Source organism: Cetorhinus maximus, chromosome 8, assembly GCF_964194155.1.
Source record: "Cetorhinus maximus chromosome 8, sCetMax3.hap1.1, whole genome shotgun sequence".
NCBI lineage: Eukaryota > Metazoa > Chordata > Chondrichthyes > Lamniformes > Cetorhinidae > Cetorhinus > Cetorhinus maximus.
Window position 1 is genome coordinate 33,424,735 of NC_135886.1, and position 288,358 is coordinate 33,713,092.

Genomic DNA, 288,358 nt, shown 5'->3' on the forward strand with positions numbered 1-288,358 from the left:
GGGACAGGTTTTCCAATTTTGGCACAAGTCCCCAGATACTGACCTGGAGGGTCAACAGGGCTGAGTTTGCCATTGTCGTTTCTGGTGCCTAAGTTTATGCTGGGTGGTCCATCCGATTTCATTCCTTTCGGTACAACTGGCTAGGCCATTTAAGAGTCACACGTAAGCTAAACCAGGTAAGGATGGCAGGTTTCCTTTCCTAATGGACATTAGTGAACCAGATGGGGTTTTCCCCTGGTTTTTAATGATCATCATTAGGCTTAAGTCCCAGATGTTTATTGAGCATTTAGTAAGCATCTGCTGTGGTGGGATTTGAACCCAGGTGTCCAGAGCATTACCCTGGGCCTGCTGGGTTACTAGTCTGGTGACAATACCGCTACACTACCAGCTTTCATTCAGAAAGGCTGGGGGAGTTCATGAATTTGGATTCTCCCCATGTGGTGGAATTTTAACTCTACATTGTGGTAGGAACATCACCGATTGGTTCCCTGCCCAAAGACCCAGTTTGATTGATAGCTGGGTCTCTAGTCAGATGGGGAACTGGTTCCTGATGGCCACAACAGCAGGGAAGTCCACACCAGAACTGGGGGAGTTAATTGGAGGTGGAAGGGAGGGGGATGCTCTGGAAGCAGAGTTGGGGTGCAACTGGAAGGGAGATGATTGACTGGATAGTTGGGGCGTGGGTGTGGGGAGAGGGCCAAGCTGGGTTTGCTTGTTTGGTTCCAGTTAAAATGCAGCACTTTTAGTCAAAGATTTCAACACATTGTCATAATCCTCCAGATTCATAGTTTATATCCCTATTTTAGAGGTGTTTTTTAGTTTTGGGAAGATTACATTTGTAAAAGGGAAGGTAATTAAAATCATAGGCTTTAGAAATTGTCAGAAAACCGCAAGTAGTGGCAGCTCAAAGGGAGACCTGTCTTTAGATAGTGAGGTCAGAATTAGAAAGGAGAAAACTTAAACAATGCTTCACCCTTCTCTGAGCTTTTGGTAGAGCCAGGAGGTCTCCACTTACCTCAATAAAATATTTAAATTATGTATGTAGTTCCTAGATGTAAAGAAGCAAAAGACAACTTGTAAACAAGGGAAGTCCTTGGTGGGGCCAGCAAGTATGAAAAAGGACCATTAACTTCATTAAGATAAAAGCAAAAAACTGCGGATGCTGGAAATCCGACACAAAAACAAAAATACCTGGAAAAACTCGGCAGGTCTGACAGCATCTGCGGAGAGGAACACAGTTAATGTTTCGAGTCCGTATGACTCTTCACCAGAACTAAGGAAAATTAGAAAAGAGGTGAAATATAAGCTGGTTTAAGGGGTGGGGGGTGGGACAGGTAGAGCTGGATAGAGGGCCAGTGATAGGTGGAGATAGCCAAAAGATGTCATAGACAAAAGGACAAAGGGGTGTTGACGATAGTGATATTAGCTAAGAAAGAAATGTGCTAATGGTGACATTAAGGGTAGAAAGCAGGATGAGCAAGGTACAGATAACCCTAGCGGGGGTGGGGTGGGGGGGAAGGGATCGAAATAGGCTAAAAGGTAGAGATAAAACAATGGATGGAAATACATTTAAAAATAATGGAAATAGGTGGGAAAAGAAAAATATATATAAATTATTGGAAAAAGGGGGATCGGAAAGGGGGTGGGGATAGAGGAGAGAGTTCATGACCTAAAGTTGTTGAATTCAATAGTCAGTCCGGAAGGCTGTAAAGTGCCTAGTCGGAAGATGAGGTGCTGTTCCTCCAGTTTGCGTTGAGCTTCACTGGAACATTGCAGCAGGCCAAGGACGGACATGTGGGCATGAGAGCAGGGTGGTGTGTTGAAATGGCAAGCGACAGGGAGGTCTGGGTTATGCTTGCGGACAGATCGAAGGTGTTCAGCATGATGCCACCACCAAACACACCTTCCCTTCAGCCCCCTTGTGGCATTCCGCAGGGATTGTTCCCTCTGGGACACTCTGGTCCACTCATCCATCGCCCCCTACACCTCAACCCCCTCCCATGGCACCTTCCCATGCAACCGCAGAAGGTGCAACACCTGCCCCTTTACTTCCCCCCTCCTCACTGTCCAAGGGCCCAAACACTCCTTTCAAGTGAAGCAGCATTTCACTTGCACTTCCCTCAATTTAGTCTACTACATTCGCTGCTCCCAATGCGGTTTCCTCTACATTGGAGAGATCAAACGCAGACTGGGTGACCACTTTGCAGAACACCTTCGGTCTGTCTGCAAGCATGACCCAGACCATCCTACCGCTTGCCATTTCAACACACCACCCTGCTCTCATGTCCATATGTCCGTCCTTGGCCTGCTGCAATGTTCCAGTGAAGCTCAATGCAAACTGGAGGAACAGCACCTCACCTTTCGACTAGGCACTTTACAGCCATCCGGACTGAAAATTGAGTTCAACAACTTTAGATCATGAACTCTCTCCTCTATCCCCACCCCTTTCCGATCCCCCTTTTTCCAATAATTTATATATATTTTTCTTTTCCCACCTATTTCCATTGTTTTTAAATGTATTTCCATCCATTGTTTTATCTCTACCTTTTAGCCTATTTCGATCCCTTCCCCCCACCCCACCCTCACTAGGGCTATCTGTACCTAGCTCGTCCTGCTTTCTACCCTTAATGTCACCATTAGCACATTTCTTTCTTAGCTAATATCACTATCGTCAACACCCCTTTGTCCTTTTGTCTATGACATCTTTTGGCTATCTCCACCTATCACTGGCCCTCTATCCAGCTCTACCTGAACCACCCCCCCTCCTTAAACCAGCTTATATTTCACCTCTTTTCTAATTTTCCTTAGTTCTGGTGAAGAGTCATATGGATTTGAAACGTTAACTGTATTCCTCTCCACAGATGCTGTCAGATCTGCTGAGTTTTTCCAGGTATTGTTTTTGTTCCATTAACTTCATTGGTGGATCTCAAAAGCAAAGCTTTGGTTTTGGTGTTAAAAGTTATTAAATGTAAATTTCTGTTTGGAACCTTCCGGGTTTGCATGTTGTCATGGAGATAGGTTGCAGGGAACTGCCCTTTTGTGTGAGGTTTGCCTGTGTGTTTTCCTCAGAGAGCCAAGCAGTTCAGCGTGGAGCAGGGTGTAAACCCTGAGTGCAGAAGGCAAAGGAAACGGATTTGCCAAGACCTATGGGGCAGCTGTGGACCTGGAGGGTGGAGCCAATAGAAAGCAAGGGTGTTACTAATTTTCTGTTAAATTCATTGCGCAGGAATTATGAGTGAAGTTCGAGCTTGAGCTGAAAAGTTTTGGACCGTACAGGGCAGCTATGGAACAATTTGGATTTGGTCCCAAGAAAGCAGATAACTTTGAAGAATCTGATAAGTAGCCAAAGACTTTCGGAGGGAGGGGGGAAGACATAAGGGGCTGATTTTTACGTTGATCAGGCGGGCGCGCGCCCGTCCCGATTGGGCGTGAAATCACACAAGATGATGTCGAGCGAGTGTCCGGACGTTATTGCACACTTGCGCAATATTATTGCTCAGCGGGCGTGTGGAGAAGTCAGAAGCGCACCCGCCGACAATTAAGAGGCCGATTGAGCCCATTAATGGCACAATTGTCTGCTACTTTTTGTCACCCGTCCAACCTTATGGTTGGCGGACGGGCAAATCGGCCAGGCGGCCTTTACATTTTTCATGAAACCTCATCCAAGGGTGGGATGGGGCTTCTGCTACGAAATAAAACAAAATAAAAATCTGCAGGCAGCATTTTTATCATCTAGATTTTCAGGTGTCTGATTGTGATGCTCGGACATTTTTTTTTCTGCTTTTTAAAACTTTATTTGAGGGTTTTCAGGTCTGCAGTTCCCTGAGGCAGCTGTCTGCCTTCAGGGAGCTTTCTCTCTGCGCTCGCCTGGGCCCACATTGACGTCATCGCCCACCTCCTCCCACCCCAGTCCAGTAGTGCTGAGCTTCCCAGAGTGCGCTTCAAGCCAGCCTGTGTGAAATCATGGTCGGGCGCCGATCGTGGTCAGCGGTCCATTCCCTGGCCGATCCTGGGTCCGTCGATTGCGCCTGCCCACCGAGCTAAAAGTTCAGGCCAAGCAAAAGGAGAGGTTCAATTGAGAATTTTATTCTAAAGTACAGGTATATGTAATTAACTTTTATTATGCTTTTCATTGTGAAGTACATATATTCACCTAAGACAGTGTTTATTTTGTAGCTCTGACAAAGAGACATATAGACTTCAAACGTTAACTCTGTTTCTCTCTCCACAGATGCTGCCAGACCTGCTGAGTATTTCCAGCGCTTTCTGTTTTTATTTATTCTTATTTAGTAGTGTTTGCTTTACTTAATTCTTGTATAGTAAAATTTATTTGTTTAAACTGTGGGATCCAGTGGCGTAAGTTTTTTCAGTTGATCACAGGGTGTCAAACCTCTCTTTAAACATTAACAGTCTGTATGGGGATTGTAACAAAGTTAATAGTAAAACATGATGATAACTGTTAAATCATTTGAAGAATAAAGGAATTTCAATACTATCCATGGCAAAACGAATGGAAGTGTGAAGCATCCTCATTTTATACTCATACCGACTAATGAAAAGAAGAGATTAGAACTTAAAGTCGATGAAATAGATATTGGCATCCTGGTAAAATGTTCAGTGAGGGACACAAGTGGGTAAATGTGAGTGGGTACATGTAGGGGAGAGGTACTTGTCTGCCAGTGCATGCTGAACAATCATGGAAAGCGTGCCTGCAACTTTCCGATAAGTTCTGGTGGTGAGTGAGGTATTTTGCCTTGGCATGCAATTGGACAACATAGGTGTAATATCACCTCAATTGTGTCTGTTCTTAAAACAGTTCTTTAAAGGCTAAAAGATAGGTTGGAAATTTTTGCTCGGCGGGCGGGCATGCGCTCGGCCTGCTCGAGCGTGAAATGACACCCGTTGACGTCAGCTGCGTGTGCCGTGGCCAATCTGCAGTCCTGCGATAGTTCGGTCGGCGGGCGTGTGCCGGAGTCGGCAGCTCGCCCGCCGACAATTAAAAGGCCTGTTAAGGCCATTAAGTAATCAATTAAATTAAACTTATCGCTGCCTGTCCAACCTTACGATTGACGGGCAAGCGAAAAGGCCAAGCGGCCTATGGATTTTTTTTGAAAACCTCATCCACGGCAGGATGAGGTTTCCAAGAGCAAATAAAAATAAAATAAAAACTTTAATTTTTCATTGATAACATGCCCCTGCCCATGTGACAGAGTCACATGAGGGGACATGTTTCATTACATTTTTGTTTTTTTGATTACTTTTTTCATATCTCTTCATCTCCCCGAGACAGCTCCATGCCTTAGGAGGATTGATTATGAAGCGCATGTGTGAAGTTTGTGCTCACCCCACTCGCCCTCCTCTCCCCGCCCCCCCTCCCCCCCCCCCCCCCCCCACCCCCCGCTCCCCCCCCAACACAGGTAGCGCTCAGCACTGCCACTCGCGTTTCACGTTGGGCGGGTCTTAATTGGCTCGCCAGCATGAAATTGCGGTCAGGTGCTGATCGCGGGTGGCGGTCGGCTTCCCGACTGTCCCCACCGAGCACCCCCTCCAAGGGCAAGATTCTGCCCATAGTTCCTGAAACTAGAATTTTACTTAGGGATTGGTAAAACATGTGTAGCTGGAGACAGGACATTGGTACTCCCTATATGAGTCCAAAGGGAGACGGTTGAATCACCAGGATATGGTAATCCAACTATTTTTCTGTTGTCCCCTCAGATTGGACTGCAGTCCTCCAAGTTGTTGCCACTACTGCCACAACCACAAGCAATAGTTCTTCCTCCCTTTCATCTTCTCACTTAGCATCACTGCCTATACCCTGCTTTGAGTAATGATGATTGTCATAGTTTAGGCATGTTTGCAAAATTTTTCTCATGTTCAAATTTCATAAGCAGAAAGGGTCACTTACAAACTGAAACTTGGACCTTTATTCTCTGCTGGCTAAGAGTTATTATAGGCAAGTTCTAGGATTGAACTCTGATTTGTGCCATGAAGATATTAAAGTATATAATGGTATTGGAAATTATTTTAAATTGGACTTGTAGTAGGGTTTGTGTCGATGGGTGTGAGTGTGTGCATGTTAATTGGATTAAAGCCAGCTAGTCTGCGTGCTTTGATGTGTAGTAGTTTTGAGATGCTAGACAGTAAGGAAATTAAGGGAGAGGGTATATTTGCATTTTGTTGAATAAGCCATTCAAAGATTGGGGGTGAAATTTTGCACCTAGCTAGAAGGCACCATGCAATATATTTATATTACTAATAAAATCGGTACTATGAAAGGGGTTTTATTGTTAGAAGGGGTGGAGTTCAAAGGGCCTGGCGATACAACGAGAATTTACATTCAAAGGGAAGGCTAGGTATATACAGAAAACACGTTTTGTGTGTGAGTCAGAGGCATGTGAGATCTAAGCCTCCTGTAAGCCTACAACTGTGTCTGCGGAGGAACCAAATTGAAAGGAACCTCATTTTGAATTTGTAAGATAAAATGTGCATGCCTGGTGTCTGTTTAAGTCTAAGGGTTACTGTTGCCTTGGGGAAGATTACCTGGGAGTGATTAATTTGGGGATTTGTTAAATAGTTATTATGGTAGTGATTTGCAGACATGTGTATGTGTTTGATACCTTGTTAAATGAATAAATATTTAATTTAATTTATATAAAAAAACCTCTTGAAGCTTGGTGGTTTTCATTTCTGAATTCAGAGCTGCATCTCAATCGAAAATATAGGTTATAACAATTGTTTAAAGACTCTCTCTGTGATTTTAAATAACTCAGCCTTTACTAACTGTTGTGTCATAACAATTGTGATAAGCCACTAAAGGGAGAATACATGAGATTCTTACTGTATCCCCCCCCATGACTTTGATAGAATAATACCCACTGATTCATCTCAGTACTGGGGCCGAAACCAATAGTATATTAATCTGTAAATAAATCCGACATATAAAGGCAGTAAGATCCCACTCAGCATAATATTTAATGAGGTTAGTGTACTCTCTTCACGAAGCTACACCTTAGAGTCTCTAGCAACCAGCGACTTCTGTGAGGGAAATAGAATTGTTCCCTTTTCTTGCTCATCTTTCATGAATGAGATGTTATATATGAGTTACATACACTCACAGAGCCTGTACAGAGTTTCCTGTTATTGCCTTTGGCTCTGTTGAATCACTTGGGTGTAGCAGGTAGAAGAACAAACACCATAATGGAAGCTGCTGGATTTTCTGTCCACAAATTTAAATAGATGGGAAGTTGAGTGCACTCTTCTATCAGCATGAAATCCAATCCTATCCAATCTTTCTTGGTGCCCAGTTCATCTGATCTGCCTAGGTGCATTATCAAGAAAATTTTCCACTTTATATCTTCGCAACAACTAAAATCTAGCAGCAAAAATTAGAATCTTTATCCCTTGGAATTTTTCTTCGTACAAACGCATTGCTTTTACAAAGCAAAAATGGTAATTGCCCTTTTCCTTCAGTAAATAAAGTGGTTATGGCTTAACCTGCAGGTTTCCTGGTAGCATAATAGCATACTTATGTTGGCACTTGACAATAAGTGGAAATTACATTTTTGTCTACATTCATGACCATCAGAGTACCCTTCATTTTAATTATTGCAGACTGACCAGCTTCTGCCTTCCATTTTGAAACAGGCTGACCTATATTTTGAAATTAAACACTTTTAAAAATAATTAAATAGAGATTGAAATTGTTCCATTCCCACAGTAGCAGCCTCTACCTTCTCTTCCAAAAGCTGTTATCCCAAAGGTTGCTGGTTGTAGTGTAAATCCTAGAGTCTGCTCACTGGTGACAATTGGAACTGACGCTGCTGAAGTTTGCAGTGTCAATGGGGGAGGTCACCTAATTTAAATAATGTCAGAAGCCATCTCTGCCACTAAGGATGACATCTCCAGTGTTTACTTGCCAAAAGAAGCCTGAGGATGTGACTCAGTGTCTGAGGGGAAGGTCAGGTAGCACTCACCTCCCCCAAAAGTTACTTTAATTATATCATTTAAGGGAAATTAGGAAAGAATTTAAAAGAGTAATGTAATATGGCATGTGGGGAATTTGCAGGGAAATATGATTGGAGTAGGTGGGGCTAGATTTACAATCTGAACTAGTGGCTGGGATCCTCAACTGTTCACCACGCACACTCGTACATTTAGTGTTAATAGCTGTTGTAGGGGAGTTAGCACCGGTAGAACCATAAAGGTCCAGTTGGTCTTCTTCAGAACCAAAATATTTTAAATTCTATGAGTGTTACTTGAGGAAAGACATATAACAGATAAATAAATGATTACATTTTTTTCTCCTCCAGATGTCTGAGCTAGGATTGGATAGCTAGGGTGATACTGTTGTATAAGTGTGTTCGGGCAGAGCAAGGGTTACTGTGGGGCTGGAGAACAGTGTTGCCCATGGCATGATGCAGACATTACATGATGGTAAACTGTGGGAAAATTTTTTCCCCCCCTTTAGGGGGGAAGTGTCTCCAATCGGCGCCCCCAATTGGGGTGCGCCACCATTTTATGTGGGCGGGCCAATTAAGACCCACCTGGTGTGACATCCACCAGGAAGCATTATGCGCTCCCTGTGCAGGCGGGGGGGGTGGGATTCCTTCAGCTGAGACTGCTATCTTTCGCGCATGTGCGCGAAAGAGCGCATTGATCTCCCTAAGGCTAGGTGCTGCCTCAGGGTGATCGGCTCCAAATTAAAAATTGTTATACAAATGATAGAAAGATTCCCCTGACATGTCCCCTCATGTGACACTGTCACATGAGTTGGGACATGTCCATAACTTTTATTGAAACCTTTATTCAAAATTTAAATGCCCTTATGAAATTCCATCCCGCCCATGGATGAGGTTTCATGCTTTTTCTGAAGCCTGCCAGGGCTCCCGGCCTGCCCGCCAACCTTAAGATTGGACAGGCAGGTCCATTAATGATGTTACTTACTTTTTCACTCGTTGACAGGTTGGCAGGTGTGCAGCTGACTTGGCTGCGTCTCCGCCGACCTGAAAATGGAAATGACGCGGGGTGACGTCGGGAGTTCCACCCGGTGTCATCCTGTGTCACTTTACGCGTCGGCGAGCGGGCCCTGTCCCTGCTTGCCAACGGGAAAATTCTTCCCTGTGTGTCGGAGAGCTTGGAGGGTCCAGCATGGAGACAGCACCAATATGGGGCTGTGCCTTGGATATTATACAGTTATGGATCACCAATAAACAGTTTATATTCAACCATACAAGCCTCCATATCTCTTATGAGATACCAAACAAACTTACACTAAGGTGGCAGTGAAGGATGGGCCCCGAAATCCCAGAGAAGCTGGAGAAGGAAGCCAGAATCTCTACGCATGAAAAACTAAAGAAACTACAGACTGACTTGAATGAAGTGCACCTAAATTGAAGACAAAGTTGGAGATCACCTAAAAAGAAGCTCCATTGCTGACATGGAGGCTGAAGAGCAGATGGCTGTGAATAAGCATAGCTACCTGAGCTAACCCAAAAGAAACAAAACTTGCAAAAAGTAAATGAAGCTATTCCAGAGGAAAATGTTTGATGAAAGAACTTGATCAGAAGTACAGCCAGGCACAACAGTGGGCAGAAAAGGTATTCAAAGAAGTCACTGTCCTGAAAGCCTTATTGAAGAATCAATACATAGCACTGGAAAAAACATGGGGAGATAAAAAATGTGTTGAATACTACTTCAGTAAAAACTGCATTGGAACTATCAGCAGTGAATGAATGAACTGAAGGACTAGTTGGCAGAGAAGATTCAGCAATGTCCTATATCCCTGAAGGAAGCCAAAAGATACAAGAAAGAGACTTAAGAGCTGAAAAACCAGCTGAATGGAAAAGAGGAGGCATTGAAAGGAAAAGCCGTAGAACTTTCCAAGCTGTCAGCAGGTAATGAAGCCATGAGGAGCACAATTACAGAACTGAAACATTAAGACCTGGCTAACAGTGAAATCAAAATGAAGGACCAGGACAAAGCTCTGCTGCAGACGGAGAAAGAAACTCAGAAATAAAATTGAAAAATGCAAATCCTACACAGAAGCTCAAGGAACCAGAAGAAAAAAGCAGGGATGTTTCAAACTTGCTGAGGACCATTGAGTTGTTGAAAAATGACATGGCTGAAATGAAAATCAAGAAACTATAATGTTAAGAAAACATTGAACAGTTGCAAGAGAAAGTGGAAGTTCTCACAAAAGAGTGTGAAGGGTCTCAGAAACAATTAGCAGAAGTGCAATTAAAGAATGTGAGCTTGTAGGATAGCACACAAGAATTAGGCTTTGATAGGATAAAACTGTTCAGTGTAGAGAACCAATGTTTATAAACGGAAGATAAGTTTGCTAATGAGAAATTAGAAACTGGTGAATTTCAAGTATCAGAAGTATCTATTAAGTGTATTGAAAAGGAATTACTGACGAATCAGAATGGTTGGTTGAATGCAGAATAAACAGCCAAAACTAATGAAATTCTTGAACTTTGATCCAATCTGAAGAACATGAAAGATGATATACTCAGTATGGAAGAGCAAGTCCAGCCTTTAAAAGCAAATAACTCTGAAACAGAGGTAACTGAACTCACCAGAGTAGTTGCTGAGCTGAATTAAAAGACTCATAAGCTTGAAAAAGGATTGGAAAAGAGAGCAAACAAATATTTGCCTGAACTTGTGAAACAACAGGAAATGCAGGGTCCATTTTTGAAATGTTAACATCCAGCAAGAACACAGCAGACCCCACAGAAAAAAAAATCTGAGTCCACTCTAAGAATGAACGGAGTGAAGGAATGGGACAAACACACTGTGTCCGAACAAAGCATATCGGTTGTTGATAAAGAGAAACATAACTCAAAGGAGTGCAAAAAGCGAATCAAATGGGGACAACCAATTGCCGGAAATACTGAGTACGACAATTTCAATGCAAAAGCAACAAAGTCAATTGAAAGCAACTGAGACTACCATTCCTCCAAACATAACAGAATGAGACCTTGAAGAATTGTCAAGCCCCCAGTCTGTCTGAATTTATGAAGTCAGAGGCTTAAGGCTGGGAGAAGGAGTAGCAAGGAAAGAAGATTGTATTGTAAATATATTTGCGTAAGGACTTGGGTGGAGGTGTAGCATAAGGGTGTTCAGGCAGGGCAAGGATTAATGTGGGACTGAACAGCAGTAACCATGTATGGTGTAGATTCACATGATGGTAGACTGTGTGTAGTAGTCTGTAAGGAGCCAGCATGGATAAAGTGGTGCCCACATGTGCGCGCATGGAGGTTTCCATGGGAAGGATGGCGGGCGCCATGGAGACCCTGGTCCAGGAGAACGCAGAGATGCGCGCAGACCTGCCTTCCATCATGGTAGCCATGGGTGAGTTCCTGCAGTGACAACATGAGGGGGAAACATGGCACCTCGACATCCCTCCAGGTGCTTCTCCCCCTCAAGGAGTCAGGCCAGGGCGCTTGGGCACCTGAAGACCTGAAAGGAGGAGGAGCAGCAGCTGGACACTCGTGGGTCATCCATTCAGGAATGTCAGAGGCCATCTGCTCCCTCCGAGTCCCCTTTGCCTGTGACCCCCTCAACCTCATCCGCTGTCACTGCAGAGGGAGCAGCTGGCGAAAGGAGGACAGTCAAAGCAAGCTGGGGCCCTCAAGGCCTCAGCTTTCCAGAGGACGCATGCCAAAGTCATTAGAGGCAACAGGGCCAACCATTGCACAGGCTATCTCTGCTCCTGCTGTGGATGTCAGGGCAGTGCCTAAAGAAGTGGTAGGCCTAGAAAACAACATATTCTGTTATATTACCATTATGCCACTATCAACACCTTCATTAGTCTTTAACAATACCATTCCATTTGTCTTGTGTCCGTGACACTATGTCAAATTTCTCCTTAGTTCCCCCTATCCCTGACCTATTTTGTTCCGCCTGCTCCACCCGTTTAAATAGTATAAGATCCATCACATTTTTACTCCTCTCTTTCTCTGAAGAAAAGTCATATGGACTTGAAATGTTAACTCTGTTCCTCTCTCCACAGACGCTGCCAGACCTGCTGAGTTTTTCCAGCATTTTCTGTTTTTATTTCAGATTTCCAGCATATGCAGTATTTTGCTTTTATCACAGTATCCTAAGTGTCGTCTAACCAAGGTTCTATATAAATTTAGCACAACTTCTCTGCTTTTTCAATTCCACTTCTTTAGAAATGGACCACAGTGCTTGGTTTGCTTTTTGTTGCGGCCTTACTAAGTTGTGTTGTGAAGTGGGATAATTGGAATAATTCAATATTACAATTGATATTAAGATGTGCATTAACAGCTTTAAAAGTAGTCAAATCTAGTTATGAGAATTAATAGTTTTAAGTGTAGTTGCGAGAGCTCTTTGTAAGCATGATGGGAAATATAGCCAACACATAGGCTGAACTAGAAGTGATGGGTATGGTACTGTGAACCCAACTAACAAGTACAAGTCATAAAACTTAATGACCTTCACAGGATGGATAAACAAATGTTAGGGCAATAAGAGCACATACTGGGAGGTGTTAGAAATAAAGCATTTCCCAGGTTCCCACTGAGATAATAGACATCTGCAGCCTGAATAATTCTGCTCATAGGATATGTAATGGGAGATTGTACTAGGCAGTATAGTAAAATGGGATAACTAAAAGATATAAATGTGCTACGCAGCCTCTGTATAGGTGAGAGATACACTGTAGGACCAGGCTGTGTCCTCGCAGTGTATGCTTGAATAAAACCTTTGCTTACTAGAAACTCACAGACTTGAGTAGTATCAGCTTTATACCACAACAGTTGCTATTTTACTGATTTGTATATCAATACCTTTGTTTCTACATCCAATTTAGATTCTTGTTATCCAGGTAGTTTGCAACATCCTCCTTATACCTAGCAAAATGTACCACCTCACAGTTATCTGTATTGAAATTCACTGGTCAATTGCGTGACCATTCTATGAGTTTATTAACATCCTCTTGTGTTATTTAATGTGTTTTTGAACTTACAGGCAATAAAGTTGAATCTCATAACTGGCTATGGAAAACTTTAGTGTACTTCTGGATCATATGGAGATGAAAGGTTTATTTATTACTTTATAAAGTTCCTTTGTAATCATATATTTAAAATATTGTTTTCAAATGTTTTGGACTAGTGGACATTGTGAATCAAAAGGATTGACTCGGCATCCAAATACTAAACTCTTTCACTTGAAATTCTGCTGTGTGATGATGTTTGTCTTCTCTTTGCTGTTTTAGTGGAAATGTGGATAAATAAAATAGCTGGGAACAAACTTCAGGTGACAGTTTTGAGTGTTACCAATATTCTACTGTACAATTTGAAGTTCCATGCCTGCTAATCCAGCAGCCAGGTTTATTTACTTGAGGACTGAACATGAAAAATGCAATGGCTATAATAGCAGAAATTGACCAGAGAATAACAGAGTGCAAGCGAAACTGAAAACGCAGAATAAAACGTTGCAGCATACAGCGAACAGCAAAAATCTTTGCCACCTTCAATCCCACCCCCCTCCAACAGCACCCCATTGGCTAGAAAAGTAGATCAGAGGTTTTGATATAAAAGGAAAGCAAAGAGTCTAAACATTAAATTCTGAAACTTCATGCATGGAATTAGATTTTCTCTCACGGGTGAAAGGAATAAACTGAAAAGGTCTTTAAAATGAAGTAAGCCATTGATGATATAGCTATAAATAGGTTACTTAAACAAAAGGTTGGGTACAAATTTGGTTGGCTCATAAAAGATAACTGAAGAATTGACACCAACACACATATATAAAAGCAGATAACTATGAGTAGATGCAACAACTTGCATTTATATAGCACCTTTAATGTAGCAAATGTTCTAAGGCGTTACTCAAGAGTGTCATCAAACAGAATTTGACACTGAGCTACGGAAGGAGATATCAGAACAGATCTTCAAAGGCAGGAAAAAGGCTCTTACTGAATACAGTTAATGTTTTAGAATAAGTTCTATAAAATGTATGGGAATATCTGGTTTTCAGGTTGAAAGATAAATGGCATAGACATCAAAAACTTCAATACTGTACAACTATCAGTCCTGTTTTGACAACAGGCATATAATCCCTGATCAGTAATATGTCAGGGCTGAATGACGCTCATGATATGTGATTAATATCCTTGAGTTTATATTGTCTTTTAGAACAGAGGCATATTTAAGAATGTTCTCTGACTTGAGGCTTTACTTGTGATTATTCACTTTGCCCCATCAGGGAGAATTCCTTGACTGCTTCTATTGTAAAGGCGTTTTTTCAATAAATTTGTTATCCTTGAGATAAAGAATTACAAATGGTCCTTCTTTCTGCCCCTTTCTCAGGGGAAAGCTTTTCTGTTAAGTGTGCATCCCAACTTCTATTCCTCTGTCATTGCTAGATATAGTGCCCATCATAGAGGTGATTTTTATAAGGGATCCACTATATCACTGTAATTTATCACAGTGAATAATTAAAATATTAATGCTCAAGTTTCTCTCATTTATTCATGCTTCTGTTTGAGATTTGCTTGCATCTGTTCTCTGTGATGACTTCTTTCTTTACAGAGAGGCACCAGAGCATATTGTTTTTCATAGGGGGACTTGCTGTTACACAAGTCATTTTTTTACTAAGCTGCCTCATAATGTTCTCATTTTCCTTAGGATTTACTTTGATGTTCTCTTTTATACGGACTCAATAGCCACATATTTCTTGAAGCAATTTATCACAGCTAATCATACTCATTTCCAAAACTTTCTGAAAACTTCTTTGGATAGATTTGGAGTCATATCTAGCACAAAGGAAGATGGTTGTGGTTTTGGGGATCGACCATCTCAGTTGCAGGACATCAGTGCAGGAGTTCCTCAGGGTAGTGTCCTAGAACCAAACATCTTCAGCTGCTTCATCAATGAGCTTCCTTCCACCATAAGGTCAGAAGTGGAGATTTTTGGCGATGATTGCACAATGTTCAGCACCATTCACCACTCCTCAGATTCTGACACAGTCCATGTCCAAATGCAGCAAGACTTGGGCAATATCTAGGCGTGGCTGACAAGTGACAAGTAATATTTGTGCCACATAAGTGCCAGGCAATGACCATCTCTAACAAGAGAGAATCTAACCATTGCCCTTTGACATTCAATAGCATTACCATTGCTGAATCCCCCACTATCAACATCCTGGGAATTACCATTGACCAGAAACTGAACTGGGCTAGCCATGTAAATACTGTGGCTACAAGAGCAGGACAGAGGCTAGGAATCCTGCAGTGAGTAACTTACCTCCTGACTCCCCAAAGCCTGTCCATCTACAAGGCACAAGTCAGGAGTGTGCTGGAAGAGTGCAGCTCCACGTGCCTGGAAGAGTGCAGCTCCAACAACACTCAAGAAGCTGGACATTGTCCAGGACAAAGCAGCCCGCTTGATTGGCACCCCATCTGCAAACATTCACTCCCTCCACCACTGACGCACAATGGCAGCAGTATGTACCATCTACAAGATGCACTGCAGGAACCCACCATGACTCCTCGTCAGCACCTTCTAAACCCATGACTGCTCCCGTCTAGAAGAACAGAGCCAGCAGATGCATGGGAACCCAACACCTGGAATTTCCCCTCCAAGCCACACATCACCCTGACTTCGAATTTTATTGTGTTCCTTCACTGTCACTGTTTCAAAATCCTGGAACTCCCTCCCTAGCAGCACTGTGTGTGTACCTACACTACATAGACTGCAGCGGTTCAAGAAGGCAGCTCACTGCCACTTCCTCAAGGACAATTAGGGATTGGCAATAAATGCTGGCCCAGCCAATGACATCCACATCTCACGAATGAATAAAAAAAATTTTTTAAAGTGTCCTTGAGGGCTAATCTCTGGGGACACGGTCCAAATCCCACAATAGTAGCTGGTGGAGTTTGTGACTCCAGACTCACAGCAATGTGCTTGATTGCCTACTGAAATGGCTTAGCAAGTCGCTGAGTTCAAGGGCAGTTAGGGCTTGGCAACAAATGCTGGCCTTGTTGGAGATGCCCACGTCCCATGAAAGAATAAAAAAAACTCATGAGGGTTAAAGGCTAATTACTTCAGCAGAGGAACTGTCAAAGAAAATCTTTAGAAAAGGTAACTCTAATATTTTAAGATACAGATCCACAAAATGTATTATTACACTTTTCATTTAATACGTGACAGAACTCTGCCAAATTAAATGTACAACTTGTATGCCAGTGGTTTATGAAGACAGTTTAAAATAAGTTCAATCTATTTTGTAAACACTGCTCAGTTAAAAAATAGCAAAGCTAGTTTTATCATATTTTATGACAACATCCTTGACTGTAGTTTAATGCACATTTAATGTAATGGCTAGTGCTGAACAGTAGTTATAATTTCACATTGTTGTAAAACCTGTGGTGTGAATTAACTTTTTAAAATCTCCCAAAAGATTTGCTATTGTTAGCATTTGGAACACTTACATTGAACCATAGAACAGTTATGGCACAGAAAGAGGCTATTAAGCCCATCGTATCTGCGCCAGCCGATAAATAAAAAAGCTAGCTGCCCATTCTCACCCTGTCTTCCAGCACCTGGCCTGTAATCTTGCAGGTTACAGCACTTTAGGTGCAGGACGAGGTGCCTTTTAAATGAGTTGAGGGTTTCTGCCTCCACCACCAAACCAAGCAACGAGTTCCAAACATCCACCACCTTCTGGGTGAAGAAGTTTTTCCTCATGTCCCCTCTAATCCTTCTACCAATCACCTTAAATCTGTGCTCCCTGGTAATTGACCTCTCTGCTAAGGGAAACAGGGCATCCCTGTCTACTCTATCTAGGCCTCTCATAATCCTGTAAACCTTAATCAGGTCACCCCTTATCCTCTTCTGTTCTAAGGAAAACAACTGTCGCTTATCCTATCTTTCCTCATAGCTGCAATTTTCAAACCCTGGCAACATTCTGGTAAATCTCCTCTGTACTCTCTCCAGGGAAATTATATCCTTCCTGTAATGTGGAGATCAGAACTGTACACAAAATTCCAACTGTGGCCTAACCAGTGTTTTATACAGTTCCATCATTACATCCCTGCTTTTGTATTCAATACCTCATCCAATAAAGGAAAACATTCCATATGCTTTCTTTACCATCTTATCCACATCTCCTGCCACCTTCAGGGACCTGTGGACATGCACTCCAAGGTCTCTCACTTCCTCTACCCCTCCCAATATCCTCCAATTTATTGTGTATTCCCTAGCTTTGTTTGCCCTCTCCAAATGCATTACCTCATACTTCACTGGATTGAAATCCATCTGCCACTTTTCCGTCCACTTAACCAAACCATTAATAGCTATCCATAGCTATCCATAATAGCAAACCATCAATAGCTATCCTTTTCACTATCAACCACACAGCCAATTTTTGTGTCACCTGCAAATTTCCCAACCAAACCACCCACATCTAAGTCCAAATTATTAATATATACAACAAACAGAAAGGGATCCAACACTGAGCCTAGTGGAACACCACTGGAAACCATTTTGTATTCACAAAAACATCCATTAACATTAACCCTTTGTTTCCTGATGCTGAGCCAATTTTGGATCCAACTCGCCACACTCCCCTGTGTCCCATGGGCTTTTACTTTTCTGACCAGTCTACTATGTGAGACATTGTCAAATGCCTTACTAAAATTAATGTATACAACATCCACTGCACTTCCCTCATCAACCCTCCTTGCTACTTCCTCAAAATATTTGATTAAATTAGTAAGACACGACCATCCCCTAACAAAACCATGCTGACTATCCCTGATTAATCCATGCCTTTCTATGTGACAGTTTATCCCATCTCTCGGAATTGTTTCTAATAATTGTCCTATCACTGAAGTCAGACTGACTGGCCTATAATTATTTGGCCTATCCCTCGCACCCTTTTAAAATAATGGTACAATGTTTGCAGACCTCCAATCCTCTGGTACCTCACCTGTATCTAGTGAGGATTGGAAAATGATCCTTGGAGCATCCACTATTTCCTCCTTGGCTTCCTTTAACAGCCTGGAATACAATCCATCAGGCCCTGGTGATTTATCCACCTTCAAGTATGTTAGTCCATCCAGTAATTCCTCTCTCACTATGCTTATTGTATCTAATATTTTGCAGTCTCCCCCTTTAACTAGAACGTCTGCATCAGCCTCCCCCTTAGTGAAAACAGAGACAAAGTACTCATTGAGAACCCTGCCCACACCTTCAGTATCAATGCACACGTTGCCATGTACATCTCTGTTAGGCCCTATCGTTTCCTTAGTTATTCTCTTGCTCTTGATCTACTGGTAAAACATCTTTGGGTTTTCTTTGATTTTACCTGCCAATATTTTTTCATACCTTCTCTTTGCTTTCCTAATCTCCATTTTTATTTCACCCCTATACTTTCTATACTCCTCTAGGCTTTCTACAATATTAAGTTTTTTGTGACTGTCATAAACTTTATTTTCGTGCTTTATGTTACTTTGTATGCTTCTAGATAACCAGGGGGCTCTCGATTTGGCAGTACTACCCTGTTCCTTTGTGGGGACATGTCTGCACTGTGCCCGGAGAATTTCGCTTTTAAATGCCTCCCACTGGTCTGTCATTGAGTTCCCTTCAAGTAGCTGTAAACGGTCCACTTTCGCCAGATTACCTCTCTCTTTGTAACATTTTTATTCCCCATGATAGAAATTTAACTCCTCTTCTATTTTTATCCTTTTCCATAACTGCTATATCTAAATGTATTATGGACACTATCTTCAAAACAGACCCCACTGCTACTTCATCCACTTGCCCAGCTTCATTTCCTAAGAAAAAATCTAGAATTGCACTCCCTCTCATTGGGCTTGTTATGTGCTGGCCAAAAAGAAAGTTCTCTTGAAGGCAGTTCAAGAATTTTGCGCCCTTTGTACCTATTACACTATTCATATCGCAGTTGATATTAGGGTAGTTGAAGTCCCCAACTATTATTGGCCTATTGTTTTTGTTTCAGAAATTTGCCGACGTATTTGCTCTTCTATCTGCCATTCACTATTTGGGGGTCTATAGTACACTCCTAGCAGTATGGCTGCCCCTTTTTTATTTCTGGGTTCAACCCATCTGGCCTCATTTGATGATTCATTTATTGTATCATCCCCCTCACAGCTGTAATTGATTCTTTAACCAATAATGTTACATCCCCAGCTTTAATAGCCCCATCTCTATCCTGCCTGAAAACCCTATATCCAGGGATGTTGAGCTGCCAATTTTGCCTCTCTTTAAGCCAAGTTTCCGTTATAGCAATAATATCATGCTGCCATTTGTCTATCTGTGCCCTCAGCTCATCGGCTTTGTTTGCTATACTCCTTGCACTTAAATGAATACCTTTTTACATTGCCAACTTCCTGTGCTGTAAATCTTTTAACCTTTGCTTCTTCAGTATTTCAGAGCTACGCGCTATTTTTCTGTCTCCCGCTCCCTGCTCTGAATTCATCCTATCTGAATCTGCCCTCAGGTTCCCAAACCCCTGCCAATTTAGTTTAAACACTCCCCAACAACCCTAGCAAATTGCAAATCTCCCTGCAAGGACATTCATCCCGGTCCTCTTCAGGTGTAGACCTACCAGCTTGTACAGATCCCACCTTCCCCAAAACCAGTCCCATTGCCCAAGAAAGCTGAAACCCTCCCTCCTTCACCATCTCTCCAGCCATGCATTCACCTGGTGCATTCTCCTATTTCCATATTCACTAGCATGTAGCCTTGGAAGTAATCCAGAGATTTCTACCTTTGACGTCCTGTTTGCTAATCTCTTTCCTCACTCTTTGAACTCAGCCAACAGGACTTCATCTCTTTTTCTACCTGTATCTTTGGTATCAATATGAACCTCAACCTCTAGCTATGCACCCTCACCCTCTAGAATGCTCTGAAGCCACTTGGTGATATCCATGACTCTTACACTAGAGAGGCAATATACCATTCTGGAACCATGTCTGCGACCACAGAAGCACCTGTCTGTTCTCCTAACTATAGAATCCCCTCCCACTATTACTCTCCTGTCTTTTCTCCGCCTTCCCTGCACAGCTGAGACACCCATGGTGCTCTGGTCATGAATCTTGCTGCTCTCTCCAGAGGAACCCTCTTTCTCCATTGGTACTCAGAACTGAGTACCTGTTAGAAAGTGTGATGTCCTCAGGGGTCTGCTACACTACCTGCCTTGCCTTTCTTGTCTGCCTGACGGCCACCCAGCCCCTCTCTGCCTGCTCTTTCAGCTGCAGGGTGACTACTTGCCTGGGGAAAAGCTCTTGGGTTAAAACTGATCTATGCCAGCAACACAAAAGGGGCTGATAGAGAAACGGCAGTATGTGACACATATTGGGCCCAGTTGAAGTCAATGGAAAAGAAAATGGGGCATATTGTAATACAGGCTCTTGATTAACTAACAGCCTATCAAATGCCAGTGTCCTTAACCAATTCCATCGTCCTTAAGTTTCACCACCTGTTGTTTAAATTTTAATAAGTGTCTGGACTAGGGACAACATACATTTGGCCTTTCCCAAGTGATTGTCACCCGTATGTTTCCTTATTTCTGTTGCTGTTTTCCTCTGGATTCTCCCTGATACATACACACATGAGTAATGAGTGAAACATATTCAATCGAATGTGGCTCATTAAATTTTATTGACATTTGAATAAAGATTAAGAAATAGAATAGGATATAAATTAGAACAGAATATCTGTGAGGCCATGGCACATTTGATACCAAAAACATTGCTTCAGTGTTGAGTCATTTCATGACAGTCTGCCAGTGTGCAATTGCTAACTAACACATCAAGTGGGGTCCAGGTATCTGCAAACGGTGGGGAAAAAATGGAAAATGCTGGAGGTAAGGAGGTCAGACAGGACTTGTTGGAAAACAGAAAAGTTCAAATTTAATGATACAATCATAAAAATGAGACACAAATATATTGCAGACCCCCTTTCTTCACTTAACCATTAGTGGAATGCCTTTAACTGCTGAGGTCCCATGCTCTGGAATTCTATCCCTCCACTTTTCCAGCTCCCTCTCCTTCTTTAATATCCTTTTTAAACTTAAACATCACAGACAGGAAATAAAAACATTTATGTTCAAAGTTTTAGCCCTTAATGCCCTTACTTTGTGTCTTCTATGCTTTATACACATTTGAGGATGTAGATATTTTTATAGGTGATTTAAGTAAATTATTCAGCTGCATTGCTTATTGCTCAGTGTCAGTATACAGTCACCATTTGAAAGCGGCACATTTTTTTAACGGTTTTGTTTAAAATTGAAAACAAGTGCACTTGTTAAACGCAATGATATAACAGTTATTCACCTGTAGACTTTCTGAAAAGTTTATTCCTGCAGAGAAATCAATGTAACAAAGATACTTTCAGCTGAGTGTATTTTGTGAGCTGCAGATGGAAAGGATCTTGCATTGCAATGGCTAACTACAAAAAGCATTGTGCCATCTCACTCCAAAACTGACTGAGAACTTTGACATAACCAGTGCTACTAGCCATGCACTTTTGTTACCAAGACCTTTGATGATGTCAAAGCAAGCAATCAAATCTCAGAATAAAGCATTATTGTTTCTTCGAACCTCCAGCATTCTTCAAGGTTATGGTAGATTATAATAAATGCTTATATTGTATGATATATGCTTGTTTGAGAAAGGAGCAGCCATGATTCCTGTGCAAAAAAAAAAGGTTACCAGACAATAGAGATAGCAAAGTCAAAGTACTATCCTATATTGTAGAAATTCCTGCGTGTAAAGTGTGGTATGATTAACTATTTATTGCCCAGTTGAGAGCTCAAGGCAAAACAAAGTACAAGGAAACAATTAGATGACCCAGCTCAGTTACTTTAGATATACTGACAGCCACTGGAGAAATTCTAAGAGACATGTTCCTGATTATCAAATTTAATATAGATTGCAAACCTATTTAGACATTTGATTATCTCGAAAACAGGCATGCAAGGCACATGCCTGTTCACGTGGCTGCAGGGACATTGTGAAATTGGTCTGGCCAATTTGTTATCATGACACAATTAGAACTGCCTGTAATATGCATTGGCTAAATGACTATTTTGGGGCTTGAAGGGATTTGGAGTTGGGCAGGACTGACACCACTTAAAAATGGCCAGCACCTCTTAAAAGTAGGGTGCACTTTGACTGCTGACAACAGAGAAAGATCACAAGTGGAAAAATTGTTGCATGAGGTCCAGAGAGGACACCCAAGTTCAGCATTGGAGGCATTGATTGATGTGGTAGGCAAGAGGATGCAGACCCTCCGGGCAACATCTCTGCCACCAGTGGGAAAAGATTGCTGAGGAGGTTAATGTCAGGACATGAGCCCCCAGGACATGGCTGCAATTTAAAAAAAATCAAAGACCTGACCAGAGTTGTCAAGGTAAAAATGTTGCTCGCATACTCACTACACACACCTGCGCTTTGCCACTTATATTTCAACCCCACTTCTCTTCAGTCTCCCATAATCACTGCACCTAATTCTTCTTCAATTCTCACACACTCTCTACTTCCTACTCTCATCACTTATTGCAACCTTCACTTCTTCACACCTCACATTTCACATAACACATGCAAACTATTCTATCATGCCAAATATATTCTCTCACGAGCCAGGCAGTGAGATGTTGTTTTTGCAAAGGAGCTTTTGGGGTTTCCATGTTCAACTGCCAACTGCCCATGCATAGAGTGGGCATAGCATTCACACATAAATAACAACAAACACCATCACCCTCACTATTTTTACAGAAAATTAGGGGCCAATATATTCTTCATTAAACACTTAATTGGTGACAGAATGGGTGAGGGGAAGAATGGGTTGTATTATAGCAAGACTATTCAGTGTAAATTGTCTATTTCTAATAGGTAATGATTAAATATGCTGATTGCTTGGCAACAATTGTATAGAGACTGGGCTGTTTTATGAAATACATACCAAGGTTACTAATTGGCTTAGATAATTGCATTTCTGATATCACTAGATTACCAGCATATCCTGCAGGTATGTGTTCATTATATGGAAGTAAAGGCCACACCAACATATTCAGGCACCCCAATGTGTCCAAACTTTTCACTCCCCCATGTGCCTTCAAGACTGGATTCTTGGTGATAAGTGCTTGCTATTAAAGAGATGGTTGCTGACACCAGTGAAGAACCATAGGACAGAACCAGAGGATAAATACAATACCAGCCAGTGGTGACCCAAACCACCATCGAGCTGACCATAGGTCACCTGAGAATGGGATTTGGATGCTTGCATCGTTCCAGCAGAGCATTTCTATATGCCCCAGTGAAGGTCTCCAGGCTCATGGTCATCTCCTGCACTATGCACAACCTGGTACCGCAGATAATGATATAATACCTTGGGCTTACTTACTGTACAAGACACTAGGCACCAGTCGTTCATAAGTAACAGGGTAAACATGCTGTGGGTTCATTTATTAAGACTAGGCACACAAGAACAGTTATAAAGCTTGAATGCATCAGACTGTGTGTGTGCTCTGCTCAAAGCAAAAGTGAAACTAAGACTGGATCATATGATACATTTCTCTTCTAGTGAAGTCATGCTGATGTCCGTTAAAGGCATATTACGACAGAAGCTCTGGCCAATGAGGATATAGTAGAGCATGAGGCATGCTTAGATAAGGAAGAGGAAGTCGAATACCAACTGCAGCATCCAGAAAGACGTGAAGGGCTGCATGGAGGGCGCAATGACATAGGTGTTAGGAAGGCTTGGGAGGCACTTATACATTCACCTTTCAGATGACCCTTCCTCAGTTTAATAAAGATCCCCCTTCACTGTCAACTGTTGCTGATGACATCAGTTGTAAGCCCAGGCTCCCCCGCCCAATGCCACTTGGTGCTCTTGCAAAAAGAGGACCACAAACACCATAATACCTCCCAAGGCCATTGACATTGTAGCTGAGCTAACTTTATTGATAACACATTTTCCTAATATGAACACATATCTGGAGTGTCTGGACTCTATCAAGACAGGCTCCAACATGTGCAATCTGACCTTTAACCCACAGGTCAGGTGACCCGGTATATAGTATAGAGTTCCATACAGTATCTAATACTGGAGTCCACAACCACAATCAACTATTACTATGACATTTCCTTTTAAAAAAAAACTTTTATGCAACTCAAGTACACAACATCTCTTATCTATTCTTTCTCATTCTGTTTTGATCAGTTGGTTTTGTCTTTTACTCATCTCCGTATCTCTGTGGTTTTTCCACAATTCTTCCACTGGATGTTCTGAATGGTGATAGAGGTGATTTTGAAGGACAAGGGGCCTTCTCCCCCTCTGTATCACTAACACCCCGTGGATATTTTTCAGGGCTCTCAGGCTTTGTCTGGTTTTCTGCTGCTTCAGCGGTGCATTCTGGATTTTGATCTTCAGCCACACTTTCTGGTTCAGAGCAGGGTTGCATTTCATTTGTTTTCTGTAAGAATTTCTGGTTTCTCCTGTACTGTTGTCAGTTTGGAGTCTGGTTCTCCTGTGATTCCTGTGACAACAGTAGGATTCCAGACCCCTTCATGCTGAATCCCGTGTTCAGGTCAGGCAGAGGTCGGGCGCCTCGATCAAAGTACTGATCTGCTGTCTCAGTTTGAGCAGGTCCTGCATGCTGTAGCTCACTGGCTGTGGAAATAACAGTTGGGGTGCAGTTGGAAGCTGAGTTCTTAGTTTTCTTCCCATCCAGAGCTGTGCTGGAGATTATCCAATGCCCTCTAATGGAGTATTCCTGAAATCCAGTAGAGCCAGGCAGGGGTCTCTTCCTCCACCTTTGCCTTCAACAGGTGTTTCAATGTCTGCACGGTACGCTCCACCATTCCGTTGGACTGTGGATATTTGGGACTTGATGTAATTTGGCGAAACTCCCAGTCCTGTGCAAATCTGTGAAACTCAGTGCCTGAGAGTTGTGGACCGTTACCTGAGATGAGCGCCTCAGGTATGTTGTAGTGAGCAAAAATTGATTTTAAATGATTTATTACAGTGATGCTCTTACTATCATTTCTCAGCAGCACAGACTCAAAAACTTTGAGTAATAATCTCCTGCTAGTAGGTACTCACTGTTGTCAAATGTGAACAAGTAAACTCCAATTTTCTGCCAGGGCCTCTCTGGAACACTGTGTGGTTGAAGTGATTCTTTTTGTTGTGATTTACTGTACTTTTGACACACCGCACACACATTCACCATTTCCCCAATTTGTGCTCCCATTCCAGGCCAGTATATTACACCTCAAGCTCTTCTCCTGCATGTTTCTATGCCAAGGTGACTTTCATGTGTGTGCTGCAACATTTCTTTCCTCTGTGTGCAGGAATTATGATCTTTTCTCCCTTGAAAAGTATTCCTTCTACTAAATGAAGTTCCTCACGAAAGTTCCCGTACTCTTGTGGAGCAGAAGGGGCTCCGCTCCGATGTGTGGGCCAGCCAGTTTGCACAATCTGCTGCAGTTTTCTCAGGGTGGCGTCATTCTTGTTTGCTTCCCTGATCTCACCCAGTTTGGTTGCAGCCACAGGTAAGTTCTTTGTCAGCTTGTGAACCTGTGCTTCCGTTTCTTTATCCTCTTCCTCCGTGATGGGTAGGAATGCACGTGACAAAGTGTCTGCAATGTACATTTCCCTGCCCGGTTTGTATTTAATTCTGACCTAGTACTCCTGCAGATGCATTAGTAATCTTTGGATTCTTGGTGGTGCACAGTTCAGGGACTTTTTAAGTGTAGCTTCCAATGGCTTATGATCAGACTTGACCTCCATGTCTTTGCCATAGGCAAACTGTGGAAGCATTCGTGGCCAAACACAATTGCTAGCATTTCTTTCTCTCTTTGGGCATACCGCTGCTGTATTTCAGTCATTGCCTTTGAAACGTATGCCACTGGTACCTCATTTTGTAAGAGGACAGTTCCCAGGCCAGTCTTTGAAGCATCCACTGAGATCTTGACTGACTGTCTGACTGACATCGTAATACTTTAACACTGGTCAATGTTCTCTTCAGACTGGTCAAAACTTCCTGATGACTTTGTTCCCAGTGCCATTCCATATCATTTTGTAGAAGTTCTCTGAGAGGTGCTGTCAGGTCTTACATGTTCAGAATGAATTTCTCAAGATAGGTCACCATTCCCAAAAACCTCTCCAAGCCATTCTTACATTCTGGGGGTGGCATGTTCACAACTGCTTTGATTTACTCTGGTTCAGCTTCAGTCCCTTACTTGTTAGCACATGTACCAAATACTTGATTTCATGAAGTCCTACTTTGCACTTTTCTTTCTTCAACTTGAGGTTCATTTCTCTAGCTCTGGCCAGCACCTGCCTCAGTCTGTGGTCGTGTTCTTCTCGTGAGGCTTCCCAGGCCAGCACATTGTCGATATAGGTTTCCACGCCCTCTAACCCTTCAAACAACCATTCACTGTTCCGTGAAAAACCTCCAGAGCTGAATTAAGACCAAAAGGTATGTGTCAAAACCTGTATGACCTGTATGCTGTGTTGAAGGTACAGAGATAGGTCCTGCGTTCATCCAGCTTGACCTGCCAGAAGCATGAACTCACATCCAAGATTGAATAGTATTTAGCATCAGCTAGATTGCACGTGATCTCTTCTACTGTGGGCAGTTGGTAATGCTCTCTTTGAACTGCCTGGTTTAAGTCTCTGGGATCCAGACAGACTCTCATTTTCCCATCTGATTTTTCTACAATTACAATTGGATTAACCCATATTGTCGGCTCTTTAATTTTCTTGATGTGAAGTTTCTCCATTCTGTCCAACTCTGCTTTCAGTCGCTCTCTCAGCATAACTGGTATTTTCCTGGGTGGGTGTATTTTGGGTGTCACAATTTCAATCTTGATGATGTGTTCTCCTTTTAGGCAGCCAACCCCCTGGAACGCATCTTTATACTTGCTCAGGGTGTCATCAGTGGTGACAATCATTATTCCCTTGATTAGCTTCAGATTTTCACAAGCTTTGATTCCAAGAATGGGTTTTGCATCAGCTTTCAGTGCTATGAATGGAAATGCTTGTTTTTGTTGTTCACTTTAAGTGTGCATTAACCTTCTACAGCAATTTATTCACCTGTTTAAGTAGGCAGCTTCACTTTTGTTTCAGTTAGCTGTTTTTCTTTGCTTATCTTATGATACAGGCTTATGGGAATGACATTTGCTTGTGCACCTGTGTCAAGCTTGAAATTCACCATCATGTTGGCGATTTTTAAATCAACCTTCAATTCGCCTTCTTTGGAATTTGTTGTTACTGCACCAACAAAAAGTTCAGTTTCAGTGTCTGTATCATCATCTGCAATCGTGTGTACTTTCTTTGATATACACATCTTAGCGAAGTGATTTAGTTTATCACAGTTCTTACACTGCTTTCCGTAGGTTGGACAACTATGTGGCAAATGCTCTGTTCCACATCAGCTGTATTTAAATGTTTTAGTAGCAGTTTTGTTCTTTTTACCTTCAGGTTGTCTATTTGTTCTTTCCTGGGGCTGTTTCTTTTTAACGGCATCTAACTGCTTGACCGGGTGCAACTTATCATCTTCTGTCATCTGTTTAATCTGGCATTTTGTTGTCTCTGCTACTCTGCAGATATTTGTTACTTTCTCCAGTGTGAGATCAACTTCTCTCAAAAGCCGTCCACTCAGACAGTAATTTGCAACCCCGCAATTTATTCTATCTTGGATGAGTGATTCTTCAAGCTCTCCAAATTCACGCAATTTGGCTCATTTTCTCAGCTCAGTTACGTACTGACTAATGTTGTCACTGCCTTGCATGCACGTAAAAAATTGGTATCTTTCATAAGTGAAGTTTTTCTTAGGGCCGCAGTAGGCTTCAAATTTTTGCATTATTTCTTTGAAGTCATTTTGTTTCTCAACACTTTCAAACGTGAATGTGCTATAGACTTCTAGGGCTTCTTCCCCTGCTATGTGAAGAAAGATGGAAGACTGTAACTGAGGGTCTTTCTTTATCACTGCCCATCGCTGTGAGATATGGCTCGAATCCCTGCCAGAACCTCAGGTGGAATTTTACAACAGCAGAATTTCACAGTCCCGCCGAAGTCAATAGAATTTAGAATTGCTGCATTTTACAGACCCATCCCCTCCAAGACGGGGCCGTAAAATTCCAGCCCTCTTCCAGTTTTTGATGAAATTGCCCACTAAAATGAGCTTTGTCGGTGGTTTGAAAACCTTGATTGTTGCGTTTAGTTTACTCCTGACACCATGTCTTGTTTCTTTTTTTAATGATGTATATAGGCCACCGGCATTGTAGCTAAGATAACTTTATTGATAACACATTTTCCTAACATGGACACATATCTGGAGTGTCTGAACTCTATCAAGACAGGCTCCAACATGTGTTATCTGACCTTCAACCCCCAGGTCAGGTGACCCAATATATAGTACAGAGTACCGTACAGTGTCTAATACTGGAGTCCACAACCATAATCAGCCATTATCATGACAACTTCCTCTGCAATCTTCATCCAGGCTTGCTTGGTTAGGGGGTGATGTTCTCCTCCTCCTGTCCCTGGAGAAGAGAACACCCCACCTTTCCTGAGTAAACTGGAGGAGAACATACAGGGGGTCATCAATGAACTAGGATCTTCGGTCTGCCATGCCAACAAGTGCCTCTTTCCATTGGCCATCACATATCCTGCCTCGTTGACCTCTTGGTCTTCTCCCACTGGCAGTGCTGCACTGCTGGCTGGATCTTCAGAGAAGGCTGATTTAATTCAAGAGAGTTTTGGCTGCATTCCAGTGCTGGCAACCCTTTAAAGATGGTCCCAACACACCTGTTGGCATCAGCTAATGCCAGTCACCACCTAAATACCTACTTCTGTAGTATAAGGGTGTTCAGCATAGCCAGGGTTTATGGGGGACTGGAGATCAGTACTGCCCACAGTATGATGTAGAGTCACATGACAGTAGACAGGAGGCAGAGTTGTATGGAGAGACTCGAGTGGAAGTCAGCACAAAGTTAGCTCCTAGTCTGGGCTATACTTTGTAATATGTACATAGCTATGTGTTACCAATAAACACTACTGCTCAATCTTGCAAGCCTCTGAACCTTTTCATGAGACCTACTGAACAAACCCTTACAATAACTTTCAACCCCAAAATGGTCAGCCCGCTTACTCCTCCCCTCCATGCCCTGCCTGCTAATAGTTACCTGTCTGGTTGGCGGGAGACAGTGGTAGAGCTGGGGTTTGGGCTGGAAGTACCAGTGCCACCCACTTCTGACCCTAGCTTCCGCTCTGCGACCATTCATGTAAAATCTCCACCTCTGGTTCTATGAATCACGGGTAAAATGTCTCCTTTGTAGTTCAGTAACCACAACTGGGTAAAATACTGAAGGTGTCATCTGACAAGAACACTGTATAGTTTAAGCACAACATTATTCAATGCCCAATTGATTGTTTTGTTTGCATAGTTCAGCAATCATTTTGCTTCATTAATTGCTATTCCAACAGTGTTTTCATTTGTTGAGCGTCAAGCCCACTATAAATCTCTAGTAATAATATTCCAAAATAGATTGTCTTGTCCTATACTGCCTATTATATACTGTTAAATTACATGCCAAGTGCTTTACATACATAAAATGCATAATGTACATGTGTTGATTTCAATGCATGAAATTCTAATGTATGCTCACCTATTACTTAACCATAATAGCATAATTCTGCAGAGCACTTTGACTCATAAATGACCAACAGAGACAATAAATTTATGAGTTCAGTCAGTGAGGTGGGAATGATTAACCCATAATACATCTTGTAATGGACTGCAAATCACTAGAGCAAATGTAGCTGAGCCAATGAGTTCTATAGTCTGAAGTCACATGTTCCATTGGCTATAGATGAACACGATTTGCTGGATAAAATGTGGGTAAGATCTTTGCTCTGCATTGAAATACAAACACATTTAATGGGAAATAGATAGACAGAACTCAAATCTTCTTGGCAAGAACTTGATAGGAGATGAAAGGCACTTTGCAAAATTTATTTTAATGTAAGCCAATGTAAACTCAACAAATTCAAAATTAAAAGGAGACTAAACAAGCAAACTGCATAATTAGTATCCCATTAACTTAGTTAACTTTTCATTTTACACAATTTACTGTTACAATGTATTTACAAACAGAAACAAACCCTTTAGCCCAACAGGTCCATGGTGGGGTTTATGCTCCATATGTACCTCCTTCCACCCTTTTCATCTAACCCCATCAAAATAACCTCCTATTCCTTCTTTCCTCATTGCTTATCTAGTTTCCTCTTAACTGCACCTGCTTTCTCCTGAATTCCTTTTTGGATATTTTGGTGACTCTTTTGTACTTATGGCCCCTTATACTGGCCTTGCCTGGAAGGAGAAACTTCTTCTCCTCATCTACCCTATCAGACTATTTCATACCCTTAAAGACCTCATCATCCCTCAGTCTTCTGTTTTCAGGAAAAAAAAGAGTCCCAGTCTGTTCAATTTTTCCTGATAGGTATAATTTCTCAGTCTGGTATCATTCTAATGCTCTTAATTTTGGACAAAAGCATAAGTTAAAATTCATGATATACAGGCAAAAGGGAATTTGTTTGCATAGCTAGAAGGAAAAGGTCAAGCACTGGAAATATGAAATATGAATGAATAATTCTGGAGAACACATAGGAAGTCAGTCTGCATTTGAATGAAAAATATAGATAATTGTCTAGATTTGATCATTTACTTGTGTTGACTTCTCATAAAGTATAATTTTAGTTTAATCTTTTTTGTGTCAATTACAGATAAACGTCTCCATGGATCGCCACATTGACGTGGTAGAGAGGCTCGTGTGCCCTGGTGATCCCTTGAATAATGCCGTCGGGAGATCTTTGGTCCTGGTAGTCGAGGTGGTTCCAGGCAAAATGTGGTCCAAAAAGTCCCCCATGGCAGAACGGATGAAGGAAGGCTGTGTGTTTCACCAACTGCGAAGGTGAAGGTAGGCTTCAGCGGCATGGTGGTCACTGACATTGTGATTTGACACGTCGCCAAAATCTGATCACCATCCCATCAAGATTGTGTGGATAATGAAGGTGCTCCAAGGTCCTCACATTAAAGTCACACACAGGCTTCTACCAAAGTCTACCTGCCAAATACTGTGGTGGTGGAGGATTGGATACAGGGACAAGTTGTGAACCTGGGAGTTCCTAGATCTGCACTCAGGGATGCATGAGATTAATTGGACACAATTGTTGGAACAGAACTGTCTTTGGGCAGCAGTACCTGTGCCTGTGCAGCCTTCTAACAGACCGCAAATGGGGAGGGGTCTAGAAAAGGTATCCTAAAACTAAGCTCTCCAACTTTCTCCTGGCCGGGGAAACTACACCCTGTGGGATCACCATCTTTGTGGTCAAAGAAAGAAAACTTTAAATTTTGCAACTGGAATGTTAGAATACACTTGGATGATCTCAAGAGTGACTGCCCAGAAAGAACTGCAATTGTATCATGTGACTTACCAAGACTCCAAATTGGCATCACCGCCCTCAGTGAGACCCGCCTTCCTGGGAGGGAAAACTGAATGAACAAACAGGGGGATACACCTCCTATTGGAAAGGAAAGGCTGACAGTGAGTCTTGTGTTGGTTTTGTCACCCGGAATAGATGGCACTGCCAGATCTCCCCAATAGTATAAATGAAAGACTCATGACATTTCACCAATGGTTCAGTCATAATAAATATGCTGCCATTTTCCCTGCTATTGTCAAGAGGGAAATACCTGGATAGTTTCTTCAGCAAGGTTTATCTCCCTTCTGGAAGATAGTTACTATTGTCGCATTCCTGAAGTTGAGGGGAGTTCTTCTTCCTACCAAATTCATAGGATGAGTGCATGGAGTTATGATGTGCACTAAAGCCCACCAGTTTTAAAGACTTCATCTGGAACACCATTAGAGTCACAGGTTTTGTTGTTTTTTTTATCAGATTGATTGCTTGTGGCAGCTCTCCAATCGATAGTGGTTCACCCATGGTTTCTACCACACGGTACTGGGGGATAATTTGGAGAGTATTAGCTGCCTCTATGGATTCACAGTTGAGGAGTTGTTCAAAGAGTTCCCTTGCATGTCATGATGGTCAACATATTGTTTGATCTCTCAAGCTTTTTCATCCCACCACAAGTTTGTTATCTTCCAGATTTGTCTTTGGGCTTCAGCCTTGATCCGTTGGAATGCTGCCTTCTTCTGACCTTGGGTTGCTCTGCCTAGCAATGACAGCTGCTCATTTTAGTTCCCGGTGGTCACTTACTTCAGCGTCATTTTCTTCGAACCAGTCCTGGTGATGCCGATGCTCCAACCCAATGGCCTGGGTACAAGAGTCTAGTACAGCTGACTTTATTTGATCCCACTGTTCTGGAATTGAGTTGGAAGTGTGAAGATTTTCCAGATTGATCGTGAGTTGCGCTTGGAATTCCTCTCTTTGGTCGGACGTCTTTAGGGCTGAGACATTGATCCTCTTCCTCTTGGATTTTTGGACCTTGTGATGTCTTGGTGCTAGGTCGATTTTCATCACCAACTGAACAAGTCAATGATCTGTCCAACAGGCATCAGCCCCCCACATGGATTGAGTGGTATGGACATAATCTAGATCTTTGACCCAAACAATGGTATAATCCAGGAAGTGCCAATGTTTTGGTCTAGATGCCTCCATGTGGTTTTGTAATTGTTCTTAGAGTCATAGAGTCACAGAGGTCTTCAGCACAGAAAAAGGCCCTTCGGCCCATCGATTCTGCACCAGTCAAACAAGTACCTAACTATTCTAATCCCATTTTCCAGCACTAGGCCTATTGCCTTGTATGCCATGGTATCGCAAGTGCACATCCAAATACTCCTTAAATGTTATGAGGGTTTCTGCCTCTACCACCCTTTCAGGCAGTTATTGATTATTGATCCCTCCACCAAGGGGAAAAATTCCTCCCTGTCTACTTTATCTATGCCCCTCATAATTTTATACACCTCAATAATGTACTCCATCAATCTCCTCTGCTCCAGAGAAAATAACCCCAGCCTATCCAATCTCTCCTCATAACTAAAACTCTCCAGCCCAGGCAACATCCTGGTAAATTTCCTCAGCATTCTCTCTAGTGCAATCATACCCTTCCTATAATGCGGATTCCAGAACTGCACGCAATACTCTAGCTGTGGCCTAACTAGCATTTTATACAGTTCCAGCATAATCTCCCTGCTCTTATATGCGATGCCTCGGCTAATAAAGGCAAGTATCCCATATGCCTTCTTAATTATCTTAACTACCTGTCCCGCTACCTTAAGGGACCGGTGGACATGCACACCAAGGTCCCTCTGACCCTTGGTACTTCCCAGGGTCCTACCATTCATCATGTATTCCCATGCCTTGTTTGCCCTGCCCAAGTGCATCACCTCATACTTATCCAGATTAAATTACATTTGCTACTGATCAGCCCATCTGAGCAGCCCATCTATATCCTCCTGTAATCTAAGGCTATCCTCCTCACTATTTATCACCCTGCCAATTTTTCTGTCATCCTCAAACTTACTGATCAACCATCCTACATTTAAGTTTAAATCATTTATATGTACTCCACAAACAGCAAGGGACCCAACACCGATCCCAGTGGAACCCCAATGGACACAGGCATCCAGTCACAAAAACACCCCTCAACCCTCACCCTCTGCTTCCTGCCACTCAGCCAATTCTGGATCCAATTTGCCAAATTGTCTTGGACCCAATGGGCTCTTAGCTTCATTATCAGTGTCCCATGCGGGACCTTATCAAAAGCCTTGCTGAAGTCCAAGTAGACTACGTCAAATGCAATGCACTCATCTACACACCTGGTCACCTCTTCAAAAAATTCAATCAAATTGGTCAGACATGACCTCCCCTTAACAAAACCATGCTGACTGCCCTTGATTAATCCCTACCTCTCTGCCTCTTCTTCTGGTGGAAGAGTGTGTTTGTTATAATGAGGCCATGCTCAGCACATTTTGTCAGCAGGAGGACGCTATTTGCATTAATGGCTTTTCCCACCCAGTTTCTCCCAGTGGTGCTGCTCCAGACATCGGAATTGTGGCCAACGCTGGCATTAAAGTCCCCTGAAGGATGATCTTTTCTTCTTTTGGGATGGCAGTAAGGACTTCATCAAGGTCAAAATATAACTTTTCCTTAACATCTTCATTGGAGTCAAGGGACATACATTCTCCTGAATTACCTACTTCCTGTGGTTGAGGAAATCCTCCCAGAGACACAGTGTGGCTTTAGCCCTGCCAGAGGAACCCCCAACATGGGCTTTGTTGCCAAACAAATCCAAGAAAAATGTTGATAACAACACCAGAAACGCTTCGTTGCATTCATCAACCTGACTAAAGCATTTGACTCAGTAGATCATGTTGCTCTGTGGATTGTACTCCAAAGATTTGGATATCCAAGAAACTTCACCACAAGCCTAAAATTGCTTCATGATGATATGACTGCAACTGTCTTGAGTGGGTGATCGAAAACAAACTCCTTGAAAGCCTGGACCGGAGTTAAGCAAGGCTGCGTGATAGCCCCCAGTGACAGTGGCAACAGGAGTTCACCTCATCAAAGATCAACTGTCCCCTGGTGTCAGCATTAAATACCAGCTAGATGGAAAACCCATTAGCCTTAGTCACCTCCATGCCAAAACTAATCTGACTGCCATACATATAGACAGTCTACAGTTAGCAGGTGACTGTAGTGCCATTGACGGCTCTTCACAAGGTTTAGATGCCAGTCTTGATTCCTTTAATCCTGCATTCACGAGACTCAGTCTGTCCTTGAATGTTGCCAAAACAAAACTCAAATCAACCTACAGTCGGTCAGCCAAATATTCCACCTGCCATTTATGTTGAAAGAGAGACCCTGGAATATGCTGAATACTTCCCAAATTTGGCAGCCACTTTTCTCAAAAGGTTACCATTGACCAGGAGATCCAACCCTGGATCAGAAGTGCCAGTCAGCAGCAAGTGTTTGACAACAAAGATCTCCACAGGTCATCGGAAGTCCTGGTACACAAATCCATTGTCATCACCACACTCCTGCACTGCATTGAAACCTGGGCTGCATATCAGCAACCCACAAAGCTGCTAGAGAAATTCCAGCAGTTATGCCTTTGCCATATCCTGTAGATTCAATGGGACGTTCATCGGATAAATGTCAGTGTCCTCTTTAAGCCAGGCCCACAAGCATTCTGGAAAAATTGCTGCAAAGTCAACTTCGATGGATAGGACACCATCTCCCCAGTCAGGTCCTGTTTTCCCTACTCTTAATTGGCCAACATTCCAAGGGAGGAGAAATAAAGCACTCCAAAGACACGTGGAGGATCTCCTTGAAGCGCGGCAGCATTGACATTAATGACTGGGAGCAGTTCGCTATTAATCGGTCAGAACGGTGACAGCTTGACTTTCAAGCTTCATCAAGCTTTGAGTCACAATGATGAGGCAGAATGGCGGCAGAGAAGAAAAGAAAAGGAAGCAAATCCTGAACTCTGGATCCCACTATATCGTGGGGTTTCCTGACCCAGGTGCCCAAAGATTTGCAGGTCCAGAATCAGCCTGTTCAGTCACACCACAATACATGGCAGAAAGTAGCCATCCTGAGTAGGCGTAATTCTCAAATCGAGGGACAACCGACACCAAATAAAGCTGCTATGCATTTGCTACACTTATATTATAAATTCTTTCATGCCTGATTATCACAAAACCAAATGTATTTTAAGCTCTTAGATTGCATTATTTATTTTGCCCACATTAGCTTTTATAAAGCCAAATGAATCCAAAAAATCTTTCAAATCATTTGCTTAAATTTGAATGTAATATTTTTAATGCAGAAAGTAAAAGACAGGGGCTACTGCACCAGGAATATCAAATGGGATCCAAAATTTATCAGGGGAAATTTAGCCAGAAGCAAATGCAAGAAGCACATACACATGTGAGTTTGTGATAAGAAACATATTAATACATAAGAGTATTTACATAGAGTTAGTTTTTAAATATTTTTAAGTAATAAAAGCAACTGAAAATTCAACCAGGTGTTCTTGATCTTAATGAACATATTCATTTCACATGATTAAGTGATATTTTCACTTACTAACAAGGTTCCTATTTTCAGGGAGAACTTTTTAGGGGGATTTTTAACTACACCAACAATGTGGGTAACGGACAGGATAACTTGTAGCACTAATTTCAGACCACACCAAATTTCAAGCTGCATTTTCAGGTCCCACTGGTGACAGAAATGGAAATGGAAATGGAAAGGGGCCAAAAATGCCGGCACCAGCCAGCAGGCTGGTTCCCTGATACTATTCCTGACTCCGGCCATGTCCAGCATGGCATGGGGAGGATGGCATCACGATTCCGCCCGATCCCTGATTAAGGTCAATTAAAGTGTTTAAGGAACTCATTAAGAGCTCATTAATGGGGATGCTATGATTTTTGTGGGAGCTACACACACTGTCTTGGGAAGCTATGTGAAGGGAGGAAGATACACAGTAGCGAACCAGTCATGGCCGCCCCAGGCAATTACCTGTGCTCCATAAAAGACTTAAACAGTGCAGAAGGGGACTCAGCCATTGATAAGCAAGTGTCACTGGGGTAGTGCTGGTGTCAGGGAAAGCAGGCAGTGAGCGATTGAGTAGTGCAGGGGATCATCACCACCTCCCCTCCGACCTCCCCCACCCCGCCCCCAAGCATCGCAGAGCCATAGAAACAGGAGGATAGGCTGTCAAGAACAATTGGACAGCTTCCTGTCCACGAGGAAGGCTCCAGCAGCCAAATGGCCAACTCACAGATTTTGGGCCAATTAATGGTGAGGGGCAACACCGCCTGCTGCAAGGGCAGGGGCCCAGGAATCAGGAGGGCATGGGAGATCAATGAAGGGCAAGAAGGACATGGAAACCATATCGTCAGCATTAGATCCACCAGTGAAGATGGATCGAGCTACCTGGAGATGCCCGAAACTGAGTGGTGCAGCAGACTATGGGCTAAATCTTCCGTCTGTCGCTGTCGGGGGAAAAGTTGATGGGCGGGCGCGTATGGGCGCACTTCCGATCGGCGCCCCTGATCAGAGGCGCGGCGCCATTTTATGTGGGCAGGCCAGTTAAGGCCCACCCAGCGTGATGTCCGCAGGGAAGCACTATGCGCTCCCTGTGTGGGCGGGGGGGATTCCCAAAATCGAGTGTGCGCAGTTTTGCGCATGCACACGAAAGAGCGCACTCATCTCCCTGAGGCTAAGTGCTGCCTCAGGGAGATCACCTCTACTGTCAAAAATATTAAAAATAGAGAAAAAAAATTTCCCTGACATGTCCCCTTATGTAACAATGTCACATGAGTTGGGACATGTCCACAATTTTTACAAAATCTTTATTAAAATTTTTTAAGGCCTGCATGAAACCTCACGCCGCCCGTGGATGAGCTTTCATATTTTTTCTGCTTCCCGCTGGGGCTCCTGGCCTGCCCGCCAACCTTAAGGTTGGACGGGTACGTCCTTTAATAACTTAATTGACCCTGTCAATGGCCTCAATTGGCCATTGACAGGTCGGCGGGTACGCAGCTGATTTGCTGCACCCCCGCCTTCCTGAAAAGTTAAATCAGGCCTGGTGACGTTGGGAGTTCCGCCCGATGTCACCACGAGTCATTTTACGCATCGGTGAGTGGGCCCCGCCCCCGCTCGCCGACTCATAAAATTCTGCCCTATGACTCTGCAGGCAGCTGGTCACAGGTATATGTGCTATTTTCTCCGAAGACCTCACCCTTCACATCACTGATCACCATGACCTGTCTCTAGCTATCAAAGCCACTGTTGCCTTGAACTTCGCTTTTTTCTCCTTCCAATGATCAGTTGTAGGCCACAGTGGCAGCTCACAAATGGCAGCACATCATCTCACCTCATAAGTCACTTATCCCCTCTTTGCTAGAGTTGGATTGTACATTCAGTTCACCACTGATATGGCCTCACATGGGCACAAGGCAATGGGTTTTGCTGGCATCACTGGATTCCCCCTATTGCTGGGGATCATCGATTACACCTATGTGGCCATCAAGGCATTGAGTAAGCAGCCATTGAAATTCATCCACAGGAAAAACTTCCACTCTCTCAATATTCAGCTGATGTGTGACCACAAGAGGTTCCCCCATGTGTGTGCTTACATTCCTGACAGTTGCCAGTCCAGGCTGCTGCTGCACTTCACTCCTATCCCTAAAAGTCTATGGATGGATCCTAGGGAACAAGAGATATCCCTTGAAGAGATGGCTGCTTACCCCTACAGAGTCCCAGACAGGTGCACAAAAACTGTATGACCAAAGTGAGCTACTCACTAGGCTCACCATCGAGCTGGCCATTGGCCTTCTGAAAATGCGTCTCCAGTGCTTGCTTGTGCCTAGCAAAACAATCCTGCAAGGATTTTGCTCAATGTGTGGTCTGCAGGCAAGGGTCACACTCAGTGTGTGGTCTTCAGGCAAAGGTCTCACTCAATGTGTGGTCTGCAGTGTTCTCCATAACATGGCCCTTCAGAGAGTTGTGCACCTTGAGGATGGTGAGGCCCCAGAAGGCGACAACTCAGAGGAAGAGGAGGAGGAGGACAAGGAAAAGGGAAAGAGAGGCGGAGGGGTTGGAAGCAGAACACTGAGATGCTCTGGCTGCAGAGGGAGGTGGCCAGGCACATAACAGGGCTTAAAGGTCTTGTCAGGATGCCATAAATGTCAGGGATCATCTAATTCGGGAATGTTTCAACTGAACCCCTCTGACCGAGGACAAAAAGCACAGTCTGGAGCTCACTCTGAGGTGCGGATGTTAATACTTCCATAGGAAATGCAGGCCGGAACATGGAAACTCTCAATGCCAAGAAAGGATGCACATCTGCCTGGAGGTTTTGCCATCGCCATTGAGAAACTCTTTATCTCTTTCACCATCTCATACTTCTTTTACTGTACTCTCACCATCAATAAAAGGAGTCTCACAAGCGTGGATGCGAGTGTCATTATTACATTGTTCTCAGAAAGAAAAACAATGTGCAGTAAGCAGAAGAGGACACCCAGTGACCCGTTCAGTGCTCTGTATGATGCGGTGACCTCCACACTTGGCCACTTGTATGCAGTGCTCCCCTTGTGGCCTCAGAAGAGGTTGAGACATTTTTCACTTGAGTCTCCTCACATCTTCCCTCATCTAACTCTGTCATCTATTCCCTTCTCCCTCATATGCTTGTCAGCAAGGTTTCACTAGATTGATTCTTGGGATGAGGGCTGTCCTTTGAGGAGAGATTGAATAAAATGTGCCTGTATTTTCTAGAGTTTAGAAGAATAAGAGGTGATCGCATTGAAATGCGCAAAATTTTTAGAGGGCTTGACAGGATAGATGCTGTAAAGCTGCTTCCTCTGGCTGCAGCGTCTAGAACTTGGGGTAATAGTCTCAGAATAAGTCCCATATAGGATTGACAATGAAGAAGGCTGTGAATATTCACTTATGCAGCTGTGTCAGTGAAGGCTTGATAGTGGCAGATATGTCCCTGGTGTAGAGTTACAGCAATATTAGCTTCAGTAAGAACTGTAAATTAACTGAGGAAACTCAGCAGTAAACAGCTTTTTATTCATGGAAATAACTGAGAAAAGAAAGGCATTTGGGAATTAAAAAAAGAACACACAAATAAAGAAAAGTACCTGCACCTTACACAAGCATTGGAAATCCACACTGGGGTACGGGAAAAAATAAATGTATGATAAATGTAAGGCTTTTGGGAGAAATTAATGAATCTACTTGGACCCTAAGCAATTTTGTGATGAGTCAAAATCATCACAAATATTCTAGCTGTGAATCCTGTGGTATTATCAGTAAGGTATGTAATATATTTAACTTATGTCTGGCATAAAAAATATCCCTTCAATATCGGAGAGGGAGGTAAAAAGCTGTAACACTGAACCTGCCACAAAATCTTGATCACCAACATCAGAAATCACTAAGTCACAGGTGCTCACAAACAATATCATATCAGTGTTCTGAGCCACTCTATCCAATGCATTTTACATGAGTTCACTGCCTGTCAGTTTTTGTCTGTGGCCCCAGAACAAAAGAAGCCACTTTGCCATTTCAGAAATAACCTTGTTATCTCTGAGGTGCTACTAATGACCCTATTAATCATTAGTAGCTGGGGACTGCACAGCCTGATATCAAAGAGAGATACATCAAACATCTTTTGTATTTGATAACCCAGGCTTGCCAGCGGAGACAGAACATCTACTGAGACAATGGCCTCTCAAATATTCCTCTAAACCCATATTGGGAGGGGCATTTAGCAGTCCCGAAGACCAAGTCAAATCCCAGATACTGGATAAGCATCCTTTGTTGAAGACCTTGTGGAGAGGTAATGCCCCATTACCTAAGTCTCTGGCTTGTTAAACAAGTTAACAATGCCTTGCTGAGCTGCATAGCTCAGTCTGTTGCTTTGCCATCTGCTTGGCAGGCCACATCAAAGGAGCTCAGGTTAGACACCTGGTCCCATCTACCATGCTTCTGCTAGAAGTTCTATACCATTGCCTACTAGACTGATTCATCTTTGCTTGTCTATCTTATCTTATGAAGTCAACGCCACAAGAAAAGCGAATTATACAGCATTAGTTTTCAACCCGCTGACCTCTATGAATGAATATATCATTGGACTTTTATTCTGGACTTTGGAACCATGTTTATTTTCTCTGTGGTCTCTATACTGTAAATCCTTCTTTTCTCTATCTCTTTCTTTATTGCCTGAGTGTGGAAGCGACATTGAGACACTCCTCCTACATTTTGAGTGTGCGCAAATAAGCTAACACTTTGAGTTCATCCTATCTCAAGTTTTCTGTGGGGCTATCAATAGGAAACTTGATCACCCCAAAAAAATGGGGGTTGGGGAATATGCAGTCAGATAGTTTCAGGGGTTCAGTTTTGATGTTATCCTTGGATGTCTGTTGATTGACATCATCCACTGTCTTGATGAGGTTAGGGTCTACACAGGTATTTTGACTTTGAAGAGAAAATTTGGGGGAAGCGGAGGCATAGTGGTAATATCACTGGACTAGCAATCCAGAGGCTCAGGCTAATGCTCTGGGGTCATGGGTTCAAATCCCACCATGGCAGCTAATGGAATTTAAATTCAATGAATAAATCTGGAATATAAGACTAGTCTCAGTAATGGTGACCATGAAACCATCATCAATTGTTGTAAAAATCCATCCAGTTCACTAATGCCCTTTAGGGGAAGAAATCTGCCATCCTTACGTGGTCTGGCCTATGTGTGACTCTAGACCCACAACAATGTGGCTGACCCTTAAAAATGCCCTCTGAAATGGCTGGCAAGCCAAACGGCAAACTCAGTGCTGTTGACCCTACAGAGTACCCCTTACTAACATCTGGGGGCTTGTGCAAGAACTGCAAGTGCTGTTCCACAGACTAGTCAAGCAACAGCCTGACATAGTCATCATCATGGAATCATTCCTTACGGGTAATGTCCCAGATACCATCATCACCATCCCTGGGAATGTCCTGTCCCATTGGCAGGACAGGGTCAGCAGAGGTGGTGGGCACAGCAGTATACATTCAGGAGGAAGTTGCACTGGAAGTCCTCAACATTGACTCCAAACCCCATGAATTCTCATGGGATCAGGTTAAATATGGGCAAGGAAACCTCCTGCTGATTACCACGTACTGCCCCGCTTCAGCTGATGAATCAATGCTCCTCTATGTCGAGCACCACTTGGAGGAAGCACTGAGGGTGGTAAGGATGCAGAATGTATTCTGGGTGGGGGACTTCAATGTCCATCATCAAGAGTGGCTTGGTAGCATCACGATTGACCAAGCTGGTCGAGTCCTAAAGGACATAACTGCTAGAGTGAGTCTGCGGCAGGTGGTGAGGGAACCAACAAGAGGGAAAAACGTACTTGACCTCATCCTCACCAACCTGCCTGCCACAGATGCATCTGTCCATGATAGTGTCTGTAGGAGTGACCACCGCATAGTCATTGTGGAAATGGAGTCCCGTCCTCATATTGAGGATACCCTTCATTGTGTTGTGTGGCACTACCACTGTGCTAAATAGGATAGATTTTGAACAGATCTAGCAGCTCAAGACTGAGTCCCAGGAGGCACTGTGGGCCATTAGCAGCAGCAGAATTGTATTCCACCACAATCTGTAACCTCATGGCCTGGCATACCCTCCACTCTACCATTACCACCAAGCCAGGGGATCAACTCTGGTTCAATGAAGAGTGCAGGAGGGCATGCCAGGAGCAGCACCAGGCATACCTAAAAGTGAGGTGTCAAACTGGTGAAGCTATAACACAGGACTACTTATGTACCAAACAGCTGAAGCAGCAAAGCTAAGTAATTCCATAACCAAGAGATCAGATCTAAGTTCTGCAGACCTTCCACATCCAGTCATGAATTAAATAACACACTGTAGGAGGAGGCTGCACAAATATCCCCATCCTTAATGATGGAGGAGCCCAGCACAGCAGTGCAAAAGATAAGGCTGAAGCATTCACAACAATCTTCAGCCAGAAGTGCCGAGTGGATGATCCATCTTCAGCCAATTTGATTCACTCCACGCGATATCAAGAAATGACTGAAAGCCAAGGATACTGCAAAGGCTATGGGACAATATTCCAGCAATTTTATTGAAGACTTGTGCTCCAGAACTTGCTGCACCCCTAGCCAAGCTGTTTCAATACAGCTACAACACTGGCATCTACCTGGCAATGTGGAAAATTGTACAGGTATGCCCTGTACGCAAAAAGCAGGACAAATCCAACCCGATCAATTACGGCCTCAGCAGTCTACTCTCTATCATCTGTTAAGTGATGGATGGGGTCGTCAACAGTGCTATCAAGCGACACTTGCTCAGTTAGGGTTCTGCTAGGGTCACTCAGCTCCTGACCTCATTACAGCTTTGGTTCAAACATGGACAAACGAGCTGAACACCAGGGGTGAGGTGAGAATGATTGCCCTTGACATCAAATCTGTATTTGGCCGAGTGTGACATCAAGGAGCCCTAGCAAAACTGGAGTCAATGGGAATCGGGGGAAAACTCCCAGCTGGTTTGAGTCATACCTAGCACAAAGGAAGATGGTTGTGGTTGTTGGAGGTCAATCATCTCAGTCCCAGGACATGACCGTAGGAGGTCCTCAGGGTAGTGTCCTCGGCCCAACCATCTTCAGCAGCTTCATCAATGACCTTCCTTCCATCTTAAGTCTGAAGTGCGGGTGTTCACTGATGATTGCACAATGTTCAGCACCATTCGCAAATCCTCATATACTGAAGCAGTCTGTGGTAATCTGAGGCGCACTGCACCTTTAAGAGAATATGAGCAGATTGACCACGTGACTGTATTACCCAATTGCTGTGTAGCGTGGGCTACAATGTTAATCAATAGTTTAGAATATGGCCTGGTTTAAGAAGCACACATGTGTTAGTGCTCTGTTACTTGTGTTAATAAACAGCATGTGTTTCATCTTACACTCTGCGTCTGCAGTATCTTGTTTACCAGCTCACTCATCAGTAGATAGGCTTGCAAACCGTGTTCGCTGAGCAAAGTGACCCAACAGAAGGAGCATAATAACTGGCAACAAGGCAAAACACTTCCAAGTCGACAACACCAAAGAAAGCCATGAAAATTCAACACAAGTAAATCAGCCATACCTTGCAAGGCGATTGTAAGCACAGCTTACAGCATAATCGTCAAGGTTATCTCCCTCCAGTATGCTACAGTTTGGCCGTATCGAACTGTTTGATCAGACTGCTGATGACTGGTCACATTATATTTCTATTTGGCCAACGACATATCGGCAGAGAAGAATAGGCAAGCAATCCTCTTATCGACATGTGGCAGTAAAACATATGGCCTAATTCATAGTCTAATGGCACCCAACACCCCAGATTCCAGGAGTTTAGATGAGTGGCTAAATCTTGCGAAAGGCCACTTTCAGCCAAAGCCCTCGGTAACGAAGCTGCATTTTAAATGTAATTTAATTTGAGGTGTTGCACCCCTGTAGAGACAGTTGCTTGCTATGTAGCAGCCTTAAAACAACTGTCTTTGGAACGCCAATTAACGTTAAAAGGCCGATTAGTATGTGGGATTAATGAAGACGCCATTCAAAAAAGGTTGCTAAAAACAAATTTAGAATTCAGCAAGGTGCTGGAGTTGGCGCTCACAATGGAGAACGCAGTCTGGGACTCAGGAGCAATCAAGGGAGCACAAAATGGCGCCATCCTTCACGTCAGGAGGGAAGCACCGGCTAGAAATGGCGCAGAAGTGCTGAGCTCTACGGAAAGACGGGAAACAGCCACCATTAACAGACCAACAAAAAGCAATGGTTTAAAAGAGAAAACCCACAATAATGATGGCAGAAATGGAACCAGACAGTCTGCAAGCGAACAACAATTTAAAAGAATCGAGCGTTTCCACTGCCATCGTGCGATATTGTAAAGAAAAAACTTTAAGCAAAAAGGTAGAACTCATGAAATCCACATAATAGAGGAACCAGAAGAAACAGAGTCAGATATTTACTCACTACACAACTTAAAAATGGGTAAAACAGAGCCAATTTATGTGACAGTAGAAGTCAATGGAAAATCCATCCGAATGGAGGTGGATACGGGGACATCCACGACAGTTATAGGGGAACATATGATCAAATATCTGAATGGAGGAGACCACTCATTAAATCTGGAAAACTCAGGTGCTCAATTAAAGACGTATACTGGTAAAAGCGTACAAGTTAAAGGTATATGCATGGTTCCAGTACAGTATGGAAATCAGTCTGTTAATTTACCCCTGATAGTGGTACCAGGGAAGGGTCCACATCTACTTGGTCAGAACTGGCTTAAGGAAATAAAGTTGGATTGGACCCGAGATTTTTCAGCTCAGAATGAAAGGCCTGCAAGAATTATTTCAGAAATATGCTTCGGTTTTCACCTAAGAGTTTGGGAAGATTCAGGGTCTGCAAACTAAAATCCACGTGGATCCTGGGGCAACCTCCAGATACTTGAAGTGGGATCAATCCCCTATGCATTACAATGTCAAATTGGACAGGCTGGAAAGGTTGGGAGTCTTACAACCTGAACAATTTTCTGAATCAGCAGCATCCATAGTTCCAGTATTAAAGCCTGACCAGAGTGTGTGAATATGCTCGGACTACAAGTTGACCATTAACAAAATGGCCAGGCTTGACAGGCATCCTATACCGAAAATTGACGAATTGTACTCCAAGCTGACAGGAGGAACCGCATATACGAAACTCGACATGAGCCATGCTTACGAGCAAGTTGAGCTAGAAAAGGCCTCTCAGGATTTTGTGACTATTAACACACAGAGGGGGTTATATCAATATACCAGGTTACCCTTCAGAGTGTCATCGGCAATGGACAATGGAAAATTCACTTCAAGTTTGGCCCATGTGGTGGTTTATCTCTATGCTGTCCTAGTAACAGGGTTAACTGATGAAGAACATCTGGCTAACCTGGATGGGGTATTGAAGCATTTCTCACAAGCCAGGGTACTTTCGAAAAGAGAAAAACTTTTTCTCTTCCAAGCAAAAACGTGGTTTACCTGGGTCATAGGGTCAACTCACAGGGCCTTCACCAAATAGAAGACAAACTGGGAGCTATTCATGAGGCGCCAGCACTGAAAAGCGTCATAGAACTCAAGTCCTTTTTGGGAACAATTAACTATTGTGGCTGTTTTCTCCCAAATTTGTCAACAGCACTGGCTCCATTATACAGTTTGCTCAAGAAAAACTGCAGGTGGACTTGGCAAGCTCCACAACAACAGGCTTTTACAGCAGTAAAGCAGTTACTACGTTCATCGGCCCTGTTGGTACATTTCAACCCAAAGAAAGAATTAATTTTGACCTCCGATGCATCCCCTTATGGAGTAGGGGCAGTACTCTCCCACCGGATGGTGGATGGCTCCCAACAGCCCATCGGGTACGTCTCAAGAACACTCAAGTGTTGCAGAACAAAGATACTCACAAATAGAGAAAGAAGGTTTATCCATTGTACTTGGCATTAAGAAGTTCCACCAATACGTCCATGGTCACCATTTCACCTAACGTGCAATGCCCAGAACTAAATGCAATACTCCAGCTGAGGCCAAACTAGTGACTCACACAAATGATTAGTAGAATGACATTCCCTACCAGAAATTCCATGAGTATCACCTTTCTTGCTGCCAACCTTAAAAGTGCAACTGCATGATTCAGCTGTACTTGGGGGTATGTAACTGGAATGGCAATCCAGGAATTTCATGAATAAATATTCTTTCATTGGATGTGGGCATTGCTAACTAGCCAGCATCTGTTACCCATCCCTAATTGCCCATGAACTGAGCAGCTTGCTAAGACATTTCAGAAGGCAGCTGAGACTCAATCAATGATAGATGCACAGTCACCATTACTGAGATTAGACTTATATTCCAGGTATTTATTAATTGAACTTAAATTGCACCAGTTGTTATGGTGGGATTCAAAACTGTGTCCCCAGAGCATTAGACTGGACCTCTAGATTACTCACCCAGTGACAGTAGCACTACGCCACCATCTCCCCATAACCCAGAGGACATAAATTCAAATCTCACCACGGCAGATGGAGAATTTGAATTCAGTTTTTAAAACATTCTGTCTGTAAAAAGCTGATATCAGTAGAAGTAATCATGAAGCTATTAAAATGTCATAAAAACCCATTGATTCACTGAGGTCCTAATTCCGTCTGGTGTTCATCAATTCAGTCTTACATCAGCATAGTTGACTTTTAATTACTCTCTGAAGTAGCCTGGGAGGTCGTTGAGTTTTATCAAACAGTTGCTCAGCAGTTCAAGAATGTTACCCACCACCACCTTCTCAAGACAACATGGCATTTGCAATAAAAGTTGATTTTGCAAGTAACACCCATTTTCCAAGAATGAATATAAGTAGCTGTTTTTAATACATTGCAGCAAAGCATGTGAGATTCTGAGCATCCTTTGACAATTTAATATTGAATAAACTTCAGTTTCCATGGAGATCCACGTAGCCGTGTTGATTTAGATCTGGCTTGGCCCAGTGAGCTGATGAGCTAGAACAGTGGCTAGAAGAAAATATATTCATCCTCAAAGTACTGCAGATGCTGAAAATCTGAAACAGAAAATGTCAGAGTTATGGAGAGGGATGGGAGAGAACAGAAACACTTGCTCCCTTTCCCTTACTAGCCGTAATCAGTGTATTTTTGGAGATGAATATGTGTGTGTGTTTCTTAACTCCTGACTGTGTGGTCAATTTTGAATATTCAGCAGCAAGCTTTCATGAGTTTAAATAAAGAAAGTTACATTCACCGCAAAAGTCTAACACTATGTCAATCACTCAGCACTCTTACATATACATACACACATGTGCACACATGCTCGAGAAAGATACAGTTCAAGAAGATAGTGCACTTTTATCAATTAAAAACAAAAGAATGCATTTTAAGTCATGGTTTTGACTCATCTTAGGAAGAAACATTTGTTGACGGCTGATTGAAGTAGGCACTTTCACTCCTGAAGGTAGATTTAAGTAGCCAGAGTTATCTCTCAGAGTTGTTGCAGAATTTCCTTGAAGAGTTGGATTTGTCAGCAGATCTCGAAGTTGGTTACTTATGGTTTTCCTCCCAGAAGGTCAAGTTTCTAAACTGGTGGACTTGGAAAAGGAACAGGCTAGGTAGACTTTTTAAGAGGTAGCAATCCCCAGGTTTTAAAGACACAGCTGTTACTGCCTTTTTGGCTACTGCTATTTCTGCAGCTGAGGTCCTGCACAGACTGATCGGTTCTGGGAATAAGAAATCAAGTTATCTGTATCCACTTTTGCTTGCATGATCAATACTTGCTATTTTTCACCCAGAATAATTTTAGGCTAGAAGCCATTGCTATACAATAGAGAATGGATGGGGATCTGTTCACACCTACTTGTGATGAACTGGCTTCTCAACAGCTCCCTTTGTTGAGTTTTAATTTTGGAGACTGGGAATCTGGAAGTCAATTAATTTTGATTTTCAGATGAATACATAAACAATAAACTCCATATATGGTTTTTGACTTGGTATGTCCATTCAAAGTGGATCCCCACCCATGGTCACTCAATGAGGAACTTTCCGGAGATTTGACATAATCTGTGTAGAAATTGCAAAAGTCACACAACTTTCCAGCAGCCATTTTAGCTCCCTTTTAATGTCAATTTTTAAAAGAAAATGGCAGTTCCAGAAAGTTTTATATGAATACAGCCCATATTTAAAGTTATGAATAGGACATACCTTTACTAGGCATGATGTCAGAAATAATCATCAGATCAGGCAACAACTGTGAAGAAAGAAGCAGAGTTAATAAACAAAATTCTGAGCCCCATTTCGGGCCAGATGTGAAGCAGGCAGGAGCTAACACTAGCTCTGGGCCATTTTGCAAATTTTGCAGTGGCAGGATGAGGGTGGGGGTAAAGCATGGCTACCCACCTGCACATGATGGGATCAGGGGGCGTGCGGGGTGGAGGGGAAGATGCCAGCTTATTGAGAGCTTATAGAACTCAATTAAAGGAGGTTGATTGGTATTTTACAGTTGGTGTTCATGTCTCTTTTGGGGAGGTGTGGACAGTTAGGTGTCTGACGGTGGGGTCAAGTGCTCCAGGCAGGACGAGTGGTCTTCCCTGCCTGTTTGGGTGCAGGAACAGACACAGGCCATCCTGTATAGTGGATCCCCCACCCCTCCATCATAGTGACACCACCATACCACCATAGTGGTAGCTTGGCTGCAAGATCCATTTATAAATTTAAAGGCATCCCTCGCGAGCACTCTGCAACGTTACTGTGTACTGACTTCCGAGCTCCCCTCAAAGTGCAGCCCGTCAAATGTGCACCTTTTATATGCTGTTGTGAAGCACATTGGCGTGGGTGGATGATCCAGCAGGTGGGAATGAGTTCACTGGGCTAGCCTTATAATGATATGCTGATGTATTACAATGAGGTTCCCGATGTCCGATGGTGAGAAATGCAGCCCGCAATCGACAGACTGAGCGGGTGATCACAAACTGGCTTCATGATGTCGTGAAACCGAATTTTGGCCTCTTCTCCCCACTGAATGCGCCAGATGCCAGTAGGCACAGACGATTCCGCCCATAAAAATGGACATCTCTGAAGGAGACCATTCAGCCCATCATGCTCATGCTGACTTTTTGAAAGAGAGTCATACTCAGCAGAACTGAGGACAAGCAGCTTAGGAGAAGATGCTTCTGCTTCCCTTTTTCTCCAATCCACCTGGTAAGTTTTGAGCCCTGTTTTCTGACTGTGGTCATCCAGGGATGCCCACCTGGAGATAGAGATCTCTTAAAAGAATCCAGCCCAGCAGTACCATTTCCTGAAGAACAACTAACTCAGTCATCTATATAGTTAAATCGGAAGCATCAAGGCCATCAAATTCAGCCTGAAGCAAGCTGAGTTACTAAACTATAGATTCTATACACTTACTTTTTTCATGTATTCTAATTTGGCCAATTTATCCTTCCCCACTCTGTAATCTGTATTTGTGTTTGTGTGAACTTCGAGAGTGTGTGCGTGTGAAAGGTGATGTGTACTTTATTATTTTACTTAGATCGGTTTAAGCTAACTTCTTTCTTTGTTAGACTCAAAAGAACTTTCTTACTGATTCCTTTGTGATCACAGTGCGTGAACAGTTACGTGTTCACTGAATAGTTAAGTATATCCTTTTAAAAAATAAACCTATTGTGGTCAAATGAAGAGAGGGGAAAGAGGGGAACCATTCAATCCCTCCTCACCTGGTCGTAACAGCCTTTTCAAATGAAGGTTTAGTTTGTCCCTAATAATGGTTTCCAATAACTTCATCACCACCAATGTTTGCTGGTCGGTCATTTTCTAATTTATCACTCTCTCCTATCTTAAATGGTGTTGGATCCTTGGTCTCTAGTTTAGTTGGACTAATGGATCCAGGTTGCACGCTTGTTTTGGGATGAGTTGGTACCATAGACATAGATCAGCAGACAGTTCTTATGTAGAACACATTCTATTTATTGACAAAGGAACTCAGCAGCCACACTTGTGTACTTTCAACTAAAACCCTGTCTCTACATTACAGGACTCACTCTAGACTACCAACTACTGACTACAGACTACAAACTACTAAAGTAGCCCGCGCTACTTTGTCACTGGATAATAAGATCGTGTGATCTTCTATTACAACATTCTTCAAAAAGGTATATTACACATCAGATTAGCAAATTCCTTTACTCAGAAATATATTTTACAGTTACAATTACAATTTTTCTCAAAACATCAAATTATTTACACTGATAAGTAATTTACAAATTCAGCCTTTCTGCGGGTTTCCTTATGCATATAGAATGTCTCAGCTCTCCAGCTTCAGATGTTTTGTCAGGAACCTCTTTTTCTGGTGTTGTTCCAACATCAGGCTCTTCGTTGGGCACCTGCAAATCTGTTTCCTCAACTCTTGCAGGTACAGCCGATCCTTCAGACACATCTGTACTCAGTTGAATTCTTTCAACAGGAGATGTTGGTGCAGTCGTGATCACTGCGGGAATCATTTCCTGATACTTTGTTTCTCTCCTCCTTATATGACCTATATGTCTCCGTATGATTCAGTCTTTTACTTTCATGTGGTGAGAAAGAGGTCCAGTGACCACTTGGTTCACCTGATAATCACATAGGTCCTCGCATAAACCATCTCTCCTATGGTAAACTTTCTGTCATGACTATGCCAATCATGTACAATTTCCTGACTTCCCTAATTCCTTTCCACTTTCCTCTTTAAATTTGGCATTACTAAGCTCAATCTCATTCTGAGACGGCGATTCATCAACAATTCCGCAGGTGTAACATCTGTTGCGTGTGAGAGGTTGTTCTATAATGGAAAAGAAAATGTTCTAACTTGGTCGCTATGGAGTCTCCAATTAATTTCCTCATACCATTTTTGAATGTTTGAACTGCTCGCTGGGCCAGTCCATTCGAAGAAGGGTGGTATGGTGAAGCTTTTACATGAGTAATACCATTGAAGCTGATAAACCATTAAAACTCAGCACTCATAAATGCCGTCTGTCGTCTGATACGACCACTTTTGGTAGCCCGTTGATTGCGAAACTTTGATGTTTGTCAATTGTAGCAGAAGATGTCCATCCATTTTGAGTGAGCATCAACAATAAGGAGAAACATTGTTCCCATAAAAGGTCCCACATAGTCAATATGCAATTGCACCCATGGCCTTCCTGGCAACACCCACAGGTTAACGGAGCTGCTGGAGGTAACTTTTGCACTTGCTGACACTGCACACAACTTTTCACTAAGCTCTCTAATTCTCCATCCATTCCAGGCCACCGTCGGTAGCTGCGTGCTATGGTCTTCATTTGGGAAATACCTGGATGTATACTATGTAATTCAGTTAACAAAGGCTTTCGTCCTTTTGGAGAAACAATCACTCTAGCTCCCCACAATAAGATACCACCCTGGCTGGTGATCTCATATCTTCTGTGAAAATACGGTTTCATCTCGTCAGATTCTTGTTCTTGTGACTAACCGTGAAGAACTTGTTCTCGTACTTTGGATAAGACTGGGTCAAGACTTGTCCAATCACTAATCTGTCTCGCACATACCAGTGATGAATCTAAGAAGTTTAATAATAAAATGAGTCCTTGAGGGACTGGAATACCCTCATTGTTTTCTTTCTAGGCAAACGATTAAGTGCATCAGCGTTTGCAATCTGATCTCCAGGCCTGTGGATGAAAGTATACTCATACGCTGCCAGAATCAAAGATATAATTTGTGTTTCTGTGTCTTCTTTTGATGAGCTTTCTTCTTTCTGATACTGACTTTATTTTTGGGATTCTTTTTGACTTCCGTATTAGCCAGACTACTCTCAGGTGCAAGCTCGTCTTGAGTAAACTCAATGGTTGAGTCTCCCAGGGTTTCATTATTTGTCTGCTTCTTGGAAAATTCTGCAACTTTTGTCTCCAAAGCCTCTTTAGCTTCATGCAGCTGCTTCTTCAGTTCTTCCATCTCTTTTTTGCATTGGTGTACTGCCTCCTGGAAAATTAAGTATTGTCGTATCTTCTCTGCCAACTCGTCCTTCCTTTTACTTAGAGAAGCGCGGAACCCATTCTGTTTCTCTTCATATTTTTCCAGAGGCACATAGTTAGACAGGAGGGAAACTGGTCGTGTGTGAAGGTCTTTTGGCAGGTTTTCACTTTTCTTTCGGATGTTGTTCACCTCAGTCTGGACTCTGTCCCTCAGGATGGACTCCCCTAGTTCTTTTTGCTGTCCTACTGTGCCTTTGCTTGAAACATCTTGCATTTCTTTACGCTTTTGAGTCTTTACACACTCCTTTTCCAAAACAGGGATATTTTCAGCTTCCTTTTGGACTCTCTGTGACAAATCAAGGCTGATTTCCCTCAGCCAGTTTTGTCCTAATAGGCCTGGTCCTCGGCCTTTCAATACCAACACTCGTAGCTTTGCTGATTGGCTTCTGTACTGTGCAGTAACCCTGCTTATGCCTTTGATTTTGATGTCTTCTCCCATGTAAGTTTTCAATTTGGAATCCATTTCTTCCAAATTTAATTTACATTCCACATATTCAGGTATTTAAAAGTATGCTCATCTATCACTGTAGAGGAAGCTCCTATATCCACTTCCATTCTGACAGGCCTAATATTTACCCTCACAGTTACATAGATTGGTTTTGTTCTTCCTACCTTTAAATTATACAATGAATAAATATCGGAACCTGCTACTTCAGGCTCTTCTATGTTATGAATCTCACAGGTTTTTTTTTGATGGAAATTCTGCCTGATTCCATCCTTGCAATGTGTCATGAAGTGTCTGTTTCGATGACAGTAAAAACATTCGATTTTTTAAAACTTCAATTCATTACAAGGTTGTCTGCTTCCAGCTCTGTTACCATTATTCCATGTTTTCACTGTAAAGTCATTTATTTTTATTTGTCTGTAAGCTGTGACTGCTTCCCACTTCTTATCAGAGCTGTACATTTTTGCGCCCTTTTTGGCTGGGGCTCCCCACTCAATATGGAGGATGGAGCCAGTTTGCACTCCCCATATGGCTTTCAAGTCCCTCACTGCGCCTTCCAAGGCCAGTGTTATTTCCAGCACCTTCTGAAAATCCAAATTTGTTTCAGACAGTAATCTCTCCTGAATCGAATCTTCATTTATACCGCACACCAAACGATCTCTAAGCTTTTCATTTGTAGATGTACCAAACCTGCAATATTCTGCTAACTGTTTTAGACTTGCCACATAACAAGCGACTGTCCTCCCGGGGCTCTATTTCTTGAGTTAAATTTGAACAGTTGCATTGTTACCGAGTGCTTGGGCTGGTAATGATTCTTCACAAGGTTCTCTAAATCATCGAAACGTTTTGAATCCGGAGCACTGAGTGCCATTAAACTTCGGATCAATCCATATGTCATACTCCCACACGTGGATAAGAGGATCTCATGCCCCTTCTCCTCCCGGCAATATCATTAGCTTGGAGAAAGAACGTGAAGTGTTCAACATAATGAGACCAATCCTCCGCAGTTGGGTCGAAAGGATCAACTCTTCCAAACTGCGGCATGCTTCAAGGAGGCTGCTTCAACGATTAGGGTGGAAATTCCATCCACAATTACCGTGCGAGGTATGGCCTGATCTCGCTTGATTTCCTTCCTTTACTTGCTTTTTTTTCACATCCTTCCTTGCTATTTCTTGCTTTTTTTTTCAACTCGTTGCCAGTTTGTTGGACTTTTGGTCACTAGTTTAGTTGGACTAATGGATCCAGATTGCATGCTTGTTTCAGGATGACCGAGTTGGTACCATAGACATAGCAGATCAGTAGACAGTTCTTATGTAGAACATATTCTATCTATTTACAAAGGAGCTCAGCAGCTACACTTGTGTACTTACACTGTCTCTACATTACTACATTACAGACTCTTACTCTAGCCTACTAACTACTGACTTCAGACTATTAAGGTAGACTGTGCTACTCTGTCATTGGATAATAAGATCATGAGATCTTCTATTATAACCTTCTTCTTAAAGATATATTACACATCAGATTACACAGTGGTATAATATTTGCAATTCTCGAGTCCTCGGGGATTACTCCTTCCAAAGGGCATTTGATACATTGCTGCACAGCAGGCTTATAAGCAAAGTTAGAGCTCATGGAATAAAAGGGACAGTAGCAACATCAATACAAAATTGGCTTTGTGACAGGAAATAGAGAATAGTAGTTAATGAATGTTTTTCATAATGGAGGAAGATATATAGTGGAGTTCCCAGGCCTGGTATTAGTACTCCTGCTCTTCTTTATATATGCTAATGACCTAGACCTTGGAGTACAGGGCACAATTTCAAAATTTGTGGATGATGCAAAACTTGGGAGTATTGTGGACTGTGAGGAGGATAGTGTGGAATTTCAAAAGGACATAGACAGGTTGGAGAAATTGGCAGACAAGTGGGAAATAAAATATAAAGCAGAGAAATGTAAAGTGATTTTAGTAGAAAAATGCAAAGAGGCAATATAAAATAAAGGGTACAATCCTAAAGGAGATGCAGGAGCAGAGGGACCGAGCTATAAATCACTGAACATGGCATTACAGGTTGAGAGTATGGTTAATAAAGTATTCAGTATCCTAGCTTTATTAATAGGGGAATAGACTACAAGAATAAGGTGATTATGCTAAACTTGTAGTTGGTTTATCCTCAACTGGAGTATTATCCAGTTTTGGAAGAAGGTGAAAGCATTAGACAGAGTGCAGAAAAGTTTCACGAGAATGATTCCAGGAATGAAGAACATCAGTAATATCCATCTAGATTGGAGAATTTGGGGCTGTTGTCCTGGGAGAAGAGGTGGTTGAGAGTAGATTTGATCGAGGTATTCAAAATTGTGAGAGGTCTGAACAGAGTAGATAGGGATAACCTGTTCCCATTGGTGGGAGGGTTGAGGATGAGACGGCACAGATTGAAGGTAATGGGCAGAAGTAGCAATGGCGACATGAGGGAAAACTTCTTCATGAAGCAAGTGGTTAGGACTTGGAATGTTTTGCCTGAAAGTGTGGTGGAGGCAGGTTCAATCAAGGCATTCAAGGAAAAATTGGATTATTATCTGAAAAAGAAGAATGTGCAGGACTACGAGGAGAAGCAGGGGGAATGGCACTAGATGAATTGCTTCTTTGGAAAGCCAGCACAGACATGACAGGCTGAATGGCCCCTGTGCTATAACTATTCTATTGTGATTTTTATCCAATGAGGATTGAAGGATTGTGACCGATGTCTCTGCTATTTCTACCTTTGCTTCTTTTAGCAATTAGCATACATTCCATTGGACCAGGTGTCTTACCAACTTTCAGCAACACTAACCTTTTTGTTATATCTTCTCTATCTATTACTATCCTGTCCATCACTTTCCTCGTTCACATCATCCATTTCCTTTGTGAAGACAGATGCAATGTACTCATTTAATATGTTTGCCATGCCATCTTACTCTAAGTGAAGGTTTTCCTTTGGGTCCTTAATAGTCCAACTTTTTCCCTAGCAAACCACTCACACTTTTATGTGTATAAAAAGTATTAAAGCTCAACTTTGTTTCCTGCTAATCTTTTCTTGTAATCTCTCTTTGCCTCCCATATTAACTTCCAATTCAATCCTGTACTTTCCATAATCTTCCTGGTTATTAATTAACGGATGGATTAATTGATGGATGGACAATGACACATTGAGGCTATGTCTGCAGATTCTCATAGCTCCAGAATCAAGACAGTGAGAAAACTTCCATTTAACTCTGTTACTTTAAAGTAATGTAAAGTCATTCATATACCCTCCAACACTAGTCAACAAAAATCGCTTTAGACAGTAGCCATTTTGAAATGCTAAAGTAATAAGCATAACTAAAAATTCAATAGGAAATACAACAGGAACTTAATTATTAATTAGAACAGAGTGAATATTCAATCAGTCATATGGACAACTGCTTGCTTTGATTTAAAGAATTGCAATTCAACTTCAATGCAATAATTTATAATAGTATGTTTATGCTCGTGCAACCGACGTAGAATAACCAATTTCAGACCTTTTCTTCAATGCAGTTCATCCTCATCCTGTAATTCCTGGTCAAAATAATTATCTAAATTATAACACTGACATCATCATTAATTTATCATTTCTTAATCAGCAAATTACTTGTATAATGAGTAAGAACTCTTTGAACTTGCAGTAAAATTAGACCAGGAACACGGAACGCCTTAAGTGTTGAGAGTCCATTGCCTTATATAATAACAAAACTTACTTAATTTTAAAAATGTGAAGGAGGTAAATGATTGCAATTATGTTCTAAGATGAACTTGTTTATGCTTACCGTATGAGATGGAGTGCATGATCAATTGTTCTACATGGCAGTACTCTGCAATTAATTATCAACTCAATCTAATTTGAGAGGCTCACAGTACTATGTACTGCTCTAATGAATGGTTATAACTGGGTCTGGTTCACTAAATTCTTTTGCATTAAAATGTCGAGCAGATTAGCTATTACAATGCCTCAGCATCTTAATAGTGAAGATTTTGGCCAGGAATTTCTGGCCCTACTGCTGGGATCTTCTGGTCCCACTGAAAGTCAAAGGCCCACCACATCCCCCGCCACAGGTCCCGCCATGGTGGTGCTGAAAAATCCCGGCATTTATGTTTGAACTTGTATGCTGTTGAGTTGCTAACTTACATTTGCTTCATTGTGGAGGTGCAGAGTGAAAATGAATGTACTTTCCCAAGGAAAACAGAAAAATGGAAGGGTTCACTATTGGCTATTATCATGCACTGCTAAGCAGCTAAGAAAGCCAATTTTCCTTTCCAAATCTTTATTGGGTATAGCTGTGCCATACTGGAAGTGCCCTGCCTGTTGTTTTAAGAAAAAGTCACACTTGCACTTATATACCACGTTCACGTCCTAGATATATTCCTTGGTGTACTTTTTAAATGTAGTGTCTGCCTACACTCATTTGCATATAATTGGCCATAAAATCTTTCATAAACCAGTGCAAGTGTGCACCATAGTGTAGGCTGTCACCTCAGAATAGTAACTTTGATTGACAGCCATTTTTGGTTCCTGGAAAAAAAGGCACAGGCCAATGATTGGCTGCTGACTGTTGTGGCTAAAGCCCGCATCTCATACCCTTAAAATAGTCAGTTCACTAAGGAGATGTCTCTTTATCTCAGTATCTCAGTCGAAGTGAAGCCTCAGACAGCTTAGCTTTGAAGGGTTAACCTAAGCTGAGCAGATATTTGTCTTATAGTCTATGTTTAGAATATTGCTTGGCAACCAAAGATTTTTAAAAATTGGCAGGTAGGATTCAGTTAATGGTGAAATCACTCCAGCAGAGACAGAGATGTGTGTGCAGATGCTGCAGGAGTGCTCGCTTCCCATGCTTGATGAGTGTGGGCGGTATAGCATCAGCACCTGAATCTTTGCCCATGGCAAGTGAGTCAATAGCTTTGCTAAGCTCCTTCCTGGTGGGTTCGATATTCAGCTCTGCCATGACAGGCAGGCTATGGTGTCTGGAGCTTCCTCTGTGAGAATGCTCAGCCTAGAGTTCAACCCAAGGTATTGTTCCACACAAATGTCTCTGTGTCTGCTGGAGGGAGGGGACAGTACCCCTGGATATGCGTGATACAAAGATTGCGACCCTGTACAAGAACAAGGACACCTGCAGTGATTGCGACAAATATTGAGGCATTGACCTGCTTAGCATTGTGAGAAAATTATTTGCCCGTGTTTCCCTTGTCAGGCTGCAGATCCTGACTGAACACATCTACCCCGAATCCCAGTGTGGTTTCAGAACTGGAAAATTGACAATTGACATAATCTTCTCAGTCTGGCAGCTGCAAGAGAAATGCCATGAACAAAGGAGACCACTATATATTGTCTTCAATCATCTCACCAAGGCATTTGACCGTGTGAGCAGAGATGGTCTGTTTAAGCCAATGGAGAAAATTGGCTGCCTGCCGAAGCTGCTCAGAGTGATCTCCTCTTTCCATAACAACATGAGGAGTAGATCAGCTATGACAGGGCAAAAGCAGAACCTTTGAGGTCAGTACTGGAGTCAAACAGGGTTGTGTTCTGGCACTGACACTCTTTGGCATATCCTTCTCTTGCTGCTGTCATATGCCTTTAGGTCATCTACAGAAAGTGTCTACTGTTGAGAAATAGAGACAGTTTAAGTAAGTTATGTTGGTATTTATGGGTGTTTCAGGAATGAGTTTCAGCTTTAATGTTTAAGTTTGATTTGTATTTCTTTATCTCTGTGTTAAGAAAGGTCAAATTGAGTTTCAGGTTCACTTTAAAAGGTGTTTGCATTTCTAATGAGAGTTTTACGACATAAGAAGTTAAGCAAACACAACAGTAGAAAAAAAACTGTGCTGTCACTTTCAGGCAAGTGGACAGTTTGCAAAAGACCATCTAAAACCTGGAAAAGAGTGGAATGATATAGTTTGTGGATTATGCAAAAGAATTGAAGGGTTGGAACTGACCATGAAACTCCACAGGGAGAATATAATTGACACTGCCCAAAGATAAGTGGAAAAGGCCTGTTCAAAATGGGGTCTGGAGAAACAACAATATCATAAAAGGGTTAAAGACCAAACCAAGCAGGAGTATGAAACACTTCTGTGTGAACATAAAAAAGCATCTCAATAACACCCATGAAACAGCAAAAAGAGATTTTGGCCAGAGAAGAAATGAGATGTTAACTCACAAAAATGCCATTTTGACTTTGTTAAATCAAAATGAGAATTTACCACATTTGGAGTTTGGAAAATGAGCTTGAGGATGGAATTAATCCAACAGTTAATGAGAAGGATGATTGGGCTGTTAACTTAAATGAAACATTCTTTGCTGTGTTAAAGACTGGGAATAAGAGGAAGAAAAAAACATAAGAACATAAGAAAGCAGGAGCAGGCCATTCAGCCCATCAAGCCTGCCCCACCATTCAATAAGATCATGGCTGATCTGCCCCAGGCCTCAACTCCTCTTTTGTGCCAGCTCCTCATAGCCTGCAGCTCCCTGATATTTCAAAGTCTGTCTACCTCCTCTTTAAATACGTTCAGTGATCTCTCCTCCACACCTCTTTGGAGTAGAGAATTCCAAACATTTACTACCCTCTGAGGGAAGAAATTCCTTTGCATCTCAGTTTTAAATGGGTGTCCCCTTATTCTGTAACTATGTCCCCTAGTTCGAGATTCCCCCACTAGTGGAAACATCTTGTCAACATCTACCCTGTCAAGCCCCCTCAGAATCTTGTACGTTTCAATAAGATCACACCTCATTCTTCTAAACTCTAATGAATAAAGGCCTAATCTGCTTAGCCATTCTTGATAAGTCAACCCCTTCATCCCACGAATCAGCCTTGTGAATCTCTTTTGAACTGCCTCCAATGCCAGTGTATCCTTTCTTAAATATGGGGACCAAAACTGTACACAGTACTCCAGGTATAGCCTCACTAACACCCTGTACAGTTGTAACAAGGCTTCCCTATTTTTAAACTCCAATCCCCTAGCAATACAAGCCAGAAATCCATTTGCCTTCTTAATTACTTGCTGCACCTGCATGCTAACTTTTGTGTTTCATGCACAAGAACACCTAGATCCCTCTGTGCTGCACTGTTTTGGAGTCTCTCTCCATTTAAATAATAGTCTTCCTTTTGATTCTTCCTACCAAACTGTATGACCTCACACTTTCCTACATTAAATTCCATCTGCCAAGTTTTTGCCCACTCACTCAACCTATCTATATCCCCTTGCAGATTCCTTATGCCCTCATCACAACATGCCCTCCCATCTATTTTTGTATCATCAGCAAAGTTGGATACAATACACTCTGTCCCCTCCTCCAAGTCATTAATATAGATAGTAAATAATTGAGGCCCTAGGACTGATCCTTGTGGCACTCCACTAGTTACATCTTTTCAACCTGAAAAAGACCCATTAATCTCGACTCTCTGTCTTCTATGTATTAACCAATTCTGATTCCATGCTAATACATCATCTCCAATACCGTGAGCTCCTATCTTGCCTTTTATGTGGCACCTTATCGAATGCTTTCTGGAAATCCAAATACACTACATCTACCAGTTCCCCTTTATCAACTCTGCTTGTTATATCCTCAAAGAACTCTAGCAAATTTGTCAAACATGATTTCCCTTTCATAAAACCATGTTGACTCTGTTTGATTGCATTAAGCTTTTCTAATTGTCTTGCTATTTCTTCCATAATAATGGCCTCTAGCATTTTTCCAATGACAGATGTTAGGCCTTCTGGCCTATAGTTTCCTGCTTTGTGTCTCCCTCCCTTTTTGAACAGGGGCATCGTGTTAGTGGCTTTCAAATCTGCTGGGATCCTCCTGGAATCCAGTGAGTTCTGGAATATTTCAACTAATGCCTCCACTATCTCTGCAGCCACTTTCTTTAAAACCCTTGGATGCAGGCCATCAGGTCCTGATGACTTGTCTGCCTTTAGTCCAATTAGTTTATCAAATGCTTTGTCCCTCGTGATAGAGACTATTACAAGATCATTTCTCCCATTAGCTCCTTGCTTATCTGATATCTTTGGGATGTTTATGGTGTCCTCCACCAAGAAGACCAATGCAAAATATTGGTTTAAATTATCTGCCATTTCCCTGTTCCCCAGTATCAATTCTCCAGTTGCACCCTCCAAGGGTCCCACGCTCACTTTAGCCACTCTCTTTTAAAGTATCCTTAGAAGCTCTTGCTGTTTGTTTTTATATTTCTTGCCAATTGACTTTCATAATCAATGTTCTCCCTCTTTATTAGCTTTTTAGTCATCTGCTGTTGGTTCATAAAAAATGACTAACCCTCTGGCTGACCATTAGTTTCTGCCACTTTGTATGCCTTAGATTTGATTGGATACTCTCCTTGACCACCTTTGTTAACCACGGGTGGTTCATCCTTCTCATCAAGTCCTTCTTTTTGACCGGGATACATTTTTGCTGAGCAGTATGAAATATCTGCTTAAATGTCTGCCACTGCTCATCCACTGACCTTCCCGTTAGTCTATTTTTCCAACTTTTTCTTCATACCTCTGTAATTGCCCTTATTTAGGTTGAGGACACTGGTTTGAGACCCGAATTGCTCGCCCTCAAACTGATTTTGAAATTCTACCATGTTATGATTACTACCCCCTAGAGGATTCTTAACTATGATATATCTTATTAATCCCACCTCATTACACATTACTAAATCTAAAATAGCCTGTTCCTGGGTAGATTCTGCAAAATATTGCTCTAAGAAACAATCCCTGATGCACTCTACAAATTTGTCTTCCATGTTACCCCTGCCAATCTGCTTTGTCCAGTCAATATGCAGATTAAAATCACCCATGACAATTGTAGAACCCTTCTTACATGTCTCCATTATTTCCTGATTTATACTTTGTCCTACAGTGAGGCAACTCTTTGGGAGACTATAGGCAACTCCCATCCATGACTTCTTCCCCTTGCTATTCCTTATTTCCACCCAAAGTGATTGCATATTGCTATCTATTGCACCTATATCACTACTCACCACCGCACTAACACCTTCCTTTATTAACAAAGCTACCCCACCTTCATTTCGCTTTTGCCTATTTTTCTAGAACATCGAATACCTTGAATATTGAGTTCCCAGTCTTGGTCACCCTGCAACCATGTGTCTGTAATAGCTATCAAGTCATATTCATTTATTTCTATTTGCGCTGTCAACTCATCTATCTTGTTACAACTGCTGCTATAAATGCTAAGGGTTGAGTTATGATACTATGATGTGCAAATTCTGCTAATCTTGTTACATTTATTGACTTTAAGTATTTTTTTGTAATTGTACTATATGATGTGTAATTGTGATGAAATGGAAAATTTATTTGTATAGTATATAATAAGCTATTTTGGAGGTTTATGATGGTATTTGTGTGAGGTGGATGTAAGGCCATTTTAAAGAAACTTTCATTGTTGTGAAGCTTTCTTTCCTCCAAAGTAGGAGATGTTAGGAAATAGAGATAGTTTAGGTGAGCTATATTGGTATTTCTGGGTGTTAGGAATGAGTTTTGGCTTTAATGTTTAAGTTTGATCTGTATTCCTGTGTGTTAAGAAAGGTCAAATTGAGTTTTAGTTTCACTTTAAAAGGTGCTTGCATTTCTAATGAGAGTTTTACGATGTAAGAAGTTAAGCAAACACTTGAGTAGAAAAAACAGTCCTGTTGCCTAGCAACAGGAGTCCAGAGAGGTAGGCTCCTCCCACAGACACACATACAAGAACTAAAGAAGAAACAGCACTTTTTTGAGTTCAGTTTGAAACCCGGACCCCAGGGAGACTGGACACTGGGAGAGTGAGAGCAGATTTCCCAAAAGAACCAAAAGGTCCCAAGGCCAAAGGAGTGAGACAGTAACAGGGGAAAATACCAAGCAGACCTTTTAGTCAAAGGAAGGACAGGAACCTGGAAAAGGTCCTGTTAATGGAGTTAAGAGTGAGGGGCAGAGAGAAAGGCTCCAAGCTTCAGATGTAAAGAGACAAAAGCTGCAGAAAGTCGATTTAAAGCGAGAACAGCTTGCAAGAGGTAAGAAGGTCCAGAGAGATGGCTGAAGGTCAGTACCTCTTTGCTATGGGCACGTGCAGCAGTGGTGTACTGTTGGTGGCTGAGTCGGTAAGAGAGAGTGCATGGAAGACAGCTTGAATGCATGTGGTAGCTCAGGGGAGAGGAACATCGGAAGGAGAGTTTGAAATCCTGGAGGTAAACCCTTGCAGAAGATGTCTGAGTTAAAGTGTTGGTTTGGAAGACAATTCCAAAGCGAGTTCTTGGAAAGCAGAGATTGGAAACCCTCGTGTGAAAGACAGAGTAAGACTGATTGGCTCACGGTATGACATGCGCCTGGGGGGAGTTGAGGAGAGATCCATAGCAGCTGGTTGAGATGGCATCTGTCACTTAGTTTCAGGGTGTGGTGTGTCTGACCACAGGGTGCCTTTGGACTGTGTACTTACCATGAACATTAAAGCATAAGATAGCTTTTGAAACTTGTGTTATCCTTACAAATCTGTATATATATCTGTAAAGTTGAGGGTGAAGGCGTATTGTAATATAGTTCATCTTCTCTAGTTTAATATGTGTTTCATTCTTTTGTTAAAAGCTCATTAACTGACCCCAGTGACTCTGTTCAGTAGCTTCTCTCCACTATTTATACAAATAAATAAAAGTTGGGATCTATCAAACTGGGTTCCACCCTGGGATCAGGTGTGCCCAGGGCTAATCTCAGCTGGGATCGTGACACTACTTACATAGAAGACCTGTGGAAAGGTGTTCAACCTTGCTCACCTGAGATCCAAAGGAAAGGTGCATCAAGTCCTCATCAGAGATTTGCTCTGTGCTGACGATGCTGCATTAGCATTCCATACCAAGGAACATGTTCACTGGCAACTGGACAGATGTTCTCATGCCTGTAAAAAACACTTGTTTTGACCACCAATATCAGGAAGACAAATGACTTGGTCCAGGACTTTGCCATCCCATCACCTTTCAGCATTAACAATGTGAAGCTGGCAGTTGTTGATAGCTTCACATATGCTCTGCAATCACTTAATGCTGAAATCAGAACACACATCACAAAAGCTGCAGCTGTTATGTCCAAGCTGGATAAGAGAGTGTGGAACAACAGCAACCTGACTGAGAACACAAACTACAAAGCTTACCAAGCCTGTGTCCCCAGTGCACTCCTCTACAGTGGTGTGTCCTGGACAAGATATGCTAGGCAGGAGAAGAGGTTGCACAGTTTCCACCAGCGTTGTCTTAGATATCCTTGGCATCTCTTGGCAGGACAAGGTCGACAACTCACAGTTCCTGGACCATGCTAATTCCATCAGCATACTCTTATTGCTAAACCAATGTCATTTGTGCTGGCTTGGTCACATTCATCTGATGGATGACAGTCATGTACCTAAAGACCTTCTGTACAGTGAATTGGTCACTGGGTCATGATCTCATGGGCATCCATACCTCTGTTACAAGGACACCTGCAAGTGAGATATGAAGAGGGCTGTCATTGATACTGACAACTGGGAGACAGTTGCTGATGGCTGTGACCTCTGGAGGCTGACTGTTTGGAAGGGGATTGGAAGAGGGAAAGGGGAGCAGATATAATAAGCTCAGCTGGCGAGGAGGTCCCAGAGAAAAACAGAGGCCAGTGAATCATGTACCTTTTTAGCCCACTGTCTTCCTCTGCTGTGAATGCAGCAGAGACGTCCATGCCAGAGCGGGGCTCCTGAGCCACACCAGGTGATGATCAACACAGAGTTGACCACCATGGCACAAACCCTTGTCTTATGAGATGGAAGACTACCACAGCAATGTTAAATACAAAAGTTCATACTAAGCTAGAAAACATTCTTATTATTGGAGGAGACAATGGAATAGTGGTGATGTCATTGACTCGTAATCCAGAGACCCTGGATAATGCTCTGGGGACATGGGTTCACTGTGGTGGGATTTAAATTGAATTAAAAATCTGGAATGGAAAGCTAGTTTTAATAATGGTGACCATGAAACTATTGTCGATTGTTACAAAATCCCATCTGGTTCACTAATGTCCTTTAGGGAAGGAAGTCTGTCATTCTTACCTGGTCTGGCCTTCATGTGGCTGCAGACCTACAGCAATGTGGTTGACTCTTTACTGCCCTCTGAAATGGCTGAACAAGCCACTCAGTTCAAGGACAATTAGAAATGGGCCTTGCCAGTAACACCCGCATCCCATGAAATAATAAAAGAAATGCATGTATTGCCAGATACAGGAGAACATAATGGTTTTCTCCTGATTGTTATTGTCATGCTTTAAAGATGAATCTTTACAATTAAGCAGAATTCACTTAATTTTTTTCTTGCATGTATTGATTTTTCTAAAGCTATCTCCAAATATTTCAACATTAATGACATGTTATCTTAGAAAACCAGAGTTTGATCCAGCAATAATTATCCAGCATTTGTCATCTATCTATTGGGGTTTAAATTACAACAGGTTCTTCTATCTCCTGTGCTAATTTTTCTTTTGCTGATTTTGAGCTTGATGTAGGCTTTTAGTTACATTTTGCTCTTATTTGCATAGCAGTTATCTGCTTTTCACGGTCACCTCCAATAAACATGTTGCTAAACCATACTTGCCTTCCTCTCAAGTTAAGACCTGTCCCCCAGTAATTATTACTTGGACGTGCAGTTCATATTCTTTAGTTGCATTGAGCTAAATCTTTGCCTTTGGGTAGAAGCATGCTATTCAAGGACTTAGAAAATTGAGGTGGAGTTTATTGCTTAGTATATCGGTCAGTGGACATAAACCTAATTTATTACACTAAGAATCTTGAAACCTTAATAGGTTTACCTTAGGCTACATCTTCCTATCGGTTTTCTGTGTGAAACTATGTGAATTTAGCTCATACAATCTAGAGGTCTTATCCTTATGGATTGATAAAACAATTAGGTCATATGTGTTTGTTAGAAGATTAACATAAGCCTTCAAACTGCTTTGTTGCTTCATTTGTTGAATAAATATATGAATTGTGTTAGATGGCCATAGCTGGTTAAATGCTACTTGAATTAGAATATGTTTAGATAATTCCTCTCAAGAGCCTCATTGGGCCACATTTCACAATTCATTTCTGTAAATTCCTTTAGCCTGTCAAGAATTTCTTTGTCAGAACTTTTTCTTTCTCTGTTTTTTTTTTCTCATTTTAACCATCTAATTTCCCTTAATCATTTTTTTATTTGGCCCATGGACATTTCCTTTGTGTCACGTCGCCATTTTCTATTCGCAAATTATTTCATACATTTATCCTAGGTTATCAGCATGGTACATGATGGCAGAAAGATGTCTGCTTCCATTCCTGCATGCAATTTTGCTTGCCACATCCACACCAGTTGTTGTTGTTGAATATTGTTAAATCTGCATTTGATCAGAATGTCTGCCATTGCAAGACAGTTAAAGGACACATAGGCCAGGATTTTCCCCTTGGCGATTTGAGGGCAGGGCCCGCTCGCCTAGAGGAAAATTACGCGGGATGGCGTCGGGAGGAATCCCCGACATCATCCCGGTCCCTTTAAATTTTTAGGAAGGCAGGTGGACAGCAAAATCAGCCGTCCAACCGCCGACCTGTCAATGGCCAATTGAGGCCATTGACAGGCTAATTAAAGTAATTAAAGACCTGCCCATCCAACCTTAAGGCTGGCGGGCAGGCCAGGAGCCCCAGTGGGCTTCTGATTATTCATGGAAACTCCATCCATTGGCGGGATGAAGTTTCATGTCCGTTTTGTAAAAAAGTTATAAAGTTTATGTGTTTTTTATTAACATGTCCCATCTGGTGTGACATTGTCACATGAGGGGGACATGTTAATAATTTTTTAATTTTTGTATTTTTAAAGTTTTTCGGGCTGTCACTGGTCTCCCTGAGACAGGACTTTGTCTCAGGGAGCAGTGCACTTTTTCGTGCGCATGTGTGAAAGAGCTCACTTCGACAGATGGGGAATCCCTCCCTCCCCCACACAGGAAGCGCATAGTGCTTCCTGTCGGGCAGGCTGCTGGGCGGGCCGTAATTAGCCCGCCCATTTAAAATGGCAGCGGGCCCCATTTCAGTGGTGGGGTTCGGCTGGCCGCCCGCCGCCGAGCTGGTGGGGCCCACCCACCATCCGAGGGCAAAATTCTGCATAATCTCATTTTAGCAGACCTCTTACAGCTCACAAATCTGCCTGATTGGATTTCCAGCATTGGGCTTTATGGGAAACCTACCAAAATGTCTGCTTTAACAATGTAGGAATGGACTTTTTCATGAACAGATTTTCCTGTTTCTTTCAACATTGGTGAACTTGACCCTTTATAAAGTATCTTCAAAACTGACAGATGTGAAATATGTCCATCTCAAATTTGAGAAAGGTGGAAAATAAAACATCACAGGCATAATCTTGGAAGAGTGGAACAATTCTAATTTTGCTTTCATTAATGCAATGAACCATATGGTTGATCTTGCGTCATGTTCCCTTGACATCTTATGGTATAAGATGGCAAGGGAATATTTACCATAATCATTTACCTCCAATTTTCAGCAGTTAAGTCTCGTAACATAATCTATGGCTAGCTCTGTTCAAAGTCTCCTTGTTAGTCAGTGAGATGAAGTCACTATTAGCAAAATTGATGGTTAATTATTTGGAGGTTAAAACATAACATCAGATAGGCACTTCCCTATTTCTAATTTTCAAAGCAAACAGACTTCTTATTTTTTGTATAAACATGTAGCTAACTCCTTTGAGTTTCTTTCTCTTTCAATTATTTCTGAAACCACACATTGTTCTAGGAATCAAGATTCAAAATATTTCATGAATATTTTCAATTATAAAATGCATGGGTAAAAAACGTTTATGTATGAAAAAATTAAATTGCCATCCACAATTTCACCAACACTTCTATTCTAGCTAACTAATTTTCTTTAAATGATTGACAAGAGTGGATTTATTTGCTATGATTGATCCAAAAGCCTGAAGTATTCGGTTGCAGGAGCTTAGAGTATTGAAGGTCAAGCACTATTCCTCTAAATTGGAAGATTTGGATGAGATAAAATTCCTAAAGAGACAGATGACTTAATGAAATGCAAATCAGTGAGACATCTCAGCTAACTGAACTTTTTAACTTTTCAGTTCATCTGCTTTTCAAAGACAGAGATTCTTACCATTCTTTGAATTCAAAGTAGATGCTTAATCTAAAAGTGCTACCCTGAATTGCAACAAGTGTACGTTGCAATCTCACTGCTGACATTTGATTAAACTCAGGGAATGCTGTATCATTGGGCAGGATTTTCCCCCCATTGGGGGGGAAGTTAAAGTGCGGGCACACAAGAAGCGTGCCTCTGATCGGCGCACCCGATGGGGGTACGTGCCGTCATTTTATGCGGGTGGGTCAATTAAGGCCTGCCCAGACATCCGCCAGGAAGCGCTATGCACTCCCTGTGCGGGTGGGGGGGGAATCCTGAAACCCGAGAGTGCGCTCTTTCACGCATGCTCACAAAAGTGCACACTCATCTCCCTGAGGCTAAGTGCTGCCTCAGGGAGATCGGCTCTACAATAAAAAATATTAAAAATAAAAAAAAAAATCCCTGACATGTCCTCTCATGTGACACTGTCACATGAGTTGGGACATGTGCATAACTTTTTAAAAAACTTTAATTGCATTTTGTAAAACCTACGTGAAACCTCATCCTGCTGTGGATAAGGTATCATCCTTTTTCTGAAGCCCGCCAGGGCTCCTGGCCTGCCCGCCAACCTTAAGGTTGGACAGGCAGGTCCATTAATTACTTCAATGACTCTGTCAATGGCCTCAATTGGCCATTGACAGATTGGCGGGCGCACAGCTGATTTTGCAGCACCTAGCTGAAAATTTAAATGGGGCGCGGTGACATCGGGAGTTCTGCATGTCACTTTACGCATCGGTGAGTGGGCCCCGCCCCCACTCGCCGAAGGGAAAATCCTGCCCATTGTATGACTTAGATTATGTTGATATGTGCCAAATACTTTGTGGTTACTGCTACTGAGAAATATAGTGACAATGACGGTACTATACATGTAGTCAAATAAACTAACTTAGCTACTGTGTCAAACCTCAAGGGCAGGATTTTCAGCTCAGCATGCAGGCATTTGCCCGGCATGCCTGAGTATGAAATAGTGTACGATAATGTCGGGCAAGTGTCTCAACGTCATCGCGCACTCACGTGATATTTCGGGTCGGCAGTTGCATGCCAGAGTAGGCAGCGCGCCTGCTGACAATTAAGAGTGCTATTAAGCCCATTAACCAATTAATTAATTAGAATTTTTCACTGCCTGTCCAACCTTATGGTTGACCAGTGGGCGAACAGGCCAGGTGGCCTTTGCAGTTTTGCAAAACCTCATCCACAGGCAGTATGAGGTTTCCAATAGTGAATAAAAAACTTTTAAAGTTAAAACGTTTTAAAATTATTTGTAACATGCGACAGAGTTACATGTGGGGACATGTTTCCCTTATTTTTCAAATCTTCATTTGTAATTTTTAAATCCGTCAATTCCCTGAGGCAGCTCTGTGCCTTCAGGGATCTTTCAACAAGCACATCCCCGTGCGTGCGCAAACTTCAGTGCTCACACCCCTCCCGCCACCACCCAGCCGCTCTGAGGCTCTCAGCGCGGGTTTCACGCTGGCTGGCCGTTAATTGGCCAACCAGCGTGAAATCGTGGTCAGGGCCCGATCACTGGCAGCAGGTCATTGTGTGGTCGCTCCTGGGCCCACCTGCCACGCCCACCCAACGAAGGGAAAATCCTCCCCAAGGTTTTTTCTGTTTAGCAACTTGAAATATTGTAATATTTATGATATTGCAATACATTGGCTGCACTAGTACTTGAATGGAATTAGTAACTTGCTCTATATAGTGCTTTTAACAGAAACGTGCCACCTCGTTACTTCATGGGAGCTGCGACAGGCAAAATTGGGTGTGGAGCGAGAGGAGATATTAGAAGAGCTAATCAAAAATTTAGTCAAGAAGATAAGTTTCTAGAAGACACTTAAAAGAGAATAGGAAACTGCACAGGTTTATGGAGGAAATCCAACGTGTGGAGCCTAGAGGGTTGAAGGCATGATGGCCAATAGTGGATCAAAGGGAGTAGAGGCCAGAGGTGTGGCAGATAGTAGGGCTGGAAAAGGTCACAGAGACAGAGAAGGATGAACACCTTAAATTGTAGATATAGGAGGGGGGAGAGGCAGCTGGGGGGTAGGATAGGTCAGAAAGGACAAAATTGATGACTGAGCAGGACTTGGTATAGTCAATGAGCTGAGGTTCACAGAGAGTGGATGATGAAAGGCTAGCCAAGAATAGAAGTATGAATCTGGAAGTAATCAGAAACATTGCTGAGGTTATTAGCAACAGGTGGGCTAAGGCAGGGCTGAGACAGAGGCAAATAATATGTGACGGTAGATGTAGACAGTCTTTGTGATAGACATGATATAAGGTGTATAGCTTAGCTTGGCTTTGCAAACTGTCTAGCTCAACCCAAGAGATTCGCTGGGAAACAGAACAGAATCAGTGGCAAAGGTACAAAGTTTGTAGTAGTGTAGGAAGATGATAGCTTTGGTTTTTGAAATGTTTAACCAGAGGAAATTGTAGCTCGTACAAGACTGGATGTTGGACAGCATTCTGATAGTACAGAGGCAATGGAGGAGTCAAGAGAAGCTGAGCTGTGCATCGTCAGTTCACATGGCAATATTAACCCAATTGGAAGAATTTAATTTTTAAAAAGGCAGGTTTGGGTCAGATAGAAGGCTAAAGTCTTGAAGAATCTCTTTCCAAACACAAACTTGCCTTGAACCCATCCATTTCTGGCTTTAACTGAAGCAGAAATGTGGGTGGGTGACCAGCCTATGAAGGTGGGTTGCAGCTTTAAATATGATTATGAGCCCATAAAGCCTTATTGCCATTCAGCCTTTGAAATTTAAATGCTGTCAGCCAAGGTTCCTGAGAACTGAGGAACCCAAAAGCTTTCACAAGGTGAGGACATGGTTGATTCAGGAGGTAAATGCCTTCACAAGCATCCCCTGGATTCAGGGCCCTGCCTGAGGAACCTCTGCAATCAAAGCTCCTTGACACTCCACCCCAATGACCTTCCTCACCTCATACCCCACCCCCCTGCAAGGCCTCAGATCTCCCTAAATCCTTCTTAGCAGGCTCCAAGCCACTCTCACATTCCTGAGGCCTCCAATCCCACACTTCCCTCTCTGTGAGACATCCAATCTGCCCCCCCTCAGGCCACCAATCTCTCTTCAGGGATTGGCAGCTGCCACAATCGCCCAGCCACCCCAGCCCACCCACAATCTCCACCTTCCTTTGGTTGACCAGGCCACTCCGATCAACCCCAATACAGCTCCTGATTGATCCCCACATCCCCTCCCACCAGTGGACCCTCTTCAATCAACACCCACCCCTCCACACCACCCCTACCCCCCCAATCCAAGTTGACCTCTGTTTACAGTGCGCATTTAACTGCTGTTGAGGCCGTCAATTTACTAGCTTCCCACTGGCTGAAGGCTATCAAGCTGGATCTCCAAACAGGGAAGCAGAATGCACAGTGTAGTTTTAATGGCGGGGAATACTGAATTGTAGGTTTATTGCTTACTTTCTGACTGACCCGGTCCCTGTGGGTCAGATTAGCAAAGTTTTTCCCCATGCCCTTGAATAATCTTGTCAATTTGGGCAAAGAAATGAGGAAGAAGAGGGATCCAAGGATAGATTCTTGAAGGACCCATTGCAGGGCAGGAAGGGAAGTCATCGCTGTAGATTTCTACAATTGAATGGATAAAGCTGGAAGTGTGGTCAGTCTCACTGAACTGCATAATGCAGGTGACCCATTGATCAAATTGGACCACAATGTCCAGTAATGGCCAACTGGCAAATTACACTGAAAATTACTTTGACTGTCATTAGCATTTGCTGGAACCAAAAAAAAATGTATAAAATAAGTAGAAATCAGTGGAAACATTCAAGCCAAGAAAAACCCAGAATTTGCGCAATAGTCCCACTTCCTATATGAAAATGAAAGTCTGAAGCCATATGGACATAGCATTTTTAATAAAATGCAATTGTGTAATGTTTATCAACTTTAAACACAAATAATTATGACATTATTAAGAAGCATTCAAAAATACAGAAAGAAAATAAGTGTTAGTGAGGAAATATTGTTAAAAAGCATTGGAAAAGCATCATCATATAACAATAGAAGTATGTGGTTGGCTCTCTTCACACTTAAAATTTTGAATTTAAATTTTATAGCTCATTCAGATGGCGTAAATTCAGAAAATTCCTGTGAGGTACTCGTTTACACTCTGGACATCAGACCATTAATCCATTTCACTTGACTAAACTCATCTCCATTTCCAGAAGCCACACAAAACAACATAATTTTCCAAAAGGCTGAATGCCCAAGTAGGCCAGAGCATCCATTTGTGCTCATTGATCACAGAGACAGGCTTGCTATAGGTGGAGGAAACCTCCATCATATCAAAGGGAAAATAGATCTCAATGGCAGCAGCCATGAAATTACCATTCAGAAAACAAATTGCAAGCTATTTCAGATTTCTCAGAGCATTTAATTTGCATCAATTATTAATGAGGCTATATTTATATGAGACTAGCTAGGGCTCGGCACTTATCTCTTACCATCACTGTTGCAAAGCAATGATGGAAAGAAGCAAATTCAGATACAAAAAGGGATTACAATAGATTTAATAGTGTGCTTAATTATGGTAATTAATACAACAGAATGTGAAACAAAATGATGTAAAACAAGAATGAAGCTGTGAAAGGACTGCTGCAAACTCCATTGTGTAGACTTTGTAGGACGGAATGTGTCCAGGCCTGAATATGTGAGAGTTTAGTAAAAGGTTACAGGAGAATCTGCTTATTGATATTCAATTCCAACTCTTCTTCCAAATAACTAATGATTTCTTAATCTATGCTCTAAAGGAGGAAGCCCAAAGGATTTAAATGTTGTATAAAAGTCTCACATCAGCTCTCTATTAGAACAATAAGAAGTTATTGCTCTTGAGTCAGAACAGTCAGAATGGATTGGATGTTCCAATAAGATTAATGGTGAGGCTAACGGCACTCATTGTTATAAAAGGAAATATCTGACTGCAACTTACCTGGTGCAGTTAAATATGAAATCCAGAAGATGTTGTCAGAAATGCCCTGCTCCTCCAAACGGTACATTACATTCTGTGCCGAGAGGCTCAGCACTGAAATCACTACAGTGTTATGGACTTGGGGCACTTATCCACTAGCTTCCCACTAAAGACAGCTGAAAACGTTAGGCCTGTTTCTTTCAAGAGTAAGTGGGGTGGAATGCAGGCTGCATTAACTCCCAGGGCCAGGCAGCGTTGCAGCTCTCTACTTGCTTGACCTGCACAGTGTTCTTCAATCGTATCAATGAGTTCCTCCTCTGGTGAGATTTTAATGGTATGATAAGTGATAATTACTGCTGAACATCCCCTATCAAATCTCACAGCAAAATTTCAATGCTTGATGTCACCTTTTTGAAAATGTAATTTTGTCTTATCACGTTTTACAGTTAATTATTATTGACACAAAACAATTACTATCTATTGGGCATCTTAATATGATTTACATTGATTTGCTTGAAATTGATTGCCAGGGAGTTTAACAATTTTTTTTATTTTTAGAAGTTTTTATAACTATTTTACATTTGTAATTGTTAAAGCTAAAACGGTTAGTAATCTGACCAATAAAAACTAATATCTCCAAATATTTCAAGGAATGGATTACGATTGGAACAAAGAAAATTATTACTGTTACATATGAAAAAAGGTGGGAAACATTGTTGGAAGGAGATGTTGTGGGAGAAACTCAACTATTTGGAAGTTAATTCTATTAAATTACTTTAATATTATTAATGTAGACAATACTCAAATTATAAACCAACAAACAGCTTTTGTTTTTTCCAGCCTCATGCTCGATTACTTAATACCATTTGGGTGAAACTTTATATAAAGTAATGATGATTATAATTCTAGGATGTACATGCCTACCTAAATAAAACATATAAAAGATTAACAAAAACAAAAATACCTGGAAAAACTCAGCAGGTCTGACAGCATCTGCGGAGAGGAACACAGTTAACGTTTCGAGTCCGTGTGACTCTTCAACAGAACTAAGGAAAAGTAGAAAAGAGGTGAAATATAAGGGGGGGGGGTGGGACAGATAGAGCTGGATAGAGGGCCAGTGATAGGTGGAGATTGCTAAAAGATGTCATAGACAAAAGGACAAAGAGGTGTTGACGGTGGTGATATTAGCTAAGAAATGTGCTAATGGTGACATTAAGCGTAGAAAGCAGGATGAACAAGGGACAGATAGCCCTAGTGGGGGTGGGGTGGGGGGAAGGGATCGAAATAGGCTAAAAAGGTAAAGATAAAACAATGGATGGAAACACATTTGAAAATAATGGAAATAGGTGGGAAAAGAAAAATATATATAAATTGTTGGAAAAAGGGGGATCAGAAAGGGGGTGGGGATTGAGGAGAGAGTTCATGATCTAAAGTTGTTGAACTCAATATTCAGTCCGGAAGGCTGTAAAGTACCAAGTTGGAAGGTGAGGTGCTGTTCCTCCAGTTTGTGTTGAGCTTCACTGGAACATTGCAGCAGGCCAAGGACGGACATGTAGGCATGAGAGCAGAGTGGTGTGTTGAAATGACAAGCGACAGGGAGGTCTGGATCATGCTTGCGGACAGACCGAAGGAGTTCCGCAAAGCGGTCACCCAGTCTGCGTTTGGTTTTTATAAAAGATTCATTCTTTCTGGTTGTATTGAAGCCCTATTGCATGGATATCTTCAGTTATAAAAAAATACAATGATGGAAGATGAATAGGAAGAAAGTTTGATTATCGAAACTAATTCCCTGCCCTTGTGTAATCATTCATTAAAAAATTTGTACAGGTACTGCATCTTAAAACTGACAACTTCATGATCAAGTCCGTGCTGGATTTTGGATCTTGCCAGTTTTTGGAGGAAAACAAAATCAGAACCTTAATTCAATTAGTATGAGACACATAACATCAATATTAGGTTGAAGGGTCATGAGGACTCGAAACGTCAACTGTGCTTTTCTCCGCCGATGCTGCCAGACCTGCTGAGTTTTTCCAGGTATTTCTGTTTCTGTTTTTGTTTTGGATTTCCAGTATCCGCAGTTTTTTGCTTTTATCAATTGAATAAGTTTCCTTTCATTAAGGTTTGAAATAAGAATGCATAATAGTGAAGAAATAACATTTGAAAAATAACTAAATAATAGGATAAGTAAGGTTGACAGGCTGGGTCAGGTTGGCAGATTGAGTCAAGCAGGGTCGGGTGGGGTCAAGGGTTACTTGGACTATTTGGAGCATGGGAAAAGACCATGGGTAGAATTTTCCCCCTGTTGGGGCGGTTGTGCAGGGACGAGCGCGGACCCGATCAGCGCCCCTGATCGGGTCCGCGCCGTCATTTTATGTGGGTGGGCCAATTAAGTGCCTCAGGGAGATTACTTTAAAGTTTCTAAAATTTAATAAAGGAGAAAAAAATCTTTAGACCATGCCCCTGCATGTGAAACTGTCACATGAGCTAGGACATGTGTATTAATTTTATTAAAAATTTTTCCAAGATTTCAAAAACATCCATGAAACCTCATCCCGCCCATGGATGAGGTTCCAAGAAAAATGCGAAAGTCACCTGGGCTCTTTGCCTGCCTGCCAACCTTAAGGTTAGACGGGCATCTTTCTCAATAGGGTTAATTAGTTAATTACAAAAACAGAATTACCTGGAAAAACTCAGCAGGTCTGGCAGCATCGGTGGAGAAGAAAAGAGTTGACGTTTCGAGTCCTCATGACCCTTTAGCAGAACAGATGGCCGTGACAAGTGCTTGGCAGATCGGTGGATTCGTAGCCGAGTTGGCTGTGTGTCTGCCGAACTGAAAATCTAATCGACAAGCGGTGATGTCGAGGCGCATGCCCGACGTCACCCCGCGTCATTTTATGCCTCAGCGAGCGGGCCCCACCCCCGCTCGCTGAGCCGAAAATTCTCCCCCATATCTCGATAACTGGTCCGGAGTGCTGCCGCACCAATGCAGCACCTAGCCGAATTGTCCTGGTAAGTTATTTTACTCATTTGATGGTGACTAAAATTAATGCATGAATATCCAGCTTTGGGACAACTCCAGTTTTCGGATAACCAGGGTTGATACATTGTACCGGTATTAATTTAAAATCAAGGTCAAATATTAAAATGCAATATTTTGGAGACGTTGTGAAAAAAAAGTTTTTCGACAGCTTATCCAGTATCTAATGCAAAATGAGCCATAATTTCCTCCAGTTAAACAATGGGAAGACTAAAATCTTCATCTTCAGCCACCCTTGCACCGCCACCTCCCCCCTCAGCCCCCCTCATCCACCTCCCTTGAACAGTCACCTTCAATCTCCATCAACTTCATCCTTCAGCAACTAATGTCTCAAGTCAAACAAACCTGTAGGCAATTTTGGCATCAATTTTAACCCAAAGCTGAGCTGGCATCCCATATCCTCTCCATCAGAAAGAATGCTGAGTTCCACATCCATGACATTGTCCACCTCTGCCCCTGCCTCAATCAATCTGCTATTGAAGCCTTCACTCTTGGCATCACCCCTCCTTTGTATCTTTGTAACATTCTCCAGTCCTGCAACCCTCTGATAATTCTGCTTACCTGTCCATCCTCACTCTCCCTTTGCCTCATGAGGCTTGTGCCTCCAGTTTTCTAGGCCGTAAACTCTGGTATTCCCTCATTAAACCTCTCCACTGTCCCTCCTCCCTCTCCTTCTTTAAGAAGCTCCTTAAATCCCACTTCGCTGACCAAGGTTTTAGTTATTGCTCCTAATACTTCCTCCTTTGGAACAATGGGATGTTTTCCTATGTTCATGGCACTAATAAATGCAAATCATTGCTGCTGCTATTGTTATTTAAGCAGCACATCATTGAAACTGACTGAGTGTTTAACACTCCAGCACCTAGAGGAATGTGATTGTATCTTCCAGAACTGTAAATCAAAATTAGAGAACATTAAAAACGGACCTATGCTGTGATCCCTTTAATTATAAATCCTTCCTTTGACAGATTTGATGCCTTGCTTCACCCACCTTCTCTGATTGACCAGGGGACCCCAGGTGGGATGCTAATGCTTTTGTTTAGTTAAGGAGACTTGGCAAATCCCATTGCACCTGTCAACAGGTCCCAACCCCACTACAAGTGCCACTGTTTTGGCTGGGACCATCCGCAGGAAATTCTACCCATAACCCTAAAGCAAGCTAGTCTGACTTACAGACTTATATAAGCTATTTAAAAAATTCAAATATCATTATTAGTGTTTGATTAATGTGTGAAATGAAATGACTTATTTCCATCAAACAATTTTTTGTTTCAGAATTTCACAGGTATTTTACAGTGCAGAAGGAGGCTATTTGGCCCACCATGTCTGTACCAGCTCGCCGAATGAGCAATTTTGTTAGTGCCATTCTCCTGCCTCCTGCCCATAATAATGCACATTCTTCCTTTTCAAATAATAGTCAAGTTCCCTTTTAAATGGTTAAATTTTAAATTTTAAATCAAGTTCTGTTGAAGGGTCATGAGGACTCGAAACGTCGACTCTTTTCTTCTCCACCGATGCTGCCAGACCTGCTGAGTTTTTCCAGGTAATTCTGTTTTTGTTTTGGATTTCCAGCATCCGCGGTAGTTTTTTGTTTTTATCCCTTTTAAATGCTTCGATTGAACCTATCTCCACCACACTTTCAGGCACTGCATTCCAGACATTAACCACTCGCTGAATGAAACTGTTTTTCTCTCATATTGCTTTTGCTTCTTTTGCGAATTACTTTAAATCTGTGCCCTCTCATTCTTGATCCTTTCATGAGTAGGAACAGTTTTTCCCTATTTACTCTGTCCAAATTCCTCATGATTTTGAATACCTCTGGGCGTAATCGCCCCAGATTTGCACTAAGTACGGTAGTGGCAGGTAAGACGGCGTTTTACCGTCTGACCACAATGGCGGCTTTTCATACATTATTCTTCCAAACCCGCTGCATTAATTAGGCATTCCCGGGATTCAGGCTGTTTCAATGGCGGGCTAGCTCCGATTCACCTGCCATACTGTCACCTCGCTGCTTCTTCATGCCAGGCACCACATTTAAAGTACAGCCGCTCTCAGTGCTTCCAGCCCAGGACTGCAGCAAAGAAGACATGGCCCCGGAAGGGAAGAAGAATGCAGCCCTCCAGCGCCTTTTGGAAGCTGTGGAGGCCCGCTGTGATGTCCTCTACCGCTGCTCTGGCCAAAGGAGGAGCAGCAACATTACCACTCCGGCTTGGTAGGCAATGGCAGTGGTGATCAGTGTCAACGTTGCACAGAAAAGGTTTGCCATCCAATACAGGTGGAGGATGAATGATCTCATATATGCTGCCAGGGTATGGCAACCATCTCATCACTCTAAACTCACATACTCAAGCCCATCACACATTCCCTGGATCTCACTGCCAGCTCAAGGGACATCACCACCCATTCTCACACACACATATTCTTACATGTCCATCTGACCTCAGCTCCTCTGGAGACTGCCTCCTCAGTCCTCACCATCTTGAGGCCACTTGCACAGATTAACATTTGCCCCCACCCACCACCCCCCCCCCCCCCCCCCCCCCACCCACCCCCCCACACACGGTGAGATACTCTCCTTCCCCTGTACAGCTCTGGTCCTGCAGCCTCTTCCCTTGCCTGAGGCCACTTCTCCCCCTTCCCCAAGCCTGACCTCGTCCTGCAGCTGTTGAAAAGCCACCTAGATATGGCTGATCTGGTAGGTAGAGACCTACTCCTGAGTCACCCTAAAAGTGATGTGGTGATGTCTGTCAGGCCTGGCGTTAATGACTGTGAGTGCTGACCGTAGCAAAGTAGGTAAACAAATCTTGAAGTCCTGAGCAAAGTGCAGCCCAGCAAGTACATGCTGTTGTGAAACACATCGGCGTTGAGTCCATAAGTCCACAGGCTGGCCTTATAATGATATGCTGATGTGTTACAATGAGGTTCCCAACATCTGGTGGCAGGGAACGTGACCCTCCATTAGCTGGTGGAGCGGATGATCGCAAACTGGCTTCACAATGTTGTGAAACCAATTTTAGGCCTTCTTGCCTTTTTCCTTTTCTAGCCCCTAAGGACTCAGAGGGGCCTGTCAAAGTGGCAACAAGGAGGATTTCAAACTTGAATCTATTGGCAATTTAACAATATAATTCTGCCATTATTGGGCAAGCCCCTGCTCTATCTTTTCTACCTTGAAGCATTATTAATACTATGGGGGGAATAACTGCATACTAATAAACAAATCCATGCACCCAACATATATGAGAAATGTTCACCTTACATAAAGTTAATTTGCATTCTATTCCAGTGCAAAACATCTGTTAAATATTTAGTTACCATAGTTTTTTATAATTAATTTCATTCATCAAATATCAGCTATCATAATCAATGTTTAAGTAACTGAAATTTCTTTAATTACCTTCACAATTAGAGATTCATGCACATAATTCAAATAAAAGAGCCTATTAAAATTCTCAAAAACTCCCTACAAGGTATAGCAATACCTATACTGGAATTGATAATTATATTGAAGCCACCATTGTGCTCTTATTTGCCAGATTCTGTAGTCAAATAAGTCATCTTGAAACTCTCCCAGTACACTTGCTTTATTGTAGAGCCAAACATCTGTTACTTCTAAGATTTTCCTTTTCAAATTAATCTCTAAACTTCTGAAAGCACAGAGCCAATTTATTTCATAGCAGAAATTCCACAATGTTCACCATACTCCAATGAACTATTCTGCTTGGAATAACATGTGTGATGGTGATTCTAATTTGCTGAATAAGTTCCTTAGCTCCGTTATTCGGTGATGCACTACCACTCACTGGAAGAGTTGATTACCAATTCCTTTTTACCTTGAAAGTAGCAATTGTGAATAGTCAATGACAGTACTTTACTCCAATATGATATGTTCCACAGAGCAACACCCAAAATCTATACGACTGCAGTAAAGTTGCTTACATAAGCCGGTTGGTTTTCCATTAACTGTGGCGAGTTTGGTGATATTGTTCATTCAGAGAGATTTTTAAGCACTTGAATTTGACTGGAGCAGTAAGTAAAAATAAGAGATAAGACATGATAATGAGGAGTCTGCATGCATGAAAACACCATTTTGAACAAGGCGTCAGCCACACATTGAAAAGAAAAGTATAATTATTAGAGAATAATATATAGATAGAGAATCTGAAGAAAAAAGGCATTCAGCACTGACGGATTCAGAAAAGCACAATTACACCTAAATCTAAATGATCTACCACAACAGCAGATTAGGCTTTCTAGTTAATAAAATCCCTGCCAAAGTGCAAATAAATCAGTACATTGACAACAAATTCAGAGGTTTGGATGTTTTACTGCAGAAACAATTCTGCAGAAACAAGCACATTAGGACTACCCTATTCCTTTCAAATATTCATTAATATATATATATATATATAAATATATATATATCCTGTCTCTGTTAAGTTTAAGCAAAAGCTATCACCTGTTACTTCTGGTGCTTCCACTCTTGTCCTAGGTCATTGTTGTGTTTTATGCCTCCGAGATATGCAGAGATGATACACCAATTTCTATGTGTACAGGAGGAGTGTATGCTCTCACATTTATAGCAGTTAGCCTCAGTCCAGTATCTCTCTCTAGGGGGAGATGATGGCATAGTGGTATTAGTTAATTGTATTAGTTAATCCTGAGACCTAGGGTAATTCTCTGGGGACCTGGGTTCAAATCCCACCATGGCAGATGGTGGAATTTGAATGCAATAAAAATCTGGAATTATAAATCTAATGATGACCATGAAATTGTTGTAAAAACCCATCTGGTTCACTAATGCCCTTTAGAGAAGTCTGCCATCCTTACCTGGTCTGGTCTACATGTGACTTCAGACCCACAGCAATGTGCTTGATTCTTAAATGTCCCCTGAAACTGCCTAGCTAGCCACTCAGTTGTCTCACTCACTACAAAGTCTCCAAAAAAGGAATGAAACCTGACAGACCACCTGGCATTGGCCTAGGCACCTGAAACAGCAAACTCAACCTTATTGACTCTTTACCAACACCTGGGGGCTAGGCAGCTAGAGCTGTCCCGCAGACTAGTCAAGCAACAGCCCACATCCTGTGAATGAATAAAAACTCTCTTTCTAAGTGACCACACCCAGGCTTAAATAATCATACACAGTGTCAACAGCCACATAACCAAACAATGCAGACATTGAATTCTATGTCTTTTCCCCCTTGTATAACCAAATACCTTATTTTAAATTAAACCATCTGAAACAACAAACATATATACATTGAGTTATTTCTTAAAGTTCGGTTTCTCCATTTCCTCCAAGTACAGAAATAGTCTTTGACAATTGGGATGGGCAATAAATGCTGGCCTAGCCAGTAACTCCCACATTCCGTGAACACATTTTAAAAATGAAGTCTCTGATGACAGCGTTGAGATCTACAAATTTAAGGTTATGGTTCTTTGTGATTAACTACTTGGAACCTCCACGATACAGAACCTCAAAGTTGTAGTAATGAAGATGATCTGACCGTTTATAAATGCATAGGGGTCGCTGACCAGATCCTGACATAGCTAACAATGTAGTTAGCACTTAGTAATCAGTGCAGAAAGTGAACCTTCTCCAAAAGAGATAAAGGTGCCAATGTTCACAAGGGTAGATGCAGACTCGTCCCCCCTGCTCTCCAGTAGACTTTTGAGTTCAGTTTCGGACTATGCGTAAGAGATTGGTCGTTCGCTTCTGTGAGAGTACAGCTCCAATTGCATTTCCTGAAGCATCTGTTGTGATATAACGTCTCTACATGTGGGTTGAAATGTGCAAAGACTGCCAGAGATGATATTCTCATCTTTAATGTAACAAACATCATTGATTGATTGCTGTACAATTGTCGATTCCCATTGTGCATCTTTGTGCAGTAGCTCCTAAAGAGGCTCTGCGATCTCTGCGTACTTAGGAAAAAATTTGTGATAAAAGTTGGTCGTACCGAGGAATGATGCCAACACTTTCATGTTATATGGGGTCAGAAGTGCACAAATGGTGTTGACATTGCCATCTGTAGGCTTTACTCCAGCTGCTGTCATTCTGTATTCTGAGAAAGTCAATATCGGATGCTGTGAATGTGCATTTGTCCTTGTTGAGTGTCAAATTATGTTGTGCAATTCAAATGAGCACCGCCGATAACCGCTGATCATGCGTCTCCTATGGACAACGATGTCATCAAATAGGTTGAGTGTCTCCTCAACATCCGGCAAGACTGAAGAAATGATCTTCTGGAATGCACTAAGTGCAGAACTTAGTCCATAGGGCATTCTGCAGTACCGAAACATACCTTCAATAATAAAAGCTGTAGGGTATCGGCTTTACTCCACTTGTGGTATCTGGAGGTAGCCCTGTCTCATGTCGAGTTTTGTGAAGATTATTGCTGAAAAAGGACATTTTGTCAATGCTTTTCATCTTGCACTCATCAGGACAACTGCAAGAATACCAATGTCAGGGGAAGCAACAACTTTATACTGAATGAGAACCAACATCTCTCTCTTCTCATAAAGTATAAAGTTGTTGCATCCCCTGACATTGCAATTGTCCTGATGATTGCAAGATGAAAGGCTTTGACAAAATGTCTTTTTCCAGCAATACTCAAGTTCTGTACTACCAAACAATGATTTGTGAAGATTGTGGAGTCAGGAATGATGCCGATAATTCTTGGATTGTAGAAAGCGGATACTTGTTTAGAATAAAAACTTTGTTGACTGCCTTAAGGTCGACGCTTAAGCTTACCATTTTCATGTCGTGCAATGGCGAGGTTCAATACTCATGGTGTTGAGTTGATTTGCTCAATGACATCATCTGCTTCTAGTTGCTTCAGCCTCTGTGATACTTGGCAAGGATTGCAAACGGCAACCATCTCAAATTTTGTGAACCTGGCAGAATTTGTTTTGTTGACTTGAAGAGCAGGACAGTACCCATAAGAGGCCATCATGCAGAGGGTCATTTTATTTAATATCCCACCTTTCGTCCTGAGTGAGCTCCTCTTGCCATTTTTGTCAACTGGCGGGGATGGGGGGGAGGTGGTTGAGGTTGGGGTGGGGCCAAATCTGCTCGGTCTCGGGGAGACAGACCTATGTCATGCGTACTCCTTTCGGTTCCAAGTTTTCATTGAGGTGGCCCAGGAGGAGTGCACGGATGGGGGTTTTGATGTTGAGCATGAGAAGGCCGCTTGCTGCATCTTCTGGATGCTGGACAGAATGAAGTGCCATGCCTGTAATGAGGTGGGGCAAATTAGAAAAAATTGTCACAACTCCAAGGCTGCCAATTCTACCAAGGTGGCCGAGGCTGGCACTGCCATACCTTCCCCCACAATGCCATCCCAAAACCCACAAGGGGAGTCAGCACCAGGTACCAATAGCCCCATGGCTACTGGTGAGGAGGAGGGAGAATGCCCACACAGAAGGAAAGCGCAGTGTTACAGCAGGAACATCGAGGCGAGGCTCCTGTGCCTGTGAGTGTCCCCGAGCGTGACCCCGTGCCCGCAAGTGTCCCCCAGCGTGACCCCATGCACGCGGGTGCCCCCGAGTGTGACCCCCTGTCCGCAAATGTCCCCGAGCATGACCCTGTGTACACGAGTGTCCCCGAGCATGACCCCGTGTCTGCGAATGTCCCCGAGCGTGACCCCATGTCCGCAAATGTCCCCAAGCGTGACCCTGTGCCCGTGAGTGTCCCCGGGCGTGACCCCATGTCCGCGAATGTCCCCGAGCATGACCCTGTGTCCGCGAATGTCCCCAAGCGTGACCCTGTGCCCGCGAGTGTCCCCGGGCGTGACCCCATGTCCGCGAATGTCCCCAAGCGTGACCCTGTGCCCGCGAGTGTCCCCGGGCGTGACCCCATGTCCGTGAATGTCCCCGAGCGTGACCCCGTGTCTGTGAATGTCCCCGAGCGTGACCCTGTGCCCGCGAGTGTCCCCGGGCGTGACCCCGTGTCCGTGAATGTCCCCGAGCGTGACCCCGTGTCTGTGAATGTCCCCGAGCGTGACCCCGTGTCTGTGAATGTCCCCGAGCGTGACCCTGTGCCTACGAGTGTCCCCGAGAGTGACCCCGTGTCCGTGAATGTCCCCGAGCGTGACCCCGTGTCTGTGAATGTCCCCGAGCGTGACCCTGTGCCTACGAGTGTCCCCGAGAGTGACCCTGTGCCTGCGAGTGTCCCCAAGCGTGACCCCGTGCCCACGAGTGTCCCCGAGAGTGACCCCATGTACGCGAATGTCCCCGAGCGTGACCCCGTGCATGCGTGTCTCCGAGCGTGACTCCGTGTACTCGAGTGTCCCCGAGCGTGAGCCCATGTACTGAAATGTCCCCGAGTATCACCCTGTGCCTGCGAATGTCTCCGAGTGTGACCCCATGCCCATGAGTGTCCCCATACCCACCAAGGGGTCCTTCTGCCTCCCTCCCCCCCACCCACAGGTAATCGCCCAGCAACTGCACCTGAGACTGAGGCCTTGCCCACTCTGGCGGGAAGTATTCCTCCTGAGGCTTGGCTCAGATATGGAAATACAGAAGATCAGGAGGGTGCGGAGCAGGCCACGTCTGGTGAAATGGGTGTCTCTTTCCCTCCGCAGCATGGGAAAGAAGAAGGAGGCACCACTCCTCTGAAGCGGAGGAAGACAGGGAGAAGATCAGCCCCTCCAGGGAAGAGGTGCTGGCGTCTCCCATGGACCCGTCACCTCACCCTGATGGGGTGACGATCTTGTCAACTTCACCACAGTTGCGGGCAACAAGGTCGGGCGCCCTGGAGGCAGAGGTGGTTGAGGTCCTTGTGGCTGAATCTGCCCAGCAGCAGCCCAACATCCCCAGGATCCTGCCCGACCTGGCTGGGGACTGTGGTGGCGAGGCCCAGCCTACTGGATCACTGGGTGACAGTGGAGAAGGAGAAGGTCCCTCTCTCTATCTCAGCCTTTTGAGCCAGGCACATCAGTCCTGCGGTCAGATCTCTTCCCAGAGGCATGGAGTGACCCAGTGCCAGAGGCAGAGCCGGGTCCCAAACCACTGCTGCCCAGTGACCCAAAGCCCCTGAGGGTACCCAGAGAGGGCCCCTCTGTTATTGATTCTGGGATGGGATCATATTGGAGTTAGGGTCAGTTGGTGGGTTCAGGCCACCCACTACAATCAGTATTGTGGAGGGCCCGGAAGCCGGTGGTGATGACCCGGAGGAGGGTGGCAGCTTGGTGGAGGGCACTGGGAATAATTTGGAGTCCATCACCAGTGAAGAAATGGATGCCATCATGACCGCAACCAAGTCTCCACTTATCCACCACAGGAGAACTCCAGGAATTCCTTGCCGAAAACTTGGGTCACCACAATAGAGTTCAATTGGCCCTCAACCAGTTGGTCAGAGCTGGTGCCGCTCATCCACTCCGCATGCTCCGCCCTAAAAACCCAGGCGTGGGCAGGTGCGTGAACCAGAATGAATAGCACAATGCTCTTGTCATGCAGAAAACTCAGACCATTCGGGAGACAAAGCTACATGGCAGGGAGGGGTCTATATGAGTCACTTGCCTCTAATTCTCATAGTGTGGCTATCTTGTTGGCTCCACATTTTCAGCCAGCAATCTTGGGGGTGAAGGAGACTGTACCAGGCCACTTGCTCCATCTACCTATCTGCTTGGGGGATGTGACTCTTCACTTTGTGAATGTGTACACTCCCAGGTTGCAGCAAGTGAGATTCTGTGAAGGAGTGCCCACTCTTCTCAGCTTCATTGATGCTGGCGAGTGCATTTTCCTTGGCAGGTGGATTTCAACTGCACCCCTGAGGCAAGGGGCCACTCTGGTACCCAGCATTGGTGGGAAAGCTGAGGGACCTGATGACTTGGTGGACGTCTGACGGAATTTCCATCCTGACTCCAGCGCCTTCACCTTCATGAGCTTCGGAGTTGCAGTGTTCAGAATCGACCATTTTTATGTTTCTAAGGCAAACCTCTCCTGTGCTCTGGCGCATACTGTGCAGCAGCTCGGACCATCATCACTCTGTGCTAGACTGGGGTCTGCATTCTGACACTTTAACAACCTGCTGCTGTAGGACAAGCGGCATACAGGGCACCAGTCACCTGAGTGATGCTATTATGGGTGGCAGATTGGGAGATTCTGCAGATGTCAGCTGCTGTCCAATGCAAAGGAATTGTGTCAAAGTCACCTTGACTGTGGTAGGCAATGGGCGGCCACCTGTGGCTTCAGGCCCTCCTCCAAGAGGCTGCAGAGGTCTGCAACCACCTGGTGAGACAATGGCAGCCATCGTTGGCACTGCTGCTCTGACAAGTCAAGAAGGCTGACTGCATTTACACCCTGTGTACTGGATGGAGCCTTTCTCTGTCTAGTGAATTTTGGCCATTTCCTCTGCACCATTCCACTGTGTGTATGTGTGTGTGTGTCTGTGTGTGTGTGTCTGTGTGTGTGTGTCTGTGTCTGTGTGTGTGTGTGTCTGTGTCTGTGTGTGTGTGTGTGTCTGTGTGTGTGTGTCCGTGTGTGTGTCTGTGTGTGTGTGTGTGTGTGTCTGTGTGTGTGTGTGTGTGTGTCTGTGTCTGTGTGTGTGTGTGTGTGTGTCTGTGTCTGTGTCTGTGTGTGTGTGTGTGTGTGTCTGTGTCTGTGTGTGTGTCTGTGTCTGTGTGTGTGTCTATGTGTGTGTCTGTGTGTGTGTGTGTCTGTGTGTGTGTGTATGTGTGTGTGTGTCTGTGTGTGTCTGTGTGTGTGTGTGTCTGTGTGTGTGTGTGTCTGTGTGTGTGTGCCTGCGTGTGTGTGTGTGTCTGTGTGTGTGTGTATGTGTCTGTGTCTGTGTGTCTGTGTGTGTGTCTGTGTGTCTGTGTGTGTGTGTGTCTGTGTGTATGTGTGTGTCTGTGTGTGTGTGTGTCTGTGTGTGTGTATGTGTGTGTGTGTGTATGTGTGTGTGTCTGTGTGTCTGTGTGTGTATGTGTGTGTGTGTATGTGTGTGTGTGTCTGTGTGTCTGTGTGTGTATGTGTGTCTGTGTGTCAGTGTGTGTGTGTGTGTCTGTGTGTGTGTGTGTCTGTGTGTGTGTGTGTGTCTGTGTGTGTGTGTGTGTCTGTGTCTGTGTGTGTCTGTGTGTCAGTGTGTCAGTGTGTGTGTGTGTCTGTGTGTGTGTGTGTGTGTGTCTGTGTGTGTCTGTGTGTGTGTGTGTCTGTCTGTGTGTGTGTCTGTGTGTGTGTGTATGTGTCTGTGTGTGTGTGTGTCTGTGTGTGTGTCTGTGTGTGTCTGTGCACTTACCTTGCTGCAGCTGCCTCTGCTCCACCAGGTCCAACCCCTCCCTGTGACAATGATGGGGCTCACACTCCTCCTCAGTGGGCCATCTAATTTGAGAGTAACTGGCACCCATGTCACAGGGTAAACATGCCTGACTGCCCATTGAGTAAGCAGAGTATAATACAGAGAGCTTTCAACAATTTATCTCTCTGATACAATTTTATTTGCAGCAGTCTCTGACTTACTTCTTTAGTGACAACTCTTCCATTATGGCTGAACTCAGCCCTACCATTTCACCCTTTATAGTCCTTATAGCCCTGAGTGTGTCTGGTTTAGGCCTCAATGGCTGATATTTTCTCAGCCCTCTGGAGTCGAGGGGGTGGGGTGCTGCAGGAAAGTTGCAAAAAGATGTGTCGACCTGGCACCACAGTTTTCTAGATTATTTTGTGCATTTTTTCTAGGTGCGGCCTTGAGGCACCATGGCAACCTGCAGCCATCAGTGCAAAGCCAATTAAGGCAATTGAGTGGGCGATGAAGCTGGATTTCCCTTCGATTTACCTCTTTTCCTGGAGCTGACCAAAGCCCCCACAGTGTGCATAACTCACCAGCTCAAAGGTGCACAGCAGCTTGAGCATTACATTAGATTTGAGAATAATCTTACGAAAACAGGAAGCCTGTGTTCAAGGGTATGCAGAGGTCTGCCATTGTAGCAAGTTCTCAAACAGTCTGCTGCCATTGAGCATGCTATAGCTTAAGGGACTCATTGTAGGCCCTTCCTTCTCAACCTCCCTCTGGTAGCAGAGCACTTTCTTGGCCCCTACCCCCTAACCCTTCACCAGCACTGCACCCTCCTCCAGTTACTGTAACTGCTCCTGATTGGCCCTCCTACATTATCAGCCTGATCACCGGCCCTAATTGGATGACAAACCAGGAGGCAGCCTGGGCGCACAACTGACACATCGGGATTCAGGTCTCGGGTTGTGGAAATGGTCTCCCCGCTCAAAAGTCTTTAAAGAGCAGAAGGTTCTGGCCAATCATTTCCCTCTGTACTCTCACTCCACTGAGTTGATGAAGTGTGGTGTCTGTGTGCCACTGGAAAAATTGCACTGTCGTAGAGACATTGCTAGTAATTACTTCCTCAGCTACCTTAACTGGGTTACCCTGCCTCAGCTGGGTGGGTTGCCACCATTGGACTCTGCCCATTTCTGGGAAAAGTGGCTGGAGGCAGAAACACATCGGCAAACCAGGCCAAAGCACTTTTCTCCCATTTTGCTCGCTCCCCACCTTCATACCTATCTCCAAGAACCAGGTAAAAATCCCCCCATGCCCCCAGCCCAAGTGAAAATTGCCCCCTTTACGTTTTAAGTAAAGAATTTTAATCAAATCTTAACAGACAAAAGGTTGGATCTTTGCGCGATAGTAGAAAGCAGACTACCATCTCGACATCATCAGGTTAACATTATTGCGTAGCGTCATGACCTGTTCATAGTCTTTGTTATTTTGGTAAATTCTCAGGGCTTTTTTTGACTTTTTGTTTTACAAAAAATACTATAACAAGGGCAACTTCAGAAACAATTTCCCTGTAAACTGAGTCAAAATCCAGAAGCCTTTAGTGGCAATCTGAATTTAAGTAAGATTTGTGCCAGCCTCAAGTGGTTAGACTGCTCAAGACCTGGTACAACTGGATAGAGTTTGTATCAGAATCCTGCAAGCAGACCCAGATTTGTACAAGCAAGATGCCTGCTGCTCATTTCAGACAGGTGTCCTAGCCACCTAAAAGGTGCCTGCTTCCAATACAGCGACCTGTAAGGCAGAACACGTGGTGAGTTCATCAACTGAAATTTAGAGACCCAGTGAACCATGTTACACCAGAAAAATGAGCAAAACTAAGTTGAATTTCAATTTCAATTTTATATGGCAGTATAGAAAATAAACAAAGACAGAGTGAAGCAATGTAATGTGTCTTGCAGAGACAAACCTCATCAGAGATTGGAACTTATCCAGTTTATTGTTGCAGCTTTGCTAAATTGAAAACAGAATTCACGGATTGCTTTCACTGGGAAATAAGTTTTGTAGGGAAAACCCTGTTCCAAATTACAATCTATTGATAGGCAACTACACAACACCAATTATGCTTTAAACTGTTACCATGCAATTGTTTTCTAATACAGGCTCCCTGCTTTCTGGAATATATGACAAGTTCTGTGCAATGTCATATCATTATTAAGACTGAGATAATAAAATGTTTGATTGTGTTTAAATTCATTAGCAATAAAATAGAACATTTTGATGTAAAATTGACATTACGATATAACAGCATTGCTGAAATATAGTATAATATTTCAATAAAGCTCTCTATTCCTATAGGCAAACTTTTGCTAACCTTTTAATGAAGGGTCAGTACCCAAAATGTTACCTCAGCTGTTCTCTGCACAGAGGCTGTCTGATGGCCTGACTGCAGCAGACTCAGATTCCAGGTGGCCATTTTTTCAGCATTGCAGATTTTTGTTTAATTTGTGTTATATTCACAAAAACTCCTTTTCATCATGAAAGGAGAGAGCCACATAACAAATTTTAACAGTAGTGATGGTTCGGTTAAAATAAAAATACATTCAGAATGGAATATATGAAAACTGTTGGCAAATCACAAATGGGAAAATAGTGAAATAGTATTTAAAATAAAGCTGTTTAAAAAAGGGATGTGTTGCAATTGAACTGACTCTTAAGTTCAGATGACTTTAACCCACCATTCCAACTTGCAATACTCCTGAAATACTCTCCCAATTAATCACAATATTCTATGTAATGAGTTGCCATACGAAACAAACTTCTGCTTCAAATCCCTAAATGCTAATTTAGGAATGTGGTTAGTTATGTTTAGGTATTGTGCAGTCAGGAATTAAAGTCTTCTGTAGTGTTCAAAACAACTGATCTTTTCTTTGTTTTAAGATTTTCCTTGAAGTATTTCCTTGAAATGTGTAATTTTTCAAGATCACAGTGCACAATGAAGATGAATTTGCACTTCATAGAGCAATGGCATTGATTGCCCTTCATTACATCATCCTGAGTTTACTTATTCAATGGCTACTTTCCAGCACCTCTCTGCGCAGCAGACAGTCCCTCTGCCTGAAATTTATCTGCAAGTATCCAAGCTCTCCTTGAACTCTTTTACCACATATTTTATTAACATTTTGCCTTTCTGTTTTTCTCCCATGTGCAAAACTACTATCGAACAATTCTAAGTTGTGATAACAACAAAGGTTCAGGTTTGCACCAGTTCAGCTAAGGTGCTGAAATTTAAGTGGATACATATTTTGGAATTTTCCCAGATGCCATGATCTAATTAACCGCCAATGAGGGTATCAGAAAGAAACTAGGTAATGATCTATTAGTTGCAACTTCACTGGGATTAAGTACAATATTCTCAGAGTTTCTATGCAAAGAATTGTGACCAAAAAACTGATAAAATGGACCATGGAGAAACAGAAACTCTAGTATTCAGTCTTCTACTATCTGCAGAAAGTTTATATTTTCAGACTCTCTTTACTTAACATCATTGTGTCAACTGGGATGCAAGAAGTGAACATTGTGAATTTAAACAGTCCAATATATTTTAAGATGCACTCTGTCCAGCGCTTGTATTTTCTGCAAAGCAATAGAAACAAATAAGCAGGGTTGAAAGTAACTTAAATATTTTACCAGTATGGTCTTATCGCAGCTCCCTTCCCATCTCCACTCCAATCAGTGATAATCTTTAAATGAAGCTCCAAAATCAGGAGGCATGGAATGAGCACCTCTCACACCTGATTAGTGCTGTTTGTGCAGCCACCAGTAATCATTTGTTTGATCACTCACTGCAAAGTCAGGAAGACAGCTGATCTGTGCCGCATTTCACGAGGGAATGGTTAAGGAAGGAACAACTGGGATCAGCACAGAATACCAGAACCAACTGGGTTGAAAACTCCCTTACCCTCAGCTCCAGGGAAGAAGCTGACGAGAGAGATTTCAGACACTGAGGTGATTGGCCAAATCGAAATGGGAGCCTTCAATGGAATCATAAACCCTCTTCCTCTTACTGTTCTGTGACCTTTGCATCCTGATGTTCCTGCAGGAACCTCCGAAAACTTTGACTTCTCATGGCAGCTCCTCTGATAGGTTAATAACAAAAGTATAAGTTGTGCAGCAATACAAGTCAAATATCCAGCCAACCAATCAGGAGTACAAACCGACAGTTACAAATGGAGATTCTTGCCCATGTGAAAATGCACGGGCACTTTCTCACCAGTACACCGTACCGGACCGTACCAGCTTAATTTCACCTCTGCAAATAAGTAAATATTTGAAACTAATAGTTCAAATCATGATCAATTAGTTACGTAGTACAATAACATCACATTTTCTCAGAACATAGATTATATTTTATGACACTTTTAGGCTGAATGAGCACTTTTAATCTATTGTTTTGCAGTATATATTGGTGCTTCATTTGTGATCTCTCCAGTTAATGTCACAAAATATCTGAAAAGAACTTGAGGGATAAATTGGATAGCCCCGAAAATCGGGTGCAGGGATCACGATGTACATTTGCTCTGTTCCCATTCAAAGTGAAAGAGGCAGTATACAAACTTTGTACTGCCTGATAATTATAGTGATAATGGTATGCGGCGCAGCATCACTGAGTGGCTGCATACCTCAAGATGAGGTCCTAGTTTGTGTGAGGCTAGGACTATTTAAAGCTAGTCTGAGCTGCTTAAAGCCAGATAGCACCTCTTAAAGACAAGGTGCATTCTGGCTGCAACAAGGGATGCAATTTGAGAAGAGTGGAAGACCTTGAGGAAGCAACAGAAATGGAGCAACAGGCTGCAAGCATGCCCCAAGATTTTCAGGTGCCATGCTGCAGGCCTTGTTGGAGGAGGTTGATTAAAAGAGAGACAGGTTCAGACGACGAGGAGGCTGTCCAGACAAGTGCCGAGAAGGCACAGGGAGCAGGAAGAGCCCATGGAGGTCAATGCCAACAGTTTGCGATGTGAACAGGGCCCTGGCGGCAAGTCCTGGCTTCTGCATGTCACACTTGTCAAGGCGTGTTCTGCACCGGCATGTTATCCCGCCGATGTGGGTGGTAAATTTGCCGTGAGGGAATGATTTCAGATGAGCTGGACTTAAAATGATATGCAGATGCACTACAATGAATTTCCTGACATCCAAGGGTGGGAAATGCAGCCCGCCATTGACGGGCGGAGCAGATGGTTGCAAACGTGTTTCACGATGGCGTGAAACCAATTTTTTCCCTTTCTGCCATATTGCCCGCTCATGCTTGTCATGATGCCCGACACCAGCGGGCATGGAAAATTCCGCCCATAGTATTTACTAATATCTGGATGGGTTGCTGAGGAATCCTTCGGATCTGTCTTGGTCGCATTTGCTATTTATTGTGTGGTTAGTTCAACTACAGTTTGCCTGTTAATTTGCATGTACCTCATATTAATCCTGAATGTTAGAGTATAGGATAGATATTGTAAATTGTTTTACCTTTTTGACCTTGCATAGTAAAGTTTATTTTTGTTTGTTTAAAACAAGTGGAATCTTGTGATTTTGTTCTCTTGGCAAGTGTCTTGGATCTCAAACTCTGTCTACTTTAAACAAAATGTTTTTGGTCCCTAGACAGATCTTACCTAAAACTTGGGGGTCTGGTCTAGGACCATAACAAATTTGACACCAGAAGCTGGCATTGCGTGTATTTTAGAGGATGGCATAAAGCTGAGTGATGAGTCATCGGGTATGAGTGGGCTGCAGTCAGGGAAGGGGCAAGTATCACATAGGTGCCAGCTCATAGGAGGGCAAGTTTGCACACAAATTCTTCTGCAGAGGGCTTAGATAAGGAATTTGATGGGGGCAGCATATAATAAAAAGACTGAAGAGCATGCGCATGGAAATGCCTGGTGCATTGGCAGGCCTGCCTGCGAGCCTGATGTCACTGTCAAGGAGAATAGAGGAGTCTGGCTCTAATGCCACACAAAGCTTGGAACTCATCCTTTGCAACATTCTGGCCAACTCAGTGAGAACACTTCTGGACCAAAATGTAATGCAGCCTGTGATGGTTGATGTCTCAGCTTTCATTGAAGAACAAGCAGAAGTCACCCAACTTCTGAATGTTCCAGTGGAAGCTCAGACAGAAGTCATGAACTCCCAGCTTGTTGCTATGCAGGCTCAGGCTGCTGTCACAATGGCTGTGGATAGCAATGCTCAAAGGGGCTTTCAGGGTTTCACAGCAGTCTAGTGATCTGTGCCACATGGATTACTAGGATCATTGAGGCACTGAGCCAGGGAACGACAGTGGCTTTGTGGAGCATGAACCTTCAGTCCTTATTCAAGATGACAGCGTTCGTACTCCCATTGCTGCCTTTCTGCCAGTGCTCTTGCTGTTGTCAGTCAATCAACCTGCCCAGGCTGCTGTCCATGCCTTTAAGGCCCAATGCTGCAAGACTATCTGCAATCTCCTCTACTGAAAGTCAGCATTTTTCCACCAATCATGCTGCGAACACAGTACTGCATGGGGACCAGGAAAAGACATCTGCAACTCTGGCACTAAGGGAAAGCACAAGGATAATTAGTTGAGTATTATATGGAGTATGGGGTGTCTTGTTGGATAAAATTGGTGTGGAATCTTTGCTTTGTGGGGTCTTTTATTTTGGGATTGTGGCAAAAATGACATTGTGAAGGTCTGTCACTGTGGGATGGTAATGTTTGGAATTGTTGAACAATGGGAATCTGGGATTTCATTCACTGGGACCAGAGTTTGATGATGCTTTCATGGACAGCCAATCGGAATGTGGACATGTCTTCTGCCTTTTTCCTTGCTCTTCCTCCTCCTCTTTTTCCTCCTACACTCCTCCTGAGCTCACCAAACTCTAGGTTGTAACAGCTATACCCTCACGGTGACAAGGTTTTGAAGGATCCAACAGGTGATCCACAGATGCTGCAGCAAGTACTGAGGTACTCCTCAAGAACTGTCCAGGCAGTGGAACCATTGCTTCAGTAGCCTGAATGTCTGCTTGATGATGACAGCATTGGTTTCATTATGTGAGTAATGCCCACATGTAATGGGATTGCTGATGGGAATCATCAGATAGATATAGAATGGAAACCTCTTGTCACCAAGTAGCCACCCTCTAGTTCAGTATGGTGACTGAAACATTGCTGGATTGGTGCAGGGTGAACAAGTTACAACCACTGCCACTATAGTGTGCATTCACCAGCCTGGTGTGTTGGGGATGGTCGTGCACCGATTGTACTTTAATAAGTGGTAACCTTTGAAGTCCTGGCACATCTCAATATTGAGAGGCAGCGCCCACAAAGCCCTATGCAGTAAATGGAATCTTGTGCCACGGGGAAACCACTCACTATCTTGGCAAAGTCAGGTGCATGCTTCTCCAGCTTCTCTCTGTTTAGAGAGAAGACAATGAAGTTCCCCCTCCTGCCATTCAGTGCCTTTGTCACCTGCTGCTTGTAGCAGTCACAGCGAACTTTTAGATGTTTGCTATATCACATGTTGCAGCCTGGAAGGATCAGCTGGGGAAAAACTTCAGGACCATAGTCACTGGCAGTGCTGCCCTGTTCCTGTCCTGGGACTGCAGGTATGATTGAAATAAGTAACACAGTTCTGTGACCACCTTCTTGGTGAATCACAACCACTTATCACCTAAGAGAAGTGCTCCCTGAAGACCTTAGTTGAGTGAGGCCTCCTAATGAGAGCCATCCTCCTTGTCCTCCCTCTGTGAGCAGCTTGTCTTCACTGCTGCTTCTGCTCCATTTCCCACTGATGTTGCATTGCATGGGGGAATACAATCAAAGGCCACATGACTGAAAGCAAATGGTGTACTCCGTGGCTTTGTAGTAGCAACCAATGCACTCCCCACATGCAGTACCACCCTCTGCAGACTTTACCAACTTTTTAAACTCCTCTAAACACCCAGCTCTTCCAAAAACTCAACAAGAGCCAGTAGAAAGTAATAAGCAACTAACCTGCAAGTTGTCGATAATCCCTTTAAAAGACACTGGTGGGGGTTGAGGGTGGTCCCTTGTGCTGCCGAATATATGTACAACTGTGCTTGTTAAAAGAGCATGTTGACTAGAGTGGTGAGGTAGAAAATGGCAAGTCAGGAATCAAATCAGCAATACACGCTGACTGACATCAGTACATCAATGATATGACAGCTGCGATGAAATTGGGTGGGAGCAGTGCAGGTAACCTTTTTCTTATAAACTGGCACCGGTAGTGCTGAAGCTACTGGTGCTATGGAGCTGAATTCTGTAACGTTTTATTTAAACATTGAAAAATTGGTAAAAATTTGAAGTTCGCATGAAAATTTTAGAGAAAGGAAGGATTTTGTTAATATTGTGCCCTTCAAGCCCTCATGATGTCGCAAAGTGCCAAATAATTCCTGTTGAAGTACAGTCACTATTGTTATCTAGGGACACATAACAGTCACTTCACACACAGTAAGGTCCCACAAACAGCAACGGCATCAGTAATTAGGTAATCTGTTTTGCAAATGCTGTTTTAAGGATAAATATTGGCCAAAAGAACTCCACTACTCTTTGAATCATGTCATGGGATCTGCATCTTATTGTTTAATTGCTAAATTCCAAACACAACAATATCCAATTTGGTCCTTCTTTTTGAAACGAATGTTGTTGATGGACAAAAGACAATTTGTAGCAAGTTCTTTTTCAATAATTTCTTATGAACAAAGTCCTTTTGGCGCGTGATCTCCACACAATTTGACTGCCAAAACGTCAGCTAAGAAATATAGTCCAATTATCCTGTAATATAATTATATGTTAACCACACATTAGATAATTAGACAATGTCAAGATTACCATCTGTGACTTCAGACGTTTCATATAAATATAGAAGAATAAGTCCTTGGATCTAAGCTCAACGCTCAAATATCCTTGTATTAATTTAAATAGAAAGAATATCAGGCAGTGTAGTAATTATAGTTCTGATAAACGTAGGACTGTAGTTTTAAGAATAATCCTGTGTTGTAAGATCACATGATTTATGTCAGTTAGCAGTGCGGGGAACCTCTAGGAGAGTTCTTCTTTGGCTATAGAGTTTGATGCACACATGTAGCTGCTGCTGCTGCTGTCTTGTAAATAAAATTCAATGTTTCCACAAAGAAAAGTTGCCTGGAAAATCAATTCTATAACAAACTGGCGACGAGGATAAATAAGATCCAGTACTGTCCCTCGCCCAGTGATTGTCAGTATCTAAGATAATTAAAAAGAAAGGAAGATACACTCATCCAAGATACCACAGTTTGGCAGAATCAATCCCTTTGAACCTGCAACAGATGACTGGTCTCAATATACAGAACATCTTGCGTTCTACTTTCAAGCCAACAAAATCATGAAGGAGGAAATGATTCTCCTGAGTATTTGTGGGAGCAAAATCTACAGTTTCATTTGAAGCTTGATGACCCCCAGTGCCCCTGATTCGAAGACCTTCAGTGAATTAGTAGACCTGGTTAAGTGACATTTTCAACTCAAGCCCTCAGTAACAGTGCAGAGCTTCAGGTTCAGTTCAGAGCCCTGGAGGAGACCATTGCTACCTACATGGCAAAATTAAAACAACTAACAGAATGCTGTGATTTTAGTGAAACACCAAATGATATGCTCAGGCATTGTTTGGTCTGCGGCATGCAAGAGGATGCTATTTAGCGAAGATTGCTGGCTGAAGTGGACCTTGATTTTAAGAAAGCATTAGAAATAGTGCTTGTGCTGGGAAGTGCTATAAGGCATTCACAAGTAATTCAAGGTGTGCAAAATGGCGCCTATTTCCTAGTTGGGCGGGAATGGTCAGCCGAAAGTGGCGTGAAAATCCGGGACTCCGCCACGAAGCAGGAAACAGCCCGCGCTAACCGAAATTTTAGAGGAAACAGCTCAGCAGCAAATTTGAAAACTAATTTTCATCGATATGGAAACAATCATACTCATAATGATTGGCAATTTAAAAAGGTGAAGTGTTATTTTTGTCACAGAAGAGGGTTTCAATGTTGAAACATTGCAAAGTGAGGCTAAAACAGGCTTCCAGGTAACAAACCAAGCCCAATGAAGTCTATAGTGTGGAAGAGCCAGAAACAACCAATTCTAGCATTTATTCTTTATTCAACATGAAAGTTGGGAAGAGCCAATTACAGCCACATTGCAAGTGAATGGTAAGCCCTTAAAAATGGAAGTAGACACTGGTGTTTCTACTGCTGTGCTAGTAGAACACACTTTCAGATATTTAAATAAAGGTGCTCAACAATTAAATTTGGAACAAACCTTTGCCAAGTTGAAAATGTACACAGGCAAAGAAATCCAGGGAAAAGGTATCACCAGTATACCTTTTAGACGCCAAACAGCACAACTACCAGTGATGGCATTAGAAGGCAGAGGACCACACCTTCCAGGTCAAAATTGGTTGAGGGAAATTAACCTCGGTTGGCCAGTGAGATTTCAAAAGGAAGCAGGAAGAGTTCCTGAGTTGGAAAAGTAACAAGGCAAGGTACTTCAGAAAGAGGCTGGAGAGTCCAAGGACTGCAACTGGATGAAAATGGAGTATGTAGCCATTCAGCAACCTGAAGAAATGAAGTCTGTCTTAAACAACGACATGGAAAAACAGCAGAAGAAAGTCAAGGAGACTTTACTGAATGACAGATTCCAAGATGAAGCGAGTGAGCTTTGCAAAGAAAAGGGAAACCTGTTGAAAGCCCTTCACAAACAACAAGGATCCCTCAGGTCAAAGTTTGTAGCTCTGGAAAATTACAAAGAGAAGCAGGAAGAATTTAATGTCACTCTGAACAAACTGAAGATCCAGTTGGCGGAGAAGATGCAGCAATGTTCAAGGTTCTAGGAGGAAGCCAACAGATACAAGAAGGAGATAGAAGAGCTGAAGAATCAGTTGAATGAACCTAAAAAGTCTCTGAAAGGAAAAGTCGCAGAACTTTCCAAGATGTGAGTAGATAATGAAATCATGGTTAGCTCAACTACCGAACTAAGACAAGTTGAGATTTCACCTGAGAGAAGTCTGGCCAACAGTAAAGTCAAAAAGAAGGTTGAGACTGAACTCTGCGGCAGAAAGAAGAAAACAAATAGGAAGAAGGTTTGAAAAGATAATGAAAGGTGGGAGTGAAAAAGTTAACAAGTGAATCATTGGAAACTAAGCTTGCTTATTTCCTATTTCACTACAGAACAACCCTCCACACTACAACAGGTTCAACACCTGCAGAATTACTGATGAGGCGCCGCCTTTGAACAAGACTAAGCCTGATACTTCTCAATTTGGAGGAGAAGGTGGAGAAAAGTCAAGGGGACCAAAAAGCGACTCATGAGTTGCATAGTCGTGAGTTGACAATTTACTATTGGAGAAGCAGTATATGTAAGGAATTTTGGTAGAGGACCAAAGTAGTTACCTGGTAAAGTAAGCTCTGTGACCGGACCATTGTCATGCCATTGGAAATGAAGAGCCGGATTACCTGTAGGCATGTAGATCATTTAAGAAGAAGGGAGATATCCCAACAAAATGATGTTCCACCTGCAATCATTGCTGAACCTGTGATTCCTGCTGAAGTTTCTCAACCAAGGATAGACATGCCTGATGTCTCAGTCGGAGTGGGAGATGCTGAACTGCCTGTGCCTAATGAGGGACCTGATGTAAATGCGGTTCCAGAGAATGTGATTCCTGTCAAAGAATCAGAATTCGTGAAGCTACAACGTTCCACACTGATCAGGAAACCACCTGAAAGACTGAACTTGTAATTTCATGACCTGTGTAAATATTGTAATGTCATGAGATAAATATCTTTGTATTTACAAAATGTACAGAAAAGTTAAAGGGGGTGGAATGTAGTAATTATAGTTCTGATAAACGTAGGGCTGTAGCTTTAAGAATGATCCTGTGTTGTAAGGTCACATGATCTGTGTAAACCAATGAATTTGCAGTATGGGAAACTTCTAGGAGAGTTCTTCTTTAGTTATCGAGTTTGATGCACACATGTGGCTGCTGCTGATGCCTTGTAAATAAAGTTCAATGTTTCCACCAAGAAAGGTTGCCTGGCAAATCAACTCTATAACAGGCAGGCTATGTAACAAAGAACAAAGAACAAAGAAAAGCACAGCACAGGAACAGGCCCTTCGTCCCACCAAGCCTGCGCCAATCATATTGCCCGTCAACTAAAACATTTTGCACTTCCGGGATCCATATCCCTCTATTCTCAACGAGCGTCCCATTCACCCCACCAGATTTTTCATCTGCACTCAGCCTAGATGTCCTGTCATGTCCTAGATGTTTTATACCCTGAACCGAAAGTCTACCCCATATTGAAATATTGCATTTGCCTGTCATTGTGTAAAAAAGTGTTTCTCACTCTATCTTGTAAAAATTAGACAGTCCCTCTGAAGCCATCAGAGATAGCGAGAAAACAAAGACATGTAAAGGTTAATAGTCAAGAACCTGTATTCAGTATATTTTAGATTGCAATTTACTTCAGCAGACATAATGGCTGTCAGTATATAGAATTAGAGGAAAGCTAATTAAGACTGTTACTATAGTAAATCCTATAATATATCCTGGTGCTTTTTCACCTATCCATTCCTATTTAATAATTTTTTTGACACTTGAAAGGGACATAAGAACATAAGAAATAGGAGTAAGTGTAGACCATAAGGCCCCTTGAGCTTTTGTGGTCATTTAATAAGATCGTGGTATCTTTTATATCAGCTTCACTTTCCCACCCTCTCCCCATACCCTTTGATTCCTTTGGTGTTCAGATATCTTTTGATCTTAGCCTGAAATGGGTAGAAAATTCCAAACATTCAATACATCTGAATGAAGAAATTTTACCTCATCTCAGTTCTAAATGGTTGACTCCTAATCCTGCGACTATGACTCCATAGTTCTAGGCTCCCCAGCACTGGAAACAGTCTCTCAGCACGTACACTGTCAAGCCTTTTAATAATTTTATGCTTCAATGAAATTACCTCTAATTCTTCAAAACTTTGTAGAACATAGGCCCATTCCGCTCAATCTCTCCTCACAAAACAACATTTTTATCCCATGAATCAACATAGTGAACCCTTGTTGCAAGTATAGCCTTCCTTAAGTCTAATGAACCAGTGATTCTACTGCCTTTCAAAGTCAAGGTTGGCCATTTGATGGTACATGATATAATCAATATTCTGAAATACAATATCAAGGGTTTTGTGATTGACCCTGACTTTGTTATTCAGATAATAGACAGATAAGAACATTCTCTGTATCACAGGGTGCAAAATTTGCCTATAGGCATAACCAGAAGTGCTGAACCGGAGACAACTATCTGGGTGAAAAATTAGCAAATAGAACATAATGATCTTCAGGTCAGGTAGAGCAATATTCATTACATTTCATGGAATTAAGTGCTTCCAGTAAAAAAAAATCCCTTGATCCATTTAAAGTAACACTGTTGCTAAATCATCTGACCACATAAAGGAATAATGCTGTCTCTACACATCTTCTCGTCTCATTCAAAGAAAACAAAGAAATAGATGTCACCGGCAATTATACTTTCTATATCACCAAAGAAACTAGAGCGAAGCAGAAATCGTCTCCCAGTTTTATCAAAACAAAGAGAAAAATCTTGCTACAGTACCAATGAACTAGGTGAAGACAATCAACCGCCTTTATATAAAGAGAAGAATAATATGGACAAATAGTCTTTTCAAATAATAAAAGAAAGTCACAATTTGGACACATCTCCAGAGAGATTGATATTGCATATAAATTCTCTTCCTGACCACCAGCGGAATAGATCTCAGGAGAAGGTAAGTTTTCTGGATCATCTGTGAAATGCTGCTTTATATCCTTGCAGTGTGATAACCACTCATTGCTAATTCTTAGCCCCCGCCCAGCCCCCACACCCACCACCCCCCCCGCCAGCCCCCAAAACTGATAGTGCTTGGAACTGCACAGGTACCTGATATAATCTAGCAGAACAGTTGATATTTTTTCTCCCCCTTGAGAAATGTTAATGGATTCAATGTTTACTGTTTCAGTCTATTTCTCAGTATAATTTCACATCTCCATTCTCTCAGGGGAATCATTTTGATAAATCAATGTTGCTATCAAGATTGGCTACTATAATGTGTTGCTGACCAATCAGTAATTAAACATACGTATAATTTAAATATTAAGTTAAATTAAATGTTCAATTAAAAGCAACTTGCATTTATATAGCACCTTTGGCATAGTAAAACAACCCAAGATGTTTCACATGAACGATTATCAAACAAAATTTGATTCCAAAACCTTTTGACACCAGGGAGATATTAGGAAAGGTGATCAAAGGTTTGGTAAAGGAGGTAGATTTTAAGGAATATTTTAAAGGAGGTGAGAGAGGTAAATAGGCACAGTGGTTTGGGAAGGGAATTCCAGCCTTTAACAACAACAATTTTAATTTATATAATTCATTTAACATGCTAAAACATTCTAAGGAATTATATAGAAGTGTAATCAGACAAAAATGAGCTAAGTATGCTGGGTAACCAAAAGCATGGTCAACGAAGTAGGTTTTAAGAAGGAGAGAAGTGGTGATGGGAACAGGTTTGGGGAGGGAATTCCAATCCTGGTGTCTAGACAGTTGAAGACACTGCTGCAAATGGTGGAGTGAAGGAAATGTGGGATAGGCAAGAGAATGAGGTAGTCGGGGGGGGGGGGGTGCAATTTCATACAGCCCGCAAGAGTGGGATGCGTGACGTGTGAGGTGACTGAATTAGTTGGGATGTGAAATTTCAATTTCCTGATTGTGGGTTGAGATACAGAGATAGAGTCAGCAGCTTGTTTGTGGTGTCTTGAGCCTCACGCCAGCCTCTGGCGAGTTCATATTTGTAATACATTTGCGTGCCACAAATACTCTAATAAAGTCCTATCTGCAAGATAAAGTCAGCGATGGACAAGGATTTCATCGCACCCCGTTCACATTTGTCTAAAAGTGATGTGCACCAGTTGGCTTTGTGCAGCTGTATCTGAGGCCAGCAGTTTTTCTTGTTGAATTCTGCATCACAAGGGAGGAGAGCAGGAGAATGGCATGGAGGGTAAGGGCTGGAAAGGGTGAGTCAGGGGTGAGGAGGGAGTTGTGCAATGGGGTTGGGGATGTGGAGGAGTGGAAGAGGGACCCATGGGAGGACAGAGGATGGGTTTGGGGGCATGGAGGAGTGAAGTGGGGAGAGCCTGTAGTGCTGTATGTGGTGAGAGGATGGTAGGGACAGTCAAGGTAAGAAAATGAGGGGCCTAAAGGGCAGTGTAGGTACTGATCACATGTAAATCCATCTCAGGGTGCTGGCTGGCAGAATCCCTACAGGGCTTTGAGTTCACCTAAAACATTTCATTTATCCCCACTGAGAGTGATCTCAGTAATGCCCTTTACAATGCACAGAAGGGAGGGCCAACTGAGCCTGCAAGTTCAGTCATGTCCACAGAGTGGGAGTAAAACATTGCACACTAACATGGACATTCACTAGAGAGTGATATTATGATTGGGTGATGGGGAGTGAGCTGGCCCCTTTTATTCAGCCCCCTTCATTTGTCACAACAAAGGCTTAAAAAAATTATTTTCCCCTTAGATACCTTTTCCAGTCCAAATGTATTTACTTGTTACTCAGGAGCCAATCAAACCAGTTTTTCTTGAGTCAAAGAAAGAATAGCCTATTAATTACTAAAACTCAAGAAAAATAATAAAAGATGCAATCACACACACACACACACACACACACACAGATGTCAGAAGTCGGGAAGATAGAGTCTAAATAAAAGCTGAAACAATATACAAGTAAGTCTTTTGCTGTCCATGAGATGTAGATTGTGGAACATTGCAGCCATTGGAGTTAGGTGGTTTCCGATAGAATTCTGGAGTTGACGTTGTTTGGGTCTGCACTCTGTTGAAGCCCCTCTGGCTTGTTTCAGGTCTGTGCTTTGTTGAAGACACACTTTTTGCTTCCAGAGAGAGAGAGAGAGAGATCTTTGCTGCTTTTTTTTCCAGTGGGGCTTCAAATGACTGTCATGTCCTCCTGCTTGTCCTCTTTCTGTGTCTGTAAGAGCCAGTGTGAACTCATTTCTGTATATCCTGGGAAGGGAATTCAGTTAGCATGTCTTGCATCCATTGCTGCAGTAATCCCATTTTTTAAATAAATCTTTCATCTCATAAGCCCTTTGACACATTTGTGAGATATAAAGCAACAGGAGATGGGGTTATTTTGTCCTCCACAGGGGGTTTTGAATGTCTGTTGGGTATCTGATTGAAGTTCAGCATATTGCATCTTTAATGCCTTCCTTTTAAGAGTCTCTGTTTGAAATGGACCTTGACACCACCAACTGCACTCCACCCCTACCACCCCCACAGCCCCAGTAAAATTTGAAATTCCATGCAACATCTCAGAATAGGTCTGCAATGCAATCCATATAAGAACTTTACAGAAAAGTGGTCACTTACAATACCAGACATCAGGTGACTGCTAGTATCCAATTTTAGTCATTATTTGTATTTTTTTAAAAACAGGTCTTCTTTAAATAGTTCAATATGCCTGTAGTTAGCTGGTGAAGTTGTATGTAGCTCTCACTCAGTCACAGTTTTCTATCATCGTGACAGTAAACAAAAAAAAACCACAACATTGTTTCTTCCGCAATAAAGGAAATTTCCCTAACTCCCTTGTAACCATCATTACATGCCATCCATAAGGCTTGCCAGTGCATTTAGCTCTTCGACTAAGCTGGTCTCAATAAATAATGATGATGCCCACATGAATAAAGTAAAACCAATGCAATGTGAATTATTTACAAATGAAAGTTAAATTTGAAAAATCACCCATGTCAACTTTGTGACCTCAATAAGTCTTATATTAATGCCAATGGAACTGGGCAAGAAAGTTTTGACCATGGTGCAGAGCCTCCCTGTTTGATCAGCCTGCTTTTACCTGCTGAATTGTCAGCTGATGGCAAGTTTCACCACGGAATCACTCGTGCACGCTGCAGCATTTTAAATTTTAATTGTAATCACATGGGAAATGGGGAAAAGCAAGAGAAGGAAAGTGGTGTGCATTTCTGGTATTGCTATCAGGAATGGCGTGCCACTGACAAAATTCTACCTCAGAGTAGGAGGAATGCAGAATGCTTGGAGGGTTGTAGGACTATAGGATATTGCAGAGGGGGAGAGATGAGACCATGGAGCTATTGGAACTTGAGGACGATAACTCTAAAATGGAGGCATTTCGGGACCAGGAGCCAATGTGGGTCTCTTAATGGAACAACATTTTTATAGTATAAGAAATTGAAATGCACCGTAACACTTATGCAAAATTGTACTGAATTAAATAGAAAGTCCCTTCAGCTTCTTAAAATGTAAATTATATGATCTCTCTGTTATGGTTTGTGAATTCTGAATGGTTTTAGATGAGATGTGAGTTTGGAAACTGGACATCTGAGAATCAGGTAAGAAAATGGCAGACCCATCTATCAAATTTATGATGTTCACTAATTTTGATAAATTATATTGTAAAAGCTAATTAACATTTAAGCTATGAATTTTCATTATATTATTTTTTGGCTATAACTTTGCTGGGCTAAGTATCCCTGAAGGCTGTGCGATATTTTCATCAACTATATCACTTAATCCATTTGATTTTTTTTATTATTCAACCTGTATTCCCTTCCTCCACCATCTATTAGTTGGAACAGGAAACCAATTAAAATAGCAAGAAATATTTTGAATTTCATTTGTCCCTCTCCTACAGCTCTGGCATTCATTGGACACATTCATCTTTTCTTCAAGATATACATAACTATGTTGAAAACAACTTTGACTCTCATGGGAAAATTGCTTTGTTCATTCATAATGCGTAAGTGAAGCATGTCTTGTATCAACATTACTCCGTATTCAAGGAGAGAGAGTTATTCAGTACACAAGGTTTCAGCTTTCTGCAGAAGGTGGGATGTCCATTTGGAGATATGGCGGGAATTTTATGGGCCCCACCAGTGTATCTACAGGTGGTGGGGGGGGGCAAGTAAAATAAAACGGGTGGCTAGCCCACCGCCGCTCTGCCCATTCCTGAGCTGTGCCAATACTACAGTGGGAGGTAACGCATCAGCCAGCCCGACTGCCCTTAGGCCTATTGAGGTCCTTAGCTGGTCAATCAATAGTCAGTTCAGGGCCTCATTTCCCTTTGTCACCATGATATAGTGGGCAGGGGAAAGCGGAACAAATGAAGCCAGCACACTCTTTCACGACTTTGGGATAAAAGGTGGGAAGGAAGGGGGGTACCTCCCTTGGGAGGCTCCCAAGTGCCCCGCAGACCACCACTCCCAAAATGGTACCTCCCACCTTTTGCGCCTTCTCCCTGGCTCCAGAACCCTCCTGCCTCCTCCCCTCCGCCCTTCCCTATGGACCCAAGCCTCCCCAACCAAACACCCAGATTTACCTTTACGTCCGACATCCATCTTCTCCCCAAATTAGTAAGGGATTGAAAGATTATGGGGACAGGGTGGGAAATTGGAGTTGAGGCCGAAATGAGATCAGCCATGATCGTATTGAATGATGGGGCAGGCTCTAGGGGCTGAATTGCCTACTCCTGCTCCTCGTTCTTATTTTCTGATGTTATTGGCCCTCCTTGTAGCCCCAGCAGCGGCCACTACTGAGTTCTGGCACTGCTGAGATTACTCAAGTGCCGACCAATCAGATTGGCTGGCAGCTCTTGAGGGCGGGACTTCCTTTCTCTGAGGGGCGAAATCCCATTCTCAGCTTGTCAAGACTGCCCCCAGTGTATTATCACAGTGTGGCAACCTTTTTTAAAGTTGGTTGGTTCAAGACCGACGTTTCTACCAGGTATAGTTCACCCCATGGGCATGGCCTATTAAAAACAAGTTATGACCAATATGTTTTAATTGGCATGTGTTGCTGCTGCTTGATCTATGATGAGTATTATTACAGTGTGTAATAGTCAAAGCAATTGAATAAAATCATCTGTATGGAAGGACTTCTGGTTTGAGAATCAATTGGAAATTGTTTATGTAATTCTACTATGGAATTAGGATATTGCAATTAAAGCAACAGAACATATATAAAAATGAAACCATAAAACAAACTATGTGAAATGGCTCTTGGTCATTTCATATTCAATCACTTTCATCAGGAGTCTTCACTGAGAGGTCAGGATAAAGGAAATGTGTTCATTACATTTGAGGTTGTATTTTGAACCTAACATAGAAACATGAGTAGATCTCTCCAGCATGTTCCACCATTCAATTAGATCATAGCTGATCTGAACCACATAGTTCATTTATTCATCTTTGCTCCATATCCCTTGATATCCTTATCAAACAGGAATCTATCGATCTGAACCGAAAGCAAGTTGTTAATGCTGCTGAAATTTTCAATTGCTCCAGCAATCTCAGCCTTTTCGTAAGCGAGTTCCAGATTTCCTGTACCTTTCCCGTCAAAAAATGCTTTGTGATTTCATGCCTAAATGGCCTAGTTCTAATTTTGCCTTTCTATTCTGAATTCCCAAACAAGTTTCTCTCTATCACCCTGTCAAATTCCTTTATTACTTTAAACACCTTAATTAAATCATTGATTCATTGTTTTTAAACTCGAGGGAATTCAAGCCAAGTTTATGTAACCTCCTCTTATAATTTAACCCTTTAATCCCTGGTTTCATTATGGTCCTATTGTGTACTGTAACACCTCAAAGTTAATCTATTTTCCTGAGATTCATTGCCAAAAAAACTAAATGCAGTATTCCAGATGGCTTTGGACCAAGGCTCTGTACAACAGGAAACTTTTGAATTTTAACTCCCTTGAGATAATGGTTAACATGCCATTAATCTTTTAATTACTTTTTGTATCCCACACTACTTTTAATGATTTATTTATACAGACAACTAAATCCCTTTCCTTCACAGCTCTTGGTTTCTCACCATTAAGAAAATAATAGATTTATTCCAGATCCTCAAAATTACCCTTCCCTTTAATGAACTCCATTTACATAATATTGCCTACATCCTTTGTCTCTGTATGTCTCTTTGGAATGTCCTGTTCGCATCTACACTACTGTGCAGCCTTATTTAGTGTCATCTGCAACCTTGGATATATAACCATCCATTCTTTCACCAAAGCCATTAATATATATATATATATATATATGTAATATATATATGAGTACAGATTCATAGAAAACACAACTTGTCACATCCTGCCAAAGAATGTTTCCTTTAACTGTACTCCACATCTTCTACCAGCTCATGTCACAATTTGCTTCCAATCTTGAGTACATTCATTTTTTCTAATAACCTCCTCTGAGGAACCTTATCAAATGATATCAAAAGTCTGTGTGGACAACATCCATAGACATTTCCCATATCCATCATGCTGGTGAATTCCTCAAAATAAAGTAACACGCTTATTCAGGCATGATCGTAACTCTACAAATCCATGCTGACTTGCTTTGATCAGCTGGTACTCGTCCAAGTGCTCAGTCACTCTGTCTCTGATGACTTTTCATTTAAACAATTTGGCAGTAGCTACTTCACCTGCTATGAAGTACTTTGAGATGTCCTGAAGATATGAGACAGGCCATATAAATGCTGGTTATTTCCTTTTGAAAGCTCTTGAAATTGACAGACATTCCTTTGTTCAAATCTCAGAAGGGTGATAAGTAGTGAAAACAAGTTTATGTAATTACATTCAGGCTATTTTGTGGTCTATACTGATTTTAAAGCCAATAATGTAATGTTTGATAGGCTAAAGTATAAACCTTACAGATTTTGTTTTCAACGTTAGATTTTTAGTAAAAGATCAATGTTTTTAGACAAAATGATGTAATCGAAAAAATTGGCTGAGTTTTTATAAACATTATTTAATGCAGCACAATGTATATTAAACAGAACCTTCATCCCGCTTGGGATGATGTCATGTGACAGGTTGGTGGTTTAATTTCCACTCAGCAAATATCCCCAATATCCAATAAATGTGAATAGTCTCCTATTCCCTCCAATTTTCAGTCAGTTTTCAGTCTTCCTTCCAATGTCATAGCCAACATTGACAATGCACTACATGGATAATTACAAATGTCACATCTGGGAATATCTTGCCATGCATTGTTGCAACACATCATGTATGTAATTTCAAGTTTTGTAAAGAATATAAGACTCTGATTATTTTTTAATGTCTTGGGTAAATGAGTTTGTTGACTAACCGAACTCTAACTGCACACCTTCCTATGTTCTCCTCAATTGCTGCTTGCAATCGATAACGGGGAGAGACTGATGTAAGAATAAACAGTGATGGTTCATTGGGACATAGGGCAGAGCACCAGATCATAAGTGCTCACTCAGAAACCTCCAGAAATAGATTTAAAGTTCCCAGTTGCCCATGCTGCGGTGATTCATCAGTGCTGTCACATGATCAGCACACTTGCATTCTCTTAAAGGGACAGGGTAGCTAACTTTACCACACTTTTCAAGGCAGAACACATTTTAAGTTTTCAGATAGCATTTAGGAATCATTCAAACTCTTTTCTCGAGGTTAGAGGTGCTGTTACATTTCACAATTTTGTTACACCTTTAGAGAACATTCCTAACTACCTATTATTCTTACAACCATAGTTAATAGTAGGATCTAATTCTTGTTATCACTGTCAGAAAACAATGGCATTCTGGAATAGCATGGTGAGGGGACTTTTAGAGTAAAAACAAAGGAAATCTAGTTGCAGAAGTAAGTAGCAGAAGATCAATATTGATGAAAAGCCATTGTTGTGGGAAACCAACTGATTCAGTAGTTTTCAAGAGAGCCAAACAGAAATTTGACTTTGGGCCCTGACTCCTCCTCTCTTTGCAGTTTGAGTCTGGAGCTTTGTAATGCAGTTTATAGGATATTAATGTTTTCAAGAAAATAACAAAATGACTGTAAAGCAAATGAATTGCTGCCAATCTTCCAGTGCACAAGAACTGACTGAGAGTTCAAACAATCTGTATATGTTGTAGAGCCAAATAATTGCAAACAACATCAAACCAAATCTTCTTCATAATGAACTCCAGGCAATAGCTAATTAGAAACCCAAAGCAATATTTTATAAATATGCTTTTAACTTTTAGGAAGACATATATGACAAGCTTTTACGTTTGCACAAAATGTCATTTGTCTGCTGTCATTGCCAAGAGAAAAGAGCACGCTGCAAAATGCATGTGTTGCACAGTTCTGAACACACGTGAACATTTCTTGTCACATTTTCCATTGGGAATGTGTACTGTTTCACAGCAGTTTAATTTTCCTCTAGGTTGCCTTCTAACCTTTAGATGAGTTCAGTTGTAACAGAAACTTAGTTGACAATGCTTGAACACAGCTGCTGAGAAATTGGTTGGATTATCCCAAGGAAGTGTAATAACAGAGCCAGCCACCTGTGAAAAGAAATCTGAGTTATACAGCATCCATTTGCTGTCCTTTTCTGATGGGGAACTGATCCCTGTCTAACAGGAAACACACTATAGCTAACATAAACTTTCAGCTATGAGAAGCAGTAGTATCTGCTTTACCTCACGCAACATAGGTCATATGATATTCATAGGTACTTTGATTTTTTTTTCCTTGCTGGCATTCAAGGTAAATAGGAAAGATCATTTGGATTTCTTTTCTAAATTTCAGTCTTTGGAAAAATTGAATTTAAAGACCTTTGGTTAATCCTGTTGGTTGACCCACAAATCCCCAGAGACTGCTGCAGAGCACAACTATTTCTGCCACTATGATGAACAAAGATATTCTCACCCTGCAGTAATAAGAATGATATAAGTTCCCCTTCCCTTCCAAAGCAATTGATGTTTATTAGTGGCAAAGCTGATTAGACCTCATGTTTATGTAAATACTAGGAAAATATACATTATTACAAAATTAATTACCGGAAGCAGTCACTTATCATGATGGTTAGAAAGACTGTTGAAAGTATATGTGTAATTATGATAAGTATCCCTTTTTATACTATTTATATCTAAGTATGGCATGAGCCAATTTTAAATTATTTAAATTAGGCAATACATGGTATTTGAAAAATGATCGATTTTTTTTCACAATTATGACTTTCGTTTGTAACTTCTACTGCCAATCCAGCATGAACTCAATTTTAAACAGGTAAACTCCTGTCTTTCTGCTATTACGCTGAGTTGCTATTTTCCCCCCTTTTCAATTTCTGTGATATTTTAAAGAAACCAAATTACTAAACATGAACGACAGATATATAGGAACGAGATAAAGATAATTCTGTTTATATTTTAGAAATCGACTGCAGCCTTTATGCTGGGGGGAAAGACTAGTAAGAAATGCTGGAGAGAAGACATTTCAAGGCTTTTAACTGAGGCAGAGAATGATAAAAGTGGATCTTTTGACTGCAGAACTTTTAAAATAAACTGTTGGCATCTAAATGTCCTGCGTCTATTGAAGAAATAAGTAGACAAAGAGGACAATGAGATAACATATGCACTTGATATTAACATTAAAAAAAATAAAATACAGACATTTGACTGGAAGATTAATGCTGTAGTTATAGTGCATTACTTGTCAGAAGTTGGTAGCTGCACAGTATGATTTGTTGCTGGCACCACTGAATAATGATGTTAAATTACAAATTGGATGCTAATGGCTAGGGATGAGGTTTGTACATGCACAAAAGCCAACCTCCAAATTTTAGATGTTTTAGAGGCATCAGACATGGCTTATTCAATAGCACTTTTGTTGCTGAGTCAGTAGGTTGTGGCTTCAAGCCCTGCTCCAGAAACTTGAGCACATAATCTAGGCTAAGAGAGTGCCACACTGTCTCAGGTGCTGTATTTCGATGAGAGATGAGACCGAGGCCCTGCCTGCTCTTTCAGAGGGTGTTAAAGATCTGTGCCACTATTTGAAGAAGAGTAATGGGGTTTCCTGATCAATATTTATCCATCAACCGGCATCACTAATGCAGATGATCTAGTCATTCATTTCACTGTGTTGGTGGAATCTTACTTTGCATCAAGTGCCTGCCACATATCCTATGTTACAACAGTGACTACACTTCAAAAGCACTTCATTGTCCCTAAAGCTCTTTGGAACATCCTGAGGCCATGAAAGGTGTTTTATAGATGCAAAAACCTTTGTTACACTGTTTATAGTGCAAAGGTGGTCCAAAGGAATGCCCAAGCACTTTTTACACTGAGGACGGAATTTTCTGTGCCTGTTGGCGTCAGACGTCATTGGAGGCGTGAGCAGGTAATTTGGAGGGAAGGCCAAAAATCGGTTTCACGATGTTGTGAAACCAGTTTGCAATTATCCGCTCCGCCCATCGATGGTGGGCCAATTTCTTGGCACCGCATAGCAGGAACTTCATTTTAATACATCTGCATATCATTATAAGCCCTGTTTGTTGGAATCATCCCCCCACACTGGATCATCTGAGCACATTGGCGTGATTGCATGCCGACGTATTTCACAACAGCATTCATAAGGCGTGCAGCTGGCCAGCTACATTTTGAGGGGAGCTCAGAGGTGAGTGCACAGAAAAGTTGCACAGCGCTTGCGAGGGTCACCTGTTGGACCTCAAGGTTGAGGTGCAGTGCATTCGGGTGAGGGCACAGGTAAGCCGCATTTTCCTGGCTGGCTGACGGTGTGGTGCCGGGGCAAGGGCTGCACTGTGATTGATGGTAGCGCACAAGCATGTGTGGGGTGCGGGGAAGGGAAGCGGCCACACATAGGGAAGTGACGCCTATAAAGTGACCATTCCTCCACAGCTGAGACAGTTCAGGTGCAGTCACATTGACATGCTTGGAGTTGGGCCTCCAGCTTATCTGTCCACTCAAGCAATGCAGAGGCATGAAAGTGCCACCAAATGCTCTAGGACTTTTCACCTCTTGGGCACAGACTGCAAACTAATGAGTGTTTTATTGGACTGGCAAACAGTTTGATGACTGGACACATTGTCCTTGCGAAAGCTGGCCATGGAGCAGTCACTGATGGAGGTGCTCACAGCCCCTTGCAATGTCATCATCCTGGTTTGGACCAGTCTCCCCCATGATTCAAGCTAACAGTGCGGCCTTGCAGTGCGGGTTAGGAGAATGCCTGTGCCTGAGCTGAGAGCATAACAGGCAGACCAGTGGGCAAAGCTGCCGCCAATCGGTCAGGTGGAGTGGGGCAGAGGTGGGTGGGGTTTCGGGTAGCCATGCAGCACACCAAACTCTGGCCATCCGAGTGGTGGCCAGTACTCTCCAGGATGTGTTAGGGGGCCTTCAGGCTTAACCAAGAGAGGTCCTTAGTATACCCAAGCTAACTCACACTTCTCTGTCTCTTTTATCCTGCAGGAGGAGTACATCAGGAGCATGGGGCCTGGTGACCTAACTGTATGCCTCATGGCTTACAGAGAGTGGAGATGAAGGAGAAGAGGGCGACGGAGGCGCCTGGTTGGGCAGAGGGAGGAGCAGCACCCTCAGGAAGAAAGAGTGGCTGGGCTTCCTTGCACATGGCTGAAGAGCCACAGCGAGACATCGCTAATTGGTACCTAGCTAAACCCAGGGTCTATGTTCCTGCAGATAACTGAGAACCAGTGTTGCCGAAGACTGTGCATGTCCGGGAACTGGTTGGTTATATCTGCCACCTGCAGAATTTGGCACCATGGGGACAAGAAGGCCATCCATTGCCAGCAACTGTGAAACTGATCGCGGTGCTCAATTTTTATGCCAGTGGCTCCTTTAAGGGATCCACATGTGAGCTCTGTGGGATATCACAAGCTTCTACCCACAAATGTATCCCATGAGGTCATGGACGCCATCTTCATGAAGATACACAACTTTGTGCATTTCGCCCAGGATCATGAAAGCCAGGAAGTAAGAGCGCTGGGATTTGCCCAGATCTCAGGTTTCCCAAAGGTGCAGGGTGCCTTCAACTGCACTCACGTGGCACTCAGATCGCTGTGGCAACAAGAGGTCCACTACATCAACTGTCAGGGCTTCCACTCGCTGAATGTGCAGCCGATGTGCGACCAGCTGAACGCATGCTGAAGGTCTGTGCACAGTTCCCAGGGCGTGTCTATGATTCCTACATTCTCAGTAGATCTCAGTCCCTGATGTCTTCCAGGGACCAGAGAGGCTGAAGGGTTGGGTCCTTGGGGACAAGAGCTACTCGCAGAGGACATGGCTGATGATACCCGTGTGGTGGCTTCAGAGTGCAGCAGAGAGAATTTACAATGAAGCTCATGCTGCAACGCACACTCTGGTGGAGCAGCAATCGGAATGTTGAAGATAATGTTCCGGTGCCTGGACCGATCTGCTGGAGCCCTGCAATATGGTCCACAGAGGGTGTCATGCATCACCGTCACCTGCTGCACCCTTCACAACCAGTGACTGGGAGAGGATCTGGCTGAGGAGCAGATGGAGGAGCTGCGTATCTCCACAGATGAGGAGGTCGTCAATGAGGATGAGGGTGAGGAGGTCCTTGAAGGCGAACGTGAAGGCGATGAGGCCAATCCACTGGCCAAACAAGCCAGATGTGCTGAGGAAGCCCTCACATCTCCTAGATTTGTGGAGGATAATAACAGCATGCAGTGAGGAGACACCATAGATCCTCACATTGCACCTGTGAGCTTTTGAGTCCTGTCTGGCTGATGGCAGCGCACATACCCTCTATGATAATGTTCCTGTCATGGAGATGCAGCGGATGCCCATAGTCCCTACATTCCAGGAGGATGATGATGATGATATGGGGACACTCCAAAGATCCTCACATAGTTTATGTGAATGTCTGACTCCTGTCTGGCTGATGGCATGTCGCTTGCGCTCTGTGAACAGGGTCATATCATGGAGATGCAGCAGGGAAACTTGAAGTTCTCCTGATCCTATGGCATCCTTCGTGAGCTGAACCCTTCAGGACCACAATGTCACCAGACACAGATGCTGAAGAGCAGTGGAGGGGTGATGGGCAGCCGCAACCCAAAGGTACTGCGAGCACACAGAGAGAATGATGAAACTCTGTGCTGCCAACCCAGGACATTCTGGCAGCCTTGATTAGCCCCAGCGAGGTGCAGGCATGACTGATGTGTCCAGTGACTGTGAAGGCACACCATCAGTGTGCTGGGAAGGTTGCACAAAGCACAGGGAAGAGGTCCTGGACTGAGACACCTGCCTTTATCGTGTGCAGGGACCAAGGTTTCACATCTGAGTGACACGAACACTGCTCATCAGGACAAAGAGCCACAGGCAGGGAGGCATTCTTGGGAGTTTATTAACAAAGTGAACATCTGTCTTGATTGTTCCTTCAGGATTGCTTAGCTGTCCAATCATGGAATTACATCGAATGTTGGACACTATGTTTTGAATTTTGGAAGTATGGGCTGATTGGACAGCACTTTTCAAACAATCCTGATTGTGGTAAGAATTACACTGACAAAAAATTTAAGACTATCAGTCAGGCTTGCCATGTGGCTTACTTATGCATGCTAGAAGCTACATATATTCATATATAGGGCCATGTCCTTTGCAGACAGAAGGAGCATGCCCATGGATTGTGCCCTTTTCAGCTAAGCAAAAGCTTGGCAGACAGCCATGCCCTGGTTCATTCCCCACAGCAATGCCTTAACCAATCAGAGTCCATCTGCCTGGTTTGAATTTAAACAAAAGCTCGGCAGTTAATTGTTCCCTGCTGCATTCTCCATAGTAAGACCTTTACCAATCAGAATGCACTTGCCTACCAATCAGCACTCTTGTCTCATGCAGTATAAATTGCCCTTCCCTTTACAATTGGTATTCTTGTGTGTCTGTCCTGATGACTGCAAGATGAAAAGTTTCATCAATGTGGAGAGAATTTTATGTCCCCCATTCAGCTGTCCACAGTTGTGTCAAGCTGATGACAGAAACTCTGTTCAGCCAGGCAATGACCTTTATTCTTTACTGTATGGATGAGGCCTGCCAGGCTGAGTGAGCCAGAGGCTTTGCAGCAACTGCTAGGCTCCTCCATGTCCAAAGCGCCATCGGTTGCACACATGTGGCCATCAAGGTGCTAGTGGGTCAGTCGAATGCCTTCATTATCAGGAAAGAATTCCACTCCATGAACATACAGATAGTATGTGATCACAGGATACAGATTCTGCAAGTCTGTGCAAGTTGCCCTGGCAGCTCCCATGATGCTTACATCCTCAGACACTCACAGGTGCCGAGGCTCATCAGTGCTCCCGCCCAACTGGATGGATGGCTGGGTGACAAGGGTTATCCGTTAAAGAGATGGCTCATGACTCCTCTCTGCCACCAAGAACAGAGGCAAATAGGCATTACAATATGAGTCATACCTCCACAAGGGCGGTGGTTGAGAGGATCATAGGTCTTCTCAAGATGAGCTTCCGATGCCTGGACCATTTAGGCGGTGCACTACTATACCCCGCCCAGAGTGGGTGTCACTGATCGTGGATGCATGCTGCGCTCTCCACAATCCAGCACTGGCAAGGAGGACCCACTGGAGGAAGAGGATATTGAAGCAGCCCCACTGGCCACAGTTGATGAGTCCAGTAGTGAGAGCAGCCTGGTGAGGAGAATGCTGAGGGCATGGAGGCAGACCTCACTAACCTGCAGGGAGGCAGGGACACCAGGGGCACCTTGATCCAATGCTCCTTCAGCTAGGCTACCAAAGATCAGTTTCAACCACATGCCAGGGCTGCCACCTCCATCCCGGATGTCTGAAAGGACCCTTTCATTTGAACGCAACACTCAGTGTGCGTGCAGTAGAGTTCAGAGCCACCCATGTCCAGCATTACATACTGGTGTTCCCCGCACCAATGAAATAAAAAGGTGAAGCATACTCAGGCCATGACGACAAAAACACAATTTATGTCATTCTGACTGTTTAATAATCTTAACAGAAGCATTTTTGGTATTCATCATCAGAACAGCATACATAAAGTAAACAAAAATGAACATAAAATCACCCATGACCAGTCCCTCTTGTGTTCATGGTACCTTTAATTTAAGTTTGCGAGTGCTATGTCTAGGTGCTCCTCCCTTGCTCGTGCCGGCACTGGAGACAGCCGGCTGACTCTGCTGTCTTGTTGGCCTTGATGACCTTGGCGGTTGTCCTCTGCCTGGGAGGAAGTGGCCATTGCCACAGCTGGCATCTCCCCAGCCGTTGCAGCCTCATCAGATGCCGCGGTCACTGGCGGAGGGGCGGAGGAGCTCCTGCCCCGAGTGCCCTAAGAGGAGCCTGCAGAGATGACAGGCAGCTCGTGCGCTAACGTGAGGTCGCTCTGGACCTCCCTGCACACCATTGATGGATGGTCACCTAGCTGGGATACTGGGTGTCTCATCCATCTCCCATACTGACACTGACCACCTGAGGTCAGTGCCTGTGTGAGGGCTTGCAGGTCTGAACGCAACCCCGGGAACCCCTCATTCTGTCCCTGGAGCTGCCTCTCCATGAGAGTCGTCACTCTCTCAATGGAGGAGGTAGTGTGCTCGGCTACGACAGTCAACACAGAGCTCATGCTCCACATGGACTCCTCCATCATAGAAACGATGGCATGCATTCCCTCATGGATCTCCGCCATATTCTCCCATGCATCTCGCTGGACGTCCATCATCTGCCGCCTAATGGACAACTCCAGAGGCTCATCATCAGCCTTTGGCTCAGCATCGCCCTGGTCCCCAGCAGTCCTCTGACTCCTGGCGCTCTGTGCACTCTCTGTCTTCCGCCTACACCTCAAACAATTATGAAGTGCCCTCACCAATGTGCACCAAGATACTAGCCGCCACTCTAGTGGTATCTGCGCTAGTGCCTGCTTCAGAGAGCGGGTGTGACGCAGGTGCAAATGATGCCCGGTGGTCCTCCAGTATCAGGAGTGGCCCTTTGGGGTTCGGAGAGCGAACGCCTGTTGGTGAACCTAAAAGGGAGAAGAAGGACATGTCATTAGTTAAAGTCATCACACTGATACTATGCGTGCCAAGTAACCCAATGTGACAACCAAAATCAGCATCATGGTGCTCTCGTCTTCCAATGATCAACGGGGACTCCAGGTTTGAGGCTCACATCAATGCCGAGACTACACTAGAATGGTTGCACAAGCCGAAATTCTCAACTCTGTGCACTGCCTCTGCCTGCATCCTTCATCTGGCACCCCGCCTCGCCACGCCCGATTGCACGGGTGTCACTCCTGGCAGCCACCTCCTCCAGGAGGATGGAGAGACACTCAACAGAGAAGTGGAGGGCCAAGTGCCCACCCGATCTGCTGTCCCGCCTGCTGTGTCCATCCGCACTCGGGTCCATAGTGTCGGTTCAGCCTTCCAGGGGCTGCCCGGGCCGCTTTTTAAGCTTGGCCCTTCCTGTCCAGTGCTGAGCCTCATTTCACGCTGGGCCCATCAGCATGAAATGGTGATCAGAGCCCGATCGTGGGCAGCGGTCTGTTTCGCAGCTGCTCCCGGGCCTGCCCGCTGCGCCTGCCCTACGACCAGAAAATCCTGCCCCATGTCTTTTTGTTCAACAGTAACACAAGTCCCATACCTCCACATATTTCCTCCAATTTTAATTTATTACGATTGGCAGAACAGGGAAGATATGTTTTGTTGACCTAATTCAAAACCAGTGATTGGCACTTTGTCAGGCACTGATAATGCATCGCCACCTGCACCACTGTGAGAGAAGTTTGTCATTATGAGGATACAGATGTCAGAAGTGATCTGTTGTGACAGGATGAACCTCCTGAGGCATGGATGCTCACAAGTCAGGATAGCTGGTTCAATGCCTTTAGACTCTCTGCTCGGTGGTTTGGTCTCCATCCATCTGTATCTTACTGCCCATTCCTTCTGCCCCATAGAAAGGCATGTGGCTACATAGAAGGCAGCTGGTGCTGCTGTTGGTTCTGTTCCAGCTGCAGTTGAAGCGTGTTGCAGTGGGCATCCCCATGCCTTAGAATCTCAGCAGAGGGGGATGGCGTAACTGCATAAGCTGCTCCAGTGCTGCTCTGACAGCTGACAGCAGAGGAGCAGCTGTGGGTGGGTGAAATGCTGGTCAGGTGAACTGAAGTGCCTTCCAGGCCCTTGAGCCAAGCTGTGATAGAACTGTCCAGCAGAACCAGTGCTGTGCAAGGCAAACTCTCAGCCTCTGCATTTCTGTACCTGGTCAGCGCAACTGACTTCAAGGGTCATGAAGACCCGAAACGTTAACTGATTTCTTCTCCACCGATGCTGCCAGACCTGCTGAGTTTTTCCAGGTAATTCTGTTTTTGTTTTTGACTTCACAGCTTGTCAGTTTCACTGACTCAGTTGCTCCCACTGTGCTCTAGTCTTCTCCTCACTGCTGGGTTAGGAACACAGCATGAGACTGCTCCCCTGTTGGGAAAGCAGAATTTCACTGGGATGATCCCTCTTAATTGGCTTCTTAAAAGGTTTAATTGGCTTCCTGCTGCTGCCAGTAGGGTGACTGACCGCACACTCATCCTGTCCCTGGGAGAAGTGGGAGAGGGAGGGAACACTTTAGGATATTTGTCCACTGCCATTTTTTTCATCTTCCCAATCCCAATGCCCCCAACCTCCCACTTGCCTCCTAATCTGCCCCCGTGGGCCAGGGAAAATTTCCCCCAAGGTTTCAGTTTGAGGAAAGGGCTGTCTGGATCAGTCAAACACGCTCATAGCTTCTGTGGAAATACCATTCATTTAGGCAAGGTATTAAGGGGTTGCTGTTGCACAACTGTAGAAAGGACACAGATGAGAACAAGAAAATCTACACCATTACTTGAAAATGATCACGCGTTATCTTCGTTAGCATTCCTGGCTTAAACAATTCCACCAAACAAATGGGTTAATTAATTATTCGTCTCATTGCTACTTGTGAAATTGTGCTGTAAGCAAAATTGTATTTTTCCATATAACAGTTCACTGCACACCAAAATGTCACTTGCTGTAAAGCAGTTGAAATACATGCAGAGACACAATATAATTTCAAACCTTTTTTGTGAAAACCTGGCACCTATAAATTAACATTAAAGAATTGTTGAGGATCCAATTTAATCAACATTTCTCTTTGATTCCCAGAGCCAAGTAAAATCTAGTTTTAAATAGTTATTAAACAATATTTATTCATGCAAAATTGTGGCACTTTAATTAAATCCAAAGTTATACTGATTTTGTAAAATAAATGTTTGATTTTAAATCACAGATCTGGTGAAGCAAAGAACAGAAGTGATATTGCCTCCCAGAAAATTAAATTTAATTCTAATATTTGAAATATTATTTGTTCCCATTCCATTTTTTCAAATGGCATATTAAAACTCAGTGAACTCATCAGAAATTGCTAAATTAGTTTTCAATGACCTGTAGCATGCACACCACATAGGATCTAGTTTGTATTCTTGGTCACCAATTTTCTTTGGATTTTATGATACAGTGACAGAATAATGTACCTGACCAGATCATTTGTCAATTTCAACTCATTTTGCTACATCTCCTGCAAGTCAGTTGGTCATATCAGCTGTACCACTGGCTTGTAAACAGGAAAGAAATCCAGTGTTCGGCTTGTCAGTTCACTGAGCTGGATAATTGATAAATTGTGATCAATTACCATTAACATGACCTGGCCTTGCACCAGCATGTGCATGTAATTTGTCTTGTTTTAAATCTACATATTCGTCACACAGCTATTACATTTGTGACATTACTGTGAGTATATTCCTTTCTAGCATTAGCCTTTTGTGACAGTTAGTTTTTCAAAGCAAACACTTAACAAGGCTATGAATATTCAGTTCTTTAGAGTGTTCCATAAATCATGTTGAGAACCATTATCATGTTGGTCCATATTTGGTTATAATTATGCATTTATTTCAGGCCCACAGAGAACAGAAATCCAGTCTTCAAGAATACAACCCTTGTACAGGAAAGCATTACAGTCAGCAACTCTGCGGTATACACTTGTAATTAAATAATCCTTTAACTGGCACTAAACACGAGCTCATGAAAGCATATGATGCCCTTAAAATTCCCCAATTATATACTTTTCTAACACACTGCTGAGAAGTAGTCATGTTTAAGACATAATACCCTTTGATCACAGCTCACTGTTTACTATCTTATAATTTGGTAAAGGTCGGTAAAGCCAAATTCACCAAATGATAATGCATGGATAAATGGGGAGTCTGAGTGGCACAGTTAGAACTCCACGGCACTCCACTTTGAATTCAGCCCAATCTGAAAATAAGAGACTTTGTTAATTCTCTTGTGGTTATAAAGGTTCTCATTGAGATTTAGGTACCCTCAATCCCGAAAGTTGATAGTTCACACCATACAAATACATACTAGTTAATAGCTTCAATTATAGAAAAATCACAAATAGCTTTAAATTCAGTACTGATAGTGAAGAGAACATTTCAATAAGAGCAAGATAACTTACGAATAACATCTAAAGACTGTTTGGCAAAACTAGCTTTCTGTCCATGGAGTGACAAGTTGTAGGAACAGACCTGAGAGGCTAGTCTCACCTGGAATCAATTGGTTTTCCTGTACAACTTGTAAAGGCCTCACCAAAATTGGTGCTGACAAAGGTGAGGTTTCCAGACAGCCTCTGTGTCACCAGAGTGCGAAAACAAATCGTTTTCATGAGTTTGCCAAGGAAGTAATTGTTGTTCTTTACAAGTTGGCTGGATCAAAGAAAGATCAAGATTTACTTGCACTTTCAGTACATTCAACTGGTAAGTAAAGGAACATCACATAAAATCTTATAATCATAGAACCTTAGAATCATACAGCACAGAAGGATGTATGCCCATCTTCTCTGTGCTTGCTCTTACAAAGAGCAATCCAGTTAGTCCCAATATCTTGCTTTTTCTCCATGTCCCTGCAACTTTTTCTCCTGGTATTTATCCAATTTCCTTTTGATGCTATTGAAGCAGTGCATTCCAAATCCTAATCAACCAGTGCATAAAAATAGGTTATCCTCAAATCGCCTCTTTTGCCAATTAAATATGGGCCTTCCAACCACTGGAAACAGTTATCTTTATTTACTCAATCTAAAGTCTTCTCAATTTTAATAGCTTCATTAAATCTCCCCTTAAACTTCTCTGCTCTAAGGAGAACAATGCTCGCTTCTCCAGTCTATCCACATAACTTTAAACCCTCATTCCTTGAATCATTCTCATAAATTTCATCTGTATACCCTCCAAAACATTTGTGTCCTTCCTAAAGTATGGTACCCCAGAATATATGTTCACTTAAATAATCAAACAAAGGGCTAAAATTTCGATATGGCTAGATCTGTGGAAAGTTAGCTCAAATTAAAGCTAACCTGCACTTCTTAAAAGCCATCATTCACCTTTAAAGGGGTGGTTCATTCTGCCTACAGCAGGTGTTGGAACTATTTCAGAAAGTGTTTCTGATGAGTAATAAAGAGTACCAACTGAGTATCAGTCCAAAGAGAGGGATCCCAGGCTCTTTGATCCAGCGCTGCAGGCCTCCTTAGTCCACAACGTTCAAAGGAGGAAAGACATTATGTTTCCTGCAAGAGGCCAACAAGGTCTACACTGTGAAGAGAATGGGAGCAGATAGCCATGGAGGTCAATGCAAGGAGCCCAGCCTTAAGGACCTAGCTGCAGTGTTGCCATGAATGCATCCTCAAATGTCTACCCACCGTCTACCTATGCCAATATCTGTCCACTTCACCACCAACCTCACACACTGCTCAATACACCACATTCCCATCACTCACCCATCAGCAAGCTGTAGCAATTAGGTGTCAGGCCTAATATACAATTCTCCACCTCGTCCTCACAGACTTAACACTGCTGCAAGCCTCACATCCACATCTTATAGCATCCACATACTTCCAAATGTTCAGCAATGGCAAACGCATTACCCAAATACATGGCAACATACTCAATGACATCTCCCTGTTCTCTCTTGTAGGAAAAAATGGCAGTAGGGAGCAACAGAGAGGGACAGGCACAGCTGCATCTCCTGAGACCTCTGGAGGAGACAGTGCTCCAAATTACTGGCAATGGCTGAGGCCATTGCAACTGGTGTCGCTGAAATCATCCAGGTTTATGGTATGTTCCTGCCTTATGCATCTTCTCAAATCCCACTTCACCCTCATTATGCAATCTGGTATGAATTACAAGGCACACATTGTGTAATGATGGAACACTTGCTTTTCATTTACCACTCTTCCCTCACTCAAACACTTCCCTCCTGCATTTATGCTCTCAGATGCCCAAGAACTGCATTCTGATCAGCCTGATGATGAATGGGAGAACAAACATCCAATGAGGAAGTACCATCACCTGATCTGACACTCAAAGCCGCCAGCTCAGTATAGAGGTGGGATCAGTGTATGATGACTCACCAACATGAGTAGGCTACCGCCAGGTGAAGGGAAAGGGTAGTATGTGTCCTCGCTCAACTGGAGGGTGAGTCCGTAGATGAATTTTGCTGCTAAGGACCCAAATTAGAACATTGATGAGGCGGTGAGCAGAATGTGGATGAGCATGCACACAGAAATGTTTGGTGCGTTGGCAGCTCACAGAGCCTCCTGTCATGCCAATGAGCATGGAGGAGTCCAACTCCAACTAGGCAGTTGGCTTCACACAGAGCTTGGAGCCCATCCTTTCCAATGTGAATGCCGAAGCCTCAGTTTCCAAAGCAGCGCGGACAATAGTCACCCAACATCTGAGTGCTGCCTTGATTGCTCAAACAGAAGATATGAAATCCATGCTGTTGACATACAAGCCCAGCTTGGTGATATACAGGGGCTCAGACTCTTGCCACCAAGGCTAGTGCACTAATGAGCTTGCAGGTTCTTACCACAGCCCAGCAATCTATGCTCAACCGGATTACTAGGATTGGTGAGGTACTGGCCTGGGGGAGTGGAAGAGGTTCCATGGTGCACCAACCTATCCTCCCTCAATTTCCACCACTGCTGCTTCTCAAGTGCCTCTGCTGGTGCCTATGAGCCTGGCTGCCTAGACTGCTGCTGCTGCCAATGCCAAGATGATGCAGGCTGAGTCTGGCCCTGAAGGTGCAGAGCTGTGCAAGGGTGTCCTGCAAGGCCATCTTTGGTCTCCCTCGAAGAAAGGTCAGTAGCCTTCCACCAGCATTGCTACATACATGGGTTGGCAGTGTGTAAGAGCAGTAGGCCAGGCAAAGGAACCTGCACAACAGCCGCTAAGGGAAAGTGCAAGAGTCAATATTTCAGTTTTGCATGTATTATTGAAAGTGTTGCTGTAAAGAAGCTACAGATTTTCTTTTTTCTATCGAGTGGAGTCTTTTATTTCAGCATTTTGGCCAAGAGGACACTGTGATGGTCTATAGCTGAAAGATGGAAATGTGGGGATTTGTAGAAAAATGGTCATGTAGGGTGTGTTCAGAGGAACTGCAGTCTGATGAGCTGTTCATGGACAGCCTTCCTGGTGAAGTGATGTTCTGGATGCCTCCTCCCTTCCTTCCTTCTCCTCTTACACCTCTTCCTTCTCTTCCTCTGTCTCTTGTACTTCCTCTTCCTTCTCCTCCCAAAGTGTTTGCCAAAGGCCTGGTGGTAAGGATTGTTCCCTCGTGATTGCTAGGTTGTGTAGAATGCAGCACTCAGCAATGTGATGCTCTGTTCACAGTTGCACACCAACTCCACATTGTATGAGTAGAACCCTTTGTGGTTGTGGTACACGTGCTCAATAAGTGGCCCCTGCAGAGCCACATGCTTGCAGTTGATGGCTCCCTGCACCATTGGGAATCATGACTGGGCAATGCCATGTCTCCACTCCTCCTACTTCTTCTGGTTTAGAGAGAAGACAATGAATTCCCCGCTTCATTGCATAGAGGTTTGATAACTTTGATGCAGTGTTACACAGAAAACTGAGTGATTTTGGCAATGTCACCAACTCAACCCTGGAAGGATCTTGAGGCAGAGAAATTGAAGGCAGCACCCTCACCCTGCTCTGCAGCTGTAGGCTCAGTTGGAGCAGGTGGCATAGTTCAGTGACCATCTCCTTGGCGAACCATAGCTGCATCAGAACTGCTCCTGACTGAGGTTTAAGTAGAAGAGCTCAATATCCTAGGTGGATACTGTCTTCAATTGAGAGCCCTTCTGCTCCTTCACCCTACTCTATGCACAGCTTCCCCTCTCTGCTGCCTGTGCTCCATCTCCCTGTTGTGCTTGGGCCCAGAAAGGACTACAACTACAGTCCCCATGAGTGAGAACAAGCTTCCTGCTCAGAGGCCTTTTCCACTCAACTCCTTTCAAAGGTCCAGCACCACTCCGTTGTGAATCCAAAAAATCTTCCAAACTCCTCCATTAACACTCCACACAGTGCTTCCACCTACTCTTCAGCAGCAAAAGAAAATCAAAAGTACCTCAGTTGATAGTCCTGTAAGCTGTTTAAATAAAATTAGTTGGAGAGGAGTAGTGGGGGTGGTTATTCATACAGCTGATCACATGTCTAGCTCAGAGTGATTAAGAAAGGGAGATAACAGCACCTGCATTGTTTGAAACGGCAGGGGTTTGTGCACCACATCAGCACCAGATGCTGTTTGTGGTCCTGGTGCATCCACTCCGCATGTTCCTAGGACATGCATGGCATACTCGCGTCAGTGCCCTTGCAGTCATCTGGACCATGATGGAAGTGGCTGGCTGTGTTGCAGACATTTTTGAAGCCACATATAACTCTAGCACCAGCACCGGCATTTGGCTCTGCACCTTCGATACCCGTGCAGTTTACACCATATTACTCTGTGCCATGTGCCATTTGTTCCACATCTGAAACTCTCTCCTTTAATCATTAAGAGGCACAAACAGTAGGAAATTAACACAGTCCAAATAGTAAAGGAACATAAAATACACTCAATCATGTTCCTTAACTCTTACACATTCTAAGTATCAGGAACTATAAGCTGGTCAGGTTAACATTGTTCAATTAATGTCCCAGCAAAGAGGTGGTCAGATATATTTCCTTGATAGCATCATAGGGCTGAATCATTGGCTCAGTGAGCGGGCCCCGCCCCCACTCGCCGAGGTGTAAAATGACATGGTGTGACATCGGGCGTGCATCCTGACATCACTGTGCATCATTTAGATTTTTAGTTCTGCGGCCTTCGCATTTTTCATGGAACCTCATTCATGGGCAGGATGAGGTTTCATGAAGGGTTTATAAATTAAATAATTTTTCTCCTTAAATTTCATGACATGTCCCAGCTCATGTGACACTGGCACATGAGGGGACATGTCTTAAATTCATTTTCTCTGTATCAAAATTTTTAAAACTTAAAACTTATCTCCCTGAGGCACGGGAGATTTCTGCGTTCTTTCGCGCACATAGTGCACTCCTGGCTCAGGGAAAACAACCCCCCCCCCCACCCCACCCTGCTCAGTGCTCCCAGGTACGCATCACGCTGGGTGGGCCTTAATTGGCCTACCCACATACAATGGTGGCGTGGACCCGATCAGGGGCGCCGATCAGGTCTGTGCCTGCCTGCGCCTGCCCTCACACAACCCCCCCCGATGGGGGATAAAATTCTACCCATAGGGCAGAATTTAACAAGTCGGCGAGCGGGGGCAGGGCACACTCACCGATGCGTAAAATGATGCGCAGTGACACCGGGGGAGCTCCCAACGTCATCCTGCCCAATTTAAATTTTCAGGAAGGCGGGACCGCAGCAAAATCAGCTGCGCACCCGCCGACCTGTCAATGGCTAATTGAGGCCATTGACAGAGTCAATTAAGCAATTAAAGGACCTGCCCGTCCAACCTTAAGATTGGCGGGCAAGCCAGGAGCCCTGGCGGCAACTTGAAAAAAACATGAAACCTCATCCACAGGTGGGATGAGGTTTCATGTAGACTTTAAAACATTTTAATAAAGATTGTGTAAAAATTATGGACATGGCCCAGCTCATGTGACATTGTCACATGAGGGGACATGTAAGGGAAATTTTATTTTTCTATTTTTATCTTTTTACATGTAGAGCCGATCTCCCTGAGGCTGCACTTAGCCTCAGGGAGATGAGTGCGCTCTTTCATGCGCATGCGCGAAAGTGCGCACTCTCGATTTTGGGATTCCACCCCACCTGCACAGGGAGTGCATAGCGCTTCCCTGCGGACGTCACGCTGGGCGGGCCTTAACTGGCCAGCCCACGTAAAATGGCGCCGCGTCTCCGATAGGGGGCGCTGATCGAAAGGCCACCCATCCATCAACTTCCCTCCCGACGGGGGGAAAATTCAGCCCATGGAGTTTCTAGAATTTATTCAGGATTATTTGAATCTCAAACCCTAGGATGTGTTTTTGCTTTTTAATGCTCTGCATGTTCTTAGCCAACTGTTCTACATTAATAAAATCAACAAAACCATTGAACAGTCCTAAATAATACAATTTTTGATTTTATTTCTATAATTAATCATTTAACTCATAGCAACTCTATAATATTTTGGCATGGTTCTTAAACTAAAGCTATCAATTAAACTGCTAATGTACAATGAAATGTTTGTGTTTGTTAATGCTTACTCACTGGTAATAACTGGTGTCCAAAATAATATTACGTTAAAAAATTTTGAAGCTATAATTGTGTTTCCTTCAATTCCAATATTATTAACTATCACAGGCATTTTAGTCACTACGTACTTGCAGCAAGTTCCTAATTTGCATCACTATTTTTTTTTAATACAATATTTTGCATGAATATTACTCCAGATTGAAATGCATGAATTAAACTCAATTAACTGATTGAGGTTTCTGTTTCATGCCTTCAGAAGTATGTATGTTCAAATCATATTTGTTTGGAGAGCTCTGCCTGGTGGTTAGAAATCTTCAAGTTATGGATTTTTGACAACTGAATGCCCCTAAGGTTAGCCGAAAAAAATTAAATGCTATCTGAGTGAAAATAATTTAATTAAATTTAATTAAACAAATGAAGAAATATACCACCAATCAATGACTCTCAACGCATTAAGATTATATGCATGAGAAGTGAAAAATTTAAAAATTATAATAGTTGTTCTTCATAGATCTCCCTAAATTTGAACTGAATGATTGGCTTTGAATGCCGTCACAGTAATTAAAGATAGGCAATAAACATAGGCTGGAATTTTCCAGCACCTGCACCCCACCCCTGCCAACACTGTGGTGGGGCAGGTGAGCCATTGAAATCTCTGCTCACATCGGTGGGACCGGAAGATCCCGCCAGTGCGAGGGGCTGGAAAATCCCAAACATAGCCTTGCTAGTGTTGCCCACATTACCAAGATTGAACTTTGAAACAAATTATTATTATAATGAACATAGAAGAGAATTGCAGCAGTTGATATCCAACTCATAATACCAATGGGAGGATATAGTTGATGGGCTTGAAATTTTCAACTGCCAGAACAACATTGAAAAGAATTGAGTACATTTTTGAGACGAGTTCTGTGGTTGAAAAAAAGTTCATAAAAAGATAACCAAAAATTTAACAACATCAATTTGCATTTATACAGCATCTTTAATGGAGTGAAACATGGCACGGTACTTAGGGGAGGTGGTGGCATAGTGATATTGACAGAGGCCCAGGGTAATGCTCTGGCGGCCCAGGTTAAAATCCCACGACGGCAGATGTTGAAATTTAAGTTCAATAAAAATCTGGAATTAACAGTCTGATGATGACCATAAAACCGTTGCAGATTTTCGTTAAACAAAAAAAATCTGGTTCACTAATGTCCTTTAGGGAAGGAAATCTGCTGTCCTTACCTGGTCTGGCCTACATGTGACTCCAGACCCACAGCAATGTGTTTGACTCTTAATTGCCCTTGTTCAGAGGGCATTTAGGGATGAGCAATAAATGCTGGCTTCGTCAGTGAAGCCTACGTCCCATGAATGGATAATAAAAAAACTTCACAGCAGTATTATCGGACAGACTGAGCCACCTAAGGAGATATAAGGCTTTAAGTGGGTTCTGACATATTAATAATGCCCCTACTCTTGCGTGTCTGAATTGAGATAATTATTCTTACAATTTTAAGAAATAGGTTTCTGGTACATAATGGAAGTCAGAACCTATGCTTTTCTGACAGGAAACCAATTCTATTTACACAACCATTTGCTTTGTGCTGTATATGAGAGAAAAACAAAATTGAACTGATAGGCTCACCCTTTCCCTCACATTATACCTGCTGTGTTATCACAGAACATATTGTACTTGTCACAAGAATATTTACTCCATACTCTGTGGAGAGAAGTGTAATCTAATTGAGAAATGACAGCAATGAAAATCTCAGTCTCTGTGAAAAAATAATAAATGCCATTTTAGATCATAAGAACAGTAACAGATAATGAAACTTTGCTTAACAATGTTTTTAATGTGTTGGAATAAAAGATCTCAAGTTGTAAGATATCAAGTTTATCAATGGCTCATTACAAAATGGAAATGAATAGTAGAAGTAACAATTATCTTACTGGGAAACTAATAAATTGCATAAATAGTTTGTGATAATTCTAGTCTACTTACATTCTGGTTATACACTGATTTCCCATTCCTTAATGGCCGATGTTCTTTTAATTCTAATTTTCTAATAAGCAGGTGCTTATTTATAGGATTTAATGGTCATTTTACTAACTACTGCTATGCCACAGGTTAGTTAGACCTTAAAACAAAAAACTAGCAAACAAGCACTTGGCTCTACTTTGAAATAGAGGTGAAAAATAGGGATATTATGCTAAACCAGTTTTGAACCTTGGTTACACTGTGTGCAATTCTATTCACCGTGTTATAAAAAGGATTTAGAGGCACTGGAGAGGGAGGAGAGAAGATTTACAAGGATGATACCAGAGATGAGTGGGTATACATATCAAGAAAGGATTGACAAGCTGGGTCTCTTTTCTCTTGAAAAAGGAAGGCTATATAAAGAATATAGGTCTTTAAAATTATGAAAGGTTTTGATAGAGTGGATACAGAGAGAATATTCCCTCTTGTGGGGACAGCATAACTAGAGGCCATCAATATAAGAGAGTCACCAAGAAATCCAATGGGGAATTCAAAGGAAATGTCTTTATCCAGAGTATTAAGAATGTGGAACTCACCACCACAAGGTGTGTTTGAAATGAATAGTACAGACACATTTAAGGGGAAGCTAGACAAGTATATGAGATAGAATAGAATAGATGATAATAATGGTAGATTTAGATTATAGAGATGGGAAGAGACATTAGCGGAGCATAAACACTGGCGTGGACTGGTTGAGCCAGCGAGCCAGTTTCTGTGCTGTAAATCACATGTAATCCTACAGTAACAATGTATTAGATTGACAACTATTTTTTGAAGTTGAATCTTACTTATGTTCCATCAGATAGAAATAGTGGACAGGTGAGTGTGAAACACTGGCTCTGGAGAAAATTTAAAATAGAGGTTATTGTAATTCCTCAACCTCGGTACAATGGCAGAATTTGGGTGGGATGCAGCTGCCAACCTTCAGAAATTTGGGTGACATTTGGCCAATCCCTATCTTGAAGGTAAGTGTAGGGAAAGAGGTTTTGAGAGTCTCGCGGGAGGGAAGGAAGTCCAGGACAGGGAAGCCCGAGACTTCCCTTGTAGGGCCCCATGGAGCACTGTTGATGCCCCTCTTGACCCGACAAAGGAAAGAGATAAAGCATAAGCATTCCTTTACGTTTTAGGTCACAACTCTCTACCACAACTGTCAATGTGACTTCTCTTCTCAGGTCTGAGCTAAAATTGTAAATGAGGTCCATTGATCTATGCAGTTGGATACCGATCTGCATATTTAAGGAGAGACATTACAGGCTTTGATCAGGCAACATAGGAACATAGGAATTAGGAGCAGGAGTTGACTATTCTGCTGTTTAAGCCTGCTTCACCATTTGATAAGATCATGGCTGATCTGGTTGTGGTTTCAACTCTCCTTTCCTGTCTGCCCCCCATAACTATTGACTCTTTTGTTTATCAAAAATCTATCTAACTTAGCCTTGAATAAATTCAATGACCCATCCTCCACTACTTTCTGGGAAGAGACTAATGATCCTCTGGGAGAAAAAAATTCTCCTCATCTCTGTCTTAAAAAGGACATCTCTTATTCTTAAACTGTGCCCCCTAGCTGTAGTTTCTTCCATAGGGGGAAACATCCTCTCCACATCCACCCTGTCAAATCCTCTCAGGACCTTACATGTCTCAATAAGATCACCTGTCATTCTTCTAAACTCCAATGGGTACAGGCCCAATCTGTTCAACCTTTCTTCATAAGATAAGTCCCTTATCCTAGGAACGAACTGAGTGAACCTCCTCTGAACTGCTTTTAATGCAATTATATCCTTCTTCAAATATGGAAACCAAAAAGTTGCACAGTGCTCCAGATGTGGTCTCACCAAAACCCTGTACAGCTGCTAGACACCAACATTCAATTTGCCTTCCTAATCACTTGCTGAACCTGCATACTAACTTTTTGTGATTCATGTACCAGGATAGCCAGATCCCTTGTACCACCAAGTTTTGCAATCTCTCTCCATTTAAATAGTAAACTGCTTCCCTATTCTTCCTGACAAAGTGGACAACGTCAAATTTTTCCATGTTATAATCCATCTGCCATACTTTTGGCCTACTCACTTAACCTATTTATATCCCTTTGTAGGCTCTTCACCTCCTCTTGACAACTTACTTTCCTACTAACCTTAGCAAATTTAGCTACCACATATTCAGTTCCTTCATCTAAATCATTGATGTAGATTGTAAATAGTTGAGGCCCCAGAACTGATCCCTGTGGCACTCCACTAGTTACAGCTTGCCAACCCGAAAAAGACCAATTTATCTTTCTCCTTCCTGTTAGATAACTAATCCTTTATCCATGCTAATATGTTACCTTTACACCATGTTTTCTTATTTTTTTTTACAGTAACCTTTGATATGGGACCTTAGCAAATACCTTTTGAAGATCCAAGTACACCACATCTACAGGTTCCTGTTTATCCAATTTGCTCGTTACTTTCTCAAAGAGCACTAACAGATTAGTTAAATACAATTTCCCTTTCACAAAACAATGCTGACTGTGCCTGATCACATTATGATTTTCTAAGTATCCTGCCATAAGATCCTTAATAATGGATTCTAGCAATTTCCCTATGACAGATGTTGGACTAACTGGCCTCTAGTTTCCTGCTTTCTGCCTTCCTTCTTTCTTGAATTGAAGTGTTACATTTGCTATTTTCCAATCCGCTGGGATCCTTCCAGAATCTAAGGAATTTTGGAAGAATATTACCAATGCATCTACTATCTCTGCAGCCACTTCTTTTAAGACCCTAGGACGCAGGCCATCTGGTCCTGGGGACTTGTCAAACTTTAGGTCCAATGGTTCTTCCAGTACCTTTTCCCTGTTGATGATGATTGTTTTAAGCGTCTCCCTCCCTTTCAACTCTTGGAGCAGAATTTTCTGCTTACCGGGCGGGCAGGCCCGACCCAATCTCTGGTGGGTGGGGAGCCGATCCCCACCGGAGAAGCGGGCCTCGCCGCCATTTTAAATGGGCAGGCCAATTAAGGCCCGCCCAGCGTGATGCCCGGCGGGAAACACTCTGTGCTTCCTATACGGGCGGGGGCAGGGGGATTCCCCAAATGCAAGAGTGTGCTCTTTCGCACATGCACACAAAAGAGCGCACATCTCCCTGAAGCTAAGTGCTGCCTCAGGGAGATCGCTGAAAGTTGCACAAACATTAAAAATAGAAAAATAAAAAAATTCTTAACATGTCCCCCTCATGTGACAATATCACACGAGATGGGACATGTTAATAAATTTCACTAAAACTTTATTAAAGTTTTTTAAACCCGACATGAAACCTCATCCCGTTGGTGGATGAGGTTTCATGTTTTTTCAGAAGCCCGCCGGGGCTCCTGGCCTGTCCACCAACCTTAAGGTTGGATGGGTAGGTCCTTTAATTGTTTTAATTATCCTGTCAATGGCCTCAATTGGCCATTGACAGGTCGGCGGGCGCACAGCTGATTTCGCTGTGCCCCCGCCTTCTTGAAGATTTAAATGGGGCGGGATGACATCGGGGGTTCCACCCGACATCATCCCGCATCATTTTGCACGTCGGCGAGTGGGCCCCGCCCCCTGCTCGCCGACGGCAAAATTCAGCCCTTGATTTTCAAATATCTTTGGGAAGGTTTCTAAGTTTTCTACAGTGAAGATGGACTCAAAATACCTGTTCAATGCTTCTGCCATTTCCTTGTTTTCCATTATCAATTCCCCAGATTCACTCTTCAGAGGACAAACACTTTCTTTACTTACTCTTTTCCTATTTAAATACTTGCAGAAACTCTTATTATTTATTTTTATGTAACTAGCTAACTTTCTCTCCTACTCTACTTTCCCCTTCTTTATGATGTTTTTAATTATTTTTGATGCTTCATAAAATCTGGTCAATCTTTTGAAGTACCTCAAATTTTTTGCAGGTTTATACAGCGTTTCTTTCAATTTGATAGTATCCTTAACTTCTGCATTTAGCCACAGATGATGCATCTTTCTCAAAGAGTCTTTCTTTCTGACTGGGATAAATCTTTGCTGAGAGTTATTAAATATCACCTTAAAAGTCTGCCACTGCATCTCTACTATCTTACCTTTTAACATAGCTTCCTAGTTCTCTTTATCCTACTTCATTCCATTATAATTATCTTTATTTAGGCTTAACTCACTCGTCTTAGACCCACACTTCTCCCCTTCAAACTGAACATGAAATAACGTCATGTTATGATGACTGTCACCTAGAGGCTCCTTTACCATGAGGTTATTGATTAATTCTGCTTCATTGCACATTGCCAGGTCTAGGATAGCCTACTCCCCGGTTGGCTCTAGGACATATTGCTTTAAGAAATTGTCCCAAATACACTCAATAAACTAATTTTCTAGTCTACCTTTGTCAATCTAATTTGCCCAATCTCAACATGTAGATTAAAGTATGTTGTGACGCAGCAGATGATGTGTGCCAGGTGGACCAAATCCATGTGGGAAACTTGGTCGCGCTATCACAATGGTTTTGCAATTTGTATTAATTACGATATGCATGCACTGAATTCAGAGGTAATAAGTCCACCAAGACTTTTAGAGATTTAAAAAAATTAAATTAAAATATTTAAGAAAATAAAAGGTGTCAAGCACATACAGTGGGCTACAAATTACTGCTATTGTAATACCTCCTAAAATTCCTAATTAACTTGACTCCCAGTCAACGTTCCAAAAATAGATTTTAGATTTTAAACAGATCCAGCAAATTAAGACAACACCCTGGACAGTGGAATTCCAAATGTTTTTTTTTCCAGCTTCAGTTGCGGTTGACAGCAGACTTATGCACAAATACTGGAGGCCTCTTTAAGGCTATTTCACACATGTCTGTCTCCTCTATATATGTTTTTGTCTTTTTAATATGTAAATTCTATTGTCCCATATATCTTTGAAACTGTATCTCCCTCATAATATAAAAACTTTCATGGTGCCAATATTGCCAGTAATCTTTAGGAAAAATAAACACATTCCTTAGCCTTGCTTATCAGGCTAGCTGTAAACAGACTAAAATCCCTTTGAAATCCAAATATCCCTTCATCTATCTAAAAATGCAAATTCCCTTCACACCTTACATGCCAAGCCAGTATTCATGTTTATTCCTTCGCATGTCAAGCACCTTTTGATGAGTTAAAGCTTGCAGCCTACTTGACTCCAAATGTAATTAAATCACACACAGACCCAACTATATATGTTCCCATAAACCTACTTCACAATAAACCAGAAAAATATTATGAAAATTATTATACTTTCATGACAAGTTGCTAATGTATATTGTGGTAGCTTTCTTATATGTCCCATTCATTTCTTCCTACATATTGTGTCCTACAGTGTGGCCTATACATTACACCCAAGTGACCTGTCACCTTTCTTATTTCTTATCTCTGCCCAAACGGATTCCAATTCTTGCTCTTTCGAGCTAAGATCATCATAATAACAGAGTTACTTCCCATCTTTTTCATAGCTTCCTGTCTTTTCAATCTGCCAAATACCCTTCAATATTCAGGTCGCAGCCTCGGTCACCTTGCAACCATGGGCAGAATTGTCCCAGATTTTCACCATGTGTGGCTTCTCACACTGTATTGTCCCAAACCCTCTGCTATAGTTATGCATTCCCGGGAAACATGCCATTTCCATGGTGGGCGAGTGGCGATTCACCCATCACGCTGTCAACTCACTGCTTCATCATGCTGGGTACCACATTTAAAATACAGCCACACACACACTTCTCAGTGCTTCTAGCCCAGGACTGCTGCAAATAGAACACTCCGAAAGCCAAGAAGACTGCAGCCGCCAGGTTTGGTGATGTGTCCCTCAAGTGCCTTTTGGATGCTGTGGAGGCCCGCTGTGATGTGCTCTATCCCCACTCTGGCCGCATGAGGGGCAGCAACATTACTACTCCAGCTTGGTAGGTGATGGCAGTGGTGATCAGTGCCAATGCTGCACAGAACAGATTGGCCATCCAATGCAAATGGAGGGTGAATGATCTCATCCCTGCCGCCAGGGTAAAGCAGCCATCTCATTACTCTAAACTCACATATTCAGGCCCATCACACATTCACTGGCATCTCACTCACTGCCAGCTCAAGGGACATCACTACTCACTCTTTCACACATACCTCACATCTTCATCTGGCCTCATCTGCTCTGGAGACTGCCTTCTCATCCCTCACCATCTAGAGGCCACTTGCAGAAATCAACTTATGCCCCCACACAGAACCGGGATACCCCCTTCCTCAATGCAGCCCTCACCCTGCAGCCTCATCCCTTGCCTGAGGCCACTTCTTCCCCTTCCTCAAGCTGTATAAAGCCACCCCCGCCATATGGCTGGTCTGGTAGGTAGAGAACTTCCCATGAGCACCCCCAAAAGTGATGTGGTGCTGCCTGTGAAGCCTGGTGCTGATGACTGCGAGTGCTGCCCGAAGCAAGATAGGCAAAAAAACCTCGAAGTCCCGAGTGAAGTGCAGCCTGCCAGGTGTCCATTACCTATGTGCAGTTGTAAAACACGTCGGCGTGCAATCACGCTAATGTGGGTGGACGATCCAGCGTGGGGGGATGAGTCTGGTGGGCTGGCCTCATAATAATATGCTGATGTATTACAATGAGGTTCCCGACGTCCAATGGCGGGTAATGTAGCCCGCCATTGGCAGGCTGAGCGGATGATGGCAAACTGGTTTCACAACGTTGTGAAACTAATTTTTGGCCTTCTCGCCATATTTTCTGCTCACGCTGCTGAGCACGCCCGACCCCAGGGGGCATGGACGATTCCTCCCCATGTCTCTGTATTTGGCCATCAGGTCATACATATTTATTTTTATCTCCGTTAACAATTCATCCACTTTGTTACGAATGCAGCATGCATTAGGATACAGAGCCTTTAACTCTGTCTTTTTACCATTTTTGCAATCTGTGGCCTTATCTGCTAGTGCACTCATGTTTCTAGACTCTGTCCCTTCCTGTCATATTCTAGTTGTCATTGCCCGGTTCACTACCCTGCTCTATTACCTCATTGTTTCTCTTTGGTTTACTACATCTGTTCCCACATGATCACTACCCCCCATTATTTAGTCCAAAGCACTTCTACCATGCTAGTTATACAACCCAGCAGAACATTGGTGGCAACAGGTTCAGGTGAAGGCCATCCCAATGGTACAGCTCCCACTTTCCCCAATACTGGTGCCAGTACCCTAATAATCGGATCCCCTTTCTTCCATACCAGTCTTTGAACCACGCATTCATCTATCTAATCTTTTTTACCTGACTCAAATAATCCAGAGATTATTACCTTTGAGATTCTGGTTTTAATTTAACCCCTAGCTCCTAATGCTCCCTTAGCAGGACCTCTTTCCTAGTCCTTTACATGTTGTTGGTACCCACGTAGGCCACGACAACTGGACTCTCTCCCTCTCCCTCTTACTGCAAGTTCTTCTCCAGCCCAGAGCAGGTGTCCCGATCCCTGGCAGTGTACAGGCAACACAGCCATCTGGTCTCTCGCTCTCATCTGTAGACAATTGTGTCTATCCCCCTAACTATACTATCTCCTACTAGCACTACATTCCTATTTACTCCCCCCGCTTGAATGGCTTCCTTTACCGCGGTGCCAGGGTCAGTTTGCTCATCCACCTTGAAGCTCCTGCTCTCATCCATACAAGCTGCAAGAACCTCGAGCCTGCTGGACAAGTACAAGGGCTGAGGTTCCTCCACTCCTACATTCTCAATCCCTATACTTGCATAAAACAAAAATACCTGGAGAAACTCAGCAGGTTTGGCAGCATCTGCGGAGAGGGATATAGTTGACGTTTCGAGTCCGTATGACCCTTCATCAGAACTAAGAAATATAGAAATTAGGTGAAATATAAGCTGGTAAAGGGGGGTGGGACAGGTAGAGCTCAATAGGGGGCCAGTGATACGTGGAGGCCAAGAAGAGACTGCCAAAGATGTCATAGACAAAAGGACAAAGGAGTGTTGACGGTGGTGATATTATCTAAGGAATGTGCTAATGGGGACATTAAGGGTAGCAAGCAGGACAAGCTAGTGGCAGATGGCCCTAGTGGGGGTCGGGGGCAGTGGGGTGGGGAGGGGGGAGGTGGGAAGGGATCAAAATGGGCTAAAAGGTGGAGATGAAATAATATATCAAAATAAATTTTTAAAAAGAAGGGAAAAGAAAAATAAATTTGTAAAAAAAATTATAAATTATTGGAAAAAGGGGAATCGGAAAGGGGGTGGGGATGGAGGAGAGAGTTCATGATTTGAAATTGTTGAACTCAATATTAAGTCCGGAAGTGCCTAGTCAGCAGATGAGGTGCTGTTCCTCCAGTTTGCGTTGAGCTTCACTGGAATATTGCAGCAGGCCAAGGACAGACATGTGGGCATGAGAGTAGGGTGGTGTGTTGAAATGGCAAGCAACAGGGAGGTCTGGGTCATTCTTGCAGACAGACTGAAGGTGTTCTGCAAAGCGGTCACTCAGTCTACGTTTGGTCTCTCCAATGTAGAGGAGACCGTATTGGGAGCAGCGAATGCAGTAGGCTAAATTGAGGGAAGTGCAAGTGAAGCGCTGCATCACTTGAAAGGAGTGTTTGGGCCCTTGGACGGTGAGGAGGGGGAAGTAAAGGGGCAGGTGTTGCACCTTCTGCGGTTGCATGGGAAGGTGCCGTGGGAAGGGGTTGAGGTGTAGGGGGTGATGGAGGAGTGGACCAGGGTGTCCCGGAGGGAACGATCCCTGCAGAAAGCCGCCAGGGTGGGTGAAGTGAATGGTGGAGGATGATCCTTTTAACGCGGAGGCTGGTGGGGTGATAACTGAGGAGAAGGGGGACCCTATCATGGTTCTGGGAGGGAGAGGAAGGTGTGAGGGCGAATGCGCGGGAGATGGGCCGGACACGATTGAGGGCCCTGTTAATCACCGTGGGTAGAAAACCTCGGTTAAGAAAGAAGGAAGATTTGTCAGAGGAACTGTTTTTGAAAGTGGCATCATCAGAACAAATGCGATGGAGGCGAAGGAACTGAGAGAATGGGATGGAGTCCTTACAGGAAGCAGGGTGTGAGGAGCTGTAGTCGAGGTAGCTGTGGGAGGCGGTAGGCTTGTAATGACTATTGGTGGACAGTCTATCACCAGAAATTGAGACTGAGAGGTCAAGGAAGGAATGGGAAGTGTCAGTGATGGACCATGTGAAAATGATGGAGGGGTGGAAATTGGAAGCAAAATTAATAAATTTTTCCAGATCCAGACCATACTTGCATCACTTGCAGTCATAACCTCCTGTCCCTGGCCATGTCTAAATCAGATAACCCTATCATAAGATGTGTAGCTGCCTTCTGGAGCAAAGTGTCCAGGTAACTTCCCCCTCTCTGAAGCATCGCAGTGTCTGTAGCTCAGCCTCCAGCACATTTATTCCACACTGAAGCTCCTCAAGCCACAGACACTTACTGCAGATGTGGTTGCTTTGGATCACACTGGTGTCTATGAGAACCTACATACTGCAGCTGCAACACATCACCTGTCCTGCCATCAATATTACATTTAAAGAATAAATACATAAATTATTTTCTTAATTAATTTTTAATTAATGCCACTCCTCACCACCACTTACCATACTAATTTAAACCTCAGTAATACAATAAACTCTACCATGAACTCACGGGCTCATACAGGTCTACAGCACAGAAAAAGGCCCTTCAGCCCTTCGAGTCTGCGCCGGTCAAACAAGTACCTAACTATTCTAATCCCATTTTCCAACACTAGGCCCATAGTCTTGTATGCCATGGCATCGCAAGTGCATATCCAAATACTTCTTAAATGTTATGAGGGTATCAGCCCCTACCACCCTTTCAGGCAGTGAGTTCCAGATTCCCACAAATTCTTCCTCACATCCTCCCTAAACCTCCTGCCCCTTACCTAAAATCTATGCCCCCTGGTTATTGATCCCTCCACCAAGGGAAAAGTTCCTTCCTGTCTACCCTATCTATGCCCCTCATAATGTTATACACCTCAATCATGTCCCCCCTCAATCTCCTCTGCTCCAGGGAAAATAACCCCAGTCTATCCAATCTCTCCTCATAACTAAAACTCTCCAGCCCAGGCAATATCCTGGTAAATCTCCCCTGCACTCTCTCTAGTGCAATCACATCCTTCCTATAATGCGGATTCCAGAACTGCATACAATACTCTAGCTGTGACCTAACCAACATTTTACATAGTTCCAGCATAACCTCCCTGCTCTTACCACTTAAAATTAAAATAAAACAGTAGACTCACCAGCTTCCTACTTCTCTCCTGCTAGTGTCTCTTAATTAAGTATAAGGTAGCTACTCAAGGGTTATTTCAAAAGTTACAATTTTCTAATTTCCGGCTCTCTACACACACACATCCTAATAGTAGTTACACACCAGCCAATCAACTTACAGTTGTCCTGTGATGTTTCAGGGGCCCCAGAGCCCCTGAACTTCCCTCAGTCTCTGTTCCTCCTGCAGGTCCACTTCTCACCCCGAAAGTAAGTGGTATAGGCCATGCTCCTCGGGCTGTATTTATCTGCTCCTCAGTCTCTGTTCAGCCCACAGGTCTGCTTCTCTTGCCTCTCTCTGTAGAGGTAAGTGAGCTGCCTATCTAGAAATCTGAGTAAAACTTGCAATATTTTTTTTCATGTGATGTGGGCCTTGCTTGCGAGGCCAGCATTTGCTGCCCATCCCTATTTGCCCTTGAACTGAGTGGTTTGCTAGGCCACTTTCAGAAGGCAGTTAAGAGTCAACCACTTTGCTGTGGATCTGGAGTCACATATAAACCAAACCAGGAGAGACAAGGATCACAGATTACCTTCTGGAAAGGACACTAGTAATGTAGTCAGATATATCTGGTTAGTAAACCAGATGGGCTTTTATGATAATTGATTATAGCTTCATGGTCACTTCCAATTCCAGATGTTTTAACTGACTTTAAATTACAGATGTTTTAACTGGATTTAAATTGTATCAACTCCTGTGGTGGGATTTGAACCCCTGTCCCTAAATCTTTAGCCTGGGCTTCTGGAATAATAGTCCACTGCTATTACCACTATGCCACCATCTCCCCTGAGTAGCCCAGAATAACCCAAAGTAACAAGCAGCATGGTATTGTAAAACCAATACAGGGATTGTTCTACAGATAAACTATGCCATCAAGTTATTTCAAAATGGAACATTGCAGACAGTGTAGTTGTTAAAAGCACAATAAGGTACCTGAGTAAACATAGTGTGGCAGAATCAGAACAATTAGGAAACTAAAGACTAAATGTCATATTCAAACGACAATGTATTATGTAGCAAAAGGCTTGTTCACTGCACACGTATTTACATGTGTTTATATGATTCTAACCATACCATGCTAGGATTTCCTGACATGCTTTTATAGAAGAAAATTACTGTATCATCATGGCTACAATTTCAACAGTCTTAAATTAAAATTCAGTTCAAGCCCAATATTCATATCTAAGAGGCTTTAGTGGACAATGGCAAAATTCTTTGATCAAGGTATACATAAGCAATTACTATTTCCCTTCAAACCCCAGGCATTGATGTCACAATGAAAAACATCCAATTACCATGACTTGAAGTCTCCATCCATTGAGGAAGTCAGAACAGCGTAGCTTGTTAATAGGACCAGGACATCCTAACCTATTAAAGCATCCAAGTATGCTGAGGGCAATTACACTGACTTTGTGCTGGGAATCAGAAAAAATCAGATTATTTTTGAACAATGTGGTTGAGGGTAAGGTCAAATATTGACCCAACAGCAGGTTATTGCGATACACATAATACAATTGCTTCACTGTAGTTAAGGTTTGCCTTTAACCAAAGCTTATAAAGAAGCCTGATATTTTCTGCTGTGAACTAAGATGACAATCAATATAATCATCCTAAGTAACCTCCAAGAATTATCTTACTTGAAATCACAATCCTAGTGCCAGCACTGCTCATCGAGATTAGCTCGAACTGCTGTCACAGTTCCTAACCATCAAATGATCTTCACATCCTACTTGATTTGTTGACCTTTAAAGTGCTTGACAGAATTTTTTAAGTGAAAAAATATCTCTGGATTAATATTCTCATTTTACAATCATTGAAGGATAGTTGGATATATAAAATCTTCAGTCAGACTTTAATATATAAAATGCATTGGTAGCCATTCATTGAAAGTTGAAGTTTCATCTGCAAATGTAATTATATGGGCTTCATTATTATGTTACTTACGAATAATGTAATATTCTTTCATTCATAGTTCCTATATTAAAAGAGTTATTTCTTGCCAAATCAAATTCTTTTCTAGCATACATTTTTTGAGACATGCATTATTATGCTCACATGAAATATCACATTAACATTAACCTTAAAAATTCATTGGTCTGTCTGAAACCAAAATATAGAAACTTATTAGATACATTGTTGCAAAAAATCCATGCATCTAGACTAATCTTCATATAAGCCCTGAGATGCATTCACCTGGAATCTCTGTTGGTTTCCTTAGCAAAGTTTACAAGATACGAGGGAGGTCCCTTCAGTACCATCCACTGACAGCTGCTGGGACTAGGAGCACATCTAGTGAACTGACCTTTCCTCACAGACCAAAAGGTCTAGCTCTCCCTTTGATTGCCCTCCAGAATCCCCCTTGTAAGTGAACCTCATTTAAAAATGAAAAAAAAAACTTATCCCTTCATTCAGGCTCCATAGCAAATCTGCAGTCCTCCCGGCACACTCTCACCAAAGTTAAGAGGGGTTGAGTATCGAGGGAGGGTCATATTGTTTTATGTCTTGAGTCTATGAGTTCACTAGTCAAGTAAGCTCGAATTGTACGCCTTCATATACACTTGTTAGTTGGTGCTCGCTATCAATAACTAAGAGAGACCGACATAAGAACAAATTATGATTGTTTATTGTAACAGAGGGCAGAGCACTAAATCCTTATGTGCTTCCCAAACCACCTCCAGCTCTAGACTTACAGTTAACCAGGAACCTGCGCTGTACATTGATTGGTCAGTACTGTCACATGATTAGTCCACTTGCCTTCTCTTAAAGGTACATGGTACTCCACTTTACTACATCCCTCCTCCTTTACTTAAAAAATACAGTTGATAAACTTAATAACATGTGAACTATTTACAGTAATAACTATTTACAAATCAAGTCTCTCAGGAGGCTTTCTCGGACGTGTTGAGCATCGCAGTTCAACAACCTCGGCTGGTGCTTCCGAGACCTCCTTCTCAGGGGAAGTTTTGCTCCAATATGTGGATAAAAGAATCGCCCTGTTCTTCTCTTCCCCTGCGATGTCATTAGCGGTAAAAAAGAATGCTAGGCATTCAACATACTGAGACTAGTCATCTGAAATGGAGTCGAATGGATTGACATGCCTGAACTGTGGCATCGTGAATGACTGCAAGGGGACTGCGCTTCCGATGGGCTTTGCAGTTAATGACAAATTCAGGTGTTTGGCTTACTGCAGCTTTCTTGACTGCCGTCGATCGATTCGTGTTTTGCTTCTGCAGAGTTGCCCTTTCTGTGGGGTCTCATAATTTTCTTTCCATAGCCATTTTTCTCATGTGTACCACTTTAAATGTATTGCCATTTAAGAGCAGTCACTTTTTATTTAAACTCTGCCGCTGCAGCTGTCGGCCTTTCTGTGCTGTGTTTTGTGCTCTTATTAAGTTTCGGCGGGGTCCCTATGATCGCAATTCTGCAGGGTTTCTTTACTCTTTTTTCCAAATTTACAACTGCATCACTGCTTTCCGATCTGATAGCCGCCTATTTCACGAGTTAAGTACAGATTCGCTTTCTAATGCTTTGCTCACCCGTCTTGTGGATTCTCACTCAGGGTATTTTCATCCTCGTCGCCAGTTTTATGTCTTGAGTCTATGAGTTCACTCGAGTAAACTCACTATGAGTAAACTCGAATTGCACGCCTTCATATACACTTGTTTGTTGATGCTCGCTATCAATAACAGAGAGAGACCGCCATAAGAATAAATTGTGATTGTTTATTGTAACAGAGGGCGGAGCACTAAATCCTTGTGTGCTTCCCAAACTACCTCCACCTCTAGACTTACAGTTAACCAGTAGCCTACGCTGTACATTGATTATTCAGTACTGTCACATGGTTAGTCCACTTGCATTCTCATAAAGGTACATGGTACTCCACTTTACCACATATTGGTCTTGAAGCATTAACTCTGTTTCTATCTCCACAGATGCTGCCAGACCTGTTACGTTTTTCCAGCACTTTCTGTTTTTATTTGAGAGGAAGTGGAGCTGGATGGACTGTAGATTTTCAGCCCCATTAGATTGGACTAATATTGAACAATCCAAATGAATTTTATTGGTATGCTTTTGGATCCAGCTATTTATTTGCCAGTCAGTTTGACTGACATTCCGAAATATTTCAATACGGTATCTCTATTCTGACAACTATGTTAGTTTTGGAAGCTGCAATTGAATTTCATATAGAACTCAAAATGATTTGCTCAGATCTTCATTTCTAGCCAGGTTTAAACATTTCATTGTCTATAATTGTAGTTGAATGTGTGATTTCTCAATAATTTATTTCTTAATTTGATTGCTCGCTAGTTTATAGGTAACACTCAAAGCCATGTTTATTTTTTTAAGAAATGTAGTTCCAAGGGAATTGAAAAACTTTTTCATGTAGGAACCTGTAGAATTACAATTGATACCATGTAATGAGTCAATAAATTGATGACCTCTTTGCCTATTGCAGAAGCTTTTGTTTTAAAAAAGATGGAACCAATCATTAAAATGTGTCAGCTCAGCTTGAAGGGTATTTCCAGTTTATTTACTGATCCCACCATGGACATTATCGTCCCAATAATAATCTGAAGGCAGCTTCCATGCTGGGGAGATGGAATTATGTGGGGAAACCCAGGTGTGAACTGAGCGAATCAAAATTTCCACTCTCAACTTAATTGTGCCAATGAATTTTGACGTTGGCATTTCACACCTTCCAGCTGCGCAGTGACACGATCTCAGATCTATTTAAAGGGGCAGTCCACAAAAGTAAATTGGAGGCGTTCAGGATGAGTGGTTGACACAGAGGAAGGACAGCACCCAGGTTTAATGCTGCCTTGCTGGAATTCCTGCTGGCTGCAGTCAGAAGGAGGATGAAGAGGGACATGCTTGCTGCCAACAATGGGAGGACAAAACCAGCTGCCGTCAACAAAAAAAGGAGTGGTTGGAAGGTAGCTGAGGAGCTGAACAATAGGAACATTGTGCCAGGTCATGCTTGCAATGTAAAAAGTGGTTTAATGACCTAATAAGGTCAGTAAATGTGAGTGTATTTCCTTAATACTATACCCGGCATCGTCCTTTCATTCTGTCTTGCTAAGTGTTCCCCATTGCTCCTCACACCCATTCAACTTTCACCAGCCCTCATTTTCTACACATTTCATCAACTCCCATTCATACATCCACCATTGGCACTCACCCTAATCTTTATCAAATGGGATACATGTGTTTCATAGTCACCATCTCACCAGCCCTCATTTTCTACGCACTTCATCAATTCCCATTCACACATCCACCATTGGCACTCACCCTAATCTTTATCAAATGGGATACATGTGTTTCATAGTCACCATCACTGAATATTTCACATCCATTGGGTGCATACCTGATCTTGACTCACTCACAGATCTGTCTTTTTGCACCTTGTGAAAGAAAGGAGTGTAAAAGGCAAGGGAGAGGGACAGAACTGGAGGTAGCCTATCAGAAATAGCATAACTCACATGCCCCTCTCATTTGAAGATGTGGAAACAGGTAGCTTGCAGATAGCTGGTGACAGAATTACAAATATCGCTATATTCATTTAATCAATAACTGAACTGTCAGAAGACAGAGAATGGTGATTGTCAAGATTGTGACTTTCCCCGAATAAATCTCTCTTCCTGCTGTCTTCTAGGACAGGTGAGCAGCCATGATTCCTAAGAGGAGCTCTTTCCTTCTGAGGGTGCACCATCACAGGGTGCACAGCCATGCACCAGTACAGGTAATTGGACTTTGATTAGTCCACCCAGACAATTAGTCGGGTTTTCACCAGGTAATTCACACCTCACATGTGGGCATCAGCAGAAACTGTTGGCAGACATAGCTGTGTTGAGTTTGCATCAGGGAGCGCAGTCCTCTCTTAGCTCTACTCAGCTGGACACAGTTGCTGAATCCTGGGGACTAGATGCAATTACTGATACCAGGGGGCTATTATTGAGAAAGGAGGACATTAGAGGCTTATCAGTGACTTCGCCAGATACTAACAGATGTGCCACACAAAATCTCCACAGTAACAGAGAGGATGGAAGAGCTAACATGAGTGCCAGATGTTTGCTGCCAGAGCAAATTGTGTGAATGCCTGCCATGGAAAGAGAGTCTGCCTCATGTAGTTTCAAGCAAGACTCTCAAATGAATCCAGATAGGACATAAGCGTGGCCATGTAGACTTTAGGTGCCAGTTTGTGTTGTATGTTGGTTGTGACTGGGTGATTACTGAGACATTGTGCGAAATCGTCCCAGATTTGCACTAAGTGCGGTAACGGCCAGGTAAAACAACATTTTACCTTCCAGCTGTGATGGCGGTTTTTCACGCCATAACATCCCAAATCTGCCACATTATTTATGCATTCCCGGGAAAGTAGCCGTTTCCAAGGTGGGCGGGCCGGCTGTCATTCACCCACTCGTCATCATCTCACCGCTTCATCATGCCAGGCGCTATATTAAAAATCCAGCCACGTGGCCAAGTCAGTGCTTCCAGGCCACGACTGCTGCAGGGAAGATGTCCACAAAAGGCAAAAATACTGCAGCTCTCAGATGCCGTGGAGCGCTGCTGGTACATCCTCCACCCAACTCTGACCGCAGGATGGGCAGTGGCGTAGCCAACCAGGCTTGGGAGGGGGTGGCAGCAGTGGTCACCGCCAACGTCCTGCAAAAGAGGGCAGCCACCCAATACCACAAGAGGATGAATGATCTCTGTTCCACCGGGGTAATGCACTCTTCTCATCACTCTCAACTCACACATTCAAAAACCCATCGCACATCCACAGAGCCCTCACTCACTACCAGTTCAAGGGACATCACCAGTCATACTCTTATACTAACCGTCATTGTCCTCACCTCGTTAATAGGACCATTTACCACCCACACACACCAGGCAAACTTATCATCTGGCCTCACAAGCATCCTGTTTACACATTCTCCATCTCTATTCATGCAGGACAAGCTGGCAACAGGGAGAGGTTATAGACCGATGGAGGAATGCCTGAAATCAAGGTCCTCACGGACCTTGAAAACAGAACCATCCAGCTGGCCAGAGAGGATCTGGACCGTTCCTGTGCTGGCAGTGAGGTCGGCGCTGCTCTACCACATGAGAGTCCAGCAGTACAATACCCATCAGACAACCATGCTATGGGTGATGTGTCCTGCTTCACAGGCCACTGCCATGCACTAATTATCTCCCCTTGCTTTCGCAGGCACATCTGCCAAACAGCCAACCAGTTCCACGACCCAGGGCCTCCAATCAAGCTCCAAAGAAACCTCTGAAGAGGAATCTGGAGGGACCCTCCTTGTAATACAATCGCTTCACTCACCCACACCCTCCACCAGTGCAGAGACACACACCTCGGTGTGACCTAGCTTTAGAATAGCCTCAGGATCACAATCTAGTGAGCACATCACACTGTCTGACCCACTGCAGGTGGCAGCAGGGACTTCCCTGGTGTCCGACACTCAGAGGGCTGCTAGAGGCCAGAATTTTGCTGAGTCCGAGTCAGATGACGAGCCTCTGGACTCGGTCATGTCACAGTTGCTGGAGCTGCAAAGGCAAGCTCGGGAACATCAGGGAGGGATGTCCACTGCACTCCTCAGATTGCAAGGCACGATGGAGGAGTCCATTCGCCTTCAGTCTGAGGTGTTATTGCCGGCATGCCTACGCATCAAGGTCAACAATGGTAGGATGGCAGCTGCCATGAAGATCTTGGTGCAGGATATTGGCTCTGCACTGCTGCATGGGCCCAACTCCATCGCTTATGCCACAGTTGTCCTCCAACGATGTGTACACAAGATGGGTGTGGGGCAGCTCGACCTTACTCCAGCTACCACTTCTCCTCAAGGAGTCAGCCAGGGGCCCTCAGGCACCCAGGGGGAGGAGGATCAGTAGGCGCACACCCCAGGGCCATCCATCCAGATGACTCCAAGAGTGTCTGGCCCATCTGAATCCCCTCTTCTTCCGATCTCAGCAGCTCTAGCTCCACATACTGTGGAGGGTGCCATTGCCACACAGCAGGACCCCGAAAGCAGGCGGGGGCCCTCCACGTCTTGGCCCTCCAGTGGATGTCCACCAAGGTTATCACAGGCAAAGCATTGCGGTCAGCAGGCTGCCTCCACCTCCACTGTGGATGTCCAGGGAGCACCAAGACGTAGCGGCAGCGTTAGGAAAGTTAAGAAGAATTGGTTGCACAGCCTGGGCATGGGTGTTAATCATTTGTACATACTGTTCACTGTTATCAATTAGCTCCCAAGAATGTCTCCCAGCCCATGGCTCCTTGTTCTAATGGGCAGTGTTCTTGTCACTCAGATGTGAAACCTTTCTGCACAGTATAAAGTCAGGTGTCTCGGTCCAGCGTCTCTTCCCTTTGCTCTGTGCAGCCTTCAGACCAAAGTGATTATCCGGCCACACACTCCCTGGACACATGAGTGATCCCTGCACCTCGATGGTAGCTGTCATTGCTGCCAGAATGTAGTGGGCAGGCACCACAGAGTTCCACCATTCTCTCTGTGTATTCTTAGCTCCTTTAAGGGCATCAGCATCTGTGACAAGTGATGCTGTTCTCCTGAAGGTCTCAGGTGCTGAAGGTGGACAAAGGATCAGATGTTTCTGAAGTTTCATGACTGTGCCTCTATGATATGACCCTTATCACAGAGCGCAAGCGAGCTGCCCTCAGCCAGACAGGAGTCAGACATTCTCAGAGGTTCTGTGGAATGTCCTCACTGCATGTCATCATCACCCTCCTGCAATTGAGTAACTATTATGGTTTCCATGACAGGACCATTCTCACAGAGGGTATGTGTGCTGCCATAAACCAGACTGGATTGAAATGCTCACAGATGCAATGTGAGGATCAATGGGGTCACCTCACTGCATGTTGTCATCATCCTCCACAAATCTAGCAGCTATGAGGGCATCCCGAGCGCACCTGCCTCGCCTAGCCAGTGCAAGGGCCTCATCCCCATCATTGTCGCCATCAAGGACCTCCTCAACCTCAATCCTGGTGGCGTCCTCCTCATTGGAAGGGGCCTCCAGCTCCTCCATCTCCTCCTCAGCCAACTCGTCTCCCTATTGCAGTGCCAGGTTGTGAAGGACACCCTCTGCGGACTGTATTGCAGGGCTCCACCAGACTGGTCCAGGCACCGGAACCACATCTTCTGCATCCCGATGGTCTGTTCCATCAAGTTGCGAGCTGCAGCATGAGCCTCATTATAGCGTCGCTCTGCTGCACTGAGGCCACCGCACGGGTGCCATCAGCCACGGCCTCTGTAGGTAGCCTTTGTCCCCGAGGAGACAACCCTGCAGCTTCTGTGGACCCTGGAGACTTCAGGGGTCTGTGACTGACTGAGGATGTAGGCTTCGTGCACACTCCCTGGAAACCGTGCGCAGACCTGCAGGATGCATTTCTGGTGATCGCACACCAGCTGCACATTCATACATAACCCCTTGCAGTTGATGTAGTCCGCCATGTGTTGCGATGGAGATCTGAGCACCACGTGAGTGCAGCCAATCACACTCTGCGCTTGTGGGAAACCCGAGATCTGGGTGAATTCAATCGTTGTTGCATTGTGACTGTTCTGGCCTGGAGCAAAATGCACAAAGTTGTGAGCCCTCGTGAATATGGCATCCATGACCTCATGGATGCATTTGTGGGTGGCGGATTGTGATATCCCGCAGAGGTCACCTGTGGGGCCCTGAAAGGAGCCACTGGCATAGAAATTAAGCACCGCGGTCACTTTCACAGCCACTGGCAGTGGATGCTCTCCATGACCCTGTGGCACCAAATCCTGCAGCATCTGACACTCTCTGGAAACTGTGCGCACACCCTGAAGGATGCGTTTCTGGTGGTTGCACACCAACTGCACATTCAGCGAGTGGGATCCCTTGCAGTTGATGTCATTTACCGCTTGTTGCGACAAAGATCTGAGTGCCACGACTAGTTCCCTAGACATGCACAGTCTTCAGCGATGCTGAGCATCTGCAGGTATGAAATGCGGCAGCTATAAACCCTGGGTGTCACTAGGCACTGACCAGTGACAGCTCACTGTGGCTCTTCAGCCATGTGTGGGGGAGCCCAGCCACCACTCCTTCCTGAGGCTGCTGCTCCTGCCTCTGTGCACCCAGGAGCCTCTGTCGGTCTCTCCTCCGTCATCTTCACTCTTTGTAGGTCATCAGGCATACAGCTAGTTCACCAGGCTCCGTGATCCTGATGTACTCCTTCTGCAGGATGAAAGAGGGAGACACGTGGTTAGCATGGGTGTACTAAGAATCTGTCCTGGTTAGTTGTGAAGCCCCCTTAATGCTTTCCGAAGAGTGCTGGCCATCACATGGATGGCCTGAGTTTAGTTCGCTGCATGGCTGCCCGGAACCCCACCCACCTCTGCCCTACTCTACGCGACCGATTGGTGGCAGCTTTGCCTATTGGACTGCATGCTGTGCTCTCAGCTCAGGTGCAGGCATTCTCCTAACCCGCACTGCAAGGCTGCACTGTTAGCTTGAACCATCAGGGAGACTCATCCAATCCGGAATGCTGACATTGCAAGGGGCTGTGAGCACCTCCACCAGTGATTGCTCCATGGCCAGCTCTAGCAAGGAGATTGTACAACGTGTGCAGTCATCCAACTGTTCTGCAGTCCACTGAAATGCATGACTTTGCAGTCTGTGCTGGGGTGGGGGGTGGGGGTGGAGTGGGGGGCGGGTGGGGGGAGCATAGTGAAAGTCTCTGGAGCACTTGGTGGCACTTTGATGCCTCTGCATTGCTTGCGTGCTCAGATAATTGGAAGCCCGACTCCAATCCTATCAGTGTGGCTGTGTCTGAACTGTCCCAGCTACAGAGAAGTGTGGGTTTCCCTATTGTGTAGCTACTTCCCTCACCCACACTGCCCCCCCACCCTGAATGCTTGTGCGGTATCTTCAACGGCTGCCCTTGACCCCCTCCAGCAAGATGCCTCAACTGCAAGGCAGCCCTTGACCACCCCCAACGCTCTTCAAGCTTGAAGTCCAACAAGCGACCCTGGCGAGTGCTGCACATCGTTACTGTGCACTCACCTCTGAGTTCCCCTCAAAGTGCAGCCCACCAAGTGCACACCTTTTATATGCTGTTGTGAAACACTTGACGTGCTTTCCCACCGATGTGGACGAATGGTTCAGCAGGCAGGGGGCACGATTCTGGTGGGCTGGCCTAATAATGATATGCAGGTGTATTACAATGAGGTTCCCAACGTCCAATGGCGGGCTGAGCGATCGATTGTGAGCCATATTGTCCACTCACACCACCGAGTTTGTCCGACGCCGCCTGGCACAGAAAATCCCAGCCACTGGTGTGTCTAAACATTGACCAGAAACTGAACTGGACTAGCCATATAAATACTATGGCTACAAAAGCAAGTCAGAGGCTCAGAATCATGCAGGAAGTAACTCACCTCCTGATTAACCTCCCAAAGCTTGTCCACCATTTACAAGGCATAAGTCAGGAGTGTGATGGAATACTCTTCACTTGCCTGGAAGCTTGACACCACCCAAGACAAAGCACCCTGCTTGACTGGCCCCCCATCTACAGCACTGTGGATGTACTTTCAGCACATTGACTGCAGCAATTCAAGAAGGCAGCTCACCACCATCTTCTCAAGGGAAATTAGGGATGGGCAATAAATGCTGGCTTAGCCAGCGATGCCTACATCCCATGAATGAATTTTAAAAAAAAACTGGTTTATTGGCTAAAGCAGAACTATATACAGGTATACTTGACTAAGTTCTACTCTGTCTAAGCTAGAAGCATTCTCCTTCTTGACTCTTGATCATGTGCTTCTTACATCATATGCTGATGGTACTGTTTCCTCAGTCCTACACATTAACCCTTTCAAGCCTGATCACTCTATTGCTACGCCTCCACTCAAGTCTTTGTCCATATATACATTTAACGTTTATATTATATATCTACCCTTTCTCCTCCCTCCAATCCAAGTTGCTGACTTCATAGATTTAATCTGTCAGGAGGCTTCACAATTCTCCCTGATCATGTTCTTGCCAGACTTGGAAGATAAGTAGTCTCTCTTTGGACTTCTTTTCTTCGACTTGGTTGGTCTTTGGTAAGAATTGCAGTATCTGGTGTACTGTCAATTTGTGATTCAACATCAAGTTCTTTCAAATGTATGATTGATGGTTGTCTTTTAGAAATGCAGATAAGATTCTTCCTGTTCCTTCTGATAGCACCTTCAGAAGTATATACTTAATAGGATCTCAGTTGATTGTTATCCCTTTGAACAATACTCCTTCACTATGTTGTCTCTTAACTGGATCTAGACTTGATCCTTTCCTTTCTCTCTTTGCTGTTATACTCCTCTCAATCATTTGTCTCTTTCTCTTGATTGGGTTTCATAGGTTTATCCAACTCTTTGTATTTCACATGCTCCCTATCCTTGTCCGTTGAATTCGCCCTGATTCCTTTGGATGGCGTTATCAGTCTTTCTTGACTTCTGGAGTGATGATTCCTTTGGATGGCATTATCAGTCTTTCTTGACTTCTGGAGTGATGATTCCTTATAGCCTTTGTTTGTGAACTCTTTGATAACCTTGGACTGCTATCTCTGGAAATAATTGTTTAGGTAGAATGTGAAGCTGTGAGGAAGCCACTAGATCAATATCTTGCTTTCCCTCAAATTCCAGCAAGCCTGGTGTAGCAATAAGGTCAATGTCTTCCAATGTGGAAGAGGCAGACATTGCACGGTTTTTGTTCTGTGTCCAGCTGCTCGCCTCAGCTGATAAATCAGTGCACCTCCACATTGAACACCATTTGGAAGAAGCACTGAGATTGTCAAGGGCACAGATGGGAGCCTTCAATGCCCATCACCAAGAGTGGCTCAGTACCATTACTACTGTCCGAGATGGCTGAGACCTAAATTAAATAGCTGCTAGACTGCATCTGTGGCAGGTGGTGAGGGAACCAACAAAAAGAATAAACCTACTTGACCTCGTCCTCACCAATCTACTTGTCACAGATGCATTGGTCCATGACAGTATTAGCAGGAGCGACCACCGCACAGTCCTTGTGGAGACAAAGTCCTGCGTTCACATTGAAAATACCCCCCAACGTGTTGTGTGGCACCGCCAGTGTGCTAGATGGGATAGATTTCGAACAGATCTAGCAACTCAGAATTGGTCATCCAAGAGGTGCTATGGGCCATCAGCAGCAGCAAAACTGTACTCAAACACAATCTGTAACCTCATGGCCAGCCTATCCCCCACTCCACCATTACGATCAAGCTAGAGGACCAACACTGGTTCAATGAAGAGTGCAGGAGGGCATGTCAGGAGCAGCACCAGGCATAGCTAAAAATGAGATGTCAACCTGGTGAAGCTACAACACAGGACTACTTGCATGCCAAATAATGCAGCCATATAATTACTGTGGCTACTAGAATAGGCCAGAGGCTTGGAATTCTGCAGAGAGTAACTCACCTCCTGATTCCCAAATCATGTACACCATCTACAAAGCAGAAGTCAGGAGTGTGATAGAATACTCTCCACTTGCCTAGAGGAGCTCCAACAACACTCAAGAAGACCAACACCATCCAGAGCAAATCAGCATGTTTGATTGGCACCCTAACAACCACCTTAAACATTTACTTCCTCTACCGCTGATGAACAGTGGCAGCAGTGTATGCTATCTACAAGATGCACTGCAGCATCTTACCATGTCTTCTTCAATAGCATCTTCCAAACCCATGACTGCTACCATCTAGAAGGACAAGGGCAGCAGATACAGGGGAACACCATCACCTGCAGGTTTCCCTCCAAGCCACACATCATCTTGACTTGGAAATATATCACTGTTCCTTCACCATCGCTTAGTCAAAATCCTAGAATTCCCTTCCTAATGGCACTGTGGGTATATCTACACCACATGGACTGCAATGGTTCAAGAAAGCGGCTCACCACCACCTTCTCAAGGGCAATTAGGGATGGGTAATAAATGCTGACCTAGCCAGTGACACCCACATACCGAGAAAGAATTTTTTAAAAATCCTAATTGTGCATAACCTATAACATTTCCAGTATCTGTTTTCCCTTGTACTGGAGCTTTGCTTGCAACATTCTCTTGACTTGTAGTTTGATCCCTCCTGGACCATATAACTGGGTTTCAGTTGTCATCAGCCATTTCGTTATCAGCTCCTGTTCTTTGTCTGATAAAACTGTTACACTTGATCCTGTGTTCAATTTGAAATTTGTGATATGCCCATTGACACAAATATCTGCATTCCAGAAAGTGTATCTCAGGTCTTTGATCTCACAACATTATTATTCCTCTTCTTGTTGAAATTCCTCGATTTCATTGATGGCCCTGTGTGTGAGGTTTCTCTGATTATCCTCTGTGTGTCTAAAGGTTTTAGTTCTGCACACCTTCCTAAAGCTTCCAAACCTTTTTGCAGTAAAAGCATTCTGCCGTGCTTACAGGATCCTGATCGTGCCTCTGGGGTTTTTCGGCGCTACAGTGTTGGCATGGTTTGATGGCGTCTTGAACTTTTGTTCGATATGGTACCTCCTTCCTTCCTCTGAGTTTCTTTGACATTCTTTTGTTTAATAAATTGTACCATCATTGGGAGTTTTCTGAATCAAGGTTTTTCTTCTCCTCTGAGTGTGGCCCAATTCTGCTTCCAGACTTCTGTTTATCTCACAAACTGTATTGCCTTCTCCAACGTTAAGTCTTCTTTGGATTGCAGTATGTCAGATAGGGTGTCATCAGTAACACAGACTACAATTTGGTCTTGTATTTGTTCTGTTTTAAGATCACCATATTCACAACCTTCAGCCAGTCTATACAGGTAATTAATAAGGGCATCTGGACCTTTTTGTTGAGTTTGGCCCTTTCTAAAATTGTGTTACTCCGTAAATTAAAATAATTATCAAAGGCTTTGAAGACTTCAAATTTGTGACAGGTTTCATTGTATAGCTTGTCTTTCTATAAACTCATCCACAATTACTGCAATAGTGTTTGGCTTGTTTGGCCTCAGACTTATTGTCCACTCCTGAAGCAATTCAGAATCTTAAAAATCATTTCCTCCATGGTGCCTAATTCTGTGTTTGACTTCTCTGACTCTCCAGTAATGTGAATTTGAACTGTTTTAAACTTCTAGGTTTGGCTTAATTTTTTAAACTTCTTTCAAACTTCCCGTGCTGATCAGCCTTTCACTGATACCTGCTGCAGTTGCTGACCTTTTTTGGTATTCATTCCTTAAACTTCACCGATTTTTCAAACTATTTGCTGGAAGTTACTACTAAGCTTTGTTCACTGCTTTCCTCTTGCTGGGGAATTGCATTGTCATGAAGCTATTAATGTATATATAATTGAAAAATATTTTTCTTTTAAAATTGAGGTTTAGTCTGTGGATGTGTCTTAACTGGATTAAAGCCAGCTAGTCTGGGTGCTTTGATGTGTACTAGTTTTGATATGTGGGAGAGATAGAGTGCATTTGCATTTTTTGAGTACAGCATTCAAGAAGTGGAGTGAAAACTGACACCTATCTAGCAGATACCAAGCAATATGTTTATATTACCAATAAAATTGGTACTATGAAAGGGGTTTTATTGTTAGAAGAGGCTGGTGATACAATGAGAATTTACATTCAATGGGCGGTGGTAGGTATAACTTCAGCAGTTTTCGGGTGTGCAGAGCAGAGACAATGAGTGATCAAAAGGCAGCGGTAAGTCTCCAACTGTCTCCACAATAAAAAAAACCTAATTTTGAATTCACAAGGTGAAAATGCTTTGTCTGGTGTCTGGTTAAGTCTATGGGTTGCTGTTGCCTTAATGGAGATGGGTTTGGGAATTTGTTAAAAGTTATGATAGTAGTAGTTTGTAGCCACGTGTATATACATTTTAACCTGTGTAAATTAATAAAATGTTTCATTTAATTTAATGTAAAACCTCGAGAACTGGTGGTCTGATTCCTGAATTTAGAGTCACATCTCAAACATAACAACTTAAAATTATAGGTTATGACAGTTGTTTAAAGTTTCACTCTGGGATTTTTAAATAACTCCGCTTTATCAACTGCATCGGTCATAACATGCCTATAGACAGCTGATTTATATATTTTTTTGACTGCTATCTCGTGGTCACTACGTGTAATGGCACATCTCGGACCTGGACTGTGAGGTGTATAAAAACACAGTGCTGTCTGCTAATTGCGCCATAAATCTGAAGATTGTTACCCCTTTTCAAAGGTTGCTCACCCTTCCTCGATTGCCACTCGGTTCTCTGACTCTGCTGCTGGATCAGGATTTTTCACAAACCACCATGTGCTGTGGTGCAGCCCTTACTAAGCTGAACAGTTGATTTTTCAACCTCTCTCTGTCTCCATGTATTCTATGGAGCTCTTTCGGAGATTTTCAGCTGACCAAAGTCTTCAGTTTTGGTGCCTCTTTTCAGGCCAGACTTGCAAACTTCTTCATAGTTGATTTGCAGAGGCTTTGGGGTCCTTTACAGCTGCCACCATGTTGTATGTTGGCTGAGGAATGATTGCTGAGACATAGGTACGTCTAAATAATAACTGGTTTATTGGGTGTTACAGGACTATAAACAGATACACATGACTGGGTGTTATGCTATCTAAGCTAGAAGCATTCTCCCTACCAACTATTGGTCATGTGTCTCTTACATCATCATGGGGGCAATACTGTTTCTCCAGTCCCACATGTTTCAACCTTGATCACCTAATACTACAATTTGTCTGCCATCTTAAACAGGATGCCAGCTTCTTTATCCATGGCCACTGATCTTCACCAATCTGGTCTGCAGCAGGTTGTTAGGAGTGATGTGGCACAGGCTCAGCATTGGGATGGTGACAAAAGGAGACATGGAAGTGAGAACTCCACTCAAACTTCTCCCATTTATCACCTGTTGATTCTTTCCCCTGGCCAAAACCAGACATGCTACCTCGTCTCCCGATGGTCGAGTCAGCCCCTGCATAGGTGCAAGTGGAACAGTCTTTGCTGAGGTCCTCAGGCACTCTGAACCCCAGTTTAGAAGCATCTCAGCAGTCCGGTCAGGAATCTGAACAGTCTGCCTCTACCACTGCTGAAGACACCATGGATCATGTAGAACCAGTAGGAAACATAAGTTGAAGAAATGGTAGTTCACCAAAGGTATGCACATGATGTTCGACAAAATGTAATTTTGTTAATTTTCTTTTTATTCCTAATCTCACATAATTATTTGCACCACTTTCACACCTTGATCATTATTGCATCCAAAGACCAACCCCACCCTTTCATATGTTACAAGGTGAATGTCTACACATGTCAGAGCCTGTTGGCCGGATGTGCAATACATGGGTGATTGGTTGAAGGACTGGGGCTGTTTACTGCAAAAGGTATGGAGGGGTGGGTGATTAGTGGTGAGTGCGGGGTTGGTGCTGGTGGTGACTGTGAACTCCAGGATTTCATCTGTCCTGTTTCACACTAGGTGAACTTTTGTTTCCTCTTGTGGGTGAGTCCAGATCTAGGGGACGGTGTTTTAAAATAAGGGGTCGCTCATTTAAAACAGGGATGAGGAGAATTTTTCTCTCTCAGAGGGTTGTGCGACTTTGGAGCTCTCATGCCTCAGAAGGCGATGGAGGCGGGGTCATTGAATAGTTTTAAGGCAGAGGTAGATAGATTATTTTTGGCCAGGGAATCAAAGGTTATTGGGGGTAGGTGAGAATGTGGAAAACGAAACACAAACAGTTAAGCCATGATCTATGGTGGAGCAGGCTCAAGGGGATGGGTGGCCTACTTCTGCTCCTATTTCGAAGGTTCATATGTTTATATGTTCCAATGTGGTGTCTTGAGAAGCTCAGCAAGGTTAAAAGGAAAGATGCCCATGATGTAACTTAGTTTTTAAAAAAAATTGTACTAATGTTACTGTAGCTAAGAACACAGTTAATAAATCTATTCAGCAAAATTCTCTTGATCCTGTGTCTGGTTTTATTGAATAGTCTGGATGTAGGAAATACAAGAAAAACAGGCAGAGCGGAATGCTCTCCCATTACGAAGCCCAGACTAACTTACCAACCATTCAATTAAAGGAGAGATTCCCTTTCTGGTATGCATTATTCCCTGCCCAGTTTTCCTGCAATTGTTGTATCCTGATAATCCAATACGCCCACTTATGTGAGCAGGACAATTTTGGACCCAGCACAGGCACCTGCAGGACGCCACGCGTCGCATCCTGTCAATCAGAAAAAGACCCATTTATGCATCATCTCTGTTTTCCGCCAGGCCGCCAATCTTCTATCCATGCTAATAGGTTATGGAAAATATCACGAGGAGCCGAAAATAGTTTTGTATTGCTGCCTGAAACTTGTTTAGAGAGCTAAAAGCAATATAGTCAAAATATAATAATGAACTTGTGGTCATGTAGCAGGTTATAATTGAAGAGAATCATTTGATTGAAAGCTTTGTTCTGCAATCCTGTCTTTTAAATTAAATGCCCTGTCCTCAATTACATCCTTCCAGATATTGCTTAATTTGTCACCCTGCAGAGTTCAGCACTGATTTGAAACAACCCCACTGATGAATATAGTCAGCAGCATGGTTAATAGATTAAACAAATTTCAAAATGATGTCCATTTTGACGGTTGTTGTGAGCTGTAAAGGTCATCATTAACCTTAAAATGTTACAACAATCTTACGACACAAAATCTTTGACAGAAAACTTCAATTAAAGGCATGATTAACAATTCATTATTAACAATTATAGAGGTCCAGTAGGTCATAATCTGGAGAAAACATACCTAAATAACTGCTTATTTGTGTTATTCAAAAAACTACGGGCTCATTTAATAAGGAAAATAATTCCTTTAAGGTAAGTTTTTCTTTTAGTCTCCCTGACTGTTATTGCTTTAATTCTAGAGCACAACTAGGAATTTTTTGTTTGATTTCACTATGGGCTGAATTTTCTGTTTGGTAGGGGGGTGAGGCAGAGCGGGAACGGGTACGGGCGGGCACAGATCCGATCGGAGCCCACAATCGGGCCTGCACCACCATTTTACCCGGGCGGGCCAATTAAGGCCCGCCCAGTGTATTGCGCGACTCCCGAGGATAGCGGGAGTGGGCGGGCAGCTGCAGGAGTGCACTGTCCGCTGGGTCCAATGGCGACCTGGCGGCCTGTTTATCAGAAACGCTGGCAGCCTTTGCAAGTCTGCTCACAATGGCAAGCGGAAGGGCTCAGATAGAGGGCTTCTGGTGAGCAGGCCAGTCCAGAGGGCAGGCCAGCGGAGCAGGCCAGGCTGGAGGGTAGGGCAGCGGGACAGGCCAGGCCGGAGGGTAGGGCGGTGGGGGCCAGTGTTTCTCGGAGGACTGCCTTGCTGCCCTCCTCGAGGAGGTGGCAGCACGGTGGGAGGTGCTGCTTCCCCAGGATGGGAGGAGGAGGCCCCCCACCACACATGACGAAACATACCTGGGAGAAGGTGGCGGAGGTGGTGAGCTCCTGCGACGTGGTGCGGCGCACCTGGATCTGCAAAGGCTTCAACAACTTGTTGCGCTCTGGCAAGGTAAGTACCATGTCGGCATTGGTCATGTAACACAGCAGGTCGGCTTTCCCCCCTGCTGCCCCCAACCACTGCTCCCACCCCACTGTCCTTTGCTGGTTGGGCAAGCAGCTACTACCCATGCTGAGGTCAGCCTGAGAGGTTGATGAGGATATGTGTTTTGTCCCCGCAGCGTGTGTTATACTGAGTCCCACATGACTGGTTTGGGGGCAACCTGGAGGAGCTGCACCTAGGCGCTGTGCTAGAACTCCAGGATGTGTCTTAGTCAGGGTGATGACATGCAGGGAGGGGAGCTTCAAGGTGGCATGGCAACGAACCATCTGCTGCGCTCTGCGCTCCGAGTGCTTGCGCCTCCTTGCTATGGAAGGACATATCATGTGGTGCCTAATGTGATGTAGGCAGCATGTGGCCAAGGAGTGGTGGTGGTGCGGATGTGTGTAGAGCAGGCCTAGCACCTTTGTGTGAGTGATCAGCAGCAGCGGGGTGAGGAGGCTCTGGAGCCCTGATGTGCCCCACTCTGGTTGGGGTGGGCCGTACACGAAGAGAATCCATGTGCAATTCTCACTAATCAATGCTCGTCTCTCATTTTCAGGAGAAGAATGCTCATAACGTGGCAGAGTGGGTGAGGACTGGCGGCGGCCAGGCACAGATCGCCATTCATTGAGCAGGAGGCCCTGGACCTGGAGAGGCACCATGTGCCCAGGACCACTGGTGTCGGTGAGGCTGGGGGGGGCCACGGCCAGGTATTTATGCCCAACAGTGAAGTCAGCATTGTTTTCCCAACAACCATAGCAGTGCCGAATGTTAATTGATTTAATTTTACAACATGGCTTGATCATTGGTTATGGAAGGATAAGCGCATAATGATCCGGAGGACAGGAATGCTCTTTGACATTGTCTCCACGTTAGCTGGCCCACTGTCCTTGTCCTTCCTTTCAGCATCATCGGAGCAGGGCTGGGAGGAGGAGCAGCAGAGGCCCCCTCTCACACCTAAAGGGCCTGAAGTCTCACCAGTGTCACACCATCTCTGCAAGGCAGGCACCAGTGCAGATACTAGCATCTCAGTGGGAGTTAGAACATCGGCTAGTGTCCCGGGGCACAGCGGTGAGGGCACTTCACAGCCACTGGAGGAGCTGGCAGAGACAGAGAGTGCCCATGGTGCCAGCAGTCAGAGGACTGCAGGGGACCAGGCACATGCTCAGTCGGTGCCTGATGATGTGCCTCTGGAGTCGTCCGCGACGCAGCAAACGCAGGAAATGCGGCCGGGTGTGCGGGAGCATCTGGGGGTGATACATGAGGCTATGCTTGGCTTGGTCTCCATGGTGGAGGAGTCTACGCAGACTCTCACCGAAGCAATGAGCCACATATCCGAACGCCATGCATCCTCCTTGGAGAGAGTGGTGACTCTCGTGGAGAGGGTCCTCCAGTAAACCCGCCAGGGCTTCCTAGGGATGCACACTGACCAGCAAGCCCTCACATCGGCAATGACCTCAGCTGATCAGTGCCAGTGTGGGAGATGGTTTGGGCATCAACTTTCCCAGCTCGGTGCCCATCCATCCACGGTGAGCAGGGGGGTCTGAAGTGACCTCACGTCCGCACAGCAGCAGCCTGGCATCTCTGTGGGCACCTCTCAGGGCACTCCGGATGAGGGCAGCTGCTCCTCCGCCCCTCTGTGACCGTTTTATCTGGCGAGGCTGCGACAGCTGGGGAGATGCCAGCTGTGGAACTGGCAGTTCCCTCCCAGGCGGGGCCAGCACAGGCTCCATGGGCCAGAGGACGACCGCCAAGGTCATTGAGGCCAACAGGACAGCAGAGTCAGCTGGCTGTCTCAGATGATCTGAGCGATGGAGCAGCACCAAGACATAGCACCCGGAAACGTAAACATAAGGCACCTTGGGCACATCCCGGCTTTTTCACTGGTGCTTTTGTGTTGGCCCGAGATGAGGTCCTTCTGATTTGTTTTCTTTGGTAACACTATTCTCTTTTTTTTGGAATAAGTTGGTTTGCTTGACAGAATAAATTCAGACATGTCACCCTGGCTGAGGGTGCCTCTTTTCTTCTGCATGTGTAATGTTTCCAAAACTGTAATGAGTGCTTGGTTGGACTTATTATTGGCTTTATTAACAAGGCCCTTAGTTACGGTTCCTAGCCTGGCAGATTTTTCAATTAGGTGTCGAGTATTGAGCCTTTAGCCCAGGCTTGTCCTGGAGGTCTACCTGTGGTGTGCTAGCTGAAGGTTCATTGGATTAAAGCCTCGCGGGTGTCCCTGCCTCCCTGGAGTATGCCCGGGTCAGCGTCTACCCCCTCAGCATTTCCCTGTGCGTGCTCATCCTCAGACTCACTGCTGGACTCATCGTGTGCAGCCGCAGCCACTATGTCGACGTCTTCATCATCCACTGCGTCCCCCCTTTCCAGCGCAAGATTGTGGAGAGTGCAGCATGCAACCACTATCACCGAGACACGATCTGGGGGGTACTGGAGTGCACTCCCTGAGCGGTCCAGGCATCAGAAGTGCATCTTGAGAAGAACGATGGTTCTCTCCACCACAGCCCATGTGGAGGCGTGGCTCCTATTGTACCGCTGCTCAGCTTCTGTTCTTGGGTGGTGGAGAGGGGTCATGAGCCACCTTCTGAGGAGATAGCCCTTGTCACCCAGCAGCCATCCATCAAGCCGGGCTGGAGTACTAAAGAGCCCCGGCACCTGGGAGTGTCTGAGGATGTAGGCGTCGTGGGAGCAGCCTGAGTACCTTGCACAGATTTGTAGAATCTGCATCCTGTGGTCACACACTATCTGTACGTTCAAGGAGTGGAAGCCCTTCCTGTTGACAAAGGCACCGGGCTCACCTGCTGGCGCCTTGATGGCCACATGTGTATAATCTATTGCACCCTGGACACGGAGGAAGCCAGCAATGGCCGCGAAGCCTCTGGCTCGTTGTGTCTGGCTTGCCTGGTCCCAACGATAGTGGATGAAGGTCAATGTACACCTGAACAGAGCATCTGTAAGCTGCTTGACACAAGTATGGACAGCTGATTGGGAGACACCGCAAAGATCACCCACCGAGCCCTGGAAGGAGCCAGAGGCATAGAACTGGAGGGCAGCTGTGACCTTTAGAGCCACTGGCATTGGGTGTCCACACACACAGTTAGCAGAGATCTCAGGCCCTAACATCTGACAGATATAGTTGACTGTCTCCCTTGAGAGATGGAGCCTCCTTTGGCACTGCACCTCAGACATATTGAGGTAGCTGCTTCGCCGCCTATATACCCTGGCAGCAGGATAGTGACGTCTTCTGCGGCCCTTTCCACCTTGGACTACCTCTTGGCCCTGCGCCCCTTGTGCCTGTGCCTGTCCTCCCAAAGGTAGCTCCCCTGGAGGCTGAATGTGCACTCCTGGCTTCCTCCCCCTTCTAGCCCTCCCTTCCTCCTCAGAGCAGCTGCCTCCAGTGGACAGTTCAGCTCCCATTCCCAGGCTAAGGGGAGGCTTCCTGAAACCTGCAGGCCCAGAAAAGATTACTCACTGCAGAGTGCTGACCTGAAGGTTGTGAGTCCATAAAAAGCAGCTGGTATGCATTTTGAAGTGCTGCAGATCACATAAGCAAGTTTCAAAAACTATCAGCAATAAATGCCTGACTGTGGATACTCACAACCCCACTGAGCACTCTTATCCCGCCCGTGGATGAGGTTAATACAAATGTGTCCTACTCGCCTGCCGTTGCGCCCGTGCACCGAGCCGAAGATCACATGGGTGCCAAAAAATTGTCATCAATTGGCACCTCAAGGGCCTTAACTGGCCCGTTAATTAATGGTGGGTATGCGTTGGACATCATCGCGCACCCGCCCGGCGAAAAATCCCAATGGCACGCAGTGACGTCGGGACGCTCACCTGACGTCACCGCACGTCATTTTACATGCGGACGTGGGGAGGCCAAAGGAAAAATTCAGCCCTACGTTAACAATCTCTTTTAATTTGCTGGCCCAGAAATTACCTTGCCCCAGCCTGAACTGAGAGGCCCGAGAATCAAAGGAAATTGGTCCTTGGGCCTCATCAGTTTACTCAGGTTGAGTTGCCAGCTCAGATCATGTCTTCACAGGCAGCTCTCCTTCAGCTGAGTGCCTGGATGGGAGGGGTTCTTTATTCATATCGAAAAACTGCCAGATTGAACATAAAATTTCTTCTTGGGCATGGAGACCTGGAATTTCCCTGGAGATTTTCCCAATCTCCTACCAAGCCCCCAGAGAAACAAAGTCAAGGTTCACTTTTTTTGTCCTACATCCTGGTTTTCACTTGGTTCCACTTTGAAGGAATCCCAAACATTGCTTTCCATCTAACTTTACTATGTTTCTCTCCACTAAATTTGTTTTGTCACAGGCAAGTCTCTATCTATCGGGCAAGCAGTAAGGCAGGGGTGGCTTTTAATGTGCTGCAGTGCAAGGGCTCCACTGAGAAAGGTGGGGAGGAAACTGGCCTGAGGCATGGGATGGGGCTGCAGGGCAAGGGCTCCACTGGGGTTGGGGCGGGGGGGTAAGAGTGGGGAAAGCTGCACTCAGAAACACGACTGGGGGTCAGTGTAGGGGGTTAGCATCCTCGGTTTCAGGATGGAGAGAAGGTATGTTACAGGATGACATAAGCCACTTGGGGCCAGAATGGGTGGATCACTGAGTGAATAAGTGCTTCAGTTTACGTTGTTGAGTTTGTAAAGACTGTCCTTGTCCCAGCCCAGGGAGGGGGAGGGCAGGTCAGCCCAGTCTCAGTCGGGCCCAGCATGTTGTGTGAAGGGGGTTGGCGTAACATCACGCGCATCAGTCCACATGGTTTCTGGCATCATACTGGGCCACAGGTGGCACACTCTGTCAGGGGAGGCAACTGCAGCCCACAGATGGGGAAAAGATATTTTGGGGGCATCCAAAGGTTTTGGGGGTGGGGGTATACGTTTAACTGTGCAAGTGGCCTCAAGCTGGGGAGGGGTGAGGTCCAGACTGGGCATAGGCACATCTACTTCAAACTGTTCATGGGCTAACAAACAGATATCCAGCACAATCACGATGGGATCAAGGAATACAGGGGGAGGATTAGGAGGTTCTTGGAGGGAGGGAAACCTGAATATTAAGCTCCTTCAGGGTGATGGGAGGGATTTTCATTCTCTCACAGGGAGGGTTGAAGCTGGTCTGGCAGTGAGAGCTCAGCACCACCATCTTCCAACCTGCAGCGATGATACATTACAAAATTAAAATGAGGAGAAGCGCAGCTGCTGAGGGCTCTGCGGGCAGTTTGGAGGTCAGGTACATGCACTGGGGGGGTGGGGGGGGTGGTGCAATTAAAGGGGCAGCCAACTGAACTGTGCATTCTCAAATGAAGAGAGATGCACAGCTGAGACATGTTAGGAGCCCTTCAATGACAATGCAGGGAAACAGGAAAGTGAAGCAATGATGTGCATTCACGTGAGGCTAATCCCTCAAAGTGGCACTCATCGATCTCCTTCTATTAACCACTTGTTCACACCATGGAGATTCCCCAGAGTGGTAACGCACTCCAGAGTAATTAGGCGACTGGACATGCTTCAGATGCATTTTGGAATCATGGTGCTGACAGGTTCACAGAAGAAAAGCCTCAGACCACCCCTCAAATAATCTCATTTCCTGGCTAAACATTTTCCCTCATGTTTATTCCAAAGAGCGTAGCATTAGCGTGCAGTGAATGAGCATCCCAGCACCTGGGCTGAAAGCAGCACATCCAAGCACATGGCCAAACCAATCTTACAGCAGTCGGTCTTGTGAAGGGGCAGGGAGATGGAAGGAACATCTTGATACGCACCCTGCATTGGCCAGGATTTCAGGAGTGGATAGTGGCCGACATTGGAACAAAGCCCTTGAACCCACATTCACTGACGAACCATTAACAGAAATAGGACCTTTGGAGGCTGATGCTGACTCATGCCTGTTTCTCATTGACGCTGCAGAGAGGAGTCCATCAGGAAGATGAAACCTGGATTTATTACTGCTGCATAATCACTTACAGCCAGGAGAGAAGAAGGATAAGATTGTTGGCTTATCAAAGGGAGGAGCTAAACCCTCAAGACCAAGGGGCAGCAGGGCCCACTCCGGCTGCAGAGGATGAAGCTCACAGAAATGTTGTGCATAGACGGCTCACAAGACCTAGGGTGTACAGAACTCACATATCTTATCTGCAGATGAGCGAGAGACAGATGCATGTCCAGAGATCTGGTGACTCAGGGCGGAATCGTTCCAGGTTTGCACTAAGTGCAGTAGCAGGCCTTTTACCCGTAGGCTGCGATGGCGGGTTTTCATGCCGTATCGTCCCAAACCCGTCACATTATTTATGCATTCCCGGGAAACACGCCATTTCATTTGCCCGCGCACCATCAGCTTGCCGCTTCATCACGCCAGGCGCCATATTTAAAGTTCAGCTGCGCGCACCACATCTCAGGGCTTCCAGCCCACGACTGCTGCAGGGAAGATACCCACGAAAGGCAAGAAGGCTGCAGCCGCCAGGTTTAGCGATGTGTCTCTGTAACATCCACTGCGATTTCCCCTACCCCCGCTCTAGCTGTAGGATGGGCAGTGGTGCCGCCAACCAGGCTTGGGAGGCGGTGACAGCGGTGGTCAGTGCCAACACCCTTCAAAAGATGACAGCCATCCCGTGCCGAAAAAGGATGAATGATCTCCTCTGTTCCGCCAGTGTAAGTTACTCTTCTCATCGCTCCCAACTCTCACATTCACAAACCTATCACACACCCAAAGGGCCCTCACTCACTGCCAGTTTAAGGGACATCACTACTCACACTCTCACACACACCGTCATTGTCCTCATCCCATCCATGGGACCACTCACCACCCACACATGCCAGGCATACTTATCATCTGGCCTGGTGGACATCCTGCTTATACTCTCTGCATCTCTATTCATGCAGGACAAGCTGGCACACAACAAGAGGGAGAGGTCGCACCCTGATGGAGGAATACCTGAAATGAAGGTGCACACGGACTTTGAAAACAGCCATCCAGCTGGCCAGCGACGATCCGGACCGGTCCTGTGCTAATGGTGAGGTCGGCGTAGTAGACCGAGTGAGGGTCCAGCAGTGCAACATCCATCAGACAACCATGCCATGAGTGATGTGTCCTGTTTCACAGGCCACTGCCATGCACTAATTATCTCTGCTTGGTTCCACAGACACATCTGGGAAATGGCTGACAGAGTTCATAACCCAGGGTCTCCAATCAAACCCTGAAGAAGCCTCTGAAGAGGAGTCTGGAGTCACCCTCCTTGAAGTCCCATCACACCCACACCCTCCACCAGCACAGAGACACACACCTCGGTGGGACCTAGCTTTAGAGTAGTCTCGAGATCACAATCTGGTGAGCATATCACACTTTCTGATCCACAGCAGCTAGCGGCAGGGACTTCCCAGATCCCCAGCACTCGGAGGACTGCTGGAGGCCAGAAATTTGCTGAGTCCGAGTCAGATGATGAGCCTCTGGACTCGGTTATGTCACAGTTGCTGGAGCTGCAAAGGCAAGCTCAGGAACATCAGGGAGGGATGTCCGCTGCATTCCTCAGATTGCAAAGCATGATGGAGCAGTCTGCCTGCCTTCAGGCTGTTGTGATAGTGCCACCATACCAAGGCTAACAGTGTTTAGGATGGCGGCTGCCATGGAGACCTTGGTCCAAGACTTCACTCCTGCACATGTTGCGTGGGCTTAACTCCACCGCTGATGTCATAGTTGGCCTTCAACAGTGTGTAGATGAGAGGGCTGCCGGGCAGCTCAATCTCACTCTGGCTACCCCTTCTCCTCAAGGAGTCAGCCAGGGGCCCTCAGGCACCTAAACGGAGGAGGATCAGCAGGTGCACCCCCCAGGACCATCCATCCAGGTAACTTTGAAAGTGTTCGGCCCATCCGCATCCCCTCTTCCTGTGACCTCAGCAGCTCCAGCTCCACAGTCTGAGGAGGGTGCCACTGTCACACAGCAGGACCCCCAAAGCAGGCCAGGGTCCTCCAAGTCTTGGCCCTCCAGTGGATGTCCACCAAAGTTATCACAGGCAGGGCATAGCAGTCAGCAGACTGCCTCCACCTCCACTGTGGATGTCTGGGGAGCACCAAGACAGGCAGGGTTAGGAAGGTTAAGATGAATTAGTTGCATAGCCTAGGCATGGGTGTTAATTGCTTGTACATACTGTTCACTATTGTCAATAAACTCCCAAGAATGTCTTTCTGTCAATGGCTCCTTGTTCTGATGAGCAGTGTTCTTGTCACTCAAATATGAAACCTTTCTGCACAAGATAAAGGCAGATGTCTCAGTCCAGGGCCTTTTCCCTGTGCTCTCTGCAGCCTTCAGAACAAAGTGATGGTCCAGCCTCACTCCCTGGACACATTAGTGATGCCTACATCTCGATGGTGCTTGTCATTGCTGCTAGAATGTCGTGGGCAGGCGTTGCAGAGTTCTGTCATTCTCTCTGTGTGCTCTCAGCACCTTTAAGGTGGGGCTGGCCCCCATCTCTTCAGCATCTGTGACCAGTGACGCTGTGCTCCTGAAGGGCTCAGGTGCTGAAGGCAAACAAAGGATCAGATGCTCCTAAAGTTTCATGGCTGCACCTCAATGATATGACCCTGATCACAGAGTGCAAGCGATCTGCCCTTGGCCAGACAGGAGTCAGATATTCTCAGAGGCTCTGTGAAGGTCTATAGAGTATCCTCATTGCATTTCATCATCATCCTCCTGCAATTGAGCAACAGTTAAGGCCTTCACTGTGTCTCCATGACCGGAGCATTCCCATAGAGGGTATTCGTGCTGCTATAAGCCAGACAGGAGACAAATGTTCACAGATGTTATGTGAGGATCTATGGTGTCACCACACTGCATATCGTCATCATCCTCCACAAATCTAGCAGTTATGCGGGCCTCCTGAGTGCGCCTGTCTCATCTAGCCAGTGCGATAGCCTCATCGTCACCTTCAAGGATGTCCTCACCCTCATCACCGTCGGAGTCCCCCTCATTGGAGGAGACCTCCAGCTGCTCCATCTCCTCCTCAGCACCAAGGTCCAGGACAGAGGGTGTGGTTGAGTGCTCTGATGGGTCTTCTATGGTGCTGTCCTCAGGTTTCTCATCTGAGGTGTCGTCGGGGCTTGAGCTAAGGGCATGGCTGGTTGAGGGCCTAGGGTTCTTGGCAGAGAAAGTATGTATGAAAGAAAGTAGAGATAATTAGTGCATGGCAGGTGACTCTAAAACAGGACAATGCACTCACAGTATCGTTATCTGAAGCGTGAGATGGTGCAAGATCCTCACATGGGTGTTCGCCGCTGACCTCACTGTTGCCGCAGGCATGTCCTCTCTGGCCAGCTTCATGGTTCAATTCTCGAAGGCAGTGAGGACCGTGAGTTCTGGCATTCCACCCATAATCTGGGACCTCCCCCTGTGATTTCATAAAGATAGATGATAAAGATGCCTGGTGTATGTGAATGATGTTTGGAGCCATGGACAAGGTGATGCTTTAACTCCAGAGGAGATAAGCCCAGATGGAGATATGAAGATGTGTGAGAGAGTGAGTGGTGATGTCCCTTGAGCTGGCAGTGTGTGAGATCCCTTTGAATGTCTGATGGGCTTGTAAGTTTGTGAGTTGAGAGTGATGAGATGGTTGACTTACCCTGGTGGCATGGATGAGTTCATTCATCCTCTTTCTACACTGGGTGGCTGACCTTTTCAGTGCTGCGTTGGCACTGACCACAGCTGCCACTAGCTCCCAAGCTGTAGTGATGAGGTTGGCGGACCTCCTCTGACCATCAAGGGGTTAGAAGACATCATGGCAAGCCTCAATGGTTTCCAGCAGTCGTTTCAGTAAAGCGTCACTGAATTTTGGAGTAGCATGCTTCTTCCCTTTGGGCACCATGTCTTCTGTGGAACAGTCCTGGGCTGCAGACATTGAGAAAGCAGGGCTTGGGTACCAGTGAGGAAGCGGTGGGGCGGGCGAATCAGAGGCCGCCTGCCCGTGATCCAGCGTGTTTCCTGTCAGTGCATAATTAATGCAACGGGAAATGGACAATGCGGCGCTAAAACCCACATTCATGCGACCAGCAGATAAAATGTGGATTTTCATGCCTGCTGCCGCACTTAGTGCACTGAGGGGAAAGTCCCATCCAATGTTATATTCATTCTGCCACACTTTGCTTGAATAAACTCTACCCTACATTATACACAATTTTCTTTTGCTCATGGATGTGGGTGTCACTGGCTAGGCCAGCATTTATTGTCCTTCCTTAATTGCCCTTGTTCAAAGGGCATTTAAGAGTCAACCACATTGCTGTGGGTCTGGAGTCACATGTAGGCCAAACCAGGTGAGGACAGCAGATTTCCTTCCCTAAAGGGCATTAGTGAAGCAGGTGGGTTTTTTTACAACAATCAGCAATGGTTTCATACTCATCATTAGGATTTTAATTCCAGATTTTCATTGAACTCAAATTTCACCATCTACCATTGTGGGATTTGAACCCAGGTCCCCATTACCCTGGGTCTCTGGAATATGAGTCAGTAACAATACCACTATGCCACTGCCTCCCTAGATTGCCTGTTCAGATAGCCTCAAAGACACATGAGGATAAATTTTGTGATACTTTATTCTCAGGATAGATTCTTGCTTGACAGGATAATCAGGCACAAAGGTCAATCTGCTCAATTTGCAGTGCTCCCAATTTTACCAGTCATTAAATGATGTGCTCATCTCTGTGTTTAATTTTCCAATCCGTGCTTCTGTCAAGAAAAACACCACATTGAAATTGGAGGCTTTAAAAATTTACCCTATAGTGCCTTTGCTGTAAAGGCATAAAAATCAACGTGTATTCAAATTATGACCCACATCCTCTACCTATAGTACTGTAAACATAGAAGTGCGGTATATTGAAATGTGGAATGTTGATAATGCACTCTAACATCTTCTTGAACATTCCTCCATCCCACGGGCGGCGAGCGGCGAGCGCCCGATCCGATTGGGTGTAAAATAACGCGCAATGACTTTGGGTGGGCATACCGATGTCATCGCGCACTCGTACAATATTGCGGTCAGCGGGCGTGAGTGGGTGCCGGAGCCGTACCCGCCATTAATTAACAGGCCACTTACGGCCACTAAGAAGCCAATTGATGGTGATTTTTCGTTGCCTGTACAATTTTGCGCTCTTCACACGGCCAGGCGAGCAGCCCACAAGTTCAAAAACCTCATCCAAGGGCTGGTTAAAAAGGCGTCAGCAGCATTGCCAGTGTCAGTAGTGAGGATTTTGGTGGATGGTTTGCTGCTGGTGACTTATTGGCACTTGGCAGCTTCATCTCTGTTCGAGGCTTCATTGTTAGCATTTCCAGGCTTCATTTCAGGTCCGAAGGCCCCTGGACGATTCAAACTGTGTCAATCCTTCCAGGTATCAGACAGCCATCCATTACCCTGGTAATGGGGATTGTGCTCTCCGCTGGTTGCATCTCCTCTGAGGAGGAAGAGAGGGGCAGAAGGGAGAGGAGGCCAGGTGCCTCAAGGTAGCTTTCAGGGGAGGGACCTGTGGAGGAGAGGTGCAGGCATAAGGGGCGCAGGGCCAGCAGGAAGCCCAATACGGAAGGGGCCGCAGAAGATGCCACTATCCTGCTACCAAGATTTACAGGCTGCAATGCGTGAGGTGCAATGCTGAAGGAGGCTACGCCTCCCAAGGGAGACAGTGGCCTCCATTTGTCAGGTGATCAGGCCTGGGATCAGCTCCGGTTGTGTGGGTGGAAACCCCATGATAGTGGCTCTGAGGGTCACAGTGGTCCTCAACTTCTATGCCTCCGGCTCTTTCCAGGGGTCAGTGGGGGATCTTTGTGGAGTCTGCCAATCAGGTGTCCACAGTTGCATCAAACTGGTGACAAAAGCTCTGTCCAAGCAGGTTCTGACCTTTATTCTTTACCGTACGGATGAGGCCAGCCCAGCTGAGTGAGCCAGTGGGTTTGCTGTGATTGCTGGGTTCCCCCACGTCTAGGGTGCAATCGACGTGCCCATCAAGGCACCAGCAGGTCAGCCGGGTGCCTTCATCAACAGAAAGAGATTTCACTCCATGAACGTGCAGATAGTGTGTGACCACAGGATGCAGATTCTGTAAATCTGTGCAAGGTACCCAGGCAGCTCCCATGATGCCTACATCCTCAGACACTCCCAGGTGCCGAGGCTCATTAGTGCTCCATCCCAACTGGATGGATGGCTGCTGGGTGACAAAGGTTATCCATTGAAGAGGTGGCTCATGATGCCTCTCCGCCACCCAAGAACAGAGGCAGAGAAGGGTTACAATACGAGTTTTGCCTCCACAAGGGCAGTGATAGAGCAGACCATAGGCCTCTCAAGATTCACTTCCGATGCCTGGACCGTTCAGTGGGTGCACTACAATACCCCCCAGAGTAGATGTCACTGATAGTGGTTGCATGCTGCGCTCCGTGGGTGGGAATGGTTTATGTGTGACAGGTTGCAGCGTAAGGGACATGGGCAAACTTCATGGAGCAACTGGTATTTTCCTGACTTCTGTGCATATGCCAGAAGAAGGCTGCCTCACACTTGAACTGATGAGCCATTGTAACGAAATAGAATGCAAAGGAATCAACCTTTGTAAGGCTGAGATGAATGCTTTGGGTTAAATGTGGGACTCAGAAACTGGTGTGGGTGGAGATTATGACAGGGAAGATTTCTCACAGTGTTTGAGGAAGCAAGATACTGAATGGGCCTTTCCTTGCTTTCTTATGTCTCACAAATACAAAGTAACAATCGTCCATTTCTTGTTTCCAAGATGAAACTTATTCTGACTAAAAAAACATGCAATTCTATAGCATCCTTCATGACCATTCTAGTTTATTTTATCTATTCCCTTACCTATCTCATATAATTATGTCAGATCATCTCGGACAGTTCCATTTCTGGTTGACAAGCCAGTTTCTCCAATTTTCTTTCATAACCCAGATCCCTGCCACTAGAGATCAGCCTCATGAACCTTCTCTTCACTGCCCGCAGAGCTTGCAATGTGCTCCTTGTGTCTTAGCAGCCAGAGGTGAACACAATATTCAAGGCACGGTCTGGCCTGAGTACTATGAAATTTGATCACAAATTCCTCTGATTTATATTCAACTGCTTTGACTACATAGTTCAACTTTCGATTGACTTCGCTGATTGCTGCAGTGAATTGACTGGACATGTTTAATTTTGAATCTACATCCATCCCTCTTCAGCTTCATCTTTAACTATTTCAGCACCATTCATGGATAGTGTATGATCTGGTATCTTTCCTTCATATGTGCAGTACTTTATACTCAATTCCATTAAATTTATTCTCCCTATCTTTAGGATCCTGCTATAACATGAATGTTTCATGAGTCAAATAGATGGGTAGGCATTTTTGCAGTTATTTTCCTCTGCTCCTCTGCAATAAACACAGCATGGTGCATTGGTGCCTGAACACCTAGGATGTTAAAGGTGTTACATAAATGCAAACTGTTGATATTATTGCATTATAATGATCCTAATCTTGATATTTCCTTCTTTCATTTGAGAAACTATCTTGCCTATGTTTACCAGGTTATCCTGGTAGTTTGGCTGAGATTGCAACCTACATCCCAGTACTCTAAAGTACAACACATTGATAAAATAACTCCTACTGATACTGAACCACTTTTACTCTTGCTACCTAAAGCGCTACTGTGTTTTGAGATTGGAGTTATGAAAGCAGAATAGTTCACAATAAAGAATAGTTTTGCATTATTGGTTGCTGCTTGGGGGAGCTTGCAGCTCAAGAAACATTGCTTCGATTGCGATTTGGACTTTTTAACTGGCAACTTTCATCAAAAATTTATTTCTTTTTTTTTGCCAGAGTCAATCATGCACAAATGATCTTGTCATGTCTGGCATGTTTTTAAGGAATGTTACAGCACACTGCTGTATTGCCTGTGACATCTGACAAATGAATGTCTCTAAATAACAATATTTCTAATAATTCTCTATTTTCATGGTGCTATTGATTCCAACAACAAAGAAACAATCAGAATGTGGATGCGCAAACAATCAATTTTATGTGTCTTTCTTCAGTCAAACAAGCATTCTGAAAATGTAGATTTTTCTGAAATGATTTGTTTTCTAAACCTGATTCTGAAAATAAACCATTAAGGCCTCAAGATTACTTTGTGCCATATTAATAACAAGCACATTAAGAAATATGAACTTTAACAGATTTGTGTGATGTTCTTCTGTCTGATATTTAACAGAAATGCTAATCTGGTTATGTTAAATGGACTAATTCTTACACTAAAATTGTTGTCGGAGGAATGATATGCATTTGTTCGTTGGTATGGCAGATGGTGGTTTCAAAAGCTGTACAAATGGTTGAAATGTACAATTTGCCATGTTGGATAATATTTGTAGATTGGTGGTGATATAAATATTCTTTTAATATTTCTAGACTCAGTGAGAAAAAGCTGTTTGAAACTGTTCACTGTTATGAGCGAACAGCTTTGTTAGTTCTGAGCTGAGGAACTATATAACATGCTAATAGAATGACCGAAATTCTGACGTGACAAATGCTGATATGGCGATCAAAGATGTTCCAATGAAACGATTGGCACTTCATTTTAACAAATAAAACATTATTTTCGCATTTTCTCTAGTTTCTCTCTTATCTTCTAACATTCCCCTCTGAATTCCTATCGTCCAGATTGCTCACCACTCAACTTCACTTCCTGTCCCCCAACTTAGCTCTCATTGTTAACGGTTCCCTCCACTCAGGTGCTGACCACCCCCTTCAAATCTGTTGTCACCATTCCTATCCTCAAAAAACCCACCCTTGGAACCAAAGTTTGCCAATTACTGCACACCTCCAACTTTCCTTTCCTCTCCAGTGTCCTGGAACCTGTTGCCATTGCTGAAAATCCATGCCCAACTTTCCCACAACTCTTGTGTACGAATCCATTCAATCAGGTTTCTGTCCCTCCAAATACTGAAATGGCCCACAATCAAATCACAAATGACATCATACCTGACTGTGACAAAGGTAAACTATCTCTCCTCACCCTTCTCAACCTGTTGCAGCCTTTGACACAGTTTACTGCACCATCATCTTCCAATTCCTCTCTACTGTCGTCCAGCTGGCTGGGACTGCATTAGCCTCATTCCGTTGTCCATCCAGTCGTAGCCAGGGAACCACCTTGCAATGCCTTCTCTTCTCACTCCCACACCATTCCCTAATGATCTAAGGATCTATCCTTGTCCACCTCCTATTTCTCACCCACATGCTGTCCCTTGGCAATATTGTCCACTAACATAACTTCAAGTTCCACATGTACGTTGATGGTTCCAACTAACCAACACCTCTCTTGACTCCTCTATTGTCTCTCAATTGTTAAACTTCTTGCCGACATTCAGTAATGGATCAACAGAAATTTACTCCAACTAAGTATTGGGAAGATCAAAACCATTGTCTTTGGTTCCCACCACAAACTCTGTTCTTTCCCCACTGACTTCATCCTGCTCCATAGTAGTTGTCTCATGCTGAACCAGACTATTCACAACCTTTGTACCATATTTGATACTGAGATGAGCTTCTATCCATACATCTGCCCCATCACGCAGACCACCTATTGCCATCTCTGTAATATCATCCAACTCCACCCTACATAAACCTAAGCTCACCCAAACCTCTACTAGCCTGTCTCCTAACTTGCATCAAGTCCCATTCACCCATCCCCCTGTGCTTGCTGATGTATATTTCCTCATGGCCCAGCAATGCCTCAATTTTAAGATTCTCATACTTGTTTTTCAGTTTTTCATTGGCCTCATTCCTCCCTATGTCTGTAACCTCCTCAGTCCTATAACCCTCCAAGATCTCTGAGCTCCTGTGTATTCCCAGTTTTAGTCACTCCATCATTCTCGGCCATGCCTCCATCTGCCTAGGTCTGAAGTTTTGGAATTCTCTCCTTTTCCCTCTCAATTTTTCTACCTCTCTTTCCACCTTTAAGACATTACTTAAAACCTACCTTCTTGACTAAGCTTTTGGCCAATTGTCTTAAAACCTCCTTGTGTTGGTCAGTGTTGAATTTTACTCATGCGAAGTGCCATGAACATTTTAAAATGCTAAAGGCACTATATAAATGCAAATTACTATTGCTGTTTTCTAGCATTTTGTTTTCTTAACTCACCATTATTATCCTTTGCCATTCAACTTACTTTATCAATTAGAATAAAGTTGCAGTTAAGGGTTTATCTGGTGTATAGATTACTTTTTGAAATGATACATTCTACATCGACAATGATCTTTTATTTGGTCAGTCCACAGAAGTGGAGCTCCTTGTATGTGGGGAAATATAGGCTGGGATTTTCCCTGCTGGAGGTAAGTCCCAATGTTGGGACCTAATGCAGGTCAGCCAGTGAGACTGCAGTGGCAATTTTCCTGGCAGCGGCTAATTATGGGGCCACCAGCAGGCCCTCTGTCCAATCAAGGATGGCACTCTGCCTCTCCACGTTGCCAGCGCAATCAGAGTGCCCGCAGCTCTGCAGCCTCGACATCAGCAACACTAGAGGCGGCAACTGCTGAGGCTACAAGGAGAATGAGAGGATACTTCCATTTTGAGGCACTCAAGGGAAAACAAGAAATTGTTTCATTTTGTCAGGACAAGGCAGGCAGCCCCCAGTTGTGGAAGGGTAACCCCTCCAGTGGTGGTGTAGGAGTGGTGAGGCCGCCATTGTTGCTGCGGGCCCCCATGCAGCTTTAGGAACCAACACCCACCACCCCTCCCACTCAACCATGAAGCCCCTGGTAGGCCGACTCGATTTAGCTGGCAGCTTCTCCATGCAGCAGAGGGCTGCTCTGCCACTGGCAAAATGTGTGAGGCCTGTGAAAATGGCTGTCAATTGGCCCTTTAGTTCTGTAAATTTGCCGTCTACTTCTGGTTGGCAGGTGGCTGAACCGCAGCCAATCCTGCCACCAGGAAATTGGCCTAGCTGCTGGACTCCATTGAGAGCTTTCCTGACTCAGCTCCCCAGCCTTTTACCACCACAGCACCCCCTTCCCCACGCTACCTGTGGGCTGGTAAAACCCCAGATATGGCGTAGCCTATGCTGTCATCACTGGGGCCACTATTTATTATTCAACAATACAGAGATATATTCAGAAAAGTTACCTGATGAAGAAGTGGACAATTGGATTTTTATTTATGTCTATTTTCCGTTTGTTCCTTCTTTCTCCCTCATTTTTCCATTCCCTTTAATGCTTCCTGCCACCCTGCTTTCAACTTTAATCAATCTCTGAGTCATGAACTTCCCCACTCAGAATATCTGACTGGAATTGTGCTCTGATATGACTGATCTTGACTATTATTCTTTCCAAGTGTAGAAATGCAGTGGTGCATCAAGCTCACAGCTTATGATTTAATTTCACTGTAACTCAGAGCTTATGACCCAAAAGTAGCTTCACTTCTCTGCTGCTACCATTAGCCCAATGACAGAAAATGATTATTAATGTGCATCACGGTGGAGATTTGAACTCAGACAAAGTGTCATTATTCTAATACTTTTGGAAGATGCTACGCTATCTGAAAAATGAAAAGTTTCCTTTATTGCAATATCTTATTGTAAAATAACATTTGGATTTTACATTATTAAAATCATAAATTTCATCTAAAGTGGAACTTAAATCATATTTTCTTTAATAAAATACATTTGTTTAAGTAAGCTAATAAACTCCCCAGGGCCACGTAGAGTACCCAGAGACCCAACTGACAATTGCTTCCATATTAAAGTTGCCAACAGCAATCGCTCTTTGAGCTATACTTCAGCAACTGGACACATTTTCTAAGTAACCCACATTACGGGAATTTAAATGGGCAGTGGGGGGTCCCAACCTCCAAATCAAAAACTGGTGGCAGCCCCACTGACCCGACCTCCAGGAGACCTGATGGAATAAGTGCCTAATTGGCAGTGGGAACTCTGCCGCCTGGGCTCCCAGCTCCACTGAGGACATTAAATTGCTGAACCTGATGCACCAGATATCCCACCCCTGAGAGCTGTTGGCCAATCAGAGGCTGGCAGCTCTCCAGGACCGGCAGCGCCACTGGGGATGGTAGCTGCTGCAGATACTGCACTGGGTTCTACACCTGGGATCGTTGCCGGAACCCTAGGAGAGAGGTAAGTGGGGTAGGATAGGAGTCCCAGGGAGGGAGGTGCTGGTGAGAGGGTTTGCTAAGCGGTTGACCCGCATAGTGAGTCCTCCACTTGCTGCTAATTGAATACCCTAGGTGGTGGGATGAGGCCCTTAAGTAGCTACTAAGGACTCAGTTGGTCTCTGGGCAGGAAGGCTGCCATCCACTGGCAGTGGGATCTCCACCCTAAACCTTCCCACCCAATTACACAGCTCCCCTCCTCCAAACTCACCTCTGGGAAGGGCATTAACTCCTGCCTTATGTGTGGCATATTCTAGTAGAATATTATTAAGATATTCTAATAGAATATTATTAGAATATTCCTAATTTTAAATTGTAAACAAAGTAGTTCCATTATTTGAACATACATCGGCATGTTAGCCAGATTGAATACATCACATATACAATATGCATTCAAACATATTAAATAATTGCTGCACATTTCACGACAAGAATACAGGAATTAATTGCATTCTTGATTAATAACAGTTATGGAATGTTTATAATAAATCGCTGTATTTTGATTCTAATTTGTAACTGTAGATAGTTAATGACCATTAAAGGACAATTCAACCTTTATAACAAATGGATTAAAAGTATGTGATTAAAATCTTGACATATTTTGAAATAATCAGGTCACCACACACCATCAAACTGCCCGGAGCTCTGCAATTGTACACTAGCGAAAACATATCTAGATATTGCTTTTTGTGTTAATTAACCTCACAAAATTGGAATGAAGCAGCTTGAAATAACACTGCATTGGCACTTACATCAGCCCAAGTTTCTTCACCTCACAGGCTGATACGACAGTTTCATGCACTAATACACATGTCACCAAAAATTGATGCAATGAAACGCTTACATGAAGAAACAACCCAGCTGTGTGAAATAGAGTATCTTTCATTTGTACCAAAAAAAAAATTATAAGCTAATGGTTCTAAAACTGGTCAATTGCACGCAGACATTTTCGGGGACATACAAAGCCTGACAGCAAAGTCAACTTTCTTTTTCACAGTTCTAAATCCTAACCTTACCCAGACACAAGTTAAAGACATTTTGCTTTGCCCCTTATTGAAACAATCCCATATAGGAAGGTATAGACAGAAATTATTCCAGAGATCTTGAAGACTGGGTGGAATGCCGGAAACTATAAAAGGAAAACTTGGTGCAAAAATGTAATATCCTCCTAAAAGTGAATTTATCATGCAGATCCTGATGAACAGCGAACCATCCTACATTTGGAATTCAGCTGACTTGTGGTGGCTCAGATTGACACATTTTCATGGTTATGCAGAAATAATACAGGCTCTTCAATAAGCACGCTTTAATAATAATAAGGCTTTATTAGACAAGGCGAGACAAGCAAATATTTGACCTGCATTAGGCTCAGCACTATAACTGGCTTTAGTTACAGCTTTGAATGGGGAACCCACTGCAGTAATGGTAAATATGAAAAGAAAATCAACCTCAACAAGGTAAGAATGTCTGAGTTTGCCAATCATTCAGTGAGATTATTCAGTGTGTAGCTGAGCCATGCTTGAACAGAAAATTCCAGGTCCTATCTCACATCCAATTTAGTCAATCTCTGGCATGTGGGGGCATGATAATTGTGGTAGTGAAGGGGAACAAATCAATACAATGTCTTGATCCTGATCACATTCCAGCGATTCCTGCTGAATGTATGGATACATTTAAAAAATGAATATTTGACATAGAACTGACTTACTACAAAAACTTAGGTTGCTGGTTAGAAGAGAGTTCACCTCATGAGGTTACTTCAGGAGCCTTTTTAGTTTTTGCAAAAGGAAAAAAGATGTCAACCTGCTGTGTGTTCACACCAGATGTTCGTCCAGATGCCTAGCGCAAAATGAAAAATCTGTCAGTATGAAGGGAAACTGTGTTCAAACCTGATAAGCCACCTCTTAAGGCTGCTTGGTAGAAAACCACCTTTTAGAGGGTGCCCACGGTACTTGAAATGTTGAAGTAGTGAGGAGGCTTCACAATTAGGTCCAATTAAGTTTGCTGTTCCTAAAAGAGCATAAATACTTTGCAATTTCATAGGCTTTTCTCAATTTTCACTGCAGATTCTTCTGAGTGAAACAAAGTGCAAACAATGGAAGGCACCATCAACTGAAAGCTTGGATGTAATTTTTATTCATTCATGCGATGTGGGCGTTGCTGGCTGGGCCAGCATTTATTGCCTGTCCCTAATTGCCCTTGAGAAGGTGGTGGTGAGCTGCTTTCTTGAACCGCTGCAGTACCTCTGGTGTAGGTACACCCACAGTGCTGTTAGGGAGGGAGTCCCAGGATTTTGACCCAGCAACAGTGAAGGAGCAGTGATATATTTCCAAGTCAGGATGACGAGTGGCTTGGCGGGGAACTTCCAGGTGGTGGTGTTCCCATGTATCTGCTGCCTTTTTCATTCTAGATGGCGGTGGTTGTGGGTTTGGAAGGTGCTGCCTAAGGAGCCTTGGTGAGTTTCTGCAGTGCATCTTGTACACACTGCTGTCACTGCTCGTTGGTGGTAGAGGGAGTCAATGTTTGTGGATGGGGCGCCAATCAAGTAGACTGCTTTGCCCTGGATTGTGTCAAGTTTATTGAACGTTGTTGGAGCTGCACTCATCCAGGCAAGTGGAGAGTATTCCATCACATTCCTGGCTTGTGCCTTGTAGATGGTGGACAGGCTTTGGGGAGTCAGGAGGTAAGTTGCTAGCCCCTGACCTGCTCTTGTAGCCACAGTATTTATATGGCTAGTCCAGTTCAGTTTCTGGTCAATTGTAACCCCCAGGATGGTGATAGTGGGGAATTCAGTGATTGCAATGCCATTGACTGTCAAGTGGCGATGATTAGATTCTCTCTTGTTGGAGATGATCATTGCCTGGTGCTTGTGTGGCATGAATGTTACTTGCTACTTGTCAGCCCAAGCCTGGATATTGTCCAGGTCTTGCTGCATTTGGACATGGACTGCTTCAGTATCTGAGGAATTGCGAATGGTGCTGAACATTGTGCAACCCTCAGCGAGCATTCCTACTTCTGACCTTATAATGGAAGGAAGGTCATTGATGAAGCAGCTGAAGATGGTTGGGCCTAGGACACTAACCTGAGGAACTCCTACATTGATGTCCTGGGACTAAGATGATTGACATCCAACAGCAGCAACCATCTTCCTTTGTGTTAGGTATGTCTCCAACCAGCACAGACTTTTCCCCCTGATTCCCATTGACTCCAGTTTTTTTAGGGTTGCTTGGTGCCATGCTCAGTCAAATGCTGCCTTGATGTTAAGGGCAGTCACTCTCACCTCACCTCTGGAGTTTTGTCCATGTTTGAACCAAGGCTGTAATGAATTCAGGAGCTGAGCGGCCATGGCAGAACTCGAACTGAGCATCAGTGAGCAGGTTATTGCTAAGCAAGTGCCACTTGATAGCACTATTGATGACCTCTTCCATCACTTTACTGATGATTGAGAGTAGCCTGAAGGGGTGGTAACTGACCAGGTTGGATTTGCCCTACTTTTTGTGTACAAGGCATACCTGAGCAATTTTCCACCTTCCAGGTAGATGCCAGCGTTATACTGTACTGGAGCAGCTTGGTATAAGATATAGGCTGTTACCATAGAGGAATGAAACAGTGAGGTGGAGGATATTGTGAAAGGCCAGTCACAGAACCACAAATACTATCAAAACAATGTGGAGCAGGATTGTCTCAGATGGTAACCCTAGCAATGATAAACCAAGGTTCTGATGCTATATGTTTGATTGTTGACTAGTAACTTATTGTGGAAGTGAATCAATATCCTTTCAAATTTGAAGACTGCATTTCTACTGAACATGAAAAGAATATATAAATGTCAGAGACTTAGTCTGAGTCCACTGTTTCACTGTTCAGTTCAATTGTTTTATTTATGAAGCAACTTTGCACTTAACCAATTAGTGGCATGAAGAACTCAACCATGCAGAAAGAGGCAGCAGACCCACAAAGGGACTAAATTGCAGCAGTCATCATCCAGAAGTTCTCTGAAGTCATATAGAAGGCAGACAAACATAAATCTCAGTCAAATGCAGTGATATTCACAGCTACAAAAGTATCTGGAACTTGAGAGAGTCTCGCAGATCCTGAGTTAAGTATAGAGCCATAGAATAATAAGGCTAGGTTTTTTGGCCCTTTTGGGTGCGATAGGGAAAGGGGGCACTGAACATTAGCCCCATCAGCTGACTTGTCTGTTTCCTGGTTCCATCCTGCCTCCAGGCCATTTCTGCACAGGTGGGATTGGGGGCTAGCAGGGCTACCTACCTGCATGCGGCAGATCAGGCTGGGTAAGGGCCTAATTGCAAATTAAAGGAGTCAGAATGGAATTTGAGGACCAGCTTAAGTGTCTATACATGGACACCCAATAGCAGGCCAATGGAGCAGCATGTTTCATGTTTAAAGACAGCAGAGCTTCTCAGTGCTTTCTCATTGTAAGTCTTTATTGAACTGATGTAAAATGGCAACCTACAGAATTTCCCTTATGGCAGAGGTCACATGACTATAACAAGCCAGATAGGACATGTTGTAATGTTGCATTTCGAAACCTAAACATCCCCTTTTTCCTAACGAACAGAAGACACATTTGCATGCACAATCATGTGCAACTGTGACTTCCCCAAGTTATCCACCATTCTCATACATTAACAACTGTTTGTTCTACTAATGAGTCCCTGCCCCTGCATTGCATACATTGTCTTTAACTCATGCAGGTCTCTTAATGGTATTCATTGTCATTGGCTGTTCACCTGAGTGATATTCCTTAACTAGAGAGTGTCATCCCTGTGGCACTTGTTGCCATGGCATTTGTTGTTCCATTGCCATTGTTGGGGACCCGTGGACTGCTGGTTTTGATGGTAGTTCTGCACTTAGTACAGCTGATGAGATCCCTTCTCCCTGACCGGCCTATTGTTCTGAAGAAACAGTTTCACTAGTCGTGTGTATGTGCCTGCAGTTGCATCAGTATATTTGGTCGTTCACTTCCACCACGTTTGATCGAGGTGACAATTTCTCTACGCATGTTCCAAATTTCTAGGTGGGCTTACTCCTGTTGAGAGCATTGAAGGTTTGTATCCTGACTGGCTCTCCAATGCTCAGCTCTGGTAGTGGTTTGGCAGTCTTGTCAAAATGAAATTTGGCTTTCTGCCATTTCAACTTGAATTTTTCACTCATGCCTGTTACTACTTCTGATTTCAGTAGACTTTTTGCTATTGATAGAGTCGTTTGTGTGCGGCATGACATTAGTCTTTGGACTAGACTACTTTCCATATCTTCAGTTGGTGTGATTTTCCACTCAAGGATTGTCTTGTATACATCTGTGCTAGATTTGCTTGATTTCTTGATTTCTTTGGTGATTTTCACAGTCTCCTCAATCTTTCCATTTGACTGGGGATAGTGTGGAGATGAGGTGTAGTGTTGAATTTCCCAATCCTTTGTGAAATAGCTAAATTCTTCACTTGTGAACTGAGAACCATTGCCACTCATCACAACGTCTGGAGTTGTGCTTTCAGGCATTCTACTATTTCTCCTGTCATTGTTGAAGTCAGCTCGTATACCTCCCAGTAATCAGAATAGTGATCAACAGCGACAAGGTAATCAGTTCCTGCTATAGTGAAGAAGTCTACTCCCAGCTTCATCCATGATCTGTCAGGGATGTCATGCATCATCAATGGCTATCTAGGTTGTTTAGCTTGATATTCACAACAAGCACCACGCCAGCCAATGTGGTTTTTAATTTCATTGCTCATGTTTGGCCAGTAGAGCACTTCTCTTGCCTTTCTCAGACTCAATTTAACTCCTTATTGGATTGCATGGATGTGCTTCACCATCTCTCCTTCCATCTCCTTAGGGATGATGACTCTATTTCCTTCGTACAAGATGCCACCTTGGGCTGTCAATTCATCTCAGTAGCTCCAAAATGCTCTTGTAACCACAGGTGTGTCCTTGATGCTCTCAGGTCATCCTTTCACCACTACTCCTTGTAGCACTTGGTTGGTGTGCTTGATTTGAATTAGGCGCTTGTCTGTCAGATTCAATGGTTGGAACAATCCCAGATTTGCACTGAGTGCGGTTGTGGGCGGGTAAAATGACTTTTTAACCGTCAACCGCGATAGCGGGTTTTCATGCCATATCAGCCCAAACCCATTACATTAGTTATGCACATCTGGGAAACACGCCGTTTCCATGGCAGGCAGGCTCTCATTCTCCCACAAGCCACCACCCCGCCATTGCATCATGCCAGGCGCCATATTTAAAGTCCAGCCTCAAGCAGACAGCTCAGTGCTTCCAGACCTCCACTGCTGCATGGAAGACATGGTCCTGAAACTAAAGAAGACTGCAGCCCCTAGGTTCAGCGATGCATCCCTTGAGTGCCTTCTGGATGCTGTGGAGACCCGCCGGGATGTCCTCTACCCCCGCTCTGGCCACAGGATGGGCAGCAACAGCACTAGCGTAGCTTGGGAGACATTGGCAATGATGGTCAGTGCCAACGCCCTTCAAAAGAGGACAGCCACTCAGTGCTGCAAAAGGATGAATTATTTCCTCTGTCCACCAGGGTAAGTCACTCTTCTCATCACTTTCAACTAACACACTCACAAACCCATCACACATCCACAGTGAAATCACACACTGCCGGTTCAAGGGACATCACCATTCACTCTCTCACACTCACCGTCATTGTCCTCATCCTGTCCGTGGGACCACTCACCACCCACACAGGCCAGGCATACTTGACATTTGGCCTGGCAGGCGTCCTGCTTACACTCTCCGTCCCTATTCATGCAGGGCAAGTTGGCACACGACATAAGGGAGAGGTCGCAGACTGGTGGCGCAATTCCCGAAATCAAGGTCCTCATGGACTTTGAAAACAGAGCCATCCAGCTGGCCATCGAGGATCTGGACCGGTCCTGTGCTGACGGTGAGGTCAGTGCTGCTCTACCAAGTGTGATCCAGCAGTGCAACATCCATCAGGTAACCATGCTGTGAGTGATGTGTCCTGTTTCACAGGCCACTGCCATGCACTAATTATCTCGCCTTGCTTTCACAGGCACATCTGTCAAACAGCTGATGGAGTCCACGACCCAAGGCCTACAATCAAGTCCCAAAGAAACCTCTGAAGAGGAATCTGGAGGCACCCTCCCTGAAGTCCCATCACAGCGCTCACCCACACCCTCCACCAGAACAAAGACACACACCTCAGTGGGACCTAGCTTTAGAGTAGTCCCGGGATCAAAATCTGGTGAGTACATTGCACTGTCCTATCCACAGCAGGTGGAGGCAGGGACTTCCCAGGTCCCCGGCACTCAGAGGGCTGCTGGAGGCCAGAACTTTGCTGAGTCCGAGTCAGATGACGAGCTTCTGGACTCGGTCATGTCACAGTTGCTGGAGCTGCAAAGGCAAGCTCAGGAACATCAGGAAGGAATGTCCGCTGCACTCCTCAGATTGCAAGGCACAATGGAGGATTCTGTCCATCTTCAGGCTGAGGTGATAGCGCTGGCATGCCAACACACTGAGGTGAACACTGGTAGGATGGCAGCCGCCATGGAGATCTCGGTCCAGGACTTCGCTCCTGTACTGCTGCGTGGGCTCAACTCCACTGCTGATGCCATATTTGGCCTCCAAACAGTGGGTATGCGAGAGGGGTGCCGGGCAGCTTGATCTCACTCCAGCTACCCTTTGCTCCCCAAGGGGTCAGCCTGGGTCCCCCGGCCACCCATAGGGAGGAGGATCAGCAGGTGCACACTCAGGGCCCATTCATCCAAGTGACTCCGAGAGTGTCCGGCCCTTCTGACTCCCCTCTTCCTGTGACCTCAGCAGCTCCAGCTCCACAGGCCGAGGAGGGTGCCACTGCCACACAGCAGGACCCCCAAAGCAGGCCAGAGCCCTCCAAACTTTGGCCCTCCAGAGGACACCTGCCAAGGTCATCAAAGACAGGGCGTCACAGTCAGCAGGCTACCTCCACCTCCGCTATGGATGTCTGCGGAGCACAAACACGTAGCGGCAGGATTAAGAAAGTTAAGGAGAATCAATTGCACAGCCTGGGCACGGGTGTTAATCACTTGTACATAATGTTCACTATTGTCAATAAACACCCAAGAATGTCTCCCTGCCTATGGCTTCTTGTTCTGATGAGCAGTGTTCTTGTCACTCAGATGTGAAAACTTTCTGCACAAGATAAGGGCAGGTGTCTCAATCCAGGGCCTCTTCCCTGTGTTCTGCGAAGCTTTCAGACCAAAGTGATGGTCCAGCCTCACACTCCCTGGAAACATTACCCCTGCTTCCACCTCGGTGGTGCTTGTCATTGCTGCCAGAATGTAGTGGGCAGGTGCCACAGAGTTCTCTCATTCCCTCAGTGTGCTCTCAGTACCTTTATGGAGGGGTTGGACCCCATCTCTTCAGCATCTATAACCACGGATGCACTGCTCCTGAAGGGCTCAAGTGCTGAAGGTGGACAAAGGATCAGATGCTTCTAAAGTTTCATGACTGCATCTCCATGATATGACTCTGATCACAGAGTGCAAGCGATCAGCCCTTGACCAGACAGGAATCAGACATTCTCAGAGGCTATGTGAAGATCTATTGAGTGTCCTCACTGCATGTTGTCATCATCCTCCTGCAATCTAACAACTATTAAGGGCTCCACTGCATCTCCATAACAGGAGCATTCCATTCTCACAGCACTGCCTTAAGCCAGACTGGAGTCAAACATTCACAAATGCGATGTGACGAGCAACGGGGTCACCTCACTGCATGTCGTCATCATCCTCCACAAATCTAGCCACTATGAGGGCCTCCTGAGCATCCCTGCCTTGTCTAGTCAGCACGAGGGCCACATCCCCACCATTGTCACCTCGGAGGACCTCCTCACCCTCATCCCATCAGCATCCTCCTCATCAGAGGAGACATGCAGCTCCTCCATCTCCTCCTCAGCCAGCTTGTCTCCCCATTGGAGCACCAGGTTGTAAAGGGTGCAGCAGACGACAACAATGCGTGATACCCTCTGTGGATTATATTGCAGGGCTCCACCAGACCAGTCCAGGCACTGGAACTTCATCTTTAGCATCCCAATGGCCTGCTCCATCAAATTGCAAGCCCCATTATACCGTTGCTCTGCGGCAGCCTGAGGCTGCCGCACAGGTGTCATCAGCCATGGCATATGCAGGTAGCCCCTGTCCCCGAGGAGCTATCCCTGCAGCCTCTGTGGACCCTGAAGACTTCAGGGATCTGTAACTGACTGAGGATGTAGGCGTTGTGCACACTCCCTGGAAACCGTGTGCACACCTGCAGGATGTGCTTCTGGTGGTCGCACACCAGTTGCACATTCAGTGAATGGGACCCTTTGCAGCTAATGTAGTCCATCCTGTGTTGCAACGGAGATCTGAGCGCCGCATGAGTGCAGTCGATCACACCCTGCACCTGTGGGAAACCCAAGATCTGGGTGAATCCAGTCACTCTTGCATCTTGCACCTGGTTCCGGGCAAAATGCACAAAGTTGTGTGCCCTCGTGAAGATGGCATCTGTGACTTCATGGATGTATTTGTGGGTGGAGGCTTGTGAGATTCCACAGAGGTCACCTGTGGTGCCCTGAAAGGAGCCACTGACGTAGAAATTGAATGCCACGGTCACTTTCATGGCCATTGGCAGTGGATGCCCTCTATGTCTGCGTGGCGCCAGATCCTGACCAGTTCCCTAGACATGTGCAGTCTTGGTTCTCGGTCATCTGCAGGAATGAAAGACAGCATCTATAGACCCTGGGTATCGCTAGGCACTGGCCTGCGACAACTCGTTGTGGTTCTTGGGCGGCTTGTGCGGGAGCCACAGCCGCCACTTCTTTCTGAGGTTGCTGCTCCTGCCTCTGCACAGCCAGGAGCCTCAGTTGCTCCCTCCTCCATCGTCTTCATGCTCTGTAGACCATCAAGCATACAGCTAGTTCACCAGGCTCCATGATCCTGATGTTCCCCTCCTGCAGGATGAAAGGGAGAGACACGTGGTGAGCATGGGTGCACTAAGAACCTGTCCTGGTTAAATGTGAGAGCCTCTTAACGCTTCTAGGAGAGTGTTGGCTCCCGCTTGGATGGCCAGACACCAGTGCTCTCCATGGTTGCCCTGTTAGCTTGAACCATGGGGGTGACTGGGATGCTGAGGGAGAGTGAGCGCCTCCTGCAGTCACTGCTCCATGGCCAGCCTTAGCGAGATTTTACAACATTTGCAGTTGTCCAACTGTTCTGCAGTCCACTGAAATGTTCATGAATTTGCAGTCTCTGCTGAGGTGGTGCTGGGTGCTTTGGAGCACTTGGTGGCACTTTGATGCCCCTGCGTTGCTTGAGTGGGCAGATAAGCTTGGAGCCCAGCCCAATTATATCAATGTGGCTGCACCTGAACTGTCTCAGTTGCAGAGAAATGGTCAATTTACACAGGTTTCCCGAATATGTGGCCACTTCCCTGATCCACCCTATCCTCTGACCACAAATGCTTGTGCTCTATATTAAATGGCAGGGCTGCTTTTGCACCCGCCCCCCCACTACACCCCCCGGTCACCAGTTACCTCAAAGGTAGGGCTGCCCTTAACCGCCCCCCCAACCCCTGCCACCAGTTGCCCCAAAGCAGGACTGCCCTTGCACCTCCCGCCAATCACCTTGACGGCAGGGCTGCCCTTAGCCCTGACCCCTCCACCCCCCTGAAGCTTGAAGCCCAACAGGCCACCCTGGCGCGTGCTGCACAATGTTACTGTGCACTCACCTTCGAGTTCCCCTCAAAGTGTAGCCCACCAAGTGCACGCCTCTTATGCGCTGTTGTGAAACACATTGACGTGCTTTCTCACTGACACGGACAGATGATCCAGCGGTGGGGGGTGGGTTACGATTCTGGCAGGCTGGCCTAATAACGATATGCTGATGTGTTACAATGAGGTTCCCGATATCTGATGGTGGGACGCCGTTGGCAGGCTGAGCGGACGATCATGAACTGGTTTCCCACCATCTTAAAACCGATCGCGCCATATTGTCCGCTCACTCCACTGATCACGCCCAACACCGGCGGGCACAGAAAATTTTGCCCAATGTCTCTGATGGGTTGATGACTTCCGATCATGTTGAGCTGCTGCTTCTCATTGAATCTGGAAGATTTCACATGCTGCTGTAGCCTCCTCAACTTTCTTCATGGGGACTGCTGCTCTTGACAGCACGTCTGTGATATACATCTGTGTCCCTTGTATGTCACCTCCAGACGATGCCTCTGTAAATGAAGTAACATTCTTTGCAGACACTTTGGAGCAGATTGTAGCAGTTTAAGAAAAATGCTTTGAAGTGGCTTTTAGTTGGACTCCACTATGAATTTGTTTCTCCCAAACAGTTATTGATGAAAATGCTCATGAGCAAGAACATTAGCCAGGCACTCTTTCTCGATCTGAGCATAGCGTCCTTCCATTTGCATTAGTGCTCTGGAAACAAATGCGACTGGGTGTCCTTGCTGCATTAGGGTTGCTCCAAGACCTATCTCGCTGGCGTTACACTGAAAGGTGACTTCATCATTGACATCATAGTACTTGAGCACTGGTGTTGTTATCATTTGTTGTTTGATTTTAGTGAATGCTGCTTCTTGTTCTGTGCCCCAATACCACTGCACCTCCTTGGCAGAGAGCTTGCGTAATGGTTCACATCCGGCTGACAAATTGGGCAAAAATTATGCTAAATAGTTCACAAATCCAATAATTGTTGGGCTGCTTTCAAATCTGTTGGTCGCTGCTCCACTGCTATAGCTCTTGTCAGGATCTGAGCAAAGGTCTTTTGCTGTCAGTACTTGACCTTTGTACTTGACTTCAGGCATCTTCAATTGAAATTTATTTTTGTTCAGCTTTAGGTCCATCTGGCAAGCCTTCTCCAGCAGCATAATGTTTTATTATGGAGTCACTTTGCTCGCAAATCGGTTGCACGCTTATCTGTCGGCAGGCGAGTCGATTACAATATAATGCAGACACAGAGACCAATATGAAATGAAGCACATACTATTTATTTACACAGACAACAGAGCACTAACATGATATGTGCTTCTCCAACCAGACCCTACTCTAGACTAACATTTACATGGTAGTCTGCGCTACACAACTATTGGGTCTTACAGTCATGTGGTCAACCTGCTCACAGTCTTTTAAAGGTGTATTACACCTCAGATTACCGCATCCCTCCCCCTTTACTTGAAAGTACATTTTACAATATATTAACTATTTTAAAAAATGAACTATTTACAAATTCTGTCTCTCAGGAGGCTTTTTCAAACTTGCCGACTGTCGTAGCTCCATGACTTTGGATGGTTTATCTGAGGCCTCCCTCTCAGGAGTCATCTGTCCACTAGGCTCCCCAGTAGGAACATTTAAGTTTGCCTCTTTGACTCTCTCAGGCTCAACGGGTTATACAGGTACTTCCAAAGCAAGAGGAGTTCCTTCTACCAATGTAGACTCCAACGGGAATGTTTGGTGCACCTTTTCTTGTAGATCTGCTTCTTTTTTCCTGAGGTGATCTATACGTCTCCTGATTATCTGACCTTCAACTTATATATGGTAGGACAGGGGTCCTGTCACTGCACTGACTTCACCTGATAACCATTTGGGCCCAAAGTTCTTTGCGAAAACAACTTCCCCTACAGTGAAGTTTCTTTCATGACTATAGTAATTGTATTCATTTTTTTGGGCCTCCTGACTTCTCACTACCCACCACCCCGTCCCCCAAATTTGGCCTTATGGGACTTAACCATGTCCTGAGATGTCTCTTCATTCATAACTCTGCGTTGGCAATACCGGTGGTTGTATGTGGCATACTCCTAGAGCTGAGCAGGAAATGTGATAACTGTGTTGCTATAGAGTCCCCTCTAGTTTTTCCATTCCAGCCTTGAAGATCTGGACTGACCTCTCAGCCAACCCATTGGATGCAGGGTGGTATGACGAGGTCTTAATGTGTGCTATTGAGAGTTGTAAATCTTTGGAGCTCCCCGCTGGTGGATGCCGTTCCATTTCAGACACTATTACCTCTGGTTAACCTTGTATCGCAAAACTCTGACGCAATCTGTCTATGGTGGTGGCAGATGTAGGTGATCTCACCTCGTATACACCCATCCATTTGGGGTGAGCGTCAATAAGTAAGAGGAACATTGTGCCCAAAAATGGCCTCACGTAGTCAATGTGGAGGTGGATCCATGGCCTTCCTGGCCATTCCCAAGGATGCAGTGGAGCAGAAGGAGGCAATTTCTGCACCTGTTGGCACTGCATGCAGCTCTTGACCATGTTTTCGATTTCAGTGTGCATCCTTGGCTACCATAAGTAGTTGTGCGCCAACATTTTCCTTCTGGAAATGCCGGGGTGAGTACTATGCAATTCTATCAATAATGGTTGTCTTCCAATGGGAGGCACAATGACTCTCATTCCCCACAGTAAGATGCCATCCTGGCAGGTGAGCTCGTATCTCCTGTTAAAATAGGGTTTCATTTAGTCTGACTTAACCTTGTTAGACCATCCCTGCAAGACTTGTTCCCTGACATGAGACAAAACTGAATCACGGTTGGTCCATTCTGTGATCTGTTTGGCATTCATTGGTGATGTATCCATAAAGTTTAATAACAAGACAAGTTCTTGAGAGAGGGGACGTTCACAGTGCTGTTCTTTAGTGGTAATTGAGTCAGCGTGTCGGCATTGGCAATCTGGCTTCCTGGCCGGTGGATATAAGTATATTTGTAAGCAGCTAGAATCAGTGCCCGCCTTTGGATGTGGATGTATGCCGAGGTAATTGGGGGTATTGCCCTATCTTCCGCAAACAAGCCTAGTAGTGGCTTGTGATCCAATACGGTGGTGAAGTGGCAACCATGGATGTATTGGTGAAATTTCTTAACGCCAAAAACAATGGATAAGCCTTCTTTCTCTATTTGTGAGTATCTTTGTTCTGCCACACTGAGTGTTCTTCAGACATAGCCAGTGGGCCGTTTGGAGCCATCTGCCATCCAGTGGGAGAGTATTGCCCCTACTCTGTAAGGGGATGCACCGCAGGTTAAAATCAATTCTATCTTTGGGCTGATGAATATATTAACTGCTTTACTGCTGTAAGAGCCTGTTGCTGTGGGCCTTGCCAATGTTTTTTCTTGAGTAACCCATATAACGGAGCCAGTACTGTAGCCAAATTTGGGAGAAAACGACCAAAGGAGTTACCCATTCCCAAGAAGGGCTTGAGTTCTGTGGCATTTTCCAGGGCTGGCACCTCACGAATAACTCTCACCTTGTCTTCTACTGGGAAAAAGGCCCTGTGAATCGACCCTATGGCCCAAGTAAATCACTTATTTTGCTTGGAAAATATATTTTCCCTTTTCAAGCGTGCTCCGGCTTGTGAGAAACGCTTCGATACCTCTTTCAAGTTAGCCAGGTGTTCTTCATCAGAGTCCTATTACTAGGACATCATCGAGATAAACCACAACATGGGGTAGAACTTGAAGTAAATTTTCCAAAGTCCATTGGAAATTGGCACAAGCCAATGAGACTCTGAAGGATAATCTGGTATACTGGTATAACCCCCTATGTGTGTTGATAGTTACAAAATCCCGAGCGGCTTTTTCTACCTCAACTTGCTGGTAAGTGTGGCCCATGTCAAATTTTGTATATGCGGTTCCCCCTGCCAGCTTGGAGTACGATTTGTCAATTTTTGGCATAGGGTACCTGTCAAGTCTGGCCACTTTGTTAACGTTCAACTTGTAGTCCCTGCATATTCGCACACACTGGTCAGACTTTAATAATGGAACTAGGGGCGCTGTCCATTCGGAAAATTGTACAGGTTGTAAGACTCCCAACCTTTCCAGCCAGTCCAATTCAATATCCACTTTTTCTCGTAATGCATAGGGGACTGACCTCACCTTCAAATATCTGGGGGTTGCTCCAGGACCCATGAGGATTTTTAGCTTGCAGCCCCTGAATCTCTGTGCTCTTTCCTGAATACAGGGGCATATTTTTGTAATAATTCTTGTAGATCTTTCATTCTGAGTTGAAAAATCTCAGTCCACTCTAACTTTACTTCCTTACGCCAGGACTGACCAAGTAGAGTTGGACCCTCCCCTGCTACCACTATCAGGGGTAGATTAGCAGACTGGCTTCTATATTGTACTGGACCCTTGCATATACCTCTTATTCGTCTGTCTTCGCTAGTATGCGTATTTTATTGAGGATCTGAATTTTCCAGCTCTAGTGAGTAGCCTCCTCCATTCAGATATTTGATCATTGTGTTCCCGTATAACTGTTGTTGATGTCCCTGAATCCACCTCCAATCGGATGGGTTTTCCATTGGCTTCTACTGTCAATTAGGTTGGCTCTGTTTTACCCATTTTTAAGTTGTTTAGTGAGTAAATATCTGACTCTGTTTCTTCTGGTTCTTCCATTATATAAATTTCATGACTACTGCCTTTTTGTTTGAAATTTTGCCTCAATCTTTCTTTACAATATCGCATAATGTGCCCATTGTGATGGCAGTAGAAAGACTTGGTTCTTTTAAATTGTCATTCATTTACAGGCTGTCCGGTTCCAATTCTGCTATTATGAATGTGGTTTTTATCTGTTGAGCCATTGCTTTTTGCTGGTCTGTAAATGGCGGCTGTTTCCTGCCTTTCAGCGAAGCCCTATACGTCTGCACCATTTCTAGCTGGTGCCGCCCTCCCGGCGTGAAGAACGGAGCCATTTTGTGCTCCTTTAATTTCTTCTGAGTCCCAGACTGCGTTTTTGATTGCGAGCGCCAACTCCAGCGCCTTGCTGAAGTCTAAATTTGTTTCTGCCAACAGCCTTTTTTGAATGGCACCTTCGTCAATCACACACATTAATCAGTCTCTTTACATGTCATTAATTGACGTCCCAAACTCACAGAGCTCTGTCCATTGTTTTAAGGCTACATAGCAAGCGACTGTCTCTCCCAGGGTGTGACACCTCGAGTTGAATTTAAAACGTCGCTTTGTTATTGAGGGTTTCGGCTAGAAGTGGCTTTTCACTAGATTCACCATCTCATCAAAGCTCTTGGAACCTGGGGTGTTGGGTGCCGTTAGACTACGAATTAGGCCGTATGTTTTACTGCCACATGCTGATATGTCGTTGGCCAAAAAGAAAAATGCACAATATAATGTGACCAGTCATCAGTGGTCTGATCAAACGGTTCGATGCGGCTTAATTGTGGCATACCGGAGGGAGATAACTTCAACGACTATGGTGAGGGCTTACAATTGTAATGTACTTACAATTGGCCTTCAAGGCACGCTGATTCACTACAGTTGAGTTATTGCGGTTTTCCTTGGTGTTGTCAACTGGTCGTGTTTTGCCTCATCGCCAGTTGTTATATTTTACTATGGGGGCGCTTTTCTCAAGAAGCAGTTGCACACTTATCTGTCAGCAGATGAGTCGATTACAATATACAGCAGACACAGAGACCAATATGAAATGAAGCACATGCTATTTATTTACAAAGACAACAGAGCACCAACATGATGTGTGCTCCTCCAACCAGACCCTACTCTAGACTAACATTAACATGGTATCCCATGCTACACAACTATTGGGTCTTACAGTCATGTGGTCAATCTGCTCACATTCTCTTAAAGGTGTATTACACCTCAGATTTCCACACAGTCATATTAAATTTTGATCATGGTCAGCTATGCTTCTTCCATTGTGTCTCTACATCCACAGACAAACAGATCATCCACTATGTCTTCCACTCCAGGAAGATCACTGACTATCTCGTGCTGTCTGTGTTGATAGTCTTCTGAAGCCGTGAAAATGCCAAACAGGCACGTGCAACCATCTGTACCTCCCGAACAGCTTCCAGAATGTAGTTAGAAAGCTGCTGCTTTCATCCAGCTTCACTTGCCAATAACCATCCTTCACATCTAAAGGAGTAAAGATCTTTGCCTTGGCAAGTTGCGGCAAAATTCCTTTGATGGTTGACATGGGATAGTGAGATCTCTTCAGCACTTTATTTATATCCTTTGGGCCTAAGCATACTTTCAGCTTTCCAGGTTGCTTCACTGATACCATGCTGCTAACCCAGTCTGTGGGAGTTGTCACTTTCTTGATTATTCTCTTCTTTTCCAGCTCTTCTATCTTGTTATTTAGGCTTGATTTGAGGGCAGCTGGAACTCTTTTCCACAGATGCTGAATTGGCCTTGTATTCTCATCTAATTCGAGGTGATATTCACCAGGTAAACATCCCAACCCTGTAAAACCACCTTTGTACTCCTCTAGGATGTGTTCAGCGGTCAATGATTTTGTGTGCTGTGACACGTTGTAAATCTCTTTTGGCATGCTTAGGATTACCAGTCAAAGCTCTAGACTTGCTTCAGCTGAGATGAGCGGCTTTTGCTTACCATCTATGACCTGAAACTCTAGATCTTCCTTCTTGCCATTGCATTGGGTTCCCAGATTAAGTTGTCCTCTTGGTATGAGTATCGTGCCATCATATAGCCTCAACCTTACTTTTAAAGGCTTCATTTTTGGATCACCATGTTGAGCCACTTTGCACAGGTCTGTGAAGGTCATTATGTTGCATGGTGCACCAGTGTATATCTGACACTTCTTGTTCACTTGATACTCTCCTTCTGCAGTCATCATTGTAACAGTGAGAAACCATTTATCACCTATAGACTTGACAGAGCCAATCTGTTGTATGGTGAATAGTGCTTCATCAGACTGTTTGGCTGATATCTCTCCAGTGGCCATCTGTATAGGCTTGTTTTGCTTCTTTCTAGCCAAACATTTGTGTGTGAAATGATTTGGCTTCTTGCAGTTAAAACACTGCTTTCTCCATGTTGGACAATCCTTCTGTTTCTTTGTATGATGTTGTCTGCAATACTTGCATCCTGCCTTTTGTCTGTGTTGCTCTGCTCTTGCAGCCTGTTATGTGTCTCAGCACAATCTCCAGAAATGTCTGCATTGACATCAAGGTGGCAACTGCCAGAGCAAGGTCAGCATTTGCCCATTTATGCAAGAGACTGGTGGAAACGAAGTGTCAAACTCACAACAAAACTTGCATTGTACAAAGCTGTGGTAATACCTACCCTCCTATATGCCTGTGAGATATGGACAATGTACTCCAGACATATTAAGCAGTTGAACAGTTGAATATCATTGGCATCAAATGGGAGGACAAAGTTCCCAACACTGAGGTACTTCAAAGGGCAGAAACGTCTGAATTGAAGGACTCATTATGATAGCCCAGCTCAGATGGAGTGGACATGTAGTATGTATGACAGACGATAAAATCCATAAGGCAGTCATGTATTCACAACTTAAATTTGGATACTGTCTGTGAGGTAGTCCAAGATCAACATTCAAGAACTCCTTGAAGGTGAACCTCAGGAAATCTGGCATGCCCACCATAGACTGGAAATTTGGTGGTGGTTAGTGGAGTATCTCTGTCTTCCTCAAGCTCATGGTTAGCACATAGTCATCAAAAATGAAGTAGTCCATGATCCTTTGAAGGCTATGCTCACACTGTGACATGAAGGCACAGTCATCAGCAAATAGCAATTCCCATATCATCATCTCTGATACCTTAGTTGAGGACTTCAGTCATCTCAGGGTGAAGAGATTGTCATCTGTTCTGAATTGGATGTATATTCCGTCAACATTTTCATCAAATGCCCCAAAAACATAACGGCAAAGGATACACTGAAGATCACAGCAGTCATGCCATTGCCCTGCTTCACACCACTTGTTACATCAAAGGGGTCAGTGTATTCACTACAGTCAGCAATTCTGGATGTCATTTCATCAGCAAACTGCTGTATCAGATTTGCAGCTCTATCCAAGTTTGCCTAAGGCTTCCCACAAGGCCTATCTATTTTATATGTCAAAGATCTTTTTCAGGTCAACAAAAGTACAGTAGTGTTCATAGCATTTCTCTTGTATCTGCTAAAGGCTGAATTTCATGTCATAAGTGCATCTGCTTTTCCTGAGTCCATTTTGACTTTCTGGCAGTACAAATTCTGCTATGTGGTTTACCATAGATTGAGTAGAATTTTTGCTAGAATCTTACCAGCTATCGCAAACAGCGAGTTTCCTCTGTGGTTGTCTCACACACAGATTTCTGTCCTTTCCCTTTGTAAATGTGAGCACCTGAGGAATGATTTGTTAATCCCACAGTCTATGATATAATTGTGTTAGTTTGATGGCTAGCAGGGTGTAGTGTTACAGTGTTTTGAAAAGTACAATATTGTCCATATTATTTGCTTGAAGTTACCATACAGAGTTGTACCAGCAGAGGGAGTCTGCAAACAGAAGCAGAGAGTATAAAGAAGCTATTTTAATAAAATAAGCCATGCTGCTTGTACACTTATAATTCTGAGTGTCTCTGGCTACTTCTAGTCCCAAGAATCTCACAGTGACATTGAGGATGATGCAAAATAAGAAGTTATGAATCTTTTTGTCTAATCTCTGCAGAGAAAGCAGTATCTTAAGTTGTAGACAACAAGTTAAGCTGTAGAATAAGAGAAACACTCAGGTTGTTTCCCAGGCACACAAGCTCAGATCAAACAAGAAAGAAAGCTTCTACAGAGAAGCTTCATCACTATTACTGATGAAAATGGCATTGTCTATGCCCAATATATCCACTTTTGCAGTATATCTAGAGCTATCATCTGTATTCCCACATTGGCAAAAATGGCTGTAATGTTTTGAAAAGGCAATGGCAGGTTTTGCATCACAGAGGCTAAAAGGAAAAAAAAGCCTTACTTTTCTACTATGGGGCTGAAGATTGAGAAGATATTTTTGAAACACTTACACCCGATGACTACGAGGCAGTAAAAAATACATTAACAATTTTTTTCACGTCCATGAAAAACACAATGGACTGAATTTTTCCGTCAGCAAGCAGGGGGCGGGGCCCGCTCGCCGACGCAAAAATGACGCAGGATGCCGTTGGGGGCAACCCCTGACGTCATCCCGCCCCATTTAAATCTTCAAGAAGGCGGGGACACAGCGACATCAGCCAATTGGCCAATTGAGGTCATTGACAGGATCATTAAAACAATTAAAGGACCTGCCCGTCCAACCTTAAGGTTGGTGGACAGGACAGGAACCCCAGCGGGCTTCTGAAAAAACATGAAACCTCATCCATCGGTGGGATGAGGTTTCATGTAGGATTTAAAAAAGTTTATGAAAGTTTCAGTGAAATTTATTAACATGTCCCATCTCGTGTGAGGGGACATGTTAAGGATATTTTTATTTTTCTATTTTTCAAGTTTATGCAGATGTCAGCGATTTCCCTGAGGCAGGACTTTGCCTCAGGGAGATGTGCGCTCTTTCGTGCGCATGTGTGAAAGAGCGCACTCTCGCTTTTGGGAAATCCCCCCTGCCCGCACAGGAAGCGCATAGTGCTTCCCGCTGGGCATCACACTGGGTGGGCTTTAATTGGCCCGCCCACTTAAAATGGCGGAGGGGCCCACTTCTCTGGCGAAGATCGGCTCCACTCCCGCCCGACAGGCAGAAAATTCTGCCCAATCTGTGAAACAATCATCTTCATATGCACAATGTGAGAGGCAAATGTGGCAATTGACCAGTATTACAATGCTTGAGGCAACTAGCCACCAAATATGACTGAGCATGTTGAAAGGAAAATCAAAACACAAATAATTGAAGGCTATCTCTCCAGCCAAATATGTCAAAAAGCACTGCAGAAAAAAAGAACACTGTCGGACCTGATGGGAGCTAGCAAGGTCATTATTATTTTCTAAGCCCAGAGCATCAGAAGTTGAAATTGCTAAAAACTACACTCCAAGTTCAACGCCTGTGAACAATTTTCATTGCTCATGTGCCAGGAAACTACCTGAAAAGCAACACCAGCAATCTCAAAAACAAATCTGTGACTTGTCCAAATAATATTTCCACTGTGGTGATACTTACCCACACCAGACAGAGTGTCCTGCTACTGATAAACAGTGCAAAGCTTGTGGAAAACCCAACCATTTTGTTTGTACAGCTGCTGAGTTGACTCCAAAGTTGAGCCTCTGGCATCAAAAAATTCCAGTAGAGAATACCTCAATTCCTCTGCAAACTCGATTTGATGGTATACTGCATTGAGGTCAAGTTTACCAAAGTGCACCATGCACTTTCTCTATGATATCATCAATTGTCAATATCCAGTGTCTTGCTCGATGTATGGCTTGGTTCGGTGACCATATATCAATGCAGATTCTAATCTGGTTCTCATTCTTGGCTACCAAGACCAACATCAACAGAAACACAGGGCGGAATTTTCCGAGCCCGCTGGCGGTGGGTGTGATATATGGAAAATATGGCGGGAAGGCATGTCACGACCTTCCGCTCAGCCCGCCAACGGCGAGCCGCGTTTCCCGCCATCAGCCGGCGGGGAACTAATTGTAATACATTAGCATATAATTAAAAGGCCATCCCGCCAGACTCTTGGAACCCCACTGTATCATCTGTCCACATCAGCGGGAAAGCACACCGACATGTTTCACAACAGCACACAGGCAATGTGCACTTGGCAGCCTTCACTTTGGGGGGACTGAGGTGACTGAGCAGCAGCATTCTTCACAGCTCGCCTGTCGTTTACAGGCCTCAGGGGCACTGGGGGCCGGGGGGAACAGATGCCTGGCCCCGCAGGTGGCTGCTGAGGGGTGGGGGTGTCCGGGGGCAAGTGCTGGCCAGCATCGGAGGCTACTGCTGAGGGATGGCGGGGGTCAAGTGCTGCTCTGGCACTGCATCCCATGTACAGGGCAGGGTAAGTGAGGGAAGTGGCCATGCATTAGGGACACCTGTATAAAGTGACCATGCCTCCGCAACTGAGACAGATCAGGCACAGCCACAGTGATATGATTGGGATCAGGCTTCTAGCCTGCCCACCCATACAAGTAACGCAGAGGCACCAAAGGGCCACCAAGCGCTCCATACCTTACCGCCCCCCCCCGGCCCCCTCCATCCCCCACCCCCCCCAGCACAAATTTCAAGTCCGCCACCACTTTACTGGACCGTGGAGCAGTTGAACTGCACACGTTGTACAATCTCCTCGCCAACGCTGGCCATGTAGCAGTCACTGCTGGAGGTGCTCACAGCCCCTTGCAATCTCAGCATCCTGGTTTGGGCCAATGGCCCCCATGTTGCAGGTTGACAGGGCAGCCATGCAGTATACTCATCTCTGGCCATTTGAGTGGTGACTAGTACTCTGCAGGAAGCAATAAGGGGTGGTCACACAGGGCCAGGAAAGGTGCTAAGTACACCCATGATAACCACGTCTCTCTCTATTTCATGCTGCAGGAGGACCACGTCAGGATTATGGATCCTGGTGACCTAGCTGTGTGCCTGATGGCCCACAGAGACTGTAGAAGACTGAGGAGAGAGTGACTGAGGCTCCTGGCTGCATAAAGGCAGGAGCAACAACCTCATGAAGAAGGGGCAGCAGGGGCTCCCGCACATGCTACCCAAGAGTGATAGCGAGCCATGGCTGGTCGGCGCCAGCCACACCCAGAGTCTATAGATGCCACCTGCCATTCCTGCAGATGATTGAGAACCAGTGTCGCCAATGACTGCATGTCTAGGGACCTGGTGGCTCACATCTGCTACTAACTGTAGGACTTGCCGCCAAGGGGACATGGAGGGCATCCACTACCAGTGGCTGTGAAAGTGACCACGGCACTCAACTTCTATGCCAGTGGCTCCTTTCAGGGCCCAACAGGTGACCTCTGTGGGATATCACATTCCGCCACCCACAAATACATCCATGAGATTATGGATGCCATCTTCTCCATGGCACACAACTTTGTGCATTTCGCCCGGGACCGGGACAGCCAGGATCTCAGGGTTCCCACAGGTGCAGGGTGTGATTGACTGCACTCATCTCGTGCTCAGGTCTCCATTGCTACACTCAGTGGACTTCATCAACATGCAACTGATATGCGAACACCAGAAACACATCCTACAGGTACATGCACGGTTTCCAGGGAGTGTGCACGATGCCTACATCCTGAGTCACTCACAGATCCCTGCAGTCTTCCAGGGTCCACAGAGGCTGCAGGGTTGGCTCCTTGGGGACAAGGGCTACCCGCAGAGGCCGTGGCTGATGACACCCATGCGGCGGCCTCAGACTGCAGCAGAGTGGCGCTATAATGAGGCTCATGCAGCAACTCGCAACTTGGTGGAGCAGGTCATTGGGATACTGAAGATAAGGTTCGGGTGCCTGGACTGGCCTGGTGGAGCCCTGCAATACAATCTTCAGATTGTTTTATCTCTACCTTTTAGCCTATTTCGATCCCTTCCCCTCACTCCACCCCCACTAGAGCTATCTGTCCCTTGCCCGTCCTGCTTTCCAACCTTAATATCACCATTAGCACATTTCTTAGCTAATATCACCACCATCAACATCTCTTTGTTCTTTTGTCTATGACATCTTTTGGCAATCTCCACCTATCATTGGCCCTCTATCCAGCTCTACCTGTCCCCCCCCCCCCCCCCCCCCCCCCCACCCACCCCTTAAACCAGCTTATATTTCACCTCTTTTCTATTTTTCCTTAGTTCTGGTGAAGAGTCATACGGACTCGAAACGTTAACTGTGTTCCTCTCCGCAGATGCTGTCAGACCTGCTGAGCTTTTCCAGGTATTTTTGTTTTGTTTCGGATTTCCAGCATCCACAGTTTTTTGCTTTTAACTCTCTGTCTCAGCCTGCTGTGGATCAGAAAGTGCGATGTGCTCACCAGATTGCGACTCCGAGGCTACTCTAAAGCTAGGTCCCACTGAGATTGTGTCTCTGTGCTGATGGAGAGTGTGAGAGCATTGTGATGGGACTTCAGGGAGGTTGCCTTCAGATTCCTGTTCAGAGGTTTCTTTGGGGCTTGATTGGAGGCCCTGGGACATGAACTCTGTCAGCTGTCTCCCAGATGTGCCTGCAAAAGCAAGGGGAGATAATTAGTGCATGACAGTGGCCTGTGAAACAGGGCACATCACTCACAGCATGGTTGCCTGATGAATGTTGCACTGCTGGATCCTCACTTGGTAGAGCAGCACCTACCTCACCATCAGCACAGGACCGGTCCCGGCCAGCTGGATGGTTCTGTTTTCAAATTCTGTGAGAATTTTGAATTCCATCATCCCCCCACCTGTATGCGACCTTTCCCTCCTGTTCTGAGCCAGTTTGTCCTGCATGGATAGAGATGGGGAGAGCATATCAAGACTCTTACCGGGCCAGATGATAAGTATGGCTGGCCTGTGTGGGTCCTGAGTGGTCCCATGAACAGGGTGAGGACAATGCAGGAGTGCATGAAAGAGTGAATGGTGATGTCCCTTGCACTGGCAGTGAGTGAGGGCCCTGTGGATGTGTGATAGGTTTGTGAGTGTGTGAGTTGGAGTGATGAAAAGAGTGACTTACCCTGGTGGAACGGAGATTATTCATCCTTTTGTGGCACTTTGTGGCTGTCCTCCTCTGCAGGGCGTTCACGCTGACCACCACTGCCACTGCCTCCCAAGCCGGGATGGTGACATTGCTGCCCATCCTGCGGCCAGAGCGGGGGTAGAGCACATCCTGGCGGGCCTCCACGGCATCCAGCAGTCGCTCGAGCGACCCATCATTGAAGTGGGGGGGCTGCAGTCTTTTTTTCTTTGCTGGCCATGTCTCCCAGGCAGTGGTGGTGAGCTGGTGGCGATGAGCGCTTTGGTTGCGGCTGCCTTTAAAAGATGTTTAAATTCTTCCTAGGTGGCAAAATTTATCTACTTGTGTGACCTTTTCATTTTTCACTGTGATCTTATATTCTCGTATGTCTTTCTTATTGGACATGACTAAACATTTTGTTTTCTTACATGGAAGCATAGAATTGGAATATAAGATTTTCAAATATCTGTTCAATTTGTTTCCGTGTATCTGTGTTAACGTTAAGAATCTTCTGAACTTGTGATTGTGAAAGGCCATATGTAAAGTGGCAACAATAAAGCCAGTGCAAGTTCCGATGTCTTACATTATAAGGTCCTAAATTAAGTAGCAATGCAGTTTGAAGTAATCATGACCATTCAAAAGCTTCTCCTCCTTAACTGTGCTATTCAATAGTTAACAAAGAGATTTTAATGGTCCAAGTTTTGCCTAATATCTAAATCACACTATAGCCATACTTTCTTTTCTTTATTAATATTGATGAACAGTAGATTTGTATATGGGGATACAAGATCTGTTTAATGCATCAGTGCCTCCCTTTGTACTGTTGCTCTGATTCTTGTTCCCATTGCAAAATGCTTTCAGAAATGTGGTGAGAAAAAATGATTTTTGCTTGTTAAGATCTTTTTAAAGGCCAAGAGCAAGCTCATACAGAAATATGTGGGTTGGGAAATAATAAATCAAAAAGCCAGTGCTGACCATTCGCTCAATACTAACATTAGCTTATTAAACAAGAAGCAGATTAAATAGCACCAAAGCTTCCATAAAGCATGAAATAAAGTAATCTCTGTTGCATATAATTTTCAAAATGCTAATAGTTGTCAAAACATGAAGATCTTCATCTAATATTGAAATTTCTTTTGTCCAGCTATATCACATTGCCCTTTGCAATCATTTAATACAGATGAAGCTAAAGGTTTGCAGAATGGTGTGTGTAATTTCTTCAAAAGGAAGAGGCAGGTGAAATGTAATGATGGAAAATGCAAAATATTAATGCTTCACAGGTCTGATCATATTTCATATAGCCCACAGTAAACAAGAGCTTAAATGGACAGCTGTGATGATACATTTATGGTGATTGAGACCCCAATTGGAGGTGATTTTGTGGCTTTCCTGGCATTTTCTGACAGTGGAGAACCCAGCCCCCACGCCAAGCCACTCCACAGCTCCCCAAACCCCCCAGCTGCTGCATTTGGAGACCACCAGCTCAATGGAGGTGGCCTTCCTGAAGCAGGCTGGGGGATCTTCTGAGCCAGAGGCTCCATTTACCATTTATGGGGCATCAAATATGAAAGGTTGCAATCTGAGCCAATCCCGATCCAATGGAGGGTTTCCCTTCCATCCCAATGGCCCTGCCAGCCTCAATTGTATTAATTGCCAGCCAGGGTGCCTCCATGTTCAGGCACCCTCGTGGGTATCCAACCTGCCTCAGCAGCACCCACTTCTCCCATTGGGAGGAAGGGAGGGAGGAAGGAAGGAGTTGGTGAGACAGGTAGCACATGCAAAATGTGACAGGACTGGGCACATGGTAGCCTGTCACATTTAATGGCTGGATCTCATTATAATTCTATTCTTCCAATTTCCCAGCCAGCAGGTTGCCAGCCTAAAAATTTGGGAAAACAAAATTGGCAGAAACTACAGTCAGGAACTTTTAGGCAATTGAGAAGGGGTAGGGAGTGAGTTATAGGGGCTGGGAGTGGTAACCAATTGCAGAAGGAAGGGAGCAAGGGACTGAGACAGTGGAAGAGGGAAGGCTGCTGATCATTGAAGGAAGGACCAAGAGATCAGGGCTTGGGTCGGGGGAAGACAGACCGATCATGGTTTGAAGGAGTGAGAGATCGGAAATGGGGGAAAATTACTGATCATGAGAAGGAGGAGTAAAAGATCGGGCTTGGGGAGCAGGGAGATCTCTAATCACGACAGCAAAATCCTGGAACTCTCTCCCTAACAGCACTGTGGATGTATCTACACAGCATGGGCTGCAGCGGTTCACAAAGGCAGCTCACCACCACCTTCTCAAGGGCAATTAGGGGTGGGTAATAAATGCTGGCCTAGCCAGCGAAGCCCACATTGCATGAATTAATTTTTAAAAAGCAGGAGGGAAAGGCCTCAATTGGCAGAGGAGAGGCCAAAGTCTTCCTTGAAGGGCCAGGGGAACCCTTCTCCTTTGTTTAGCAGCTTGATACAATTGAGTGGCTTGCTATAGGCCTCTTCGGAGTGCTAGAAAACTACTGACTCTGGCGTGGTTGGACTCGCATACATGGTAAGAATGGCTGGTTTGCTTCCCTAAAGTATATTAATGAACCAACTGGGGTTTTACAAAAATTCAACAGATCCAAGATTACTTTCCTGCTGCCTTTTTATTTTCTTTATTTTAAATTGAATGCATGGTGGCATTTAACCTCATGGGCTGAATTTTACCAGGCCTCTGGAAAGGGAATATTGGGATGGAACGCACCTAGACAGAAGTCTGACGTCTTCACATCAGAACTGAATATTGTGAAGGGTGGTTGGCACAGCAGAAAGACTTCAAGCTTGCACATGGCAGGCAGGTGATTAAAACTGTTTAAGGGGCAATTCACTTCAATTTTACAGGGATGTTCTAATTTTTCTAAAAGTGCATGGAAACCACGGAGTTTTAGAACTTTGTCAGGTAAAGAGGTGGTGAGTTAGTGGGAGGCCAATTTGGCTTCTAACAGCAGTCACTGTGGGTCCTAGCATGGCTTGCCAGGGAGGGTGGAATAGCGGAGACATTGGCACAGTCAGGAGATGAGAAAAAGATGCCAGAGCAGTGGGGGCATACTGCCAGTGTGGCATATCGAAGCCGGCACCTGTGTAGGTAAAAGAGGGGAGGATAGGGGCTTTGGAGACTGAGTGAATCTATATGCCACGGGTTTTGTTCATTCACGTTTCTATTCCTCTGGTGAGGAGGAACACCAGAGAGGGAGAGAGCTGCAGCCACAACTGGGAAAGCACCAGCCTCAGGGTGGGTGGGCGGAGGAGAGCGGTGTAGAGGAGCATACAACCAGCCTCCTGTGCAGAAAAGAGGCTACCCACCAAAGAGGGTCCACAAACAGAGGCTGAGCTACCTTCAGGTGGATGCAATCCTCCGACTGTGGCCTCACCAGAGCTCTATAAAGATTTGGTACAATTTCCTTGATTTTGTATTTAACACCTCAACTATGAAGCCCGAGATCCCATATGCTTTGCTAACAACATCTCAGTATGTCCTGCCATCTTCAAAGATCTGTGTGCGTGAGCCCCTAGGTCCCTCTGTCCCTGTACACTATTCAGAACTGTGCTATTTATATTGCCTACCTATGTCCCGTTGCAATTGATTGGGATCATCCTTTTTGACTGCCGTACCTCCAAGCTTCATGTCATTGGCAAATTTTGAAACTTTACTCTGCATTCCAATATCTCAGTCATTTATATATGTATCAAAGTAAGCAGTGGTCCGAGTACTGAACCTTGTGAAACATCAGTATCTACCATCCTCCAGGTTGAAAATCAATGACTTGCTGTTTTTTGTCCTTAAGCCACTTTTTTGTCCAAGCTGATACTAACCCTTTTATTCCAATTCAATTTTGTTAACCAGCATTTCTTGTGGTAATTTGTCAAACGTTTTCTTAAAATCTATATAGACAGCAACTATTGTTTTTCTTTTATCAACCTTCTTTGTTACTTCATCATAAATTTAATTAGATTAGTCAGCATGAACTGCCTTTTACAAATCTGCATTGACTCTCCTTATTTAACTCAAACCTCTCCAAATGCATGTTTCTCCCCCTCTTTATTGTTTCTAAATACTTACCCATCACTGATGTTCTTGCTTACTGGCCACTTCTTCTTTGCTGGCTTCCTGGTCCCCAAATTCTCCATTATTAAATTCTCATCTACATATTTACCTCTCTTTTGTTCCTGATCCGTCTATCCCTAAAACTCCTTCACAGAACCCTCTGTTCATCTATCTTTGGGCCGTTCAAGTCACCATTGGCCATTCAGCCATCTAGATCTCATGATCTGGAATTCCCTTCAGACCTCCCCATGTCTTTGCCCGCCTTTAAGATCCTCCTGAGAACCCAATCTTTGATCAAATCCTTGATCACCCATCTTCATGCGTCCTTTGTTTGATTGGTGTCTATTTCTGTTTTCCTATGTTAAAAAGTATCATCGAACCCCTCCCTTTTGTTTTTTCCAATAATTTATATAGATTTTTCTTTTCCCACCTATTTCCATTATTTTTAAATCTATAACTATAATACCCTGTCAGTCTTTCCACCCCATCCCCACTAGAGCTGTACTTTGAGCATCCTGCCATCCATTCTTAATTAGCACATTCTCTTAGATAATATCACCACCCTTAACACCTCTCTGTTCCTTTGTCTGTAACATCTTTTGATTATCTGCTCCTATCACTGCTTGCTTGTCCCTACAACACCCCCTCCCAACTTCTCTCCCCACCCCCCCCCCACCCCCAACAACTCTCCCCGCCCCCCCACCACCCCCGACCTTAAACCAGCTTATATTTCACCCCTCTCCTAACTTCACTCAGTTCTGCTGAAGGGTCATGAGGACTCGAAACGTCAACTCTTTTCTTCTCCGCCGATGCTGCCAGACCTGCTGAGTTTTTCCAGGTAATTCTGTTTTTGTTTTGGATTTCCAGCATCTGCAGTAGTTTTTTGTTTTTATCATCGAACTCTAGTTGTTTGCATCAATATTAAGTCCTGCATGACACAGGTGTCAGGTTACTAAGTCTGCCATGGAGCGCAGACTTGGCTCTAATTTTTCATTGCTCAATATTAACTTGGAGTGAACTGGACCCTCCAAAAAAATCCAATTACTATCCCTACCAAGTTGAATAGTAATTATACCATTGGAAAGCACAGATTTAAGTCCTTTTAGGAGGACAGAATTCCACTTAAGCATTACAGTAAATAGCAGAACTCAGGTAAAAATCAGTGAGTGCCATTTTTTTAACAAACCATACCTTGGTCAACATTATCACTGGTTAGATATGTAAAGTGTTGACAATAGCCTGCCTCTCTGCAACCTAATCAAGGGAGCCAGTTTTGCATATGTGACTTTTTCTATATTCGTTAACAGGATGTGGACATCAACGACAAGGCAAGCATTTATTGGCAAGGCAAAACATTACCTGCTTCTGCAAAAGTATCACCTTGATATTAATTTAGAGTGAAAATTAAAAACCCATAAATAAAAAGATCTGATACAAATCACAACTGAGCCCAATTTGTCAATTACTGAGGTGGGAAGGACAAGGGGAAGACTTGATTTTATATCCATCATGTAAACTTGGCTTTAGCTCATATTCTTTCATTTTTGTTATTCGATAGAAATAAAATGGAGAGGATGCTTGGCTGGTCATACTTCTATCAGAAGAGAAACTGTGATGTCATTATAACATTGGACTATATAAGATAGGTGTGTTTTAAACTGTCTCCTTTAATTTAAGGGAAATGGAATAGTTTGGAAAGGGGTTTGATCTCCTAGGAAATCAGCCCGGAGACAAATGCAAGAAACTTCATTCTACATTTGCCTGGAGATAAACCCATATGACCCGCTTGCTGTGGAGACAGAAACCCAAATTGAAACCTATTCAAATGAGGGTGCAAGTTTTAAAACCTTGACACAAAGGAGGAGGCAGCTGGCTTTGTTGCTGCCCAGGCGCAAAAGCTCTCAGAGACAGTCAGATCAACAGATCTGTGGGAAGAAGACGCACAACAAGTGTTGCTATGCCAAGCAGGAAAAAAATGCTATTTTTGGGTTAATCACCAAGCAAAGTTCAGGTGAAGATGAATTCCCAGTTCAAAGAAATGAGGCTAGTGAAAAGTTAAAGACCTCAGAATCACCAGAGAGTACCTTGCAACTGGAGGTCCATTTGATTATGCTCAAGTAGTTGAACGAAGGGACTTTGTTTAAAAGGTCACTGGAAGATTCACCTTAATGAGGCAGAGGGAAGAGATCCTGTTAAACTGGGAGGAGCTTGGGACTTTAAAAACAAAATTACAGCTTGGATTTTCCAGCTTCACCAGATGCAGCTGACCAGCCAAAAGTCCATTGGCTTTTGGCAGGACCAGAAGATCTTGGGTGCGTGGGGCATGAAAATCCCGGCCTATGCTTCCATTTGGAGTGCAGTACTTTGGAACATAGGAACAGGAGTAGGCCCTTCGGCCCATTGAGCCTGCTCTGCCATTTAACTAGATCAAGGCTGACCTTCTACTCCAATGTCATCTTCCAGCACTATCCCCATATCCCTTGATGTCATCGGTACCTATAGGAGTAATGTGGTGTAATGTATAAACTTGGCGTGGGGTTTCCAATTGTTACTAAGAAGTTACTAAGGAATACTTTTTCTGCAGTTTAGTCAACGTTGATTTTAGTTTGTTTGTTACAATAAAAGTCTTAAAACATGAACCCTTGTCATGTGATTATTTGAGTTGGTCACTGGGAAATTCATAACTCTTTTTATTAGTTATTGGTCTCTATGGGGATTGTAACAATGGTGTTATGATCCCAGCTGATGTTACTACTAGACAAGCCTGAGCCCAGGATGGAAACCGGTTTGATGGATTCTAACTTTTATTTATTTGTTTAGCTACGTAGAGAATGGCTCCTGAACAGAGTCACAGGAGTCAGCTGATGAACTTTTAACAAAATAATAAAACATTTATTAAACAAGAAAAGATTAACTATATTGCATTACTCCTTCACCCAAAACTATACCTTTATAGATATATGCGGATTTATAAGGATAACACAAGTTACAAATGCTATCTTATACTCTAATGTTCACAGTAAGTACACAGTCCATGTAAACCAATATGTGACCTGTGGTCAGGCACACCACGCTCTGAAACCAATTGATAGATGCCACCCAGAGAGAGGCTATGGATCTCTTCTCAACTTCCTCCAGATGCTTGTCACATGGTGAGCCAATCAGCCTCACTGAACTCTATCTTTCACACAAGGACTTCCAATCTCCATTCTCCAAGAACTCGCTTTGGAATTTTCTCACAAACTGACGTTTTCCCTCAGATGCCTTCCGCAAAGGTCCACCTCCAGGGTTTCGAACTCTCCTTCTTATGTTCCTACCCCCCAGGTCACCAGATGCGTTCAAGCTTTCTTCTACGCACTCTCTCTCACTGATTCAGCCATTGACAGTTCACCACTGCTTCACATACCCATAGCAAAGAGTTATAGACCTTCAGCTGTCTCTTTGGACCTTCTGGCCTCTCACTTTAAATCTGTTTCCGGCGCTTTTCTTCCTTTAAGCCTGGAGCTTGGAACCTTCCTCTGCTCCTCACTCCAGTCACTCCAGCCCAGCCAGATCTATATATTTCTAGTTTACAGAGACATAAATGAAGTAATGCTAGAATTGAGTTATTCAAAAATTGGGAAGAATTACCTAAATGATAACACATTTATGTAATAAATTCAATTCTAAACACTTCAGCTCTGAAAGGCCTTGTGGGTCATTGCATGGCAGGAAGTGTAATAGGCAAAATTTCCCCACTAGTCAGTCATGTAAGCTGTCTCCCCTTCAACTCCCAGGAACGGGGTCATTAGTAATAATGGGAGTGGATGGTCATGCCATTTATGGCAATGCTTGGGTGTCCTTCCCACTTGGGGTCTGGAATTTTAGAAATACTAACTTTCCACTCTATTATGGGGACTTTTCTGTTTGAACTGACTGAACAGCAACCTTCTCAGAGAGAAACAATTCTTCTTGTTGCCATCATAAAACCAACAGTTTGAGCCCCATTTCTGTCATCATAAATTGCAGGTGAGCAAGCTACCCCTTAGCTATGCAGATTCGGTGTGTGTTGTGGGCAAAGGAGGCAGAATTAGTGGAATTTCTAGCAAATTGTATCATCCCACTATGTCCCACCAGTTACTAGCCCTACCTCCTCTTCTAAATTTAGTGCAAAGATTGAAGGAAAGCATTATATATTAATTATATATATTATTATATATTACTAGATGAAGAGCAGGGAAGTTCTCCTCATATCTGGCCAACCATTTTTTTATACTCATTCATACGGTGTGGCTATTATTGGCATTCATTGTCTAGCCCTAATTGCCCATGTTGAGGAGGCATTTAAATGTCAACCACATTGCTGTAGGTCAGGATGACAGATTTCCTTCAGTAGTGAACCAGATGGGTTTCATGGTCATCATCAGGCTTTTAATTCCAGGTTTTTATTGAATTTAAATTTCACCTTCTGCTGTCCTCAGAACATTACCTTGGGTCATTGGAATAGAAGCCCAGTAACAATACCACTATGCCAACGCCTCCCTCAAACATCATATATAATTGATCTTCTATTTCATTGCTTTGTTAGGCCTGGCTGTGCACAAACTGGTTCATACATTTCTCTACATTACAACAGTGACTACACTTCAAAAAGTACTTCATTAATTCTGAAATGCTTTGGGATACACTTTCATTGTGAAAGGCACTATATTAGTGCAAGTTTAATGCAGTAGATCTTAACTTTGTGTGCGGTCGATAGAAATAAAAATTGGGAGGTATAAAATGGGTCATCACCCGTTATACAATATCCCCCAAAGCTCAGGTCCTCCCTAATCTTTCTTAATTCCCAAGTAGAAGAGAGGAAAGCCGGTCCTCTAAGCACATTCTCATCATTATTAAGATTAAGAGTATCATGTCCATGAAAAGATGTCTGGCAGATTCTTTTGTGTGTGAATCAATTCAGCCCTCTTCTAGTCTCTCCCTTTCCTCCCCTTCCAAAACAAAATGACAAACACATTTGTTAATGGCAGGTTTGATGAACAAACACAAAATTGTAAATTAAATGTGCTGAAACTGCATGACAGAAATGAAAAAGTGTATGAGTGCATCAGTTGAAGCCAGTTGGAGACTGCCATGGTATCCAACCAGCCTCCAACCAGAATAACTGAGGGCAAGCGGAACAACTAGGAAATCCAAACCAGAAATCAGCTGTTGCCCAATTTTGTTAGCCAACTTTGGCTGTGGCCATTTGTAATTTACTGGGAACAGTTGACTTAACTGGGAACTGACTGGCTGAAATCTAGACACTCTTATTCTCCACATGGTCCCCTGCATTCTGTGTGTCACAAATGTCTGAAATCAGACTAGTGTACCCCATTCTTGTGTGTTATCAGATTGGACAGAGTTTGTATACACTTGCCAGTGTGCTAGTTATCCTTTTTCCAGATAAGTTGTGTTATTAGGTTGCACAGACTCTTTCCCGAGCCTCGATCCAGGGTTGCAGCCAGTGTCCTGTGTTTTATGGGATTGTCCTGGAATTTGTGTTGCTGTCCCATGTACCAGGCACGGTGTTGGGTATAGGTGACAGGCTCAGGGGAACGGGGTGTTATAAGAGATTGGGTGCAGAGGACCCTGCAGGCCCGAGAGTGTGGGGAGAGGTCCAGAGGGTTTGGGGGTCCGGCAGGCCATTAGGGACAGGAATGCAGGATTGGGCATTCCCATAGATGTGCGGGGTCTGCAGGCCTGAGTGTGCAGGGTATATGCCAGGCTTGGGGGTGTGGGAGTCTGGCAGACTCAGGAAGGCAGAAGGGTCCAGGCTGGCAATCTGGCAGGTTATGGGGGAACGGAGATTAGGGGCTCTGGCAGGCCCAAGGGTGTGGGGGGTCCTGCATGTTGGTGGGTGTGAAGTGTCCACTAGGCCCAGAAGTGAGGGAAATCTGTTGTGCCCTGCGGTGTTGTGGGGTTTTGGAGGGTAGTCAGAATGAGCGATTGTGGGGAGAATCTGCTAGGTCATGAGGCACAGAGATGTGGGGGCTCCATCAGGCCTAAGGGTACAGGAGCTATGACATGCCCACAGGTGCAGGGAGTCTGGCATGCATGGAGGTATAGGGAATTCATGAGGTCTGGAAAGGCAGAGGGGTCTGGGAGGGTGTGGGCATCCAGTAGGCTATATGGGATGGGGGTGTCCAGCAAGCCATGGGGGAACGGGGCTGGGTGTTCTCACTGGTTCCCCAACAGCACCTCCCCCCTCCCCCGCCCAGCTACTAGCATTGGCAGCACCTCCTAACAAACTGTTTCTTTATTTCTTTCCAGCGGAGTTTGACCTGCATTTACCTTTCAATCCAATTAATTCAATTGACATAGCCATAGCAGTAAAAGCAATTATAGGCAGAGAACTCAAGTTCCCATGAATCTGTGAAGCTTCTACAGGAAATGCTTGTCTGTCCCTGCCCCAATTCTCCACAATGCAGTGCTCTTTCCTGTCTATACCACGTGGCTGCAGCCCCAGAAGCAGAAATAATACAGTTTAATTGGAACAGCTGTAACAGCTGTCAGCCAACCAACCAGGCATTGAGTCAGTTGAAAACAATTGATCCCAGTTGCTGTGCAGTTGCCTTTCTCCAGCTGGGAACAGCTGCCACCTGTCGCTGACTGGTCAGCTATTACTGGCTGGAAACAGTCATCGCCGGTTGGCTTTCCCAATTGAAAAAAAAAATTGTCACCTGTTGTTTTGTTCTTTTTGCTTATCCCGTTGAGCCCAACTTACTTTTTAAAATTTGTCCATGGGATATGAGTGCCGCTGGCTAGGCCAGCATTTATTGCCCATCCCTGATTGCCCTTGAGAAGATGGTGGTGAGCTGCTTTCTTGAACTGTTGCAGTCCATGTGGTGTAGGTACACCCACAGTGCTGTACGGGAGGGAGGAAGGTAATTATTGAAAGGTAACCAGTGATCCTGCCCCTATAATAAAGGTCTTGCTCCTCAGCATGGTGATGTTATAACATTGTTGTGTGCAAGTTTGATCTGATCCATCCTCACCACATGTTTGGTCACTGGACATTGAGGTGTGCGGAATGCTAAAGATAAAGCTCATCATAGAATGGAGTCATCAGAATGCTAAATCCTCAGTGCAGGAACGAGGGACCATTCCACCAGAACCGTGTGCAAATGAGAAAAACTAGTGAAGAGGCTGAAAGATACTGACTATAGCTGTGAGTTTCAAAATTTCATTCATATGTAATGATATGCCTAGGTAAGAACTTTAATCATAGGAACTTTTGTACTCTGGGAGTGCTGCTGTGTGGGTTGGGGGGTGTGGGGGTGGTGGGGGGTGCGCATGATATTGTGTAAGACACATCCTTCACTGCAGGAGTCTATGCTTGCTCGTGTCTGTATTCTGTGTACACATTCAATAAAGCAGTGTTCATTGTGATAAACGTCTCTGAATATTACGACTAGGTACAAATCCTAATATAAAAGCAAAATACGGCGGATGCTGGAAAGCTGAAACAAAAACAAAAATAGCTGGAAAAACTCAAATCCTAATATCGTGTCAGAAGTAAAATTCAGCTAAGTGTAACTACTTACAGAGGACAAACTACACGTCAATACCAACGCGATAAAGAGGTGACACCACAGCATGGCAAAGTTCAGCTCGCCAGACAATCTCGATTTCAGCCAACCAGAGCAGTGGCCTGAATGGAAGCAATGCTTTCGCTGGCACAGGATGGCCACCAAGCTGAACAAGGAGCCTGGTGAAATCCAGGCATGCACACTAATTTATGCGCTGGGGAAGGAGGCAGAGGAAGTCATTCAAATGTTCTCGTTTGAGGCGGATGAGGAAAATGATTTGACAAAGTGCTCAAAAAACTGACTGCATATTTTGTGCCCAGACATAACATCATTCACGGAAAGAGCTAAATATCACAAATTAGTGCAAAAGGAGGATGAATCTATAGAAGAGTATAGCGGGAGCTTGAATGATCTAGCAGAAACGTATGAGTTTGGGGAAAAGAAAAAGGAAAAAATCCGGGACAGACTCGTGATCGGCATCACTGATAAGGAAATGTCCCAGAAGATATAGTTACAGCCCAACTTGACACTGGAGAAATCTATACAGCTAGTACATCAGTCAGAAAAAGTAAAATTGGAGATGCAAGAACAAATGGCTAACAAAGCATGACCTGAAGTGTTTCAGAAAGTTGATAAATGAATGGGGCTGAGTAGATGAAAACGGACAGAGAAAGGAACATACTAAAACGCACATTTGAAACAGGGTGATGACAACACATTTCACAAACAAGACCAGACATTAACACCTACGAAAAGCTTGAAATGTACACGTTGTAGCAGAGCCCATGCTCAACAAGGTCACTGCATTGCAAGGCATGCTGAGTGCTACAAATGTAAGACGGTAGGCCATTTTGCTACGGTTTGTCACACCCATGTTGTCAATTAAGTAACTGCAGGCAACATGAGAAATAAAGAAGACAAATGTCTTTTCCTTGGCTCTGTCACGCACATAAATGATGTTAGCATGCCTTGGAGAGTAGACCTTCCAATTCAAGGAACTGTTGTGAGTTTTAACATAGATACTGGAGCAGACACTAGTATAATTTCTGACAAAACATACTTTGCCTTGAAGACTCCTCTGCAGCTCAATGGCACTAATGTCACTCTTGACAGTCCATGACATAAAATGCAATGCCGGGGAAAATTCCTTGCACAAGCACAGTACAAAGTGAAACATTACCAGTTTACTGTGTATGTGATTAATGGTGCGCTAGTGAATAATTTGCTGGGATGTGATGTGGCCGCAACAATGGGCATAGTTCAGCAAGTTGACAAAGTCCGTTGTGATATCTTTGGAGAAATTGGCTTGCTTAAGATCACACCAGTTAAGATCAGCCTTAAAGAAGGTGCAGTGCCCTACAGTATTCCAAGTGCAAGGAGAATTTCACTGCCAATGCTCCCCAAAGTTAGAAAAGAATTGAAATGTATGGTCAACTGTTGTGTCATTGAAGAGATGAAAGAGCCAACTGAAAAGTGTGCCCCAATGGTACCTGTGCCAAAGAAAATTGGATCAATTTGGATCTGTTTTGTTCTCAAAAGACTTAACAAGGCAGTACTGAGAGAAAAATGCATCCTTCCAATGTTCGATGGCATCCTCCCAAACCTAACCAATGCCCGAGTGTTTTCATTGTTGGATGCTGCGAGTGGTTTTCGGCAAATTCCACCATATGAAGATTGTACTAAGCTGACCACATTTGGCAGGTATTTCTTCTGCAGATTACCTTTTGGTATTACCACTGCACCAGAAATCTTTCAAAGAGAGAAGACAGATATGTTTTGACATCAAGAGGGCTTCACCATGTACATGGACAACATCCTGATCTATAGCTTGACTGGAGAGAAACATGACAGAAGACTGTCTCAAGCATTGCAGACCCTTGATGCCACCAGCCTGAAGCCCAATAAAGAGAAATGATTGATTCGACAAACACAACTGCATTGACAAGAATGACATCACCCAGACCTCAGAAGGTCCTGGCCAACATGGAGATGAAACCTCCAGAGAATGTCTCAGAGTTGCACAGGATCCTAGGCATGATACATTACCTTGGCAGGTTCCTACCCAACTTTTCTGATATCACCAGGCCCTTGACTGCACTGTTGAGGAATGATGCATGCTGGAACTGGATGCCAACACAAGAGCGAGCCTTTATGAAGATAAAAGACCTGATTTCAGAGGCCCCTGTGTTAGCTTTCCATGACAGTACAAAGCCTACTGTTGTCAGTGCTGATGTAAGAGCCAAGGCCTGGGTGGAGCCCTACTGCAGAGCCACGATGGAGAGTTGAAACCTGTCATTTATTGCTCCAGAACCCTGACAGACACAGAAATGTGGTATGTACAAATTGAGAAGGAGTGCTTTGCAGCTGTTTGGGCTTGTGAAAAGTTTTCTAAGTATCTGTATGGCCTAGATACATTCACACTCCACACAGATCATAAGCCTCTCATCCCTTTGATTAACAGCAGAAAATTAGATGTGTACCGTTGCTCTGCCAATGACTCCTAAAGCAGATGATGAGATACAACCCACAAGCAGAGTACATGCCTGCCTGGGAAGACACTTGGCGTGGCAGACACACTGTCAAGACATCCTCCACCTGCTATTCAACTTGAGGCCGCTGACTTTAATGCAGGGATTGACATGTGTGAGGACGCAGCACATTCTGCACAACCAAAGTCCAAAACTAGACGAGAATTAGTGAAGCAACTGACAAGTACAGACTCTGACCTGCAGACTGTGATCCATTATGTCAGGTCTGGATGCGCAAGGTATGCAACAAAAGTGCCAGAGAATGTGAAGGCTTAGTTTACCCAGAAAGACTGCCTCTCAGAGTCAAGAGGACTTCTGCTGCGAGGCAACCGAATAACCCTCCCAAGGAGGTTGCACGAAGGTCACCAAGGCATCACCAACTGTCCCAAAAGAACCAAACAGAGTGTGTGGTGACCTTGTATTAGGAAAAACATAGGAACTAGGGTGGGAACATGTACAGTTTGTCACATAGCCAAGCCCACCCAACAGAGGGAGTCACTGATGAGCACACCACTGCCAGAAAGACCTTGGAAGAGAGTGGGAGCTGATATATTTGAACTGCAGAAGAGATACTACCTAACTGTCATCAATTAGTTCTCCAGATACCTAGAAATCACTTCCTTTCTGAACATGGCCAGTGACACTGATATCCAGATTAAAGAATATCTTCGCTCGGTGGGGGTGTCCAAATGAACTTGTTACCAACAATGGGCCCCAGTTCATAGGCAAGGGGTTTGCTGAGTTTGCCAGGGTGTAAGACTTGCAACATTTAATGACCAATCCATATTATCCACAGGCTAATTGGGAAGTGAAACAAGCTGTGCAGATTCTGGACGACCCTTTTCTAGCCCTGTTGAGCTACAGAGCTACTCTATTTCAAGCAACCAGATTTAGCCCAGCACAGCTCATGTTTGGCAGATGGCTCAGAACTAGCGTCCCCACAATAGAAGGAAAGCTGTTGTCTGAATGGTCCGACTTCAAGCTAGCCCAAAAAGCTGATGACTCAGCTAAAGCACACTACAGACACTTTTACAACATTCTGTTAAAGAGCTCCCCACTCCATGTCCAGATGAACAGGCTGTAGTGAAGCTGGATGAAGAGCAAGGTTAGATACCAAAGCTACAGTGCTGGAGTCGGCTGATAGGCCAAGATCCTACCTAACCCAATCGGAGAAGGGCATCTCCCGCCAGAACAGATGCCATCTAAAACCTATCAGGGGACAAGCTTCAAATGTGGAAGAATTTGAAGATGTCAGCCCTGAAGTTTCACCAGCTAATGACATGCCACAAGACCCACCAGACACATAATACCCAACCTGTAGCCACAGTATTTATCTTGAAACTGACAACTCCCAGAGAATCACATCTAGAGGCCGAAGTGTTAGAAAACCAGGGCGCGACAGAGACTATGAAACCTGATCTAACTAACACATAGCTAGCTCTTTGAGGCAGCATAATCCTTATTGACAGTCTACCCGGTTGACTTAGAGAGAGAACTAGACCTTTGTATTAGTTAACTGTTTGATTAGGAGGGTTCGTGTGATATGTTAAAAAAAGTGAAAATGTTAATGTTACTTTCTAGCTAATGATTAGTTTATAAGTCTTTATTTGTGACACAGTAGACTTATTAGTGTCATCCACTGTTCTTTACTCAAAAGGGGGGATTACGTAATGATATGTCTTGGTGAGAACTTCAGTCACAGGAATTTATGCACCCTGGGAGTGCTGCTGTGTGAGGAGGGTGCAATATTGTGAGAGACATATCCTTCACTTCAGGAGTCTATGTTTGCTCGTGTCTGTATCCTGTGTGTACATTCAATAAAGCACTGTTCATTGTAATAAATGTCTCCGAATATTACAACTGGGTACAAATCCTAATAAGACACAATTAAATTAAGCATTACATAAATCGTATAAACTAACACTTTACCAGCACTGACATCCTTGATCTTGATGGATGGAAAGATACACAAAAAATTGATTTCAATTTATCCGGGTTTTAGTCTGCATATTTTTGTTTTAGCGACAGATACTAATCAACTGACCAAATTCCAGAGTGCACCATTTCCTTGATGCATGTTAACATTTCACACAAGAGCTTTGATTATAATATTGCCCATTACTGCAGGTTAATTGAAAAGTACCTGCAGACTAGCTCCCCAAAGCTTTTCGAGATAAATACTGTGGCTACAGGTTGGATATTATGTGGCAACTGATTCACTTCCTGACTCCTTAAAGCTTTTCCACTACCTACAAAGTACAAGTCAGAAGTGTGATGGAATACTTCCCACTTGCCTGGATTGGTGCAGATCCAACAACACTCAAGAAGCTCGACACTCTCCAGGACAAAGCAGTCCTCTTGATTGGCACACGATCCACCACTTTAAACATTTACTCACTCCACTACTGGCACACCATGACTGCATCATTTACAAAATGCACTTCAGCACCTCAGCAAGGTTTCATCAATAGCACCTCCCTAATCCATTACCTCTGCCATGCAGAAGGACAAGGGCAGCAGATGTATGGGGCTCTCCAAGTTCCCCTCCGAGTCAAGTGCCAGCTTCACTTGAAAATGTATCACCGTTCCTTCATCATTACTGGGTCAAAATCCTAGAACTCCATACATAACAACATCATAGGAGTACCTTCAAATCCAGGACTGCGGTGGTTCAAGACAGCCTTCACCATCACCTTCTTAAGGGCAATTAAGAATAGCAATAAATACTGAATTTACAGCAACACCCATATCCTGTGAATGGGTATGAAAAGGCAAAAAGATCTTACATTTATATAGCAGCTTTCATGATCTCAGAACACTCCAAAGCTCTGTACAGCTAATTAAGTACTTTGGAATTGTCATCAGTACTGTAATATAGGAAACACAGCTGCCAATATGACCACAGCAAGCCTCCACAAACAGCAACAAACAGTGATAATGACCAGATAATCTTTTTTTCAGTGACATTGAATGGGGGATAAATATTGGCCAGAATACTGGGTATAACTCCCCTGTTCCTCTTCATAATAGTGCCATGAGATATGTTACATCTACCTGAGAGGGCTGACAGGGCCTTGATTTATTATCTCATCTGAAATATCCCAGACAGGACAGAATTCCCTCAGTGCTGCTCTCAAGTATCTGGAGTAAGAATTCAACCCGCAACTTTCTGATTCAGAGGCGCAAGTTACCAAGTCATTTAACAAGAAATTGGGTCCAATAGAGTTAGCATGCCTCAGTGGTTTGTTTCTGAGTCAGAAGTTTATTGGGTTAAGCTCTACTCAAGAATGTGGGTTTGTAATTTAGGCTGACATTTCAGCAAACTGTTCTATTGTCACAAGTACCATTTTTCAGATGTGATATTGGACATGCCCACCTCCCTGTTCAAGGGGACATAAAAGATTCCATGGTGCTATTTAAGGAGGAGAGGAAAGTTCTTCTGGTGTTCTGGTCAACATTCCTCCCACAACTACTGCCAATATACAATGCAGCAGCGAATGTATTCGTAAGTAATTGATTGGCTGAGAAACATTTTGATATATCCTGAGTAAATCCACAAGAAAGGTGCTATATATAAATGCAATTTCATTTTTTAAGTAACAAATATAGTATTAACTGAATTTTCAGACAAAAGTCACAGGCATCTCTAAAATAAGAATGTCACCTGTTGATATTTGTGTGTAAAAGCATTTGCTTGACATAGTGTTCTTTATAAAACTAGGGCAAATATATAAATAAATTAGTTTGAGGTTTTCATTGCCATGATATTCTTTAAGGAATGGTGTTATGTCAGCTGTCTTCCAGAAGGGAAGGATCTTGTAAAGTACACAATGCAACATTGGTTTAATGCAGATTCTGATGAACAGCACAAGTAATGCTCATATTCACAACAGGAGTTTGGACCATTTTGAAGCAATGCAGAACACCTTCCTAAATCACTGTTCAAACAACTGGCGACTTTTTTTTGTTTTCATCTAGCTGATCTATATCGCGCTTCTTACATATCAGTCCTTATTTTCAAACAAATATTCAATAAAGTAAGTGTAATTATAAAGGCTCAAAGCCACTTCACAGCTAATGAAATATTTTTGAAGTGTAGTCATTGTTGTAATGGGGGTAAATATTGCTGCCAAGTGATAAATGTTGGCCAGGACATCTGAACAACTCCCATGCGCTTATTCAAATAGTGCCCTAGGATCAACCAGCGAGGGATGAATGGACCTCAGTTTAATGTCTCCTCTGAATGATGGAACCTCTGACAATGTAGCACACCTCATGTATTACACTGAACCATCATCCTAGGTTACTGAGCTCAAGAGGCTGGTTGGAACTCACGACTTTCTGACTCAGAGGCAAAAGTGCCATTATTGATGCCTAGGCAAAACCACATTGCATTACATCACTGCCTTTTTCCATCTTATACTATGCTGTTTACTGGGAAGATGCAACATCTGTGATCTAAATTAGAGAGAGAAATAATTTAACATGATATTAGTTTAAATTACAGTTTGGGAGAAATTCTCTTCTGTAACAAGACTCAATTTTAGGATAAGAAAATGATATGAAGAATGGGGAGAAAAAAAAATCTCACAACAAGAAAGCTCAAACCAATAACAGTAAAGAACATGAGGATTAGAATAATGTTTAATAGGCGCTTGGAATTAAATTGAAAATCTCTGCGAGAACGGAGAGTGTATCAAAGGAGATTTGTCAATTATGTTTTAAAAATATATAAACAAGGATCGATGATGATGCCTGTTTCACATTCAAAAGAGAACACTAAACAAGCAATATATTTCGGTGTTACTCCCGTGTAATAATGTCCATTGCATTAAAGGTGAGATTTAACAAATGTAATATAAAACTTCAGTGGGCATTCCAGAAACCATCATTCTATAACTTTAAATCTAAAACATTACTCGGTTTTGTATTGATTTGAATGGAAAGTTACAGAATAGCTCCAGGCACAAGTTAAAATTTCAATAAGATTCAGTTCTTGACAGCAACAACTTAATGGGACATTTCGCTTTAATGAGCACAAAGGAAGTTCCAGTGGAAAAGTCACATTTCATCAGGAGACATGTTAGAATGATGTTGGTTTTGTTTAAAGGCAACAAAATGGCATTTGAAAAATGGCTGAGAAAGATTTTATATTTTTTAAACATTCTAGGAGAGATTTTCAATTTAAGTCCAAGTGTCTATTAAACATTATTCTAATCCTTACTCTCTTTATAGCTTTTTTTATTGCGAGATTTTTTTTTCCTCCTTTAAAAGTAATGGCCCAGATCTTCCGTTCTCTGGAGAGTCATACCCCAGAGCCACTTCAGAAGATGCACTTGGTGGCACCAGGGAATTGTCTGTAAAGTTTCAACTTCCATTGGAACCCTCCAAAACTCTGATATAAAATCGGAGACTTTGGATGGTTTCAACTTACTTAGTAGAATAGTTACCCAGTACAAGTTAGAAGGAATAAAGCCAGTTTTAACTCTTGAGTAACTATACCACTGACCCACCTCCCAACACCCCCCAGTGGGTCCCCCAAGTACAGCCCCCTCACCCCCATCTACTTTCCCACCACACCTGGCTACCCCCAACCCCAACTACCCTTCCTGACACCCCCACAACTACAACCCATGCCCCTGACTGCCCCTCCTGATCATCCATCTACACCCACCCTGACCCCACCCCGACTACCTCTCATCCCTGACCCTTTCAACCATACACCTCCACCCCCTGACTATCCCTCAGCCCCCAGACTACCCTCAGCCCCCATGCCCCCAACTCTGACTACCCCCTGACTACCCAAACCCCCAACTACCCTCTGACCACCCAAAACCCCCAACTACCACTAACCACTGACTCCGACTACCTGGGAGATTTCAACTTCTGTCGGGCAATTACCCTGCATCTGGAACCCTCTGAAACTCCAATCTAAAGTCAGAGTCTTCAGATAGTTCTGACTCTCTTAGCAGAATAGATAGGCAGCAAAAGTTAAAACCAACTCTAACTCCTGGGTAACTACACCTCATACCACCCCTTAACCCCCACTGAATCTCTGACTACACCGCTCCCTGACTAGCTCCCCTGACCACCCAACTACCCCCTGACAACCCCCTCACCTCCTGATTACCCTCAGCCCCCCATGCCCGCAACTCCTCAATTGCCCTCTGATCACCCAACCCCCCAACTACCCTCTAACCACACATCTTCCAACTACCCCCTCAAGCCCCTGGCTATCCCTCAAGATCTTGCGATTAGACACCCCAGCCTCAACCACCCAACAACTCCTCCATTCCCTCCGACTACCCCTCCACTCCCCTGACTGACCCAACCACCTGACCCCATCCGACCCAATCCACTCCCTCACCCACTAACCTTACACACTTGCCTCCTCTCCAGAGCTTGTCAATGGCTGGGACATTTAAACTTACCTGAATACAGCAGTTAGCACTATCAAATGGTTCTGTTTCCCCCGGCACTTCTATACTACGCTGAAGGCCTCCAGGGGCAGCTACACTCCACTTTTCTCAGGAGGCCTGGGTTGGAAGTCTGGGTAAGAAAATAGGAGTGGAGTGGCAATCCGACAGCGATTGCCACCTCACAGTAGATTCAGCCCAATAACTTGCTCCTGGAGTATATGTCCTTCTGATTTCAAGTGCTTTCTAGTGCCTTGGCCAAGTGCCTAGTATTTATGTGCGAGCCTTGACAGGGAATACTATTGAGGCAAAATAATTGTGGAAGAAAATTAAAATTTGAAGTCTTTTTACTGTAACTGACAAACTGAGCTAAAGCACAACCTCCAAAAATAGGTGGGTTGGGATAGTTTGAAATGCTAAGATGCAAAAAAAATATGAAACAGTAACCTAACCCAATTTGAACCCGCAGAGGTAGGATGAAGAGGTACAAGATTAGTCTGCTCGTAGGAGTCTGGCTGGTCATTTAAGCATTATATTGAGGATGGCCACCCTCATTCTAACTATCATTCTCTTTTTAACTCATGTCCGCTGGGTTTCCCAGCCCTCTGGGTAAACCACCAGCTTGAAGGAGGTAATAAGGGCTGATTTCATGAGCACACTTGCTGCTTGTGGGTCCAGTGGAGAAGAAGCATTTCCTCCAGACCCAACAAGTTAACCAGTAAACCTCCCTCACACACTGTGATCTGTCTGCTAACTGCACCAGCCTCACGCCATTGGATCATCACCAATCTCAATCTGTTGCTTCCATGCATGATTGCTTTTCTTGGTTTCTGTACTTAAAAACAGCCACCCCGTTTCTCACCCCTCTTTTCTCCTCCCAGCTCTCTTCCACATGTCTCTGGGCTAAAATCCAGTCCCATATGTCCGTTAACCCCTTTTTTATTCCAGTCTGTTAACAGCAATCCTGTGCTAAGCAGTGCCCCTAGACTCTCCATCTCGCCGGCAGTGGTGAGTGTGAATGAGAACCCTGAGACTGAGAGTGAGCCAGACACTCTCCCCTCCCTCTCACAGCCCCCCTCTCTCTCTCCCTCCCTCCCACACCTCCCCTCTCTCTCTCTCCCCAACACATGCACACACACACACTCTGTCAGGCACACACATGCTCACCCTCTCTCTCAGAAAACCACACACCCACCCTCACTCCCCTTCCCACGCTCGCTCACTGCCCCCCCCACGCTCGTCCACACACCCTCCCACACTCAATCACACCCCCTTTCCATGCTCACTCACTCATGTACACTCACTCACCCTCAGACACCCTCGCACTTGGTGAGCTGAGGACCAGTGCACTCCAGAATTGCCAGTGTTTGCTGTTCCTCCAATCAGACCCTGGTTTTTTTCCATGTTTGCTACTGATAGGCTCAATAGTGAATAGCCAAGCAGCCATGAAAGACAGGATGGTGCCAGAAAGGAGCCCTGGAACAAGGGAGCCGCCTGACAACAGCATTTTAATTGGCTCCTAACCAGGAGACCAGGGTTTTGTGGTAGCAGTGCAGCAACAAAAAAAAAGGCCCCTGGCCTGCAAAGAGAAAACATCTAAAATCTCTTTTCCTCATATCTCTGTAACCTGCTCTCTCGCTGAGGAAACCCCTGTAAAAAGGAAAAGGGGAAAACCACTGTTAGAGACATTGAAAAGCAAGTTTTCAACCAGTGAACTAAATACTGAAAATGCTGGAAGACCACCTCATGTCATCAACAAGAACTGAAAGGAATTTGGAAGACATCAATCAAAATCAACCCATCGAATCCTGTGCCCTGGATTGGTACTATCGAATTGTTTTATCCCACCCTTAACATGCATGTTTTTGTGTGTCTTATATGTCTTGTATGTGTGTGTATAGGGATTTAAGAAGGGGGTAGAGGTTAAGTTATAGTGTTAGGAGTTAGCAGTTCATATTTCTTTCTTTTGCCACTGGTTAAAGACAATTTGTTCAATAAACAGTTATTTACTTATTAAGTTTGCAAACCTCGGTGCTCATATTCTGGTAACATAAATTAAACATTTAGGTAGAATTGGGGCAATCTGGTGGTTTGGTCAAAGTTTTCAAATTTGTCGTGGCTCGGGGATCAGCGCACTAGCCCCAGTGAGTCGTGACATTAGTCCTTGATGTTGAACTATTTTCTGTGATTAAAGCATTCGTGACACAGAAGAAAACAAAGGCCAGGTGAAAGCAGCAATTTTTTTTTATCAACAATCTCTATAGGGTGGCAGGGAACTGCGCTTATAGAATTCTCAAAGACGAGATAATTCATGACAGGATGGATATAGGGGTTTTAAACAGAGCATTAACAGATCTCTTACAGACAAGGGAAGATTTAACACTGGTGGAAGCAGGGCAGATCGCAAGCCAAACAGAACTTAGAAAACAGAATTAAGTGTTTGTTCACAGGGACGTTTGTTCACAGGGAAGGAGAAGTCTTGTGGAGAAGATCAAGCCAGATCTTTCAATTCATAGGCCATTTAATGGAAAGCGTGCCAAAGCCTAAGCCCACTAAAAAGTGGAAAAACACACCAACCACCATTTAAAAATGTCTCTGGTGTGGCTGAAACAAACTGCAAAAACAAGAAGAATGTCCAGCAGTGGAGAAAGAGTGCCACATCTGTGGAAAAATAGGCCACTTTAAAACTGTCGCTCAAAAACGCTGACAACCTATAAAAAGAGGGAGAAAAATTTAAAGCAGAGCCACATACAAGAAATGGAAGAACCATAAAAACAGGATTTAACCTTCCTGGGGAGATAAATGATACTGAAACCAGGTATCGGAGTGTTAAACTCAAAGTCATTGGACACATAACAGAGTTTAAATTAGACACAGGCGCAGGGATTTCTATTTTATCAGATGAAGTAAAATGGATCAAACATCTAATATTGCAACGCTCATCTACTAAATTACGTCCTGGGAGGACTACATTAAAAGTGAAAGGCCAGTTCATGGCAAAGCTTAAATATAAAGATCAAGAAATTCTTTAACCTCTCTATATCATTCAAAATCAAGAACGCTCTCTACTAAGCAGAAAGGCATGCCTAAAACTGAAATTAATCTGTAAAGTGGATGAAGTTGCTGATGAGAATTACAGCATTACATTCTGAAACAAATTCCCAAAATGTTTACAGGGCTGGGAAAATTAAAGACCGAGTACCACAAGCTAAATCAATTTGCCTCTTTACCCCAAGGATAGTCCCTCACCCACTATTGGACTACGTCAAGGTCGAAATGGAAAATATGCAGCATCAAGGGGTATCTCACCAGGTCACCCTGCCAACAAAATGGTGTTCAGGTATGGTTACATTCCCAAAAAAAAAGCTCTGTAGGAATTTCCGTGGACTTAACTTAGGTAAACAAAGCAGTGCAACATGAGATCCAACCAATGGCCTCAGTGGATTAGAGCTTAGCAAAACTAGCCAACAGCACATTATTTACCAAATCTGATGTGAACAGTGGATTTTGGCAATTGTCTCTGGACAAAGAATCCAGATTGCTGACCACATTTCTAATGCCCTTTGATTATTATTGTTTCAACAGATTGCCGTTTGGGATTACGTCCATTCCAAATATTTTCCAGAGAATGATATCCAAAACTTTAGAAGGCAAGGAAGAAGTAATATGCCATATGGACAATATATTCATACATGGATCCACGAGGGAGGAGTATGATTGCAGGGTTAGAGCAGATTGAGAGCCTTACAGGATGAATGCCTAATACTGAATGAAAAATGTGAGTTTGCCAAACCCATGGTTAAGTTTCATGGTCACATAGTACAAGCCACTGGAATAATTGTTGATCCCCAAAAAATTAACAGTTAAGAGAATTTCCACAATCCAAGAACATAACTGGCTGTCAAAGATTTCTAGGGATGGTGAACCAAGTGGGCAAGTTCTGACTGAATTTAGCAGAAGTTAAGGAGCCCTTGAGATAGCTGTTGAGACAAGGTCAACAGTGGAGCTGAAACGTGGACCAGCAAAATGCTTTTGGGAGGATTAAACAACTTTTAATCTCTTCTGAAATCTTGGCCATTATGATCCAGATTTACCAACCATTATAGCAGTGGGTGCATTGTCTACAGGTCTGGGGACAGTACTACTTCAAGTGCAAAAAGACAGCAAGTGTAGGGAGTCTACCATGTCTCTAGGCCATTGACAGAAACAGAAGAACTTTATGCCACAATAGAAAAAGAAGCTTTGGCAGCAACCTGGGTATGTGAAAAAAGTTCACACTATGTAATGGGATTATGTTTGAAAATCAAAACAGACCATAAACCACTAATCACCCTTCTGAACATGGAAGAAATTGCAAACGTGCTGCCCAGAATCCAATAGTTCAGATTAAGATTAATGAGATAGGACTCAATTACAGAGTATGTGCAAGGAACCTGTTGAACAACAGTTGTCTCAAAACACACTGTCTCAAATAACATCAGAAGGAAGTGAACAAAAGGATTTAGGCTTCATCAAAGAGGTTGAAGCATATACATTTTTAATCACTCAGCATTTATCAGCTACTTCAAGTAAGTTGCAGGAAATAAGACAAGCCCAGAAATGAGATGAAGAGTGTCTTCAAATCCAAGAATATTGTCTGGAAGGATGGCTAGACTATATACCCAGTAATCCAATATTACAACTCTATTTTGAACAGTGCAAGCATCTCACTGTCATTAACAATTTACTAGTCTTCAGCAAGAGACTAGACAATCCTCAACCCCTCGCCTCAACCCCTACCACACAACAAAACAGATGGAAGCTTAAAACTACAAAATGTTTTAATAGAATAAGCAAATGGGCAAAATCATGGCAAATGGCTCTCAGTGTATGCAAATGTAAGGTCAGCCATTTTGGATTTAAAAAGCTTAGACCAGGGTACTTTCTAAATGGTGAAAAGCTAGGAAGTCCAAAGGGCCTTAGGGGTCAATGTACATAAATCATAGTCATAGGCAGTTATAGAAGATAATCAGAAATGGCAAATGGAATGCTAGCTTTTATATCTAGAGGACTAGAATGCAAGGAGGTAAAAGTTATGCTATCTCTATACAAAGCCTGGTTAGACCACATCTGGAGGAACTCAGAGTGCCATACTTCTGGAAGAATATGTTGGCCTTGGAGGGAGTGCCCCATAGATTTACCAGAATGATACCTGAACCCCACGCTCTAAATTATGAGGAGAGATTTTTGCAAAGTAGGACTGTATTACCTGGAATTTATAAAGTTAAGGGGTTATTTGATCAAAGTTGTCAAATTATTAAGGGGAACTGATAGGATAGATAGGAAGAAATTATTTCTGTTAGTTGGGAAAACTTGGGGCGGAATTGTCTGGTCCCGTTTGCAGCAGGCATCATGGTGGGCGGGGGCAGGACAATTCGGTGGGAGGGGCAGAAATCGGTTTCACACCAGCATGAAGTTACAGCAGGATCATCTGATGGTGTCTGCCCTAACGGAATACAAATCCTGCTGGAGGCTGGCGTGAACCCAATTTGCATCCTGGTAATAGGATGCAAACTAAAGTCCGACTGGAATCGTCGTCCCCCCCACACCTGATTTACCGTCACACCAGTGGGAAAACACACCAGTCCAGAGCACGTCTGGACAAGTGTTATGTGCAGAAGTCAGGACTCATCTTTAAGGCTTTGCTCAGATCGTGGACATCCGAGGAGAAGATGCTGGAGCCCTTTGTTAAGTTCCAATAGTTGTTTAGAAATGAAGACCGAAACCAAGACAGGCTCCTTCAGACAGAGTTTTATTGCTTGTCATAAAACCTGCCACAGACCAAATTAGTCTCAGCTGTTATCTCTTTTATACAACCAAATGGGTACTCAGTTAAACAACCCAATAATTAGCAATTGAACTTCTTTAACTGTTTCCTTCCCTAACAGATTCCCCTCTTAAAAAGAAAGTAACCCTGAGTTTATATAATCACACAAAAAAAATGGTAATAACAAACATCAATATATATTTTTCCATTCAATAAATTGACCTTATTCCTCTCCTTAAATATAAAAAAAGCACACACATTTTTTTTTCTTCTTAAAGAAAAAGACATCCCTCTTTGAGGATTCCTAGTTAATTCTCAAAGCTCGCTCCTCTTTTGATGAAGCAGCCAGATAATTGGTAGCTGCTATCAATCCATTTGATCTTGGCAATCTCTTTATTCTCGAGCATCTGTTTTAAGCTTGCAATGTCAATTTGCAATCTCTTCTTGTTAACACTCTTTGTAGACTGAACATTTTCCCAAAGTGACTTGTTATCTATAAGACATCCAAAGAAACCATTCCTGAATACCCTTTTCCATTTAAAACTTTTGCCAGTATCTTTGATATAAAAAATGCAATATCTACTGCCTCAACAAGGGGGAGAGCCTCCGCTGCTAACATACTTCTTACAACTCTTCATATCTTTTTAGATTCCCATGCCAAAGGGCAGCATTTGCCTTTTTCCCCCATGAGAAATATTATAAATCCTCCCACACTCAAAAATCCATCACATAGATTTGCATAAGATGCACCTCTGAACTCAGTTTAATTTTTATAATGTCACCCCAAGATGGGAATTTCAAAACACACTGCTCCATTTTTAATTTTTTCAATATTTTGTTTGCCCGAATAATTTCTTCAACCTTGGGATCGTTAATATTAGTGCTCAATTCCAAAATATCAAAACTGACATGTGGCCTTGTTTGTTTACCTAGCCAACTGAGTTGCCTAATTAGACCCCTGAGTTCCTCTTTTTCTGTTTCAGAAGCCACTGTATTTTTCTGGGAGGCCCTGCCACATCTAATTGCAATGAGATTGACGTTCTCTAAATAGGATTGCTGAAGTAAAAGGACATGTGATCCGCCCTGCCTGTTTTCCAATCCAATGTACCTAAACACACCAGATGCCTGACTTCCAATTTTAACCTCCATTCTGAGCCCATTAACAACTGTCTCAAATTCGCTACTACCACCCTACAAAAAGTCATCTACATGTATCATAAAGATGCCTGCAAGTTTCTCTCCATGGTGCCAATAAAACATTGCTGGGTCTGCTTCCAAATGAAGACGGCCCAACTTTAACAAAACTGACCTCACTTCCAGAGAATCCCTTCTGCATTTGATACCTCTTTTGGTGGACGGAGAAAAACTTCTCTTTGAAGTTGGTGTCCCTGCAAAAAAGCAGCTTTAATATCAATGGACTTAAATTCCCAAGCATTTGTAGCTAATAGAGCTAAAAAGATCTTCAGCATAACTTTCCCTGCCATAGGTGAATCAACTCTTACATCCCGGTCACCCAATTTTTCTGCAAACCCTCGTACCACTAGTCTGGGTTTAGCTTTATAAGTCCCATCAGGAAGCACCTTTTCCATGCATATCTATCTATGAGGCGGTGCTAGTGGTCCTCAATCTGGCACCTCTGTGTATACTCCAAATTCTTTCCAACTATGTAATTCTTGCTGTTTGGCATCCTTTATTAATTTATCATCTAATTTGTTTGAAGTTACTAAGACTTCTCAATCACATGACCTTCTGCTCCTTGTAGCGTTACCAGTTTGTGCCATCTAAATTGACCTTGTTAAGCTATGCCCTCTATCACGCTCCAGACTGCTACTGTTTGATCTCCCTCTCCCATTTATAGATGTTCTTTCAACAGTTGGCGATCTCTTCCTAGAGGCATGTTCAACCCCAGACCCACTGTCTGAACTGATACTGCATTTCCGTGCCTTCTATTTTTGTACTTCATGTTCCCAATCCATAGGCCTACCCTCCTGTCCTTTATCTCATACATTTAACCAGTTTTTATATTTACCAGTGGCTTTCCCTGCTCTACCGACAATCGCGGCATCTCATTGACTGGCCCTTTCTGGCAAGTATGTAACTTTAGTGCCAGCTTTCAGCAGTTGTCCTCTGGGACAAATTGTTTCATCCTGTTCATCTGGATTACTGTCTCCGCCTTCAGATACCCTGTCAAATTCAGCTACCTGGTCCTCACAATCATGCAACATATGGATATGCGAAGTACATGGTTCCTCGTCCCTCCCTACACTTTCCGAACCCGCAAATTTGTGGTCTGCACCAACTAACCTTGACGAGTGTACCTGAATAGTCTGGTTCCCATGTTGTAAAATGACTGTTTTACCATCTTTACCTATAATCTTTCCCGGGCCTTTCCACTTGTTAAATCCTTCTCCCTTATAGTATACCATGTCTCCCTGATTGAAAATAGTTTCCCATGGTCATGCATTGTGCCTTAGAGCTTGCCAAATTCTTTCTGAAACTTTAGCTTTAGGGAATATTCTTCTACTCGCGTGTCGTGTGTTTAAATGTTCAGAAAAGGTAGAGCTAATTGTAGTTCACTCCCAAGTTTGGGGATGATCACTCAGGACTGAAGGACTTTTTGGGTTTCTACCAAAAACCAACTGATATGGTCTGTAGCCAACCACCTGCAGTGAATCCTTGGCATGGACAGCCCATGCTAGAGCTAATATTAGTTTACAGCTTGGTCTATCCACCAATATTTTATGAAGCATCTCATCTATAAGCACGTGATTCTTTTCACAGACTCCATTATTAAAGGCGCTTTCAGCTGTTGTATTCATAACTATTATATTCATGTTTTCTCACACATCCCGGAACTCGTCGTTAGCAAATTCCCGCCATTATCAGTGAGGAATTTCATTGGTGGTCCCAATCCACTTCCCCATTACCTGATCCACAATTATTCTCTTTCCTTTACTGTATATGATTGTTGACTGGCTAACCCTTGTTGTCAAATCTACGAGATGTAAAATAAAAATGTTCTCTTCTTTATCCCACACCTTTAAATCCATTGCCATAACTTCATTGAAATCCCTCGCTAAAGGTAGACTCACTATCAGCCGTGACGGTGTCCTTCTATATTTCTTACAGATGTCACATCTTTCACTTATCTCCTCTATAAGTTTAGTGTACTCTCCAGTCCTTATTCCTGCAACCCTTAGCAACATTTTTAATCTTTGCGAAGCAGGGTGGGTAAACTGCCGGTGCAGTTTTAACACAATTTGCTTTTTGTCTTCTAAGTTCCTATCCCCTGGTGCTAACAACATTTCTTTAGTCTCCTTAGTAGAAACGTTAGGTTTCATTAAAGGAATACAGTAGTGTCCAGATTGCGTAAATTGTAAATCTACAGGTTTTCCAAATACGATGGCCTTGTCATTTTCCATGTCCAGCTTCATTTGCGCTTTCTTCATCGATGGTCTGCTCGACAGTAATGGTATTTCACTAGGCACTACAACAGTGCTGATGAAATGATTGACTCCAGCTATCTTACAGGGAATCAATACCCTTTTTAAAGATTTAAGGGTATTATTATCTCCAAATCTAAAACTGGTGGAACTCTCAAATTCTTTTACCTTATTCAATCCTTGTCATTTAAGAAATCCAGGTAGCATTTTAACCACTCTATTCCACAAACTGTAGATGTGCATTTGCTGTCTAGCACCACACATTTGAAGGACTCTGCATCAAAGACATTCATCACTGGGCTGAAACTTCTTGTAACTAATACAATGCCCTCTCTTTGGTCAATATCTCCATTTTCTTCTTCAAGTTTTTGGTCTCATGTTTAATTTCAAACACCTTATTATATCATTTGAGACAGTTCATTGCATACTGGTATTTTGAATTGCATCTAAGATACCTATTGACCACACATTGGGCATTTCTGGGGTTCATTCTTTTGTTGTAGATCCCTGATTCTTTTCTCCTGCCATAATTGTCAAAGGTGTTTCTGTCCCCATTGTTTCTAGTTACAAATCGCCTTTCGTACTGATGCCTGTGTCCTGTTTCTAAATGATCTCGCCATCCCGTTAACATTATATCCTTCAGTTTCTGTCTTACCGCCGAATGGCTCATTTGCGCCATGAACGCTGCCGGAAAGGAATGTTTTCCAAGGAATTTTTTTTTAAAGGGCTTCTGACATCTGTTCTAGCAGTGTGTGTCTTTCTGCAAACTTAACTCCCGTTAGAACAAGAAGCCTGTCCACATTCAATACTTTGTCACAGTCCAGTAACTTGAACGCCAGCTCCAACTGGGAAATTTCTAGATGGGACTTTTGCAATCTTGCAAATAGTCTACTGAATTCTATTATGTAATCTTCGATGAAATTTTCTTCCAACTTTCGAAATTTGTTAAAAATCGGACAATACTTCGTTAGCACTTAAATAATCATCTTTTTGATAGATCCTTTCCATAAATCTAATGAAGTTTCTAAACCTTCATCGGTGTCCAAATGCTCAGGCTCCAACTCTGAAAATATTTTGCATCTTATTTTGCTTTCATATGGTAGCGAAAGTGCTAAAGCCATCCCCTGTTTTTCCTTTGGCAAGGACGTAACCCGTGTCCACATGGTTACTTCATTTTTCCATTGGTCATACGGTTGGTGCTCAGAAAACATCGATGGGTAATCATACCCCGACACTCTACATTTTGTTTTAGCCATTTTTTTTCTTTTTTTTTTTGAGTAATTCGAAACCACGCTGCTCTTAATGTTCACTCCAAATACAGTCTTTTGTCCAAAGAAAGCTTAGTTTCCAATCTTACTTACAAGCAGGAACCATCCTCTGCTACCACTATTAAGTTCCGATAGTTGTTCAGAAATGAAGGCCAAAACCAAGGCAGACTCCTTCAGACAGAGTTTTATTGCTTGTCACCCGACAGCTACCGGATCCTGGTGAAACACACGCATCGCGTGCTGTGTGGATCCTCATGGACATGGCTCTGCCGCGAAGCAGCTCACAGAAGGCGGGAAGTCGACATTGATGCTTCGGGTCTGCTTTGGAATATGACGGGCTTGGCCATGGGCTGCTATGGATGAATGGTGAAGGGGGGCAGGGAAGGACTAGATGTGAATGGGAGAGGAACGTGTACTGGGCGGGATGGAAGAGGACGGTCTAGGCGTGAGTGGGAAAGGAAGGGGTACTGGAGAGGGGTGAGGTTGGGGGAGGGGAACAAAGATGTCGGGAGGGTGAGGTTCGGAAGGGGGGAGGGATTACTGGGGGAAGAGGGTGTAATGTGGAGAACGCTGCAACTGGGGAGGTAGGTATTAGGGGGGAGAAAGGTGTGAGGGAGGAAGTGCGGAGAGGGGAAGATGTTAGGGGGAGGAGGGAGTAAGGGTGGAGGAGGGAGTAAGGGGGGGGATGTCCAGATGAACGTGCAAGGGAGGGGTCTATAGAGTTAATGACTGCCTCCTGGGGAGCGAACTGAGGGTGGGAGCAGTAGGAGGCAATGGTGAGTGTGAGAGGAGGCAGATGGAGCCGGTAGGGTGCGAGGATGAGGGTGCGTAAAAGGGACGGTGAAGGTGATCAATGAGGTCTTGGAGGCAGACACAGACTGGAGGAGGCTGGGGAGGTCAATGTGGATGGGGTTGGAATTCTCAGGAAGGTAGGGCATATGAACGTTCACCTGAACATCCTGTAAAGACAAAGGTTCGGGTTGGTAGGTGACGGTGGGGAGGTGGAAGGTGATGCCATGGGGGTCAACAGTGATGGGGGAAAGGACATGGGTGACTGAGGGAGGGGAAAGGACAGGGGAGCTGACAATATACTTGACCATGACCATAGTTGTTGAAATCGAAAGTGAGCGGAGCCTCGTGTTGAACGGGCACAGGTGCTGCATGGGAGTGTGATCAGTGGGTGGGCGGAGATGCAGGTCGGCTCAGATGGACAACTGAAAGTGAACCACAGCAGGCAGCATTGAAAATACTCAGGACAGTGAGATGGGTGTGATGGATGAAGACTCTGCATGTGTGAAAGTGCTTGCATGAGGCTCAGAAAAGCCCTGCCACAGATACTTCTCCCCCCAGAATCACTCATGGTCCGGCTGCGTGCAGCTGAACTGTTGTCAAGAGTGGGGAATGCAGTGGGAGGACTCGCGAAACCTGTCAATGAAGCTAAAGGACAACATTACACATCATTCAGTGAAAGTGAATATATTTTCAGATTATAAAGTGACGAAATGTGCTCACCCATGCAACCACTTATTATCAGAAATTCTTAACTTTTCTAGGCCTACCACTTCTTTAAGATGCTGTCTGACACACTCAGCAGGGGTGGAGACACCCTATGCAATGGTTCCCTCTGATGACTTTGGCATGCATCGCCTGGAGAGCCAAGGCCTTGAGTGCCCTGGTTTGCTTTGGCTGTCCCCCTGTGGGCCATCTGCTCCCTCTGCAATGTCAGAGGATGAGGTTAAGGGGGTCACAGGCAAAGGGGACAAAGCGGGAGAGGACAGCCTCTGAGATTCCTGATTGGATGATCCAGGGATGTCTCGTGGCCGCTCTCCACCCCCCCCGCCATTTGGGTGCCTGAGGACCCTGGCCTGGCTGTTTGAGGGGAAGGAGCGCTGGGCACTAACAGATTTCCAATGAATCAGTATGTCTTACTCCCACACATGGACAGAAGGATCGCGCGCCTCTCCTCCTCCTCCGCAATGCCGTTCGCCTGGAAGAAGAACACAGATGCACTGTTCAACACAGTGAGACCAGTCGTCCAAAGTTGGATCGAAAGGTTCCACTCTTCCAAATTGCGACATGCTCTGAGGGGATTAGTTCGACGCTCAGAAGGAAATTTTCTCTTACATACAGCTACCGTGCGAGGTACAGCCCAATTTCGGTTCTCCTGGATTCCTTCACATTTCCTCATTTCATCCGTGGTATTTCGTGCTTTTACCCTCATTGCCAATTTGTTGGATCCAGTGCCCTTAGTTTGAAGGGGCTGAAGGATTTAGGCTGCACGCTTGTTTCGGGGTGATCGAGTTGGTACAGAGGCAGAGAACACCCGGAGATCGTTGTTAGAGTAAACACATGCTGTTTATTTGCAAACTAAACTCAGCAGCTACACTTGTGTGCTCAAAACACAAAACTCTGTCTTCTCTCATCAGAGAATAACTCAAGACTCTCAACATAGAGCTAGCCAGCGCTACTCTGCTATTGGATATTAAGATCATGTGACCCTAGATGACAATATTGTCTTAAAGGTATATTACATATCAGATTACTACAGAACCAGTAACGTTTTGGTTAAACTATACAAAGTTTGAAATCCCAGTTACCCACTAGGAGAATAAAGCCACAAGATTTTGCGGTTTTACACAAACAAAATAAACTTTACTATACAAAGGTCAGCTACTAACCTCACGGAAATGTACCCAAGCCCCCACACATTCCACAGGGTAAAACTGACCTTTGCTGCCCCCTACTGAAAAAAAGAGGTCCTGCCAAATCCCCATCTGCACTAAGGACAAAGACCACCTCACCCTCCCCAATCTCAAGAATCTTGGTCTTTCCTTCTCCCCTTCTAAATACGTGTCTCCATCCCCTGTTGAATTGAAATTTTCTCTTCAAACTCACTTAAAAGAAATTCAAGCTCTGAGGAAGGTTCATACAGACTCAAAATGTTAACTCTGTTTCTCTCTCCACAGATGAGTTTTTCCAGCATTTTCTGTGTTTATTTCAGATTTCCAGCATCTGCAGTGTTTTGCTTGAATCATTGGAGGGTGAGCAGTTGTTGGGGCTGTCCGAGTTGGAGCAGTTTTTGAGGGAATTCAGAAGCTAGATCTTTCAAAGCAAAGGGTTGAAATCCTTCCTGAGGGAAACAGAGCTTTCTGGAGATTCTGTGGCTCACAGTGATCACTAACATATGGGTAGGTTGCTGAGAAACCTGTGGACCTGTGGTCACATCTGCCATTTAACATGCAGTGTGGTGAGTTCAACCAGAGTTTGCCTGTTAATTCATATTTACCTCATGATAATTCTGAATAAACTGGATTTCAGTTCAGTGGAGGAAGGGAGCTTCTGTTCATCTGGGGGAAGATTTCAGACTTCTTGCTCAGTGATGTGAGGGGGTTTGATTTCAGCTCAGAGCGATGGGCGATTAAGGCCTAACTGCTGGTGAGCAGGGGCTAAGTATTCTTGTTTTCTGCTCAATAGATTAGCTTGTGGGCTCTATTTCTGCTCAGTTCTATGAGCACATTTTGGCATGGAGGTAAGTGAGGCATATTTTCTGTTTGAGCATGAGTGGTGCTCTGACTGCAGCTCAGCGAAAGTGTTGGGTTAGGGAGGGGGAGGGGGAAATCTCTGATTCCTGGGTAATAAGATTTCAGCTCAGTGGAGGCAGAATGCTGGGACTTAGAGAAAAAAAGAGGAAATTCTGAGGTTAAAGTCAGGCTTAATTTTGCTGGGCCTCATTGATATTTAAAATTGTTTCTCTTCCTGACCGCTGTGATGTTTGAACAATTCATTACACTGCCATGATTTTCTAAGGAAGGGATGGTAGCTGGGATTACTGAATGTTTAGCAAGGAGTTGTCATGTTATGTTCATAGGATCATAGGCCTGAATTTTACTTTCGGTGGGTGCGCACCATCGGCGGGCCTGGGACTGGTCGGGAAAAAGGCCCCCGACTGCGAATTCACACTGGCTGGCCAATGGTTTTTCCAATGGTTGGGAAGGGCTGAGTGGGGCAGGGGCCTGTCAGGCTCTGGATCCAATGGCGACCCAGGCAGCTCCTTGAAGGCAGCCAGGGAAGAATATGTCTTCTACGTTCTGGAAGCTGAAGCTATGGCCTCAACTACAGCTGGAGACGCCATGTGGGAGGGCAGGTCGGGTGGGGACTTGGCCCCTCGGCTTTCGGATAAGTGCCTCACGGTGCTATTGGAGGAGGTGGCAGCCAGGAGGGACACCCTCGTCCCCATAGATGGAAGGAGGAGGCCACTGCACCTGACAAAAAAAACTTGGGAGAGGTGTCAGCCAATGTCAGCAGCCGTAATGTTGTACGGTCCACATGGGTGCAGTGCCACAAAAGGTTCAATGACCTGCTGCACTTGGGAAGGGTGAGTACCATGTTGGCATGGATCAGTGTGGTGAAGTGTTAAGGGCTAGTCGAACTCTTGTAGAGCTCAGGAGTGTTAGAGTCTGAGTGCCAACTGTCAACGAAGCCGGAGCGGGCCAGGGGGGTGAGCCCTGGCTTCTTGGACTGGGTGCCTTGCAGCTCGAGGCCCACAAATCGGATGTGCCCTGCAAGGCGTTCCTCAGGTGGGGTTGGCCAGGCTGCAATAGCGCTGCAGATAGAGAGTGGACTAATCAATGCTCCTCTGTCCTTTCAGGAGAAGATGATCCATAATCAAATTGAGAGGTTGCGGACAGGCGGAGGCCCCTCAAACCTCCTAATCCTGACAAGACTCAAGCAGGGCGCCTTGGACCTGGAGAGGCGCCACACACCTCGGTCAGCTGGTCGTGGAGAGGCTGGGGTGTCAGACAAAGGTAAGAGTGCAGTGCACAGAGCTGAGAGTTTCAGATGGTGCAAACATTCTTGTGTAGTCTCATCATTGATGGGAGCCTCAAAACTGGAATCCTCATTGATCATTGAAAGTCGATGGCACCATGATGCAGATCTCCATTGTCTCACCAGGGTGCCTGGCATGCAAATGACAGTGTGATGACTTTAACTAATGACATGTCATTGTTCTCCCTTAGATTCATCAGCAGACACTCGTTCGCAGGACCCCAAAGGGCCACTGACACCAGAGGACCGCCGGGCTTCAGTTGCTTACACCCGCTCTCTGAACCAGGCACCAGCACACATACCAGCACCCCAGTGGGCGTTAGATCTTTGGCTAGAATATCGGAGCAAGGCAGTGAGGGCTCTTCACTCTCTTGAGGAGCAGGAAGAAGCAGAGGGTGCCCAGGATGCCGGCAGTCGGAGGACTGCTGGAGACCAGGATGATGCTGAGTCGAAGGCAGATGATGAGCCTCTGGAATCGTCCATTAGGCGACTAATGCTGAATGTCCAGCATGATATGCAGGAGGATCTGGCAGAGATCCATGAGGGTATGCATGCCATGGTCCCTGTTACAGAGGAGTCCATGCGGAGCATAAGCACTGCATTGACCCCGATGGCCGTGCACACTGCCTCCTCTATGCCAATTCTCATGGAGAGGCAGCTCCAGGATCAGAATCAGGAGTTCCTGGATTTTTATTTACTTATTCATTCATGGGATGTGGGCTTCATTGGCTAGGCCAACATTTATCACCCATCCCTAAATGCTCTTGTTCACAGGGCATTTAAGAGTCAACCATATTGCTGTGGGCCTAAAGTCAAATGTAGGCCAGACCAAGTAAGGACGGCAGATTTCCTGCCTAAAGGACAGTAGTGAACTGGATGGGTTTTTATAGGAATCAACAATGGCTTCATGGTCATCATTATATTTTTAATTCCAGGTATTTTTTAATTGAATTCAAATTCCATCATCTGCCATGGCGGGATTCAAATCCAGGTCCCTAGAGCATTACCCTGGGTCTCTGGATTACTAGTCCAATGACAATAGAACTATGCCATCACCTCCCCTGCAAGCTCTCACACAGACACTGACCTCAGGTGGTCATTGCCAGTTTGGGAGATGGATGAGGCACCCAGTATCCCAGCTGGGTGCCCGTACATCAATGGCGAGCAGGGAGGTCCAGAGCTATCTCACATTGCCATATGAGCTGCATGTGGTCTCTGCGGGCTCTTCTCAGGACGCTCTGGATGACGGCAGCAGCTCCTTCGCCCCTCTGCCAGTGACCATGGCATCTGATGAGGCTGCGATGACTGGGGAGATGCCAGCCGTGGCACTGGCCGCTCCCTCCCAGGTGGGGCCAGCACAGGCTCCTCTGGCCAGAGGATGCCCGCCAAGGTCATCAAGGCCAACAAGACACCAGAGTCAGCAGGCTGCCTCCAATGCCTGTGCCAGCATTGGCACCAAGATGTAGCACTCACAAAGGTAAGTTTAAAGCAATATGAGCACGAGGGACTAGTCATGAGTGATCTTCTGTTCTGTAATGTTTTGTTTATGTTTACTGATGTGGAAGTGAATATCAGAGAAGTTAATGTTAATTTGGTTGGATTGTGAAAATTACATAAATTTTGTTTTTGTCATAATGGCCTGAGTATGCTTCACCTTTTTTTTTGGTGCAGGGTACGCCAGTATGTAATGCTGGGTGTAAGTGGCTCTAAACTTTATTGCACAGGCACTGAGTGGACTTTGAGTTCAAATGAAAGGGTAATTTCAGACATCCAGGTTGGAGGCGGCAGCCCTGGCATGAGGTGGAAGCAGATCTTTTGCAGCCTAGCTGAAGGAGCATTAGATCAAGGCATCCCTGGCGTCCCTGCCTCCCTCAAGGATGCAGAGGTCTGGCTCCACACCCAAAGCATTCTCCTCACTGTGCTCCTTTTCTGGCTCACTACTGGATTCATCCTCTGTGGCCTGTGGAGCTGCATCAAGATCCTCTTCCTCCAATGGGTCCCCCCTTGCGAGTGCCAGATTGTGCATTATCAGTGACACCCACTCTGGAGGTTATTGTAGTGCTCCCCCTGAATGGTCCAGGCATCAGGAGTGCATCTTCAGAAGACCTATGGTTCTCTCTATCACCGCCCTTGTGGAGGCATGACTCCTTTTATAACGCTGCTCTGCCTCTGTTCTTGGGTGGCGGAGAGGTGTCATAAGCCACCTTTTCAATGGATAGCCCTTGTCACCCAGCAGCCATCCATCCAGTCGTGCTGGAGCACTGAATAGCCTTGGCACTTGGCAGTATCTCAGGATATAAGTGTCATGGGAGCTGCCAAGGTACCCTGCGCAGACTTGCAGAATCTGCGTCCTGTGGTCAAACACTATCTGGACGTTCATCGAGTGGAATCCCTTCCTGTTGACGAAGGCACCCGGCGGACCCACTGGTGTCTTGATGGTCATATGTGTGCAGTTGATCGCACCCTGCATGGGGGGGATCCCAGCAATCACTGCAAAGCCTCTGGCTCGCTCAGCCTGGCTGGCCTTGTCTATATGGAAATGAATAAATGTCATTACCCGCCTGAACAGAGCTTCTGTCACCAGCTTAACGCAACTGTGGACATCTGATTGGGAGACTCCACAAAGATTCCCCACTGACCCCTGGAAAGAGCCGGAGGCATAGAAGTTGAGGGCCACTGTCACCTTCAGAGCCACTAGCATGGGGTGTCCACCCACACAGTTGGAGGTGAACTCAGGCCCAATCATAGCTGAAGGCACTGGGTACTGCAAAGGCTATGGGCCCTGACAATATTCCGGCGATAGCACTGATGACTTGTGCTCCAGAACTTGCCATGCCCCTAGCTAAGCTGTTCCAGTACAGCTACAACACTGGCATCTACCCGGCTATGTGGAAAATTGCCCAGCTTTGTCTTGCACAAATCCAACACGGCCATTTACTGCTCTATCAGATCATCAGTAAAGTAATGGAAGGGGGCATCAACTGTGCGATCAAGCAGCACTTGCTGAGCAATAACCTGCTCACTGATGCCCAGTTTGGGATCTGCCAGTACCACTCAGCTCCTGACCTCATTACAGCCTTGGTTCAAACATAGACAAAAGAGCTGAACTCCCGAGGTGAGGTGAGAGTATCTGTCCTTGACATCAAGGCAGCATTTGACTGAGTGTGGTATCAAGGAGCCCTCGCAAAACTGGAGTCAATGGGAATCAGGGGGAAAACTCTCCACTGGTTGGAGTCATACCTAGCACAAAGGAATATGGTTGTGGTTGTTAGAGGTCAATCATCTCAGCTCCAGGATATCACTGCAGGATTTCCTCAGGGTAGTGTTCTCGGCCCAACCATCTTCATCTGCTTCATCAATGCCTTTCCTACATTCATAAGGTCAGAAGTGAGGATGATGATTGCACAGTGTTCAGCACCATTCGTGATTCCTCAGATACTGAAGCAGTCCATGCCCAAATGCAGCAAGACCTAGACAATATTCAGGCTTGGGCTGACAAGAGGCAAGTAACATTCGCACAACACAAGTGCCAGGCAATGACCATCTCCAACAAGAGAGAATCTAATCATTGCCCCTTGATGTTCAATAGCATTACCATCACTGACAACCCCATGACAACATCCTGGGGCTTACCATTGACCAGAAACTGAACTGGACTAGCCATGTAAATACTGTGGCTACAAGACCAGGTCAGAGGCTTGGAATCCCGTGACGAGTAACTCACCTCCTGACTCCCCAAAGCCTGTCCACCATCTACAAGGCACAAGTCAGGAGTGTGATGGAATACTCCCCATTTGCCTGAATAAGCGCAGCTTCCATAACACTCAAGAAGCTTGATACCATCCAGGACAAAGCAGTCTGCTTGATTGGCATCACATCCACAAACATTCACTCCCTCCACCACCGATGCACAGTAGCAGCAGTGTGTACCATCTATAAGATGCACTGCAGGAATTCTCCAAGGGTCCTGAGACAGCGCCTTCCAAACCCACGACCACTACTATCTAGAAGGATAAGGGCAGCAGATAGATGGGAACACCACCACCTGGAACTTCCCCTCCAATCCACTCATCATCCTGACTTGGAACTATATCGTCATTCCTTCACTGTCGCTGGGTCAAAATCCTGGAACTCCCTTCCTAACAGCACTGTGGGTGTACCTACACCAAATGGACTGCAGTGGTTCAAGAAGGCAGATCACCGCCACCTTCCCAAGGGCAATTAGGGATGGGCAATAAATGCTGACCCAGCCAGTGAAGCCCACGTTCTGCAAATGACTAATAATATATGACAAATGGAGGTCACAGTCTCTTTGGAGAGGCAGAGTCTCCTTCAGCATTGCACCTCGGACATATTGAGGTAGCTGCATTGCTGCCTGTAAACCCTAGCAGCAGGATAGTGGCGTCTTCTGCGGCCCCTTCTGCCATGGGCTACCTGCTGGCCCTGTGCCCCTTGTGCCTGCATCCTTCCTCCCACAGGTCACTCCCCTGGAAACTGCATTGGGAAACCTGCCCTCTCCCTTCTGCCCCTCTCTTCCTCCTCAGAGGAGGTGCCTCCAGCAGAGAGTACAATCCCCATTACCAGGGTTACAGAAGACTGTCTGATACCTGGAAGGGTCCACCTAGTCAAAATCCTCCCAGGACCTTGTAGACACCAATGACTCCTGAAATGAAGCTGAGAAATGCTAAGAATGAAGCTCAGAACTGAGATGGATCTGTCAAGTTCGAATAAGAAACCAGCAACAAACCATCTCCTAAACTCCTCATTACTAATGGCAATGCTGATGACCCTTTTTATCCAGCCCTTGGATGAGGTTTTGCAAAGTTTGGGCTGCCCGCCTGCCTGTTTTGCCCACGTGGAGAGCACGAAATAACATGGGCAACATAAAATCGGGATCAATCGAGTTTTTAATGGCCTTAAGTGGCCTGTTAATTGATGGCAGACGCGACTCCAACACCCGCGTGCGCCCACCAAACTGAAGATTGCGCACGTGGGGAATGACGTCAGAATGCCTGATCAGGTTGGGTGGGTGTCTGCCCACGAGGTGTAAAAATCTGCCCCGCGAAGCCTAGAAACTTACAGCATGGATTGAAGCAATTCGGCCCATCATACCTGTACTGGCTGTCTGAAACAGCAATCATGCTTATTTCAACCCCCATGCCTTTCGTCTGTGAGCCTGTAAGTTCCTCATCCCCCATTGTCTGTCCAACTGCCTGTTTAAATTATTTATGGAACTAACTTCCACCACATTTGTGGGTCGAACACTTCAGATCTTGACAACTCTCAGAGTGAAAAGAATGCTCCCTAAGGAACCTCAACAGTGTTTTCCAGTGATTTGAAATCTATGACCTCTGATTATTGACCCAATCTCCAGAGGGACTAGTTTTTCTCTGTCCGTTCAATCAAAACCCCTCAATCATATTTTTGGGGGTAGAGTTCAGATTTCGACTACCTTATGCATGCAGAAATGCCAGAATGTGTGGTTTATTTAAACTAATCTAGTTCAGTAACCAAACCTAATAACAGTGAGTTACTTGCAAGACATTTTTGTTTTGGATCATGACCTTGATTGTCTGTTGCAGAACTAAGTATTGATGACTACAGGTCAGTTGTTTAAAAATAAGGGGTTAGCTATTTAATACAGAGATGATGAGAATTTTTTTTCTCTCAGAGGGTAGTGAGTTTTTGGAACTCCTCTCTTCAAAAGGCAGTGGAAGCATAATGTTTGAATGTTTTGAAGGCAGAGGTAGATAGATTCTTAATAAACAAGGGGGTGAAAGGTTATGGGGGTAGTCAAGTGATTATAATCAGATCAGCCATGATCTTGTTGCATTGCGGAGCAGGCTCGAGGGGCCGAGTGTCCTACTCCCGTTCCTAATGCGTATGTTTGGTATGTTCGTAGATTGCATCAGAGGTTTTAGGGGAGTGCTTTGGTTTAAAACTGAGAATATTGGAGTTGCCCATTTCTAGGAACACTTTATACTTGCACATTCAGTGAGTCCTCAAAACTCACAGCTGAACGTTAACTGACACAAGAAAGCTCTTGCACTTTATTTTTAAAATATCCAGCGCTTACTTTACATACACAGCTATGAGGGTGTACTTATCACAGATCATAAAGGTTCTTAAAATTTTTAAAAATTCAGTCAGATGTGTGCTAGGTAAATAAGAAAAGTATTTTGTTTGAAAAAATGTTAAGAAGTGGGAAATGCCAGCAAAATGTCACAAGTGCAGGATGATTTACTGAGATCAGGCATTTTCTATTCTTTTGCAAGGCAGGATAATTGTGCAGCGACATGCAGTGTAATGCAGTGATTTTATAGAATAAAATGAGATGGAGCACACTTCTTCAAAGTGATAAAAAATAAGAGCTTATTGATGAAATGTGAAGTGCAGTAAACATTACTGCTATGTTGATAGTGATAGGAGACCTGAAACCATAGAACCATAGAAAAGTTACAGCGCAGAAGGAGGCCATTCAGCCCATCTTGTCCATGCCAGCCTGAGGACACCAAGATGCCCTTTCTAATCCCACCTTCCTGCACCTGGCCCATAGCCCTGCAGCTTACAGCACTTAAGGTGCAGATCTAGGTACTTTTTAAAAAGAGTTTAGAGTTTCTGCCTCTACCACCAACTTGGGCAGCGAATTCCAGACACCCACTACCCTCTGCGTAAAAAAGTTCTTCCTCATGTCCCCCCTACACCTTCTGCCACTTATCTTGAATCTATGTCACCTGGTTATAGAATTCCCCACAAGGGAAACAATTTTATCCTGTCCACTCTATCTATTCCCCTCATAATTTTGTACACCTCAATCAAGTCACCTCTTAGCCTTCTTTGTTCTAAGGAAAATAATCTCAACCTATCCAATCTCTCCTTGTAGCTACAATTTTCTAACCCTGGCAACATTCTTGTAAACCTCCTCTGCACCCTCTCCAGAGCTATTATGTCCTCCCTGTAATGTGGTGACCAGAACTGCACACAATAATCCAGTTGTGGCCTCACCAGTGTTTTATACAATTCCAAGATTATATCCTTACTTTTATATTCTATACCTCTGCCAGTGAAGGAGAGAATTCCATATGCCTTCTTTACAACCTTGCAAACCTTAGATTCAAGATGGCTGAACATCGCATCATTCTACACAACAAATTACAAAGCCATTAAGTGGAGCCAATCTGTCTAGAAAACCCCTGCAGAGGTAATTACCTTGAAGGAGTCATCTCCTAGCCCATTCACAGGACACCCAGACAATCACCTGGGTAGGGACTATGCATTAGATGTAATCACTTCAGACCATTAACTCTGGCTGAGAAAGGAATTCACCCAGCCAGAATCTAATGAAATCAAAACCATCCACCTGGAATGTACCAGCCATGACTATATTTAAGTAACTGGGAAGTTGATGAGAGGGGATCATGTGACAAGCTATCTCTCTTTTATGTTTTAAGAAACTGTTTTTTCCAAACCAGAGACAGAAACAGGAGACACTGAAGTGGCAAAACCTCTGTGTGCGTCTCTTCCTCTCTCCTCATCAATCTTGCAAGCTCAAACCCTGTCTGCTGTTTGACTATCCATGGGCTGCAGACAGATTTTTTAAAAAACATCAACCTAGCAGCTGCTGCCTCTGGGAGAAAAGATACATCAACTGCCAACATCTTCAAACCCCTCAAGATTCAGCATCAAGGTGACCGCCAAACCAGCCTGGAACCAACCAAGTCATCAACTTACAAGTCCTGTATATCTGTAACTTTTATCGTACTCCAAAAAGCCGGTTTAATCTATTCTTCCACTCTGCAACTCGATGCGTATGTGAACATAGAATGTATGTGAGCGTGGAAGTTGGAGCTTTTTTTTCTAAAATTACTTTACTTAGACTGGGTTAAGTACCATAAATACTATCCTCTTTTCTTCTGAATAGACTTAAGAAAACCTGTGTCTTTTACAGTTACAGTACTTAAACAGTTAAACACTTACCAAATTGGTAAGCATAGCCTTTTAAAAATAAATTGTTGTGGTCAAATGAGGAATGGGAAAAGATAAAGGAGCCATCCTACCTCTTCTCACCTGATCATAACAAAAGTCTGGAAAGAGCAGTGATAAATAAGCAGAGACAAGGGGAACGCCAAAGCTTCTTTCTCTTTCAGAAGTTGATTGCCTAATTTTTGACCATATGTGTTACTAGTGACCTACCATTGATCTTCTCAAGTAGCACTTTTTCCAGATGGTATTGGGCTTCTTCCACATGAAGGCCATGCAGGTCTAAAACATTTTGTGGAAGCAATGACACATTCACTCACTTCAAAATTTTTGCAGCAGCTCTGTAGTTGGCTTCCTTCATCTTTTCTCCATGAAGGTGACCCAGATGATGTTTAACAGTCGGTGAGTGTATAATGAAGGTCTTTATTGTTAATCTCTGTGTTCACTATTTACCCTTGGCACTGATATTTCAGACAATACTGCAGCCCTACTACATATCATGAATGTTTTAAAATAATGGCAGAGCTATCTATTGGTAGCTATCAAAAGCTGCATTCTAAAATGCAGCTTTATCCGTAGCAACAGAGATATTTACAGGCTAATACAACGCCCTATATTAATGACTGGCTTCATTAGTATTCAAATGTGAACCGCAACCCATGAATAAAAATATTACTTAAGGAATCACTTGCTGCTTCACCTTCCCTTGCTTGTGCATCAGACCACAGAAATTTGTTGCAGCATATCCTTTCTTTGTGAAATACATAGGAGAAAATGTAGACTTGGGTGGAATATCTGGCAACAAAGCACAGCGTCCATTGACACTGATGTATCAGCCAAGGAGTTGTGCTGTGTTAGACAATAAGTTGGAGGCATGGTAAGATTTATGGTAGGGCTTACAGCAAACAGTCTAGCAAGCAAAGTCTATTTACTCAACAAACAGCCTGTTTGTCCAATGACTCACAGCAAACAGTCCATGGAGCGTATTTAAAATAAGACTCCATGAACAGGACCAAAACTGCAGCAATGTCTCCTGATGAAAACAGAATGATTCCTACAACAAAATGTAGTGAGTGGAGATGGATACATAAAAATTATATGCAGAAAATCACTCTGAGTCACTTACAGCGGTGCACTCTCCAGGTGTGATTGACGGGGGGAATTGTCCAATTATCTCCAGTCTAGCTGGGATGAGGGATGTCACAATAGGCAGCCAAAAATACATCAATGGCAAAACCAAGAGTAAAGTTGTTGCTGTCATCTCAAACTTCAGATGTACGTGTTACATCCTGCAATTCTTTTGTTATTTAATGCTAATTCGTTCCCCATGACAATGACCATAGATCAAATTATTTCATCATTTAATAATTTTGCGGTATTTTGTTTCAAAAATCAAAAAAAAGGAGCGTGTAACTCAGAGGTACTGATCAATCTGTTTTCCAATCTGAACTCCTGCCCAGCAAGGCTCTGCACTCGGAACCTCCTCTCAAAACACTTACCCCAATATGCCATCACTACTCGCTTATAACATTTACTTTTTTATCATTAATATATAATAAAGGATAGCACACAAGAAATTATTTGCCTAATGGAGAGGTTTAAATGATACATTACCCAAACCAGTGAATCTGAGCTGTTTACTAAGTGTTATCCATCCCCCCATTTAGATTATATGCTGGAAACCATTCCCTAGCTGGAAGGATTTCTATAGTGCGTACACTGCTTCAGTTTTATATGGAGTATTATTCTATTACAGAGCAAGGTCTGTCAGCACGAGTGTGTTCTCTGTCTTGGTACATGATGATGCTCACACAACGGGATTAATGTTTGCGATGTTATTGCTGCAGATTTATGGGGATATGAACAGCAGTATAAATGAATCTCATGCTATAACAGAAATATAACCATGCAGGCTTGTCATAGACAAAGCTACGCTTAACCTATCAGTCATAAGCAATACTCAATTTTTGGAGGGAACTGCCAGTTAGTCCTATTCTTTGGAATATAGAGAAGCCGTCTCTGGTTTTGCAGTGAATATTTTCCAGATAGTAAAGACTGGATTGAATTCATTTCAAATATTTGTCCTCAAAATAAGGAGTTGGAGGTCCATTGAAAACATTGGACTGGATAGTACGGAGGGGGGTAGACGGCTCCCCCCCCTCCCCACCACCGCTCCCTGGAAACAAAGATGGCATGGAGCCGACCCGCTCCTTGGCTATAACACGCTGTGGGCAGGCTAAGCAAGGGCCGAGTGGGACTTCTGCCCCACATTGAGCGGTGGAGGTCCCTCCCTGATTGGCCGTCAGTTCCATCAGCCTCGGCAGGGCCAAGAGCGCGTTAGTGGGCTCTGCTGACACTGCATGAGAAGGAGAAAGAAGCCCCATGGATCTTGGAGACAGGTTGGTCCGGTGTCTTGGGCAGGGGGAGTTTGGGCAAGTCGGAGGGAGAGCGTTCATTGAGGGGATGGGTTTAAGGTTACGGGCGGGTAAGAAGAAAGAGAAGGTTCTATCTTAGGGGAGCCTCCCTCCTCAGTGGTAAAGGGCGGCCCCCAAAGATAGAACCCCCCCTTCCTTTTCGTCCTTTGAAGAGGTTATTCTTTTTAAATGGGCTGCCCACTCCCGCCCGACTGCCCACCCTAAACATTTTAGGGCATGGACAGCATGTTATCAGGGTCAATTGGCTTGTTAACGAGCCTAATCGACCTTCGAATATCTATTTAAATATGGGGGGTGGGCTGCCGATTTTGGCGCCCGCCCATCCTCCCATATTATGGTGGTGAGCTCAGGGGTCGGTGGGTGGGAATGTGTTGGGGTTTTACGTGGCGCCCATGCTAAAAACACACCTGGCGGGCGCATGTAAGATAAAGCTTGTTTTCTCAATTGATTGAGTCAATTTCCAACAATTCTCAGTTATTCCCTTGGAATTCAAATATTAGAGTAACTCTAGTAATGTGGATTCACATCATATTCAAATATCAATTATTACATTACTCACCGAGAATCAAGTCAGGTTTACTTAGTGCTACATCATATCAAAATTCTTTATGAAGCAAATCTTCATCAATAATTTCTCACCTGGTACCCTTTTAAAATGGCTCCATCTCCACTGCTGAAGTTTAACTTTCCAGCCCTCCAATCATCGTTGAAGAGGGCATTCCCTCCAATCCTGCAACTACCACATAGGCCAGTTGAAGAGGAGAAACGACAATCCCCGACCACATAGTGACCAGAGAGACTCAGGATTCCTTTACCGGTTTTATTCAAGCATATGCAAGGGAGCCGCAATCATTCCTAAGAATGAGGACCCAGCTCCCAGATTGATTACATTTCATTACTTTTGTACTTTTTCTTATCACAATACATTTGAGTACATTTGAATATATCCAATCGGTAACCTACACATAGTTACCATTTTAAAACTATCCTATTGAGTACATCAACATGTGACTTTGTTAACCAATTATTCTAAACGGTGTATACATAATTATATTATCCAATCAAAATTAAAACACGTACGCAAGACCTTGGTTCTCACAACTCAAGACTGCTGTTGTTTCATCAAAGACCCCTCTGTCCATTGTATGTTTTCCCATGTCTAAGCTAAAAACATCTGCCCCGTCCCTATCTGAGAGAGGAGTGTACCTAAACTAACTTTATGTTATGTTCTATCTCCAGTCCAGCTTTCAAGGCTTCACCACATCGTTGCACCACTTGAATGGTTCTGCCTGTGACTGGACATTAGCTCATCTCTTGAAACTGTGTAAATCACACAAACTCAAAGCTCCTTTGTGTGCAATGTCCACCTGCTTACCCTCAGCTATCACTAGGTCTAACACCCATGGCTGCTTGGAGATTTTAAGTGCTATTCAGTAACTTCTTACAGTGTTCTTATTTAGCAATTTTAATTTTCCCCTAACATCATTAAACTTACAGCTGCAGAGGGAGAGTGTACCTGAGCTGATGGATAGTGTGCATGAGTCCTGTGGCAATGCATTCTCAGAGTGAGTGTCCTCTTCCGAAGAATTTTCAGCCTGCCTCTGCACCACCTCCTGCGGGAAGTTTGGATGACGTGTGGGGAATGAAAGATATGAATTAAAACTGTCATGTTAAGACGGTGCTAAATCATTATTGTCATTATTTTTTCAGTGGCTACTGATGTCATCAAGGGAACATGAGTGAGTGTTTTACGCAATCTGGCTGCGATATATTTAATTCCGTTAATAGGTAGCTGGCCAGGCACATTGAGACTCGGCTTATCTCCAGCACCTCCTCCTTTGCAGCTGTCAGTATGGAGATGGCTGGGGGGTGCCACCTCCAGTCCTCTGCCTCTCCCTGGTGTTCTGTGTTCTGTGTTCTCTTCTGCAAGGAAGGAAGAAGAGACCTAGGAGCATGAGAAAGAAAATGAGTTTAGGGGATGAATAAAAATATTTATGGAGGATCACTGTAACGATAGGCACAATATTGCTTTAGGTGAGAGTGGGTTTCAGCAGTGAATGTGAGGAGGTTCCTAGACAGAGAGGGATGGGGGCACCTACAAGGTGTGATACTATGAGAGTGATGCACAGAAGGCTTGGGAAGGCAGAGTGAAGGGGTTTTAATGTAAGTCGCACATCAAGATATATTTGAAGGTGCCATGACACTCACCTTTCCTGCCCTGATGAGGTCATTAAACCTCTTCAGGCACTGTAAGCAAAAGCATGGCACCACAATCCTGCTGCTCTTCTCAACAACTTCCTCCACTCCTTGTTTTCTGAGGCAGGCTTCTTCCTCCCATTTTCAGGAGACTGAATTGCCCAGTAGGCCCTTAGAGCCCATTGCTATGCGTTCCATAGCTGCAGGCTCAAGCTTTGTCTAAAGACTCCTACAATGGTTCAGTTCTAACAGTTATAAGATTTCTTTAAATAGTTGAGCTGAAATACACTGAGGCAGGTCATCATCATACCCATTCGCTCTAATTGGTCGGGAATCTGGAAGTCAGATGCAAAGTCAAGGACTGAATATTGAGTTCAACAACTTTAGATCATGAACTCTCTCCTCCATCCCCACCCACTTTCCGATCCCGCTTTTTCCAATAATTTATATATATTTTTCTTTTCCCACCTATTTCCATTATTTTTAAATGTATTTCCATCCATTGTTTTATCTCTACCTTTTAAACTATTTCGATCCCTTTTCCCCACCCCATCCCCACTAGGGCTATCTGTACCTTGCTCGTCCTGCTTTCTACCCTTATTGACACCATTAGCACATTTCTTAGCTAATATCACCACCATCAACACCTCTTTGGCCTTTTGTCTGTGACATCTTTTGGCTTACTCCACCTATCACTGGCCCTCTATCCAGCTCTACTTGTCCCAACCCCCCTTAAACCAGCTTATATTTCACCTCTTTTCTATTTTTCCTTAGTTCTGTTGAAGAGTCATACGGACTCGAAATGTTAACTGTGATCCTCTCCGCAGATGCTGTCAGACCTGCTGAGTTTTTCTAGCCATTTTTGTTTTTGTTTTGGATTTCCAGCATCTGCAGTTTTTTGCTTTTATTTTAGCAAAGTCAAGTGGTTGGGTTAAAAAAGTTACTGACAAACGCATTGCTGACATCTCCAGGTTCCTCACACACTGCTGGGCTCCCCTGCTGTCAACAGATTAGTGAACCAAATGCTTTTTTTAAAAAAAACAACAACCAATGATAGTTTTTATGATCATCATTACTAATCCTAGTTTTCAATTCCAGATTTATCAATTGAACTTAAATCCCGCCAGCTGCCATTGTGGGATGTGAACCCATGCCCCCAGAACATTAGCCTGCGCCTCTGGATTACTAGTCCAGTGACATTACACAACATCAATATCCCCCTCCATGAAGATGATACTTGAAAGGCTGGATGGGAGCTTGTGCACTCATTTTCCCTTCAGATTCAGACAAATTTTTCATTCCAGCAAGAAGTTCCTTAAGCTTTATAAATCAGGGCACCACACTGTTGTACAACCCAGGCTGCAATTTTCAAAGATTAAGCACACATGCTGCATGCCTGGCTCATTTTTCCACTGTGGAAGTGTAATCAGCAATCCTTGAAGCCACCAATAGTGGACTCCCAAATGGGTTTTGTGAATATTTTTAACGAGGGTGCTTTGGGGCCAAGATTTCCAGGGGAGCGAATACAGCAGCTCCTTTCATTCCTTATGAAAGTATGGGATTGTATCAACATTTGACTTGCAAACATTGCACAGTACTAAAGTCTTACTATTTTTACTCTGATACAAGGGTGTCCTTGTTCATGAGTCACTAAAAGATAGCATGCAGGTGTAGCAAGTTATTAGGAAGGCAAGTGTATGTTGACCTTCATCACAAGAGGATTTGAATACAGGAGTAAATGTGTCTTGCTGAAATTGTACAGAGCCTTGGTGAGACCATACCTAGAATATTCTGTACCATTTTGGTCTCCTTATCTGAGGAAGGATATACTTGCCATAGAGAGTGTGCAACAGAGGTTCACCAGACTAATCCCTGGGATGATGGGATTGTCATATGGGGAGAGATTGAGGAAACTGGGCCTGTAATCTCTAGAATTTTGATTTTGAAACCTACAAAATTCTTACAGGGCGTGACAGTGTAGATGTGGATAGGATGTTTCCCCTGTCTGGTGAGTCTAGGACCAGAGGACACAGTCTCAGAATAAGAGGCAGGCCATTTAAGATTGAGATGAGGAGGAATTCCTTCACTACAAGGCACTCCTTCTACAAAGCACAAGTCAAGAGTGTGATGGAATGTTTCCCAGTTGCTTGGATGAGTGCAGCTCCCACAACACTCAAGAAGCTGGACACCGTCCTGAACAAAGCAGTCTGCTTGATTGGCACCCCATCTACAATCACTCCTTCCACCACCGACGCACAGTAGCAGCAGTGTATACCATCTACAAGATGCACTGCAGGAATTCACCAAGGCTCCTTCGACAGCACCTTCCAAACCCGTGACCACTACCATCTAGAAGGATAAGGACAGCAGATAGATGGGAACACCACCACCTGGAACTTCCCCTCCAAGTCACTCACCATCCTGACTTGGAAATATATTGCCATTCCTTCACTGTCGCTGGATCAAAATCCTGGAACTCCCTCCCTAACAGCACTGTGGGTGTATCTACATCACATGGACTGCAGCAGTTCAAGAAGGCAGCTCACCACCACCTTGTCAAGGACAACTAGGAAAGGGTATTAAATGCTGGCCCAGCCAGCGAAACCTACATCCTGTGAATAAATAAAAAAAAACTCAAGAGTGTGGTGAATCTTTGGTCAGCATGTCGGGCCCGCCCCTACATCCTGCCTGACAAATTCTACCCCTGGTTTTCAGGGTCTGGTGGTAAGGTTCAAGGGCCCCTTGGGACTCAGGATGATATGCTGAGGACTTCAGCTGGGTGTAAAAGCTCCTGAAACACTTGGGACCTGAAGTTGGTTCCCTGATCCAATTGGAACTCTCTCAGCAGACAGTATCGGGTAAAGAACCGGGTTAGCTCTTCCTTCATGGCATTGGCTGTGATTTTCCTGAGGGGATGGCCTTGGGGAACTGAGTAGCTAAGTCCATTATGGTGAGGAGGTATTAATAGCCGGTCTTGGTTTGGGTCATGGCCCCAAAAAATGTATCAGTATTCAGTCAAATGGTTCACCAAATGCTGGAATGGGTTTGAGTTGGGGGGTGCAGTTTAATTGTGGCCTGGGGTTTCCCTGCAACCTGCCAAGCATGGCAGGTTTTGCAGTACTCAGCCACATCAGACTGGAAGCGAGGCCAGTGAAAGTGTTTGCGTATGTGGGCTAAAGTTTTACGGATGCCCGCATATCCAGCCTATGGGATCACATTGGCAATTCTTAGGAGCTCCTGATGGTATTCTGGGGGCACTACAATCTGGTGGAACATTGTCCACTCTTCACCCGCAGGAATCCCAGCGGGTGGGGTCTCCACTACTGCATTACTACCCCATCTCACAGGTAGTAGCACTCAGGGACCTGGGTGACTTCTGCTTCAGATCAAGCAGTCTGTGCTATACGCTTTACTTCAGGGTCTGCTTGATGTGCTTTGATTAGGGAGGTTGGGCTGAGCACCCCCTCCCCTTCAGTCAGCTTTTTGAGAAAGGTCTCCACTAACCAGACTTCTGGCTCATGCAGCTGGGACAATGGTTCCCTCTCAACCAAGCTTGCCTGTTCAGCTTGGGATCGGGTCACTAAACAGCCAGGGAAGATCTCTGGAAGTTCCTCCTGCAGCTGTTGAGTCTCTCTTTTTCTCACTCAGCTATTCTAGAATTGTAAAGGATGCTACCAGCTTATTGCCAGCCAAATCATTCCCAGGTAGGAAACTGATCCCTGCCACCAGCAGCTCAGGGACAATTCCTGCAGTCACTGGACCCGAGATTAGATCACATTGTAGGTGGACCCGATGGAGGAGGACAGAGGTGTATCCTCCTCCCACTCCACTGACCAGTGCCTTGGCTTTCAGTGAGGACTCGGAGGGAAGGCTTATGTTTCCCTCCAACATCAAGGATTGGGTGGCCCCTGTATCCCAGAGCAGTACCATAGATTTGCTCTGATTCTGGGAAGGGTACAGGAGCACTGCTCCCGGGAGGACAAAACTGCAATAGCTCTCGGGGGTTTTGTCTGGCTTGGCCACACATGGGCAATAACCTCAGAGAGACTAGTTTCTGCAGTGAGGGATTCTGCCTGATCTGCTGCACTACCTACTGGGGTATCCTTCTTGGAACTACACCTGGGAAGCCTGATAAGACCCACAGGCTTCCCTTTTAAGCTCCAGCATTCAGGTCTGGAGTGTCCTATTTTTTTACAGTGGGAACATACCGGTCTCCGGGTGTTCTCCTTTTGGGCTTGGGAAGGAGTTTTCGCATCCTCATTTGTACCTTCCTTTCTAGATATAGTCCCCCTTCCTATCCTCATCACCCTTCTTATCTTTCTAATGATTTTGGGGGTGGTTTGGAAAGGGTCTGCCTGAGTTAACACATCTATGGATGTGATCAAAGCTATCTGACATGACAGCTATATCTCAGGCTGTGAGGACTTTCTGTTCCTCCATGTGATTTCTGAAGTTGAAGGGTAGGCAGTTTTAAATTCCTCTAGTAATAGCAATTCTCGTAACCCATCATAGGTGCACTATATACTATACTATTAAAGAGCGGACTCATCGGTTAAATGCAAGTTGCTTCAGCTGTTCAAATTATGGGTGGGTCTGTGTGGGGTTCTTACAAGCATTCCGGAATTCCTGGTGACATGTCTCTGGGGCTAACTCATAAGCATTAAAGATGGCAGCATTGGTCAGTTCATAACTAACGGATATTTTAGGAGTCAGCCTAATTCCAATCATCCAATCAGCCATCATTCCATAATAGACCTCTTGGGCCTTCCCCTGTCAACTGACTTTGTATCATAATGGTCCGGATTTCTGGTGGCCATTTTAGCTGTCCCAGTACCTTCTCAAAAGTGGTGAAAAGGATTCCACATCACTCTCTTCAAATTTAGGATCAAACCTAGTAGATTTAAGGGCTTCAAATTTTGGTTCTGAGGTAGGGAGATATGACGAGTTACCAGGTAGAGAGACTTGAAGAGCTACCAGGTAGAAAAAGGCTTTCCCTAGCAGTTTCCATCTCTCTGATCTCTCTCCCTGAGCCTGTAACTCTATTTCCAATCGTTGGAGCAGGAAAGTCCTTTCTTCCCTTTCTCTCCCCCTTTCTTTCTCTTGAACTTGCCTTTCTCTCTCCTGAAACTCTAGATGTATTTTAAGCTTTTCTGGCTCTATTTTGGTTACAGGATTGGTTTCAGGGTCTAACTGTTCTGGCTGAGGACTGAGGCACAAATGCTCGACCAACATCTGGAGTAACACAATTCTTTTTTTTTTTACTAGGTACATTTAATTGTACCTCCCCAGCTACAGCTTTCAACTGTTCTGTGCTTAGGGGTACCAATGTTTCACTAGTTAAATCTCCTTGCTGTACCAACTTCTATGCATTGAAATTTGCCATTTTGCTCTAGTGTTAGGGTAAGTAAATTTGCTGTGGTTGATTAATTGTTTTAAAGATCGTTTCTGCTACTGAACTTCTCCTCTTGGCTTATAATTGGTTCATTCTAGTATCAGATTCAGATTGTTTCTCAAATTTGGACTTTGGTCAAATTTTGATTTGTTTGTAATGGGTTTGATCTCGGACTTGAGACCCCAATTTCTGTTACAGTCAGGGGAGGGATGCAAAACTTAAATCCTTTATTTTCTTGTCATCTGTCTATAAGCAGAGGTGTTTCAATTTTTGAAATAGGCTGTGGCGTGTTCTCCCAACCCTCTGTTTGTAAGGTTGATTTTTAAAGCGACTCGCAGCAAACTCTCTTTAGAATGAAATCAGAAGTATAATTTCTTCACACATTCAAACTCAGGGATGGTCGCAACTTCACACGCACACACCCACACACGTGCACATGCACACATGCACACACGCACACATGCACACATGCACACACGCACACCCACACACACCCACACACACATACACCCACAAGCACAAAATAAGAAGATAGGAAAGAGGACTCTTTACAGCAATGAATAACTTAAAAGAAAAAGCACCACCGATGTGGATATACGTTCACATGAATGCCAGAGTCCAGAAAGTTAGAGTCCAGTGAGGATTCCTTCATGGAGGAGCTACAGTTCAGCTAGCTGAAGGAGGTTTTTTGTAGAATTCCTCTAAAGTTGATGGTGATGCAGTGTGATGTAGTTGGCGTACAAAGACTCGGTCTGCACATAGGCAATGGCAGGAATCCTCCAGAGAAACAGGGTTCGAGGAGGCTTAGACTTAATGCAGACTGTTGGTCAGCCTGGAGCTCTGCTTTGATCTTTGCAGGTTGGAGTTCAGACAGCAGACTGAGTTGTGAGTCTCAAAATATAATATTAAAACATTCCAAAAACCAGAAGCTAATGCCATGTGATGTGGCCCATTAATGAGTTAGTTGCAGGCTAACAAGCAGTTTCTATGTCTCTGGTCAAAATTCATTGTTTACCTTAGGGGATAGATGGTGGTGTTTAGCACCCCTGCAGGTAGAACAGGTTTCAATGGCTCTTTGTTGCAGTCCTGTCTGGGGAGGCAAGTTGTCTGCTGGTTCCTGCTTTCATTGACTTAATGTATTCCCACAATGAGAGGTCTGATATTCTACAAGGATCAAGGTTGAGTTTTTTGTCCTGTAACTACTGATGGAAATTTCCAGAAACTGTAGCCAACGTGTTCATCATGTGACCTGTAGCAGCCATCTTTTGGTTAGACAAAGTCCACTTTTTAAAGAGGCAAAAAGGTAAGGTTTGATCTCACAGTTTATGATCTCTGTCTTGCCTGAGGGACATGACAAGTGCTCAATAACGTCACTTTGAGTGACCATCAAATTTTCTTTAGTGAATGAAATGCAACCACTTTCTGAGCTTCACTGTAAAATAATGACCTTGAATTGATGAAGATGAATGGGTTTACAATCTCAAACACAAATTTTAAAAGTCAGACCTTGTTATACATTGCAGATGCCCTGGAGTTGAGCAGTTGTGAAGAGCTGCAGCAGTAAACCATGAGATAAAAGAGAAGACACTAAGGGAAGAATTTTCTCCCCTTCGGGCAGGCTATTTGGGAGTGGGCACGGGTGGGCACTGGGCCAAACGCCACCCGCGATCAGCTCCGTGCCGCCATTTTATGTGGGCAGGCCAATTAAGGCCCGCCCAGCGTGAAGTGCAGCTCCCAAGGATAGCAGGAGTGGGCGGGTGGTGGCGGGAGTACAATGACTGCCGGGTCCAATAGCAACCCAGCAGCCCATTCAAATAAAGCGCTGGCAGCCTTGCAAAGGCTGATCATCATGGCCAGTAGAAGGGCTTCTCAGAGCGTTGTTGGCGAGCAGGCCAGGCCGGAGGGTAGGGCAGTGGGGCAGTGTGCCCCTCGTTTTTCCGATGGGTGCCTAGCTGCCCTCGTGGAGGAGGTTCCAGCATGGTGGGAGGTTCTTGTTCCGAGGGAATGGGAGGTGGAGGCCCCTCCACCTGACCAAAAGCTCCCATGACGTGGCGTGATGCACGTGGGTCCAGTGCCGCAAGCAATTCAACAACCTCTTCTGCTCGGGAAGGGTGAGTACCATGTTGGCAGAGGTCACTTAACACAGCCGGTAGCCTTTCTCCCCATAGCCACCCCCACCAACTCTGAGTGCAGTTACAGCATTGAATCCTTCATAGCATGTATCCCTTGCTGGGTGGACCAGCAGATATTGCCCATGCCTAGTTCACCCCGAGAGGGTAGTGCTGAGATGGGTTCTGCACCCACAGCATGTGTGACACTGACACCCAGAGTAAAGTTTTGGGGGCAACCTCAAGGATCTGTGCCTAAGCGCAGTTCTGGAACTGCGAAGCATGTCAAAGTCAGGGTGCTGACATGCTGGGAGGGGAGCTTCTAGGCGGGGCACCGATCCATCTGCTGCCCTTGGCATTCCACGTGCATGTGCAAGTTAGACTGTGTGGTGCCAAATGTGATGGAGGCAGCATGTGGGCAAGGGGGTGGGGTTAGCCCTGGCTTCTTGGTGTGAGTGTGTGGCAGCTTCAGGGTGATGAAGCACTGGAGCCCTGCAATGTCCCACTCTGGTTGGGGTGGCAGGGATGCGATGGGAATCCAGGTACAGGCTGAACTAACCAATGCTCCTCTCTCCTTTTCAGGAGAAGACTGTGCACAATACCGCCAAGCGGACTGCCAGAGGCCAGGCCTAGTTGGCCATCATCACCAGAGACGAGCAGGAGGTGATGCATCTAGAGAGGCGCCTTGCGCCCAGGTCCACCAGTGGCGGTGAGGCTGGGGTGCCACAGGGAGGTAAGATTGCCGAGCACTAGGACCACCATGTGTGTCCCAGCAGCCAGGCCATTGCTGAATGCTCAGTGATTGAAGCTTGCAACATGTGTTGACCATTGATTATGGAAGGATGAGCACATACGGATCTGGGGGCCAGGCATGCACATTGACATTGTCTCCACTTTAACTAATCAAATGTCTTTGTTCTTCCTTTCAGCATCACCAGAGCAGGGCCAGGAGAAGGAGGCAGAGGGGCCACCTCTCACATCTGAGGGCCCTGAACAATTGGACTCACCAGCATCACACCATCTCTGCCAGGCAGGCACCAGCACAGATATTAGCATCTCGGTGGGAATTAGATCATCAGCTAGTGTCCCAGGACACAGTGGTGAGGGCACTTCACACTCGCTTGAGGTGCAGGCGGAGACAGGGAGCGCCCAGGGTGCCGGCAGTCGGAGGACTGCTGGGGACCAGGTACATGCTCAGTTGGCGGCTGATGATCTTCCTCTGGAGCCATCCGTGAGGCAGTGAACACTGGAAGTGCAGCAGGGTCTGTGGGAGGATCTGGCGGAGATACGTGAGGCTATGCGTGGCATGCTGCCCTGGAGGAGTCCATGTGGAGCATCACTAATGCAATGAGCCTCATGGCCGAGCGCCATGCTTCCTCCATGGAGAGAGTGGCAACTCTCGTGGAGCGGCTCCTCCAGGAGAACAACCAGAGGCTTCCTGGGGTTGCGCTTGGACCAGCAAGCCCTCACAGCGGCATTGACCTCAGCTAGTCAGTGCCAGTGTGGGAGATGGTCTAGGCACCAAGTATCCCAGCTCGATGCCAATCCATCTACGGTGAGCAGGGAGGTCCGAAACGACCTCACGTCGCTGCAGCAGCTGCCTATCATCTCTGCGGGTTCCTGTCAGAGTGCTCTGGATGAGGACAGCAGCTCCTCCGCCCCTCTGCCATTGACTAAGGGATCCAATGAGGCTGCGGCGACTGGGGAGATGCCAGCTGTGGAACTGGCCGCTCCCTCCCAGGTGGGGCCATCAAAGGCTCCATGAGCTAGAGGATGTCCGCCAAGGTCATTGAGGCCAGCAGGCCAGCACAGTGAGCAGGTTATCTCAGATGCCAGTGCCAGCGATGTGGGAGCACCTAGATGTAGCACCCCCAAGCGTAAACTTAAGGCACCTTAAGCACATCACGGGTTTCTCACTAATGGTTTTATGTTGCCTGCTATTAGTTGATGACCACTTGGTGTGATGCATAACACAATTGTAATTTTTTTTGTATTTCATTTTGTGAAATCATCAAATTTTGATATGTGAGCATGACTCAGGGTGATTCCTTCCTTCTGCATGTGGACAGGAACCCATGATGTTATGAGTGAGTTGTTTGACATTGAGCTTTATTGACAAGGGCCTTAGTTAATGTTATTACCCAGGCTGATTTAGCACTCAGGTATTGAGTATGGAGCCTGCAGCCCTGGCGTGTGTTAAAGGTCCATCTGTGGTGGGCTAGCTGAAGGTTCTTTGGAGTAAAGCCTCCTGGGTGTCCCTGCCTCCCTGGAGTATGCCCGGGTCAGTGTCTACCCCCTCAGCGCTCTCCTGTGTGTGCTCATCCTCGGACTCACTGCTGGACTCATCGTGTGCATCCAGAGCAACTGTGTCTACATCTTCCTCATCCACTGCATCGCCCCTTTCCAGTGCAAGATTATGGAGAGCATAGCATGCAACCACTATCAGTGACACACGATCTGGGGGGTATTGGAGTGCGCTCCCTGAGCGACCCAGGCATCGGAAGTGCATCTTAAGAAGACCAATGGTTCTCTCCAACACAGCCCTTGTGGAGACATGGTTCCTATTGTACCGCTGCTCAGCCTCTGTTCTTGGATGGCAGAGGGGCGTCATGAGCCACGTTTTGAGGGGATAGCCCTTGTCACCCAGCAGCCATCCATTCAGTTGGGCTGGAGCACTGAAGAGCATCGGCACCTGGGAGCAGCGTGGGAGCTGCCTAGGTACCTTGCACAGACTTGCAGAATCCGCATCCTGTGATCACACACTATCTGCACGTTCATGGAGTGGAATCCCCTCCTGTTGTCAAAGGCAACAGGCTCACCTGCTGGCGCCTTGATGGCCACATGTGTGCAGTCTATTACATCCTGGACACGGGGGAAGCCAGCAATGGCCGCGAAGCCTCTAGCTTACTCTGTCTGGCTGGCCTCATCCCAGCAGTAGTGGATGGAAGTCAATGCACATCTGAACAGAGCATCTGTCACCTATTTGACACAAGTGTGGACAGCTGATTGGGAGACTCCGCAAAGATCACCCACCGACCCCTGCAAAGAGCCGGAGGCATAGAAGTTGAGGGGCAGCCATAACCTTCAGAGCCACTGGCATGGGGTGCCCACCCACACAGTTGGCACAGATCTCAGTGCCGATCATCTGACAGATATAGTTGACTGTCTCCCTTGAGAGACGGAGCCTCCTTCGGCACTGCACCTCAGTCATATTGAGGTAGCTTCTTCACCGCCTGTAAACCCGGGCAGCAGGATAGCAGTGTTTTCTGCGGCTCCTTCCGCCTTGGACAACCTCTTGGCCCTGCACCCCTTGTGCCTGCACCTCTCCTCCCAAAGGTGGCTCCCTTAGAGGCTGAATGTGGACTACTAGCTTCCTCCCCTTTCTGGCTCTCCCTTCCTCCTCAGAGGAGGTGCCTCCAATGGAGGGCACAACTTCCATTCCCAGGCTGAGGGAAGTCTTCCTGAAACCAGCAAGGCCCCAGAAATGATGTTTACTCAAGAGTCCCGACCTGAAGGCTGTTAGCTCCTGTCCACGCAGCTTTTTTTTTGAAGTATTCTTGCTCACACAGGCAAGTATCAGTAACTTTAAGCATTAAATGTCTGACAAATAACACTCGCAACCCCACTCACCCCTCTTATCCCACCCGTGGGTGAGGTTTACACAAATGTCTCCTACCCACCTGCCTGTTGCGCCCGTGCAACGTCCTGAAGATTGCACGGGCCCCGAAAAATCACTGACAATTGCTGCCTCAAGGGCCTTAAGTGGCCCGTTAATTAATGGCAGGCGCGCATCGGACACCAACGCGCGTCCACCCACCTAAATATTGTGATAGCGCGCGCTGACATTGAGATGCTTGCCCGACGTCACCCCGCACGTCGACAAGAAACTTCTGGCCTAAGGGTTGAAGGTAGTACGCCTATTGATAAATACCCTCTGATCAGAAGCAAGGAAGATCCAGTACGAATGTACCCAGTGTTTCGATGACATAGCTGGATGCTTTGAAGATTTTGACCCAGCAATGAAACCAGTGATTCATTCCCCATGTAAATTACCAAGAGAACTAAAAGGAAAGCTTGAAAGAGAGCTCCAAGAGATGGCAGAAAAGAAAGTGATCGCCAGAGTCACAGTGCCTACAGATTGAGTAAATCCCATTGTGGTGGAGCAAAGCCAAATTGATGGCTAAGAATTTGCCTGGATCCCAAAAATCTTAATCATGCAATAATGAGGAACCACTCCAGATTCCAACACTGGAATAGATCACATGAACACTGGCAGGGCCAAAAGCTTTAAGCAGGTTGATGCCAGAAATAGCTACTGGAACGTGAAGCTTGATGAAAAACCTTCGCTGTTGACAACATTCAACACATCCTTTGGCCGGTACAAATCCCTGTATCTACCTTTTGGCCTTAAGGTGAACCAAGGTGTGTTCCAGCAGAAAGTAAATGAGACAAACCAAGGATGTAAGAAGCAGTCGGCATGGCTGATAATATCTAGATCTATGGTGTAAATGAAAAATGTCATGACTGATGGTCCTATCTGTGGACTCTCGAAGTGGGACTTAGTTAGTAAACAGACTAGTCATATTCTGGTATCTGCTTAACACTTACTTATTAGTGCTACATCTAAACAGATTACGGAGTAGGCATGTTGCTCCTAGGCACAGTGTTCCAACCTCTCTTGAGATAGTCTAACACATGACTGTGAAATATCAGTGATACATCATCATCTATGTCATACATTAGCATATCCCATCATTTAACCCTTTTATTACAATGACCACCATCTACATGAAGCCATGGAGAGAACCAGAAAAGCCAGATCAAGTTAAATGCATTGTGAAGGTGGCAGAATGCCAGTTCTTCAGAATGGTATACATGCCTTGTTAATCCAGTGAACGTCTGTCTGGCAAAGGAAGAAGCTGGAGGTAGTCTGTCCACAACACAGGTTTATTAAAACTCAGTATGACATAAGTGCAGACTTCTTTTCCCTTCCACATAATTGCCCCACACGTGTGGAAACCGGTTCTTATATGTGTGCCCTAACCTTTCCCCAATTAGCATAAGCTGCTCGTAATCACAACCGGATCATGCACTCAATTGCCACAGCATTTGCAACATTAACACACCTGATGGAGTCAAGCTGAGTCCTGAAAAAGTCTCAGCTATCTCTGGGGCAGAAGATTGAAGGGCCAAGCAAGAGTTGAGATGTTTCCTTGGCTTGATCCAGTATATGAGTTCACTCATAGCTCACATGTCAAAACACAGCTGATGTGAAAAGAGGTGATGAAAGAAGATGTTAAGTTCCAGTGGTGCGAGTCACATGTAAAGGGTTTCAACAAACACAAAGAAGTAGTATGTAACGAGACAAGGCTGTCATATTATGACAGAAAGAAACCTGTGACTCTGCAAGTAAATACTTCTACTAAAGGTCTGGGAGCAGCACTGGTACAAGACAGAAAGCCATTAGCATCTGCAAAGCTCTAACATCAGCAGAGACCAGATATGCCAAGGGAGAAAGAGCATTTTTGGCAGTCAAGTAAGGATGTGAGAAATTCCATACAATTACCTATGGGAGCAAGTTCATAGTGGAGATGGATCAGCATCCACTGGCATAGGTCTACAAGAAAAATCTGTGTACAATTGCACAAAAAAGGTCTCCGTTAACTAGACTTCTGGCTCACCCAGCTGGAGCTCTGGTTTGCTCTCAACTAAGCTTTGACTGTTCAGTTTGTGACAGGGTCACTGCACAGCTGGGGAAGATCCCTGGAACTTCCTCTTGCAGCTGTTGAGTCTTTCTTTTTTCACTCAGCTGGCCTAGAATTATAGGGGATGCTATCACCTTACTGCCAGCTAAATCATTCCCAGGTAGGAAACCGATCCCTGCCACTAGGGACAATTCCTACAGTCACTGGACTCGAGATTAGATCACATTGTAGGTGGTCCCGATGGAGGGGGACAGACATGTATCCTCCTCCCGCTCCACTGACCTGTGCCTTGGATTTAAGGGATGATTCGAGGGGAAAGCTGCCCATATTGGAGCATGATTAGTAGCTTGTCTCTTGCATCCAAATGAGCTCTGGCCATGAAAATTGATTGGTCCTCTTGCCTCCTGCATTGAGTAAGGGCAGCAGATGCTTGACCAACCACTTGCCCGATCCACACCATTTTCAAAAATCTAACTCCTCCAAGGTTAAAATGATCATCCTGTAAAACTTAAAAATTAATTGCATGGAGATATGTAACAGTGTTAATTGGGTTGGTATACCAAAAAATTTTATGTTTCATTTGCGAAGTCGCTGCTTTATAGCAAGTCTCTTTCTACTTCAGATGCTCTTTATCAACTTTAAACATTCCCAGGACTGACATAGCACCACACAATGCTGAGTATATGTTCAAGGATGTGCAATTGTCCTTGAACATGCTCATCTCTTTGGCATCTCCCTCAATCTTTTCAGTCAGCCTTCCACCCCTCCCACAAATCAAAAATGGCTTTAGTTAAAATCCCAAATAACATTCTCTGCAATTGTGATGGTACATTATCCCTCCTCTTTCAACCCAACTGCTCTGCAGCCTTTGAACAAGCTATACCCCTCCAACACATTTCCTCTGTTGTCCAGGTTGGTGAGGCTCTCCTTACTTGGTTTCACTTACATCTAAGTGTAGTCAGAGCATCCACAGTGAAGGTCTCTACCCGAGCTTTTCACCAGAAAAGATCTCAACCTGAAATGTTAGCTCTGTTTCTCTCCTGACCTGCATTTCCAGCATTTTTTATTTTTATTTCAGATTTCCAGCATTCACAGTATTGTGCTTTTGGAACAGTTGCTCTGATCCCTTCCTCTTCATCATCGACATGTTGCCCCTGGTAACTGCAAACATGGGGTCAGCTTCCCACATGTAAGCTCATGATACCAACTCTTCTCTCTCTATAATCTGACCCGGCCACTCCATGATCTCTGTGTAATCACGCTATTTTCCTGAGATCCAGTTTTAGATGAGCTCCCATTTTCTCCATCCAGACATTGGAAAGGTGAAAACCATAATTTGCACTCCCTACCACAAATTGTGTACCCTCAACACTGTCTCTATCTCATTCCTCAGCCACTATCTCAGGTTAAACCATACAGTTTACAAGGTCAACATCCTATCTGACCCCAAGCTGAGTTTCAAACTCCATATGCTCTCCATCATAATATTTATCTACTTCCACCTCTGTCATTACCTCAGCTGAGCTGCCATTGATCACCCTACACTTCCATTTGTCACCCAGACTTGACTATTCCAATCTCCTGCTCAACCTTCTACTCCCTCAGCCTCCATAAATGTCAACTCATTCAAACTCTGCAGTCCAGGCCCTACCTTGTACTAAGTCCTGTTCACCGACTACTTCTGTCTGCAGCGACCTATATTGGCTCCCTGTCACCTAATGCCTCAATTATTAAAAAATGTATTCTTGTAGTTAAATGCTTGTGTTACCTTACCCCTTTGCACAGCCACCACATTACTTCACCTCTCCCATGCCCAACCTCCCCCACCTCACACATATGCACACACAAACATTTTTAGAACCTCCTTAAGCACTGGAATCTGTCCTGAACACATTCCATGTTTTCTAATTCTGACCTTTGTTCGTCCTCTCCCTGTCTTTGACTCCCACCCCAACCCACCACCACCACCACCACGCATTGAGGGCAATCCTTTCAGTTATCTAGCCTCCATATTCCCTCTCTAAAACTCTCCACTTTCTCCTCTTTAAAATCCACTTTACTAATCAAGCATTTGATCACACATCTAAATAGCTCCTTCTTTGGTTCAGTCTCCATTGTTTAATCCTTTATGTCTGTGTGAAGCACCTTGGAACACTTTTCTCCCCTAAAGCTGCTTTATAAATGTAACCTACTGTTATTCATTTTTTAATAATATGAAGTTCAAATAACCATTGAATTTTATAGATCAAATGCATGAAAGGAATATATTCCCTAAACCTGCTCCTGCTATACCTATAACTTCTTCAAGTGAAATTGTTACTTTAATGCTTAGTATGAAATCATGGACAGTTTGACTTGAGACTGATTTAAAAACACACGAATTTGGATTCTACATTCATAGCATATTAACCTAAATTATGTTTTTGATACACTTAAACATGAAAGGAAATGTTAAAATGTACAATGTTAAAATTATGAGTAAAATCAATGTTGGCCAATGTCATAACCATTAAATCTCTCCAAAGTGTCCGTGTAAAATAGATCTGCTTATCTGTCTACTATAAGTGTTGAGATGATCATCGAATATAACTTCTCTTCTATTTAACATTTAATTCTAAACTTTTCCTGTAAAACAAAATGACACATAAAAAACTATCATAGTAAATGAAATAATTTATCCCTATGCTCTAGTTGTGTGCAGTGAATTTGCAGTCATGTTTCTGAATGCATTCACAATGTTAGCTACACACCATGACCAGAAAGAAACCTTCCCTCTGATATTAATACTAAAAATTACTCCACTTTAAAGATTATACATACAAAGTTTGAATCTTTGGGCTGGATATTACACAGGGCAGTATTCTTTGTCCCTGCTTTATGCAATGGTTTTATCCATCAAATGGTTTTAACCATCAAGGAGGTTGCCAAGCAGCTAAAATTCAATCTCTCACAATGAATGAACACAGCAATACATCAGAAAAAGAATCAATAGTGTTAAGTTTACTGCCAAGCACAAGATTGTCTTCAACCGTACGGCTGACAGAGGTACTGGAGGGGAACATCATACAGTGAGACATCTGATAGCTACACTGGAGAGGACAGCAGAATTGCTTTGCATAAAAACTTTGGTTATGAGATTGGTCACAAACAACACTGATTCAATAAGAATTTTATTTCAATCATGTACATTTTAATCCGTTATTCAATGTTTCAAAATATCAGCAACATGTGATTAGGTTAACACAATAGAGTGCAGAATCAAAAATTGTGCGTATATAAATCAGTGACAAACCTGATCAAGTGGTCCTTGGTGTTAGCAATGTGTGTCTGAAATGAGAATGCATTCCATTCTTCAGCCCTAACATCCATCTCCCAAATAGACAAATACAACATATTAACCAGCAAACATCCAACCTCAGGAAATGTAACAGAGTACAGATATCATAATTAATGTTTTGAGTTAATCACATTACTTCAATTAAAACATCTACCTGAAAGTACCCTTTATGTTCTATTTTCTGTTGATTTTTTTCATGATAATGCCTAAATAAAAAAAAGCTAGGCATTTTCACTTCCTTAACACATTCATATATAATTCCTTTGTGTGCTATTTTAATACACAATTATCAATCAGCTTATAAGTACAAGGATTGTGTGAAAATAGCAGATAAACACGTAAGATAAACAGATAAGAAAATAGCATCATACACAGATGTACCACCAGAAAGAGTAAATCTTCAGATTTCAAACAGCTTCCATTTAACCTTGGATACTGCATCAGTTTCTAGCTTACCCCACAGATTTATTTTGTATGAAACACATCTACACAGAAGAAACAAATTTCAAAGCGGATTGTTTTCACCCATTGGCTATAGGCAGTCTTCAGTCAACACAATATGCTGTCACTCTGCTTGCAAGCACTGGCTAAAATACACAGAGAAGCATAAATGCCAACATACCAGGGATTTATTTCACAAAGATATAAACACAGGCTTTTTCTAATAATTAAACAGATGAACATTTGTACATTAATCATTAAGCTACACACTAGTGAATAAAACAACCTTAAAAACAAATTGTGCAACATCCCAATTTGTTAACAATATGTTCTCCACAACAAGTCATTCATTCCATCATTCATTCCATAGCGTGTTTTAACTGCATGGCTTGTATGATAAAAAAAAAGTGCCAGCGGAAATAAATATGTTACTTGCTATTAGTTAGAGGTTGTGCAGACCTTGGCACTTTTCGTTAAGAGTGTTTTTTTAAATCTTTGTTATTAAGATAAACATTGCATGAACATTCATATATTAACGCTTAAGCTAAAATACTAATTTATCAATATGTAGAATTATCCAATCAATAATTTATGCTAAGAATATTAGCAATGTATTAAATTATATATTGTCAATATGAAAAAAATATTTTACTGAACATCAACTAAAATGATGGATGAATACAGTTTTCCTTTACACAAGACATGAGAACTGAACAATTCTGGTGCATCCATTTCTCAAACATCCAAATTGATAATCAACCAACAAAATCTTTCTGAAGTATTTATAATAATGAATTAATTAATGACTGTCAAAAAAAGAAGACATGTTTAATTTGCCCAGCAGTTCCAGTATAGGCTTATAGTTCATCATTACAATAAAGTATAATTACAGGAAGTGATTTGTTATCACTCAAACATACTCATTTCCACTATCTTTGTTATCCAGAATTACAATAGTTAGACCGTACACTAGGATGTACATAGTAGGGGTAATTAGAATTTTTGGCAATATCGTAAGCAGGGTGATATATTAACCTCACCCTGATCAGCCTGTGCATCGAAAATGAGGTTCATAAAAGGTGGCCAATCCAATATTGTCTTGTTTACACTATTGGCAAATGTAACAATATACCCCAATGAGTGCAAAAGTGCTTGGAATTAGCTGTAGGATGCTCTGGTTGACACTCAGTTGCCCATTGTAACAACTGGGTCGAAACGGTCACTGGAATAGTTTGAAATTTTAAGGAAGTTTAAGTTAAATAGAATAAAAGTTAACAAATAATGCCTTGAGAAGTAGCTTGCTGGTATTTAAAATTCTTTCCAAATATTTTACTTTGAACTTTGTAAGTGATCAAATACCAACAATATTTAAATAAAATGCAGAAAAATAATCACTTGATTGATTCAGTAGCAAGGAAGCGTGAAGAGCACAACAAGGTACAAAAGACATCATCGTCATCCACTGCCGCCAAAGAGGTCTTCAGTTGTAATGGTACTCCATGCCACTGAGCCCAGGCTTCTGTGACCAAGAGAGTGGGATTGCTCATGTACAATGGTTCTCCCAATTTAAAAGCATTCTTGCGCATGTTTTTGTGCAAACTCACCATCTAGACTGGGACTGTGTTACCATCTCCATGTTCATCTTTGATGAGTCTGCATATCCATTGTCTTCTTTGAACTCAAGAGACAACCATCCTCATCATTCTTCCAAGAATTTGACAGGGCAACGTAGTTCAGAACATGTTTCATATATCAGTTTGAAATGTCTCAACTTGTTGAGTGCAATAACTATTTAAAATATATTGTCTTCCAAACGCAATAAATGACTTTGAGGCGCCCAGCACTTTAGTCTGGCAGGGCAGAATCTTTGCATCTATCTGCTTAATATATATCAATTTATTGATATGGTTAAAAAAAGGCAGAAATTGAAACAGGAAGGACAAAATGTACAGCAGTCATTTGGCTTTGATATAAGCTTTACAAAAATAATTTGCACTGATGTCGTACATGTAACAGTAAAACATTCCAAGGTGCGGCTTTACAAAGATGAACCAGATATGGAGCATGGCCTTGGGAAGAAGGCAAGGGAAATATCCAAAGGCACTACTGGACAAGAGGTTTTAATAATACTTGTCCAGTATTATGAATGAAGCACGGTGAAGAGTGCCGCGGCATGCTGCAGTGTGATGGCGGGGTAGAAGGAGGGAGGAGCACAGAGTGGCTCAGATCAGAAAAGTGGAGGATTTAAGCTGGGACTTAGCATTGGAAATGGTTACAGAGATAGGATAAAGCAAGGTCATGCAGGGATTTATAAACTGAACAATTTTGAAACCAATGTGCTGGGGAATAGGGAGTTTCATCAGGCAGTTAGGTTAGGGTTTGTAGGTGACAACATTTAAATTGAGGTTAGGTGTGAGTAGCAGTGTTCTGGATGTTCTGGAGTTGGTGTAGGTTGAAGTCGAGGATGCTGGCAAGGAGAGCATTTGAGAAGGTGAAAGATGCATGGATGATGGTTTCACTGGTGATTTTCCTAACTGAAGGTGCAGTGATTTTGGTTTGAGATGAACGTGTTTTGGAAATACTGATCCTTGTGGGCATCCTTTAAAGAGCCTTCATGCCAGCGTTTTGTACATGCCACTGCTGCATTGCTAGTTAAGTGTGAAAGCAACATTATTACAGTATGTAAGTGATAAGTCAGTTTGCTGTCATTCCTAAGAATGAATTTGAGTTGTACAAAATTGCCTGTGGGAAAATCAGCTTAGCTACCATTTCAGTTGGCAGCTGTTAAATCTACAGAAAAAAATACAGTTATTAACTTTTACTCCAAAAAACAAGATCATTAATCCTGTGATGCCTCAGAAGAATTTCTGTTATTGCTTTGCCAAAGAAAAATAGAATGGTTGTAATTTAGTGGACTACAAATAGATGCTGAGGTTTAAATATTATGAGTAGGTACACTACAAAGAGATCATCTGTCACATTTAATTCTTTTTATCCTGGTAAGTAGAAGGGTAATGTTTTAGATTTCACTGTCATCTGTACACAAGAGTGGGGAAACTGCAAAAAAAAACCCAATTATGTTTTATCATATTATCACAGAATCATATATTGTCCAATAATTGCATCAGTTAACCAAGGTTAGTAGTCCTTAATGATTTACCAGAGCAGCAAGACAAATAGAAAAATAACAGAGCACATATAAGAAAAAAATGCAAGATGGTTTCAAATCAATAATGCAATTTGCAGTGCATGTCTAAAACAAAATATGTGGCTGCATGATGCAATTGTTCTTCAAGTAAGTTTTTATCCCCTGGCAAGATAATTTCTATAAGCAATGGAACAAAGTGTTTTCATGTTTGACTCAAGAGAGGGGGAGTGGGGATAAATGAATATTGTTGGCTCTTATTCTCAAATGTGATATGTTCCCCAGACTCAGAAGAAGGCACAATAGTAATAATAGACAGAATGGTTTAGAAATCTGATCACACCTAGGGATTCAACATGGTGGACTTTTATAAGAATTGCACTATTTACACAGGTTTGTTAATCAATTTGGTTAATGAATTAAATAAAAGCATGTTAAGAGAAGTAAGAAAAAATTCACAATTGGATACAGAAAGATGTCTATGGAGGGACATAAGGTACATGGATAAAAGGAAAAGAAAGGCTTGCACTTACATGGTTCCTTTCACGACCATTTGACATCTTGATGTGCTTTACATCCAATTAAGTAGTTTTGAAATATAGTCATTGTTGTGATGAAGGAAAAGAGGGAAATCAGTAGAAAGCATAGCAAAAAAAGATATTAAACAACGCAAAATTAAGAATTTTAAAGTAAGTGAAAGAGTACTGAGATAGAAATAGGCAAGAAAGAAATACTATCAACAGACATGTTGTGAAATAGGAATTAAAATGTGAAATGAGCAGTATCTACTGTTTCAAAATCTTGTTATATTATACAACAACAAGTTGTATTTTATAGATCCCATGAGAAGGTTATTAAATGAAATTTGACTCTGAGCTGGATATGAGATATTAGGACAGGTGACCAAAGTTTTGGTCAATGAGGTAGGGTTTAAGGAGCATAAAAAAGGAGAGAGAGGCAGTTAGGTGGAGTGATTTAGGAAAGGAATTGTAGAGCTTAGGCAAAAACAAAAATTGCTGGAAAAGCTCACAGGTCTGTCAGCATCTGTGGAGAGAAAGGCAGAGTTAACGTTTCAAAGTTAACGTTTATCCAGCAATTTTTGTTTTTGTTTCAGATTTCCAGCATCTGCAGTATTTTGCTTTTACCTGTAGAGCTTAGGGCCTAGGCAGCTGAAGGCACTGCCACCAATGGTGAAGTGATTAAAATCGGGGGTGTGCAAGAGGCCTGAATTGGATGAGCACAGAGATCTAAGGATATCGTAGGGCTAGAGGGGATTACAGAGATCAGGGGCAGCAAGAGCATGGAGGGATTTGTAAACAAGGATGGGAATTTTAAAACCAAGGTATTGCTAAACTGGGAGCCAACATAAGTCAGCAAGCATAGAGGTACTGGGTGAACAGGATATGGTGCGAGTTAGGATAAGACGGCAAAGCTTTCGATGAGCTCAAGGTCATGGAGAGTGTGTAGGATTTGATGATTTTTTTTTTCCTAATGATCTTTTTATGTTCTTAATGATCCCATTTACACTAAGGCTAAATTGCAAAGCAGCACTGTTTGACATGATTTGAGCAAAGTTAAGTGTTCATGGGATGTACTGAGTAAGCAGAACTGGGCTTAAGATAACAATTGTTTAAAACGTTCAAGGAAGGTGAGGAGATAACAATAATCAGGTGGGTAATGTTTGAACATGTTCAAATATGGTACGGAAGGGACTCAAAAATAAGGATAAAAGACGGAAGCTAAAAAACACCAAGAGCACAGTTTGAAGAGAGACAGAAGAAGCAAGAAGTGGCCAATGGAGGCATTGCTTGCACTTCAACAACACAGTGAGCAAGAACCAAAGGTTGCTGTTAATCATCACCTTTGATAAGTAGTGCATTATTTCTTAATAAAACTCACTTAATTTACCATACTTGTTATCCTACCTGTGTTTGGGTCATAATCCAGTCCATAAACGTCTTTACAGGTGGAAGACAGGAGGGCAGCAGGAGAGCAACGGAATAGTCCAGTCTACAGGTAACTATGAAGATGGATGTTATTTTTTAAAATATTTTTGGGAATTTGGTGGTATTCAGTAAAGAAGGCTGTGAGTGTGTTTGTGCGTGCGTGCGTGTGTGTGTGTGCGTGCGTGCGTGTGTGTGATTAGACTGGGGAAAGGTTAATAAAGACAGCTTGTCTGTGGGAGCAGGGAGATGAAAGACAAAAGAGCTAGATGCATGAATTTGTAATGAGAGGCTATGGTGAAGTTGAATGTACAAGTAAATAGGTTGGGTTTGAAACTTGCATTATGATAAGTAGGGACTTGACTTTCCATCTGTTAAATTTCAAAGGGAGTTTAGAAGTGGCAAGGAAGTTATATAACTTACAAAGGTTTCATAGGTAAACAAGGGAAGGTTATTAAATTTTTACTTGACCCGAGGCAGCAGGAAAACATGAAAGATTTTTTTATTTTGGGAAAATTGAGTTCAAAGAGGTGCTTAGAAAAATGGAGTCTAAGATCAAAGGGGAAAAGGATATTTAAGGAAAGATGTTTAGTTGAGTTGTGTTAGTTGTGTGGGGGAAATGTCCTGACATCAGCTCTGTATTGAGAAAAGTTGTGAATTTGTAGCAGCCATCCAGTTTCAAGCCAGGAAACTCATTGTTTTCAGAAGCAATCTATTTCTAAACGTCCTTTGGTTCCACAGCAGAGTGGAAGAGAGTGAGAAGTTGTGTGGTACACTTTATAAAAGTAGCAAAGGCTTTGCCTTGGGAAATATTACTGGAGTTTTATGATAAAAATCCATAAGAGAGCTGTTGCCAAGTAGTTTACTTGTGTGTTCTGACCAAGTGGGGTTCTTGGGGGAATGTTTTATAAGACTATTTTAACTGTATAATTTTAATCTTATGTGCTTAAGGTTTATTTGTTAATAAATCTTTTCATTTTAAAATCCTTAAAGTGTTACTGAGATTCTATGTTCCTGGGATCAATAGTTTCCCCCTCATTTTCAAAATACAAAAAAAAGTTATGATCAGTAAGAAAAGTTTCCCTCTGGGATTTGGCTTACTCAGTGAATAACTTTGATTATGGCTGTGACAGTAACAAAGGCATGAATAAGATTTTCAACAACAGATGAGCTGAGCCAAGTGTGAAGTCTGGAGATGTTACTGAGGTGGAAGGAGGATGTGTGGTTGGAAGCCAAACTCGAGGTCAAATATGACACCAAGGTTGAGAATGGTCTCAAGCATTTGCCAGGAGGAAGGTAGAGTTGATGGAGAGGGATGGAGTTTGTGGCTAGGGAACGGAGATTGTGGTGGGGACCATAGTCAATGGCCTGGATTTTTGCCATGATGGAGAGCCTCTCCATCATGGCAAAAATGGCGGAAGTGCCCAAACTTAGGAAGTCCCTCCCGCAAACATGGTACTTTCCATTTTCACAGAGGTAGAAATGGGGGTGGTTCATGTTTTGCACATGTGCAGTTAACAGGGGCAGCTGTTGATTTAAGCCATCAGCGGATTCGACTGAAGTTGGATTTTTGAGTGCCAGGAGTGTGAAACCTGAAGTGTGCAGAGTAAACCTGGTAAGAGCAAGTTTGAGCTTTGTGTTTTTCTTTGGATAGCCAGGCTAACCCTTTGGCGGTATAAGGTATCTCTTTGGATCTGGTCCTGAGACACCTTTGAGAGAAGTAAGATGCCCTTTGAGGGATATATTGTACCCTTTGGAGGAAGGTCAGATGCCCTTTTAGGGAGCTCTTTGGAATTGTTAAAATGAGGCGTGAATGAGCGTAACAAGTGTATAAACTTATTAACTGTCAAGCTCATTGGAAATGTCAACAGACCTGTCAAAATAAACTGTCAAAACTGTCAAGATGACCTGTCAAAAGTGTTAATAGGACCTGTCAAGAAGACTTATCAAAGGTGTCAGAAGAACCTGTGAAGATGACCTCTCAAGAGTCCAAGAGGAACTATCAAAAACAACTGTCAAAGGGATCTGTCAAGCTGCCAATTCATTTAAAAGCCCTGCCCTATAAATCTTTGAAAACAAAATGCCTGGAATGTGAAAAAAAACTATTGCTTGCTATTTTACTCTGTCTATTGACATAAGCCTGAGGGCTTCCATTACTGATTTCTGCTGCATGACTGATTTCACAACTATCCATTATTACAGTAGTGTCCCTGCCATTTCATTGTTTGAATGACAGCTACAAGTGATTGTAGACTCTTTGAAATGGAACTATGAAATTCCATGTTGTTTTAAGGCTTTAGGCATTTGAAGGAATATAAATGTGGTAAATAAAAACCCACTCACCACATTTATATTCCTTAATGAGAGTGGTTTTGCAATATAGTGAAGTCTGCAACAGACAATTAGGCCGGGATTTTCCGTGCCTGCTGACGTCGGGCGTGTTCGGTGGCATGATCGCACAGTATGGCGAGAAGGCCAAAAATGGGTTTCATGATGTCAAACCAGTTTGCGATCGTCTGCTCAGCTTGTCGATGGCGGACTGAGTTTCCTGTCATCTGATGCCTGGAACCTCATTATAATACATCTGCATATCTTTACTAGGCTAGCCTGCTGGTCTCATCCCCCCTCTGCTGGATCATCCGCCCACATCGGTGGGAAAACACGCCGATGTGTTTCACAACAGCATATGTAAGGCATGCACTTGGCAGAATGCACTTCGCTCGGGACTTCAATGTTTGTTTGCCTATCTTGCTTCGGTCAGCACTTGCAGCCATCAAGGCCAGGCTCCACAAATATCCATATCACTTAAGAGGGCTCACAAGCAGATCTCTACCTATTAGACCAACCATATGTGGGCGGCTTTTCAATGGCTGCTGCACTAGGGCTTGCTTGGGGAAGAGGGAGAAGTGGCCTCAGGCAAGGGAAGAAAGCTGTACTGAAAAAGGAGAGTATCCCAGGTTGTGTGTGGGGGCACATGTTAATTTGCGCAGGTGGCCTCAAGATGGTGAGGGCTGAGGGGACAGTCTTCAGAGGAGATGAGGCCAGATGGACATGTGAGAGTATGTGCGTGAGAATGGGCAGTGATGTCCCTTGAGCTGGCAGTGAGTGAGATGCCAATGAGCTTGTGATAGGCTTGAGTGTGTGAGCTTAGAGTGATGAGATGGTTGCCATACCCTGGCTGCATGGATGAGGTCATTCATCCTCTATCTGCACTAGATAGCCAACCTCTTCTTTGACACTGATCACCACAGCCATTGCTTACCAAGCTGGAGTGGTAATGTTGCTGCCCTCCTGTAGCCAGAGCGGGGGTAGAGGACATCACTGCAGGCCTCCACGGTGTCCAAAAGGTGTTCAAGGGCTGAAGTCTTCTTGCCTCTCAGGGCCATGTCTTCTTTGCTGAAGTCCTGGGCTGGAAGCATGGGGTGTGGCTGTACATTAAATGTGGTGCCTGGCGAGGTGATGGTGAGACAGAATTAGAGCCTGCCCACCGTCGAAACGGCGTATATCCTGGGAATGCATAATTAATGTGGTGGGCTTGGGACGATACAGCGTGAAAAGCTGGCATTGCGGCTGGCGGGCAAAACGTCATTTTACCCACCCGCTTCCGCACTTGGTGCAAATTTGGGATGATTCCGCCCTTTAGAATTTTATTTTGCTCAACTTTATTTTATCACTTTATTTTATTAACTTTATTTTACAGATGCCAGTCTTCAGCCAAATTGATTCACTCCACGTTATATCATGAAACGGCTGAATGCACTGAATACTGCAAAGGCTATGGGCCATGATTATATTCCAGCAATAGTACTGAAGACTTGTGCTCCAGAACTAGTTGTGCCCCTAGCCAAGCTGTTCCAGTACAGCTGCAACACTGGCATATACCTGGCAACATGAAAAATTTCCCAGCTATGTCCCGTCCACAAAAAGCAGTACAACTCCAACCCGTTAATTAGTCTCTTGATCATCAGCAAGTGAGGAAGATGTTGTTGACAGTGCTATCAAGTAGCACTTACTCAGCAATAATCAGCTCACTGATGCTCAGTTTGTGTTCTGCCAGGGCCACTCAGCTCCTTGACAGCCTTGGTCCAAACATAGACAAAAGAGCTGAATTCAAGATGAGGTAAGAGTGACTGCCTTGACATCAAGGCAGCATTTGACCGAGTGTGGCATCACGGAGCTCTATCAAAACTGAAGTCAATAGGAATAAGGGGGGAAAACTATCCACTGGTTGAAATCATACCTAGCACAAAGGAAGATGGTTGTGGTTGTTGGACATCAATGATCTCAGTCCCAAGACATCACTGCACAAGTTCCTCATGGTAGTGTCCTAGGCCCAACCATCTTCTGCTATTTCATCTATGACTTTCACTCCATGATGGGTCAGAAGTGGGGATAAAAGCAAAATACTGCGGATGCTGGAAATCTGAAACAAAAAGAAAAATTGCTGGAAAAACTCAGCAGGTCTGACAGCATCTGTGGAGAGGAAAACAGAGTTAACGTTTCAAGTCCATCTGACTCTTCATCAGAACTGAAGTGGGGATGTTCACTGGTGATTGCACAATGTTCAGCAATATTCACAACTTCTCAGAAACTGAAGCAGTCCATGCCCATGTAAATATTGTGGCTTCAAGAGCTGGAATTCGGCATCAAATAACTCCCCTCCTGACTCCACAAAGCCTATCCACCATCTACAAAGCACAAGTCAGGAGTGTGTTGGAATACCCTCTACTTGCCTGGATGAGTTCTGCTCCAACAACACTCAAGAAGCTTGACACCATCCAGGACAAAGCAGCTCCATTTGTTTGGCACTCGATCCAACAACTTTAACATCCATTCCCTCCACCGCTGACACAAAGTGGCAGCAGTATGTATCATCTACAAGATGTACTGCAGCAACACATGCAGGCTCCTTCGACAGCAGCTTCCAAACCAGTGACCTCTACCACCTAGAAGGACCAGAGCAGCAGATGCATGGGAATATCACCACCTGCATTTTCCCTTCCAAGCCACATACCATCCTGACTTGGAAATATATCACTGTTCTTTCTGGGTCAAAATCCTGGAATTCCCTTCCTAACAGCACTGTGGGTGTGCCTACAGCACATGGCCTGCAGCAGTTAAAGAAGGTGACTCACCAGCACCTTCTCAAGGACAATTAGGGATGGGCAATAAATGCTGGCCTAGCCAACGACACCCACATTCCATGAAAAAATAAAAAAACACTCAACTCTGCATGGGTCCTGAGGCCTACCCATGGTGGATGCTGGGTGAGTTGGCATTCTAGGTGTAAAGGCAAAGGGTGGTGCGTGGGGGGTATGGGTTGCCATAAATTGGCATAAAGTTGGAATAGAGGCTATAAAGGGCAATGGGGTGGGTACAGGAGCATGGGTTAGCATGGAGGATATGAGGGGCCATGGTGAGTGGGTACAGGGGCATAGTTGGCATGGGGGTATGAGGGGTTATGGGAGATGGGTACAGGACATGGGCTAGGATGAGTTGGCATAGATGGGCATGGAGAGGGTTTGTGGTGAGGGGGTGTGAGGTGTGAGGGCTGGAATGATGTTTTATGTTTTATTCTTTTAATTTTCGGACACAGTGCCAGAGCCATGAGGCAGGCCTTCAGCCCAGCCCGCCTCCATACCCACATTCTCCGAACTACTTCATCATGCAGCAACCAGCCCGCTCCGGCTTCAAACATAGCCCAGCCACCCCCGGACCGAAAATCGGACATCTGGGCAGATATTTTTAAAAGTTGAGTTCGGGGAGCCGGGAAATTCTGCCAACTCTGAGTACCCAACTTGTGGATGAAAATCCAGGCCAATTACTTCAGTATTCCCAGTATTTCATTGGAGGAAATTTCTCCTCATTCCGTAGTGAATGTTAGACAATCGCTGTGACAAATTATAGAGAATGGAGGGGCTGAAAAGTTATAGTGGTGGAGTAGAACTGCGTGTTGTCACCCTACATGTGGAACCTGACATATTTTTGGATGATGTTGCCACCACATGATGTGGGCAGCATGTAAATAAGAAATAGATAAGATCCTTGGGGGCTCTAGAGATATCGATATGGAGAAGTTAAAGAAATATATATAGTAAAAGTTGCATTAGAAATTTATAGCCTTAACTGATTGGCAACATGCCACACATCTGTTTCATTAGACACTTGGCAAAAAATAGTAACTCACATTTTTTCCGTACACATGAAAGCATTAGTAAACTTTAAATGCTTTGAGTCCTTATGATCTAGGAAGCTAATAAATGAATGCTAAACTTCACTTATAGGTAACAATTGACCCATGGTTACATCTGGACAATTGGCACTTTAGAAAAGTGTTATAAATCATACAAATCTGTTGATACAGCAGTCTGATTTAAGAAACATGTAGCTCTTTCAGTGACAAGCAATGCCTCCTTTACACAACATTTCCTCCGGGCCCTGCCCAGATTGTGGTAGGTTCATCAACTTCAAGGGGAATATGGATCATTAATGCATCATCACATGGCTGAATACATACATGTAGTAACAAAACAAAGAGTAGATAGATAGTGGCAATCGGTCTGAGATTTGTGGAATCACAAATAATGAGCTTGTCACTTTTTACATTGATTTGCTATTTGAGAACGATAACACTTTAAATGTCAGATCTTTTTGGAAAGGAGCATATGCCATCAGTTAGATTTTGGTGTAGCAGGTTGGGAACACAGGGAACTTCCTTAACCAATAAGATTTAAGGATTGAGAAATAAACAGGAATGACAGCGGAGGGCGAATTGGAGTCAAATTAAGTCCAGATAAAGTCAAAAAGAGGGAAAAGGTAGAATGGATTAAGCAAGAGAGAGAGAGAGAACAAAGACAGAAAGGAAGCATAACAAAAAAGTAACTAAAACAAAAGTTTTACTTTTTAAAAATTGTCAACAACATTTCATCACCTGAAGGAATGAGACTCCACAGTTTCAATTTTTCACTTTCTGGGCCAGAGAGGTTAATTGTCAGTCATTGACAATTATCACATTGCTAAAGGATACTAACACTATTAATTACTAGACTTAACTTTTTTGCAGAAGTTTAATGGGCAATTACTATGCAAATCCAATAAGTTTTTAAAAATAACAGGGAGGCTAAAGGCAAGATGCTGTTTGTATGAAACAAACAAAGAGCAGTGTAAATGGGTCAACATGTTCAGGAGATTCACAACTCACATAATATTTCTTAACCCTCTGAACTTGCTGTCCAATTTGTAAATTTATGATGCCCGCGACATTCACACGTCCTCACTTTTGCATCAAGTTCCCACCCAATGTGAGTGTCATTTACTGGGCAAGCGTGTATCAGCTGTGCAATACAGACATCACAAAGTTAGAGATTAATTGTTGAATATTGATCTTTTCTTTGTTGTTTCATAGATAAGAGCAAGGGTCCCAGTTTGGCTTGTCTAGAGTGTGATTCAAAATCTTCAGGACATACATTTCTCCTTCAAAAGGGAAACAGTTGCAAGTGGCTATGCCTTTGGCGATAGATATTGAACAACAACTTCTTCAGAATATGGAAAAGACACATCTTACAGTGGAGCAACAGTAAAAGTGCTGCTTTTTATTTAATACCTTCACTTAAATGAGAGGTGAAAAAAATATATAGGGCAGCATTTTCCCCCCGTCGGGGGGATTGTGCGGGAGCGGGTGGGAGTGGGCGGGTTCCCGATTGGCGCCCCCGTTTGGGGGCGCGCCGCCATTTTATGTGGGCAGGCCAATTAAGGCCCACCCAGACTGACATCCGCCCAGAAGTGCTGTGCGCTCCCTGTGCAGGCAGGGGTGGAGGGGGTTCCCTGAGCAGGTCTATGCGCTCTTACGTGCATGCGCGCGGAAGAGCGCACAGATCTCCCTGAGGCAAAGTGCTGCCTCAGGGAGATCGGTTGAACTTTTAAAAATTTATTAAAGGTGAGAAAAAATTTTCCTGACATGTCCCCTCATGTGACACTGTCACATGAACTGGGACATGTCCATTACTTTTATTTAAAAAATTTCCGAACATATTAAATCCCTCATGAAACCTCATCCTGCCCATGGATGAGGTTTCATGCATTTTCAGAAGGCTGCCTGGGCTCTTTGCTTGACCGTCAACCTTAAGGTTGGACGGGCACGTCCATTAATCATTGCAATTACTTTTTTAATGGCCTTAATAGGCTGTTGACAGGTCGGCGGGCACGCAGCTGACTGAAAATCTAAATGACACGGGGTGATGTCACCCCGCATCATTTTACATGTCGGCGAGCAGACCCCACCCCCGCTCGCCGACCGGAAAATGCTGCCCATAGTGTTCTTGCTCCCATTCGTTATTTATTGGCTCAAAGTTGAGGGGCTCATGGTAAATCCTGGGAATGGATAACAAATTAGCTGACGGGGAGGAAAATTTGAGGAATTATGTTAGAGTTGGGAACAGTATTGATTCAGTGCATCAAGGCTCAGTAATGGCATCACTCTTGTTTCTATTTTATGCAAAAGATCTAGTCTCAAAAGTGATCAAGTTTACAGATGATACCAGAACAGAAGGTTCAGAAATTATGGATTGTGTTGGACAAGATATGTGATTGGGCAGAATAATGGAAGATTAATATTAATGCAGAAAAATGTAATATGCTATATATAGCAAGAAAATATAGGCGGCACAGGTACCTCATGAATGGTGTTAAAATAGCTAGAGATGTAGCTGCAAGAGATTATGATATTAAGGAGTTTTAGCACGCTTGATGGCAGCCTTGATGATGCAGTGAGTGGTGCCCCTGCCTCTAAACCAGAAACTCCAGGTTCAAGACCCACTCCAAGACTTTATGGCCAAGGAAGGTGCATTCATAACGTGGACAAATGGGTTGAGTATCAACTTGTAATCCTTTCAACATACACCAATGGCAGGCGGTAAGAGTGGGAGAGATTCCTGCTCAGCCGTGTGATGGGAAGAAATTGGAGCCTCTGCCATCACTATCCATAGCTCCAGGCTACAACATGCATGTAAAAGTGTATGTTGCCGCAGCAACTCAGACTGCTCGGGGAGCCAGTTGGCTGGATGGCTGGTGTGGCTCAGCTTGCTGCCAACAGCATGGGGTTCAATCCCCATTCTGTCTGGGATGGATTTGGGAGCTGCCTCTTTGCCCTACCTGTGGAGAAGGTTGTGGTGCTGTGGGTTGTATATGCCTTTGGGCAGAAAACTCAAGAAGAAGAAACATACTGGATATTAAACATACGCAGCCAAAGTAGAGTAGCAATCAGCCTAAAGAGTAGAATATAATTCAAAGGAGGTAATATTCAAACATTATGGCCCTGATATTTACTTGGGGCCAGGAAGAGAGTTGTGGATGTTGGCGGGCTGGGGTGGTGAATTTTCAGACAGGAAGCCCAGAGGTTCAGGGGCCAAGAGTAACACAAGTGCCACTTTGTCAAAGAGGGAGGGTCGACACGGGTTTTGCGACAGTGGACTCAGATGAGGACTTTTATCGTGCTGCGTACATAAAAAGGCTGATGGGCATGCATACATGAATGCTTAGCGTACAGGCCAAACAGGAAGACGCCATTCAATGGCAAGGAAAATTAAGGATCCAATACAAACTTGGTGCAGGACTTTGTGCTGAGCCTGGAGCCCATTCAACTCCATGGGAAAACCTGCAGACCCGTCCATGATGCCGCATCTGATGGCTGATGCCTCAGCTTCCAGTGGAACACAAGCAGAAGCCACAGAACATCTGAGTTCCACAGTGAAAGCTCAGACTAAAGTGATGCAAGGTCAGTTTGCCACCATGCTCACTTAGACTCCTGCCATCATGGCTGTGAATACTACTGTACAAAAGGGCTTGCAGATCTCACTGCAGTCAATCTGTCCACCAACATATTGCTAGGATTGTTGAGTAACAGCCATGGGGTAGTGGCATTGGCCCCTGGCCTGTCCTGCCTCAGGATGACAGCATTTGTCCTTCCACCACTGCCATTCCACCTGTGGCCTTTCAGTTGCCTATTATCCAGCCAACCCAGACTGCTGCCGTCCATGCTGACTCCCTTTAACATCAGTAGACTTCCACCAGCCATTCTGTAGTCACTGGGGTAACTCTGTAGGAGCTCCAGGACATGCAAACATGCATGGAAAGCCAGCACGGAAGGAATGCACAATGGTGAACAGTTGACGAAATCAGCCAAGTTTTGATTTATAAATATGGCTTAGAATGTTTGTTTTGTGGTGACGTTTATTTTAGCTGTGTAGTCAAGAGGATGCAGTGCTGGCCAGTAACAGAGAAGAGGTACAGTATGGGAGTGTTGGGGAAAGGGGAATTGGCATTGTATTCACTAATACAGGAGTTGAATGAATCAATCACAGACAGCCCAGCCAGTTGAAGCTAAATTGGTTGCTTTCTCACTTCCTCCTCCTCCTCCTTCACTTTCTCTTTCTCCTCCTCCTTCTCAGCTGGTCACCATATAGCTGGTGGCTAGGGATGTGAACTCATCAGGGCAACATTGTGCAGCATGCAGCAGGCAAACTTTAATATGTGCTCTGCCATATACTGGTGGGTTCTTTCAGAGTGGTCCAGGCAGTGAAAGCAGCGCTTAAGCACCCTAATGCCATTCACTATCACATTAAGTGCCACAACATAGCTTTTATAGAATGCTGCCTGTGTATGCATGGGCTGTACACCGCAGCCATGTGGTCAGCAGAGAGCCTTGTCTCCCAATACTCACTCTGTGGTTTGTTGTGGTGGCTCAAATGCAGATAGTACAGTGAACTGTTGTATAATGAAGGCACCACGACAGCATCCAGGACCAATCTGCAGGACCTGTGTGGACACACACCAGCTGGATGCTGAGGGAATGTAATCTCTTTCAGTTAAACTACACCTCAGAGTCTCAGCTACAGCATTGACATCCATCCGACAATGTAGAAAATTGCCCAGCTATGCCCTGTCCACAAAAGGCAGGACAATTCCAATTTGGCCAGTTACTGCCCCAACAGCCTATTATTGATCATCAGCAAGGTGTTGTTGAAAATATTATCAGCCAACAACACTCAGCAATAACCTGCTCACCAATGCTCAGTTTGGATTCTGCCAGGGCCACTTAACTCCAGCCCTCATTATTGCTTTGGTCCAAACATGGACAAAAGAGCTGACTTCCAGAAGTGAGGCAAGGGTGACTGCCCTTGACACCAAGGCAGCATTTGATCGAGTGTGGAACCAAGGAGCCCTAGCAAAATTTAAGTCAATAGAAATCAGGGGGAAAACTATCCACTGGTTGGAATCATACTTAACACAAAGAAGGTGGTTATGGTGTTTGGAGGCCAATCATCTCAACCCCAGGACACCACTGCAGGGATTCCTCAAGACAATGTCCGAACTCAACTGTCTTCAGCTGCTTCATCAATGATCTCTCCATTGTAAGGTCAGAAGTGGGGGTATTCGCTGATGTTTGCACAGTGTGTCGTACCATTCTCAACTCCTCAGATTATGGAACAGTACATGCCCGCGTGCAGCAAGACCCAAACAACATTCAGGCTTGGGATGACAAGTGCCAAGTAACGTTTGTGCCACACAAGTGCCAGAAAATGACTATCTCCAACAATAGGGAATCTAGCTACCTTCCCTTGACATTCAATGGAATTAATCACCTCTGAGCACCCCACCATCAACATCCTGGGAATTACCATTTACCAGAAACTTAACTGGACCTGCCACATAAATACTGTGACTAGAAGAGCAGGTCAGAGGTTGGGAATTCTGCAAAGAGTATCTCAGCTCCTGACTCCCAAATCTCTGTCCACTATACACAAGGTGCAAGCCAGGAGTGTGGTCAAATACTCTCCACTTGCCTTTTTGTGAATATTTGGTTTAATTATTTATATGCTTTACGAAATACTTTTTTAGTTTAGAAATTGAATTATAAATGTAGATAAATGTAAACACTTGGTTGAGAAGCTAATAAACAGCCCTGGGGAGATTACAGTTCAAAGGGTATTTGGTAAGGTCAGAGTTTTTCAAAGTGAAAAAATGTAAATAATGGATGAGCCATCTCGGAGCTCTTGGTAGGGACAAGAGGTCTAGAGTTATTTCAATAAGGATTTGTAGTTCCCAGACCAGGAAGCTAAAAGCACCTTCATAAACAAGGGGGTTCCTTGATGGAACCATCAAGTCTGGAAAGAGGACCACTAACTCCATTAGAGATATTAATTATTCCTGTGGGTCACAGAATCAATGGGTTTTTTTGAAGGTAAAAGATAATTAGTTTACATTTTTGTTTGTAGCATCCTAAAGGATGCAATGTTGCTATGGAGATAAGCTATACAGGGGAGGTACCCTTTTGTATTGTGCTTTTTCTGTGTGCTTGTTCACAGAAACAGGCAGTCAATTGTTCAGCTTGGGAGCAAGCAGAGAGAGGTAGAGTCTGTTATGAGCTGTAAAGCAGTTGTGGGATCAAGAGCTGTACAAGAGCTGTAGAGCAGATGTTGGGAGCCATGGAAACAGATTGGGAGGAAGCAGTCTGTGTCTGTCCAAAAGACAAGGAACAAAAAGGACATTAGGAACCAGGAGAGTTGCTGGTTTTTAAATTACTAATCACAGAAGTAGTGAGGTCTAAGATTGAGCATAGAACTCCAAAACTGTAAGATGTTGAAGATAATTTTCAGTGTTTCTTAGCCCAAAGCTAATGGAAGGATCCCAATTAAATCTCAGACCTCAAAGAAATAACAAGAACACTGAGGAAAAATCAAAGTGAATTCCAGAGAGCTGTGGCACACTTGGTTCGATTCCAAAAGGAGAAGTGAATGAAACCTCAAGATCTCATAATGTATAAGGGAACTCTTGGATGAAATTAGGAAGTAACAGGAGAACTGCAATTATACCCTAGGTCTTGACTAATTATAGTGTTAAATAATAATGCTTGCTTCATTTGATTTTATTTTGTATACAGTATAAGCTGTTTTGTTTAACATGCAAAATTTTGTGGTATTACTCTTTCAGTTGATCACTGGGACTTTGAATTTGTTTTAAAAATTAATGGTCTCTCAATATCATAACAGCCTGGATGAGTGCAGCGCCAAAAACACTCAAAAAGCTTGACACTTTTCAGGACAAAGTAGCCTGCTTGATTAGAACCCCATCCAACAGTTTAAACATTCACTTCCTCCATCACTGCACACAGTAGTAGCTGTGTGTATCATATACAAGATGCACTGCAGCAACTTGCCAAGCCTCCTTTGATAGCCCTTTCCAAACTCGCAACCTCTAGCATCTAGAAGGACCAGAGCAACACATTCACCATCACCTGCAAGTTCCCCTCCAAGTCACACACCATTCTGACTTGGAGCTGTATTACTGTTCCTTCATTGTCATTGGATTAAAATCCTGGAAATCCCTCCCTAACAGTTTGGACCGCAACGGTTCAAGAAGGTGATTTATCGCTATCTTCTTAAGATCAATTAGAGATGGGCAATAAGTGCTGGCATTTCCAATGATGCCGAAATCACATGGACCAAAAAAAGCAAGGTTGGCATATAGCGCCTGCAAAGTACTGTGCGTGCAGCCCATGCCACCCTGCACCATTGGGAAGACTGCAGTTCTTGTAAAATCTTGTGTTCTCTCCATCTGATTTTCATTGGTAAGAAATATATTCAATTCTCTTGGGTTACAGAGCCTCAATGACCTCCCTAATGCAATAGTGAAAGGCAAATGGGGAGATGCTGCTCCAGCCTGGAAGGAGCCAAATTCATAAAGATTCACGGAGAAAGTGACCTTCAAAGCTCATGACAATGCAGTGCTTCTCCTGCTTGAGGTTACAGCTGTGGCTGCATCAGGTTGAAAATTTTGGTGAGGGCCTGCATCCTAAAGCAGAATCTTATCAGCTACGTGGAGGCAGCTTTGGAGGGGGGGGGGAAGGAAGGAGAATTCTGGAAAGTTCCTTGTCAAAACGATTTCCCGATGCATTCTCTCCTCTCGGTGGAGGCAGGGCTTGATCGGCTCTAGTGGCAGGTAGTTAATTAAGATCAATTAAGTGTCCACTTAGGGACAAATTGGTGATGCTGCCAGGCTCTTACAAGTGGCAGACAGACCTGTCCTTTCAAAGAGCCAGAATTAACGCAGCAAGTTCTGTTCTGTAAGTTTTTATGATTCTTTGATTTATGTTTCTGGCATTTTGGAGTCTTTGCTCATTCATAAATTGTATTGGAATTTGTTGCATGCAAGACATACCACCTTTTATGTCTTGGGTAAATGAGTTTGTTGGCTAATCAAACGCTAACTGCATGCCTTCCTATGTTCTCATCATTGCTGCTTGCAATCAATAACAGGGTGAAACCGATGTAAGAATAAAGAGTGATGGTTTATTGAGACACAGAGCAGAACACCAGATCATATGTGCTCACTCAGAAACCTCCAGAACTAGACTCTCAGTTCCCAGTTGCCTGCGCTGTACGGTGATTCATCAGTGATGTCACATGATCAGTACACTTGCATTCTCTTAAAGGTACAGGGTACTTCACTTTACCACACCACCTAAAGCTTTCTATTTGCTTGCTGAAGTCAAATTGAAGTGCAGAGCTTCATTTTCACAGAATGAGAAGGGAAAGCTGTGTGTAAATATGATTTTGTATCATTGAAACCAACAGCATTTTAAAGCTGTGCACTTGCCTGCCTTATTGCCCACTATACAAGTACACTTTAACTAACAATAGAAACAACTTATTTCATTATTTTTCCCATTCTGGCTAAGCCCATTAAACACAAAATGTAACATAAAATTGTTTCTTCTCCCTCATAGTCAGCTCTGATGTTCACAACTACTTTATCCCTTCTAATATCAGCTATGGCAATGGTCGCATTCTTGCCTCTGAGTCCCAATGCATAGATTTGAGCACTTTATCCAGGCTGACATTCAAGTGCAGTATAGATGCATTGTCAGAGGTGCCAGCTTTAGGGAGAAACAATTAAATGAGATCCAACCTGTTCTCAGAGAGATTTAAAGATCCTACATTACTATTTTGAAGAGCAGGGGATTTTGGCTTGGCCAATATTTATCATCAAACTAACACTACTAAATCTGGTCATGAGAAAAAAAAAGTTTTTTTCAGCAACTTGTTTGTTACATTTCTTGCATTACAATAGTCCCCTCTAAAGTTCAACTTTGGCTATAAAGCACTTGGGACATCCTGATGTCATGAAATATGCATACAAATGGAATTTTTTCTTTCTCTTTTGTTATTCATCATTTACATTCTGTCCGTTGGTTATATCTTCTACAAGCAAGGATCCCAAAAACACATCTTCATTGCCTCCAGTATAGTACAATCTTACTTGATTAACATCATTGAACAACAGGGTCCCTTTAGTTGATCACGTAAAGTAGTTAAAGTTGTTCTATACAATAGTTAACACTTGCTAAGGAAAGAGCCCAAAATCGACATGTCTGTGTTATTATTAATTAAAGAGAAAGACATGCCATAGTCAGCTTTGGCCTTGTGATTCCAGTCTGAAGTCTCCTTTGTTAGCTGTAAGGGATGAAATGAAATGTATTTTGGCCATTGAAATCTAACTCCCTGTTGATGCAAGTTCAGAGCATGAAAAAGTTCACAAGTTGGCAATCTCACTAAGAAATATCACAAAAATAGCTTGTGGAAAAATTCTAAATGTGCTCCTTTTAAGGTTGGGTTTAAGATTGAGGGAAAATAATACTGAGAATTTGCTAGCATGGCTCATACACAAGATAGTTTGTTTGAAGCTGATGTTTGAAAGAAATGATTATAGCACATAAGGAGGCCATTTAGCCTGTTGTGTCCATGCTAGTTATGTGCAAGAACAACGCAGTGAGCCCCATTCCCCTGTCCTTTTCCCATAGCCCTACATTTTTTTTCCCTTCTGGTGCTGGGACCCTTGCTGTTTGTGTTATATATTAATGATTTGGACGTGAACGTGGGGGGCACAATTGGGAAATTTGCAGATAACACAAAGATTGGCCGAGTAGTGGATAGTGTAGAGGATAGCCATAATCTCCAAAACAATATAGGTGGATTGGTGAAGTGGGCGGTAAAGTGGCAGATGGATTTTAACATAGAGAAGTGTGAGGTCATACATTTAGGGAGGTCAAACAGTTACAAGGATTACACAATAATTGGGAACATACTAAGAGGGGTAGATGAAGTGAGAGATCTTGGCATACGAGTGCACAGGTCCCTGAAGGCAGCAGTTCAAGTAGACAAGGTTGTAAAGAAGGCATATGGAATGCTCTCCTTCATTGGCAGAGGTATAGAATATAAAAGTAAGGATATAATGTTGGAATTGTATAAAACACTGGTGAGGCCACAACTGGAGTATTGTGCGTAGTTCTGGTCACCACATTACAGGAAGGACATAATAGCTCTGGAGAGAGTGCAGAGGAGGTTTACAAGAATGTTGCCAGGGTTAGAAAATTGTAGCTACAAGGAGAGATTGGATAGGTTGGGGTTATTTTCCTTAGAACAAAGAAGGCTGAGAGGTGACTTGATTGAGGTGTACAAAATTATGAGGGGAATAGTTAGAGTGGACAGGATAAAATTGTTTCCTTTGTGGGGAATTCTATAACCAGGGGACATAGATTCAAGATAAGTGGCAGAAGGTATAGGAGGGACATGAGGAAGAACTTTTTTACGCAGAGGGTAGTGGGTATCTGGAGTTTGCTGCCCAAGTTGTTGGTAGAGGCAGAAACTCTAAACTCTTTTTAAAAGTACCCGGATCTGCACCTTAAGTGCTGTAAGCTGCAGGGCTATGGGCTGGGTGCAGGAAGGTGGGATTAGAAAGGGCACCTGGGTGT